Genomic DNA, 288,358 nt, shown 5'->3' with positions numbered 1-288,358 from the left:
CCTTTCCATGTGCTTCTTCTTTTTCCCTTCCTCTTCCCTACTCACTTCCTGGCTAAAAAGTATTGTGCACTGGTTTCCTACCCATCCTATAATCTGTGCCCCAGGCCACCTCCGTCCCTACAGTTCCACGCCGGCACTGGCTTTCTACCAACCGCCGTACTTGGGGACTGTTTTCTATAACCCTAACAGTACAGCCACCACTTCAAGTCTACACTTATCCTCGCACTTGCCAGCACCGGCCATAGTTGCATGGTATTATATTTTTTATTGTTCGCATGTACTGCACTTTGCCCTCCCCTTTCCCATTCACTTGCACACTCAATGTCAGCTGGCCTAGAGGAATCAATGGGCCTCATTACAAGTTAGCCAGTCGGACTAAGCGGTGCGGTAAACCCGTACCGGCACCGTTTACCGGACCGGCTCATTCTGACCCACGAATCCGAAAACACCATCACCGCAAAGCAAGCCCTACGCTATCAATGCACCCAGTAGCTCTGTGGGCGGAAACAGCGTGGTGACTCACAGGTGCAACCCCAATCACCGGCAATGCAATGCGCAACACTGGGCACATTACTAGTAGCACAGACACGGAAACACCGCCACGATCATGGCGTAATCACTGTGAACATTGTGCCGGTACAGCCGGCACCGCAAACATGGCGTTAAACAGTGTCAGGTGAGCTGAAACAGGCCCCAGGTGTGCACAATCAGGCCGGCTGCACATCATAGGCCACTGGGAGACTAAAAAAGGGCCACACCCACACCCAGGCCACCTTCCAACACAACCATGCTGTCAGCCGCACTAGCAGCATTTGGGATAGGGAACCTGCAATCAGCAGTGCAGATTGAGGCAGCACTGGGGCAGAGGAGGAGGAGGCTTAGGCAGAGGAGGTAAATCAGGAACCCGGTGCCCATCCAAAACAGAAATGTGCAGCAGGTACCACCCTGCAGGCAGCCAGCAATACCCTGCATCAGGGCCTCACCCTGGAACCTGACCCTAGGTCAAATCTACACATTATACCGGCTTGACAAGGCCTCAATCATATCCATCGTCACCCTCATTGAAGAGGACATCAGCAGCCGCATTGGCATCTGGAAGGCAATCCCCCCCTGCTGAAGGTAGTCTCCGTACTGCATTTCCTCGCCACCGGATTCAGGATACTGATCCAGGCACTGGATGTGCTGCTGCGCCATGCGTCAGAGTACATTTCCCTACCCCGTACCCCTGCCCAGGTCATTGCAACCAAAGTGGCCTTCCATGCCATTGCAGGCATGCCCATTTGCATAGGCGCATTAGATTACACGCACATGGAGTTGACGGTCAGACATGCAATTGAGGTGATGTGTCGCAATTGGAAGCAATTCCACTCACTGAACGTCCAGATGGCCTGCAATGCCCAACAAGTGATCACCTATTGCTGTGCACGTTTCCCGGGGTCCACACACGACTCAACAGTCTTGCGGAATTCAACATTGCCACGCTACATGGAACATTATGTGGGACAAAGCACATGGCTGTTGGGTGAGTACAACTGTCAATGCATGACCCCTGTGTATTGGGGGGAATAGTCAAGGCCCACAGTGTCCCAGGCAGTTGAGCGAGCACAACTGGCAATGCATGACCCCAATGCATTGGGGGGGCGGGAATGGGGAAATGGGCAAGCACCAGAATCCACACAGTTTACCGCGGCAAGTCCAAAATTGCCCCCTGCCATGTCACGTAAGAACATGCCCTGCCTACCTCCACGCACACCCTAGCCATGGGTTGGCACTACATGCAATATCAACATGATGATGTGAGTCCCTCCCCCGCCCAATGTACATTTGCTACTCCCATGCATACAACTGGCGCATCTCGTGCATTGTGCAGTGGTCACATCTTTGCAGTGATCTGTGCCTGCCTGATGTAGATCTTCCCATCACATCACAATACAGGAGTCACCCACCACATCAGAACTCATGTGCATTACAATGATTGAAACATGTTGTTGCCCAACATTGCTCCACAAATCTAAGCATCACAGGCCCCAGCATTGTGATGTGCTCCAAGTGAGCTCAATAGATGATTCATACATCGGAGTACCAGAAGGGGCATCAGTGGACTATATCTGATGCAGACTGTAATCCCACAAACAGTAACATGTGCCCTTGCCTTCACTCCCATGCAGGTGATGCCAGATATGCACTCACGCCATGGCTGATGACGCCCATATGATGGCCACGGAACAGGCATGAGGAGGCCTACAACCAGACCCACATTCGCACACATGGCATGCTAGAGCGGACCTTTGGACTGCTGACGGCCAGATTCCGCTGCCTGAGCAGATCAGGTGGCTCATTGCAGTACAGCCCAGAGAAGATAGGGAAAATAGTACTTGCATGTGCAATGCTGCACAATCTGTGCATAAGCAGGAATATTCCACTGCCCCCGGACATGGAAGAGGAGGAGGAGGAAGAGGACGAGGATTAGGAGGAGGAGGAGGGTGGACAATATACACGTGCAGAACTCATACTCAATTTTTTCTGATACACTTCCTATGCACATTCAGCACTTCATGTGGTGGCACTACAGTAAATGGTTGGAATACACACCAAATGAGATTGTCCACTCGTCATTTGCATTTTGACACCAGTGTATTTCAGAATTAACAGGGGAAACAGGTATTGGATTGCAATCAAGAACACACGTGCCCTCCCATCCCAATATACCCACCCACCAACCAGGCTCCAACTGACTAACCCCACTAAGGACCACCCCAACGTACCCACCCACCAACCAGGCCCCAACTGATTAACCCCACTAAGGACTGACCCCAGCACCCCAACGTACCCACCCACCAACCAGGCCCCAACTGATTAACCCCACTAAGGACTGACCCCACCACCCCAACGTACCCACCCACCAACCAGGCCCCAACTGACTAACCCCACTAAGGGCCACCCCCACCCCCTCAACATACCCACCCACCAACCCAAGCCCATCACAACTAGTGGAAGAACAGTTCTGCAATGCCCAGCCTATTTTCGGCCACGCTTGTGCCCATGGATGTCCTTTCTCCACAGGGTCCTGCCAGCCGTGATGACCTCCTACGAGGGCTACTGGTCACCGAACTGGAGGGTGTGCTGCTGGCAGAGGGCAATGCAGGGTTTGTAGGTGGCACACAGCCCAGGTAATATTGGACACAATGTTATTCCCCTCCCTGACCCGCCGTGACAACACCATGTTCGTTGTGGCAAACCACCTGATCGCACATGAGAGGCAGTGCACAGAGGTGGCAGTGCTCTCCCGTTGTAGTCAGACCTCCTCACGTTGCAGCCTTGCCTCCTGGAGCTGGGGGAGGGGTCAATAGTGGATGTGCTGTGTGCCTCTAGGCCCTGCCTGGGGGGGTTGTCTTCCATCATCCACATTCATGGCTTTGCACTCTGTGTACTCACCAGCCTCGGCAGGTGTGCCGGCTCCGACCTCTGCTTGACCAACTCTCTTGATCCCCTCTAGGTGCATGATGCTGCTTCACCTCTCCTCCCAGGTCTGGAGCTTCAGAGGTGAAGGTGGTCCCCCTCCTGTGCCGGTGCTGTGCTGCCTGTGTGCTGCCATGAGGTTACGTACACACAGCTGCAGATCATCCTAGCGCTTGTGGCAGTACTTCACTGTGCGCACTGTGACACCGACCGCTGTGCACTTCTGTGCAGCGGCTGACCAGATTTCTTTCCGCCTCTGCTGTGTGCTGCGCCTTTGATATGCACTGAACAGCAGTGCCGCATTGTACATTATGTGCTCAACGAGCACTGTCAGTTCAGCATCGCTGATGCTGGGTTTGCGCTGGTGGGTGGCTGGGATCCTGGATGTCATCTCAGTGGTTCTTTGTAGCAAGTCACAGGAGCTGTAGGCCTAGTGGGTACTGAGGATTGCAGTGGATTGTGGTTTAAGTGATGGCCGCAGCTCTCTTTCCGGTTTTCGCCATCACACTGTTTCTGGAACCGGTATTTCCGTTTCCGGTATGGATGTGGCAGAAATGGATGTACCGCTGCCATTGTACCCGGTGCACCCCTCTCTGTGGGTGTTTGTGATACGGCGGTGACACCGTTTCCGCAATGGTGTGGTGCATGCGACCGACAAACCGTAATCACACCTTACTTCCGCCTGCTTGCGGATGCGGAAACTGTGTCACCGCCTTCACGGAAAAACTGGATTCCCGAACTTCGGACTTGTAATGAGGGCCATTGTCTCTGTGTGGCCTCCGTTCCACCTCTCTTTCCTCTGCGCGCCTTCACACACTTGTTTGTAGGCGTGATACAAATGGCACAAAATACCATAGCACATCATATCATATGATGCACACACTGCATTCATAACAAAATGATGCCTGCCACGTACCTTGTACACTTCACATCTTCCCACTGCAATGCATGTACTACAAATGTCAGAAAGGTGATCTCACAAAAGCAGCAGGGATTGTATATTAGCAACATTAAGCAAGTGTGTGCAGTGCATGCATACAAACAGGATGCATGCCCCTTACCTTGCCCACTTTCACCATAGCCTCCTTCATTTATCGATACAAACAGACCTTCTGTCTCAGTGTTTGTGTACACGCCACAACCAGCAAACACAATGCCCAATGGCTTAGCCTCCACAGAGCCAATGCCATTGCTGCCATCCTAAAAAGAGCCGGATGTGCCACGTCTAATCCTCAAAGTCCTGTGGAATTCACGGCATTACCGTGCTAGAAACTGGAGGGTTTTGAGGGAGGGGTTGAGGTGGTGTGGGGGTGACGGGGAGAATGTGAAACAGGGGTGGAGATTGTGTCTTTAGCATTGTCTCTAAAAACAATTATATATATTTTTTTTCTTTTTGTTGTGTTTTTGTTATGTATGTGCATTCATCGATTGCTTTTTTCTTGTTTTTCTCTTTTGCTCACTATCTGTTTGCTTCTCCTCCTGACATTTTTCTTGACTGAAGATGAACGCTCATCGTACATTTCTACAGAATTTTCTGCAACGCTTCATGCACAGTGGCAAACACAACAGCATTGCCAATGGAGGTAAAACAAATGCAATTTCCTTGAAACCACTGGAAATCTTGCTGGTTATTAATGTTTTCATAGTTGGTGCAGAACATCCCAGCACTGCACATAAAGTTGCACATGCTTCTGTTTATCCAACATCTCCCGACCTCTGGCTGTGGACAAATTACACCAGCATGCTCCCATCGTCCTCTTGGTGTCATCGATGAGAAAATGACCTTTGCAGTAGGAAATATCTACATTACAGCTTTCATCAACTTCCTTAAGTAAGCGAGCAAACGTGTGCACATGTGCCCCAAATGTAGTCCTCCAAAACGCATGACCACCACATCTACAGTACCAACAGAGGCCACACATTTGCAAAGAAGATCCATGCATCCGATACCCCACTCATAAACTGTGCCCCAAAAAGCCTGCACTCCTTCCAACTGAAAGTCAGTATCGAACCCTCTTTCCGTCACATACCTGTGCAGATCATACACAAAGGTATCACCGACTATAAGCACTTGCCATCTGTCCATCTCTGCCAACCTCACTGCATCGAACTTTGTGTAAACATGTCACCGCCCCTTCCGGTGAACCATACCCTCCAATCTTCATTGGTGAATCCCCACAGTTCCATTTGCGAAGGCTCAATGCGCAGAAGGCCATGATGTGGCACGTGCACTTTCCCAGCTGCAGGTTTGGCCACGCCCCAGTAAAGCAGACACAATACTTCTTCTCTTTGCACTCGAATTTTCCAACACTCCCTTAATGGTGCCTGTTGTCAAGTATAACATTTCAAAAACGCCTGCACCAATCACATGCTGCACTTCGTCATTGCACACTATCCTTTCTGTACACAACTCCATATTTCCTGTTAAACACTCGGAGAGCACATTCCCTTTGCTTCCAAAGCCCCTCCACCACAACCTTTTCCAACAGGTTGCCCTATTTCAGCATCCACAATGATCTTGCGGCTAACCCAGCACACCTTTCGCCATGCACAAAACAGTCCAACCTTGCCCACACCCAGCACAACGCTATGAATCCATGCATGCAACCATGTGGGCAGCTAACATTGTGCACAAACTTAACATACGTAGCAGCACACCAACCCAACTCCCCACACTATAAAACACCCATTCATGAAAACAGGTCAAAATTAGTAGAATCCACAAACATGCCACCGCCTCCACCACCCCTACCCACAGCCATTCACAAAGTATTTTGTCACTGACAACCTAACCACATAATTATCACAACATTGGCCTACTTCGACAAATCTGCACACAGCATAGTATCCAAGCACATATAAACTGCACTTCAACCATACCCTCTTCCATACTGACAGTATGAAAACACTGCACCTAGTGCCCACACTGCATGGCTTTTCACTGCACCATTTCCAACCACGCATCAAAACCTTTACCGCACTTCAACCATAACCTCTTATATAATGACAGTTGGCAAACAGTGCACCCTGTACCCACCCTGCATGACGTTTCACTGCACAATCTCCAACCACACATCAAAAACATGACCATGTTGTAACAGTGACCTCACCTGCGAAACCAAACATACACGCATGGCATCTCACTTCTGCTGCTCTATGGTGTCTGAAATGTGCTCCACAACCATTCCTTACAGGTCACCACCCTCTAACTGATGCAAAGTAAAAAATGCATTGCTGCCGTGGGTGTCCTCAAGTCCTAGGCTCTTGAGTGCATGGCCTATGGCCTACGGCCTTCGGCCATGCACCCAATAGTCTAGACCTTGAACACACCCACTGCAATGTCATGTCATCATGTCACCAACTACAACAATCCACATACACACCAGCACTCCTACCCAACCTGCGCACCGCCATGGAGCTATGCAGCAACAAATTGCAACAGTTACCATAATGTAGAAAGAAAACACTCTCGCCTACACCTTTGTGCACTTTCATTTGCATACTATGGGCGTACCCACTTCCATTCACAAAGTATTGTGTCACTGCCAACCTACCCACATTCTGTTCGCAACACTGGCCCTACTCCAACCAATCTGCACACACCACACTATGCAAGCACCACCCTCTACCGGATGAAGAGTCAGACATATGTTGCTGCAGTGGGTATGCTGAAGTCCTACACTCTTGAGTCTATGGGGCTGCTATGACAGCTGCCTCCAATCACCACACAAAGTACTCGCCTGTCTTGGTACCTGCAAATTGGTGCAATACGCGCGAATACTGTTTGCACTCCATCTTCTTCCACCTATATACATATGTCACATGAACCACTTCTCACTCCCTGTCCGTTCCCTCCCTTCTTGCCGCCAACACATTGCGTACAGTACATTTTCCAGACCCTTCCGCCACTGCACTGACCTCTGATACACCATGGTGGCGTTTCACAAACACTTTGACGCACAGCATGCTTCCCTCCAGCCAACCATCAGCAGCGTCCACTGTTCGGCGACAGCACGGCGTACCACAGGCCAATGACACTTCAGTTCCCATAGTGAACAGGGAAATGGGTCCGCAGAGCAGACCCAGATATCAGTAATTATTTGGGGTGTACATTTCAGTATTTTTCAAAATAATGACTGGTCGGATTTTCACCAAACACACAAAGCACGCTTTCTGACGCAAGCCCCCGCTCCTCCCAGAAATTTGGTGAAAATCCGTCCAGCCGCTCGGGCTGAAGCCGTGCAAAAAGTTTTTCCCCGTTCAGTTTATGGAAAAAAAAGAAAAATTGAGACCCCCCTATAACGTTGTCCTCCTGCATGAAACCTCACCCAACTTGGCAAACAAATTCATGTTCAGCCATATACTTGTTTTGAAAAGTTTGGTGAGGATTCCTCCAGGGGGAGCAAAGTTATAAGCCGCCGAAAAAGTGCTCTTCCTATGAGTTTAGCAACTTAACCATAAGTTGGTTAAGTAGATGTGAGGGTAATCTCACATCTACTTCTCAGGGATCTTCTGTTCCGGTGGCCAGGGAAGGGCCATCTCTTTTCGATCCCAACCCTGGGGGTGGACAACCAAGGGAGGATCACCTGGGTGGAGGGTCCTTGGGGATTGGGGAGAGAGTACCTGAGAGCGAGACATGCTATCCCCCCTTTCCTAACACCGACTTATCTGCCCCCTCGTCAGCCTTTATGGGTTATATGCGATCCCAACCCATAACTACCCATTCAACCTTATCTGGTACTGAGACCATGAAGAAGAGACTAGGAGTAATGCACACTTCCTATGTAAAACACCACTATAGTACTGGGACAAAAGAAGAAGAGTATGCAGACATCTACTACTGAAGGTCAGGCATGTCCCAATAATTGGATTTGTTATGGTCCGGCAATGCCAACTGGCAACATGCACCTGAGACCTATTAACAAGGCTCATGTGTATAAAGGGGTGAGCTCAAATCAGTGTAGGGAGAGATGGCGGCCTTGGTGGCAGGAGATCCGGAGGTCGGAGGGTTTCCACTATCCCAGAGGACCCATTAGACCAGAAGTGAGCAAGATGCATGGTGGGTGCAGGACTGGGAACCCATTGCAGTGAAGTGTGTGCACAGGAATGCCCGGCAAGGGGGAGAAATGAGTGGTCCGCATCCCGGCTTGCCAGGAGGTGAGAGGGAGCAGCAGGGGCCACCGCAATGGAGTGGGAAGAGTCTGTGAGGGTGAGAGGACTCAGAAGCACCGGACTGCTCCCAGGGAACCACAGGCAAGTAGCGGTTTACATAGTTGAATGCAATTACTTAATCTTGAATACTGAACTGAGCGAAAAGCACTGCTTGAAGATAATTACTTAATTTTGAATACCTTACTGAACGAAAGGATCAAACTTAAAGAAAGGCACTGTTTGAATGTAATGTATAATCTTGAATACCGAACTGAACGAACAATACTGTTTGAATGCAATTACACAGGCTTAAATATAGAACGGAATGAGAAGTACAGTGTGAATGAAAATATGCAATATTAAATACTGAGCCGGAGAAAAAGTATTGTTTGAAGAAAAACCAAGGCATATTAAACACTGGCATATTAAACAATGAACAGACATTGGCAAATAAACTGACAAGGAGTGTCAGACTGAGTGAAACCAGTATTGCAAACAGAACTAAAGCAAAGAGGTTAACAAACCAATGTGGAGGAGACTTGTAAAAGACTGATGTACAAGAGTGTAACAACAGAGGCAAAAGGGGAGGAATTTATAGTTACGCGACCCGTGATGGGTGGACTGTGTGGTCTGACAACTGCACCTAGACCTGAGAATTCCACGCTGTGAAGTTCACCCACAGTGCAAATCAAGCCAAGGAGAAGCACATGGCTCCTCAATGCAAGACCTGTGATGGGTGGACCTTATTGCCGGACAACTGTGCCGAGACCACAGGGCCCCAGATGGTGAGAAGCCTGAGACTTTGTGGCAAGTCAATTGAGTACTACAGTGCAGTCTTGGGGAAGGGAATCCTGAGAACGTAAAGAACTGAGAAAGACGTCTTGTGGAAGGGAACCTCAAAATCCCTTTTTGTGAACTGTGCTAAATTGAACTTCGGGAAGGGAGCCTCAAGATTTAGCAGAACATTGGTTAGACCAACAGCTACTGGAACTATATTAAGCCTGAAATATAAGGCCCAAGAAGAACTTAAACTGAGAGCAGCTAAGACTTTATTATTTAACACTATTTTGGTTAAGAGAAATCCTGCACTTTGTTCATTCGTAGATGTGAGGGTGGGCATAGGTTTTGGGACACATACAGAACTTTTGATTTGGACGTAGGCACTCTGACCTTCCTTAGTTTTCTTCAGGATATAGAAATCAACACATTAGTTATACGGCAAGTTAGGCCTTCCACCATCCTGATATTTTAATAAAGCTTGTCGAAACTTGAGTTCTGTTGTCTGTGTCATCTCTCTTGCTACCATGCCTGACTCACAATATATATATATTATAGTGCAGCGGTTGCCACACTATAGTTAAGGTGAGTGACATTAGCCATATGAAATCCAAAAATTCAATTGCTAATCGCTTTTAACTTGCATGATGGATTTGGCTGACATATCCCAAACAAAAGGTTTGCCACTGGTCTCCAGCAGACTGTAAATTATGGGAAAGATTTGTTAAAAAATGAAAATGTTATTAGGAAAGCAAAAAAACACTGTTCTTGGCCTACTCCCATACATTTTCCCATAGAGAAAAAGTCAAAATGGTATCAAGCTGAAGAGCAAAAAAAACTGGAGGGATTTGGACCACATAAGAAACAAATGTGGGCACAAAGCATTGACTTAATTTCCAGGAAAGGTTTTGGGTTATTCAATTCATTAGGTTTTAAAATATTTGACAGGGAAAGGAGTGCCACCTTCTCTCAAATATATAGCTATGTCTCCCATGATGCTTTGCAGCAGAGAAGATTTTCAAAAATGAAAATCCAGCATTTTATTTTGCTCGATGTGAGCGATTTCTGCTATAATATCGGGCGAATGCAACAAAGAAAAGTGCAAAAAAAAAACGATTTGGAGGGAAACAAGATTGAAAACGCATCAGGCTGGAGGTCGGGAGGGGGAAAGAGGACATAATGTGAAGTTGGGGAGTGGTCTGAGAAGCCAATTACAGTTTGGACGTGTTTGCATTATTAGGGGCATACCGGGAAAATCTCATGAGATTCCTCTGGTAATAACACAAGTGGCGGACGGAAACAAAAATGCGTCACACAGAGCAAAGAGAGAAAGGGAGTAATGGAAAGTGGGCCAGAGAGGTAACAAATAAACTGAGCTGGGTGGAGGATCCTAGGGAAAAGGAAGGAGGCACATGGTGAGCGCCTGTATGGACGTTAACATTTTCTAGCGTTACTGCAGTAATTAGCGTGAGATTACCACGATATAAACACAGTCATTATCAGGGAATTATTGGGGGAATGGAAACAGAGGGGGGGAAAAATAAATTGGGAGACATCTGTTGTAATCACATCTACTAAACAGGGGGAAATGGGTGTTTGTTCAAGTGGCCCTGGCCAGTGGGCCCCAAACATGTGCAGAGGCCACGGCTCAAGGCCACGACTATTGAGCCCATAAGAAAGTTATTGGTGGAACACGTACAGTGTCCACGGCCAAAGGCCGGGGCCAATGGTCCAGAATGACGGCTATGTCTAGTGAGTGGGAAAGAAAGGTAGGCTGTTAAAATATACAGTGGGCACGCCCAAAGGCCGTGCTCGCTGGACAGTGCCAAAAGACCTGGCTAGTGGCACCTAGTGGGGCCGAAAGAAACATATTGGGGGAACATCTACAGTGAACACGGTTGCAGGCTATGGCCACTGGCTATGGCTAGTGTCCCATACATATGGCATAACAAAACCATTGAAATTCTATGAAAACACTTTAGTTAAGGGGCAGTTAAGTTGCAGAGATTTAACACAACAAAACCCTTGAAATTCAGCAGATGTGGGAAGTCATGACCAACTTAACTTGTTGCGTTCCTGTTGCAAAGCTCATCGGCGCATACCTGTGTAACGTTTTTATAACACGGCACACCCCAGCCAGAGACTCCTTCCACCGACAATGAATGTGGCGCACAATAAAAACGCTTTCTATATTTAATCAACCACGGATTCTTTATTTGAGTAGGCCCCCAACCCCTCTCGCAACCACCTTAACAAACACCCCATGTCGCAATGGACCAGGAACCAGGCCGGTGTGTAACAATATGATATTTTTATGGTCAAAGGAAAAATCAAGCAAAATCAAACAATTGGGCTGCAACCACTGATGTTGTGGCAATACAAATGCAGAAATCCCCACAACACAGTTAATTCAAACTCCTAACATAATATACAGAAACCTTTAATAGCAAGCAAAAGAAAAATCGTTTTTAAAAGCAACAGATGTCATTCAAGTTAAGCACTCCCCCTGCACACTCACACCCAAACTCTTGCTAACTAAATTCTTTGTGGATGGAGGGCAGTTGCAAGGAGTCAGAATGAAAAGGGAAAAATTGTATTTTGAATTCAGCCCACCACCCCAAAAAGGGAGACCAGAAAAGAAAATGAAAACCTTATTTATGAGCAAAACAGCATAATCAGATTTCACTTATTACTCGCACAGCAGTTTACAACCGCGGTGGGATAGCTAGGACAGAAATTCTTGTTGCTACACTTGAGAGATAAGGAAGCTGACAGACTACTAGGCAGGGCACCAAGGCAACGTGAATGCAAGGTAAGCAAATCGGTTTTGGGAAAGAAAAATGCAAAAGAAAACACATGCGGCAGAATGGCGATTCTTCTCTACACAGGACTGGTAGAGACAGGCAGCCAGTCCTTGGAATCGAAAATCCGTTTTCTGGACAAGGAACAGAGGTGCATAACAGATAGGATTCTGATAGAAGGGGTTACCCTTAATGGGACTACAGTTTGGGTTTTTCTATGGGACAGATGCAAATTGGAATTTGGAGAAAGGCACACAAAACACAGGCAAATTCAGTTTTATTTCTACACAGAGACTTATTCTGTGTAGGCTATATTATATTGACTATAGTTATTTAAAAGGAGACACTGAATGCAAGGGGGTTAATTTTGAATTTTAACCAGCTCGCACCGTGAATTTCCTTATAGGGGAATTACTTAAATGACTTCAAAATGGTACTAGGGACTTACACAGATAACGGAAATAACTATAAAAGAAATATGCTACAGACACAGGCTAATACAGATTCTTCTATGGAAAGGTGAACAGATTATACTGGCAATTTGGTACTATGATGGGCTTTCAATAGGGTGCAAGGGTCAAAAGAGCAGGATATGCAGTTTTGGGAACTGGGGTTATGTGCTACGTAGATGTAATCTTGAGTTTGGGATTCTGGAAAGCCTGCGAGGTCTCTGGATAGCTAGGCCACGGGATCTGATCACTCTGGACAGCTGGGCCAAGGGATCTGATCACTGGGCTCTCCTGGATGTGATTCTGGACAGCTAGGCAAGGTCTGGCCACTGCTCTCCCTAGGCTGGGATCAGCTGCCTCCTCTCCGTTCCCCCTGGATTCTTGGGTGTGCCTGGATCTGTATGAATGGATGGATCTGCCTGGATGGATGTATCTGGTTTCCTGGATCTTGAATGGATTCTAAGTCTTGAGTGAGTGAGTCTTGAGAGTCAGTCTGTCTCCCCCTGTTACGCTCACCTGATATCCCCGGGGGCGTCTGGAAGGCTCCGAGATCTGGAACCCTGGATGCATAGTTGCCCAGTGCTGAATAATGAATCTGCAATTACAGAAGGGAGGATTTGTGATAACTGTCTCTAAGGGTGAATCCCCTACCTCCCTCTGACCAATTCCTTTCCCACTGGGTTCTTTTCTCACCTTAGTTATTTGTAGGGTGAGCTATCCATCCTGCGTTTCTTGTGCAGGGGCGGTTGACGTTTGTTGGCGAGCTGCCCGAGTTGCTTCACTGGTGCAGTACTCCTTCCTTGGGCCCAGGCCTGCTGTGTCCCCGAATCTGCTGGTAGGCAGGTAGGTTTGTTAATTGTAAGTCTTTGTTCTGTTTATGGTGGGAATTCGTTAATGTATTTATCTCCTTTTCGGGTGCAAAGGTCTTGATGCTGGCATGCCGGATGGAGAGGCACGTTTCTAGGTAAGAGAAAGCGTGAAGCGCAGCGCCTTTATTGTCTTTTGAAGCTAACCTGTGTTTTCTTCTTCTCCTCACAGGCCGCTGTGGTGCTGCGAGTGGATGAGAGCGTGATGAAAAACAGGCCCCCGAGGTAGTACATCGCTGTGCGGTTGTTTAATATTGAAAGCGAACCTGAATATGTCTCTTTTCCTTTGCTGATGTTGCTGTGGTTTTCCGGATGGAAGCGTGGCGTAGCGCGATGGAATTCAGGTAAGACTGATGGAATTCGATGTTTTGGAAGCGTGCTTTCTAATATTGTTTTTCCCTTTCTCGTTATTGCAGGTCGCAATGTTCGAACAGCAGCTGTGGTAGCGGTTTGCCGGAAGTCCTTAAGCTAGTACTCACAGGTGACTGATGTTTCTTCTTCTCTCGGTTTCCACAGATTGCAGCCCATTTGAGATGCTGAGTGCTGGATGGTGTTTTCTCAGGTAAGACAGAATAATCTTGTTCTTGTTCTTGCAGGATTACAGGAAGATGCCCAAGACCAGGAGTTGGACACGGTGAGTGTCATGCTGCTGGTTGCAGAATAACACAAAGCATTTTCTGCAGTCAGGGTGTGGTTTATATAGCCCAGGTAAAGTAGCACCAGGGAAAGTAGTTCCAGGCCTGCCACACCCAAAACACTAGACCGCATGGATTGTTTCTTAGAACTAGACTCTGTGGGTGCTTCCATGTTGGATTTAAAGGCCCATGTACATAAATGGGACCTAGTTTGAACAGCCCTTCCTTCCTACATATGAGCCTGGTGCCAAAGGTGCCTGGACTGGCTCCAGGAGCCCTTTTGCAGTGGTGTTAAGGCCCTCAGGGTTCTGGTGGGAGCCTGCTTGTGGCACAACTTGTGCCCCCTCACAGTGGTCATGAAAGCACTCCCCGCCAAGGCCCCTCTCATGGTATCCTTCCTGTCCGGTCTGGTTTTGGTGGTGTTATCCAGGTGAAATCTCTTAATCAGACGTGGTGCGTGAATATGTTCACTTGGTTCCCAAGTTCTGTCTTGAGGCCCGTACCCTTTCCGGTCCACTAAATAGTATAGCTTAGATCTGGTACGTTTCGAATCCAGGATGTTTTTAACTTCAAAATCAAGCTCTCCGTCAACTAGCACAGGTTTTGGTGGTGTTAAGACTCGTGTTCCTGGTTGTTCAGGTTTTACAAGTGACACATGGCACAGCGGATGAATTTGCATGCTTGGTGCTAAGGCTAACTTGATGGGCACCGGATTTATCACCGATTCGATGGTATAGGGTCCTGAATATCTTGGACGAAAGGTCCGGGTACCTTTTATGGGCACATGTTTTGATGCCAACCAGACTTCGTCTCCAACTTGGTAATCGGGGGCTTTCTTTCGTTGCCGTTCCGAGAATTTTTTTTGTTTGTCTTTGGCTTGCAGTAAATGTTAATTTGCCCTTTTGAAGGCTTGGGTTATGCTTGAGTGTAGAGTCTTTATCGGTGTCATTTCCAAGGCCGTGCGGGAGTCTAGTTCAGAGGTACGTGGATGTCTTCTGTATATTGTGTAGAACAGGCTTTGTCCTGTGCTGGTGTGTATGGAGTTATTGTATGCGTATTCCACTATCCATAACAAGTCTTTCCAATTCTCTTCCACTTGATGCAGCATGCAACATAGATACTGTTCTAATGTCTGGTTTGTTCTTTCTGTTTGTCCATCCGTTTGGGGGTGATGGCTAGTGGATAATCGAACATCGATTTGTGCCATGGTACAACATTTCCTCCAGAGGTTGGATACAAATTGACTTCCACGATCTGAGATTAGGACTGAGGGGAAACCATGCAGTTTTATAATCTGTTCAAGAAATGCTTTTGCCAGACCGGTAGCGTTAGGAAGTTCTTTGAATGGAATGAAATGTGCCATTTTAGAGAACAGGTCTACAACCACCAGAATGGTATTAAAACCTTGACAAGGAGGTAAGTCCGTAATAAAATCAAGAGAAAGAGTATGCCAGGGAGCCGGTGGAATATCCAGTGGTTGTAGGAGGCCAGCTGGTTTCTGTTTTTGTGATTTATTCTGTGCACATATCCCACAGGATAGAACAAATCGAGCAATGTCCTTACGCCAGGTTGGCCACCAATAACTCAGTTTAACCTTGGCTAAAGTTTTAGCAATTCCGGGATGGCCTTCGATCAGGGAATCGTGATAACCAGACATGACCAATTCTTGCAGATCTTTACTTGGTAGATATAGTCGTTCCATGAAGTAGGGTAATCCATCCAGAACCGTGTGATGTTCATTTTGGGAATTCCATTTCTGCAAGATCTCGGGGTTCATTAAGGTTCGAATCTTATCTTGAAGTTCACTCACAGTCAATGTGGTGGTGAGTCCCAGTAGTTTATCACTTGGGATGATGGCAACAGGGTCCAGGGTACTGTTCGTTTTCTCTTCAACACCCATACGAGACAAGGCATCGGCCTTCCCATTCCGAACTCCCGGTCGGTATGTTATTACATAATCATATTCTGCGAAGAATAAAGCCCACCGCAACTGTCTTGACGATTGGGCTTTTGCTGACTTTAGGTATTGAAGGTTTCGGTGATCTGTGATTACTGTGATGGTATGTCTGGCACCTAATAGATACTGCCGCCAGGCTTTGAAGGCTGATTTTATTGCCAACAATTCTTAGTCTGTAATTGCATAGTTAAGTTCTGGTGTTAAGAATTTACGTGACAAAAAGGCTGCGGGGTGTAATTGGCCTGTTTCTGGAACTCTTTGAGAGAGAACTGCTCCCATAGCTACACTGGAAGCATCAGTTTCCATTACATAGGGGAGATCAGGGCGAGGATGTCGTAAAATTGGCACGGAGGTGAGTTTTTTCTTGAGTTCTTGAAAAGCCTGTTCTGCCTCTTCAGTCCATTGGAATTTTTTGTTGTTTTTTTCTCAGTAACAATGTGATTGGGTGGACTATCCGTGAGAAATCTGTAATAAATCGGCAATTCAAATTTGCAAAGCCGAGCATGCTTTGGGTTCCTTTAAGTGAAGAAGGTGATGACCAATTAAGGATGGCATCTACTTTGTGTAAATCCATCTTGCCTCCCTTTGGCGAGAGAACAAAACCGAGGAACTCAACTTGGGTGACATGGAAGGAGCATTTCTCGAGTTTAGCGTACAGTTTGTGCGGGCAAAGTTTTGCAAGGTCTGAGCGAACATGTTCCACATGCTCTCTTTCAGAGGGGGAATACACCAGGATGTCGTCAATATAGACCAGGGCACAGACATTGATTAATTTCCGTAATACATCATTCATGAAGTATTGGAATGCTGCAGGAGCAGTGCACAGCCCGAAAGGCATTACCTGATATTCGTACAGGCCATGCTTTGTGCGAAACACGGTTTTCCATTCATCCCCTTTCTTAACACGTACAAGGTGGTATGCTCCTCTGAGGTCTAGTTTCATGTAGATTCTGGCATCTTTGACTTGGTCCAACAGTTCTGGGAAAAGGGGCAAAGGGAAGCGTTGTTGTACTGTGATTTGATTAAGTGCCCGGTAATCGATGCAAGTCCTCAAATCTCCTTCCTTCTTGGGTACGAAGAATAAGGGAGAGGCTTCCGGTGACTTTGACGGGCGGATAAACCCATTAGCCAGGTATTGATCCAGATAGGACTTCAAGTGGAGAGTTTCGGTTTCCGTAAGTGCATAAATTCGACCACAAGGAATCTGTGCGCCAGGTATCAGGTCACTCTGACAGTCATAGGGCCTATGTGGCGGTAATGTGTTAGTCTGTTCCTTCTGAAAAACATCTTGATAATCCTGATATTCTTTTGGTAAGGTGTCCATTGGTTCCGCGATCCCCAATGCTATTCCTTGAACAGATTTCAGGTTTGGCTGTGGTATAGATTTCAGGTAGCAAGCGTGGGCACATTCGTCGGAAAAGGTCAGTCTCTTTGCACGCCAGTCTATGTGGGGATTGTGAGTTGCTAACCATGGCATCCCTAAGATCAACCGGAACTGAGGAGCTTTGATGAGGTCAAACGTGATTGCTCCTTGATGTCCATCCTGACACAGAAGGGTTCATTCTGTTGTGCATTGGGTTAATGGTCCCGAAGCAATTTCTGTACCGTCAACAGTAGTTACCTTTTCAGTTGTTGGTTTTGTGTATAAGGGAAGTCCCATTTCTGTTGCCAGATCTCAATCTATGTAATTACCAACTGCTCCGCTGTCTATATATGCCTCTATGGCATGCATCCGTGACGGTCGTTGGAGATTGATCAAGGTTACTGGTAGGGCGAAATGTGAGGTCTGTGACTCATCCTTCTCGCTTGACAAGCAGACCTCTACGCTTGATGGGCCTGGTAGTTTTCCAATTCCTTTCCATCATCTTCTTTCTCTGTAGCGCCTACCACCTTCCCTGGAGGTTTCACTGGGCATTCTTTGAGGTAGTGACCCTGATTTACCACAATATAGGTATAACTGTAGCTGTCTCCTCTTGTCTCTTTCAACCTTGGTTAAAGGGGGTCGTACATCTCCAATCTGCATGGGTTCTGTGGTATTTTCTGATGGACGTTGAACATTATCATTTGAACGTACGTACATGGCAGGATTTTCGAGTCTACTTTGGTCTGTTCTTTGATCCTGTAATCTGTGGTCCAACTGAACTACCAGGTTGATAAACTCTGCACAGTCTTTAGGTGGGTCTACCACTTGAGCAAGGACATCCTTCAGGTCTCCTCATAGGCCCTGATGAAACAACGTGGTTCTTTTATCTTCTGGCCACCCCGCTTCTACAACCAGTCTATTAAAGGTGGCAATATAAGACAGCAAATCTTGATTCCCTTGGCGGAGGGACAGGAGTTCGTTATCAAGAGCTTGTCCATGCAAGTGTCGAGCTAATTACTTTTCCATCTCCTGTTGAAAACCCCTGAAGTTCTGCAGTAAAGGGTCATCCCGGTCACTAAAGGTACTGACCAGTCTGCGGCACTTCCACTCAAATATGATAACACGAAGGCCACCCTCGCCTGGTCGTTTGGGAAAGCCCCAGCGCTACTGTTAGGGAGAATTCTCATTTATGGCTAATTTCCCTCACCTAGTGAGTCCCCCAGCAGCTTTGCTGGACTTCTGGAGTTTATTTTTTTTCCACTTGGTAAGAGTGTGAGCTTTTTCCCCACTCTTACCTGTGTTTTGCCATGTGTATTTTTCTGTTTTTATGATTGTGGACTCTGAAGTACACCACTTCAGTAGCCCCCTTCTTTTGTGTGTCACCCAGCACCTTCAGTGCCGTGGCACTGGGTTGTCTTTGAGACTTCCCCGACTCCATTTCTGAGACTGACTACAGTCCCCCAGAAAAGGGTAAAGTTGCCATTAACTTTACTTAGTCAATCTACCACAGATCCAGTACACCCCATCTTCCATGGAGTATTGGAAAGGGTTAATTCATATCCCTTTTTATCTGTACCTCCTACAGCATTGTTTCGCTCTTTTAACATTTAGACTTGGCTGGTGGCAGTGGTATCTACCCTAACTTTTCTACCGTGATTATATTAGATAAACGTGGTATTGTTCTTGGCTATTATATTAGCCTCGAACATAAACCCGCTTGACCAAATTGTCTTTCTTTTGGTTCTGGTTGGGTCTATTCGCCATTTCTTTTTGTTAAAGTCCTTCTTGTGTTTTACTTTGCGTGTCAAACTAGGTTTGCCTTCTTTGTTCACTGTCTTTTGGCAGGCTTCTGCTCAGAAGCCCTCCACCAGGCGCCTGGGTGTCTAGATGGGCTGAATGTGAGGGAGGGGTGTAGTCACCCCTTGCACAGGGTATCCTAGGAAACCCAAGTCGCACTTTGCCATGATTGGCTGAGGTGGTTGTCCAGGCTGGACAAACCCCCTGCTGGGTGATTGACAGCCAGGCTGTGTGAATGGGGGTTTTGTGCATAAAAGGCAGGTCTCTTGGGCTAGAAGTCAGAGAGTCACCCCTGGAACTACAAGGAACCGAAGAGAAGCAGAGAGAATGATGACTGCTGCAACTACTCTGTCCCGGTGAAGCCCTGCTTCAGTCCTGAGCTATCTACCCTTCAACGACTAAGAGAAGATCCAGTACGGAGTCTTCTTCCCTTGAGCCTGGTGGGGATAACCAGCTCATCTTCCACAGCCAGAGAAACCTCTTCCTTGGTCAAAATCGCTGAACACTGCTGTAGTGGTTCGGATAGCCATTTGAAGAGCCTCTCCTGTTTTTAAGGAGCGCACCTTTTATTCATTGTCGCTGCTGCCGGCTTCATCCCTGTGTGGTGCAGACCCCCTTCAGACGTCCTCCTTCACAACGAAGCTCCAGGAATCGTGGGTCTGCGGGAAACCAACAGGAACAACTGCCAGGGCACCAGCTGCACCATTGGAATAAGGTACTGTGTTCTGCTTGAGGAAACTGGGTCAACCCCTTTTCTTCATCTCCAAGGCTTACCCTAGTCTTCCCTCCTTCTTATAACTTTTGCTTCCGAACATTGACAATATCGAAGTACTTTTGGCTACGTTGAATCGTGAACTGTCTGACTGTGTGATCTTCGGCAACAGCCCCACGGTGTCACTTGAGCCTGGCTCCGGCCCTTTGACTCTTGAACTCCTGTCTCTGCGTGTTCCTTGATTCTGTCTGCCTAACCAAAATATTGCCTGTGATTTTTGCCTCCAACTCCCTCTGGGTATCTCAGGTGCTAAGTGTGTTTTTGCCCTGGTAGCATTTCATGTTACGGATACGCGTTTAATTAGCAGACAGAACTGTCAAAAAGTGATCGTATTCGCGATAACGTGTTTTGTTCGTAACACCGGTTCATCCAAACACAGGGTACTTACCTTGAGACATACTGTACAAAGTGGATTGGTTAGTTGTAGTATATTAGACGCGTGGTTTGTGTTTAAGTTTAATAGAAGTGTTGTGTTTATAACAAATGGTTTAAAAATAAATGTACTTATATTTTTCTACCTGAAACCTTGAGTCAGTGTTTGCTTAGTCACAGTAATTGTGGTCCCTTTGTGTAATCTCTGCTACTGCTCATATACTCTTGAGATAAGCCTGGCTGCTCCGCCACTGCTACCACTCTGACATAGTAGTACAGGCCTGTACCAAAGGTAAAACTTGTATTGCCACCTGTGGTCTTAATTGTGTGTAGTGGTCCCTAAGGGCACTGCACAGGATTCTGCCTAACAGCTGCAAAGAAAATGAAGACGGCACTGGTTCATGAATGTTGCGTACCTTCTGCGGAGCTCTGTGCAATGCTGCTGAACTGAATGAAATGAAAGTAAGCCCAGACTTTCATTTAATTCAGTTCAGCAGCATTGCACAGAGTTCCGCAATTGTGAAGCAGTGAGAGAGTGCATCTGGCACTGGCCACGATATACTTAATTGGTTAGGCTAGCTCTTGAAACTTTCAGCCTCAGGTGAAGAGTCGGTGATGACTCGAAACACGTGTCAGGCTACTTCGTTATTAAACTCATTGGACTCATGAGAAATACCTCCTTCTTTGAATTACTTGGAACACCTGTCACTATTGCACTGTTCAGCGCAGTGAGACTGAGAACTGTCTGTGTTCATTTAGGTTCTTAACTGTGGGTGGCATCTGGCAGTGCTCCCACACCCCTCAGCCACCTGCAGCTTTAGTGCTTCCCTAATTTCTTCAGTGTACAAGCGCTGTGGACTTTGACTTGTTCTACCAAACCTGTGTGTTTCCGATCTCAAACATTGCCTACCCGGCAAAACTCCTGGAAACCTACGTATCAAACTAACCCAAGAACACGTAGAAAAACACCACCTGCTAGACCAAGCTCAAGTCAGTTTCAGACCTGCAAGAGGAACGGAAACAGCACTACTATCCATCTTGGACGACCTAAAGACTAACGCAGACTCAAACACAACCTCAGCCCTTATTCTGCTCGACCTCTCAGCAGTCTTCGACACAGTTAGCCATAATACCCTAACCAAAAGACTAGAAGACATAGGTATAACAGACACAGCACTACTATGGACTAAATCATTCCTAGCAGACAGAACAGAAACCGTATGGATTAAACCCTTCAAATCCACCCCACAAGTTAACGACTGTGGAGTGCCACAAGGATCCTCACTATCACCACTGTACTTCAACATCTACCAGACTGCAGTTATCAGAATCTTCAAAAAATACAACATTACATGCTACACCTACTCAGATGATACTCAAATCATCTACAAAATCAAAGACACCCAAGCCGATCATTCAACCCTAATCGACTGTCTAAATAAAGTGTTCAACTGGATGAATGCCAACAACCTGAAAATCAACCCAGGAAAGACAGAAATCATGATCATATCCAAAGACCAAGAGAACGAAACCGCCATCCCGTCGCCACGGAAATGGGAACCACACGTCACCATCTAAGGTACATAAAAATCTGTGAGTCCTGATGGAGAACACCCTAACCTTAGACCCGAAAATAAATGCAACAGTCAAGAAATGTTTCTTCCTCCTCCACACGGCAAGAAGCATCCTACCTTTCCTCTCCTTCAAGCACAAAACACTCACTATCGTCGCCCTGCAAACAGCCTCTACCTCGGAATACCAGAATACCTGCAGAAGAAACTACAACAGATCCAAAATACAGCAGCCAGACTACTCCTCAAACTATCCAGAAGAGACCACATCACTCCTGCCCTAAAAACACTACAATGGCTCCCATTAAAACATTGCATCACCTTCAAAACAATTTGCATAACGCACAGGGCAATCAGACTCCTCAGGTCAAGCAACAAAATCCTCCTGGAACTAAAACCATACCTTAAGAAAAAACTTGGAGGCACCTCCTTCTACCACTTAGCGGCAAAAACCTGGAACAATATCCCCAAAAAAATAAGAAACACCAAAGATCACCTAAAATTCAGAAAATTATTAAAAACCTGGCTCTTCAACACCACAAACTTAAACTGAAAACCGAAACAACAAAGAAAAAAGGATGACTAAACAGGAGAGGACACTGACAGCCCCAGAACCAAATGAGAAGCTCCCACGGCACCTGGAAGGGTGACGCCAGGTAGAGTGGAACACAGGCGATACCCATGGAGACGGAGTCAACAACCCCAGCCAATCCCATCCAACATCTTCACTCGCCCCTTAGTTGCTACCAGGTACCACAGTGTTGTGGAATTGTCGGGATATTGGCAATCACCACACTAGCTGAGTTGTGGACATTGGCAGGTGCACTAGCCATATGAGTGGGAAGGGAAGACAGGTGGGGTGGTGAGGGAGACCGGTGGAGGTGGGAGCGAGATGTAAAATGGACCTTGAATACCGGAAGGGCCCAGATCAGGACAGAGGCGCAGGGGTGCCCCCAGACCCCATCTGGGGAGATTACGCAAGTCCAATATGTCAATTCAGGATAGAGATGCCAACTAACCAATTCCACTAACAATTTCCCCCTCTGCATACACCTCTCAAACTCCAAACCAAACACAACCACAAACCTACAGCACAACAAACCGCACAAACTTCACTACATTGCAACAACGAAACAAAAAACACACATAGGGCCTCATTATACGGACAGTGGTAAGGGTTAACGGTCACCGTTAATGGTACCGGTGACCGTTAACCCTTACCGCCTTACTACGAGGTCCCTTTGCGGGTTGGAGACTTTAACGCCTGCTTTTTGCAGGCGTTAAAAACCAACCCGCAAAGGGACCAGGGAGCTAATTACGGTACTGCAATTTGCGGTGCCGTAATTAGCACCTTCCCCATTCCCATTATGCCCTATGGGTCAAAAATGGGAATGGGGAAGGGCAATGGCGGAAGGGGGAATTACCGCCCCACCAACCTTGGAATAGGGCGGTAATTCCCCTTTCCTCCAAGGCGGTGCCGCTATTTTACCGGCATGGACCAAGAATAGCACCTTGGTCCACCGCCGTCCGTGTAATGAGGCCCATAGACTCGCACAACAGTACACAATGACTACCGGCTGCAAACAACCCAGGCCTAGCCAACGGACCCACCGGGCTCAGGCCGCCAACAGCACATCACTGCTTTCTTGCACTTATCCAGCTTCCTCCCACTAACTCATCCTCCCTTCCTCTTTCAGAGCCGCCAGACCGCCAGGGGACCACTCCGTTGGTGATAGTGCGCGGTAGAAATGTCCTTTAATATTAACATTAACATTTAACATTCAGAGTGGATGATGGAGGAAACTGCACCTCTCGGTCATGCACCAGCCCTACTGACTTCCATTGTTCCTTCTTCTCGGGCTGCCTGCTAGTTTAGCAGGGCTGTGAATCCTCACACTCTCGGCCTTTTCATGTGTCATTGTGGGCCGGTTCACTTATGGATGTGACTTTGCAGTGGGAGGTAGGGCTGGTCATTGAATTCAGTGCCTGGGCCAAAAACCCAGTTTTACTGGTTTCTGAGTCTTTTCTAAGTAACCAAGTCTTGTGGGGACAAATATAATGTACATTATATAGCAAAACCCCCACCCACATTTCAATCACATTTCTGTGCGAGTGAAAGCTGTCATTTGACATTTAACTTTTAAACAGCATTTTCTTATTCTCAAAAGAGCAGATTCACACGTGTGTTGATTTCCTTTCATTTCAAGTTTACAAATTCCGTTTCTGCAGACCACAGGATGGTTTCAATTAATCTTCTGGGGTGGGAGGAGATGGGTTGCATATACTGTTGGTTTATGGATACAAAAGGATGCTGCACGGGATTTCTTTGATATTGACATGGAAAAAGAAACACCACGTTATTTCTTTCATTTACTGCAATTTGAGCACGATTGTTCAGCAAAAGGAAAGAAAAGTCGTGTTGAGTGAAAAGCAGAACCCTCTGCTCCTCATGTAATTTCTCAGTAGACAATGCTGTTCTTGGGAGGTATTGCCTAACTTTTTGGCAAAAAGATGAAATAAAGCACACAGGGGCTTGCTTCAATGAAGCGCACAACTTGGTGGTGTTTTACATGAAAGAAAGAAAAATGCAGGGCCGTCTTGAATGTTGTGCGCAACTTTAGGCTTTCCGAGGACAGAGCAGCAGATGTAGAGCCGTTCTGAATGCAGGTCTTTTCTGATGATTCAACTTGAAAGTAAATTAAATGCAGAGCCATTTTTTGGGTGGCAGTGTTCAATACTCGCCACACATGTACCAGGAAAAGAAAAGCACAGCCATTTTGGTGGCATTATTTCAATGGGGATTTTGGTTTGAAGGGGATTTTTGCTGAGGCCCTTAAATGTACCCGACACATATTATAAGAGAAGGGATTCACAATGAAATACAAAATGGCATTATGGGGGACATAGCATTATGTGGGATTTCAAAGGAAACGCGCGCAGTTAAGGTTGTCATCACTTCACACATCCACTGAATTTCAAGGGTTTTATTGCGTTAAATCTGCACAACTTACCTGCACCTTAACTAAGGTTTTTCAGTGAATATATATATTTCAACAAAGAAGCTCAAGCAAAAAAAAATATATAACACATATAGACCCACACATGCTACTTGCGAGTGACTGTAAAATTTCAGGTTTATAGAAATCTTCTCAGTCGTTACGTGACAACTCAGATGTGACCCATTTCACGCAACCTCAAATGTTAGTCAAGCGACAGGCAGTTCCAGTGCTTAAGGTGGGATAAGAACTTGAGGCAGGGCCATTTGGGAGTGTGGTCTTAGAAGTGTCTGGCACAGCCTCTGAATCCCAATTAGCTAAAGAACTGTTAAAAGATAAGTAAAGAAGTGGCAGATGAGGTGGCGTTTTCATACCTGGAACAAAACGTCATGTTAAATATAATTTGTGTGTAGTCAAAAATTGGAAAAAATAAAAATATTCAAAATGTATACAATTTAAAAAAAAATCAAGTTTACAAATGCGGTTTCTACAGACCACAGGATGGTTTCAATTAATCTTCTGGGGCAGTGGGCGAAGTGTAAGAAAAGAAGTAGTGGAACTATGTTCCATGCTAGCCTGCCCCGCTCCTCACAAACCCCATTGCACTGCCCCCTCCCACACACAATACAAAACCCCAAACACATTTGCCTGCTGTTTAAGGGAATGTCCAGTGCAGTGCACTGAAAGTGCAAGTTTGAACTTCTTCCTACACTGTTATTTTAAAACGAAACCATTCTGTACCGGTTTCATTTTAAAATAAAAGTTTAGGAGCTGTAAAACTTAATTTAAAAAAGTAGAGGAGCACCGCTCCCAACCTCTCCCGCTCACTTCGACCACTGTTCTGGGGGGTTTTGCATATACTGTTGGTTTATGGACACAAAAGGATGCCTCACAGGATTTCTTTGATATTAACATGGAAAAAGAAATGCCACATTATTTCTTTCATTTACTGCAATTTGAGCGTGATGGTTCAGCAAAAGGAAACAAAAGCCGTGTTGAGTGAAAGGCTTGGTGGCATTATATGAATGCGGTTTTTGGCTTGAAGGGGATTTCTGCTGAGGGCCTTAAATGTACCCCACAGATTCCCCCCTCCCCCTGCTCTTCCTTGACTTTTTGTTGAGGAAGAGTAGGGCAGAGTGGGGTTAATTCGACAGAATTCTCCTTCATCAGGGCGCAGCCCTCCAGGATCCCCTTTGGTCCTTAGTTGAAGGTTCTGGAGCGTCACCCTCTTTCCTTCCTTCCCTTCCAGGTCCCCGGGGTGATCCTCGCCAGGCTAGAAGGTAATGATGTTAATTATCTAATAGAAGATAGATGAAAAACAGGTTTTAGTGCATTTTACTAACATTATTCCCAGAAGATTTACAACAGTGGAACAATGATTACAGTTTACACTTTTTCTCATTTTTACAATACATCAAGTAAAATACTCCCTGTTATATAGATAAACCTACGCATCTTTTTCATATCATTTATTGGGTTTTACAGATAAGCACAACCAACAACAACACAGTAATCAATATTCGCATCAGCCTGATACTGCCATTCTAGCTGTCCAGCAGGGGGAGGTAGAACTTGGTGGACTGATCGCTGTTGTCCGGGGCACTATCTATTTGTGGTGTTCAAGCAGGTACCCACGCTCTGAGTCGATCTGATTCGAGTCTCTAGTTTAATAAAGCGGGCTGCCTTGGAGCCATCTTGTTAGTGGGGGCCTTCTGGTGAGCGCTGGGAACTTGGCTGCGTAGTCCATAAATGGGTCCCAGATGTTCAGGGCTCTATTCAGGGATCCTGCGCGGATTGCTGTGACTTTTTCAGCCACTGCTATGTCCCAACATTTAGACCACCATAAAGTTACCGAAGGTCCATCTTTGTTTTTCCACAACTGGGCCATTGCGATTTTCGCTGCTAGGAGTAGGTGCGTGCATAGACGGGAGATGTGCCCTGAGATTGGGAATGCGCCTCCTCCAGTTCCACCCAGAAGGATAACCCCCAGGTCCCAGGGGATGGAGAGACCGGTGATTTCCTTGATGTGTTTTATTATCTCTCTCCAGTATGTCTCTGCCTTCTGGCAGTTCCAGACCATGTGAAATAGTGAGCCAGGGGCGGTGCAGCCGCGCCAGCAGGTGCCGGGAATGGTTGGGTTGGCCTTGTTGAGTTGAACTGGGGTGACATAGTACCTGTAGCAGAGTTTGTAGCCGCCTTCCCTATTTGTGATGCACTGAGAACCTTTATTCAGTTTGGACCATATTTTCTCCCAGTCCTCGACCTCAATTTCCCTTCACAAGTCCTTCTCCCATTCCAGCATGTACCTTTCTTTTTTGGAGGGATCTGCTCTATCTAGGAGACGATAGAGGGCAGAGGTTCTGCCTCTTTTAGTTGGGGTTGTAAGTGAGAGTTCCAGCGCCGTTAATTCTCTGGAGCATTTTTCCCGGACCACCCTGTGGGACAGCCAATGCCGGATTTGGGCGTAGTGGAATCTTTCCCGCTCATCCACCCCAAATTTTGACTTGCATCTCTCGAATGAAATGGGCATTCCCTCTTCTAGAAAATCGCCAGTTTTCAGTAATCCACCCTCCCTCCAGGGCATTCCTGGTGAGAAATGAGGATTGTTCCAAATGGGGGTTAGGGGACCCAGAGCTCCTCGGATGCCCCATTTCCGGGCTGCTGCTTTCCAGCAGCGGACTATTGTGGCCGTTGCAGAAAGGGGGCAGCTGTTTGCTTGTGGCTTTATGTTTGGTAAGTGTGGGAGATCTGCAGGTGTGACCGGGCACAAGACCTCTTCGAGCTGTGTCCATTTCGGGGTGTCTGCCTCTTGTGCCAGGAAAATGCGTGCGACAGCTGTGCCGCTAAAGTGTATCTGGCCAAATCAGGTACTCCCAGTCCACCTTGCGCTTACCCCTCATCATTATTCGTTTACCGATTCAGGGTACCCCCCACGCACCCAGACAAATTCCTGAATTTTCTTTTGCAGAGCTGGCAGGTTCATTTTTATGGCGGTAATCCACCCGAACCAGGAGATTTCGTGGGACTTCCACCTCTTTAGGCCATTTTGGAGTTCTTTAATTAATTGCGGGAAGTTGCTTGAGTACAGGCGTGATGGGTCATTGGTGATATTTACCCCAAGGTATTTGATTGATCCTTTCGCCCATGGGATCGGCATCAGGGGACTGAGGGTGGTTCTTTCCTGATTAGAGAGATTGATTGCTAGGGCTGAGGATTTGTCCAGGTTTACTCTGAACCCTGACAGGACCCCGAACTCTTTTATCTCTTCCCATAGGGCCCCCAAGGACGATGCTAGGTTGGACGCTGTTATTAACACATTGTTCGCATAAGCGTAATTTTGTATTCGCAGCCTCCCTCGGATACCCCTCTTATGCTAGTCTTTTGTCTAATTCTCGCTGCAAAAGGCTCCATGGATAGGATGAAAATCAAGGGTGAGAGTAGGCATCCCTGCCTAGTGCCCCTGTATATATGTATTGCTTCAGACCTGGTGCGGTTTACCCGCAGTTGTGTGGTGGAAGTTTGATAGTTGGCCATTACCCATGTTATGAAATTTGGGCCGAAGCCGAAGTGCTTGAGGACAGCCCGAATGTACCCCCAATCCACCAGATCGAAGGCTTTGTGGGCGTCTAAGGAAATGACTGCCTTTCCCACCTCCAGTTTGTGGGCGCTCCTGATGTTATCATGGTTGCGGTCAATCAGTTTTGGCAGAATCGCTGCCAGCCTGCCGGACAGAACCTTGGCAAAAATCTTATTATCGTTATTCAGGAGCACAAAGGGACGGTAGGAGGTGGCCATTTTGGTTTTTTTTCCGTGTTTATGCAACAGGACTGTGAGCGACTCCGCCATAGAGCCAATGACCGATCTTGAGGACAGGAAGGAGTTGAATAGGGCTGCCATTTGGGGTGCTAAAATTCTGGCGTACTTTTTATAGAAGTTAGCGGATAGGCCGTCTGGGCCTGGGGCGGTGGATTTGAGAGATTTAATGGCTTCAATGATTTCTTCGGTAGTGATGGGAGCTTCTAGGGACTCTAGCTGGGATGGACTTTGGGGGGGTATAGTTCGCAAATATTCTGGCAGGTTGTCTAATACTGTGGGATTCCCCGACATTATGGCCTTGTGGTGCCTCACCAGTTCGCTAATTTTATCCATCTCGGAGTAATGTATTTTCCCGTCTTCTCTCACTAGTTTGAGGATGTTGTTTCGGCTGCAGATCTTTTTCAACTTTTGCGCTAGCATTTTGTTTGCCTTATTCCCTTTACTATAGTAGAACTGTCTTGTGAAGGCTAAAGATTTGGCAGTTCGGTCGGCGCAGTGCATTTCTAGTGCTATTTTGGCCTTCCTCAGGGCTCTCTCTATTTTCCTAGAACTGTGTGACTTCAGCTAAGCCTCTAGTTGGTTTACCTTATTCTCCAGTTTGACTGCCACGATGTTCGAGATTCTTCTCTGTTCCGCTCCGGCGCTAATCAGGGACCCTCTGATGACTGCTTTCATCGCGTCCCAAATGATGTTGATGGGGGAGTGCTCCGTTGTGTTCTCCTTAAAGTAGTTGGATATCGTTTCCTCCACTTCTGTTCTGATACATTCATCTAATAGTAAGGTGTCATTCAGTTTCCAGTGTCTCTGAACAGGGTGCTTTTGGCACGATATTACTTGGTTTGCGGACACTGGGGCGTCATCAGATATCATGCATGTGTGAATTTCTGCCTTGTTTAAGCATGGGAACAGCACCCCAGAGATTAGTATGAGGTCTAATCTTGAGAATCCTTTGTGTACACAGGAGTAATGGGTATAGTCTCTCGAGGTTCCATTGAATAGCCTCCAGGCATTGACGGATTTGGTTTCCCTGAGTAGCTTAGCTAGGAATAGTGCTTGCATGAAGTCTGCATTTGTGGGGGGCAGAGTTTTGTCCAATTGGGGGTTTGGCATGGAGTTGAAGTCCCTGCCCATGAACAGGTGCCCTTCACGGAAGGCCAGGATTGTCGGTATTAAGTCTGAGATAAAGTTGGCTTGGGACGTGTTGGGGCCATGGATTGTGACGATAGTGATGGGGAGCTCCTCGAATAGGCCCTTGAGTAGGAGGAAGCGACCTTCCGGGTCTCTTCTTATTGTGATTTTAGATAGCGGGACTTTATCGCTTAGTAGTATTGCCACCCCTCTTTTTGTCTTTCCAGATGTGGCAAAATAAGCTCTTTTGTACCTGTTGAATTTCACTCGGTGTTTGTCTTCTTGCAGTGAGTGAGTTTCTTGGAGGAGAACAATGTCTCCGGATAATTGCCCCAGTCTATGCTCAACTGATCTGCACTTCATTGGCGAGTTCAGGCCTTGGGCGTTCCATGAGAGGACTATTACCTCGCTGGTGTCAGCCATCACCTCTCGCTTCTGTGTTGGCTGTGAATCACCCCGTGTCCCCCGCTGAGAGCTGTGCTATTGAGAGCGGTGCAAGGTCGCTGTGCTGGTGTAGCTTGGGAATTGTTGTTGTTGTGACATGTTGTGATGTTGATCGGGAGGCCGGATCTTGGGTGGACCGGCACTCCGAGCTTTGGAATAGTCCTTCCTTAGCCCAATCCACCCCCTAACACTCCCTCCTCCCCAATTTGAACTCGTAGGAGAAACGTCATCCTACTGCCAGTGGGAAAACTGGTGGCACCAATGCGCTGGATGTTGGCCAACTGGGCTGCCAAACTAAGATAAGATGGAGCTCGAACGTTGCTCCCGCCCTGTTAGTTATAGGCATTTTTTATTAAGGACCCTCCATTCTTGGAGGATCTTGATTCCTTGCAAACTGGTGGATTCACTCCGCCTTTGGTTCATTAATTCGGGGAGAATAGTGGTCTTGTCCTAGAGATACATGTCGCTCTGGTGAAGTTAATGATTGGTCATCCCGGGTTGGAGTCCTTCTTGGGGGGGCCACAGAGTCTGTGCCTTCTTCCGGCCTTCGACCAGGTTCCCTCCCCGGACTTTCTGGGAGGTGCAAGGTTTGCTTCTTCGGATTCCGATTCACCCTCTGTTCTCCTGACACCCATGAGTTTGTCCGCCTCTTTCAGTGAGTGGATTTGTTTCTGGGCCCCTTCCCATGTGAATCTGACTGAGGTCGGGAATCCTCAGTGGTATGGGATCTTCCTTTCGCGCAGCCACTCTGTGAATGGGCGCATGGCTTTTCGTTTTTGAAGAGTGGAGTTCGCTAGGTCTTGGTAGAGTGAGATTGTGGATCCCTGGAAGGTGATTTGGCGCATTTGCCTCGCCTCGCGCATGATTTCCCCTTTGATTTGGAAAAAGTGAATTCTCACCAGGAAGTCAGGGGGGAGCATAGATGCCTGCCTAGGGGTTGTTCTGTGCATCCAGTCCAATTCCAGGGGTGACTCAATCGGGAGTGTGATTATGAACCTAAGCAGATCCGAGACGTAACTTTTGAGGTCTGCATCTGGGATGGAGGACGGAATCCCTCGTAGGCGGATATTGTTCCCTCAGGACCGATTCTCTGCGCCCTCCTGCTTTGTTTCCAGGAGTTCGCATCTCGCCTCTAAGGCAGCAATTATGTCCCTGTCCTGCTCCTCTTCAAATCTTTGGTCACAGACCTCGGATTCGAGTTCAGCGGTTCGGCGTTCTACCTCCACCACTCTTTTGTCCAGAGAGTTGATTTTTTTCATGACCTCTTCCGTGCTTTTCTGGATTTCTTTGGTTAGTGCCGATAGTAGATCTTGCAAGTCGGCCTTTGTGACCATTTGTAGTGGGCTGTGAGCTGTTGCGGCTGTGGTGGACATGGTGATGTTAGTGGAGTTCTCTGACGGGTCCCCCTTTTTGAGTTTTTCGATGGATGAGCTGGACATTAGGGCAGCGATGTCCGTTTCCTTGGTCTGGTTCCTCTGAAAATTGTACAAGTAGACCATGGCCCTCATTCTGACTCAGGCGTTAAGGGGTTTACGGCGCCGTAAACGGCGCCGACCCTTAACGCCTGATTACAAGGTTCCCTTTGCGGGATGGCTTTTAACGGCTGCTTTTTTGCAGCCGTTAAAATCCATGCCGCAAAGGGACCTTGGCGATAATTACGGCACCGTAATTTACGGTGCCGTAATTATCGCCTTTCCCCATTCCCATTATGCCCTATGGGGCGAAAATGGGAATGGGGAAGGGTGAAATGGGGATTTACCGCCCCAATCACCTTGGAATGGGGCGGTAAATCCGCCAACCACCATGGCGTAAACATAGTTTACATAGTTTACGCCATGGTGGTAAGGGTACGACCCAGGCGGTAACTTACCGCCTGGGTCGTAATGAGGGCCCATGTCTCCTACTTGATATTCTTTTTAGTAGTCTTTGAATCGTAGTGGGTTTTCATCCCCTCTGACAATTTCACCAGATTCCGGTGAGCGTACGCAAAAGCATGCTGAAGGTGTTTTTGCAGATTCTCAACATATTCATGTGTTGTGGACACGTTAATCAGTGTCTGCTCTTGTGTTCTATAGAGCAGATGCTGGGGTAGCACCATTTTCTGTCTAATCATTAGCTCAAATGGAGACATTTTGGTGGCAGAAGAGGGTGTAGATCTGATGGCCATCATGACAAGCAGTAATCGGATGTCCCAACTAGGCCCAGAGTCCACCACAAACTTCTTAAGAATGCTCACAATGGTTTTATTGTACCTCTCATCTCCCCCACTAGAGGCTAGCGGTATGCAATCTGGAGTTTTCTCTTTACCCCAAGTAGCTCCCACATCTTTGTCATCACCTCGCTAGTGAAGTGACTTCCTCAGTCTGACTCAATCCTTTGGGGAAGACCAAAACGTGAGAAGATGTGGTTGATCATCAGGGCAGCTGCTGTTTCTGCCTTGCAATTTGGGGCCGGGAGACATTCCACCCATTTGGTAAACAAGCAGGTTACTGTTAACATGTACTTGTTCCCCCTAGAGGAGCGAATCATGGGTCTGATGAAATCTACTTGTAAATCTGACCAAGGCAGTGTCATCCCCCTTTTCTGGAGGGGAGCTCAGTGTGTGAGTGAACTTGGCTGAAATTGTGCACGCACAAGACTCCCCTTAAATTATTGGTCTAGGTCCTGACCCATGTGTGGCCTGTATGCAACCTCTCGCAAGATTTCTAAAGTAGTATGAAACCCCCGATGATCAGCTGTGCCTGTGTCATGGGCGTGACTTAGCATCAGGCTTCGGAATGAGGTAGGTACCACCCACTGGTCACATCCAGAGATGGATCTCCTTAACAAAAAAATGCTTTGGATTCCGAACATTTTGGGAAACCTATTCAACACCTGGAGATGCTCTTTCCCAAGGTAATCGGTTTCCATCAAAGGAAAGTTCACGTGGTCCTCAATGTGTTGGTAAAATGTCCCAATAATTGGATCCCCTTTTTGTGCCGTGATCAAATCAGCACCTGGGGTCTCCTTACTCCACTGGGCAATTGAGAGGTCATTTTGGGCAAGTGTTTGGACAGGGTGACGGCAGTGACCTGGATTTCCCCCAGCAGGGACTCGATCTCAAGGAGATCCCCCTGAATGGCTTCGGTTTTGACCAACTGATCAGCCAGGTAATTTCCAGTTTTGTCTGGTCCCTCTATTCCGGAATGACCCTTAATCATTTCCCAATAGATGGTCATCCCATTAGAAGTGACCAGATCATCAATGTTTTGTATGAGTTTGCGATGATTGAGTGGTTTATTGTTTGCACACAGCATGCCTCTGGTTTTCCAATTATTCAGGTGCTCCACATACCCGTTCCGGACTTGATCTTTAAAAAAAAAAAAAATGTATTCCAATATTGTGTTAGTTGATAAATCAACTTTTTCAATACAGTACATATCAATAGCAGCATCAGTTAATCAATAGCAGCGTCAAGTTATCAGGAATGTAAACCAACTTTTTTCAATACAGTGCATATCACTAGCAGCATCAAGTTATCGGGAATATACAAAGGCTTTTGTGTTACTAGAGAATGTTTCAGCACAGTAGTGAGATGAATCATATGCATAGTACATTCACATAGGAGATATTCCATAATTAAAATGAACAATTTAGAAGTTGTCAGGAAATCACTTTAGTTGAATCCAATAGAGCAATATATGTTAAAAAGGATATAAGCTAAGAAGAGATATAAATCCACAAAACACACAACAAGACAATTTCTACAAGTTAAATCACAGTAGAACCCATTAAAATCAGATATGTAGCTTTCTTTTTTAAAGTATACAGAAAGCAGTTCATATACATTAGCATTTTCTACAGGAGCAGGGTAGTATTACAAAAGGTATAATCAAATGATCATAATTTTACAAACACAAGTGATTCTTCTTAGTGTTGGGTAAGAACTTAGCAATCAGCATTATCTCTAACTTTGAGAATTAGCACCCTGAGGAATTGAACAATGTCTATAATTAATGATGCTTTATTTGCATTAAAAACTGTTTCCCAGAATTGGTCTTTCGTTATTAGTGCTCTGCAATTAAAATGTTTATATAAGTATTGAGTTCTTAAGTCAATAAACGCAGGGCATTCAGTGAACAAATGCTGAGTGGCTCAGTGTAGGTTTCAATCTTGCAAAATCTGCAAAGTGTATCTGGGTTAGAAGATTTACTAAACTTTGCTATAGTTGCTTTTGTTCTGACTAGATTTAAGTGAAATCTTAGAAAATCATCAGCATAGATCTGGGAATATATTTAAATATTGTGGGACATCGTTCATGGATTTATGTAAGAAGGCTCCTGCTTTTAAGGCAGCGTATGTGTTTCACTTCTCCCATGTGGCGATCCAATACCATTACCATCATTTGCTTTTTGCTTGTTCTGGGTTTTCTAAGAGTAGATCAGGTGAGATGTCTGCATTTAATAGTGAGACTGTGCATAATTCTTTCCAATGCTGTACGGGACCTGAGTTGGGTACTTCTAAAAGATCTTTCAATAGCGGGAACAGATTGTTACAATTGCTTGTGGCTAGAAAGCAATTTCTATATAACGCCAGCATTAGCCAGATTATTGTTGTAGATAAAGAGATCAGTCCTAATTCAAATCTAATGATTGCTATAGGTATGTTTTGGGGTACCGGTAGAATGGTTTCCAGTATGTGCCTTCTATAATGTCCCATCTGGGTGCACCTGGAAGGCTTTTTGTCTGGCTGCCATATGCGATTATGGGAACTACTTTCTGGAGGTAAACAAATTCTTGCAGGTAGCATTGAAACATGTCCATATTTATTCTGCAATGCTTTACCTTGAATAGCTAAAAATCTCATAGCATATGGAGTTCAGTTTTGTACGGTTGATCAGAGATGCCAATTAAAATGATGGATGATGTTGGAAAATGAGTATATTGGACTTCTCATTGTTGATGGTAATCTGAATCAGTGATTATGACCAGTTCGTGGAGTCGGTGTTGCACAGCAGTGAGGATGGCCTGGTGAACTGCCATCAACTCTGCCACCTGACTACTGCGGGGACCGATCCTGTACCCAGCAGAGGGCTCCGGGGCATCATTCACCCAGGCACCTAGAAAGTTCCCTCTTGGCTTTCAGAAAGGCACTGAAAACCAAACTATTCAAGTAAACTGCACCTACTCCGTTGTCTCCCCTGTAACCTTGGAACATGAGCAGCGTATGTACCTAACCACTGAGCCTGTACCTAAGTATTGTAACTATGTTTTAACCTACTGCCAAGTGGAAATGCTGTAACAGTGCCTCGATGCCCTAGGGCAGTTTGTGTGCTTTATAAATGGAAATAAATTAAATAAATAAATAAATTCCCAACGCCGGCCACCAGTGCCTTTTCCCCTTTGTTGTCAACATGGTAAGAGCACCCCTCCACATAAACGGTGGGCATCCTCTCGCACGTGTCTTCTTCATAGACTTTGTGCAGGGAATTCAGGTACGCCTCCATGTTGTCTTGGGTTTTGAGACTTATGTCCTTGAGACAGTTTTCTCGGGCACAATCATGCAAGTCAGCCAAACCTTGTGCAAGGGGACTCTTCTTGTTTTGGCCATATCTGACCTCCACAGGAAAGCCTTGCATGGAAAGAATCCAGTAAGTAATTCTGGAATTACTCAAATTCCCTGCCCGGATTCTGTCACTTTGAAGGTATTGCAAAGGGTGGCGAGGAGTCTCGATGATGATCTGCTCCCCCTGGATGAACGGGCAGTAATTTTCAATGCCCACACCGTTGCCAGGAGTGCCTTCTCACAATCATTGAATTTTTTCTCCACAGAGGATAAAGTCTTACTCACATAGGAGATGACTTTATTGACCTTGTCATGCTTTTGGTATAATACTGCTGTTAAGCACGTATTCAAAAACCCTGTCTCCAAGAAGAACTCCTTGTTTTTGAAGGGGTAAGCTAGACAAGGCACTTGGGAGATGCTTCTCTTTAGTTGTTTCACGGCCTAGGCTTGTTCTGGACCCCACTCCCACTTGACCCCCCCTTTAACAAATGGACCAGGGGTTTTGTGACTTCTGCCTGATCCTCAATTAAGTTCCTACTGTAATTAGTCATTCCATGAAGGCTCCTTAGTTCACGCAGAGTTCTGGGGTCTTTTAATTTAGGTTATGCTTCCACTTTCTTCACCTCGGGATAGAGACCCTCATGGGTGATTTCATGTCCTAAGAAGTCTACACGGCTCCTACACCACTGTGCCTTCTGAAAGGACAGTTTTGTTCTGGCAACCTTCAACTGGGTCAGATCATAGTGGATCTCCACTATGTGTTCCTCCACAGTTGAGCTTTTAATTAGGACATCATCCACATAGGCCAGGTTACCCCTTTCACCCAAGTTGGCATGGCCTTATGCAGAAAGATGTTAAATTAATTGCCAGAGTTTATATATCAGAAGGGAGTTCGAGTCCATGTGTACTGCTGCCCCCCGAAGGTGAAGGCCAGTTTGTACTGGTCCTCCCTACTTATGGGTACTGTCCAGTATCCATTGGTCAGGTCAATGGCGGTGTACACCTTTGACCCCTGGATCTGGGCCAGGTCAATGTAGGGAAGAGGCCATCAGGACATGTGGACCCATTTGTTCAGCTCCATAATGTCTGCACATAGTCTCCATTGGCCATTTGGTTTTAGAATCCCCAGTACCGGATTATTAAAGGTACTTTGGACTGGATGAATTATCCCACGGGACTCTAGGTTCTTTATGATTTCTGTAAGAGACTCCATAGACACGAGAGGCAATCGATCCTGCTTCACAAATACGGGAGTCATTCCCAGGGTCTGTGGGAATTGAGGTAGAATGCATCGCGGTGCGACCACAGTCGTACGAGTCCACAGCAAAGATATCTTGAAAATCTAAAAACACCTGCTTCAGCTTTTGCTGTTGTTCCTCGGTCTCACAGGCATCAGCGAGGTTGAACCGTTCTTCAACAATCTGTCTGAAGCGTGGGAAGACCTTGGGTTTTGCAATCTCAGCTGTCTCCTCCAGCTCTGTGGAGAGGTCTTTGGTGAGGGTGTTGACCTGTACAGGAGGTTTTAGGTAGGAGAGGCAAGTCATTGTGGACCTGGAATATCACCTCATCCTTCCTGATTTCACAGATCACATCTTCCTCCCCGCAAGGGCAGGAAGAGTACACCAAGAAACTCCCCCCTTGCCGGGTGAAGATCTTTTCTGGCGGCATGTCATCGTCACAGTCATAGCAGTCATTGGGGATTGGTCCGATGATTTCATTCCCTAACTCCATGTAAAAATGCTGGTCATCAACCGCCATTCCAAAAAAGGTGTCTGCGCCCAGAGTGATACTCCCAGGGTCGCTGTTATCCACCAATATTGGAATGGTGTTGCGTTCTAAGTCAACCCAACCCCTGCTGTTGGAGATGGTGATTTAGGTGTACATAAGCGCCCGGGTTTTGGAGTTTCTTTCCTCTCTTAATTTTTAGGAAAAGTGGGAATTGTCGGGTCTGTCCTCGGATGGTGACCTCCTCTCCAATTTGAATTTCAACTGCATACGGTAGCAATTGAGCTGACTGAAATGCCTTTTCAGAATCATCAAAGCCCACAGGGTTGTTCCCCAGTCGGTACCAGACTTTGTAATTTATGAAGTCCAAATTAATTGTGAACCGATTGAGAATGTCACTGCCTAAGTAGAATGCAGAGGGGACATCTCGCACAACCCGGCAATAATGCTCTATGCTTTTATCACCAATGGAATTTTTAGCATGCACCTGTTAAGCAGGAGATGTTTGAATTGGGAGTTTACAGGCCCATTACCCACTTATCAACCAATTTAAATGTGGGAATGGTTAGATCGTTTGAGAGTTTCCTGAACAACGCTTCGCTGATTAAACTTTTTCCATTACTCAGGCATACTCTGGCGAGAACAGGCTCCCTCCTCTCATTTAACTGAATGGGGAAGACACCTGCTCACCCTTCTTCTGAATATCAGCCAAGCTTTGAGTTGGTTTTTCATCACTTTTTATCATGGGACTTGGGTTTTCAAATAGTGGATCGGTATAAAATGTCAAGGTATTTCCTTCCAGTGTGGAATGCCACTTGAAACTGGAAGGAAGGCTGATTTTCAGGAATGGAAATGCTATCACCAGCTTGTTGTCATACAGCAATTACAGTAATGTGAGGTACTTGATTGTTCTGAAAATGGAACTCAATTTGGTCAGATCGCTGTTCAACCATGTGGCATGTGCCATTTAGACTGACATAGTTGTTGGTCTGTTTTAATTTTTTTGGCCAGTTAGCCTGAGTCCAGCGGACCTTGTTCACACAGTCTATTAGTGGAGACAACCTCCGAAGGAGGTTATTCCCTAATAGACACGGGGTCCCCTCTGGAGTCACGACTATAACAGGGTGTCGCACCTTGTGTCGCCCAATTTTAATCTCCAGATCCGCAGTCCCCTTGATGGGAATTTCATTCCTGTCGAAGTTCTGGAGTTGTCCAGGAAGAGGGGTGAGGGGAATTTGGTGGCTCTCCCCCTTCCTGAATTAAGCTGCTCAAAGGCCCTTTTGCACAGAAGAGTGGCCTGGGATCCGGTGTCCACCAGTGCTAAAAATGCACATTGCCCTTCCCCGGACGGGGGCATAACACCTACCTTCTTTCGCCTCCAAGGGGCAAAGGAAATGGGCATTTTGGGTAAGCTGGGGTCGTTAGTTTCTTTATTTTGGACTCCGACACTGTCGGATCTTGGCAGTTTTCTGTGTCGGAGTTCGGAAATCTGTAAATAAAATTTGGCATGCTGAGATTGGGGGGATTTGGGAATCCCCTTTTTCCCTTGGTTCTGTGCTGTCCCTCTTTTCCTGGAGACAGTCAATTGAACCGGTTTGTGGGGAGGATCCTTCAGTCATTGCTAGGTTCTCAGGATGACATTTCTGGGGTTCTGGGATGGGCGATCCTGAGTCAGTCCCCATACCTACCCAGTCTGAGTTATGGTCTTTTGGGACCCATTTTTCTTTAGGAGGAAATCCCCATCCTTGAAGGAGAAGACCTTCTTCCCAGAATCCTCCAAGGATTCTTCCCCTTCAAATTGGAGGGCACTGACTTCCTCCACAAAATGGGTCTTCTTTGTTTCTCCTACCCACCCTCTGTTCCCTGGATTGCAGTTTTTCAGGGGTAAGAGATTTAAGTTCTGGTTCCGGGGTGTCTAGGGGCTTTTCAAGGGTGAGGAAGGAAGCTTCCTCTAGGGCTTTGCATCTCCCTTCCTCCCGTGCCTCCTCCTTTGGAACTGGTTGATTGTCGGGGTTCTCTCCCCGTCATTGTTCTAGGGTGCCACACCCTGGATTCGAGCTGTTCTGAGCAGCCATGTTCATCTGAGGGTTCTGCTGTGCCCTCAACATGTGACTCAGATCTTGGATTAGGTTCTGGACCTGGCGCTCCAGTTGTGACACCCTCTCTGGCTGATACAGGAGTCTTGAGTCAAATCTGGGTTGCTCTCGGGAAGGGTAACTTTCCCTTCTCCCAGAGTAACTCGGGTATTGAGGGTTTCCCGGGTAACCCTCCACCCTTGGCCTCCCCTCTCCCTGATATGGTGGTCTAGACTATTGAAAGCGGGGAGAGTAAGGAGGGTTGTCCTGCATGTTAGAGTTTTGAGGGTACCTGGAGAAGAAATATAAATTAGAGGTTGGAAGATTACTGCCCTCCTGATGGAAGATTGGAGGGAAATTTCCTAGGGCCGTATTCACCTGATTGGATCCCCCACTTGGACGGGGGGAGTCCACACTATCTCCAAAATGGGTCTGTTGCCCTTGTACCTAGGGCTGATGTAATTGGCAGAGTCAGAGGGCACACTTGTGGGGTACACTGCCTGCCTACCACCTGTTTGTGATTGGTCAGACGGTCTTCTCTGCCTCTGGTTTAGTTGGTTCGGGGGAGGGTGTATTTTTAAGTCCCCCTCCATTTCTAGGTCCTAAATGGGGCTAACCTTCACCTTCACCATCTTGACAGCAGCGGGGGGTTGTTGGTTTGGGGATTTTGGGGGATTCTTATTTTCTATGGGTTTTTGGACCTTGAAGATCCATGTAGCTTGCTCTATTACCCAGTCCAGGGTCCTTTTATCATGGAAGTCCCTTACTAACTGCGTCATGATGTACTTCGGGAGTGCATGAAAATAGGTATTTATGAATTCCCTGCTATTCGTGCGCACCCGCCTAGTGGTTTGTGCAAATGCCTGAACATATTCTCTCGGGCCTGTTCCTCTCCACACTACAGGTTGTAGGCCCCTTTGCAAGCCTCCTGGGGGTTCCTTTGTGTGGAGAAGTGCTTCAGAATGGCCACATTGTAGGTGGACCACCTTGAATGGTTCTGATCCTCCAGCCCAGCAAAGAAGCTAGAGTACTCTAGAGAGAACGTCCATTTGGCAAACTCTATAGAATTCCTATCATTTTTAATGTCAAAAGATGTCATCATCTGTCATATAGCTCAAGATGCTCCCAGACTGAATATTTGGCTTTTGTATGGTACAAGGTCATGAAACTTCTAATAGCTTTTATCTATCTAATGGGGTCCTTCACCAGAGTTCTCTTTTCTTTGGCAGCCTTCTTTTTCCACTGCACCTGAGTCCATTCACCCTCAGACTCGGAGCTGCTGCTATTCGAAGTCCCATCCCTTTCCTCTAGGCGCTCCCTGGTTCTTTGAGTTTGGGAGTCTCTTCCAGAATGATGGGGCCTAGTCTTTTCTCCCCTATTGTACTTTGGGCTCTCTGGGTTACATCCCTTGTACTCCCTCTTTCTCACAGGGGAGTAGTCATCCAACTCCTCCCTGCTTCCAGGGTTGGTGGAGAACACCCCCCACCTGCCTGATTGGGTGTAGGTTTTCAGAATACTCCTTTGGGGCCTCAACTCAGACTCCTTTTTCTCAGCAAAGGGAACCAAGTGGTTTCTTTGTAGTTGATGTTTCTGCAAGTCTAGCTCCCTGATTTTCTCATTATAGGAGTCTTCCTGGTCAGATCCATCAGCCATAATATTTTTGAACCTGAACAGGGATGCCCGTCCATCAATCTCCGATGGACGCTAGCCTGCCAGCACAATCATGCAGGGCCTATTTGAGTCTGGGTGCCTCACGGTTTCTGGTTCTTGTGAACCTGTGGACATGAAGTTAGCAGTGCCTTGCACATACAGGGTGCTAAGTTGACTTGAGGCCTTTGGTATAGAGGGCATCACACTGGGGTTGCCCTGCCACACTCTGACTGTTCGGGGTTCAACAAAGTTTGATTTAACCTAGACCACTCTTTTTCTAAATTCCCAAACTTCTCTTTCTCAGCCTCTACTACTTGATAGTATGCAAAGGCCTGAGCCTTGTGCTCTGCAATCAGGGCTGAGTGGCCTCTATGACCTTCCCCTGTGCTTCAACCTGGCTCTGGAGTCCCATGTTATCATCCCCAAGGGCCTAATTTTCTTTTTGTGCTTCTTGCATTATCTGGGAACACTCAACCATTTTTGTTGCATGAGATGCATCTCCTGTCTATGCACATTTTTGGCCTGGGTGGTCTCTTCTAGATCACCTTCTACTTGTGTTATATGCCCCAGCAGATTTTCATACTCTATTTTTAGGGCAGTCAGTTAATGAAGGACTGACTCTCTTCTCTCCAAGTCTGCCTTTAAATTGCACCCTTTCTGGCACAGGGCATCTTTTTCGTGATGCGCAATTCTGTTCACTCAGGTTATCCCTCTGTTGTTTTATAGCGCCTAACTTTTGGCGCTCCTGGTCAAATTCTATTTTGGAATGAACTTCTTTAATGATTAACTTATTATTCTCTTCTTCCAATTGCTTGATCTGATTTTGTAATGTGAGTATCTACTCTGAGCAGGCTCTATTGTATGTCATTTGTTAGTTTAATTTTAGTCGACTCTCTTTCAGAGAGTCAACCCTTTCCTGACACTCCTTTTTCAGTGCAGACAATTGGGCCTCCTGTTCTGAATTGGTTTGTTGCTGTACTGCCAACTCCTCCTTTAACTGCTTGATGAGATTTCCCCAATTCTACCTCAGAACTTTGGCTCCCTCGCATTTTATCTTCTACCTGCCTTAATTCACTCTGAGTTTGATTTTAAAAGGTCCGGCTGATTTTGCCTAGATGTTACACTTTCTTGGTATTTTTCTTCCATAACTATCATATGGAAGTACATGTATGCAGTGAGTTGGACCATCTTAACCTGCTCCGCTTTGATGTTCTGAGTCATATAGAACTCAGTAAGGGCTTGATGTAACAGGCCACTGTCCCGCCACACATCCATGCTTATGGAGGTGACCTGTTGCATCAAGCTGGATAGCCAGGCCTCTTGCCCCTGTTCTTCCCATTCCCCTATAATGAATAATTTGGACAGAAGGTGCTGCCTAGCCATGTTCATTTCAACAGTGCTCATTATGAAGAGTGTTCTTCCTTTGTTTAGTTATCTATGCAAGGACAGAAATCTCTACCCTGCTCCTGCCTAGTTTAGGGTTACACTATTTTACTTTATTTTGAGACACAGGCCCGATACGTAGGGTATGTGTTTTGGGGTGGCGCCTTTACAGTGTAACACAGTTTTCTAGCCACTAAAAGTATCACTACCTTCAATGGGTTAGCCTGCTGTGTTAGACTGTCACAGGTGACAACACTTATCTCAATCACAGCACGGGCCCCCACTGTGTAAAGGTATTATAACACAGCACACTCCAGCCAGGGACTCCTTCCTTTGACAATGAATGTGGCACACAATGAAAACGCTTTTTATCTTTAATCAACAACGGGTTCTTTATTTGAGTAGGCCCCCAACCAGTCTCGCACCCACCTTAACAAACAACCTGTGGCGCAATGGACCATGAACCAGGCCGGTGTGTAACAATATGGTATTTATTAATTTTATGGTCAAAGGAAAAATCAAGCAAAATCAAACAATTGGGCAGCAACCACTGATTTTATGGCAATATAAATGCAGAAATCCCCAAAACACTGTTAATTCAAACACCTAACATAATGTACAGAAACCTTTAATAGCAAGCAAAAGAGAAATCGTTTTTAAAAGCAACAGATGGCATTCAAGTTAAGCACTCCCCCTGCACACTCACCCCCAAACTCTTGCTAACTAAATTCTTTGTGGATGGACGGCAGTGGCACAGAGTCAGAATGAAGATGGAAAAATCAGATTTTGAATTCAGGCCACCACCCCAAGATGGGAGGCCAGACAAGAAAATGTAAACCTTATTTATGAGCAAAACAGCATAATTGGATTTCACTTGTTACTCGCACAGCAGTTTACAACCGCGGTGGGATAGCTAGGACAGAAATTCTTGTTGCTACACTTGAGAGATAAGGAAGCTGACAGACTACTAGGCAGGGCACCAAGGCAACGTGAACACAAGGTAAGCAAATCAATTTTGGGAAAGAAAAATGCAACAAAAAAAAAAAACACCTGGCAGAATGGCAATTCTTCTCTACACAGGACTGGTAATGACAGGCAGCCATGGAAAGGGGTTGGCTGTCAAAATCGAATATCCCTTTTCAGGACAAGGAACAGAGCCACATAACAGAGAGGATTCTGATAAAAGGGGTTACTCTTAATGGGACTACAGTTTGGAGTTTTCTATGGCACAGATGCAAATAGGAATTTGGAGAAAGACACAAAACACTGGCAAATTCTGTTTTTTTTCTACACAGAGACTAATTCTATTTAGGCTATATTATAATGACTATAGTTATTTAAAAGAAACACTAAATGCAAGGGGGTTCATTTCATATTTTAACCATCTCGAACCGTGAACACCTCATCACCCTAATAGAACGCAGCTAGCCGAGCACATTCCGGCTTAGTTGCTCACATATGCGTCCTTTCAGGCCTAACGCAGCCAGAGCCCAGTCTGGGTGTCCACCCACCAGACTGCACACATCCAACTGATATCTTCAGCACAACACCTATCGCTAGGAAGCAGCTATCATCCGACAACTACACCAGCTGCACACATACCCGGTGCACCCACGCACCATACAACACTATCTCTCTTCTACTGACCTGAACTACGGTTCCCGAGGGCATTCAACCTACCAGCGCTTTGAAGTCATATCAATGATATATAAGGCGCTATATAAATGCCAAGCAGGGCTGGACTGGGAACCAAAAGTGGCCCTGGAATTTTCTTTCAAAGTGGCCCCATATTTCTAAGTTTATGATCTTGCAAAGTAGATATTCAATGTTAGAGGGACAAACCACGAGTAGAATACCAGTCTCGATTAAAGTAAGAAACACGTCAAATAACAAAGCATGGACTGCAACCAATGTAAAGAGCTTAGAAGTATGTGCTGTGAGTAACCTGAGGGAGTCCTCACTTCTTTTTCGCCAGGATCCTCTGCTTAGGTGGGCAGGCAAAGGCCATTGCTTGTGGATCAAGAGGCAGGGGTGTATGTGCGAGGGAGGATCATCCGAGTGGACGGTCTTTGGGGAATGGGGAAAGGACGTCCTTAGGTGAGACATGGTACCCCTTTTCCATTTTCACAATGAGCCCTTTATCCCTAAAACCTTTGTGGGGTATTGTCAAACCTTTATAAAAATACCAGACTCAGCACACAAAAACCCCCTATAAAACATTATCTACTTCACGCACACTTCGGCTGTGCTCAACCAACGATTAAAACCATACGCTCTCTCATGCAGGCTGCCTGCCACCGCGCATACACAAAACAAAAAACAACATGCTTACACATACCCTTGAAATGAAACTCACAATTACTACCACTTCAAGCACAAATACACATTTGAGCACAAATAATGCAGCACTTAGAACTCAACAAAGCATAAGCCACACTCAAAATAACACAGTCTGAGAAGAAATCACACTGCAGTAGAAAATGTGAAAATCTATAACAGTCAAATAGTAAATCACCTCATAGTGGGATGGGGCACCTTCGAGCACAAGAACTACTAAGAGCCTCCAAAAGCAAATCCATTTTGTGACTGCAAAACTAAGGGCGTTTTGTAAATTGAGCCTAGCGTCACTCTCGATGGGGCTCAAGGGGGTGAAAGGGTGCGGGGGTATCTATGCTAAGGATTTCTTCAACACACAAACACACACACACACAGAACAAGCATTGACAAGAGCGAAGTGAGCATTATGACTTTAATGGTAGAACGCTGTTCTGAGCTGCACAAGAAGACACATTTCTATCATTTTATAAGACAGTGGTCCTCATTACACGGAAGGCGGTAAACCATGGTGCAATTAGCACCATGGTTGCCACCGGTACCATACCAGTACCACCAAGGAGAAAAGGGGAATTACCACCCCATTCCAAGGTTGGCGGGCGGGTAATTCCCCCTTTCTCCATGGCCCTTCCCCATTCCCATTTTTGCCCCATAGGGCATAATGGGAATGGGGAAGGAGCTAATTGCGGTACCGTAATTTGCACCAAGGTCCCTTTGCGGGTCCCAACTTTAACGGCTGGTCTACACCAGCGTTAAGGTTGGGTCCCGCAAAGGGACCTCGTAGTAAGGCGGTAAGGGTTAACGGTCACTGGTACCCTACCGGTGACCGTTAACCCTTACCGCCTTCCGTGTAATGAGGCCCAGTGTGTGCAATGGTACAAGCGCAGCACAGAGGGCAACCAATGACATAGCAGCTTGAAGTCTGAATTTGTATCCTGCTAAATAGGTGTACATGGCACACACACACTGACAGTCTAAGCTGAAGCACTTTAAAAGTAAGCCACGATGCTGTCAATGGATCGGGCTGCTGTACTTTAAATGAAACGGTGCTCATATGAGCTGCTATACCTGTCATGGCATGGCGGCGTTTCTCAGGACCGATTTACTTTCCAAACATGGCAGCGTAGCCACTAACGGGGAGGGACGCTTCTGTTTTAATGAGACATTACTAGCTCTCCTCGTTTTATTGGAACAGACCAGATTTCTCGCCAGAGCATTTTTAAGGAAGGAATGTTTTTCTTTTAACGGAATATTGCAAGCAGTACCCAGAACAACTACAATGCACAGTGCATTGCTTTTCAGCACAAATGATGCAATTTAATAGGACAGTCACAATTTACCTGCACTTTTAAACGAGCTGGTAAAAACTTTGAATAGCACAGTCACAGCCCTTGCTGCCTGTCCTAACAGAGCTCAGAATGACTAATAAGGCAGAGGGATCCCGGAATACAGCTAAGGGAGTTAAGTGTTTGTTTCTGAGATCCACACACCTGCACTCACCTGTTCCAATCCCAGCAGTGATGGCCTGGAGGGCTGGTTTAGCCCCTTCTCTTCCACTTTTGATGAACTGACTACCGTTGAGTTGAGTAATAATAACAGCTATTACAAAGCAATTATGCTCTATACATACATGTCATTCTATAGTGTCTTGACTGCCTTCGTGGACTTCTGGCATAGTACAGTGCACTCAGATGAGAAACTTCAGGCCTTGGTGCTGGCCACTTGGCATCCTCCAGCATCTCACCAATGCCCGCCAAGCAGCTAACACTGCCTCCGTGCTACCTATTTTTCACAGGTACTAGCATGTTTATTAACTGACCAGTCTAAATGCAGGAAAGTCCTTACAGATACTGGGTGGGCAGGGCTGGGACAGAGCAAGTCATTAGTCAGGTGTGATTTGCAATTACCCTCCACTACAGGCTTCCATACGCAATAGTATGTTGGGAAATGCAGTTCAGTCCGTTAATATACACTTTCTGCAGTTATCTGTGCTTAAATTGGAAGCCACTTGAGCAATCCGGCTAAAACAGCTCAGTAGGCTGATGTGCTTACTACAGAGATATGTATCTGTACATTTCTTATACTTTTTATATGGGACAATACCAACATTTCTCGGAATTTTAGTTCAGTTTGGGTTGTTTTATGTACCTCGCAATTCCGTCTACGTGTACTTTCAGAGTGCAAGCCTTTGTCAGTACAACTTCTTCAGTACCTTTGAGGGGGCAATTCATGTACTTCTCTGTAGGACTCATATTTTTGATCGGCTAGTACCAGAGCTTATCAGCAGGTCTGCCTTATATTTAATAATAACATATTGTGAACTTGTTTTGTCATCACCTCGCTGGTGAAGTGACTTCCTCGGTCTGACTCAATCCTTTGGGGAAGACCAAAACGTGAGAAGATGTGGTTGATCATCAAGGCAGCTGCTGTTTCTGCCTTGCAATTTGGGGCCGGGAGACATTCCACCCATTTGGTAAACAAGCAGGTTACTGTTAACATGTACTTGTTCCCCCTAGAGGAGCGAATCATGGGTCTGATGAAATCTACTTGTAAATCTGACCAAGGCAGTGTCATCCCCCTTTTCTGGAGGGGAGCTCAGTGTGTGAGTGAACTTGGCTGAAATTGTGCACGCACAAGACTCCCCTTAAATTATTGGTCTAGGTCCTGACCCATGTGTGGCCAGTATGCAACCTCTCGCAAGATTTCTAAAGTAGTATGAAACCCCCGATGATCAGCTGTGCCTGTGTCATGGGCGTGACTTAGCATCAGGCTTCGGAATGAGGTAGGTACCACCCACTGGTCACATCCAGAGATGGATCTCCTTAACAAAAAAATGCTTTGGATTCCGAACATTTTGGGAAACCTATTCAACACCTGGAGATGCTCTTTCCCAAGGTAATCGGTTTCCATCAAAGGAAAGTTCACGCGGTCCTCAATGTGTTGGTAAAATGTCCCAATAATCGGATCCCCTTTTTGTGCCGTGATCAAATCAGCACCTGGGGTCTCCTTACTCCACTGGGCAATTGAGAGGTCATTTTGGGCAAGTGTTTGGACAGGGTGATGGCAGTGACCTGGATTTCCCCCAGCAGGGACTCGATCTCAAGGAGATCCCCCTGAATGGCTTCGGTTTTGACCAACTGATCAGCCAGGTAATTTCCAGTTTTGTCTGGTCCCTCTATTCCGGAATGACCCTTAATCTTTTCCCAATAGATGGTCATCCCATTAGAAGTGACCAGATCATCAATGTTTTGTATGAGTTTGCGATGATTGAGTGGTTTATTGTTTGCACACAGCATGCCTCTGGTTTTCCAATTATTCAGGTGCTCCACATACCCGTTCCGGACTTGATCTTTAAAAAAAAAAAAAAATGTATTCCAATATTGTGTTAGTTGATAAATCAACTTTTTCAATACAGTACATATCAATAGCAGCATCAGTTAATCAATAGCAGCGTCAAGTTATCAGGAATGTAAACCAACTTTTTTCAATACAGTGCATATCACTAGCAGCATCAAGTTATCGGGAATATACAAAGGCTTTTGTGTTACTAGAGAATGTTTCAGCACAGTAGTGAGATGAATCATATGCATAGTACATTCACATAGGGGATATTCCATAATTAAAATGAACAATTTAGAAGTTGTCAGGAAATCACTTTAGCTGAATCCAATAGAGCAATGTATGTTAAAAAGGATATAAGCTAAGAAGAGATATAAATCCACAAAACACACAAAAAGACAATTTCTACAAGTTAAATCACAGTAGAACCCATTAAAATCAGATATGTAGCTTTCTTTTTTAAAGTATACAGAAAGCAGTTCATATACATTAGCATTTTCTACAGGAGCAGGGTAGTATTACAAAAGGTATAATCAAATGATCATAATTTTACAAACACAAGTGATTCTTCTTAGTGTTGGGTAAGAACTTAGCAATCAGCATTATCTCTAACTTTGAGAATTAGCACCCTGAGGAATTGAACAATGTCTATAATTAATGATGCTTTATTTGCATTAAAAACTGTTTCCCAGAATTGGTCTTTCGTTATTAGTGCTCTGCAATTAAAATGTTTATATAAGTATTGAGTTCTTAAGTCAATAAACGCAGGGCATTCAGTGAACAAATGCTGAGTGGCTCAGTGTAGGTTTCAATCTTGCAAAATCTGCAAAGTGTATCTGGGTTAGAAGATTTACTAAACTTTGCTATAGTTGCTTTTGTTCTGACTAGATTTAAGTGAAATCTTAGAAAACCATCAGCATAGATCTGGGAATATATTTAAATATTGTGGGACATCGTTCATGGATTTATGTAAGAAGGCTCCTGCTTTTAAGGCAGCGTATGTGTTTCACTTCTCCCATGTGGCGATCCAATACCATTACCATCATTTGCTTTTTGCTTGTTCTGGGTTTTCTAAGAGTAGATCAGGTGAGATGTCTGCATTTAATAGTGAGACTGTGCATAATTCTTTCCAATGCTGTACGGGACCTGAGTTGGGTACTTCTAAAAGATCTTTCAATAGCGGGAACAGATTGTTACAATTGCTTGTGGCTAGAAAGCAATTTCTATATAACGCCAGCATTAGCCAGATTATTGTTGTAGATAAAGAGATCAGTCCTAATTCAAATCTAATGATTGCTATAGGTATGTTTTGGGGTACCGGTAGAATGGTTTCCAGTATGTGCCTTCTATAATGTCCCATCTGGGTGCACCTGGAAGGCTTTTTGTCTGGCTGCCATATGCGATTATGGGAACTACTTTCTGGAGGTAAACAAATTCTTGCAGGTAGCATTGAAACATGTCCATATTTATTCTGCAATGCTTTACCTTGAATAGCTAAAAATCTCATAGCATATGGAGTTCAGTTTTGTACGGTTGATCAGAGATGCCAATTAAAATGATGGATGATGTTGGAAAATGAGTATATTGGACTTCTCATTGTTGATGGTAATCTGAATCAGTGATTATGACCAGTTCGTGGAGTCGGTGTTGCACAGCATTGAGGATGGCCTGGTGAACTGCCATCAACTCTGCCACCTGACTACTGCGGGGACCGATCCTGTACCCAGCAGAGGGCTCCGGGGCATCATTCACCCAGGCACCTAGAAAGTTCCCTCTTGGCTTTCAGAAAGGCACTGAAAACCAAACTATTCAAGTAAACTGCACCTACTCCGTTGTCTCCCCTGTAACCTTGGAACATGAGCAGCGTATGTACCTAACCACTGAGCCTGTACCTAAGTATTGTAACTATGTTTTAACCTACTGCCAAGTGGAAATGCTGTAACAGTGCCTCGATGCCCTAGGGCAGTTTGTGTGCTTTATAAATGGAAATAAATTAAATAAATAAATAAATTCCCAACGCCGGCCACCAGTGCCTTTTCCCCCTTGTTGTCAACATGGTAAGAGCACCCCTCCACATAAACGGTGGGCATCCTCTCGCACGTGTCTTCTTCATAGACTTTGTGCAGGGAATTCAGGTACGCCTCCATGTTGTCTTGGGTTTTGAGACTTATGTCCTCGAGACAGTTTTCTCGGGCACAATCATGCAAGTCAGCCAAACCTTGTGCAAGGGGACTCTTCTTGTTTTGGCCATATCTGACCTCCACAGGAAAGCCTTGCATGGAAAGAATCCAGTAAGTAATTCTGGAATTACTCAAATTCCCTGCCCGGATTCTGTCACTTTGAAGGTATTGCAAAGGGTGGCGAGGAGTCTCGATGATGATCTGCTCCCCCTGGATGAACGGGCAGTAATTTTCAATGCCCACACCGTTGCCAGGAGTGCCTTCTCACAATCATTGAATTTTTTCTCCACAGAGGATAAAGTCTTACTCACATAGGAGATGACTTTATTGACCTTGTCATGCTTTTGGTATAATACTGCTGTTAAGCACGTATTCAAAAACCCTGTCTCCAAGAAGAACTCCTTGTTTTTGAAGGGGTAAGCTAGACAAGGCACTTGGGAGATGCTTCTCTTTAGTTGTTTCACGGCCTAGGCTTGTTCTGGACCCCACTCCCACTTGACCCCCCCTTTAACAAATGGACCAGGGGTTTCGTGACTTCTGCCTGATCCTCAATTAAGTTCCTACTGTAATTAGTCATTCCATGAAGGCTCCTTAGTTCACGCAGAGTTCTGGGGTCTTTTAATTTAGGTTATGCTTCCACTTTCTTCACCTCGGGATAGAGACCCTCATGGGTGATTTCATGTCCTAAGAAGTCTACACGGCTCCTACACCACTGTGCCTTCTGAAAGGACAGTTTTGTTCTGGCAACCTTCAACTGGGTCAGATCATAGTGGATCTCCACTATGTGTTCCTCCACAGTTGAGCTTTTAATTAGGACATCATCCACATAGGCCAGGTTACCCCTTTCACCCAAGTTGGCATGGCCTTATGCAGAAAGATGTTAAATTAATTGCCAGAGTTTATATATCAGAAGGGAGTTCGAGTCCATGTGTACTGCTGCCCCCCGAAGGTGAAGGCCAGTTTGTACTGGTCCTCCCTACTTATGGGTACTGTCCAGTATCCATTGGTCAGGTCAATGGCGGTGTACACCTTTGACCCCTGGATCTGGGCCAGGTCAATGTAGGGAAGAGGCCATCAGGACATGTGGACCCATTTGTTCAGCTCCATAATGTCTGCACATAGTCTCCATTGGCCATTTGGTTTTAGAATCCCCAGTACCGGATTATTAAAGGTACTTTGGACTGGATGAATTATCCCACGGGACTCCAGGTTCTTTATGATTTCTGTAAGAGACTCCATAGACGCGAGAGGCAATCGATCCTGCTTCACAAATACGGGAGTCATTCCCAGGGTCTGTGGGAATTGAGGTAGAATGCATCGCGGTGCGACCACAGTCGTACGAGTCCACAGCAAAGATATCTTGAAAATCTAAAAACACCTGCTTCAGCTTTTGCTGTTGTTCCTCGGTCTCACAGGCATCAGCGAGGTTGAACCGTTCTTCAACAATCTGTCTGAAGCGTGGGAAGACCTTGGGTTTTGCAATCTCAGCTGTCTCCTCCAGCTCTGTGGAGAGGTCTTTGGTGAGGGTGTTGACCTGTACAGGAGGTTTTAGGTAGGAGAGGCAAGTCATTGTGGACCTGGAATATCACCTCATCCTTCCTGATTTCACAGATCACATCTTCCTCCCCGCAAGGGCAGGAAGAGTACACCAAGAAACTCCCCCCTTGCCGGGTGAAGATCTTTTCTGGCGGCATGTCATCGTCACAGTCATAGCAGTCATTGGGGATTGGTCCGATGATTTCATTCCCTAACTCCATGTAAAAATGCTGGTCATCAACCGCCATTCCAAAAAAGGTGTCTGCGCCCAGAGTGATACTCCCAGGGTCGCTGTTATCCACCAATATTGGAATGGTGTTGCGTTCTAAGTCAACCCAACCCCTGCTGTTGGAGATGGTGATTTAGGTGTACATAAGCGCCCGGGTTTTGGAGTTTCTTTCCTCTCTTAATTTTTAGGAAAAGTGGGAATTGTCGGGTCTGTCCTCGGATGGTGACCTCCTCTCCAATTTGAATTTCAACTGCATACGGTAGCAATTGAGCTGACTGAAATGCCTTTTCAGAATCATCAAAGCCCACAGGGTTGTTCCCCAGTCGGTACCAGACTTTGTAATTTATGAAGTCCAAATTAATTGTGAACCGATTGAGAATGTCACTGCCTAAGTAGAATGCAGAGGGGACATCTCGCACAACCCGGCAATAATGCTCTATGCTTTTATCACCAATGGAATTTTTAGCATGCACCTGTTAAGCAGGAGATGTTTGAATTGGGAGTTTACAGGCCCATTACCCACTTATCAACCAATTTAAATGTGGGAATGGTTAGATCGTTTGAGAGTTTCCTGAACAACGCTTCGCTGATTAAACTTTTTCCATTACTCAGGCATACTCTGGCGAGAACAGGCTCCCTCCCCTCATTTAACTGAATGGGGAAGACACCTGCTCACCCTTCTTCTGAATATCAGCCAAGCTTTGAGTTGGTTTTTCATCACTTTTTATCATGGGACTTGGGTTTTCAAATAGTGGATCGGTATAAAATGTCAAGGTATTTCCTTCCAGTGTGGAATGCCACTTGAAACTGGAAGGAAGGCTGATTTTCAGGAATGGAAATGCTATCACCAGCTTGTTGTCATACAGCAATTACAGTAATGTGAGGTACTTGATTGTTCTGAAAATGGAACTCAATTTGGTCAGATCGCTGTTCAACCATGTGGCATGTGCCATTTAGACTGACATAGTTGTTGGTCTGTTTTAATTTTTTTGGCCAGTTAGCCTGAGTCCAGCGGACCTTGTTCACACAGTCTATTAGTGGAGACAACCTCCGAAGGAGGTTATTCCCTAATAGACACGGGGTCCCCTCTGGAGTCACGACTATAACAGGGTGTCGCACCTTGTGTCGCCCAATTTTAATCTCCAGATCCGCAGTCCCCTTGATGGGAATTTCATTCCTGTCGAAGTTCTGGAGTTGTCCAGGAAGAGGGGTGAGGGGAATTTGGTGGCTCTCCCCCTTCCTGAATTAAGCTGCTCAAAGGCCCTTTTGCACAGAAGAGTGGCCTGGGATCCGGTGTCCACCAGTGCTAAAAATGCACATTGCCCTTCCCCGGACGGGGGCATAACACCTACCTTCTTTCGCCTCCAAGGGGCAAAGGAAATGGGCATTTTGGGTAAGCTGGGGTCGTTAGTTTCTTTATTTTGGACTCCGACACTGTCGGATCTTGGCAGTTTTCTGTGTCGGAGTTCGGAAATCTGTAAATAAAATTTGGCATGCTGAGATTGGGGGGATTTGGGAATCCCCTTTTTCCCTTGGTTCTGTGCTGTCCCTCTTTTCCTGGAGACAGTCAATTGAACCGGTTTGTGGGGAGGATCCTTCAGTCATTGCTAGGTTCTCAGGATGACATTTCTGGGGTTCTGGGATGGGCGATCCTGAGTCAGTCCCCATACCTACCCAGTCTGAGTTATGGTCTTTTGGGACCCATTTTTCTTTAGGAGGAAATCCCCATCCTTGAAGGAGAAGACCTTCTTCCCAGAATCCTCCAAGGATTCTTCCCCTTCAAATTGGAGGGCACTGACTTCCTCCACAAAATGGGTCTTCTTTGTTTCTCCTACCCACCCTCTGTTCCCTGGATTGCAGTTTTTCAGGGGTAAGAGATTTAAGTTCTGGTTCCGGGGTGTCTAGGGGCTTTTCAAGGGTGAGGAAGGAAGCTTCCTCTAGGGCTTTGCATCTCCCTTCCTCCCGTGCCTCCTCCTTTGGAACTGGTTGATTGTCGGGGTTCTCTCCCCGTCATTGTTCTAGGGTGCCACACCCTGGATTCGAGCTGTTCTGAGCAGCCATGTTCATCTGAGGGTTCTGCTGTGCCCTCAACATGTGACTCAGATCTTGGATTAGGTTCTGGACCTGGCGCTCCAGTTGTGACACCCTCTCTGGCTGATACAGGAGTCTTGAGTCAAATCTGGGTTGCTCTCGGGAAGGGTAACTTTCCCTTCTCCCAGAGTAACTCGGGTATTGAGGGTTTCCCGGGTAACCCTCCACCCTTGGCCTCCCCTCTCCCTGATATGGTGGTCTAGACTATTGAAAGCGGGGAGAGTAAGGAGGGTTGTCCTGCATGTTAGAGTTTTGAGGGTACCTGGAGAAGAAATATAAATTAGAGGTTGGAAGATTACTGCCCTCCTGATGGAAGATTGGAGGGAAATTTCCTAGGGCCGTATTCACCTGATTGGATCCCCCACTTGGACGGGGGGAGTCCACACTATCTCCAAAATGGGTCTGTTGCCCTTGTACCTAGGGCTGATGTAATTGGCAGAGTCAGAGGGCACACTTGTGGGGTACACTGCCTGCCTACCACCTGTTTGTGATTGGTCAGACGGTCTTCTCTGCCTCTGGTTTAGTTGGTTCGGGGGAGGGTGTATTTTTAAGTCCCCCTCCATTTCTAGGTCCTAAATGGGGCTAACCTTCACCTTCACCATCTTGACAGCAGCGGGGGGTTGTTGGTTTGGGGATTTTGGGGGATTCTTATTTTCTATGGGTTTTTGGACCTTGAAGATCCATGTAGCTTGCTCTATTACCCAGTCCAGGGTCCTTTTATCATGGAAGTCCCTTACTAACTGCGTCATGATGTACTTCGGGAGTGCATGAAAATAGGTATTTATGAATTCCCTGCTATTCGTGCGCACCCGCCTAGTGGTTTGTGCAAATGCCTGAACATATTCTCTCGGGCCTGTTCCTCTCCACACTACAGGTTGTAGGCCCCTTTGCAAGCCTCCTGGGGGTTCCTTTGTGTGGAGAAGTGCTTCAGAATGGCCACATTGTAGGTGGACCACCTTGAATGGTTCTGATCCTCCAGCCCAGCAAAGAAGCTAGAGTACTCTAGAGAGAACGTCCATTTGGCAAACTCTATAGAATTCCTATCATTTTTAATGTCAAAAGATGTCATCATCTGTCATATAGCTCAAGATGCTCCCAGACTGAATATTTGGCTTTTGTATGGTACAAGGTCATGAAACTTCTAATAGCTTTTATCTATCTAATGGGGTCCTTCACCAGAGTTCTCTTTTCTTTGGCAGCCTTCTTTTTCCACTGCACCTGAGTCCATTCACCCTCAGACTCGGAGCTGCTGCTATTCGAAGTCCCATCCCTTTCCTCTAGGCGCTCCCTGGTTCTTTGAGTTTGGGAGTCTCTTCCAGAATGATGGGGCCTAGTCTTTTCTCCCCTATTGTATTTTGGGCTCTCTGGGTTACATCCCTTGTACTCCCTCTTTCTCACAGGGGAGTAGTCATCCAACTCCTCCCTGCTTCCAGGGTTGGTGGAGAACACCCCCCACCTGCCTGATTGGGTGTAGGTTTTCAGAATACTCCTTTGGGGCCTCAACTCAGACTCCTTTTTCTCAGCAAAGGGAACCAAGTGGTTTCTTTGTAGTTGATGTTTCTGCAAGTCTAGCTCCCTGATTTTCTCATTATAGGAGTCTTCCTGGTCAGATCCATCAGCCATAATATTTTTGAACCTGAACAGGGATGCCCGTCCATCAATCTCCGATGGACGCTAGCCTGCCAGCACAATCATGCAGGGCCTATTTGAGTCTGGGTGCCTCACGGTTTCTGGTTCTTGTGAACCTGTGGACATGAAGTTAGCAGTGCCTTGCACATACAGGGTGCTAAATTGACTTGAGGCCTTTGGTATAGAGGGCATCACACTGGGGTTGCCCTGCCACACTCTGACTGTTCGGGGTTCAACAAAGTTTGATTTAACCTAGACCATTCTTTTTCTAAATTCCCAAACTTCTCTTTCTCAGCCTCTACTACTTGATAGTATGCAAAGGCCTGAGCCTTGTGCTCTGCAATCAGGGCTGAGTGGCCTCTATGACCTTCCCCTGTGCTTCAACCTGGCTCTGGAGTCCCATGTTATCATCCCCAAGGGCCTAATTTTCTTTTTGTGCTTCTTGCATTATCTGGGAACACTCAACCATTTTTGTTGCATGAGATGCATCTCCTGTCTATGCACATTTTTGGCCTGGGTGGTCTCTTCTAGATCACCTTCTACTTGTGTTATATGCCCCAGCAGATTTTCATACTCTATTTTTAGGGCAGTCAGTTAATGAAGGACTGACTCTCTTCTCTCCAAGTCTGCCTTTAAATTGCACCCTTTCTGGCACAGGGCATCTTTTTCGTGATACAGTGCGCAATTCTGTTCACTCAGGTTATCCCTCTGTTGTTTTATAGCGCCTAACTTTTGGCGCTCCTGGTCAAATTCTATTTTGGAATGAACTTCTTTAATGATTAACTTATTATTCTCTTCTTCCAATTGCTTGATCTGATTTTGTAATGTGAGTATCTACTCTGAGCAGGCTCTATTGTATGTCATTTGTTAGTTTAATTTTAGTCGACTCTCTTTCAGAGAGTCAACCCTTTCCTGACACTCCTTTTTCAGTGCAGACAATTGGGCCTCCTGTTCTGAATTGGTTTGTTGCTGTACTGCCAACTCCTCCTTTAACTGCTTGATGAGATTTCCCCAATTCTACCTCAGAACTTTGGCTCCCTCGCATTTTATCTTCTACCTGCCTTAATTCACTCTGAGTTTGATTTTAAAAGGTCCGGCTGATTTTGCCTAGATGTTACACTTTCTTGGTATTTTTCTTCCATAACTATCATATGGAAGTACATGTATGCAGTGAGTTGGACCATCTTAACCTGCTCCGCTTTGATGTTCTGAGTCATATAGAACTCAGTAAGGGCTTGATGTAACAGGCCACTGTCCCGCCACACATCCATGCTTATGGAGGTGACCTGTTGCATCAAGCTGGATAGCCAGGCCTCTTGCCCCTGTTCTTCCCATTCCCCTATAATGAATAATTTGGACAGAAGGTGCTGCCTAGCCATGTTCATTTCAACAGTGCTCATTATGAAGAGTGTTCTTCCTTTGTTTAGTTATCTATGCAAGGACAGAAATCTCTACCCTGCTCCTGCCTAGTTTAGGGTTACACTATTTTACTTTATTTTGAGACACAGGCCCGATACGTAGGGTATGTGTTTTGGGGTGGCGCCTTTACAGTGTAACACAGTTTTCTAGCCACTAAAAGTATCACTACCTTCAATGGGTTAGCCTGCTGTGTTAGACTGTCACAGGTGACAACACTTATCTCAATCACAGCACGGGCCCCCACTGTGTAAAGGTATTATAACACAGCACACTCCAGCCAGGGACTCCTTCCTTTGACAATGAATGTGGCACACAATGAAAACGCTTTTTATCTTTAATCAACAACGGGTTCTTTATTTGAGTAGGCCCCCAACCAGTCTCGCACCCACCTTAACAAACAACCTGTGGCGCAATGGACCATGAACCAGGCCGGTGTGTAACAATATGGTATTTATTAATTTTATGGTCAAAGGAAAAATCAAGCAAAATCAAACAATTGGGCAGCAACCACTGATTTTATGGCAATATAAATGCAGAAATCCCCAAAACACTGTTAATTCAAACACCTAACATAATGTACAGAAACCTTTAATAGCAAGCAAAAGAGAAATCGTTTTTAAAAGCAACAGATGGCATTCAAGTTAAGCACTCCCCCTGCACACTCACCCCCAAACTCTTGCTAACTAAATTCTTTGTGGATGGACGGCAGTGGCACAGAGTCAGAATGAAGATGGAAAAATCAGATTTTGAATTCAGGCCACCACCCCAAGATGGGAGGCCAGACAAGAAAATGTAAACCTTATTTATGAGCAAAACAGCATAATTGGATTTCACTTGTTACTCGCACAGCAGTTTACAACCGCGGTGGGATAGCTAGGACAGAAATTCTTGTTGCTACACTTGAGAGATAAGGAAGCTGACAGACTACTAGGCAGGGCACCAAGGCAACGTGAACACAAGGTAAGCAAATCAATTTTGGGAAAGAAAAATGCAACAAAAAAAAAAAAACACCTGGCAGAATGGCAATTCTTCTCTACACAGGACTGGTAATGACAGGCAGCCATGGAAAGGGGTTGGCTGTCAAAATCGAATATCCCTTTTCAGGACAAGGAACAGAGCCACATAACAGAGAGGATTCTGATAAAAGGGGTTACTCTTAATGGGACTACAGTTTGGAGTTTTCTATGGCACAGATGCAAATAGGAATTTGGAGAAAGACACAAAACACTGGCAAATTCTGTTTTTTTTCTACACAGAGACTAATTCTATTTAGGCTATATTATAATGACTATAGTTATTTAAAAGAAACACTAAATGCAAGGGGGTTCATTTCATATTTTAACCATCTCGAACCGTGAACACCTCATCACCCTAATAGAACGCAGCTAGCCGAGCACATTCCGGCTTAGTTGCTCACATATGCGTCCTTTCAGGCCTAACGCAGCCAGAGCCCAGTCTGGGTGTCCACCCACCAGACTGCACACATCCAACTGATATCTTCAGCACAACACCTATCGCTAGGAAGCAGCTATCATCCGACAACTACACCAGCTGCACACATACCCGGTGCACCCACGCACCATACAACACTATCTCTCTTCTACTGACCTGAACTACGGTTCCCGAGGGCATTCAACCTACCAGCGCTTTGAAGTCATATCAATGATATATAAGGCGCTATATAAATGCCAAGCAGGGCTGGACTGGGAACCAAAAGTGGCCCTGGAATTTTCTTTCAAAGTGGCCCCATATTTCTAAGTTTATGATCTTGCAAAGTAGATATTCAATGTTAGAGGGACAAACCACGAGTAGAATACCAGTCTCGATTAAAGTAAGAAACACGTCAAATAACAAAGCATGGACTGCAACCAATGTAAAGAGCTTAGAAGTATGTGCTGTGAGTAACCTGAGGGAGTCCTCACTTCTTTTTCGCCAGGATCCTCTGCTTAGGTGGGCAGGCAAAGGCCATTGCTTGTGGATCAAGAGGCAGGGGTGTATGTGCGAGGGAGGATCATCCGAGTGGACGGTCTTTGGGGAATGGGGAAAGGACGTCCTTAGGTGAGACATGGTACCCCTTTTCCATTTTCACAATGAGCCCTTTATCCCTAAAACCTTTGTGGGGTATTGTCAAACCTTTATAAAAATACCAGACTCAGCACACAAAAACCCCCTATAAAACATTATCTACTTCACGCACACTTCGGCTGTGCTCAACCAACGATTAAAACCATACGCTCTCTCATGCAGGCTGCCTGCCACCGCGCATACACAAAACAAAAAACAACATGCTTACACATACCCTTGAAATGAAACTCACAATTACTACCACTTCAAGCACAAATACACATTTGAGCACAAATAATGCAGCACTTAGAACTCAACAAAGCATAAGCCACACTCAAAATAACACAGTCTGAGAAGAAATCACACTGCAGTAGAAAATGTGAAAATCTATAACAGTCAAATAGTAAATCACCTCATAGTGGGATGGGGCACCTTCGAGCACAAGAACTACTAAGAGCCTCCAAAAGCAAATCCATTTTGTGACTGCAAAACTAAGGGCGTTTTGTAAATTGAGCCTAGCGTCACTCTCGATGGGGCTCAAGGGGGTGAAAGGGTGCGGGGGTATCTATGCTAAGGATTTCTTCAACACACAAACACACACACACACAGAACAAGCATTGACAAGAGCGAAGTGAGCATTATGACTTTAATGGTAGAACGCTGTTCTGAGCTGCACAAGAAGACACATTTCTATCATTTTATAAGACAGTGGTCCTCATTACACGGAAGGCGGTAAACCATGGTGCAATTAGCACCATGGTTGCCACCGGTACCATACCAGTACCACCAAGGAGAAAAGGGGAATTACCACCCCATTCCAAGGTTGGCGGGCGGGTAATTCCCCCTTTCTCCATGGCCCTTCCCCATTCCCATTTTTGCCCCATAGGGCATAATGGGAATGGGGAAGGAGCTAATTGCGGTACCGTAATTTGCACCAAGGTCCCTTTGCGGGTCCCAACTTTAACGGCTGGTCTACACCAGCGTTAAGGTTGGGTCCCGCAAAGGGACCTCGTAGTAAGGCGGTAAGGGTTAACGGTCACTGGTACCCTACCGGTGACCGTTAACCCTTACCGCCTTCCGTGTAATGAGGCCCAGTGTGTGCAATGGTACAAGCGCAGCACAGAGGGCAACCAATGACATAGCAGCTTGCAGTCTGAATTTGTATCCTGCTAAATAGGTGTACATGGCACACACACACTGACAGTCTAAGCTGAAGCACTTTAAAAGTAAGCCACGATGCTGTCAATGGATCGGGCTGCTGTACTTTAAATGAAACGGTGCTCATATGAGCTGCTATACCTGTCATGGCATGGCGGCGTTTCTCAGGACCGATTTACTTTCCAAACATGGCAGCGTAGCCACTAACGGGGAGGGACGCTTCTGTTTTAATGAGACATTACTAGCTCTCCTCGTTTTATTGGAACAGACCAGATTTCTCGCCAGAGCATTTTTAAGGAAGGAATGTTTTTCTTTTAACGGAATATTGCAAGCAGTACCCAGAACAACTACAATGCACAGTGCATTGCTTTTCAGCACAAATGATGCAATTTAATAGGACAGTCACAATTTACCTGCACTTTTAAACGAGCTGGTAAAAACTTTGAATAGCACAGTCACAGCCCTTGCTGCCTGTCCTAACAGAGCTCAGAATGACTAATAAGGCAGAGGGATCCCGGAATACAGCTAAGGGAGTTAAGTGTTTGTTTCTGAGATCCACACACCTGCACTCACCTGTTCCAATCCCAGCAGTGATGGCCTGGAGGGCTGGTTTAGCCCCTTCTCTTCCACTTTTGATGAACTGACTACCGTTGAGTTGAGTAATAATAACAGCTATTACAAAGCAATTATGCTCTATACATACATGTCATTCTATAGTGTCTTGACTGCCTTCGTGGACTTCTGGCATAGTACAGTGCACTCAGATGAGAAACTTCAGGCCTTGGTGCTGGCCACTTGGCATCCTCCAGCATCTCACCAATGCCCGCCAAGCAGCTAACACTGCCTCCGTGCTACCTATTTTTCACAGGTACTAGCATGTTTATTAACTGACCAGTCTAAATGCAGGAAAGTCCTTACAGATACTGGGTGGGCAGGGCTGGGACAGAGCAAGTCATTAGTCAGGTGTGATTTGCAATTACCCTCCACTACAGGCTTCCATACGCAATAGTATGTTGGGAAATGCAGTTCAGTCCGTTAATATACACTTTCTGCAGTTATCTGTGCTTAAATTGGAAGCCACTTGAGCAATCCGGCTAAAACAGCTCAGTAGGCTGATGTGCTTACTACAGAGATATGTATCTGTACATTTCTTATACTTTTTATATGGGACAATACCAACATTTCTCGGAATTTTAGTTCAGTTTGGGTTGTTTTATGTACCTCGCAATTCCGTCTACGTGTACTTTCAGAGTGCAAGCCTTTGTCAGTACAACTTCTTCAGTACCTTTGAGGGGGCAATTCATGTACTTCTCTGTAGGACTCATATTTTTGATCGGCTAGTACCAGAGCTTATCAGCAGGTCTGCCTTATATTTAATAATAACATATTGTGAACTTGTTTTGTCATCACCTCGCTGGTGAAGTGACTTCCTCGGTCTGACTCAATCCTTTGGGGAAGACCAAAACGTGAGAAGATGTGGTTGATCATCAAGGCAGCTGCTGTTTCTGCCTTGCAATTTGGGGCCGGGAGACATTCCACCCATTTGGTAAACAAGCAGGTTACTGTTAACATGTACTTGTTCCCCCTAGAGGAGCGAATCATGGGTCTGATGAAATCTACTTGTAAATCTGACCAAGGCAGTGTCATCCCCCTTTTCTGGAGGGGAGCTCAGTGTGTGAGTGAACTTGGCTGAAATTGTGCACGCACAAGACTCCCCTTAAATTATTGGTCTAGGTCCTGACCCATGTGTGGCCAGTATGCAACCTCTCGCAAGATTTCTAAAGTAGTATGAAACCCCCGATGATCAGCTGTGCCTGTGTCATGGGCGTGACTTAGCATCAGGCTTCGGAATGAGGTAGGTACCACCCACTGGTCACATCCAGAGATGGATCTCCTTAACAAAAAAATGCTTTGGATTCCGAACATTTTGGGAAACCTATTCAACACCTGGAGATGCTCTTTCCCAAGGTAATCGGTTTCCATCAAAGGAAAGTTCACGCGGTCCTCAATGTGTTGGTAAAATGTCCCAATAATCGGATCCCCTTTTTGTGCCGTGATCAAATCAGCACCTGGGGTCTCCTTACTCCACTGGGCAATTGAGAGGTCATTTTGGGCAAGTGTTTGGACAGGGTGATGGCAGTGACCTGGATTTCCCCCAGCAGGGACTCGATCTCAAGGAGATCCCCCTGAATGGCTTCGGTTTTGACCAACTGATCAGCCAGGTAATTTCCAGTTTTGTCTGGTCCCTCTATTCCGGAATGACCCTTAATCTTTTCCCAATAGATGGTCATCCCATTAGAAGTGACCAGATCATCAATGTTTTGTATGAGTTTGCGATGATTGAGTGGTTTATTGTTTGCACACAGCATGCCTCTGGTTTTCCAATTATTCAGGTGCTCCACATACCCGTTCCGGACTTGATCTTTAAAAAAAAAAAAAAATGTATTCCAATATTGTGTTAGTTGATAAATCAACTTTTTCAATACAGTACATATCAATAGCAGCATCAGTTAATCAATAGCAGCGTCAAGTTATCAGGAATGTAAACCAACTTTTTTCAATACAGTGCATATCACTAGCAGCATCAAGTTATCGGGAATATACAAAGGCTTTTGTGTTACTAGAGAATGTTTCAGCACAGTAGTGAGATGAATCATATGCATAGTACATTCACATAGGGGATATTCCATAATTAAAATGAACAATTTAGAAGTTGTCAGGAAATCACTTTAGCTGAATCCAATAGAGCAATGTATGTTAAAAAGGATATAAGCTAAGAAGAGATATAAATCCACAAAACACACAAAAAGACAATTTCTACAAGTTAAATCACAGTAGAACCCATTAAAATCAGATATGTAGCTTTCTTTTTTAAAGTATACAGAAAGCAGTTCATATACATTAGCATTTTCTACAGGAGCAGGGTAGTATTACAAAAGGTATAATCAAATGATCATAATTTTACAAACACAAGTGATTCTTCTTAGTGTTGGGTAAGAACTTAGCAATCAGCATTATCTCTAACTTTGAGAATTAGCACCCTGAGGAATTGAACAATGTCTATAATTAATGATGCTTTATTTGCATTAAAAACTGTTTCCCAGAATTGGTCTTTCGTTATTAGTGCTCTGCAATTAAAATGTTTATATAAGTATTGAGTTCTTAAGTCAATAAACGCAGGGCATTCAGTGAACAAATGCTGAGTGGCTCAGTGTAGGTTTCAATCTTGCAAAATCTGCAAAGTGTATCTGGGTTAGAAGATTTACTAAACTTTGCTATAGTTGCTTTTGTTCTGACTAGATTTAAGTGAAATCTTAGAAAACCATCAGCATAGATCTGGGAATATATTTAAATATTGTGGGACATCGTTCATGGATTTATGTAAGAAGGCTCCTGCTTTTAAGGCAGCGTATGTGTTTCACTTCTCCCATGTGGCGATCCAATACCATTACCATCATTTGCTTTTTGCTTGTTCTGGGTTTTCTAAGAGTAGATCAGGTGAGATGTCTGCATTTAATAGTGAGACTGTGCATAATTCTTTCCAATGCTGTACGGGACCTGAGTTGGGTACTTCTAAAAGATCTTTCAATAGCGGGAACAGATTGTTACAATTGCTTGTGGCTAGAAAGCAATTTCTATATAACGCCAGCATTAGCCAGATTATTGTTGTAGATAAAGAGATCAGTCCTAATTCAAATCTAATGATTGCTATAGGTATGTTTTGGGGTACCGGTAGAATGGTTTCCAGTATGTGCCTTCTATAATGTCCCATCTGGGTGCACCTGGAAGGCTTTTTGTCTGGCTGCCATATGCGATTATGGGAACTACTTTCTGGAGGTAAACAAATTCTTGCAGGTAGCATTGAAACATGTCCATATTTATTCTGCAATGCTTTACCTTGAATAGCTAAAAATCTCATAGCATATGGAGTTCAGTTTTGTACGGTTGATCAGAGATGCCAATTAAAATGATGGATGATGTTGGAAAATGAGTATATTGGACTTCTCATTGTTGATGGTAATCTGAATCAGTGATTATGACCAGTTCGTGGAGTCGGTGTTGCACAGCATTGAGGATGGCCTGGTGAACTGCCATCAACTCTGCCACCTGACTACTGCGGGGACCGATCCTGTACCCAGCAGAGGGCTCCGGGGCATCATTCACCCAGGCACCTAGAAAGTTCCCTCTTGGCTTTCAGAAAGGCACTGAAAACCAAACTATTCAAGTAAACTGCACCTACTCCGTTGTCTCCCCTGTAACCTTGGAACATGAGCAGCGTATGTACCTAACCACTGAGCCTGTACCTAAGTATTGTAACTATGTTTTAACCTACTGCCAAGTGGAAATGCTGTAACAGTGCCTCGATGCCCTAGGGCAGTTTGTGTGCTTTATAAATGGAAATAAATTAAATAAATAAATAAATTCCCAACGCCGGCCACCAGTGCCTTTTCCCCCTTGTTGTCAACATGGTAAGAGCACCCCTCCACATAAACGGTGGGCATCCTCTCGCACGTGTCTTCTTCATAGACTTTGTGCAGGGAATTCAGGTACGCCTCCATGTTGTCTTGGGTTTTGAGACTTATGTCCTCGAGACAGTTTTCTCGGGCACAATCATGCAAGTCAGCCAAACCTTGTGCAAGGGGACTCTTCTTGTTTTGGCCATATCTGACCTCCACAGGAAAGCCTTGCATGGAAAGAATCCAGTAAGTAATTCTGGAATTACTCAAATTCCCTGCCCGGATTCTGTCACTTTGAAGGTATTGCAAAGGGTGGCGAGGAGTCTCGATGATGATCTGCTCCCCCTGGATGAACGGGCAGTAATTTTCAATGCCCACACCGTTGCCAGGAGTGCCTTCTCACAATCATTGAATTTTTTCTCCACAGAGGATAAAGTCTTACTCACATAGGAGATGACTTTATTGACCTTGTCATGCTTTTGGTATAATACTGCTGTTAAGCACGTATTCAAAAACCCTGTCTCCAAGAAGAACTCCTTGTTTTTGAAGGGGTAAGCTAGACAAGGCACTTGGGAGATGCTTCTCTTTAGTTGTTTCACGGCCTAGGCTTGTTCTGGACCCCACTCCCACTTGACCCCCCCTTTAACAAATGGACCAGGGGTTTCGTGACTTCTGCCTGATCCTCAATTAAGTTCCTACTGTAATTAGTAATTCCATGAAGGCTCCTTAGTTCACGCAGAGTTCTGGGGTCTTTTAATTTAGGTTATGCTTCCACTTTCTTCACCTCGGGATAGAGACCCTCATGGGTGATTTCATGTCCTAAGAAGTCTACACGGCTCCTACACCACTGTGCCTTCTGAAAGGACAGTTTTGTTCTGGCAACCTTCAACTGGGTCAGATCATAGTGGATCTCCACTATGTGTTCCTCCACAGTTGAGCTTTTAATTAGGACATCATCCACATAGGCCAGGTTACCCCTTTCACCCAAGTTGGCATGGCCTTATGCAGAAAGATGTTAAATTAATTGCCAGAGTTTATATATCAGAAGGGAGTTCGAGTCCATGTGTACTGCTGCCCCCCGAAGGTGAAGGCCAGTTTGTACTGGTCCTCCCTACTTATGGGTACTGTCCAGTATCCATTGGTCAGGTCAATGGCGGTGTACACCTTTGACCCCTGGATCTGGGCCAGGTCAATGTAGGGAAGAGGCCATCAGGACATGTGGACCCATTTGTTCAGCTCCATAATGTCTGCACATAGTCTCCATTGGCCATTTGGTTTTAGAATCCCCAGTACCGGATTATTAAAGGTACTTTGGACTGGATGAATTATCCCACGGGACTCCAGGTTCTTTATGATTTCTGTAAGAGACTCCATAGACGCGAGAGGCAATCGATCCTGCTTCACAAATACGGGAGTCATTCCCAGGGTCTGTGGGAATTGAGGTAGAATGCATCGCGGTGCGACCACAGTCGTACGAGTCCACAGCAAAGATATCTTGAAAATCTAAAAACACCTGCTTCAGCTTTTGCTGTTGTTCCTCGGTCTCACAGGCATCAGCGAGGTTGAACCGTTCTTCAACAATCTGTCTGAAGCGTGGGAAGACCTTGGGTTTTGCAATCTCAGCTGTCTCCTCCAGCTCTGTGGAGAGGTCTTTGGTGAGGGTGTTGACCTGTACAGGAGGTTTTAGGTAGGAGAGGCAAGTCATTGTGGACCTGGAATATCACCTCATCCTTCCTGATTTCACAGATCACATCTTCCTCCCCGCAAGGGCAGGAAGAGTACACCAAGAAACTCCCCCCTTGCCGGGTGAAGATCTTTTCTGGCGGCATGTCATCGTCACAGTCATAGCAGTCATTGGGGATTGGTCCGATGATTTCATTCCCTAACTCCATGTAAAAATGCTGGTCATCAACCGCCATTCCAAAAAAGGTGTCTGCGCCCAGAGTGATACTCCCAGGGTCGCTGTTATCCACCAATATTGGAATGGTGTTGCGTTCTAAGTCAACCCAACCCCTGCTGTTGGAGATGGTGATTTAGGTGTACATAAGCGCCCGGGTTTTGGAGTTTCTTTCCTCTCTTAATTTTTAGGAAAAGTGGGAATTGTCGGGTCTGTCCTCGGATGGTGACCTCCTCTCCAATTTGAATTTCAACTGCATACGGTAGCAATTGAGCTGACTGAAATGCCTTTTCAGAATCATCAAAGCCCACAGGGTTGTTCCCCAGTCGGTACCAGACTTTGTAATTTATGAAGTCCAAATTAATTGTGAACCGATTGAGAATGTCACTGCCTAAGTAGAATGCAGAGGGGACATCTCGCACAACCCGGCAATAATGCTCTATGCTTTTATCACCAATGGAATTTTTAGCATGCACCTGTTAAGCAGGAGATGTTTGAATTGGGAGTTTACAGGCCCATTACCCACTTATCAACCAATTTAAATGTGGGAATGGTTAGATCGTTTGAGAGTTTCCTGAACAACGCTTCGCTGATTAAACTTTTTCCATTACTCAGGCATACTCTGGCGAGAACAGGCTCCCTCCCCTCATTTAACTGAATGGGGAAGACACCTGCTCACCCTTCTTCTGAATATCAGCCAAGCTTTGAGTTGGTTTTTCATCACTTTTTATCATGGGACTTGGGTTTTCAAATAGTGGATCGGTATAAAATGTCAAGGTATTTCCTTCCAGTGTGGAATGCCACTTGAAACTGGAAGGAAGGCTGATTTTCAGGAATGGAAATGCTATCACCAGCTTGTTGTCATACAGCAATTACAGTAATGTGAGGTACTTGATTGTTCTGAAAATGGAACTCAATTTGGTCAGATCGCTGTTCAACCATGTGGCATGTGCCATTTAGACTGACATAGTTGTTGGTCTGTTTTAATTTTTTTGGCCAGTTAGCCTGAGTCCAGCGGACCTTGTTCACACAGTCTATTAGTGGAGACAACCTCCGAAGGAGGTTATTCCCTAATAGACACGGGGTCCCCTCTGGAGTCACGACTATAACAGGGTGTCGCACCTTGTGTCGCCCAATTTTAATCTCCAGATCCGCAGTCCCCTTGATGGGAATTTCATTCCTGTCGAAGTTCTGGAGTTGTCCAGGAAGAGGGGTGAGGGGAATTTGGTGGCTCTCCCCCTTCCTGAATTAAGCTGCTCAAAGGCCCTTTTGCACAGAAGAGTGGCCTGGGATCCGGTGTCCACCAGTGCTAAAAATGCACATTGCCCTTCCCCGGACGGGGGCATAACACCTACCTTCTTTCGCCTCCAAGGGGCAAAGGAAATGGGCATTTTGGGTAAGCTGGGGTCGTTAGTTTCTTTATTTTGGACTCCGACACTGTCGGATCTTGGCAGTTTTCTGTGTCGGAGTTCGGAAATCTGTAAATAAAATTTGGCATGCTGAGATTGGGGGGATTTGGGAATCCCCTTTTTCCCTTGGTTCTGTGCTGTCCCTCTTTTCCTGGAGACAGTCAATTGAACCGGTTTGTGGGGAGGATCCTTCAGTCATTGCTAGGTTCTCAGGATGACATTTCTGGGGTTCTGGGATGGGCGATCCTGAGTCAGTCCCCATACCTACCCAGTCTGAGTTATGGTCTTTTGGGACCCATTTTTCTTTAGGAGGAAATCCCCATCCTTGAAGGAGAAGACCTTCTTCCCAGAATCCTCCAAGGATTCTTCCCCTTCAAATTGGAGGGCACTGACTTCCTCCACAAAATGGGTCTTCTTTGTTTCTCCTACCCACCCTCTGTTCCCTGGATTGCAGTTTTTCAGGGGTAAGAGATTTAAGTTCTGGTTCCGGGGTGTCTAGGGGCTTTTCAAGGGTGAGGAAGGAAGCTTCCTCTAGGGCTTTGCATCTCCCTTCCTCCCGTGCCTCCTCCTTTGGAACTGGTTGATTGTCGGGGTTCTCTCCCCGTCATTGTTCTAGGGTGCCACACCCTGGATTCGAGCTGTTCTGAGCAGCCATGTTCATCTGAGGGTTCTGCTGTGCCCTCAACATGTGACTCAGATCTTGGATTAGGTTCTGGACCTGGCGCTCCAGTTGTGACACCCTCTCTGGCTGATACAGGAGTCTTGAGTCAAATCTGGGTTGCTCTCGGGAAGGGTAACTTTCCCTTCTCCCAGAGTAACTCGGGTATTGAGGGTTTCCCGGGTAACCCTCCACCCTTGGCCTCCCCTCTCCCTGATATGGTGGTCTAGACTATTGAAAGCGGGGAGAGTAAGGAGGGTTGTCCTGCATGTTAGAGTTTTGAGGGTACCTGGAGAAGAAATATAAATTAGAGGTTGGAAGATTACTGCCCTCCTGATGGAAGATTGGAGGGAAATTTCCTAGGGCCGTATTCACCTGATTGGATCCCCCACTTGGACCGGGGGAGTCCACACTATCTCCAAAATGGGTCTGTTGCCCTTGTACCTAGGGCTGATGTAATTGGCAGAGTCAGAGGGCACACTTGTGGGGTACACTGCCTGCCTACCACCTGTTTGTGATTGGTCAGACGGTCTTCTCTGCCTCTGGTTTAGTTGGTTCGGGGGAGGGTGTATTTTTAAGTCCCCCCCCCATTTCTAGGTCCTAAATGGGGCTAACCTTCACCTTCACCATCTTGACAGCAGCGTGGGGATTTTGGGGGATTCTTATTTTCTATGGGTTTTTGGACCTTGAAGATCCATGTAGCTTGCTCTATTACCCAGTCCAGGGTCCTTTTATCATGGAAGTCCCTTACTAACTGCGTCATGATGTACTTCGGGAGTGCATGAAAATAGGTATTTATGAATTCCCTGCTATTCGTGCGCACCCGCCTAGTGGTTTGTGCAAATGCCTGAACATATTCTCTCGGGCCTGTTCCTCTCCACACTACAGGTTGTAGGCCCCTTTGCAAGCCTCCTGGGGGTTCCTTTGTGTGGAGAAGTGCTTCAGAATGGCCACATTGTAGGTGGACCACCTTGAATGGTTCTGATCCTCCAGCCCAGCAAAGAAGCTAGAGTACTCTAGAGAGAACGTCCATTTGGCAAACTCTATAGAATTCCTATCATTTTTAATGTCAAAAGATGTCATCATCTGTCATATAGCTCAAGATGCTCCCAGACTGAATATTTGGCTTTTGTATGGTACAAGGAGGTCATGAAACTTCTAATAGCTTTTATCTATCTAATGGGGTCCTTCACCAGAGTTCTCTTTTCTTTGGCAGCCTTCTTTTTCCACTGCACCCGAGTCCATTCACCCTCAGACTCGGAGCTGCTGCTATTCGAGGTCCCATCCCTTTCCTCTAGGCGCTCCCTGGTTCTTTGAGTTTGGGAGTCTCTTCCAGAATGATGGGGCCTAGTCTTTTCTCCCCTATTGTACTTTGGGCTCTCTGGGTTACTTCCCTTGTACTCCCTCTTTCTCACAGGGGAGTAGTCATCCAACTCCTCCCTGCTTCCAGGGTTGGTGGAGAACACCCCCCACCTGCCTGATTGGGTGTAGGTTTTCAGAATACTCCTTTGGGGCCTCAACTCAGACTCCTTTTTCTCAGCAAAGGGAACCAAGTGGTTTCTTTGTAGTTGATGTTTCTGCAAGTCTAGCTCCCTGATTTTCTCATTATAGGAGTCTTCCTGGTCAGATCCATCAGCCATAATATTTTTGAACCTGAACAGGGATGCCCGTCCATCAATCTCTGATGGACGCTAGCCTGCCAGCACAATCATGCAGGGCCTATTTGAGTCTGGGTGCCTCACGGTTTCTGGTTCTTGTGAACCTGTGGACATGAAGTTAGCAGTGCCTTGCACATACAGGGTGCTAAGTTGACTTGAGGCCTTTGGTATAGAGGGCATCACACTGGGGTTGCCCTGCCACACTCTGACTGTTCGGGGTTCAACAAAGTTTGATTTAACCTAGACCACTCTTTTTCTAAATTCCCAAACTTCTCTTTCTCAGCCTCTACTACTTGATAGTATGCAAAGGCCTGAGCCTTGTGCTCTGCAATCAGGGCTGAGTGGCCTCTATGACCTTCCCCTGTGCTTCAACCTGGCTCTGGAGTCCCATGTTATCATCCCCAAGGGCCTAATTTTCTTTTTGTGCTTCTTGCATTATCTGGGAACACTTAACCATTTTTGTTGCATGAGATGCATCTCCTGTCTATGCACATTTTTGGCCTGGGTGGTCTCTTCTAGATCACCTTCTACTTGTGTTATATGCCCCAGCAGATTTTCATACTCTATTTTTAGGGCAGTCAGTTAATGAAGGACTGACTCTCTTCTCTCCAAGTCTGCCTTTAAATTGCACCCTTTCTGGCACAGGGCATCTTTTTCGTGATACAGTGCGCAATTCTGTTCACTCAGGTTATCCCTCTGTTGTTTTATAGCGCCTAACTTTTGGCGCTCCTGGTCAAATTCTATTTTGGAATGAACTTCTTTAATGATTAACTTATTATTCTCTTCTTCCAATTGCTTGATCTGATTTTGTAATGTGAGTATCTACTCTGAGCAGGCTCTATTGTATGTCATTTGTTAGTTTAATTTTAGTCGACTCTCTTTCAGAGAGTCAACCCTTTCCTGACACTCCTTTTTCAGTGCAGACAATTGGGCCTCCTGTTCTGAATTGGTTTGTTGCTGTACTGCCAACTCCTCCTTTAACTGCTTGATGAGATTTCCCCAATTCTACCTCAGAACTTTGGCTCCCTCGCATTTTATCTTCTACCTGCCTTAATTCACTCTGAGTTTGATTTTAAAAGGTCCGGCTGATTTTGCCTAGATGTTACACTTTCTTGGTATTTTTCTTCCATAACTATCATATGGAAGTACATGTATGCAGTGAGTTGGACCATCTTAACCTGCTCCGCTTTGATGTTCTGAGTCATATAGAACTCAGTAAGGGCTTGATGTAACAGGCCACTGTCCCGCCACACATCCATGCTTATGGAGGTGACCTGTTGCATCAAGCTGGATAGCCAGGCCTCTTGCCCCTGCTCTTCCCATTCCCCTATAATGAATAATTTGGACAGAAGGTGCTGCCTAGCCATGTTCATTTCAACAGTGCTCATTATGAAGAGTGTTCTTCCTTTGTTTAGTTATCTATGCAAGGACAGAAATCTCTACCCTGCTCCTGCCTAGTTTAGGGTTACACTATTTTACTTTATTTTGAGACACAGGCCCGATACGTAGGGTATGTGTTTTGGGGTGGCGCCTTTACAGTGTAACACAGTTTTCTAGCCACTAAAAGTATCACTACCTTCAATGGGTTAGCCTGCTGTGTTAGACTGTCACAGGTGACAACACTTATCTCAATCACAGCACGGGCCCCCACTGTGTAAAGGTATTATAACACAGCACACTCCAGCCAGGGACTCCTTCCTTTGACAATGAATGTGGCACACAATGAAAACGCTTTTTATCTTTAATCAACAACGGGTTCTTTATTTGAGTAGGCCCCCAACCAGTCTCGCACCCACCTTAACAAACAACCTGTGGCGCAATGGACCATGAACCAGGCCGGTGTGTAACAATATGGTATTTATTAATTTTATGGTCAAAGGAAAAATCAAGCAAAATCAAACAATTGGGCAGCAACCACTGATTTTATGGCAATATAAATGCAGAAATCCCCAAAACACTGTTAATTCAAACACCTTACATAATGTACAGAAACCTTTAATAGCAAGCAAAAGAGAAATCGTTTTTAAAAGCAACAGATGGCATTCAAGTTAAGCACTCCCCCTGCACACTCACCCCCAAACTCTTGCTAACTAAATTCTTTGTGGATGGACGGCAGTGGCACAGAGTCAGAATGAAGATGGAAAAATCAGATTTTGAATTCAGCCCACCACCCCAAGATGGGAGGCCAGACAAGAAAATGTAAACCTTATTTATGAGCAAAACAGCATAATTGGATTTCACTTGTTACTCGCACAGCAGTTTACAACCGCGGTGGGATAGCTAGGACAGATATTCTTGTTGCTACACTTGAGAGATAAGGAAGCTGACAGACTACTAGGCAGGGCACCAAGGCAACGTGAACACAAGGGCCCTCATTACGACCCTGGCGGAATTCGCGGTGCTAAATGCCCTGCGGAGCACGGCGGAAAGCTGCCGATAGCGCCATGGGGGTTGGCGGATTTTCCACCCCATGCCGACCTTGGCGGAGCGGTAAATCCCCAATCCCCATTTTGCCCTTCCCCATTCCCATTCTTGCCCCATAGGGTATAATGGGAGTGGGGAAGGCGTTAATTACGCCACCGTAAAGTACGGTGGCGTAATTAACAACGAGGTCCCTTAGCGCCATGGATTTCTCCGCCCGGTAAAACCAGGCGGAGAAAGGCTCCATGGCGCTACGGGAACTCGTAGTAGGGCGGACGGGTCCGCCACGATTACCGCTGGCGGTAACCCACTCCGCCAGGGTCGTAATGAGGGCCAAGGTAAGCAAATCAATTTTGGGAAAGAAAAATGCAACAAAAAAAAAAAACACCTGGCAGAATGGCAATTCTTCTCTACACAGGACTGGTAATGACAGGCAGCCATGGAAAGGGGTTGGCTGTCAAAATCGAATATCCCTTTTCAGGACAAGGAACAGAGCCACATAACAGAGAGGATTCTGATAAAAGGGGTTACTCTTAATGGGACTACAGTTTGGAGTTTTCTATGGCACAGATGCAAATAGGAATTTGGAGAAAGACACAAAACACTGGCAAATTCTGTTTTTTTTCTACACAGAGACTAATTCTATTTAGGCTATATTATAATGACTATAGTTATTTAAAAGAAACACTAAATGCAAGGGGGTTCATTTCATATTTTAACCATCTCGAACCGTGAACACCTCATCACCCTAATAGAACGCAGCTAGCCGAGCACATTCCGGCTTAGTTGCTCACATATGCGTCCTTTCAGGCCTAACGCAGCCAGAGCCCAGTCTGGGTGTCCACCCACCAGACTGCACACATCCAACTGATATCTTCAGCACAACACCTATCGCTAGGAAGCAGCTATAATCCGACAACTACACCAGCTGCACACATACCCGGTGCACCCACGCACCATACAACACTATCTCTCTTCTACTGACCTGAACTACGGTTCCCGAGGGCATTCAACCTACCAGCGCTTTGAAGTCATATCAATGATATATAAGGCGCTATATAAATGCCAAGCAGGGCTGGACTGGGAACCAAAAGTGGCCCTGGAATTTTCTTTCAAAGTGGCCCCATATTTCTAAGTTTATGATCTTGCAAAGTAGATATTCAATGTTAGAGGGACAAACCACGAGTAGAATACCAGTCTCGATTAAAGTAAGAAACACGTCAAATAACAAAGCATGGACTGCAACCAATGTAAAGAGCTTAGAAGTATGTGCTGTGAGTAACCTGAGGGAGTCCTCACTTCTTTTTCGCCAGGATCCTCTGCTTAGGTGGGCAGGCAAAGGCCATTGCTTGTGGATCAAGAGGCAGGGGTGTATGTGCGAGGGAGGATCATCCGAGTGGACGGTCTTTGGGGAATGGGGAAAGGACGTCCTTAGGTGAGACATGGTACCCCTTTTCCATTTTCACAATGAGCCCTTTATCCCTAAAACCTTTGTGGGGTATTGTCAAACCTTTATAAAAATACCAGACTCAGCACACAAAAACCCCCTATAAAACATTGGGCCTCATTCCGAGTACGGCGCTAACCAATGGCGCTATTAACGCCTTGGTTGACGCCGTACCCGGACCGGCAGCGCCTTGGTGGATGGCGGAATTACCGCCCCATTCCAAGGTTGGCGGGGCGGTAATTCCCCAATCCCCATTTACCCTTCCCCATTCCCATTCATGCACCATAGGGCATAATGGGAGTGGGGAAGGCGTCAATTACGCCACCGTAAATTACGGTGGCGTAATTTACATCAAGGTCCCTTAGCGCCATGGTTTTTAACACCTGCTAAAAGCAGGTGTTAAAACCACCATGGCGCAAAGGGAACTCGGAGTATGGCGGTAAGGGATTACTGCCACCGCTCTCGTTAGCGGTGGCCGCTATCCCTTACCGCCATGCTCGGAATGAGGCCCATTATCTACTTCACGCACACTTCGGCTGTGCTCAACCAACGATTAAAACCATACGCTCTCTCATGCAGGCTGCCTGCCACCGCGCATACACAAAACAAAAAACAACATGCTTACACATACCCTTGAAATGAAACTCACAATTACTACCACTTCAAGCACAAATACACATTTGAGCACAAATAATGCAGCACTTAGAATTCAACAAAACATAAGCCACACTCAAAATAACACAGTCTGAGAAGAAATCACACTGCAGTAGAAAATGTGAAAATCTATAACAGTCAAATAGTAAATCACCTCATAGTGGGATGGGGCACCTTCGAGCACAAGAACTACTAAGAGCCTCCAAAAGCAAATCCATTTTGTGACTGCAAAACTAAGGGCGTTTTGTAAATTGAGCCTAGCGTCACTCTCGATGGGGCTCAAGGGGGTGAAAGGGTGCGGGGGTATCTATGCTAAGGATTTCTTCAACACACAAACACACACACACACAGAACAAGCATTGACAAGAGCGAAGTGAGCATTATGACTTTAATGGTAGAACGCTGTTCTGAGCTGCACAAGAAGACACATTTCTATCATTTTATAAGACAGTGGTCCTCATTACACGGAAGGCGGTAAACCATGGTGCAATTAGCACCATGGTTGCCACCGGTACCATACCGGTACCACCATGGAGAAAAGGGGAATTACCACCCCATTCCAAGGTTGGCGGGGGGGTAATTCCCCCTTTCTCCATGGCCCTTCCCCATTCCCATTTTTGCCCCATAGGGCATAATGGGAATGGGGAAGGAGCTAATTGCGGTACCGTAATTTGCACCAAGGTCCCTTTGCGGGTCCCAACTTTAACGGCTGGTCTACACCAGCGTTAAGGTTGGGTCCCGCAAAGGGACCTCGTAGTAAGGCGGTAAGGGTTAACGGTCACTGGTACCCTACCGGTGACCGTTAACCCTTACCGCTTTCCGTGTAATGAGGCCCAGTGTGTGCAATGGTACAAGCGCAGCACAGAGGGCAACCAATGACATAGCAGCTTGCAGTCTGAATTTGTATCCTGCTAAATAGGTGTACATGGCACACACACACTGACAGTCTAAGCTGAAGCACTTTAAAAGTAAGCCACGATGCTGTCAATGGATCGGGCTGCTGTACTTTAAATGAAACGGTGCTCATATGAGCTGCTATACCTGTCATGGCATGGCGGCGTTTCTCAGGACCGATTTACTTTCCAAACATGGCAGCGTAGCCACTAACGGGGAGGGACGCTTCTGTTTTAATGAGACATTACTAGCTCTCCTCGTTTTATTGGAACAGACCAGATTTCTCGCCAGAGCATTTTTAAGGAAGGAATGTTTTTCTTTTAACGGAATATTGCAAGCAGTACCCAGAACAACTACAATGCACAGTGCATTGCTTTTCAGCACAAATGATGCAATTTAATAGGACAGTCACAATTTACCTGCACTTTTAAACGAGCTGGTAAAAACTTTGAATAGTACAGTCACAGCCCTTGCTGCCTGTCCTAACAGAGCTCAGAATGACTAATAAGGCAGAGGGATCCCGGAATACAGCTAAGGGAGTTAAGTGTTTGTTTCTGAGATCCACACACCTGCACTCACCTGTTCCAATCCCAGCAGTGATGGCCTGGAGGGCTGGTTTAGCCCCTTCTCTTCCACTTTTGATGAACTGACTACCATTGAGTTGAGTAATAATAACAGCTATTACAAAGCAATTATGCTCTATACATACATGTCATTCTATAGTGTCTTGACTGCCTTCGTGGACTTCTGGCATAGTACAGTGCACTCAGATGAGAAACTTCAGGCCTTGGTGCTGGCCACTTGGCATCCTCCAGCATCTCACCAATGCCCGCCAAGCAGCTAACACTGCCTCCGTGCTACCTATTTTTCACAGGTACTAGCATGTTTATTAACTGACCAGTCTAAATGCAGGAAAGTCCTTACAGATACTGGGTGGGCAGGGCTGGGACAGAGCAAGTCATTAGTCAGGTGTGATTTGCAATTACCCTCCACTACAGGCTTCCATACGCAATAGTATGTTGGGAAATGCAGTTCAGTCCGTTAATATACACTTTCTGCAGTTATCTGTGCTTAAATTGGAAGCCACTTGAGCAATCCGGCTAAAACAGCTCAGTAGGCTGATGTGCTTACTACAGAGATATGTATCTGTACATTTCTTATACTTTTTATATGGGACAATACCAACATTTCTCGGAATTTTAGTTCAGTTTGGGTTGTTTTATGTACCTCGCAATTCCGTCTACGTGTACTTTCAGAGTGCAAGCCTTTGTCAGTACAACTTCTTCAGTACCTTTGAGGGGGCAATTCATGTACTTCTCTGTAGGACTCATATTTTTGATCGGCTAGTACCAGAGCTTATCAGCAGGTCTGCCTTATATTTAATAATAACATATTGTGAACTTGTTTTAGTATTAGCTGAGAGGGCAATGATTGAATGGGACTGAGATTGTGAATAGCTCAGTGAGTTAACCGCCGCATCAGGCACATGGAATCCAGCATTTTAAAAGTATTAATCATGGCAAGAGTGACGCAGCCCATACTCCTGAGACCGTTAATCTCTGTCTCATTAATCTTGTGTAATAATAACACCCATTGTCACATCGCTGTGAAGCAGGAGGAATCTGCCAAGATGCGCTACACGACGAAGTGATATTTTTATTAGACTATTTTAAATAAATGGATGCTCGTTTAGGCTAAGCAATTGGGCATTCAGCTTCACAGGGCATCCACACTCCACCTTTCATTTATTCTGCTCCTTATCTCATCCACCCCCTTCCATGCAGAACTCCCCACAGTGTTTCAGCATCACTTGGAAACCGAAGTAAAGTTGATGAGGGTGACTGCTGGGGTGGAAATGCATTCAGTTTTGGCCTGTGGCTGTGTACAATGTGGGACTGAGGTGGGTTACCGTGGGCTTGAGAATTTATGGAGACAATGGAGTAGACTGCTGGGACTACTAAAGCCCGGAAGAGCCAATCGATTGTGGGCGCAGGACAGGACTCTCCAGCAGCACTGCAACCCCTGCCAAGGCAGCATGTAGAACCACCCTCAGAGGCCCTCCAGCGAATGCCACTTCACAAAGGCTGGCTGGCACTGCACTATTCACAGTGTCCGCATTAAGCACATGCGCCCGGGTCAGTTAATCAAGGGCGAGCACGACCAAATGGATTGTGTGTTTATACATCTATTGAGGGGGGCATGGAGCCGAGGGTCTTTAAAGTGCCATCCATCTTCAATCATGGGTGCCAGAGGGCCCACGGGGGATGGCTGGTGTGCACTGGTGAACTGGGATCTCATCAAAGCCGTGCATTGCTGCCCGGGCCGGGGCTTTGTGTATGCAGATGTGGCAGTAGGGATTGCTGATTTCCTGAGCTAATCTCGCGCAAATCTAATCCCCACAGATCATCCAAAACAGCCCCCGCCTGGCCATGTGCATTAACAAGTAATAATAATCCTGCAGAGGATGGAATAACAATTTTTCAATCACCCTCCCACAATTTGCACTTCATTCCCAGCCGCAGGCAGGCCCTATTCTCCAACACCTTTGCCCACCGAGCAATCAGAATCCCACTCAATTTCCTCCACGCAGCCAGTCTAAGGCGAGCTCGGAGCTCCAGCCAACAGCATCCCGCCCAGCAGCACCAGGCAATCTACCTGAACTTCAATTAAAATGCTGCCCTGTTCGCAGCTCATCTCGCCTGTCGTCGTCGGAACAGAGCACTCAGCAGAGCAGGCCAGTGCACTGAGGTCGTCAGCTGCGTACAGCCCTGCACCTGTGCGGACAGTGCATCATGTGATGTTCTTATACGACGTAGCCGACGCCAACAGACAGTAGACTGCGGGGCAGGGAGGGCACGTGCGGTTCGCAGCAGTGTCCCTCAAAATGCGCAGGCGCAATCCCGCCCGTCACTCCTGGCCTTGGGAAGAAAAGAAATGTGCAGCGCCCCAACCAATTTGATGTGAACCACCCAAACTGTTCTCACAATGTATGTATCCTTCCACTACCCAAAGAGGCCCTGTGCCATGAGGCCTACCAGGGAAAGTCCCGGTGTCCCGGTGGTGCAGTCCAGCCCTGATGCCAAGTAACATAAAATAACATAGGGGAATTACTTAAATTACTTCAAAATGGTACTAAAGGACTTACACAGATAACGGAATACTTCCCCTAGCTTACTGAGTCAGACTCTCGCCACACCATTTACCCTTGCAGTAGTTCAACTAGAAACCACAGACTAGGTTCTCAATAGCAATCCCTGACAACTATTCAATTATCATACTTGACAAAGAACTTGCCAAAGGAGGAGTGGCAGTTATCTTCAAGAATCACCTTAACCTCAGATCCATCCCCAAACAACACTTCCCGTCTGCAGAACTTCTCCCATGAAACTCGCCCTCTCTGCCACAAGCACGCTAAAAATTCACTTGCTTTATAGACCCCCCTGGCCCATTATCCACTTTTGACGAGGACATCTCACTACTCCTGTCAACCGATACCAAACCCAATTCGCAAATACTGATCCTGGGTGATTTCAACTTGGGTCTACATGACACTAGTGACACAGCCGCCTCACTAGTAACTAACTCAATTTCAGAACTTGGTTTCACACATAGGATTACCATGCCTACACATAACAAAGGTAGCATCCTTGATTGGATTGCTGACTTAAACTGTCAGACCTCGATTCTCCGGAATACATCCTGTGCCTGGTCTGACCACCATATTGTCTCTTTCAACCTCCTGAACAGCTCACCCCTAACATCACCAAAACACTGGCACCTCCCACCCTATCTAGAAACATCAAAAACATCACTACCCCTAGTACTACCCCTAATAAAAACCTTTTCTCAATTTCACTAACACCACGGCTGACCCATCCTCACTAGTCGAACTATACAACTAAACCCTCAAACAGGCAATCGACACAATAGCACCTTTGAAGATGTGGAAAGAAAAACCCTGGGCCCACCTCAACTCGTTGCTCCACCCCTAAATTAAAAGTACTGCGTGACACTAAAAGACAAGCTGAAACCGCTTGGAAAAACAACCCAACTACCCCTAACAAAGAGACTTACCAATAAATGTCCGGCGAATACAAAACAGCTATTTTCCAAGCTTGAAGGGAGACGTTTAACAATAGAATCCACAATGCAAAATCTAGATCTAGGGAACTTTGCACCATCCTCAGGGAGCTTGAATCTCCTGATACACCTATTGAAATTTGTTCCAAAGACAACTCATGGTTTATGGAAATGCAAAATGCCCTCATTAACAAAGTCTCGCAGCTCCAAAACAAAATTTAAACTAAAAAAACAGAGTATCTCCTCAGATCCTCTGACGAATATATCTCAGCCTGCCACAACGGCATCTGATAACCAATTCCAATTCACCCCACTCTCAACCTTAGAGGTTGAAAAACTAACCATTACACACAAACCCTGCACATGTAATGGACACATGTGCCCACCCAATATTATTCAAGAAGCGGCTAAAGACCTAGCCCCGTTTATAACTACCTTCATAAACAACTCCTTCAGGACCGGCACTGTCCCAACCAATCTTAAAGATGCTTGGGTACTCCTCTTACTGAAAAAACACAACCTCGACCAAAACATTCCTACCAACTACCGCCCCATCACTACAGTTCCCTTCCTGCTGAACATTCTCAACCGAGCGGCATACATCCAAATTTACGCACACCTTGAAAACTTTAACCTATTTGGCCTAAGACAATCTGTATTCAGGCCCAGACATGGTACAGAAACTGCCTTAATAGTCCTTAAGACACAAATGGATGAACAAAATCGAAAAAAGGCAACCTATCAATCTTGTTACTACTCGATCTATCGGCTGCCTTCAATTTAGTCAACCATGAGGTGCTACGTCCTCACTTGTCAACCGCGGCCCATTTCTCCCACAATGCCATTACTTGCATTCAATCATTCATGACCCAGAGAACAATAAGGGTCTTTTAACCCAATGCGGCTGCTGACCCAGCGGAAGTGACATGTGGAGCACCCCAGGGGCTTCACCTACCCTTTATAACATATTTACGAAGATACTATTTGACCACCTCCACTATTTGGGTGTCGGCTACATTAATTATGCAGATGACACCCAAATACTCATCCCCATCCCCGGGAATTATGACCCAGACACCAAACTACTAAACAAAATCTATCTTGTCATCCAGGCATGGATGGTCACACACAGCCTCTGCCTAAACAATGACAAAACAGAACTTCTACTCATCGGCTCCCAAACTAAACTTAAGAAACTGGATAACAACTTCAAAGCCTTTAACATTGACGGCAATATCATAAAGGTTTCCAAAGAGGTCAAAACGCTGGGCTTCTACCAGGACTCCTCCTTAACACTGAATAGACAGGTCAATGCAACTGCATCAGCCACGGCCTACACATGCAAATTAATAAACTCATGTAGACCTTTTTTAACTTCCGCCATTTGCCTGACTCTGGCCAGAGCTCTCATTATGGCCAAACTTGATTATTGCAATGCCCTCGATCTAGGAACCTAAACAAAAAACTAGCTAAACTACAAACTCTCCAAAATAACGCCATCCAAGCACTCCCCAACATTCAAAAATCACATCACATAACAGCCACCAGGCATAACCTCCAATGGCTGTCCATCAAGAGTAGAATCTTGAGTAAAGTACTAGGACTCACCCACAAATGCCTAGCTAACCTAGCACCCAAATACCTGACTTGTAAAATCTCGAAGAACACCACTACCCGTCCCACTAGATCCACCCTCCAGAACTGCCTACGAATCCCTAGATACAAGCTTCAGAAATCAGGAGGCAGCAGCTTCCCCATTCAAGCCCCAAAACTTTGGAACTCACTACCCACACATCTCAGGAACGTATCTTCCTTCTTCTGCTTCCAGAAAAAGATACAAAATTGGCTCCTCTCGCAAGAAAACAAGCTCTGACACTATGGGCCTCATTAGGACCCAGGCGGAGTGGGTTTCCGCCAGCGCTAATCGCGGCGGACCCGTCCGCCGTACTACGAGTTCCCTTAGCGCCATGGAGGTTTTCTCCGCCTGGTTTTACCAGGCGGAGAAAACCATGGCGCTACGGGACCTCGTTGTTAATTACGCCACCGTATTTTACGGTGGCGTAATTAACTCCTTCCCCACTCCCATTATACCCTATGGGGCAAGAATGGGAATGGGGAAGGGCAGAATGGGGATTGGGGATTTACCGCTCCGCCGAGGTCGGAATGGGGCGGTAAATCCGCCAACCCCCATGGCGCTATCGACGGCTTTCCGCCGTGCTTCGCGGTGCATTTAGCACCGCGAAATCCGCCTGGGTCCTAATGAGGCCCTATGTCATTATTTGCTAATTTACCACAGTTTTCTACACATTGGGCCTCATTAGGACCCAGGCGGATTTCGCGGTGCTAAATGCACCGCGAAGCACGGCGGAAAGCCGTCGATAGCGCCATGGGGGTTGGCGGATTTACCGCCCCATTCCGACCTCGGCGGAGCGGTAAATCCCCAATCCCCATTCTGCCCTTCCCCATTCCCATTCTTGCCCCATAGGGTATAATGGGAGTGGGGAAGGAGTTAATTACGCCACCGTAAAATACGGTGGCGTAATTAACAACGAGGTCCCGTAGCGCCATGGTTTTCTCCGCCTGGTAAAACCAGGCGGAGAAAACCTCCATGGCGCTAAGGGAACTCGTAGTACGGCGGACGGGTCCGCCGCGATTAGCGCTGGCGGAAACCCACTCCGCCTGGGTCCTAATGAGGCCCATTGTATATATCTTCACTGTTAGTTGAAATGCACTGTCTTCTTTAATTTTCATCTATGTAACCTCTGTAACCTGTGCGCCTAGATACCTTTGGGTTGGGTGCGCTTTATAAATGAATAAACTAAACTAAAAGAACTATAGAAGGAATATGCTACAGACACAGGCTAACACAGATTCTTCTATGGAAAGGTGAACAGATTATACTGGCAATGTAGGACTTTGAAGGGTGCAAGGGTCAAAAGAGCGGGATATGCAGTTTTGGGAACTGGGGTTTTGTGCTACCTACTAAGCTTGAGTTTGGGATTCTGAAAAGCCAGCGAGGTCTCTGGACAGCTAGGCCATGCGATGTGGTCACTCTGGATGGCTGGGCCAAGGGATCTTGTCACTGGGCTCTCCTGTATGGGATGTTAGACAGCTAGGCAAGGTCTGGTCACTGCTCTCTCTATGATGGGATCAGCTGCCTCTTCTCCTTTCTCCCTGGATTCTTGGGTGTGCCTGGATCTGGATGAATGGATGTATCTGGTTTCCTGGATCTTGAAAGGATTCTGATTCTTGAGTGAGTGAGTGAGTGAGTCTTGAGAGTCAGTCTGTCTCCCCCTTATATAGCCAAACTGACATCATAGAATTTACAACCGGGGGGGGGGGGTTAGTACTCTGGAATTATTCCTCTCCCCGGATAGAACCGCCTAACAGTCCTCCCCCCTCCCCCGGGGCCGATTGGTTCAGTGGAAATGACATAATTTATGTGTTTGCATTTATGACCTTTCTTTGTCTCTCCATCCTGCTTTTTACCAAAAATGAGTTACAAAACTTCAAACTTATACTAGCCACTGCCATGAGAAGTACATATGCGGATTCACTAGGTCACAGGGAATTGGACAATCCGATCACCAACCGAGGTCGTATCGGCCGTTGGCACATTTCTGTCATTTTTATGAAATGCATAATATTTAAAATTCTGCCAATGACTACACATGTTCCCAATGACAATTCGCATCAACCCACCTAGTTTTATATTTGTCCCATTTAGAATGCACCTCGAAATGCGTCTTTCATGGCCATTTCAGTTCACCAAGTGCTAGAAACATGTACTTGGTCTCTTTACATTTGTCCAAAAATCACATGGAAAACTGGCACAATATAAAATTATTACTTATTTAGGGTGCTGAGAAATTTCTTAAAGTACTGCAGTCCTTTAATGTCAATGGGGTGGATTTGTCACATGTGTGGGTGGTGCTGCAGACCCCACAGCAAACTCTCCCTGCCAGGCTCGGCTTACAACAAAGGACTTTTCTGATTCCCTTTGAAGTTTGAAAGTTCCTCCTTCAGAGTGGAGGCTGGAGGAAATCGCACATCTGCCCTACTTGCTTCCATTGTTCCTTCTTCCCGAGCTGCCTGCTACTCTAGCAGGGCTGTGAATCCTCACACTCTGTACCTTTTTATATGTCATTTTGGGCCGGTTCAATTATGGATGTGACTTTGCAGTGGGAGGTAGGGCTGGTCATTGAATTCAGTGCCTGGGCCAAAAACCCAGTTTTACTGGTTTCTGAGTCTTTTCTAAGTAACCAAGTCTTGTGGAGACAAATATAATGTACATTATATAGCAAAACCCCCACCCACATATTCAATCACATTTCTGTGCGAGTGAAAGCTGTCCTTTGACATTTACAGGGTAATTCATAGAATTTCACACAAAACTGGCGCACGCGGCTGGCACACAGTGTGCGTGTGCGAATGTCTGCGTCAGCTGCGTGCGCTAAAATCAATTTCCGCGCACAGCGTATTCATGGATTTTAGCCTCCAAAACCAGCCGTGGCGCAGAGTGGCGCAGCGACCCTGCAGCAGCACCAGTTACGCCCCCAAGAATGCCCTTGCAAAAGCCATCAAAATCCCCAATTCAGCGCAAAGGGCTGCGCTAACCCTGGACCAGTTTACAGGGCTGCCAAACAGCAAAGCCAAGCGGGGAACGTGTATTACTGGGGTGCACATGAAGTTGCACACGCAAAAGGGCCTGTGCGAGTGGGGTACGTGTATAACTGGGGTTCGCGGGAAGTTTCACACGCGATTTAAGCTGAGTATGTGTATTACGGGGCTTTGCGGGAAGTCACACACGCGATTGGATCCGGGTACATGTATTTCGGGGTGCGCGGGAAGTTTCACACACGAAAGGGCTCTGTGCGAGTGGGTATGTGTATTCCTGGGGTTCGCGTGAAGTTTTACACGTGAAAGGGCCCTGTGCGAGCGGGGTACGTGCATTATGGGGTTCGCGGAAGTTTCACACGCCATTTCAGCAGGGTACGTGTATAACTGGGGTTCGCGGGAAGTTTTACATGCGAAAGGGCCCTGTGCGAGTGGGTATGTGTATTCCTAGGGTTCGCGTGAAGTTTTACACGTGAAAGGGCCCTGTGCGAGCGGGGTATGTGTATTATGGGGTTCGCGGAAGTCTCACACGCCATTTCAGCAGAGTACGTGCATAACTGGGGTTCGCGGGAAGTTTTATACGCGAAAGGGCCCTGTGCGAGTGGGGTACGTGTATTCCTGGGGTTCGCGTGAAGTTTTACTGGGGCATTATGATGCCCTCTTCGGGCAGGATGGAAGTGACATTTGACAGTGCCACTCATGTGTTATTGCTTCCTGTCTAGGGTATTTTGTACTGTACCCTGATGCTTGTGTTCTGTCTCCCTCTATGCAGCGTCAAGTGAAGAAGAGGGCGGAGACGGCGCTGTGGAGCCAAGCGGCGGGGATGCCTCCACTGGGCGGCGACGCAAGGCCCAGCCACCCTCCCAAAAATTACCATCATCCAGGACCGAGGGTTCTGGTGCTGCGTCTGCCACAACGGCTGTGGTGGAAGGGCCGGGTGAGCCCCCACAGGGGCTTCCAATGGCGGAAGACGGTGTGGAGACATCCAGGTTGGTGGTCTCCACAGAGGAGGAGGAGCCCGCTACTGAGCCGCACATGGGGCCTGGTGGGGGTAATACCACTGGTGCAAGTGGTGCAGTCCAGGGCCAGGGGCAGGAGGCAGCACAGGTCACCGCGGAGGGGCCTGTGCATGTCGCTGTCCCTGACCCTGTGACTGCACCACCATGCACCAGCAGGGAGGCCCCGTCCCAGGCCCGTCCGCAGGTAGGGGAGAGTGCCATGTCATCTGCCTCTCCACTACCTGCGGATGAGCGGTCCCACGAACGTATGGCCTCCGACCTGGTTGGTGGGTCCCTACATGTGTCGCGCACTCTGGCGGACCTCTCCTCCTCTGTGGAGACTATGCGCCAGTCGTTCTCCACACCGTCTTCCGGCCCAGATTCCACCAGGGCCCCCTGTGGACCTGGCCCGACTAGCACAGCCAGCTTGGTGGAGCTCACATCCCTGCCACAGTCGGGAGTCGTTGGCCCAGCAGGGGTGGACACCACAACTGGAGACCAGCTAATGGAGGATGTGCAGGCACCACAAGACACGGCACATGGACAGCAGCAGCAGGCTCTAGGTGGGATCAATGATGGCTCGGGGCCTTCGACATCGGCCGTTCGACACCCGCTGCCACTCCGCATCTATAGCATGGCCTAACCGCTGCCACACGGAAGACACTTCCAGTCTTGGGTCCTCCTGCCCTCTGGCCGATGCCTGCCCCTCCGATGTCGAAGGCCCCGAGCCATGATGGCTCCCACCTTGTTGCTGCTGTGCCTCTGCTTGTGCCCTGGCTCTTGCTGCCTGCACATCCTCCTCTGGCTGGGGTGCAGTTGTTGAGGTGGCCACCCCTGCTGGACATCCGACTCCCGACTGTGGCAGGGATGTGTCCTCCACCAGCCTGGCCGCAGGGTCAGAGGCAGCTCCACAGGGTACCCAGGTGATACATGGGTGGGAAGATGGCATGGAGGACGACTGGGGCATAGGGGGTTCAGTTGAGGAGGGGGTCGGAACAAGGTCCAGAAAACAGAGGAATCCGGCCCTGGTGAGCTGTCGCAGTAGGTCAACGCGGTCAACGAGCCATCCTAGAAGACGTGTAGTCTCTTCATGAAAAGACTGCAGGTCAGCTTGTATGGCCCGTTGACGCAACGCCACCCCACCCAGGACAGGCTCAACCCGGTCCCGGATAGCCACGTCCGCAGGGAGAGGAAGGCCAGTTGTTGTAAGCGGATCCCCTCCCTGAAAACGGGTCTGCACGTAGGGATCCCTGCTGGTGCGGGATGATGCAGTCACAGGATCAAGGACAGGATTACACACAGGCACCTCCGCGGTGGCCTGTGCTGCCTCCTGTCCCTGCCCCTGCACTGCACCACTAGCACCAGTGGAATCCCCACCTCCAGACCCCTGTGTCTGTCCCTTGCACGGCCTCCTCCTCCACCAAACCTCCCACCAACCTGGATGACTCCGTGCCATCTTCCTCCGTCGGACCCTGTGGGGTCTCAGCTGCCCCTTCTGCTGCCGAGGAGTCCAACTCCAACCTCCGCCTCTTGGACCTATCCTCGGCAGCTGCGGCCTGGGACGCGGCACCGGACTCCTCACTCCCCGACGAGATCACAACCTGGGAGGGGAGCCAGGCCTTGCGTCTCCGGCTGGCGGTGCGATCCCTGCCGCTGTGCATCACAGCACACTCTCCGCCCTATTCATCAGTTGACACTGCAGACAGGGAGAGATAGGAGACAGGCATCAGGGCACTGTACAATGGACTGATACACACATGACAGTTCCACATGAGTGGCAGTGTCAAACTTCAGACATGGCATCGCAATCCCCAACACACATGTCATTTCAACTCACACACATGAGCTATTCCACAGCCATATCACAACGGCCAGCAACATCCATACACATACAACAGCATGAGCAGCCAAAGGTGAGCCAGACATCACATGAAACACAGGGAGTGCACTAGACATGCACACACGCCACCACACTTACATGCATGTCTACATCTCCTGCAACTGTTTCTGTGAAGAGATCACCATACATGTCGCATCTGCCATTCATCCTTGTCCATATCAGTGTCACGTGCATCCATGATGCATCACATTTGCAGACTTGTGAAATACACATACATACACACAGTGCAGATATATGAATTATGAACCACCATCCGTGCCACAACCATGCCAATGCACATACGGAGAGATTGAAACCTGTGTGCTCCCACACCTGCATATGCCCAGCATGCTCACCAACACATACACCATCAATGTGTCTCACACCTGAGAGGACTCACATGTGGCAGCCACACGCCCATGTTCATACACATCCCTACATGGCCCTACATAAACACATGTGCAACCTGCACACTACTGGCACGACACGCACAGCAAACCATCAACATGCATGTACCCTTACCGCTCGACTCCAGACGGGTCTGCCTCTCAAGGATCTGGACGTAGAGCGCTGGGCATATGCGTTCCAGGACCCTCATTTGAAGGTCTGACAGCCGGACCCGGCGCCCCTTGGCATCTGCTCCCTTAGCGAGGTGCCGGGCCGTGTTGAAGGTCCTGGACCTGAAGTCCTCCCAGCGCTTCTTGACATGTTGTAAGTCGCGGACTGCCACCCCCTCCGCGTTGATGGCAGTCACGATGTCCATCCAGATCCTGGTCCGTCCTTCCTTGTCGGCGCGCAAACTTCCAAAGAGGGCATCATATTTCCCCAGGACTTGCTCCACCAGGACACCAACTTCGGTGGCACTGAAGCTGGTGGCCCTCTGCCTCTCTGGCTGGGGGTTGCCAGTGCTGCCAGATGGTGTAGTGCTGGACATGGCAACCCCAGAGGCAGGAGTGGATGTGCAACTGGGTCCTGGGGCTGGGCTGTGGAGCGATTGAATCCCAGTCGGGAGTCTTAAGTTCCAGCAGGGGTGGTCACAGCAACTACACCCCTGGCTGATGTGCAGGCAGCAAATGGCAGGGCACGTGGGCAGCAGGCAGTCAGGCAGCAGCAGATGGCAGGTGGGAGCGTGCTCGGCTCTCTGGGGGGCAGTAATTCGGCCTTCTGGGCAGGAGCGTGGTCTTCCGTGTGTTTTCACGTGGCCAGCTTGATACAGAGTGTTTTGGCACGTGAAAGTCTTGCACGTCAGCATGTAATTCGAGGAAAGGGCCTTAGCGCCTAAGTGCGTCAGCACACGCAATCAATTCCATTGGACCAAAGGCACTTAGCGCGTAAGTTACATTACGCGCGCGGGCGTTTTCCTCATAGCACGTGATGATAGAGCACACATGGAAAAACTGCACGTCCGAGTGTCATTGCGTGTAATTGGAGGAAAGCGCCCACGTACACGCGTCTCTGACGTGTACGTGTGGGCCGGTTTAAAAGCTGCATGTAGGACGCCATTTCCTTGTACGTGCTTTTCGTGGAGAGCGAGTGGGTGAAATCTGTACTTCTTGTCGGTTCACACACGATTACTTCACAGCATTTCTAGTTCGTATTCCCCGTTATCTCTGACAGATCTTTTCTGATTTTTTGTTGGGCCTGTTTCCTCAAACAGAGTTCACTTCTCCTTTTGTCCTGTCTCCTCAGACAGCGTACAATTCTTCTTTTGGTGGGGGTGTTGCCAACGCGCACACGCGCCTATTTTTCACGTTCTTTTTCCAGGCAGACGGTGAGTTCCGCACGTACTTAGCATCTGTGCTTGCCCTGTGTGTCGCGTCCCCCTTCAGAGGTCATTGTAGGCTGCGTGTATTACGCGTACGCTTATTTTTGTGTTTCTGGGTGCCACAGCGTAGTGCGGGTTCATTTTTTCACGCACGTGGTCTACGAGGGGTTGCGTGCATGTTTATTTTTGATTTTGGGCTGCCTGTCCGTTGCGTGACCCGTCATCTTCCCCCAGGGGTCACAGACAGCCTTGTTAGAGCACTAGGGTATGAATTTCATCTGGTATCCTACCCCTTTGACACCCAATTGCCCAGGACAATAGTTTACTGCAACACCCATACGCACAACAACATCAGTGCCATGGTTGGGAGGCGACCAAGCGGTAAGGGAGGCAAAGGGGGCCAACCCTCAAGAGGTGGGCGTGGTGGGCACGGTAGGGGACGTGGCCGGGATTTGCAGGGTGCACCTATGCTCCCATGTGTGGAGGAACAATCAGGGACACCCATGCCCCCCCCCATGGTTGAGGGAAACGTAGCTGACACCATCCAAGCTCAGCCCCTGTTGGACCAGCCCATTGTGGCACCTGACCTGGCACAGGATGACTCCCTGGCTGACTTCCAGGTCAGCAAGTCTAGGCCACGTGTGGTGGTGCAAGTTGTTGTCACCAATCCACGTGGATCTTGGGCAGCTATGTCATCTGCTGCCCCAAGTATGCAGGGTGGGGAGGCTGCAGGGGCAGCTGCAGCTCCATCCGCCCAGCTCTGACTCTCCCAGCCAGGACAGTGTCAGTCCAGGTCCATCAAACTGACGTTCCCCCTGCCAACATTACCCTGCAACCAATGCCTGCATCAAGACCTATGGTCATTGTGCATTCCCACACTCCTACTACCCAGTCCACCGGTGATTCTGCCCCTACTGACAAGAGTGGCATAAGCCACTCTGGCTCTGCTCCACCTTTAAAGAAGAGGAAGAAGGGTGCTCTGGCACAACAGGCTGAGACCTCAGACACGGCTACACAGTCCGGTACCTCAAGGAAGCCTTGCTTTAATGAACTGGAACTTGATGCACTTGTGGGCTATGTGTCGGCACATAGCCACGAAATGCTGGTGACTGCAGGGTGCAAGACCACACCTGGTCAACGTAAGGCACACTGGCAGACCATCGCCGACCGCATAAGTGCCCTTGGATTTGTGAGGCGCTCAGCTGATGATTGCTACAAGCGGTGGAATGACCTGAAACGCAGAGCAAACAACAAGCTGGCCTCAAATCATGCCACTACTCTGTTGACTGGCGGTGGGTCTCCACAAGAGGACAACAAACTCACTGAACATGAGTCTGTTGCTGGGGCCTTCGTCACAGAGGAACAGATCCAAGGTGTGGGAGGACTACCTGATTATGATGCATTGTCCGGTGAGTGCCCATGCATGTGTGTGTAATGCATGTGTATGTTGTTTGGGTGGCGGGTTCTGATTGAGTGCCAGGTGAGGGTGTGTGTGCCTGAGTGGTATGGGTCACCCATGTGCTTCATCCAAAACATTCAGCGGCCTTGGATTTGGGTGTGTCAGTATCCCTTCTGCCCACATTAGTAATTTTGCTCAACATTACTGCAGTTGCTCTTGAAGTGGCATCTTGCAACAACATTGTTTGTATTTTTCAGTGTTCGTTCAGGCTGATTGTTACAATTCTCCCACTTTTGCTACGCATTCCCCAGCTCTATTGTCACATTTGTGACATGCTTCTGTCATTGATGAACCCCACATTGGCCCACATGTGTTACCTTGTTATATGAATGATTTGACCATTCAATTCAGGCTAATTGAGGATTGGCCTGATCACAGGATTTTTTGGGGCCTGTTTGAATGTGGAACATGATAGTTCTTTCCTGTCATGTTGAAGTGACCAACCATTGATGTGTACATCGGCCTGCAATCACTGTATTTTTGTACACTGGATGTGTTGCAGTGTGTGGCACATGCCTATTTTGTCACACTATGTAGCATTTTTGATCTCATCATGTCCATCGCACATGGATGGCTGACAGTATTCATTCACTGACATATGGATGTACTTGTGGAATGTACCATGGCTATGGTACATGCCATCTGTGTGATGGCATGTGTCATGTATGTGTATTGGAAATGCCACTCACAGGCCAATGTGTGATGGCAGTGCTACCCAGCATGCAGCAAATGTGTTGCTCTTCCATCTTGGTGTCATCAGTGTCTGCCTTTTGCCTCCCCTTCCAACTCAGTGACAGTGCATGCATGGGAGGGTTATAGTCATGTGGGACATGGTTAAATCATGTACTGGTTCTGTAGCTTGTCAGGCCTATTTGTGTGCTATGCTGCTAATGCCCGTTTCCAATTTTTGTCTTTCATGTTTTTGCAGGGGATGACACACTTGATGCTGTTGAGGTTGAGGAGATGGTGCAGACCCAGGAGGAATCTCAGGCACGACCGGGCACCAGTGGGGGACGTGGTGTGGTGGTGGGTGAGAACCCAATCTTGCTGCAGACCATTCTGTCGAGGGGTGCCTCTGGGTGCACCTCCCCAGACCTCTATTCAGGTGCTGATTCGGATGATGAGACCTATGTGGCGTTGCAGGTAAGTGTTTCTGGCAGGGATTCTGTTCTGTCCAACCCACCTGTACCAGGGGTAGAACCCTCTTTGGGGATGTCAGTGTTGGTAAGTCCGCCTTTGGCGGTTACGGATGCAGGGTCATACTCCACAACATCTGATCCTGTTCCTGGGCCAGCAGATCAGAGGGGGAATGCAGTCCTGCAGCCTCAGGCAGTGCCGGCACAGCAAGGCGCAGATCGCCTTGCCCCAAACAGGTGTGGTGCCCGCCGACGCGGTGGCCGTATGCCACCAGGCAATACCGCATGGGAACAATCCATTTACGGTATGGCAACCCAACAGGCAGCATCAGTTGAGATGATGGCTCAAGCAATGGAGAGGGTGGCCACTTCCATTGTCCCCCCTGAAAGGCAGATGGAGCAACTACAGCAGGCAACAGACTCCATTTTCCAATCACACAGGGAGGACATGTTGGCGTCCAACAGGGACAGATGGGCGGCACTGGAGACTCTATGCCAATCGATATCAATAGAGTCCCAGGGCCACAGGGAAGCCCTGAGGGTAGAACTCCCATCACCTCAGGGAGACTCTTGTTGACCTTGAGGCTTCCACGAACTTGAGGACAGAACAGCAGCTGGAGCGGCTCACACGTTCACTCTCAGCTGAGATGCAGGCAACTCGGGAGGAGATCCGGGCATCACGTCAGGTGCTGCATGGGGATCTCCGCACTATAATCCTCCAGAAAGAGACCTTCCACACCCGCATGCTTGCTGCCATGGAGGACCATACCAAGGCTTTGCGTGGGCTGCCTCCCATAGCACCACCACCCCCTGTGGCAGCAGCAGAGGGTGATGAGAGCGACAGCAGCAGTTCTCCCACATTGGCATAGCCGTGCAGGCCATGAGCCCATGGAGGTGTTTTTTTTCACAACATCCACACAGGTGGGTGTTGGTGCGCACCCTGTCCTCGGACCTCCTGTCTGGCCTCACCCCCCCTCCGGCCCCACATGGGCATTTTTTTTTTTTTGTTTAACAGTGTGTTGCCTTGTGTGGCTCCCTTGGGTATCCACTGTATTCCGTCTGGGCACATGCAGGCTTGTCCTGAGTTTGGGTTAGATGCTTGGGTTCGTGAGACACACACTCCTCCTGCTTCCCGTTTCCATGGTCTTGCAAAGGGTGTGCCCAAGTGACATTGACTTACACTGTGACGTAGGACTCCCATGAGCTGTGTGGGCAGTCTGTAGTCGATACTGTGTATACATTCCTAGTGGATATTGTTGTTGAATTGTACACTGCATGGTGTATTGCTATGTGCTTGTGCATCCATGTCTTTCGCCTAATTTGCAGGTTAATTCCTCATGTCTTCACAAGGCCGTCTACTTTGGAGATGGAGTTCATGTTGTAAGCAGTGCACTTGGACATTTGCATGGCAGCAGCACTGTACAGTTAGAAGTGGCTGATGTGCTGGCATGATCAGGTTGTAAGACTACCACTACTTTAACTTAGTACTGTCATGTTTATGCTATGTTTGAGCTTGTGTAGCTGCCTTGTATTGTTGGTAAGTATTTGGTCATGTGTGTTGTTAGTTCTACATTACTGGGAGCATATTGTGTGTGGGCAGTTTCCATTAGGGACACTGTACTTTGACACTTGTGTCATGTTTTGGGGATTGCTTTGTTTGCTCTCACATAGCATGACATGCCATGGTGTGTTGGGTGGCGGTGCTGGGGAGGGGTTGGGTGACATGGCACTGTTGTCATGTTGTATTTTGCAAGGGGGAAATGATTTTTGCAGCATAGAAGTGTGTCTTTTGATGACACATCATTGGTGGTGTTTGTATAGGTAGGGATGCACACAATGTAACACTTCCAGGTGACCAATCTCAGGCTGGTATGGTTGTGACAGTTGACTGTCCCTTATGTCATCATCATTGATTGTCAGATGATATGTGCCAGGGCTGTGTGCACTCCACAGGGGTGTGATTTTATGTGAAGTAATTAGCCACCAGCTGCGTACGGGCTGCCTCACCCCGTGCCCTTTTCCCTCCCATGCACAGCGGGCGTGCATGTGGTTGGGGGTGTGGGGGCACCACCATGTCCACGGGCAGGCCCCGGCGTGTTGCAACGTTGTGCAGGACACATGCTGCCACTATGATCCTGCACACTACTGGGGAAGCGTATAACAGCTGCCCGCCAGAACGGTCAAGGGAGCGAAAGCGTGACTTGAGCACTCCGAATGTGCGCTCCACTATGCCCCGGGTTGCAATGTGGGCTGTGTTGTATCTTACCTCGGGTGGCGTGGTGGGGCTCCGAATTGGTCTCATCATGTGGGTGCTCAGAAGGTAGGCACTGTCCCCTGGGGAGGTGGTGATGGGTATCATTAGTGGGGTTGTGACATTACTCAGTATCTGACATGCATGCATGTGCTTTGGCATTTATACTCACCGAGCAGCCATGTATCGCCATGCCGCCCAGCCTCTAGGTCCTGTTTTTGGGTTGACATTCTGTAAATAAAACTGTCGTGGGTGGACCCTGGATAGTTGGCATATACTGAGGTGATGATTCCCTTGGCATCACATAATACCTGGATGTTGATGGAATGCCAGTGCTTACGGTTTCTATAGATGTGCTCTGATGCCCTGGGGGGACGTAGAGCCACATGGGTGCAGTCAATGGCACCTAGCACTTTGGGGAAGTGTGCCACCCCGTAAAAATCCTGGACGAGACGCTGCCTTTCTGCAGGTGTTCTGGGCAGGTATATATGCATGCGACTGATGGGCGTGCAGTCATGATGGCCAAGACCTGGTGTAGGCAGCGTGACTGCGTGGCCTGTGACCACCCCCCCCCCCACTATAGCAGTTGTCCATTGAAATGATCCAGTGGCCAAGAAGTGCAGTACATTGAGGACCTTATGCAGGGGGCTGAGTGCTTGGGAGCACAGGGTGGGTGATGTGAGGTCATCCTCCCACTCACTGACCAGGTCGAGTATTATGTGAGGTGGAAACCTGTACCTCCCATACACCTGATCATCAGGCATCCCAAAAAGGCTGGTTCTGGGTGTAAAAATTCTGGGCCGGACTATCCTCCTCCTCCTACTCCTGCGGTATCCCATGACCACTGCTGCTAGCAACGGTATATTCATCCTGGCGTCTGTGCTTGTTTGTTGTTTGCGCGCACTTTTATGCTGCGCGGGTCCACGTACGCCTGCTTCCTGCTGGCGTACGTGTTTCCTGATTAGCGCGTCTTTTTTGGCGCACGGCTTAGCCCCGTTCGATTCCATGAATACGTGTTTTGAACGTGCGTGCAGGCGTTCCGCGCACTTGCCTCCTGTACTTCCCCCTGTGACGCCCACATTTTCACGAGTTGTTCCCCATTCCGCATGTCACACCCCCGTTCCTCCTACTTTTGTTGTGTGCGCCGCGCTATGTGCGATTTCACTGTGCGCTTAGCGCACGCTGTTTCGAGACGTGGGCGCCAGCGTGCGCCACGCAGAAATTTGGCGCACATCATTGGATTTACACGCGCACGGACTTCCATGAATCGATGTGCGCAGGTTTCGCTGCGATTTCCGCACTGGCACTGCGATTCGCACGCTTGCGCTGAAAATTTCAGCGCACATTAATTCCATGAATCGGCCTGTTAACTTTTAAACAGCATTTTTCTTATTCTCAAAAGAGCAGATTCACACATGTGTTCAATTCCTTTCATTTCAAGTTTACAAATGCCGTTTCTGCAGACCACAGGATAGTTTCAATTAATCTTCTGGGGGGTGGGGGTTTGCATATACTGTTGGTTTATGGGCACAAAAGGATGCTGCACAGGATTTCTTTGAAATTGATATGGAAAAAGAGACGCCACGTTATTTCTTTCATTTACTGCAATTTGAGCATGATGGTTCTGCAAAAGGAAACAAAAGCTGTGTTGAGTGAAAAGCAGAACCCCTTGCCCCTCATGTGATTTCTCAGTAGACAATGCTGTTCTTGCCTAACTTTTTGGCAATCAGATGAAATAAAGCATGCATAGGTGTTTTTCAATGAGGCGCACAACCTGGTTGTGTTTTACATGAAAGAAAGAAAAATGCATGGCCGTCTTGAATGTTGTGTGCAACTTTAGGCTTTCCGAGGCCAGAACAGCAAATGTAGAGCCGTTCTGAATGCAGGTGTTTCCTGATGATTCAACTTGAAAGTAAAGCAAATGCACAGCCATTCTTTGGGTGGCAGTGTTCAATACTCGCCACACATGTACCAGGAAAAGAAAAGCACAGCCGCTTTGGTGGCATTATTTCAATGGGGTTTTTGGTTTGAAGGGGATTTCTGCTGAGGCCCTTAAATGTACCCGACACATTATAAGAGAAGGGATTCACAATGAAATACAAAATGGCATTATGAGGACATGGCATTATGTGGGATTTCAGTGGAAGCGTGCCCAGTTAAGGTTATCATGACTTCACACATCCGCTGAATTTCATGGGTTTTGTTGCGTTAAATCTGCGCAACTTACCTGCACCTTAATTAATGTTTTTCAGTGAATATATATATATTTCAACAAAAAAGCTCAAACAAAAAAATATATACAACACATATAGACCCACACATGCTACTTGTGAGTGACTGTATAATTTCAGGTTTATAGAAATCTTCTCAGTCGTTACGTGACACCTCAGATGTGACCCGTTTCACGCAACCTCAAATGTTAGTCAAGCGACAGGCAGTTCCAATGCTTAAGGTGGGATGAGAAATTGAGGCAGGGCCATTTGGGAGTGTGGTCTTAGAAGTGTCTGGCACAGCCTCCAAGTCCCAATTAGCTAAAGAACTGTTAAAAGATCAGTAAAGAAGTGGCAGATGAGGTGGCGTTTTCATACCTGGAACAAAACGCCATGTTAAATATAATGTGTGTGCAGTCAAAAATCAGAAAAAAGAAAAACATTCAAATGTATACAATTAAACAAAATAACTCAATGCAGGTTTCAGTCCCTGAGTTATTTTAAAGGGACTCCATGATTTTTACATATTTTATTAAATAATGTTCATGACATTATTTCAATGTAAATATGTTGCAAAAGTCAGACAATGTATTCTCTAGATTATAATGCCCGTTAGAGTATTGCAAAGCAAATAATCTAAATCTAAATGTCTGTAACTAATATGTAATTCTAACCATGCCGATACTGACACCTACTGGCCAGGAGCAGTATTGTGATTCACCATTTTTTCATTTACTTTAGTGCTCTAAGAAATCAGGTCCATAATAAGTCCGTTTAGGGAGCCCCTGCCCACAGGAAATTAATAGAGACTGCTTTTGGAAAGCACTGGGGATGAGCTCAAGCCTGCTTAAAGCCTGAGGTAGCTTACCTATATCTTATCTAGATATAAACAGAGAGACACACACTCATATACATTCTTAATATATCAACAGGGGACACACATTCCCTCTCGCTCTCAGCCTTATTCACATAGTGTTTGGTTTTTCAATGGGATTGTGCCATTATAAAACGCTTCTGCAAATCAGGCCCTCGCTCTCTTAGACAGGTGCACACATGCAGTGCAATGTGTTTGCAGCAATCAATCAGCAAGAATTTTCTATGGCGCCAGGAAAAACCTCAAACAGATTATATCAGGACAGCAATGACGTCAGCGTTTGGCTGGTTATAACATTTTCAAAAATAATCACAATGGTATCAGCCCCTTCCTCCGGCCACCCCCCCCCTCAAGTTTCTGTGTAATTAACTTCATCGTTGTGGTTTGTGAAATCATTCGCCACTCAGGAAAATGCAAGACAAGTTGCTATTATTCTCTCATGTAAAACACTCTAAATACACGTGTTTGAAAGCCTCTAGTAATCAACGTCCTTCGCACCACCCAGCCTGCGTCGGCTGACACTGGATCTTTTGCAGAGAGCGCATGGGCCTTCACGGAGAGCACGGCCGTCCTTCTTTTTCGGCTAGTTTTGATTGAATTTTCGATGGCAGCTCCGGATCTGTAAAATGCTCTGTAATTAATAGTTATCAAATGTTATTTCTTTCCCTCCGAAAAGCAAAAGAATCCACCCAAAAAAACTGCTGTAATACAAATGCATAGGGTCACACATAATCTCGCGCTGAGTGAAACAAGAAAAGAGGCTACAAACGGACTTCTAAGGAAAGGCTGAAGCCGAAATTCGCATGACCCCTGCGTGAACTAGCCAATGGTGTTGGAAAGGAGCGGGTGTAGTGTGAGTGTGTTACTAGATATTCCTTCTGAACGGAGGAAAACTCACTTTCTTGACCTCAAGATGATGAAATGCTAAAACAGCCAACAGGAAGTGATGCCATTTGACCCCACCCTGAAGTGACATCACGGGGAGCAATGGAACATTACCTTTCACCCCTTGACAAAACAGGAAGTGGCATCACATAGCATTGTTCCTAAGTACACTACGAAGAATATGGTCAAGATGTCACTATAATGTGATATACATTTCATATAAGATTGGATCACCATATGTATCGTTAATATCAGTGTGTATAGGCCCATATTACCAAATTACTGTGAATTCAAGCAGACGTCCAAGGCCTAATGATATGTTATTTATATAGCACTTACGCTTAAACGCTTTCTAAAGAACAAATATACATCATTAGCACCCGGCACGCGTGGCGCAACGGGAATACTGCGTGGTGATTGGCTCATTTGCGAGCCATACCACACGGTATTCCCTTTTACGCCGTGCGTGCCGGCTATTCTGTTCCCGGCGAGAGGCGTGGCAGCCCCTCAGCCAATGAGGAGGCTCGAAATGGGGCAATCCCTGCTCCGAGCCGCCCCATGGCTGGAGGCTTCCTTCGTCCCCTGCCGGGGACTCAGGTAAGAATTGGTTTTTTCCTCCCTCCTCCCACCTCCCACCCCACCAGACTTACCTTCTATCCTGCGATCTCCGGCGGGGGACGATGGAAACCTCCAGCCGTGTGGAGACTCCACACGGCTGGAGGCTTCCATCGTCCCCCGCCTAAGACAGCGGTACTTTTTTAAAATTTTTTATTTTTTTTCCTTCCCCGTCCCCCTCCCTTCCGCCCTCCCAACCCCACTTACCTTCTATTTTCTTCTGGTCTTGGGAGCGATCGCGCTGGGAACACTTGTGTTCCCAGCACGTCCTCTCCCGATGGCCGCCATGGAAAGTGAAAACGGACTACGTTTTCCCTTTCCCGGCGGCCATTTTTGTTCATTTTTTTTCTGTTTCGAAACAAGCGAAACAGAAAAAAAAATGCCATTAGCACCCCGGTCTAACGGGCCGGGGTGCTAATGGCAATAAGACCCTCGGCGGCGGGCCAATACCGCCCACGGTAATGCCCCCGGGGCTTCGTAACTACGGCCCCGGGGGCATTACCTGGGGTGGTATTGGCCCGCCGCTTTGGGTCTTAGTGCCACAATATCACCCAACCAGTGTTGATACTCATTTATCAACAACAGAAGGATTACAGGCTGAGTTGAGGTGTTTAAGAACAGACTAAATCAGTGACTCGCCCCATGAAATGTGCCTGAAACAAACCGTTAATGAGTCTAGCAATTATTGTATAGAATCCCAGAAAGACGCATTATTTGTTATTCCTATTTTTTTATTTAGGGTCAGTGCTCAAAGTGTTACACTTATGGAATCCCATGTTTTTTTAAGAGGCCTGAGCAAGAAAGCCAGACACTCCACAAACTAAGAGCCACCCAGGAGCATACATTTAAAAAAGTAGAAAAAACATTTTCTTTTATTTTTATGGAGTAGCAAGGGCGACCACAGGGGTAGCAAGGGAGACCTCAGTGGTCGCAGTTGCGACCTCTGGCGACCCCCAAATGACGTACCTGGCTCACACAGACCCAGTGCTTTAAGTGGGATAAGAAATCGGTGGAGTGTGGGGGGCAGGGGCGGTGGGGTAATGCGTCGTAATGCAATACTTGGGGGCAGCGCCTAAAAAGGGTCTCGCTCAGCCTTAAATCCCAAGTAGCTAATAAAGAGCAGTGACCTAACTGTGCCAAGCGAGTTTACATATGTACAAAGGAAGGGGGAAATAACTGGTGTAAAAGATTATGTGGTTTATGTGTGTAAACATTTTGACCAAAATGAATATATTCAAATATGAAACAGAACATCAAATCAAAAGAGGTCAGTACACCATGCAATCCCACAGTTCTTCTGAAAGACACTCATTATTGGCACATATTAATTAAAGGCATTCTATAATAATACTTTAATACAATGTGTGGCAAAAATCAAAATCCTTTCTCTTACAATGTTCCATTCTGTTTGAAAAGTACATCATTTCACATTTCTTTAACTGATGTTGTGATTCTAATCATTACTGAAGTTGATATCTACTGGCAAAGAGCATTATTAGTAAGGGAGGTCAGTGCAGAGAGTCCTGGCAGAGCCCTGGTTAAAGGGCAATATTGGGAGACTGCCAGGGCTGAGCCCTGGCCCACTTAAACCCTGCACCGACTCAAGGTTGCTCAAAGAGCCTCTTCTTCGTGATTAGTAACCCGGACTACCTCAGAAACGCAGTAAGCATCAGATACAGGCAATCCATGTGCCCCCATAGCGTGCAAAGGATGACCCAGTAGCCTTTTCACATAGCTTGATTTCTGAGGTGCTGAAACTAATATTGGAAGAAGAACCGGTACCTGTAGGTAAGACTGGATATCTGAAAACATGGCAAAAGTCGGGGCACTATGCGGGGGGTGGGGTCAGCCCACTTTTTTCAGAGGTTGTATGCCATACTCCCTTTGTGTTTTCAAGGAATTAAATAAACAATTGCTGCACCCTCTTCCACTTGAAGTAAATAGTCCTGATGCCAGACCCTTAGCCACAAGACCGTACACAACTCTTATCATGAAGTTGTAAAATGCCCTATATAGACATTCTGCTATACAGGACATGTCTTGTTACAGATTCTTAGGTATAAAAGGTGTGCACCTTTTATACACAGCCAGCAATGTTGTAGGAACATCTGTTATCTTGGCAAATGCTTATTTGTCCTGTGCTCTTTCTTCGATTGGGAAAGACGAATTGAATGTAATGTTCATATTTCACTTTAGGATATGTTCACTTCCTGTGATGTCACTTCCCATTGCGTATGTCAGTGTTCCTTCACTTTTTTAGGACTAGGTCCTTGTCTGAAACAAAGGAACACACGAGGTGTCCACACCTCAGTGCTCAGTGTCTTGGCAGACCTAGGAAAATGAGGGGTAATTATGCAGCCCAGCTCTCGCTGCTTCAAACTCTAGCCTTCCCTCTGTGCTGCATTGCGCATAGTGTGAAGGAGCAGGTGTAAGCAGGCATAAGCACAGTGTCCATGGGGGCAGAGGGCGTAGTTGCCCTAGTTCTCATTTTGCCCTGAGGAGATTCTGCAAGTAATTGCCTGGGGAGAGCAAAAAGGAAATAAAATGGATTGGTGCCATATTGCAAAGACTGCTCAGCAGGTTAGGCGACTGTTGCCGAGATGTTATATGTTTAGACATTAATGTAAAGCCTATAGCTCTTTTCCAATCCCTGCTGTAAAATGTATTGCTTCTACCTGTGGATGGGTGCAGCTCCAATTCTCTTGGTGTTGGAATTTCTGGCCCCGTAGCTAAAATCAAAAGTTGCCACCCATGGCAGAAGAAACCTTTGTCTGCAGTCCCTGTACTGTTGTTTGATGTAGAGTGAGAAATCCCACTCAACTGCTTGCCTGAGAAAGCTATGTGAGGTCTTCCTTCCCTTCTAATTGTCCCCCAAGAATTCTAACTTCTTGTCAGGTCCTGATTCCTCTTGTTCACTCTTTGCTCTCTGGGTTTACTCTAGAGGGCTGCCCTGCATCATGGTTCCCTCCCACCTTGTCTTAATAACCCTCCTTTCTCAGATTCCTCGTGGTCCCCCCTTCTACCGATCTTCACCTCCCTCCTTTCTCAGATTCCCCATGGTTTCACCTTCCCCATGTCCTCATCTTTCTCCTATCTCAGATTCCTCATGGTCCCCCATTCTACCTGTGTTCACCTCCCTCCTTTCTCAGATTCCTCATGGTTTCACCTTCCCCCCCGTGTCCTCATCTTTCTCCTGTCTCAGATTCCTCATGGTCCCCCATTCTACCTGTGTTCACCTCCCTCCTTTCTCAGATTCCTCATGGTTTCACCTTCCCTCCCATGTCCTCATCTTTCTCCTGTCTCAGATTCCTCATGGTCCCCCATTCTACCTGTGTTCACCTCCCTCCTTTCTCAGATTCCTCATGGTTTCACCTTCCCCATGTCCTCATCTTTCTCCTATCTCAGATTCCTCATGGTCCCCCATTCTACCTGTGTTCACCACCTCCCTCCTTTCTCAGATTCCTCATGGTTTCACCTTCCCCATGTCCTCATCTTTCTCCTGTCTCAGATTCCTCATGGTTCCCTCATTCTACCTATGTTCACCTCCCTCCTTTCTCAGATTCCTCATGGTTTCACCTTCCCCATGTCCTCATCTTTCTCCTGTCTCAGATTCCTCATGGTCCCCCATTCTACCTGTGTTCACCTCCCTCCTTTCTCAGATTCCTCATGGTTTCACCTTCCCCATGTCCTCATCTTTCTCCTGTCTCAGATTCCTCATGGTCCCCCATTCTACCTGTGTTCACCTCCCTCCTTTCTCAGATTCCTCATGGTTTCACCTCCCCCCCCCCATGTCCTCTTCTTTCTCCTGTCTCAGATTCCTCATGGTCCCCCATTCTACCCGTGTTCACCTCCCTCCTTTCTCAGATTCCTCATGGTTTCACCTTCCCCATGTCCTCATCTTTCTCCTGTCTCAGATTCCTCATGGTCCCCCATTCTACCCGTGTTCACCTCCCTCCTTTCTCAGATTCCTCATGGTTTCACCTCCCCCCCCCCATGTCCTCATCTTTCTCCTGTCTCAGATTCCTCATGGTCCCCTATTCTACCTGTGTTCACCTCCCTCCTTTCTCAGATTCCTCATGGTTTCACCTTCCCCATGTCCTCATTTTTCTCCTGTCTCAGATTCCTCATGGTCCCCCATTCTACCTGTGTTCACCTCCCTCCTTTTTGAGATTCCTTCTGGTTTCCCCTTTCCACCTATCTTAACCTCTCTTCTTTCTCAGATTCCTCGTGGTTCCCCTTCGCCCCGTCTTACTCTTCCTCCTTTCTCATATTCCTCATGATTCCCCCCTTCCACCTGTCTTAATCTCTCTCCTCTCTGATTCCCTGCACCTCCCCATTTCACCTGTCTTAATCCGTCTCATTTCTTAGATTCCTCGTGGTCTCCCTTTCCGCCTCTCTTTCTCCTCTCTCTCCTCTCTCTCCCCTCTATCTGTCTCCCTCCCCCCCAGAGCACCCATGTTCTTTTCCATCCATCCCCCCACTAGCACCACTTTTGTGCTCCGTTTACCAATCATATACACTCTCGCTGCCCTTGGGTTCAAATCAAGTTAAGAGTTCCTTCAAGGTGTGTCCAGACTCCCACTGCATTATAACATAGAAAATACTTTAAAAAGTACATTGAAACAGAAATCCTCCCTGAACATGGCAAAGACTAACGCATCCCCCCATTTTCCTGCAACCATTTCACTGCATTTGGACGGTAGCCATATTACCGCTTTAGCACGGTGGTGAGTAGAGGGTAAAATAGGGAGCATATAGTAGGACAGAGGTATGGGGGGCTGGCCCCCCTAGAAAATGCTGCAGTAAAATATGGTATAATATTCCATGCGCTGAGTAACCATAGATCCGACTGCGACAGAGGATTCCGTTCCAGAGAGGTGTGTTCTACACATTGCGTGGGCCTAAGAGTCCTCCTCAGCCATGGGAGGGCACGTAGGGCCTGGGAAGGATGCCCAAGGATCGTAATTCTGCCATGCCTATGTCAGACAGAAACAACTCCCACCAGATCAAGGCAAAGGTCACTGGAACTAAGGATGAAGAGTGTGTCTCCTCTCTGTTTCATAGCAGGCCAAAAGGCCTGATCAACTTCTGAACATAATGAGCAGGAAGGAGTACACGGATAGAACAGGGAGGCCAGTAAAGGAAAAGTATGTAAATACAGCCAAAACACACAGAAAGAAAGAAAGAAAGAAAAGCCCAACCGTTTCCGTTTAAAATGACCCTAGGCCTAAAAGACCCGATGATCATCTGTAAGGATCGCGCTGGCAAGATCAGCCCTCGGGAAGATTGATTGAGTGGGCGCACTCAGAGAAGAGTCTTTCCTTCTGGCCTAGTCGCAGAAGCCTTCAGCCAGTCTCTGGTCGAAGTGCTTGGCTCCACATGACCGGCATTCACTTCATCACCGTTGCCTGCATTCACTTTCCAAGTAAGATGCACATGTGACCCCGATGTTATTTCTGGAGCCGCCTCTGTTCCGCATCCCAGTACTTATGCCTCCTCCCTCACCCTCAGACGGGGGTCACTTCTGATGAGGTTGGTAGCAACCAAGAGGATATGAGGTAAGTCCTTCCTCTTTGTAGGGGAATGGAGGGGGTGGGGCCTCATCTATATATTGAACACGAGTTGGAATTCCTGTCAACCTCCGTTCCACTTCATTCTTTTAGATGAGGGTCCACCCCCTCCCATAAAAGGGGGAAGGATTTACCTCATATCCTCCTGCTTAGAACAAACACGGGAAGGAAGGTGTGGGGCCAAATCTAAAAGATTGGATTTGGGATTACTGTTGAGTTCCAACACTAAACCCAACGCCAGTCCAATCTTTCAAATGATACCTCACCCCTAAAAATGTCCCACAAGAGGGTACAACTTACCTCATATCCTCCTCCTCATATCCTCCTGGTTACTACCAATGCTACCAGAAGTGACCTGACCCCTGGGAACCGGGGCATGGTCTCAAGTACTGAGACGAGGAAGAGTGGGACTAGAAGAAATTAAAATGACTGTTAAGTAACTCAGGCATTACCCCATGTCCCTCTTCCTCTTTCAGTCCTTACTCCTGAAGTATACAAAAAACGAAGGCTGCAGAGGCGCTTCCGTAAAGGCGAACACCCAGCAGATATTGCACACCTAGTGAAATTTGATGGTCAAACGACTCCTTCAGTATTACACCGCTCGGACGACCGAGAGACCAAAGCCCTGCTACTCCTGACCGGGAAGAAAGAGCTGAGCATGCTGCTCAGCTGTAAAGGGCGAGGCCAACCTTGCTGCCTTACAGATCTCCAGGATAGAGGCTACCTTAGCGTCAGGCCAGGGAGCTGCCAACCAGAGATGTCATTTCACCAAAATGCCAGGGGTAGCGGAAGTGACATCACACGACCCTTGACCCCCTGGTGACATCACAGGAAGTGATGGCAAACAACCTTCACATTTTTAGATGCCTCTAGCACCCGTGTTTCCAGGTGCTCTCATTTCAGCCAGATATGAGAACCGAGGTACAGAGTGAGGCACGATTTGTCCACGATCACACATTTGGGGAATGCCATTTTTCAGATTCCATGTGGGGTCTATATGTAAAATATACATAATGCAGTATATCTAACAGGGTAACAGAAATCCGTACGCAGGCTTAAGCTAGTGTATGAAACAGCTATAGATCAATGGACACAGAAGTACATGTTATCTGTGGCGTTGCTGTGTTAAACAAGCCAAAAAAGCACTGACCTGGGGAGGCGTGCACTGCTGTTTAACCAACAGAAAAATGCTGCACGAGCAAGGCCTGAAAACTAAATCATTGATCAGAGTTTAGTATCAACAAAAAATTCCCTGGTTGTAAATGTATATATGATTCAGCTACCACTACAATAGAAGAAACCTATTAGACTGGTCTGCGTGCACAGAGGGGAGTGCACATGATAATGTTATCTTTGCTGGAATATAATACCTGGGAACATTTCTTTCAATATACCCAAGACGCCCCCCCCCATAGTTTTTATTATCTAAGCGTAATACTGGGTGCGAGAGGACTTTAAAAAACACCATTTAATGTAATTTCATTGCTGCACACATACATTCATGGCACCACACAGTTATTTAAAATTGAAAACACCCACAAGTTGCTTCTCACCAGGGGACTCACTGGCAGACTTCAAGGTGCGCACTGCACACTACCCCTTTGTCAGACACAGTGGTGCCCAATGGCGTAGCACAACATTTCCCCCCAGAGTACATGTTTCGAATAATGGGTTAAAATGGTGCATTACAAAGCACACTTTCTGGGAAAATGTATGCTAGAAGGCCAGCAATCGGTTGTGTAGGGTGTAGGGTGAATCATGAAAATAGTACAATAGATGCAAGTCACCAAAAGCGCACAGGGCATTTCCCAATGCATTATTTATTTGTATTTATTTGTTTATTTGTAGAGCGTCGGGGCGCATACGAGGAGACAGACACAAAAGAGGATAGTACATTGGACGTGACAGGTTGACACATAAGGAAGTTATCAGTAGGTGGCGAGGGTTCTAATCTGGGATTACTTGAAGAGCAGAGTTTTAAGTTTTTTGCGGAAAACATGGAGATTAGTTTCCAGTCTGAATTGTACACGGTCTTCCATTTTTAACCAATGCAGGTCACGTCTGAAATCGCTAATGTGATCTCTCCTGGATTTTTGTTTGATGATTCTTATCGCCTGATTTTGAATCAGTTGGTACTTATGTAGGTTTTGCTTGCTGGTGCCAGCAAGGAGTGCGTTACCATAGTCCAAACGTGATAGGATGGTAGCTCTGGCAATGGTGGCACAATTCTTTTCATTAAGAAGAGGTCTAATTGCCTTGAGTAGTCTAATGTAGTAATTGCAGGTCTTGGTGACGTACAAAGCTTGAGCATCAGCGTTGAGTGAAGCTTCGAGAGTCATACAAAGTGTTTTGACCTTATCAGCTACTTCGATGTGGGATTCCTTGATTTGAAATGCCTTGTAGTCGGATGTCAGTTTGGCGCGCGCCTGAGAGGATCCAAATACCATCAACTCAGTTTTATTGCTATTCAGGCACATCCAGTTGTTGTTCATCCACAATTCGATGTTCTTGTAGAGGATGTTCAGTGTGATACTGTCCTTGGCATAATCACCGCTCAGTTCCATAACTAGCTGAGTATCGTCAGCGTAGTTAGTGAAAAACACTTGGAGTTGTTCTAATAATTCACACTAAAGGCGAATGTAGATGGTGACAGGCTAGCTCCCTGAGGAACTCCGCATGAGATGTTATGTTCGGTTGAGAATTTGTCTCCCCAATGAACATGTGATCTTCTATTCTCAAGAAATGAGGTGAGCCAGCTTATGGCTTCATTGGAACAGTTTGCAGTTTTGGCTAGTGCTTGTTGTAAAAGTCGGTGGTCTAACAGATCACCGACTTTTACAACAAGCACTAGCCACTTAGGTCTAAAAGCACTAGTAAGCCAGTTTTGCCCTTGTCCGTGATTTCCAGCATTTTTGTTTGGAGGTCTAGCATTGCTGTCTCAGTGCTGTGTGCAGCTCTAGAACCGGATTTTTGTGTGTGTAGTAACTCGTTTTTATCAACGAATTCCTGTAATTGTGCTGTTGCGACTTTGTCCATGATTTTAAGGGTGAAATTGCAATTCGTAATAGGCCTCAAATTATTAGGGTCGCGTTGGTCTAAGTTGTTTTTTTTTACTAAAGGAGTAATGGTGACTTTTTTTTATATTTTCCGGCACTATTTTATCTCGGAAAGATGAGTTTACAATTTTCGTGAATAAAGGAGCAAAAATGTCCGAGTGTTCAAGTATTATTTAGGGAGGGAGCTTATTTTCCGCACATGACGATGGTTTCATTGAAGCCAGTGTTTTCTTCATGTTATCGATAGATATTTGCTGGAATTGGAATTTCTCTTTCCCCTTGTCAGTTGTTGGTTTTACTGAGGGGTTAGGTTGGGGCTTAGTCTCGAGGGCAGATGCAATTCGTTCTCTAGCCTTGATGATTTTATTGGCAAAAGCTATCTGGGTGCTTTCACATTCCTGTTGGGAAGGGTTGAAATTGGGAGCCAGAGCCTGAGGTTTGTCAATAGATTTTAATATGTCAAAGAGTTTGCTGGTAGAACTCGATGATGCTTCGATTTGATTATTGAAGTAGTTTTTTTTAGCTTCGATAATGCTGTTCTTATATGATTTATCTAGTGCCTTCCAACTGATCTTGTTCTCGTTAGTTGGTTTTTTTTGCCATTGTGTTTCTCGAAGTTTTTTCTCCTTTTTTAGGTTGCTTAGTGCTGGGGTATACCATTTTTGATGGTTGGAATTAGGCCTGACTGTCTTTGCACGACTGTGTGCTTTAAGATTTATCAGATTTAGTATCTGATGGTCATATTTGCTTATAATGGTGTCACAGGAGTCCGTTTCCTTGATGTCAGCCAGAATAGTGTTGACGCAGGATTGTAGGTCTGCACTTTCGATATTTTTGAAATTTCTTGAGTGTACTTTCTTAGCATCGTTAGCATGTTTTTTTGCTATCTGCGGAATTAGGAGGTTGAAAACTACCTTGTAGTGATCAGTCCATATGCATGGGGTAGTGATGACATTATTTATTTCGATATTATTGGTAATGACCCAATGGCCATGGTAGGGTCATGATTCAATACATTGAAATTGATTTTTTGAAGATTTTTTTCAAGATGTATTGCTTCTTTGTCATCGCCGCGCCATCGATTCAAGTCTCCAAGAATAATTGTGGATTTATTCTGTCCTGTTAATGAGTTGGCGTGGTGTATGAGTTCATCATTGAACTCTGAGTCAAGTGAGGGAGGTCTGTAAATAAGTAGGAAGTTGATACAATTATTATCTGTGGGACTATGTTTAAGGTGTAAAGTTTCACAGCCCAAACATGTTGATGTCCTGGGGAACACAGGTATCGAGTCTCGTGATATTATGGCTACCCCGCCCCCTTTCCCACTCTCTCTATTAGTATAGTGGATTTTAGAACCTGTGGGGACTGCTATGGAGCATGTGGGACCTATGGGGTCCTGTAGCCATGTCTCAGTAATGCACATAATGTCTATGTTGTCTGAAAGTATCAGATCATGGACACATTGAGCATGGTTGTTAAGAGAACGTGTATTCAATAGGCATACTTTAAGTTCATTCGGATTGGGGGCAGTCAGAGTTTTTGCATTAAGATTGTGTATATTTTGCGCTTTGGTCTTTATTTTTGTGAAATGTTTAGTATGAACATTAACAGTAGAGGTCCGGGTATTCCGTGAGGTCGGATTGGGATCATTGGTGGAGTCCTTATCAGTGCTAGCTAACTTGCTATCAAGGATCTCTAGCAGGTGTGCATGTATAGTTTCTGATTTTTGCAGTTCTTGTAGCTTAGAAAGAAGTGCATTTATTTTAGCAAAACCCATTATTACCGTGGTTTAGGGCTTGATGTCCCGAACCCTGGTGGATGCAGAGTTTCTGGCCGAGGGCGACGGGCTCAGCGGGACCGGCGCAGACCGGCTTGCCCCAGAAGCGCCAGCGCAGAAGCGCCAGACGTTTCTGGAAATAGGCAGAAAGTGCTTCTGGGAACTGTAGTTCCCGTTAGGTAACTCGCACACAGCTCTCACACAGCAATCTAAATACGAGTGCTTGCTCGTTGCTCAATGTGTCCCAAACTCAGTAGATGCAATTTAAATGCACAATGTGAGAAAAAACACAATTCACACAAATTCAGATGAACAAAGTAAAGTATAGGTAAATTCGTCCTAGATAGGCTAATTAGTACTTATTTCAATCTGACACACGGAAACAAAGTATGTGGTTCGGATGATGATAGAAATCTAGTTTCTCTTTTCCTTCCCAGCCCTATACTGCGGGGTGACTAACCTCTAACAGGAGCATTGAACAATGAACAAGGAAGCTGAGAGGTTAATATGGAATGCTCAGCGGGACCGGCGCAGACCGGCTTGCCCCAGAAGCGCCGGCGCAGAAGCGCCAGACGTTTCTGGAAATAGGCAGAAAGTGCTTCTGGGAACTGTATCATGCCGGTCCCTGCAATATATGCCATACATGGCTGTGCCCATACATTTCCATGCTGGCTCCACCAGCATATGCTAATATTTCCATAAAGGACCATATTTAGCTTTAAGATGTTTTTATACAGTATCATTACTGGCACTGGGCACAAAACTGGCTCTGGCAATATATGCCAGTACTCCTATGTAATTACATAGTCCCGTTGGTTTGGCCATTAAAAGTGACACACAACAGTAAACTTGTCCAAACTGGTTCCAATGTAAGCCAGTCTAGACCCATAAGAACACTTACCTTGCTTGATTCATCATAGATGCTCAGTTAATCATGCTACAGTGAAGAATATACAGGCCGCTACGGCAAAGCATCAGTCTCGCGAGGTAACACTACTAATCATGCTTGCTTTTTAAAAGATGCTGAGTAATAAATGTCATGCCACAGTAAACAATAGCTAGACTGACTGCACCAAAATGCCAGTCTAGCCAGAGAATGTCACACATGAACTTGCCTTTGCCCAAAAATACCAGTAAAACATCCAACGCCACTAAAGGATGAGGCAAAAATACTCCAGTGATCCCCAGTCTCCCAGGGCCTTACGCACACATGCATCCCCTTTCACCTACCGGTCACTCAACCATATATCTCCTCTCACACTCGCGCACACTGGATTCACCACACAGGCACACACCAAACCCCACCCATAACATTCAAACACACACTACCACATGTATGCATGCTCATTCACCTACCAGTCACTCAAACACACATTCTCTTACATCCACTCATTGCCTTCTCTACACAGGCCCACACCCACCCACCCAGAACATACAAAAACACATCACATGACTTCTCATTCACCTACCAGTCACTCACACATTCTCTTGCATCCACTCATTGCATTCTCTACACAGGCACACACTCACCCACCCACCCAAAACACTCAAAAACACACATCACATCACATCAATTCTCATTCATCCACCAGTCACTCACACCTTCTTTTACATCCACTCATTGCATTCTCTACACAGCCCCTCCACCCAGAACACTTATAAACATACATCACATCCCTTTTCATTCACCCACCCACCAGTCACTCACACCTTCTATCACATCCACTGATTACATTGTCAATACAGGCACCCTAAGAACCAACCCACCCAGAAAATTCAAAAACACACATCACATCACTTCTCATTCCCCCAACATTCACACGCATACATCTGACAAGCACTTCACACATGCAAAACACACATCTTACCAAAAAAAAGCCTTCTTACCTTTTTCTTGCAGCTTCGGTCCATCCTTCCAGGCCCCCTCGGCTCCTCCGTGCTGCCCACAAACCGGAACCAAGAAGCTGCCAGAGCTTCCTGCTTCCTGGTTTCTGTATGTGAGCTGCAAGGAAGCCGAGGGAGAAGGGGTTGGAGCTGAACATTGCATGTGACATGTGCCACATGTCATGGTCAGCTCCAACCCCTACTGAGTGCCTCCCTGCCCAGCCTTCACCCTGATGGGTGAGGACTGGTCCGGGGACCCACCAGACCTGGTGTGGCGGGGCCCAAATGCCACAGGAGAGCCTGCTATACCAGGAGCACCCATTTTTATTTTTAAAGTTGGCGTCGCAAAGGAGCACCAGGGGTTGCAACTGTGGTCACCAGGGGTCACAGTTGCGACCCCCTGGTGACCCTCAAATGACATCCCTGCTGCCATCCCCCATTAGTACCCGGCGAGGGATGTTCAGATTGTTACAACTGATCTGATTGGCCCTGGCTGGGTCGTTACCAGCCCCACAAAGACCTACCTGCTGTGGTTCTATGCGCCGCGTGCATCGACTGGCCGCCATGGAAAGAGAGAAGGGACTACTACTGTAGTCCCTTCACTCCGTTCCATGATGGCCATTTTCTTTGCTTACTTTTTAAATATCTTTTTCATGTCCACCATGGAAAAGGAGACGGGACTACGTATTGTCCCTTCTCCACGATCCATGGTGGTCATTTTTTTTTCTCGAGTTGCAAAACGGTTTTCATGCCGTTTCCCAACTCGAGAAAAAATACTATTAGTACCCTGCTACAACGTGCTGGGGTACCAATAGCAATAGAACCCTTGGAGGGGGAGCATTACCGGTCAGGTAATGCCACTGGGGCTATGTTAAAGTCCTCGCTTTGCTCAGGCTTGGAACTCTTGCCCCGGGGGCATTTCCCAATTGGTAATGCCCCCCCTCCTCGGGCTCTATTGCTTAAGTGGAGGTACTCGGGGTATCAGGAGGGCACTGCACTCCAGCAAAACTATAGGTTAAAGCAATCGTTCCATTGAGTCAGTTGCTAATCATCACAGGTGAAGTTTATCAATCCCTCCAAGAAGCCCGAAAGTAACAGACTCCCAGAAAATCGGAATTCAGTGGTCATGGCAAGGTAAATCAAGAGAACCTGTCTCAAATCCAAGTGTACCAATTCAGTGGCTTTGGCCCAAAGACCCTCTTTGAGGGAAGGGATGATAATCTCCTTTAATAGGGGAAAAGAGGAACCCATTTTAGGTAGAAAGGTGGTGTTGCATCTCAGCAGTATGGCTGTCGGGAGACCACTAAATAAGGCAGGGAGCCGAGAATGGCCCCATGTTCCCCAATCCGCTTAATACTAATAATGACCACTAAGAAGGGAGTTTTGAAGGAGAGAAACTTCATGTCTACTGAAGCTAAAGGTTGAAAAGGGGGCCCTGGTTACTTTTAGTGGCGTTGGTAGTAACCAGGATAGATCTACATGGTCAAAGCGAGAAAATAAAATCTGAATGCTTTATTTTGTCTTTTCATGCAATTGGATGCAGGGGAGACCGCCCGCAGCCCCCTCCCCACGACTCCCCTTAATTAATGAATCATCCTAACCCACCCCCCACATTTAATTGCGGCAAAATCCTGAAAAAAGGTTTTGCATTTTCACATTCAAAATATTTGTAGGCGCAGTAATGGACTGATACCACCAGGACGATCTGAAGCAAGTCCTTCCCCCTTATAGGGGAAGGGGAGGGGCGGGGCCTCATTTACACGATTGGATTAGACTACACCAAGGTTACAAACGGCCCTCATATGAACTAGACAGAAGTCAGCCGCTGCCAGACACAATGGACTAAAGCCAGGATGCTCACTGCCCGGAGGTAATGCACTGGACAGAGGTCAGATACTGCCAGACACAATGGACTAGAGGCAGGATGCTCACTGCCCGGAGGTAATGCACTGGACAGAGGTCAGATACTGCCAGACACAATGGACTAGAGGCAGGATGCTCACTGCCCGGAGGTAATGCACTGGATAGAGGTCAGATACTGCCAGACACAATGGACTAGAGGCAGGATGCTCACCGCCCTGAGGTAATGCACTATTTTTTATTTGTTTATTTATTTGTTTATAATGCATCAGAGCCCACGGGCATCATGGTGCACATGTACACCAAAGACACAGGAAAGTGGCGGAACAAGACAGGCTAGAACGGATCAGGGAGGACTAAGCAAAGAGAAAGGTTTTCAGTGCCTTCTTAAATGACTATGTTGGAGTCAGAGTGCAACGACAAAGGGAGGCCATTCCAGAATCTGGAGGTGCAGTTTGCAAAATATCTTCCCAGTCCTTTGGATTTCTTGATGGAAGGGGAGCAACTAGATTGGTGCTAGCAGATCTGAGAGAGGGCAATGATTTGTACCATGAGAAGGTTGAGTGAAGGTAACTGGGAGATTTCCCAAAAAGACACTTGTGAAGTAGGGTCGCTGCTTTAAATTGACATCTGGCCGAGACTGGTAGCCAGTGTAGTGCCTGCCGGTGAATTGAGATATGACCTGTGTGGAACTTTTTTTTACAAACCCAAAACGCGTCATTTTGAATCGTTTGCAAGCGCTGGATGCTTTTTTTTGTCGGCCCTTACTAGCAGCGCACTACAATAATCTATTCTTGACAAAATGGTTGCCCGAGTGATGGTAGCCGAGTTGTCCTCGTTCAGATACGGCCAGATGTTCCCTACTAGCTTTAGATGATATGAGCAATTTTTAGTGACTAAGTTCACGTGGGTCTCTGCACTCAGTGCGCAATCAATTTGAACACCAAGTGTTTGAATTTTCTCCCTGACAGAGATGCAGCAGTACTGGATGTAAAGTGTCTGCTAATAGTTGTGGAGTTTAGCCCTAGCTTGTGGGGAGCCAAAACAGTCTTTCCCCTGTTGAGGCACATCCCGTTTCCCGTCATCCAAGAGTCTATTTGGTTGTAGAGGTCTTGGAGGAGTAAACTGTCAGCGGCATAGTCTCCCGAGAGCTCCAGGACCAACTGCGTATCATCAGCATAATCGGTACAGAATGCTCCAGATTTTTCTAGGAGGCTGCATAGGGATACGATGTATAGGTTGAATAATAAGGGGGACATGCAGGCTCCTTGCGGCACTAGACAGAAGTCAGCCACTGCCAGACACAATGGACTAAAGCCAGGATGCTCACCGCCCGGATTCAATGCACTGGACCAAGGTTGTCCACTGCCTTCTACAATGCACTAGCTCAAGATGACCTACTATTCTGGGTAATGGGGTATACCAAGGTTACCCACTGACAATATATAAATCATCAAGGTTGCCCACTACATTACAAAAATTCTTCGGGTGCCATTTTGAGGCTGACTAGGGCCACATGTGTATACTGGCATATAGATAATGAATTGTATTGAGCAGTAAGGATTGAAGTCTTCCAGCGGGGTGGGATATCTGAAACTCAGTGAGGATGGATTAGGGTTCGGTCCTGAGTGATTGCAGGTAAGGTGGCGACTTTGGGGGCGCAATGTGCTGCCAGTTTGTTTGAGGGTGTGTTGCTCTGTTGGAGAGGTTTAAGCTGGATTCCTAGCACAATGGTTGGTCATTATTGTCAATAAGTGTTTATCTTATAGGAGGTGATACTGTGCACGCAAAGCAGTGCTGATGTAGAGAGAGATAAGCTAGTTCCTTTTGGGAGCAATGTGAGTTTCAATAGTTCTCCAAGACAAGACCAGTTTTTAGCTGGGGTGTTTGTTGTTTCTTTTGCCAGGACCCCTCACCAAGCAGCTGTGTTCTTCTAGCATCATCCCAAGGTTGCAGATCCTTGATCAGCAAGTTTTTCCATGATGGTGCCATTACCACTCACAGAGCTTTAGGAGTGCTGAGATGGAGATCCCGCGTAACTAGCAGGCTAGCCTGGGGTCCACGGGGCTCCTCTTGCCACATGTAGGCTTCACATACGCAGGGGACACGTTCTATTACCCTAGTTTTCCCGTTCTACCATGGCCTACTAATGTGCATGCAATTCAACAGAACAGTTTGACATGTCGTCTAAATTGAACATATCCATTTCTTACAACTTTGGTCTGAAAATTACGCATGCAATGTAATGTACCATCTAACATGTCTTGTTTACCAAATATGCATGTAATGTGCATGCAAAGTATTGCAGAGTCATCAACTGCAATCAGCTGCTCTAGAGATAGTTTTGCATATACATTCTGCTTGCTCCACCTTTAAGTGCAGCATTCCCATATGAGCTGGATAAGCCAATGCCAAATTCAGTTCTCATGCGAACAACCAAATATTCACTGAAATGGCAAACCACACATCACCCGACACATACAAATGTTAAATATAACGTTACAGTATTAGTCACCTCTGCCAAAAATTGTCTATTACATCCACCTTTAAATGTGTAGTATAATTATCATGTGATGTCTTTTTCATGCAATGCAAATTTCTATTTTCCTACTATGAATCTTAGTGGTAGAAACCTGAACCGGCGGCACACCGGATACAGAGGCTCTGACACACGGAACAGCAGAGGAATGCCACAGGCATCAAACCGGCAAGCCAAACTTCACCTGGTACAAGCATGAACTGTGAAGTGGACTATACCTATAGCAGGTCGCCACTGGCAAATGCTGGTGGACCAGCAGAAGAAAAGCAGGCAAGACCTGAACTCTGTTACATGCTTTTGGATGCCTGTGACCCTGCCCCTGGAGAAAAGGAAGACAGTGATTGGCTCAAGGAACCAACTGATAGAGGAAACCAATCGAAGGAGAGGAAGAGGTACAAAAGGGTGCAGAAGGTTCAGGGCAGTATGGGTTTGTTGTGTGAGATCAAGGGAGGAGAGGACAAACCAAGAGACCAGGTGGAGGAAGAGAGGAGTGTGGTGGAGGATTCCAGAGAGTGTGTGTAAGGGTCTAACCTGGCCATAAACTCCAATACCAAGCAATACCTCTATTGGTTTGTGTGAGAGTGTGTGCAAAGGGAGTGAGACTAAGAGAGAGAGTGTGTAGGGATGCGAGTGCTAGGGAGTGGGAAGGTGACTGGGAGAGTATATTGCAGGGTGACCTTGAGAGAAGGTGACTGGGGGAGCATAGTAGAGCGGAGGGTAGAAGTAAGCAGTAGAGAGGAGAGAAAGAACGTCAATGGGACAGAAGAGGGTAAGGGAGAAAGAGAGAGAGAAGAGTGGAGAGCCAGTGGGAGGAAGAACAGGGAGGAGAGTAAGAGGAACGGAAGGAGCCTGGGAGAAGATCAGGGCAAGGAGTATGACGGCATGACAGGGATCTTTGGAAACTGGGAGGCACTTCTTCCCAGTTCTGAAGACCATTGTTATTCTTGTGGGATCTTGGATAGGATTTAACCTTCCAGAGGGAGACAGCTAGATACAGCATGCCTTAAGTCAGCCTGCTGTTAGATAGTAGGAGTTACTGTCTAATCTTTAGTGACCACCTTGGGGTTGATGGATGCCTGGCTTAGGGAGGGAAAAGCCCAATGGAGATGAAAGAGAGAGGGAGGTACCTTAGTGAAGCCCTTCTCTAAGATTTCAATAAAAAACCATTAAAGTATCTTTGAGAGTTGGTGCGTTCTTGAGGCCATCTTTGACTTGTGATGAAGTCGACTAGAAAAAGTACATCCAGGTGTCAATGTTAAGGGATCAACAGATGCCTCAAACCGATATATATGGTCACCCTTTGTATTTATTTTAGGCACAAACCAAACAAGGATTAGTCTTTGACCTGCGTCCCAAGGGATGGACACTACTCTATCACATTTTAGACAGGTTTTCCACAGGTCCATGGACCTCTGTTCTTCCCTGTCAACCCTATGCCAGGCCTTCCTCCTTGCTGAGTCTGCTTCCTTGGTGGAGAAACAGTCACTCAGTCACTGGGATTTATAGTGTTCCACTTTTTTCTTGGTTATCGCTGGCTTTTTCTTGGTTGTTGTCGATGTCATCAGGATGTTGTGGTGGTCCACCTGGACTCCCATACCAGGTACCTGATACCCTTAAGTGTTCCAGTGGGCAATGGTGCAAACGGGCAGATCTCAGGAGTGTTACCACCCCTTCCAGGTGGTAAAAAGCACATCTTATGGATGAGCCTACTGGATCTTGTCAGACACCCTTTCTACCACAGTTTTAACTTCTACAGGATCAGGGCTTTAAAGACAGTCACAACCATTTTCTCATTTCTCCTCTTTTCGTCCTTTCCGGTCCTTTTCTCCCCCAATGCTCATAACCTTCTCTCCTGCCTTCTGACTGCTCCACCGCGCCTGCCACTCCCTTTCAGCACGTATCCCTTCCTTTTTCTCCTTTCTGCCTTTTCCATTGCTCTCTCTCCCTCCCTCTTCTCTCTCTTTTACCCTCCTCTATAGTTTGTCTTTTGCACCTGCCCAGTCTTCTGTTTTGTCTTCCTGCTCTTTGACCCATATCTTTCTCCTCTTCGCCCCCTTGTTGCACCTTCTCTTTTCATTCACCTCTTTGTCTCTCTCTCTCTCTCTCTCGCTCTCTCTCGCTCTCTCTCCTACCCACTCCTCCACTGCCCTCCATAGTCTTCTCCTCGCTGCTCTGTCTCCTTGTTTTCTCACCTCCACCTCCTAGCCGCATAGCCAGCTGCACTTCTGTCTCTGTATGCTTAACTAACACGTTTCCTCTTGGCTTTGCACACTTTTATCGCTCTGTGGGAATGAGATCAGGATATGGAATTGCCTTGCTGTTGTCAGCTGTGTTCATCGTTTGGGCGCGTCCTGTGATTTGGTACTGCTTAGGCAAACTACTGATTCCACAGGAGACAGCATTTGGCTAGTGAACTACCTCATGGCTTCACGGGGCACTACAACAAATGTGTCTGCCATATTGGATCTAGTCTGTGAGTTGTTTACGTCTTTGTGGGGGCGGTGACTCTGCTGCTTGACATCCCAATAAGAGTCATCGTTCTGATGTGTGTGGACACTGCCAGTTTCAGAGACTGGAGTTCGCACTTCAATCAGCGAGCGCTGCTCGTAAACCCCCGTCTCTCAATGACCAGGCTTCCGTACTTGTGTTGTGCGGGCCAGCGGATTCCCCTGGCAGCGGTCATGTGAGCAGCGTGGTCCTCTTCTCGGCTCTATGTGTTTTTCCACATGAGGTGGATGTTTCCAGGACTGAGAACAGTTTTACAGTTAACCGTGCTCGGCCACACACACAAGTCTAGGGGTGAGCTGGGGAGCCCGAGGGATCCGCTCTATGCCTCCTTTTGGCCCTGCATAATAGAGCAGGTGGTGGTCCCCAACGCCCAGTGTCACCCCTGTTCCATCCGGCTAACCTCAAGCATGTGACTGTCACGCATGTCCCCTTCTTGTGCAGGAGTAGATGCACCAGGTTACTCGCTTTCACCGTGAGGTAAGGTTGGGTACTTGTCTGCGTTGCAGGCCGCAGCTCTCTTCCAGCATTTGACATATTTTCCAGTGCCAGCCGGGGGAGCTTTCAGAATTTAACACTAATGGATTAATTGAGAGCTCGTTAAGAGCGCAAAAGTACATCCCGCCCCAGGGTTGTTGTTTTGTAACACTAATGGTGGGATTTGAGACGCCGCAGGCCACAAGGGACGAGGAGGGTGCTTTGAACATTCCGGAAAGACCAAGCCCGTGGACAGCACAGGAAACTGTTCAGCCGCCATTGTGTTTTGCAGTCATTTGGACTTTTTGAAGAAGAATCAGAGTGCAGCATGATTTTTTACAGTAATGCACAGGGCAGAAAATTGAGTTGGGCTTATACTCAATGCTCCCACCAGCAGGGTGATAAACTTGCACCTCGATGTCCATCTTTTGTGGCAAAAAAGACATCGATGAAAACCAGAGCCCTAGAAATATCAAATCCCAGTTGACCCTGCCAGCCATTGCGCCGCATCAAATCATTTACTCACAGCATTGGGCTGCTCTGTCGGAGTGCTGAAGCTAAGCGCGTAGCATAGGGCCGGTGGAGGTGTACGTATGCCGCTGTAACTTGCTGTGACCAACGTCTGATGTCTCTTATCAAAGACATTTGTGACGATTAACAGGATCTCGTCACTTCTGCCCAAAGGGGAGCCCATCCCTGTGAGGCTAGGGTGGTGAGCCCGCTACGCAACATTCGCCCTAGGGGCGGCGGCAAGCAGGACCTCACAGGGAGAGACTCTCCTCATGGGATAGGATGCCCGTTGCATCAAGTAACTTCCTAAACCCCCCAATGAAAAAGAAAACATATCACCTGAACTTCATGTAAACCATCCTACACCAGTCACTGTTACTGTAACATCACAGAAAACCAATAACAGAACTCAAATATACTGAGAAGAAGAAGAGTATGAAAAACATGAAGAGTACTCAGTGGTTGGAAGCCAGCCGTACTGAGATGAAGAAGATTGAGCGTGTAATAACAAATGCTCAAAGGAGAGAGACAAAGGTCTGCGCTGAGGAGGACCCAATACTTCCTCATAAAAAGGGAGGAAGGACCAACAAGCAATGTTGGTGGAGCCCAGGAAGTTCGGACCTGGGAAGAGAGAGAAGCCAGGTCGAGAGGATGTATTCAACCAAGAAGAGAAAGAGGCACGAGCAGGCAGAAGACCCTAGGAAGGAGCTCGAGGCGGTGGCATGACACAAACAGGGTGCATCGGCTGGTCCATGAACTACACAGAGACCGCAGGAAAAGGAAGAACGAAGTAACACAGACCACGTTTGATGTAGCAGTGTGAGCCAAAGCACACACGAAGAACCAGTGACGCCAACCCTACCAAGAAGAGATAACAGGAATGGCAGGAGACCCGGGAGGGGAGAAGAGCTGGAGAAATATAAGAAAGAGAGTAAGGAGTACACCAGGTCTCATCATACTCGTCCCAGTGGCTGTGAATACCTTAAAGCTGGTAGAGAATACAAAGGGACCCCCTCATACTCGTCTCAGTATTTGAAAATATAGTAAAGAAAGCGAATAATATAAAAGGGACTACTCGTACTCGTCCCAGTGGTTGTGAATACTCTAAAGAAAGTGGAGAATGCTAGACCAAATTTTCTCGTGAGGATAGCTGGTTTTTAATGGCAGAGGTGTTGTGCAAAGTGTCTAAGAGTAGTACGTGGGTGCTGAGGGTAGTCTGGGGTGTGCGAGAGAGACATTTTGTGTGCAGCTAGACTGAGTTTTTATCATGGGGGATAGCTCCATTCTAATGGCAGAGGTGTTGTGCAAGTATGTAAAGCGGGTGAGACATTAAGTATGCAGCTAGACCGAATGTTATCGTAGGCATAGCTGCATTCTAATGGCAGGTGTTTTGTGCAAGATATGTGAAGTAGGAGAGACATTATGTGTGCAGCTAGACCGAATTGTATTGTAGTGATATCTGCATTATAATTGCATTGGTGTTTTGCCAAGTGTCTTGGAGTAGTGCATGGGTGCTGAGCGTGGTTTGGAGAGTATGCGAGAGAGACCTTATGTGTGCAGCTAGACCAAATTGTATCGTAGGGGATGGCCATTCGAATGGCAGAGGTGTTCTGCAGAGTAGGTGAAGCAGGAGAGACAATATGTGAGCAGCTAGACCGAATTTGGTCTTGGGGATAGCTGCATTCTAATGGTCAAGGTGATTCCTTTGGTACAATACACTATTGCCTACCTTCATAGCTTCAAATAGATTCATCGAGATGCATATGCAGTGGCCACCCTATAAGTGTGTCACAGTGCCCTACATTTACTCCCCTTTGATATATCAGGTGCGATACATTGGCCAACCTGGAAATGTGTCCGAATGCATTACATTGTATATTCTGAAATTCATCAGAATGTAATTAAATGTAGTACATTAGCCACCCTCACAATTCAGCCCGATGCAACACTGGGGCTGCCCCTGAAGTCTATCCGAATCCAAATCAACCGGCCACCCCCAAAGTTCATCCAGATGCACCGCACTGACTAGCCTTACACTTCATCCAAATACAACAGATTGGCGCACCGTTCTTTGGCGATTTGTTCATTCTGTGGTCCTCTTGGGATTAAGTAGCTAGTTCAGGGGGTGAGGGCATGGCTAGTCATGGTGCTGAGGGGTATAGACATAGCTAAAGTGCCCTCTGGAACGTCAGGTAGTCTATGCATAGGATGTTAAGCGACAAAGAGTTCCAGAAAGTGGGGGCTTGGACGGAGAAAGTGGTGTCTCCAATTCCGGTTGATGCAAAAGGGGGAATCACCAGGAGTGCTGTGCCTCATCGCAGGTTTCTAGTGGGGATATAGTGGGCGATTTTCTGTTGCAGGTATTTAGGGCTTGGTGAGTGATGCACATGACTTTGAAAGTGACCAGCCATCCAATTGGGAGCCAATGGAGGGTACCGCGGGCAGAAGTGATGTGCTCTCTTCGGCCAAGGGCAAGGAGGAGCTTAGTGGCTGACTTCTGGACTCTTTGGAGCTTTTTGAGTTGGTAAGCGGGGGCGCCCAGATAGATAGAGTTTGCGTAGTCTAGTCATGAGAGGACAATGGACATGATTGCTGTAACTATAGGCATAGGAGAGGTAAGAGAAGATGCGTCTGAATATGCAGGGATAAAGCTAGCAGGATTTTGACACAGTGTTAATGTGTTGTGATAGAGTCAGGTCAGCATCCATTGTGCAGACCAGGTTTTTAACTGTGGCGGATGAGGTGGGGAGGTGGGGGGGGGGGGAAGGCTAGGGATGGAGATCAGGGGCTGGGTTTCCAGAAAAGGGCTGATTTTCCGCAGATCACGATCTTGGTTTTCCCGGGACTGAGCAGGAGGGATAGTCATCCAGCAATCAATGTCTGTGCGGCAGGATGTAAGGTTTGGTTGGGCGGTGGAGACGGACTCATGGATTCTGAAAATGATTGGAGTGTCATTAGCGTAGCTGTAACAGGTAAGGTTGTGTGTGCGTATGAGTTTAGAGAGAGGGCTAATGTAAAGGTTGAAGAGGAGAGGGAATAGGTAGGCACCCTGGGGGTAATCTGTTACTGACCGGTCGAGCGGATGAGGTGAAAGTATGGAGGCAAGTGATTTGGTGTCTGTTTCCAAAGAATGAAGTGGTCCAGTTCAGTGCTGTGTCCCTAATGCCAAAGGAGTGGAGCATGTCAATGAGGATGCTGTGGTTATTGGTGTCAAATGCTCCTGAGAGGTCAAGTAGTATGAGTGCATTGCAATCTTTGTGTCTGTAGTGTTTTTGAGGTCATCCAATATGGAGACTAGGGATGATTCAGTTCTGTGAAGGGATCTGAAACCGGACTGGGCAGGGTCGAGGAGGTGGTTGGTTTCTGTGAAAGTGCTGAGTTGGGTAGGCAGTGCGGTCAGTTAGTTTAGCTCCGAAACGGGTGATCAGTCTGTAGTATGCTGGTCAGAGGGGGTCAAGAGATGTTTTTTTTATGAGCATGCCAGCAGTCCTGAGATGCATCCTGTGTCAGTCTTGCAGCGGATTACTCATTTATTACATAGAGTTATCGTGACACTAGTCAATGCTCCCGTGCCTCTGCCTCTCATTGAATAGTTACAAAACAAAGCATCTTGTTCCCTCACCTGAAATACCCAATACAAGAACGTCTTGGGGAGAAGGGGGTTTGACGAGGTTAGTAAATCACCACAAAACATCAATGCCATCCAATCTTAAAATATGGCTGGCTCACCACACTACTGTGCCACCAAATATTTTACATGCCAAATGAAACCCATACTGTATGGCATATCCTGCAAAGAAAATCTGGATGCTTGGCCAGATAGTGATGAATACCTGTAGGCTAGATGGGCAGGTGAATAGGAGGGACAAGGGGCAGATTCACCCTACACCATTTATTATGTATGACATGCAGGAGTAATAGCACATTGTGCAGTGATCATCTATAATACACCTACCAGTCATACGCTGTTAAAGAAAGGCCAGTCTTGCACAGATAGCTTTTTTTGCCCTTTCTCTTCAGTTTCTATAGGGCTCTAATTACCTCCTTCAAGCGCAAGAAACCTCACTATAGAATGCACCAGCGTAAGGTTTTCCAGCTTTAAAGGGGCAGTCAAAGAGCTCCTGAAATTATCTTTCAGTTGATCACTGTGCGACTGTTCACAGAAGACATTTGTTTTATACCAGATCAGGTATCAGGTGATCAAAATGTTGCTAAGTGTAGGTCGGGTTAAGGTAAGAACATTCAAGAGTTTAATTCAAATGTTGACAAAAAGTACCAAGTTAAAATTACTTCCTCTTCGGGCTGAGAAGCCTGCCTGCAATACCAGTCTGGCCTTTCGATTTTGGAGTGCGAAACTCTGGTATACATTGATCAGTTCTTTTCAAGTCCATTTTCCGTTTGTCCGGCAGCCACCATACAGTTGGGTCTTACCTGCTGCTTGAACACTGGAACCAGGCCTCCTCACTGGAAGTAGCAGTTCCTGCAGGTGCTCTTGAGTAAACTTACTGGCATGGAAGTTCAGAAGAAAGGACTCACTGTGCCCACAGTGATCCTAGAGAGGCCCTCCCACTTCAAACCACTTGTGAGCTACACCGATCCGGTCATTGCCTGCCTGTCCCAAGAGTCTTCATGCCATTGTTACGTGTTGGACTCAGCCACTCAGATCACCAACCCTACGCCATATCACCACCCTAGAAAGTGCCTAGAAGCCTGGCTTGATGCTGTTTTCCCCAAAGAGAAGAAACACATTTTCTAGTACCGCTCATAGCAGTCAAGACTACTGGTGCTTTTGAGACCTACAAACTGTCAAGATCGGCTAGATAGGGAGGCCAGAAAACTTTCTAACTGAAGACTGTTTACTAGGGTTGTAGAAGCAGACTCCTGGTACACTCCCATGCTAGATGCTGAGAGTCAAGTGTCTTCCAGTCCCGTGGACCTCTTGGCCTTTGTGCCATGGAAGCCATCTCTCAGTGTATTGGTCCGTTGGAAAGCCCTTCTCTGGCATGGCTTTTATTGGAACAGAAGGTGCTACAACAGCACAATGGTGCTGGTAATTGTGGTTTGGCATCTATCAACAGTCTCTAAGAAGGAAACTTAATGTGCATGCGACAAACTCAGGGGAGCCACAGCGTACAAGATATAATCCTTCATGTCGCTACCAATGTCAGACCTTCACCAGAGTTGCTCTAGAGGGCCCGGACTTGAGCACTCTGGGAGAGACATTTAAGGTCTGTAAATCCTATAAATTGGAGCATGCCTAACTTCAAGTGGTGTCACAGGAGGGCCTCAAGAACACTCCAAATATCAAAGACAGTTCAAGGGTTTTTATTGAAATGATCGAAAGGGGCCCACTATTGGCAGTCCTTTTCATCATCTCCCAATGGCAGTTCCCACCAGAGTCCAGATGTCTCAAAACCCCAAGATGGTCACTAGAGATCAGTAACCACTACTATCTGATAACTGCCTGACTGGTCATGATGGCCTAAAGGCAAACCCATTATCAATCTCAGTTATTCTGGGAAAAATATACATGAATCCTAACCTGGGTTCCACAATAAGAATATTATCAAGAAAAAGTGCCTTCCAATCACCCAGGTCCCACTCAGTCCTTTCCTTGTATGCTCTTATACTCCTCGCCTTGATGATCTGTATTTCCTTTCCCTTTCTTACTCTCTTTCCCCACTCTCTTTTTCCCTCCCTTTTTCACTGTTACTCCAATGATCCCCTTTATACATCTACTCTTGTTCACGCACAGCTTCTGCTGTCCCCTCCCGGCTCCACTACACTCCCCCTCACCATTCTACTACTTTCCCCTCTCCTACTCTCCCATTTCCAGACTACTACTCTTCCCTCTCTCCTTTACTTCTCCCCCCTCTCCCCTCTCCACTATACTTCTCTCCCCATGCCACTCTACTCCACTCCACCCACAACTTCTCCAATGGCCACTCTTCTTTCACTCTCCCAGTCACCTTCTCATTCAGTCTCATTCACCCCATCTCTCCTTCTGTTAGTCTCACTCACTGTGCATGTTGATCTTTGAAGGAGATGCTGAGTACGCTGGACACCATTTAAAAAATAACTGTGGTGCTAATTTAAAATTGTTTTTATCCCTATAACCAAAATATCCCTACCTGTTTCAGGGCTGTTGGGCTTTGAATTATTGTGCAGCAATCTGCTTGTTGTTGGTGAGGGAGTCTTTCCTTATTTGCTGCATACAGGGCTGTCACGTGATGTACCCGCGGGCATAAAAATGCTGAGCAGGAGTTCTCCACAGTGGATCTTTGAAGGTGGTGCTGGGTTCGCTGGCCGCCGTTTTTTAATTTAAATAGCTTTTGTCCCTCTACCCAAAATATCCCTACCTGTTTCAGGGCTGTTGGGCTTTTAATTAGTGTGCAGTGCTCTGCTCATTGTTGGTGAGGGAGTCTTTCCTCATTTGCTGCCTAGAGGGGTGTCACATAAATGTGCCGGCAGATAAGACAGCTCAGCGGGGGAGCGCAGCATGTGTGCCTGATGCACGCCAAAGGCATTCAAAAGGCAAGCCTGTCTGTGCTCATCCGGGCTCAGGATGGGCCATGGTCTGCTGTTAGTTCTATTGTTTCTCACAAACCTGGGGTAAGTCCTTACTCCCGCAATAGGCTTCTTACACTTGCTACCCCAGATACTGCATTACCTCCAGGCATCTGCTGGCCCTCCCTCCCAGAATTGTCTACTCCTGGTTCATCTGGAGACTATTTACAATGCTTTCTTGTAAATGTGTGCTCTTTGGTGGCTTATGCTGCCCCATGCCATGACCTGCTTGCTGATCATTCACCTGAATTATTATATATCACAGAAACCTGGCTTACGGACTCTTCAGGTCTAGACGTAGTGCATCCTCTTCCAAATAATTATCATATTGTTCACACAGATCGTATCTCCCCCCCATCCAGGGCGTGGTATTGCCATTATTCACAAATCCCATATAGAATTATCTTTTCACCCATTAACACACATGATATAAATTGAAGCTCTGCTAGTTCGCTGTGCATTGTCAACTAATAGTGTTCTGCATAAGTTAGTAGTCTATCGCCGTCCCTGATCTGATTCCCTTTTTAGGTCCTTATTTACGGATTTAGTTGCAGACCTACATTATACATTTTCTAGCCTGTTGCTTGTTGGCGATTTTAACTGGGTTCTAAATACCAGACAGAGCCATCTTTAATGCATTTCTCTGAAAGTATGGAGGACTTTGGCTATACCCAACTAGTTCATGAGTCAACGCATCAATGGGGCAATTTCCTCGACCTTGTTTTCTCAAATCCCTCGCTAGTTGTGATTTATTCTACATTTCTCATTATCTGGTCATGCCACCATGAAGTCCCTTTTACTATTCAAGCACAGGTGGCTTGCCTACTATCCACTTCAGTGCAAATTCCTAAACGTAATTGGCGTGCAGTGAGCAGGGACAGCCTGGCTGCACGGTTTATGGCCAAGGGGAAAATGCCCCGACATCTGACCTGTCTGTACTTATACAAGTAGCCACTTTGTGTGCTAATGAGGTTGTCCCAATTCATCTGATCAAATCTCAAAAACATCAGCCGTAACCCTGGTTGTCGGATGATCTCAGGATCTTGCGGTTAAAGTGCAGACAGGCCGAGCGTAAGTAGCGCCTAGACTATTTACCTGGTGAGAGGTTGACATTTCGTGCTGCCTCTTCTGTCTATCATAGCGCAAACAATGAAATGAAATGCTCTTTTTATCAGCAGAGGGTTGCAAGTGCTTTAAATCAACCTAAGGAATTATTCACCCTGGTACACACTCTCTTCTTCTTCTTCTAACTCCTCTTCTACTGTGGTTCCTTCTTAGGCTCTTTGCGATTCTCTGTTCTCCTTTTTTTGTGCAGAAAATAACAGACATTCTGCAAAGTATATCTGCCACAGTGCTCACTGAGAATGTTCCTAATCAGAAAATAGCTACTCACTCCTGGTCCTCCTTCGCTGTCTTTTCTGATGAAGATATTCTCGGTGCCACTATGAAACTTAAATCGGCATCCCCGTTGGACCATTTTCCTTTCAAAATCTAGAAGGAAATCATGCCTATGATTGCTGCTTTGGTCACTAAAGCAGTAAATGGTTCATGTACCTCCTGTTTGATCCCTATGGAGCAGAAACAGGCCTGTTGGGTCCCCTTCTGTAAAAGCCCTCTTTAGATCCTGCAATTCCTGCTAACATCCAATCTCTCACTCTTTTATCTTTTGCCATTGTGACGAATCAACTTACAGGACACCAGTGGTCCAGGGATCCAGGGATGAATATCTGTTTCAAAATCATCAATCAGTCCCACACCGCTAGTACACCAGAAGGGATCGGAACAGATTGGAAACCCAAGGCCATTATAAACCTTTTTGTCAGATTTTGTTAATGTGGATGGAACGGCAGGCTTATCTCTGCAAGTTTCTGGATTGTTGCTTAGTTGCAGCATAGCGAAAATACAATTATTACCCAATGATAAAAGGGGCTGTTAAGTCAAGGTTGTATGCAAATATCTACTTTATTATTATTCAACAGACAGTTCTAGCACACTAAAAAATACAAACCACCCTGTAAAGGAATGGAGAGGACAGATACTTTCAAGAAGGAAAGGGGATGCACGCACTCTGGATATTGAAAGGAGGGTAGTTGGTAAAGTAATTAATCGCAATAGTTCAAGGATACTTTGGTTTCAGAACAAGGGGAACAATGGGTCATAAAGAAAGAACCACATTGTACTTGTGCTTGTAGAAGTTCTTGGTGCTTGACAGGGTTGAGTCGGTTTCAGAGCGCTTTGCAGCTTCTGCAACAGAGTTCAAGACGGGAGACAGCTGCGGGTATCAGGCGGCAGGCAGTTCGGCAAGCGAGGCTGGACGGAGGGCTGCAGGCTGGCCTACACGGCGGCTCTTGGTCAGAACTCGCTGTCTCACCGCTGGTTGGTGGCCCTGAAGCACTGGTCGAGGCATCTTGGATGGCGTAAGAGATTGCGGCATGACAACAGTCGGCAGTGCAATCGGTTGCAGCTCGTGAAGGAGGACTTCCTCAAAAATGTCCTTTAAGGTGGACGTTGGTTGATGCTGGTTGGTGCACTCCTCCTAGCTTCTTCGCTGGGCTAGTGTCATCCTTTAAGGCAGATGGCCCAAAGCTGGAGGAGAAAGTGGCAGGCAATGGCCTTTTCCATGGTTTGGTTCAGAGACTCCCTACCACATCCCACCTAGGAAGCTCACTTGTAGAGCCTACCAGGGCACGCTGTGTGCTGGCTGGGTACCAGTTCTGGAGCTGCTGGAGGTCCTCTGGGTTCAGTATCTCCCTCTGTTCCCTTGGAGATTTTCAGGGGAGGGATCTTGCTTCCCTCTTTGGAAATCCTGGTCTTCCTTCACTGGCGGATGCTGTAAATCAGACTGTACCATCCGCCAGGGTCCAAATTAGTTCTTCTGGTTACTCCTTCTGAAGTCTTCAGATAATCTCCTAAAAGAGGGGCTCAACCCTCATTTAAAGCCAAATGGGTCCCAGTGATTGGTCTAGGCTAGGCCTACCTTAATGAACCAATCCTGGATCCCCACCAACAATCTTCTGTAATGCGTGAGGTCATAACCAGAGTGCTTTGCAACAGAAAAGGGAAAGGTGTGAAAACAAGCCCCACCCATCTATCTTCCTGTCTGTTGTGGATCAAAGGGTCTCTCTGGTTAATTGAGCTCTGTGGTTCCTGATTAAAGTGGCATGTCTCAGTTGAAGCTGTGGCGAGAACAGACTTTCTGTCTCCATCAAATCACATACACCTACCCTCTGAATGGGGTCCCCCTGTGGGGGTTTCCTACTGTAAACACATGTACCAGACATGACACTTCACTGCCCTCGATACTGAGGGGTAGGAGCTAGCTTGTTAGTGTCTGCAGCTAGGCCCCATGTGGGCCTGTTTGAAGTATACTCTATTAATATGCTAATAATGTTTAATTACTGCCACCATTCTGCAGGGCAACAAAGAATAGGGCAGATCCATGAAGACTTTGTTATTTAATTAGGCTCGGCATGGCAGGGGGAAGGTTTTGCCCTCCCCCTTTTGAGATGCTTTGATGTACTCCTGGGTGTCACATTTCAACTAAATGTGACAGGGAGGATTGCACCTGCATGCTGAGTCTACCCAGAGTACACAGGTCTATGTTTATTGTGTGCGGTGAGCATTGGAAAATGTGTGCAGATTAGCCATTTTCCAACCGTCGACCTACCTATTCAATTTCATATAAAACATGTAAAAAGCCCAGGTGAGTGCACAGCCACCGTGCAGATGGTCGAATTCCTCATACCCATGAAACTTCTTCAGTCTTTAATCTCTCTCTTACTTAGGGATTAGATCATTGACTGAGAAAATATCTGCCTACATTGATGCCCACCAACAACTACTAGCCTCAGGTTTGGCTTCCTACATTAAAGACACCACTCATGTACTCAACAATTGGACTCTATCACTTGGCTCAACATGTATAGATTTGTCACACTAGATGTCACATCACTAACATCAGAAGGTAACAGAAACCACCAACTATTTCCTTAAATCAAGATCAGTTTCATACTTTCAACAAAATAAAATGATAATATCAATCTTGGAATTCACATTCATGTATAATATATTCTGTTTCAATGACCAAATATATCAACAAATATAAGGTACAGCCATGGGGGCGAAATTTTCTCCTTCTTACGACCACCTATTTATGGGTCATTTTGAAATCGAGAATGCCTGGATAGACCCAGCTTTCAATGACAGCAACCAAGTAATTTTCTGGGGCAGCTTCATTGATGATATTATAATTATTTGGGATGGAGACTGAGAAGCCTCTCTCCATTATGTCAACTACCTAAATCCCAATGATTACAACATATCACTGACTATGAATGAGAGCACAGAGAATCTGCTTCTTGTATCTGGACATCTATGTCAGCAACAGTACCGCAAACAACCCTGTAAAATAACCAACAGTGGGAAACAGAACACTGCATGCCCTAAGCAATCACCCTAAGCATATCATACCATATGGAGAACTACATAGAAATCAAGAGGAACTACAGTGAAAAATTTCAAATCGAACAACATAAACACAACAAATGAACAGAGTTCAAAGAAAGAGGATACAGCAATAAACTTCTAAACAAAGCTGCAACTAGAACTAACCTTAAGGAAAGATCAGAGCTCCTTAAGAGTAAAGACCCTAAAACTAAAACTCACAGAAAAACTGTCAGATACATCACCACCTATAGCTCCAACTCTTCAACCATGAACAAATATTGCATAAACACTGCAACATCTTTCAATTGGATAACCATCTTAAAGACTACATTGATCCCAAACCATCTATTACTTTTCAAAAGGCAAAAACGATCAAAAACCAGGTGAGCCCAAGCTATATGAGACCAGAAGGGAAATCAAAAACTCTGGAACAAGCATGGAAGATGCCTGAGGCCACAGAAAACCACAAATGTGGATACTCTAAGATTTGCCAGAACATGATGAATGGACTAAAACATACATCTACCCAATGGCACTAAGAAAATCATCCAACAATGTGTCAACTGCAACACAAACTATGTTATATATGGCATCCAATGTTTATGCCTAAATGGTATATAGGCAGCACCATTTGTAAAATAAAAACCAGAATAATGGAATACTTTAAGAGTGTCAGAAACAAAGACATCAGATATCCACTTGCAGCACGTTTCATAGCAGAACACCCGGCTGGAAAACCAGAACTCCTGAAATGTGCAGGCTTAGAAAAAATAAACAACCTACCAATAAAGAGAGCAATACCAAGGCAATAAAGAAGAACTCCTACGCCAGAGAGATGCACCATGAATACATTCTATGGAAACGTGTTTCTCTGGTCTGAATCAGGATAATGAGCTATATAACTTTTTATAAATGTCCAAACATTCATCTGTTCTTACTACAGCAATATAGCAACTTGCACCATTCTCTAAGAACAATTTTTGTTGGGGTACTAGGAAATGTCACTGTGCCATTTGACACTATTGAGTGTCGGTTATTTTCTTCCTAGCAGGATGCCACTTCAGACGCACATGTGTCAGGATCCCACAATTATAACCCCACAACATTGCTTTCAACATTCTTTGCCATTTTTCCACTCGAATTGGCACCATTTCACAATGGCCGACAACCGTGCAGGTCATGCCGCATGCGTGATGATGTTGCATGCATGATGACATCAGACGCGGCAATACATACCTGCTGGCCATTTTAGAAACCAGTCTCTAAGCTCCTACTCGGGTAAGACATTTCGAGATACCATTTTCTTGCAGTTTGGACCTTTGTGAATCTCAAACTAAGAGAAAAAACATTCTATCCATTAGGGAAACCTGGAACTCCATTCATAAATTTGAATACTTGTTACTATCTGTATTTGATTTAGGAGACATCACCTTACAAGGAGAATCCTAACCACTATCAACACATATTTGATCAAGTACCCCCGTGGATGAGTTTGGCGAACTTATCATTCATTTTTCTCTATCATCATTATGAAAAAGCTGATCACATATACTTTTTAACAGACAAAATGAAGATCTGTAAAATATAAATCACCACAACTTTATCTGATAACACAATCCCTCCTGATGAGCCACTCAATGGGAGTGGTGAAACACGTGTAGAGGACAAGGAGGTTACTAATAAAGAAAGCCCAAGAGGACAAGAGGCTACTAACAAAGAAAACCTAAATAAAGTAAACCTATTGTTATTACGTACAATGATCTTGTGGACAATTATCAGAATTTAGATAATATTAAGGATATTTTTGGAGAAGTATAACCCCAACAGGGAAAACCAAAAGCCAATAAGGACAATTATTTTGTGGACACATCAGAATTCTGACCACACTAAGGATATCTCTGGAGAACCCAAACTCTGAATTAAATGAATTCAGACAACACTAGGGTCATTTGGCAACCTATACACCTCAACTCTTAATGAAGTAAATTCAGACAACACTAAATATATTTGGAAACCTATATGGTTAACTTGTAATTGCACAATATTTTTGAAAGGTACACAGGACACTGCTATGAGAGGTTTTTCTTCAACACATTAGCCACACAACCCACACAGGCATTTGTGTGACCTGGCGCAGGATTTGAGCCCAACCTTTTTTCAAAATGTCTCAATATTGGCCAGACACAACATAAGGGTTCAACCAGCGACAACATAATTGATTTCATCAACTCAATAAATAAGAAAATGGTATGGTTCGCCATAGGTTTGCATTATGTCTGCAACATTTTGTTAACCTCTCCCTTACCTAGCTAGTTCTTGGAAGATACTGTTTTTTTAGCCCCTATCAGTCTGGCTTCCATCCAGGCCAGGGTACAGAGAGGGTTCTTGTCTCGGCTTTGGATGAGTTGGTAAGGCTGTCCGTTCAGAGTGGAGTGGGGGCGCTGGTTTTATTAGATCTGTCGGCAGCATTCGACACAGTTGACCACTCCACCCTGTTGGACTGCCTCGCTCAAGCTGGCATTGCTGGCCCGGTGCTGGCATGGTTCTCTTTTCTGTCCGATAGGGCACAAATACTTTCGCTTTTTCCTTTGCTCTTGGTTTCTGTCCCTCTGTCTTGTGGGGTTCCGTGGGGTTCGGCTTTGTCTCCCATTTTCGTCAGCGTATACATGCAACCACTAGTGGGCATTATCCACTCCCATGGCTTCCGATGTTATGCTTATGCAGATGATACACAGATTCTATAGAAACAGAATTTGCTGCATACTGACATGGCATCACAGTTCAGGAGTTTTCTGGATGCCGTGGGGTGTTGGATGGGCTCGAATTGGCTTAGATTGAATGGGGACAAGACACAGGTCTTTCTGGCCTTCTACACATGGACCCTTTCCTACACCGTTGTTGGTTGTCAGGGATTTGGGTGTGAATCTGTCCTTCTCCCTCTCTAAGTGGGCTCAAATTGGAGCCACCAGGCAGGATATTTCGAGCTGAAAATATTGCGGAATGTTCTTCCTTTTCTCCTTCAGCATTTTCCTGCCCTTATGGTGGCCTCACTGGTTGTGAGTCGCCTTGACTATTGCAACTCACTGTACCTGGCGCAGCCTCTGTACTTAATTCAACATGTACAGCGACTTCAAAATGTGTCAGCCAGAGTCCCTACTGCGTCCCCTTATGGCACACATATTCAACCCATTTTGCGGACTATTCACTGGCTCTTCCAGTGAGGAAACACATTGAGTTTAAGTCTCTCTGTATTGTTCATCAGGCTGTATATGGTCAGCCAGTGGAATTCCTACAAAGCCAAATTCCAGGTCTATGTCCCTACCGAGGCACTTTGCTCTCAGTATAGCTTTCTCCTCGTTTCATGTTATAAATTAGTCAGAACTGGTGGCCGCGCTTTTTCAGGAGTGGCCACCAACTTGTGGAACTCTTTGCCACGTGATGTTAGAGCATTGGAAAATCATCTTATGTTTAGGCGTGTTTTAAAAACTCTTCTATTTTAGTGTTCTACCTGTACTACCTTCTCTAATCAGACAACTAGTGCCAAGATGCCTCTGGCGAATGAGCGCTATAGATATTTAATAGCATAACATAGGATGCACACTCAATCCCAAATACCACTTTCTCCCCCCAAAAATACTTCTCAGTGCGCACATATTCAGCAATCCACTGCCAAGCTCCTCTGTATCGTCCTTCCTTGGCTTGGTATGTTGGTCCTCATTCACCTCCCTTGACCTCCCCTGAACAACCCACACTGCCTTGATTTTCAGGTCTCTTTATCCTCTCCCTTCCCCTTCCATTGGTTCTCTCACTCAGCTGGTTTCACGGGCTAGCCACCGACTTCCTCCTCCCCTGGGGCTGGGTTACAGTTATGTAAACAAATATAACAGACTCCCTTTTCTTATGCGGGTTTGCAAGCATTTTTGTTATGGCGGCCTGCTCAAAGTATGGTCATTTTCAGAGTTCATATGTTCGATGGCGTTGGATAATGGCGGTGTGTTAAAAGTGTAGTCAATTCATATCAGGATTAAACAGTGTGTCAGGATTGCTGGTGTGACACGCGTATTGCTTTAAAGTCCTGATGAGGACCGAATCAAGTTTACTGTCCAAGTCACAGAGCGTCTGGATTGATGCTTTGATGTCCACATCACTCTGTGGTCTTGCAGTTCCTTGCTAGCTCTCTCTCTGTTGGATTGCACGCCCGTTCATCCACTGCCAGGCCTTCTGGGTAACGTCGCTCTATGGGGAAACCAGGGAAAGACGGGCTAGCCTTGTGTACAAAAGGTATGGGGCATTTAACCAGGCTAAGGTAGCAGGGGCAGAGACTGCGGCCCTCCAAACTCCCACACCTCACCTCTGCGGCAGGACAGGCTCTGGTAAACACTTTGGTAGCCCTCCGGCCTCAGGTTGAAAGGGGTTTCCAACCCTCTTGACAAGGTCAGGTCTCTTAGCCTGCCACAGTGGTCAGAAGGAAAAGATCTGCGGTTTCAAGAAGATTGCTTGAATATTTGTCCAATGGAGGGAGAGTTGAAGTAACATTAGCACCAGTGGCCTTGGCAGTAACCATCCTCTGAGGAAACAATGAGTGTTACAAACACTGCTGCAGCAAAGTGTGCCCCTTATGATGCAGATGCCCCTGGGCTGCCCTACTCTCTCCACTGAAGTATCCTTCTCCTCCTTGTCCCAGGAACGCCCGCTGGAGTCCCTGCGACTCGCCTAAATCCTGTGCCCCAAACCTTGACATGTGCCTCTCTGCACAGCACACTTACAAAACTCAATATGATTAGGCATAACATACCAAGCGACCCTCGACCTGAAGCCCTTTGGGAGGAATACCCACTGACGCTGCCACTTCCCCATTAACATTCTTATAATATGGATGTATAGTAATTTATCTAATCAATTCCTAACGTTTCTATGAATTCTCCTGCCTGGACCAAGATTTCCTTAATCTGCATAGCAACTGTGCCTTTTAATCCCTGCCTTCCTCACCACCATAACTCCTCTCGCATCATTAATACTTTAAGCTTGGCCAACGCTACCACAAGGTGAGCCAAAGTGCAAGGACAATATTTTACTTGCTTCTATCTGTGATCCATCGGATGGGGCAACTTGGCAGCTCATCTTAAGAATGAGAGCCTATAGGTAGCTCTGTTACTCTCCCAGACAGTTTTCTTACAGAGTTGGTTTCCTATGCTCAATGTTGGTGGCAGGGGTAAAAGGTGGAAGGATTTAACTTTGGTTTAGACCTTCCCTAGTGGCAGCTCTGTTCCTCTATGGAACTAGGTAAGCTTGGGTTCATTTTGTAGTATTAACCCTACTACATGGCCAAGTTTGGGCCTTGTGGAGGGTTTTGCTGCTGCATGCTTTAAATTTACTTAGCTGCAATCAGGAATGTGTATTCTGATGAGACACTAATCATACCACCCGCACCTTAATCCCTGGGGCATACAGACCTCACCCATTCATGTTCCGTGGGTTGCTTCTAGACCAGGTAGACTGTGCCCACTTTGGAAAAGAGAGAAGGTTCCCGGGAAAGGGCCCACTGCCCACGCCCATAGGTTTCTCATGCTACCCCTAATTGAGCGCCCTTCCCCCACATAATTCGCGGATGCCCTTCTGTTATTGCAGAAGAAATTTGAGAACAACGTCTTCCGCTGGATAGTTTGTTCTCATTGTGCCGTCATTGAGTTTGTGCAGTTTAGCAATGTTTTATTGCTCAGCGGCTCAGTGCTTGTGAGCGATGTTCTATAAATCAATATGGTCTCTTTCTTTACTCGCTAATCTTGTTTCTGTACTGGTGCGGGGCGCGCAGCCAGCATCTATTCTCCAGGCTTAGCACTTGACTCAACGACTGGGCAATCTCTGGCCTGGGATCAAGACCACGAAGAAGAAGAACACTCCTGAATTATAGAGGAGGCAGCCATCTTGCCAAAGCTTAGTTTTTCCGTGTCGCATTTGAGCTTCAGAGAGATGGGGACAAAGGAGAATGTACATTTGATGAAGATCATATAGACACATGTCATTACTTACAGAACCCCAAAATAATCTTATCAATGTTTTGACACTTTCAAAGCTCACATAACCTAGTAAACGAGGAGTTGGAGAGCCAATGAGAGGGAGTTGCAAGGACGAATTACATGATCCTGTAATTTTCCGCCATTAACATGTGCTTAACATTTTTTTCAGAGCCCAGGCCTTTCATTTTCGCTCCCTGATTCACCAAACTGATATATATGGTCGTTCTATAGAGTTTGCCTGAGGACGTTGGTGGGCGCCAGTGAGAGAGTACTGGTGCGCAGGCCTTTGATTTGAGGCTTAATCAAGAGATCCACTTAGAAGTATGGTGAGCTGGCCTTTGATTTGGGGGCACCCTCTTCCCCAGCATCTTCAAAGGATTTGGGGACGAGGGGGAAGGAGCAGCATTTTATTTACTGGGCATTAATGATAAAGAAAACATGCAATCATGATTGCTTTAACAATGATACCCAGTAAAATAAAAAAAAACAATGCCATGCCTGAGGCTTAAAACATAACCAGACTGGGTGCAGCAATGCTGTCTAGTCATGTAAAAACACTTATGAACATAAGTGTTTTTACATGGCTAGACTGGACTGCATTTATATGTAACAACAACATGATAACGTAAGTCCGTTCTAGCCATGTAGCAACAACATAAGTGTTGTCACATGGTTTGACTGGCCTGCATTGCTGTAGCCAGTCTGTTTACGTTTTTTGCCTCCGGCATGGAACCTTTACTGGGCATTTAATATAAAGCAAGCATGTTAATTGTGATTACATGGTGATTACATGTCTAGACTGACATTTAAGTACAGCCAGCCTAGCCATTTCTTACCGTGGGATGACATTTTTTTACTGAGCATTTATTCTTACTGTGGGATAGCATTTTTTACTGAGCATTTATGAAAAAACAAGCACGTTAAGTGTTATTATACGTGGCTAGACTGGCACTTTGATGCAGGCAGACTAGCCATGTCTTACTCTGGCATGGCATTTTTACTAGGCATCTAGGATAAAGCAAATATAAGTTCTATTACATGTCGGACACGTTTTCTTATCGTGGCATGGCATTTGGAATGGCAAAGCCAACAGGAGTATGTTGGTATGCGCATGTACTGGCATATATTGGCAGTCAGCTTCGGCATGTGCTCTTCTAGTATCACTAGTGGTATTATGTACAAAGCAAAAATTAGTATTTCTCTATATCGGAAAACTGGCATGTATGTGTACAGCCAGCATGCAAATGTATGGGCACAGCCAGCATTAAAACAAATTTCATACTGGCATATACTGTGAATGAATAAGCATTGGCAAATGTTCCTGTGCGCTGTTGGTGACTGGCATCTATTGGATTTTTTAATGCGTTACCGTACAAAACCGATGGCTTTTTACCCAGTTTTTTTACAGAAATTCGGCTTTATGATGTATTATTTTAACCAGTTATTCAAAAGCATTTCTCGGGGGAGGGCAGCGAGACGGCTTATTATCCAAGGGCTTTAACATTAGACATATTACTTCAAATCTAGACCGTAGCCCATGGACGTCATTTCACCGAAATGCCAGGTGTAGGGGAAGTGACATCACATAACCCTGGAACTCTGACATCATCACTGCAAGTGATGTCATTTGACCCCCACCCCGAAGTGATATTGCGGAAGCGATGGAATGTGACCTTTCACCTCTTGACAAAACAGGAAGTGGAATCACATAGCATTGTTTCCAAGTACACTGCGAAAAATATGGTTACGATATCAATATAATGTGATATACATTTCATACAAGAATCGATCGCCATATGTTTCATTAAGATCTGTGTGTATGGGGCTTATTACCAAATTACTGTAAATGCAAGCAGACGTCCATGGCCAAATGATAATGATGTGTTATGATATAGCACTTCCGCTTAAGTGCTTTACACATGGGGGCTAATTAAGCCTCCATTACATGTACACAATGAATTAGCCTTTTTGAGAGTGCAACACTGTTCCCGTATGGTGGGATCTGCAACCTGTGGATCACCACATTTTTTGAACTACAACTACCATGATCACTCACCATTGACTGTGCTGGCTGGGGCGGATGGGATTTGTAGTCCAAACTGGCGAGCCAAAGGTTGCAGGCCCCTGCTCTCTGGCGTATGCAGGACCCTTGATAACCTTTCAACGTTTTGTTGCCAGTCTACACGACAAAGGAGATATGACTATGCCCCAAGACTGGTAGGCAGTAATTCTCTATCAGGGATGAGTTGTGTTTGTAAAGTCTTCTTTTGATGGAATTCAAGATTGTTCAAACCTAAAAACAGCATGATTTGACACTTATTTCAAGAAATAGAGAAAAGTGCCCAGTGACCTTTAACTCTTGAACCTCCATATCAGAAGATGTGACCTAAGCCACGCAGATGTCAAAAAGCAGAAGTCATTAGGTTTTAAAAAGGACACCACAGTCTAAACTCTTAGAGAACGGTGACCTTGGAAAGGATTGGTTTCAAGGTCAGTGCTCAGCCCTGATTGGGTGATATTTTGCAGGGTGATAGTCCCTTACTCCTCGTTTGGGTATGTGTGGTCGAGGGGGTCAGATAAGAGGTCGTCTGATGGCACCATGCACACATGAAACATGGGTGACACACACTCCAAATATAGTGCTGATCTCTGACATGAGGGCGGCCTGTCCTTCACAAGCTGGACTCTCCCAGCATGGTCGACTTAGTCTTTCATCCTTCGAAAGTGGATAATTGGAGTACCATAAAATGGGGTACTAATAACAACTGTTATAATAGCGCAAAGAAGCTAGAGATATTGGCCATGAAGCGCCATATAAGAACATAAATTGTTACCCAGCATACTAGAGGAAGGCTGAAATAAAATAAAAAAGAGTAAAGAATGTTTCAATTTTACCTGCAGCAAATTCTCTGATGTTCTCTGGTCTCTTCAGCATCACTTCTCTTGAAGACAGGGAAATATATAAACAGATCTGTTAGTATATGAAAGCAGGCTGCATAAACTGAGGCAAACATAAGCTGGTGCACACAGGCTATATAGGCAGAGATGGACGATACAGGCAGAAGCAAATAGACTGCATAGATGACACATATTGCCGCGACTGATGCTAATAACTAACTATATGCAGACAGGAACATTAGGAGCAGACACAAACAGAAGAGGGTATGCTGACCTACGCAAATGACTGTTCACAGGCGCTACAATGTGTAAGCTAATAGGAAGAGAAGGTAAGGAGAAGGCTGTCTAAGTAGGCCAGACATACACTGTATGGACACAGACATGCTGTCTAAGCAGACCTAATGAGGTAGTAGTATAAGTAGGGCAACTGTAAAGAGACAGTTTTAAGTAAGCAAATGGTGTACTGACTATCAGAAGATTCAAACAATGCAAGCAGAGGCAGACAGCAGAGCTCGAGTTGTGTGGCCTGTGAGACTAAAGTCCTATGCGTTTGTACTTGCTCTGTGCTTTGTGCATTAACCTTTCGGAGCATAGATTGAGGGACGCTTCAAAACCAGTCAGGGGACTTTGCAGCTCAGGTTCTAAAATATGTTCTGGGCTGTATCAATGGCAGATCCGACGAACGATGCTTTTATAGAGCGCAACCGAAGACTGCTCCTCAAGTGTGCATATTTTCTATGGGCTCCTGAAAATTGAGAACGAGCTGTATTTCAGGGGGCTTTATGCCCCCCCCCATATGAGCTATGCCCTCGGCTTTCCATACGTCCCTCGGGAAGGCGCCTGTTCTAGAGAACCGATTGTCCAAGGGGAGCCAGCGGGAAGCAAGTGTCCACCAAATTACAAAGACTTCCAGACTCACGGTGTGATCGGAAGCGTGGTCACCTTAACACGGCTACAGCAACATTCATGGACAACTTAGAGGCTAAGCCACTATCTTCTGTTCCCAACAAGTGACACGTTAAGGGGGAGACACTCCTCTTAACCAACCTGTGCCTCTGGTATTATAGCATCACACCTCTCTACTGGTCAGACCACCACCTCTTTCCTTCTAGACTTGCATCACAATCAGTTCTTAGAAACGGGTCACTAGCGAACATCTTAATAAGCCGTCCCTGCGTCCTCATCACAAGACAATGGGCCTCATTACGAGTTTGGCGGTAAGCGGTAAATTGGCAGTAACTACGCTATATTATGAGTTTTGGCTTTGAGTGGAGGATCTACTTCCAGCAAAACCAAACCCTGGAGGTAAATCTTCCCACTCAATGGCAAAAAACCCCAAAAAACAAAAAAAATTCGGCAGAATCACTGTGGCGGTAATTCCGCCGTGGTAATTCCGGGAAAAAAAATGCCCCATTGGATCCAACATAAATGGGGAATTACACTGCTACCACCACTTGCAATCAGGCGAATGCAGTTTGGCAGACCGCAGTGACATCAACATCTGTAAATGCCCACACAGTGCTGCTGAGTGAGCATTTACAGAGTTTGAGTGGGCCTTGCCCACTCAGGCCCTACCCTGTCTACGACATGGAACTTCAGGCAAATTCTGTTCTGGCTTGTTGCATACGGCAGCTTTTCCGGCCTCTGTTAGTTCCTTTCTGTGCATTATCTACTATTCACCCAGCACTTGCTTGTCTTACTTGGTCTGCCTTGTTAGCAGTCTCCCTGGCTTACCTTGCCATTAAGTTACACTGATCAGAATCTACCAAGCCCTGTGAATGGTCAGCTCATTGTAACACTCCTTTATCTCGTCTTACCCTGTGCCACCTTCCCTCTTGAGGCACCACAAAGTAATTATGCGTTTCACTTGCCACTGTGCAAATAGACAATCAATCAAACAAATGAAGGCCTGCGCCTGGAAGACCCTCTTACCTGAGGAACCCTGCCAGAAGCAGTGGCAGCTCCTGGTGCGACCGCAGGTAGGTCTCATTGGCGATGCGTGTCCTGATCTGGAAGCATAAACGTGGTTTTGCCATCATCAGAAAGTGGTAAAGCAGGGAAGAAGCAAAGACAACTTGACGGTCCACAGTATACCTTTCACAGTGACGATAGCTGAAGACAAGGGGATATGGTTAAAATGTTCATACACAAGAAAGCCTCCACAATTCCCCCCTTCCCACTGGGTTATTTGATTTACTTAATTCATAACGCTGGTAGGTGGGCTTAGGGATCCTGCATTGGAGATGAGGTGGTAGGAATCCAAAGTGCACAGTTGTTTCATCCCAGCTCTGTGTGCTTCCTATCTGGATGCTGTGAGCAGCCATCAAGCGAAGTCAAAGATGGAACCCTGGCATGAGTAGTGTGATTATTCTGAGTGGAGCAGTCCTACCCGCCAGGCGCAGAGAATGCATGACCGGTAGGTGCAGCATCCATGCTATCTTGGTATCTCTGCACCGATGACCTGCCCATCCAAGAAGAAAAAGAAACAATACCACAACTGAGACCTAGCTCCAGAGTCACCTTGCCATGCTACTTTGCAATACGCAATGTTCAAACCAATAGGCCACCATGCACCAGACACGGAAGTGCATACAGCCAAAAATAATATTGTCTTTTTGTATTTACCTGTGCATTATATAGTTTACACAAACCTTGAACACATTCCTGTAGACATATTATTACAATAAAAAAAGAAGAAATTGTACATGACGCCACAATTTACACATACGTGATTTTCATAACATTTGCAGAGCACACTTGTATTTCCCTCTAGTTGGTCAGGGTTATACTCAGTTAACATTTGATCAATTTCAACCATTAAAACCCTCATCAAAACTAGTCACACCTTCTCGAACGTATTGGCACTTTACTGTGCAATCCTAACCAACACTTTTAGCGGATCTCCAAATGGTATTGGCAAGACATTTTGTGGCTCAGGTTGGAGTGAAGTACAATCTTCTTCATTTGGACTCCTGAATCCTAGTTTTTTTTTTTTACTGTTTATTGAATTTTCAGAAAGAAGAACATCAAAAACACATCCAGGATATAACAGCAACAGGACCATTCAATTATCCAATGCAAAAAAGGAAACATCCTCAAGGAGGAAGAGAAAAAACAAATTGTTCTAATCTCCCAGAAACGTAAGATAGCACAGCATGGGATTCAATCTTTCCCTAAAAGGCCCAGAGACCCCAGTTCACCATCATCACACATACGATTGTCCTCTAGGACCGCCTTCCATAAGTGTGGCACTTTGCCCTGCCTTTGCACTTGCAATAACACCACAAAATGTGGTGTCCCCACCACACCCATTCAAGACCAATAAGTGTAGGGCGGTTTGTCATATACCATTAACTCCCCATTTGGAGCAAATTAAAACAACATTTCAAAGGTTTTCCTACTGCATAGGTCGATTAGGTACTTCATTTCCAGTGTCCGAGAACACCTTCCGGTATATTCTCTAGTACAACTCTTCGAAATCAGACACAAATGAATTTCTCTTTTTACTCTTTTTACTATTGCCCTTTTTCACCTCTTTCCTGAACACTTTGCACAGGCTATAGGATTCTAATTTCAGATGCAAATAATGTAATAGTTCCACCCTGACCCCCATATACCAACACAGCGTCTTCTCATTTCTCCCAAATAGTACACTGTCTTCACCAATGTATTCACCTCAGAAAACCAAATTCGCAAAAGTTACAATGACTATAGCATAAAGCTTGGTTTGTAAGGGACTTTCCTATGTCGTATAAGCAGGAATCCGAATGCCCTTTGCGAGCCCCAGTGGTTTACACCACTATTGCCCCACCAACTTAACCAACCAGGGAACTCGGTAAAGGGCCCATCATTTGTCTGCAAAAAGAATCACAGCTGCTACCTTTACTTTATAAGCAGATACAACGGGTTGAAGTGTATAACCGCACTCACCCTCATATTTTAGGCGAACGCCCCAAAGTGATATCACAGGAAGCGATGGAACATGACCTTTCGCCCGTTGACAAAACAGGAAGTGGCATCACATAGCATTGTAGACTACGAAAAATATGGTTACGATATCACTATAATACGATGTACATTTCATACAAGAATGGATCGCCATATGTATCGTTAAGATCAGTGTGTATAGGCCCATATTACCAAATTACTGTGAATGCAAGCAGACGTCCATGGCCAAATGATAATGATGTGTTATTATATAGCACTAACGCTTAAGCGCTTTATACAGAAAAAATATACACCCAATATCACCCAACCTGTGTTGGTACTCATTTATCGACCTCAAAAGGATGAAAGGATGAGTTGAGACGTTTAAGAACAGACTAAATCGGTGACTTACCCCCTGAAGTGTGCCTGAAATAAACCTTTAATGAGTCTAGCAATTACTGTATAGAATTCCAGAAAGACGCATTATTTGGTATTCCTATTCTTTCTTATTTAGGGTCAGTGCTGAAAGTGTTAGACTTGTGGCACTCCTGTTCTTATTTTTCTTATTTTCTTTTAAGGGGGGGCCTGAACAAGAACGCTAGCCACTCCAGAATTAAAGAGCCACATGGTGCTGGCCACAGCCCAGGAGCTTCCATTACAAAAAAGAAAAAAAGAAAAAAAAGTTTAGTTTTTTTAGCGGTCGCAAGGGAGACCACAGAGGTAGCAAGGGAGACCTCAGAGGTCGCAGTTGCGACCTCTGGCGACCCCTAAATGACTTCCCTATAATAGAACCCAGTGCCCAATGTGTGAAAACAAAATAAGTGGCAGGGCCTAATAATATTTTCTAGCACTGCTGTGACACTGCGGGTGGGCAGTTCCCCACCACTGTTTCCCCCCCACAGTGACGACGTATTTGGGGTTACACTACAGCTCGCACCTGCTCCTTGGGGTTGATGGATGCACTATCACCACTTCATAATTAAAGTGAGTCTGAGACAATATGTGCCGGGGCTCAAAGATAATGCCAAGGCCAAGCCCTGGCAAACACCTCATCCCCCAAATTAAGCACTGATAGAACCCTAAGGAGAGTTTAGACATCTCAAGTTATTCCACGAAACATATTTAACGCAACCAGCTATGTCCCTTACCCTTGCTTTATGTCACTCGCAGTCCACATTTATCATGGAAAAGCAGAACTACAACTACCACAATGCAGAGAGGCGAACGGTACAGGGTCCATCAGACCCTCGGTATACTTTTACAAATAGTGACGACAGTTCAAGTTGTCCAATGTCGCAAGGGAGAAACCCATGCAATCCAGATGTTCGTTCTAAGAAAGCAAAGAAACACAGGGCAGGGTGGATATGGATCTCCCCCAAACCCCCCCCCCCCCAGGCCACCCTGTACTCCTTCCCTCTTCAGAGAGTATTGTGTGTTTCCGCAACATTAAACTGGCATCACCGAGATCACAAACTGTAAAATCGGGGAACCTGGTATCAAATCCAGTTTCCACGTTTGGCAAAATGGCGTGATCCAGGGGCAAACCCACCGTGATAGATGGTCTGCGGTTGCCACCATTGGAACCGGTAGAAGTGCTTGCTTGACGTGCTCGTTATACTTGTGCATGGTCCAACAGAGGCTGAAGTGCCTCTCATTTCACCAGGGTAACACGCACTGGGTACCATGGCTCTCTACTCACGGGTGCTGCAGTGTCGGGGGTCGGGAGGCAGCTGGAAGGTTGGTGTGTGCAAACTTCTGGGTAGGAGCCAGGCCAAAGCGGCCCATCCTGACAACGTGTGTGACAATACCATGGAAAATGTGATGCCACGCAAACCATAGTGAGATAACGTAATTTCCCCATTTACAAGTACAGAATAAACTAGTGACTCTCTAACCAGGCGTGCTCTCTTCTTGCAGCGGGTAAATTGCAGGACCAATCTGCCACCCCCTAATATTACTGGATAAACTATGCAACGGAATAATGCCTGTTTTTTTAAAAAAAATATTTTAAAAAGAGTACACGTCGAGGCTACACACAGGCAGATGACGTCCGTTGTTTTGTTTTTTAATAAGGTGGAAGCCATCCTCGTTGGGTGATTTTAAAGGAATTAAAAAAAGTGTACTGCTTTCATTGAACTAATAGTTTAGTGGCCTGCGACAAACAGTGCCGAAGCTGGGTTTCCAACCAAAGGAAGTCAGTTCCTGGGGCCAGACACCGACCAAGACCACAAGAATGTCTGATCACGATGCATGCAAAATGTCTTACATTGGAATTTTCATGGATTCTTAAATTTAAAAAGGTGCACCCCTTTAATTTCTTGCTAGCAACATTATAGGAAATGCTCCTTTACTGTGTTATTTCTCAGGTGTTCATGATGAATGTGATGAGGCTGGCTCAGTGGAGGGAGTGCATCTCTCTCCAGATCTGACTCCAGAGCAGCAGAGGGCCAAATAGCCCAAACGGACCATGCCAAGGAAAAAACTGCGTTCTCAACACCTGACAGGCTTTTTGGGTTGAAGAATGCACCTGCCACCTTCCAAAGATAAGTCAACCATGCACTCACTCAGTGGGCTGGAGGCCTTTTGTGTGGCCTACTTAGACGACATTGCGGTCTACAGTTCCACCTGGGAAGAGCATTTGACTCATTTGGATAAGGTGTTGCAGGCCTTGGAAAGGGCTAACCTCACTATCAAGGCCACCAAGTGCCAGATAGCTCAGGGAACAGTCACGTATCTTGGTCATGAGGTAGGAGGGGGTTGAATCCAATCTTTCTCCAGTAAGGTGCAGGATGTACATGACTGGGAGACTCCCACTACTCAAACCCAGGTGAAAGCCTTTTTGGGCCTCACTGGGTATTACCGCATCTTCATGGCGGATTATGGAACCATAGCTGCCCCTCTGACAGCTTGGACTTCAACCTAAACAACCAATGGAGGTTAAATGGAAAGAAGACTGTCAGGGGGCCTTTACTGGCTTGAAGGAAAGTCTGTGTAGGGCACCTGTGTTGTGTGCGCCTTACTACACCAAACCCTTTATCGCTCAGACTGATGCCTGCGACACGGAATTGGAGCTGTCTTGTCCCAGGTAGATGACAAAGGTAGAGGACATCCTATCATATTCATCAGTAGACACCACAAAGGTAGAGAACTTAGGTGGGCTACTGTTGAAAAGGAATGTTTTAGCATAGTTTGGAGCCTTAGGCGTTTTAGGCCCTACCTTACAGTGTCTACCTTCAAGGTCCAAACACCCCATAAGCCCTTTAAATGGCTTATGCAGATGAAGGGTGAAAACCTGAAACTGCTCAGGTGGTCCATTAGCCTGCAAGGGCTAGACTTCACCATTGAGCATAGGCCAGGGAAGAGTCATGGTAATGCGGATGGCCTTTCCAGAAGATATTTTGACCGTTTGGATGAGGATGTCAGTCTGGGGGGGGGGGGTTGTGATGCTGGAAATGCATTGGAGGGACAGGGCCTCCATGTCCTTGTCCTGTATTCCTTTTATCATGTGTGTTCTGTGTTATTTTCTTCACCCATGTGGGACTCCTGGCAGTGCAGCTCATTCTCTTTTTGGCTGAGGTGAACATACCCTTGGGATACCCTTATGGCATGGCTCCATGGGTAGGGGTACAACCCTGTAACCGTAGTGTATGTTTTTGGGCACCTGTGTTTGACCCACAGAGCAGGGTATAGGCTGGTGGCAGCTCCATGCTGAATTTGACAGGTACTCGAGTATCCTCCATTTTGGGATACCCAGGCCCTGCCATTAGAATCAGTCGATTCCGGACAGGAGACAAGATGGACCCTGTGGCCTCTTGGTTTCTGTTACCTTGTGTTCATAAAGTCCTGGGAAGCCCTGACTCTGTCCCTTCCCGTGACTGACTGTTGGTTGGAAGTTCCATATATGGTATTGAGGGGAAGTCCACGCCAGACTGGCTGGAGCCTTCGCAATGACTGTATGTTTGGGTACACCCGTGGGGTGGGACCTGGGTGAGTGTGTGACCAATATGCATTTTCTGTTAAGGGTGTCTGGTTTCTGGAATGTGACACAAAGACTGAGACAGCCCTGCCCGAAACTGGTATGAATGCAGTGTGGAGTGCTGAATGGCTGGGTGCTTGTCCCAATCCACATTCCTTGTTGCGAGTGTCTGGATGGAGAAGAATGAATGCCCTTCTGAATGATTGGTTGCCTGAGTGTGACCCAGCAGAGTGATGAGAGACCGAACAGTCTATCTGGGGACCTCTCACTAATGGAAATTGTTCAGAAGCTGAAGTCGAAACTTGATGCTTGATCTCGAAGCCGAGCTGGAAGAAGAAGGTTAACTGCCACTTCCTTTTGACGCAATCTGAAAGCTGCTGTGCTATCGAGGACTGATTCAAGAGAGGACCTGGCTAGGGGACCTCTTCCCAAGCTACGAGGGAACATTGTGCAGACCGCTAACCTTCGCCAAAGCGCCCTGGGAGCCAGCCTTCGAAAGACTGTCGACCGGAGACGGGGACCACCGAGGAAACTGGAGAGAAGCACCCAGACATCGAGGCCATCGAAGTCCATTGCCATCGACCAGGGTTCGGAGGATCGCCGTAAAGGCTGGAGGCTTGTTGAAGCTGTGTTGCCCAAAAGCGGGTACAGCTTGACGCGTGCCACCGACGACCAGAGCCGCCAGACTCCATTGCCTAAGCACACTTTGAATCAAGGACTCCCTTGCTCATCACCATCGACTGCTTTGTCCCACCGGACAAAGTCAAGGTCGCAAATGAACTGAGGAGATCCGCCAGTGGGTATCCTGCCACCCAAAGACCACAAAGGCGCTGATGACCCGACACCCTTGCTGGGCCAAAGTTCTTCGTTGGCTCCATCGTCATCGAGGTGCACCGCACACCTCATCTTTGCAGGACGTCCACGACCGATTGTCGACAAGCACCGCCAGGACCGAAGCTGCTGCCTCAACGCCATTGTTCACCCTTTTCTTCAAGGGATCTCGATGATCCGTGGCTCCTGCCGTAAAGGAAGTTCACTCAAGAAGGATCCGTCAACGACCCAATGTTGAACTCTACTAAACCAGGTACAGTGGGGTGGTAGAACAATTTTAGAAGGAGATAAAACTCTGAAAAGCAATATATGGACTGGGCTTGTTTATTATCTTATTTACAGGTTGCCCAGGTGGGCGGATCCACACACAGAACTGTCACTTAATAGCTATAGTACTATTCTGCCAATTGCTTAACCAGTTTGTTTTCCTCCTTACGTCTATTGTTGGTTCACTTTATTAATTGATTTGTTTGCCTTATTTAAACTGTCCACAGTTGATGCATTTGAATGGAATCAAAGGAGTAATAATGGTACCACATAGAGACTGTATATATTTATCATTTCAGAATTGCCTGAGTACAAAGTGTGTTATTGTATGTGTACATAATCAAAGCCTTATTTATATAAAGAACTGTGTTTTCACTAACATATTGTGTGGACATTCCTTTGCGGGTGCTTGAGGACTACACTGTACTTAAGAACCAGCCCACATCATCTCCTGGCAGCGAAGCCTCGATTGCTCGTCCACTGCTACCAACAATAGAGAATCTTGGCTGGGGTGCTCTGTGCTTCTACTCTGCCATATAGAGGGCAGGAGTACAGATAACCCCCTCCAGTCGTTACAATGAAGGCACATGCTTATTTGTCCTGTGCACTGTCTTCAATTGGGAAACACAAACTGAATGAAATCTGCATATTCCCTTTTAAGCAATGTTCACTTGCTGTGACATCACTTCCCATTGGTATGTCCAAGGGTCCCCCACTTCTGTTTTAGGACTTGTGCCTGGATTTAAATTATGTTATTTCGTGTTGGTTTCCATTTGTAATTATCATCAGGAAATTGTACTTGTGCACGAGAGTACATATAAAAAATAAAAAAAAACGACCATAGACAGAAATAAATACGCCACTGGAAAATGGAGGACTAGACGCAGGCCGTCGCCGAGGGATCCCAGTGGCCTCCACGCATAACGCGTGCTAATTAGACAGCGGTCCCTGAGGCCTGACCTGAATCGCTTCCCTGCACCTCGGCTGTCTGCTCCAGGTGGAGATAAACGCGAGTGGTAGTATCGCCAGGGGCTGGAATTACACATTTGCGCAAGTCATGCTGATAAGAAGCGACCAGAGGAGGAGGAGGAGGAGGAGGAGGGGGGGGTGGGGGGGTGCGGACCAGCGCCACTGAAACGCCTAGGGGAAGATGAATCGCCTGCACCTGCGCGGGTGACGGACGGTGCTGAGCAGGTGCCAGCAGCTCCACAGCAAGCGCGGGGGCACGCATGAGTATGAACGAAGAAGAGTGAGCACCTGCAACACTCTCTCATTAGCAATATACCATACAACAGCATGGACGCTCACAGTAGTTCAGTGGGTGGGTGCACCTGCAGCAGAGCCTTTCATCCTTCCCAGGTCAATAAAATGTACTCATTTATACCTAGGTGTCACCCTGCTCTCCATGGAAGGCTAAGCCGTTCAGAGGGTTTATCAAGTGACCCTTGGCTACAACTGCGTGGCTGCATGCTGAACTGAAGTGATGGCGTGGGCAGGGTCACCACAGACAGGGCGAGTGCGCGTGTCTGGAAGTAGAATTAGCTAAAAGATGAACGAATACATGGAGAAAGGGTCTGGAGGAAAGACTGATCAACAGGCCAAATGTGTGTATAAACGACCCGTACGTGTGTTTTAAAAACATGTTTTTATTGCGTTTGCTTTGAAAACAGCCCTTTACAATTAATTCACGTTATATACGCATATACCAAAATATCTACTACAATAATATTTAGCAGTCACACAGTCCAAATAATCTTTAAAAGGAGGAGATTTTTCTCCACTGGTATAGTCTCTAGTTCAGATATCCCTCAGGAACTTTAAGTAGTGTCAGAGCTTTGTTCGTCACTGGCTCCAAGGAAGCCTTTCAATCCTTCTCTTTTTGAGAGGAGATGGCACCATTTTTAATCAGTAGATACGTGTGGTTATGGAGAAAAATGTTGGTGGTTCGAAGCTACCCTAACAACGGTGATGCTGGGACACGGTTAGTTATGTAAACATGTAAGCTTGAATTGTTGCATTTCTGCAGCGGCCAAACAGGGACATGGTTTCTAAATTTGAAAAAAAAGCACTCTGGTTATGACCTCATGCATACAGGAGATTGTTGATGGGGGCCCAGGATTGGTTCATTAAGGTAGGCTTGGCCTACACCAATCCATGGGGTCCATTTGGATTAAAAGAGGGTCGAGCTCCTCTTTTGGGTTGATCATCTGAATGCTTCACCAGCATTGGACCCTGGCTGAAGGTACAGTCTGCCTTACATCTTTCATCAGTGAAGGAAGGCCAGTACCTCCAAGAGGGAAGCAATATCCCTCTGTAAACTTCTCCCAGGGAAAAGAGGGAGATACCAAATCCAGTGGACCCGGTAGCGGCTCCAGAACTGGTACCCAACCGGCACACAGCTTGTCCTGCTAGGCTCTTCAGCAAGCATCCGAGGTGGGCGGTGCCAGAGAGTCTCTGAACCAAACCAAGGACAAGGCAGCTGCCTGCAATACTCTCCTCAGCTTTGGGCCGTACACCTTAAAGGACAACACAAACCCAGTAAAGTAGCTAGGAAGAGCGCATCTAACAACGTCCCCCTTTAAGGAAATTTGAGCCAGTCGAGCCCCTCGCACTGCACCCAACTGCACCGATGACTGTTATGCCGCAGTCGTTAAAGCCATCCAAGATGCCTCAACAATGCTTCAGAACCGCTGACCAGCACTGGGACAATGATTCCTGATCCCGAGCTGTCATGTAGGCCAGCCTGCAGCCGTCTGTCCAGCTTCACTTGCCAAACTGCCTGTCGCCTGATACCCGCAGCCGTCTCCTGTCTTGAACTTCGTCGCAGAAGCTGCAAAGCGGCCTGAAACCGACTCGACCCTGTCGAGCACCAAGAACATCTACAGCACAAGGTACATTGTGGTTCTGTCCCCCTGGTCCTTCTACGAAGGCCCCTAATGACATTTTATGAGCCATTGCTCCCTTTGTGCTAATGTCAAGTAACCTTGAACTGTTGCGATTGTTTAGTATATCGACTACCCTCCTGTCAGTATCCAGAGTGCATCCCTTTTCCTTCTTTGAAACAGTCTTTCCTCTGCATTCGTCTACATGGTGGGTTGTATTTCGTAGTGAGCTACAACTGTCTGTTGTGATAATAAAGTAGATATTTTTATACAACCTTGACTGGACAGTCCCTTTTATCATTGGGTAATAAATGTATTTTCGCTGTGTTGCAACTAACCAAAGATCCACAACCTTTTGGAGATGAGCCTTTTGTTCCATCCATGTTACCAAATTTGGACAAGGAGGTTTATAATTTGCTCGTGTTTACAATCTGTTTGGAGCCCTTCTGGTGAAAAAGAGGTGTGGGGCTGATTTATGGTTTAGAAATGATATTCATCCTTGGACGACAGGTGCCCGGAAGTTGATTCGTCACAGTTGGCTAGCCCGAAATAAAGCTTGCATTGCGGGGCTACTCCTTTACTACACATGCGTCAAGGTTCTGGAATTCTCTGCCTGTGACTCTTCGCAGCATCTCTAATCATAAATTTCCAGCATAAATTAAAGACCTTTCTGTTTCTGACTTAACTGCAGTAGTTTAGTTGGTGCTAGGTGGTGGGGTCTCCCTTTTCTCTTTTGAGTTTCTTCTATCTTTACCTTGTTCTTAGGGTTGCAGTGCCTTTTCAAATGGATGTTGTGCTTTATAAGTGATTTAAAGAAAAACAAGAAATAAAAAAGAAATAGTTGATTTGGGGGGCAGAAGATCTAATCTTGTTGTCTTCGTAAGGGCTGGGCCCAGGGTCTGCAGCCTTTGGCTCTTCTGATGATTTGGACTATAACTCCTAACATCCCCAGCCATCATAGTCAATGTTGAGGGATCATAGGAGTGAGTGTGAAATTATGGAGAGCTGCAGGTGAGAGAGCCCTGGGCTAAGCGGACACCCTCTAAGGACCCAAGTGTAGATATGGACAGTTTTGATTTGGCCCTTGAGCTGCGTCCGGGAAGTATGAAGCCAACGGGCAACATTTGCGCTGGAAGGATTTATTGGCAGCATGTTTGAATGGTGCTCTTAGCAATCACTTCTGAGGGAGCAAAATAGAGCTTCATCTTTTTTAAGGCATAGCACATGTGCTACTAATTTAATATATATATATATACACACACACATACAAACATCATACACTGCAGGTGTATAGAGGTTATGTAGTATGTGTTACGCTCACCTGATTCCCACGGGGGCGTCGATCTGGACTGGCCCGCTGTTGCTTCCACCAGAGTAACACGTAGAGCCGAGATGACAAACTGGACAGACCCACTTAGCTTCGTTTGTTGGACTCGTACGAATATCTTTCTGCAATGGAGAAAGGGAATTAACTTCCCGTAATCTGAGCGTTAACCCGCCTTCCCACTCCCCTTGTCTGCCCACAGAACACTCCTGAAGTTCCCTCTTAATCTCACCTGAAGATTTGGAAAGATGAGCTCTCCATCCTGCGTTGAGCGCAGGGGCGCGTAGATGACCAGTTACTTCACTGGCGTGGAGGAATTGGTGAGTTCCAGTATTGACTCTAAGTCCAATTGTTAGTAAGAGTTCAAAAGTCTGATCTTCACTCTGCCAGATTCCTTGCAGGTTGCGGATTTAAACCACCAGAAGAGTTCCAAGAGGCAATTGGGTAGATCCTGGTAAGTCTATTGTGGTTCTCCCCTTTGGAGCCGGGGTACAGCGATGATGCAGAATTAACTGCGCCGTCCCGAAATGAGGTGAGTACCCCCCTATGGTAAATCAAGTAAGTCTTTGGGTTTAGGTTGTATCGTCCTTTTTTTTCCCCCTTAGGGGCCGGGGTGCGGCGGTGATGCGGGTTTGACTGCGCCGACCCGAGATGAGGTGAGTACCGCCCTGTGGTAAATCAGGTAAGTCTTTGGGGGTAGTATGTATTGCCCTTGCTCACCTATCTGTTGTCTCCCCCAGGTGTTGAAGAATGGCCTGGAGATGCTGGATTCGCGATGGAGTAAAGGAATGCAGCCTCGGTTGGTGAGTTCAGCGCGGCTCTGCGAGGTGCGTGGCAATGCACCTGAGAAGGCTTCTCTCTTCCAGATCGACGATGTGCTGGATCAAGGATTCATGTAAGGGTTTTGTTCTGACCTCTTCTCCTTTTCTTGTTCCAGGTGTTCCAGGGCTGAAGCGGGCGTGGCTGAAGACTGGGACTGCTGAAGACACGGTGAGCGTTACGCTGCAGCAAGCAGAATAACGCGAAGCACGTGTGGCTGTCCGGGTGTGGCTTAAATAGCCTTGGAAGAAGTCCCAGGTAAGTATTCTTCCACAGCCCCACCCGAGAGGAAAAGAGTCCCTGAGGTAAAGTAGTCCCTTTAAGTCTCATTTGGCTTGTGGCTTCGTGCAGCATGGTCTGCATCAGGTAGGTATGCAGCATGGTCTGCAACAGGTAAGATTTCTGTAATGAGCCTGGCGCCCATGACGCCAGGACTGACTTTATTCTTATGAGCCTGGCGCCATAGACGCCAGGACTGTAGCCAAAGAGCCCCTAACTGGGGTTTTTGGGCATGCTTCAAGTGGCATGATGCCTGCTTCCGGGGTTGCTGGGCCAGGTCTGGCTTTCCGGGGGCAGGCATCGTGACAGCACTCCCCCTCAAGGCCCCTCCTAAAGCTGTTCTCCCTCTCGGCCTTGGTTTGTCTGGAAATTCTTGGTGGAACTTTTTCACTAATTGAGGTGCATGCACATGGTCACTAGGCTCCCATTCCTATTTGGGACAGGGCGTCAGCTTTTCCATTTTTACAACCTGGTCGATAGGTAATTACAAAATCAAACTCGGCGAAGAACAACGCCCAACGGAGTTGGCGTGAAGATTGGGCCTTGGCTACCTTTCGGTATTGTAAGTTGCGGTGATCAGTGATGACCGTAATGGTATGCCTGGCGCCCAGCAGATAGTGCCGCCAAGCCTTGAAGGCGGACTTGATGGCCAACAGTTCCTTGTCGGTAATAGCATAATTTAATTCGGGAGCCGAAAACTTTCTTGACCAAAATGCCACTAGGTGCAGCTGGTTAGTTTCGGGATCCTTTTGGGAGAGTACTGCTCCCATAGCTGAACTGGATGCATCTGTTTACACTTTGTAGGGAAGCTCTGGGCGCGGGTGTCGTAATACAGGAGCGGACGTGAATTTCTTTTTTAACTCTTGGAAGGCGTTCTCGGCTTCTTCTGTCCATGTAAAGCGTTTATTCTTTCGCAATAGTGTTATAATGGGATGTACAATGTGTGAAAAGTCCGGGATAAACCTGCGGTAGAAATTGGCAAAGCCGAGCATGAAGGCCAATTAAGAATTGCGTCCACCTTCCGTGTATCCATCCGGATTCCTTTCGGGTCAGAATAAATCCAAGAAACTCTACTTCCGTAGTGTGAAAGATGCACTTTCCCAGTTTAGCGTATAACTTATACTGGCGTAACTTTTCTAGGACTGCTCGGACGTGCTTTACATGATCGGATTCTGATAGGGAGTATACTAAGATATCGTCGATGTAAACGACTACACAAACATCGATGAGCTCTCGGAAGACATCGTTCATGAAGAACTGGAAGGCTGCTGGTGCGTTACACAGTCCGAAAGGCATCACCTGGTACTCAAATAATCCGTACTTGGTGCGAAAAGCAGTCTTCCATTGGTCACCCTCTTTGCCGCATACCAGATGATATGCCCCCCAAAGGTCTAGTTTTGTGTATATACAAGCGTTCTTTACCTGGTCTAGTAGTTCAGGGATCAAAGGCAATGGGTATCGATTCTTGATAGTTATCTGATTCAGCGCGAGGTAGTCAATGCATGTTCTAAGGTCGCCTTCCTTTTTTGGCACGAAGAACAAAGCGGAAGATTCAGGGGACTTGGACGGGCGGATGAAGCCATTAGCAAGATACTGGTCTAGGTACTGGCGCAAGTGGAGATTTTCAGGTTCCGTGAGGGCATAGATTCTGCTGCAAGGTGGTTGTGCTCCTGGTATGAGATCTATTTGACAATCATACGATCTGTGCGGTGGTAAGGTGTTTGCCTGCTCCTTTTGAAAGACATCCTGAAAGTCCTGGTATTCAGCAGGTAATTGTATGGCAGCTGGGATTATTGGGGGCCAGTACTGAATTTAGAGTTCTCTTTGGGTAACAGGTGTTAGCACGTTCTGGGAAGGTTAGTCTCTTCTCTCGCCAATCAATACAGGGATTGTGTTTTTCCAACCAAGGGATTCCCAGTATCAGTTGAAACTGTGGAGCCTTGATTAAATGAAACACCATAACCTCTCGGTGTCCATCCTGACCCAGCAAAGTCATCTCTGCAGTGGAATGAGTTACGGGCCCAGAGGCAATTTCAGTTCCATCAACAGTGGTGACGACATCGGTTGTGGTCTTTCGGGTGAGAGGTAGATTCATCCTTGAAGCCAATCCGTAGTCCAAATAGTTTCCTATGGCCCCACTATCTACATACGCCTTTACCGCGTGCATGCGTGATGGCTGCTCTGGATCTATAAGGACCATGGGTATGGTGAAATGCGAGGTCAGAGTGTCCTTCTTCAAGCTCGGCAAGCTGACCTCTACGCTTGCCGGGCGTGATCGTTTCCCGAGTCGGGTTTCAAGTGGTTTTCGTCTGCTGCTCCTATAGTTTCTTGGGTGGTTTTACAGGGCAGTTCCGAAGGAAATGACCAGTAGCTCCGCAATATAAACATAATTGCTGTTGCCGTCTTCTTTCCCTTTCCTTCTGGGTTAAGGGTCCTCTAACACCCCCGATTTGCATGGGTTCTGAGGCATCTACCCCCTTCGAGGGTACGTAGGTTTTAACCAAGACCTTGTTTTCAAACTTGGTTCGATCAGCCTTTCTAGTTTGAAGTCTGTGATCTAACTGGACCACAAAATCTATATATTCAGCACAGTCTAAAGGCGGGTTCACGACTTGGGCTAAAACATCCTTGAGTTCTCCCCGAAGCCCTCAATGGAATAATGTAATTCGCTTGGCTTCAGGCCATTCGGTTTCCACAACTAATCTATTGAAAGTTGCAATGTAAGATAAAAGATCCTGATTACCTTGCCGTAAGGATAAAAGTTCGTTATCCAAAGCCTGTCCTTGGGAATGTCGGACGAACAGTCTTTCCATGCTAGTTCGAAAACCTTGGAAATCTCGAAGAATCGGGTCATCCTGATTTACTAGCGGAATGGACCAGTCCGCTGCACTGCCGCTGAGATATGACAGTACAAAAGCTACCTTGGCTTGATCGTTTGGGAAAGCTCCAGGTCTACATAGAAAGTGTAAGCGACATTGATTCATGAATATAGCAAACCTTTTAGGGTCTCCGGCAAAGCGTTCAGGCGGAGCCAAGGGAACGGCTACAGGAAGGTTTGGCTGCACCGGGTTACTTGGTGGCACTGGAGCTGGGCTGGCCCAGAGTCCAGGTAGAGGTGTTTGTCCAGCCTGGCTTTGTAATAGCTGTCTGGCCAAATCATCAGTTCGTTCTTTTGACACTATCAATTCCCTCCTGAGGGAATTGGTTTCCTGGCGGGCGGAATGCACTTCGGCCCTTAGTTCCCCTAATAATTGGGCCAACTGATCGGTTTCCGAGGTCTCCATGACGCCCAGGTGGGTATTTGTGGGTAGGCTTCATGTTCTGTTACGCTCACCTGATTCCCACGGGGGCGTCGATCTGGACTGGCCCGCTGTTGCTTCCACCAGAGTAACACGTAGAGTCGAGATGACAGACTGGACAGACCCACTTAGCTTCGTTTGTTGGACTCGTACGAATATCTTTCTGCAACGGAGAAAGGGAATTAACCTCCCGTAATCTGAGCGTTAACCCGCCTTCCCACTCCCCTTGTCTGCCCACAGAACACTCCTGAAGTTCCCTCTTAATCTCACCTGAAGATTTGGAAAGATGAGCTCTCCATCCTGCGTCGAGCGCAGGGGCGCGCAGACGACCAGCTACTTCACTGGCGTGGAGGAATTGGTGAGTTCCAGTATTGACTCTAAGTCCAATTGTTAGTAAGAGTTCAAAAGTCTGATCTTCACTCTGCCAGATTCCTTGCAGGGTGCGGATTTAAACCACCAGAAGAGTTCCAAGAGGCAATTGGGTAGATCCTGGTAAGTATATTGTGGTTCTCCCCTTTGGGGCCGGGGTACAGCGATGATGCAGAATTAACTGCGCCGACCCGAAATGAGGTGTGTACCCCCCTGTGGTAAATCAGGTAAGTCTTTGGGGTTAGGTTGTATTGTCCTTTTTTTTTCCCCTTAGGGGCCGGGGTGCGGCGCTGATGCGGAATTGACTGCGCCGACCCGAGATGAGGTGAGTACCCCCCTGTGGTAAATCAGATAAGTCTTTGGGGGTGGTTTGTATTGCCCTTGCTCACCTATCTGTTCTTGTCTCCCCCAGGTGTTGAAGAATGGCCTGGAGATGCTGGATTCGCGATGGAGTAAAGGAATGCAGCCTCGGTTGGTGAGTTCAGCGCGGCTCTGCAAGGTGCGTGGCAATGCACCTGAGAAGGCTTCTCTCTTCCAGATCGACGATGTGCTGGATCAAGGATTCAGGTAAGGGTTTTGTTCTGACCTCTTCTCCTTCTCTTTTTCTTGTTCCAGGTGTTCCAGGGCTGAAGCGGGCGTGGCTGAAGACTGGAGCTGCTGAAGACACGGTGAGCGTTACGATGCAGCAAGCAGATTAACGCAAAGCACGTGTGGCTGTCCGGGTGTGGCTTAAATAGCCTTGGAAGAAGTCCCAGGTAAGTATTCTTCCACAGCCCCACCCGAGAGGAAAAGAGTCACTGAGGTAAAGTAGTCCCTTTAAGTCTCATTTGGCTTGTGGCTTCGTGCAGCATGGTCTGCATCAGGTAGGTATGCAGCATGGTCTGCAACAGGTAAGATTTCTGTAATGAGCCTGGCGCCCATGGCGCCAGGACTGACTTTATTCTTATGAGCCTGGCGCCTTAGGCGCCAGGACTGTAGCCAAAGAGCCCCTAACTGGGGTTTTTGGGCATGCTTCAAGTGGCATGATGCCTGCTTCCAGGGTTGCTGGGCCTGGTCTGGCTTTCCGGGGGCAGGCATTGTGACAGTATGTCACAGGTGACCGTAAGAAATTCTCAGATCTAAAGGTTGGTTCATGGGTTTTTATTAAGCAGCTTTTTATTTTGTTGCTATGAAGTGTTTTTGGCCACTGGGTAATGTGACTAAAGGGTTCTTCTAGCTGGTCCCTCGGCCTCGTAGGCCTTCTCTCTGCCCTAGCCCATGCTTTCTTAACACTGAAGATAGGCTTAAGCACTAGAGTTTGGTAACCCCACTATCTACCATATCTGCTCTACCACAGGGAGCCTAAAGGCTTATGTCTAATCGGTCTCACACACTTCAGGACTTCCCATGGGATAACCCATTCTAATGGTTCCTAAATGGTTATAGACAAGGATGAAAAGTACATGTATTCATTCATATTCTCTCAATCTCTCTCTCTCCCCCCCTTTCCCCCTCTCCCCCTCTTCCCCTGTCTCCCTGAGGTGCCTGAGGTGCCCCTCATGCTACTCTACCACCTCCTCCTTTCACTGCCTTCTGTCACGGTTTCTTTCTCTCCTCACACTCGGTCTCCTCTCTCCCTCCGGTCTTCTTGCACTCTTCTCTCACCTACCTCTAATGCCATCCTGCTCCCCTTCTACCACTCTCTCGTACTTTCCACCTTCTGCCACTCTATATCCTCCACCACTCCAGACGCTCTCTGTCTCTCACTCCCTCTGTCTTTCTCACCATCTCTCTCCTTTTTTCTTACCTCTCTACACTCTGCCACTGCCCTTCTGTTACCTCTTGTACTCTACCTCCTGGAGGGAAACAGCCTATCACGGATAAGGGCCAGGGGAGAGGTCACAGGTGCAACAGAGAAATGGAAAAAATTCCAGAAGGCAAGTGGAAATGGCTGCCAGGAACAAGGGCAGAGACACACCTGTCTGTTCCAACCTATTTCAAGGAGGAGGGTGGGGACAGGAAGAAAGCCAGAAACAACGGACTACTCCCCAGGGACTGCACACTCTAGATGTAGGCCAACTTAGAAAACGGGGTGAGAGCCACAGAAACATAAGAAAAACCCACCAGAATAGCACAAACGAGTCAAACCCACCCGATTTAAATAAAACACAGGAACCTCTCCACAGGAGCACATGAAACAGGCCAAATATGGATTACAATCAATGTACAGCTACTCACTGAGCATCAACCAGCCTCTAAGGCTGCTTTCCAAGTGGTTTCCTTGGAGGATCCTTCGAGATTACTACCCAGAAGGCAAATGGCCAAGGGTCCAGGCCTTTAAGGTTGGAGTGCAGGTGTGTGGATGGTGAGGTACAGTGGTTTAAAGATGATTAAATCAGGACGTGCCTGAGAGTAAGCATTACTAATACAGGGAAGGACTTTAAGGTGAGAAAGAAATGTGTGGATGTTAGAAAAGTTGTTGCAGGTGCTGGATCGGGAAGTTAATGGCTTCTGCTCACAGCCTGAACTACTGCGCCAGACCTCACCGGGTCTTGCTCAGGTAGGCCGGGTCCACATTTCATTCCTGAGTTGTCATATACATGTTCTGAAGCTGATGGATGGATGGATGTGCTAGGTGACTTGATATAGGGAACACACTGTGGGAGAGGGGGGGGGTCAGGAACATGCAAAGTATTCCATCTCAGAAGGGTGCATTCTCTAGGTGCAGCTAGGTCTGCAGAATAAGTATATTAAGGTGTTGGCTATTTAGGTAAAAAGGTAATAGAGAAAGTACACTATGTACATAGGATTCTTGTATATCGTTGAATACAGCCTTCAGGCCCTTTTTCTATGGGAGAGGAGCTAGAGAGTAGAGGAGTAGGAAATTCCCCCATAGTGTCTGCGGAAGTACATGTTGAGCCACCTGTGCTCCCGGTGTAGACAAAGTCCTCTGGGGACGGGCAGAGCTATGGATAGGAGGAACGAGGTGTGGAGAGAGTGCAGGTGGCTGTGATGTCTGGTTCAGATCAGAGGTCTGCCAAGGGTGGTTTGAGGTGCAGTGGGAAGTGTCTTGACCACAGGCTAGAAATGACTGAAAGTCATGAAGTGCTGGCAGCGAGACCGCTTGTGGAAGGTTCCACTTGTTATAGGGGGAGGCAATAAGTGAGTTTATCTTTCAGTTTGATTATGTCATTTTTTATAGTACCTATAGTTTTATAGAAGGGGCCCAGGGATAGGTTTTATCTAAGCTAACTCTACCCTTTAAATAAAACAGCCTTTTATTGACAAGTCATCAAATCTTTTCAGAGCATTTGTCCCACTTATGGACGTAAGGACAAAAATCAGTGGCAGAGACGAAGGAAGGATGTCAGAGACTGACAAACAGAGGCTTACAATGGGTGACGGCTATTACCTAAATATGGAGCCTGAGAGATTGAAGCAGATGCTGAGTGATGGTGCGAGAGGCCGATGGACGAGGCAGACACTGACATAGTCAGCGACTGATAGGGAGAAAACAAAAGGGATTCATGGAAGTGGGAATTGGGCAGAAGGAGGCAGAGACTGATGGACTTGGGGGGAGTAAAGGAAGTGGAAACTGGGAAAAAAAAGGCAAATTGAGCGATGAAGACTGAGCAATGAAGGTGGTAGCAGAGACGGAGTGACTGGACAGAGACTGACTGCCAGAGCTCACAAATGATGGGCTGAGGAAGAGAATGAGTGAAGACGCAGAGACTGATGGGCGGAGGCAGAGACTGATGGATGGAAATAAAGACTATGGGCCTCATTACACGGTAGGCGGTGAGCCATGGCGCTATTAGCGCCATGGCTCATGCCGGTAAAATACCGGCACCGCCTTGGCGGAAAGGGGATTTACCGCCCCATTCCAAGGTTGGAGGGGCGGTAAATCCCCCTTCCGCCATTGCCCTTCCCCATTCCCATTTCTGCCCCATAGGGCTCTATGGGAATGGGGAAGGCGCTAATTACGGCACCGCAATTTTGCGGTGCCGTAATTAGCTCCGAGGTCCATTAGCGGGTTGGATTTTAACGCCTGCAAAAAGCAGGCGTTAAATCCCCCAACCCGCAAAGGGACCTTGTAGTAAGGCGGTAGGGATTTACCGGTACCGGTATTTTACCGGTACCGGTAAATCCCTAACGCCATCCGTGTAATGAGGCCCTATGGGTCAGATTCCCGAAAATGAGCAAATGAAAAAAGCGCAGAGGATTTTGTTTGCACGCATTGCTGAAATGCATAGGTCATCTTAGTGTCAAAGATTATCTTTGCATTTCAGGAGGAGCTGGACAGTGGCGAAAAGATGCACTGTCCAGCACCCTTGCTCCCTACACTGATGAATGACAGGCTCCCTGCTACCACATGGTTGCTGGGATTGCATTTCCGCAAGAGGGACCAAAGGCCCATCTCGGTGATATGATTGGGGGTGAGGGGGTATAAAAGCATTTCCATACCCTTTTCTAAGATGTGCTCATTCAGATGCCCTTTGTGAAATGGGCTGCAACAGTTTTGGCACAGGTGAGGAGATGGGCTCACTTGTGCCAAAAAACGTTTTGAGAAACTGGCCCCAAGACTAGTGGAGGCTGAGACAGACGGATGGAAAAAGAGACAGAAAGATTCACACAGAGACAGGCAGGTAGAGGCAGATAGAGAAAAACTGATGGATAGAGGTGGGACTGAAGGAAGGAAGTAGAGACAAACAATCAGGTGGAGACTGTTGGGCCGAGGCAGAAACTGATGGACACTAACAGACTGACAAGCAGAGGCTGACAAGCAGAGACTGATAGAGACTAATAGCTTACCCCTCATTCTGACAGCCAGTGACTGTAATGAAGGTGGTCTCAGAAACGTGAAGGATGAGCATCCTCTCCAGTGCCGACTGAAGACATCATTTGCCTGGACAATCTGAAAGTGTGGCTGGTAGTTATGCATGGAGTGGATCTTATGGTTCGTTGAGGCAGTGGAAGTCCAGCAGAATGTTTGGCATGAAAGAGGGGTGCATCCGCAGCACCACCCAATTCTTGTAAGCTATTTTTAAATTTCAAAAATGAAATAAAACCTGTACATCAACTCCCGAAATACCTAGTCAAATATCTGGATGCAGAGTTTAGGAGACTATTGATGAGATTGCGCTTTAATATCTTTCCAACAAGAGATGTTTAAGGTTTAAGCTATTTTGATAATTTTTTTAATGCAATAAAACGGTTTATCTTTTGAAACTTGGTGGGCGATGATTTTTAGTGGCCATTATCTGGCTTTATACCTAGCGGCAAGTATTTGATTTTATTAATACATGATTTTATAAGTCTGAAATATGATGGTATAATATTTATGAATTGATGGTTAGTGGGACAATGGCTATATATTTTATTCACTGAAAAAAAACTTTGTTAAAAGGAACATTATGGTTACATAAAACCGGAAAACCCCAGTAATGGACCAGTTATGGTAAGCTAAGCAACCATAACTCGCGCCACCACCGTGCACTGCTAAAACAAACACCCAGTACATGAAAGATGACATCACAAATGTCATTTATGACATCACTGATTACATCGGATATATGGGCCACTTGTTTTTGTTCATTGATATTGTTAGGTTAGTTTTATTTTTACTGATAATGAGAATTCTTTTAATTGAAAAGGTGCTATATATACACATTAATCTTCTTATATTTTCTTACAGTACTTTCCATAGAATTTGATTTGACCTCATAGTGCACATACATGAGGCCATAAGCAGGTCTCAAACACAGAATTAAATTTGTGCACATGATAATTACCTCTAATGTTATTGTTATTTTTGGTGCTGTTTCTTTCTTCCTTACTTTTGATTCCATGTATGTGGCGTATGTGGCTCCAATTAGTATGCATTCTGGGTTTTGATATGTATTTTTTGGACTAAGACAAAAGTTTGACTGTGTTAGCTATTTATTCCATTTTTAATATTACACAAAACTTTGATAAGGTAGTATTTATTATTTTACTATCGGAAATTACCAGAATAAAAGAATTTTACTTTTTTGGTATATGATGGAGACATTGCCTGTGTGTGTGTATGTATGATTAGGTTCATGTAGTAACAACAACACTCAAATATAATGTTTTTTTTAGATGAGAACATTCTTTAACACATTAGGTATTTTATCATAGATCTCCTGATCACCCCTGACATCTTCTTATCAACATTACAAACACTACCCCTTATAGGGACTGTTCATGCCAATTATTTCTACATGTGATGTTATCACTGATATCATCATTGACATTTGTGATGTCCTTTTTCAATTACTGTGTGTTTGTCTTAGCAGTGAACAGTGGTGGCGTGAGTAATGGTTGCTTAGATTAGCATAACTGGCAAATTTCTGTTTTTATTCAGTTTTGCTTGTAAACGTAACATCCCTTTAACAAAGTATTTTCATTGAATTTCATATGTTTTTATTATCACAACTTAACCATAACGTCCCTTTGACAACGTTTTTCAGTGAATTTCATGGGTTTTTACCAGTGCACCCTAATTTGCCACAGCTTACTAATATCATACTTACCCCAATATAGCAATATTTGTCTCCAATTTACAAAAAGTCTCACCTTAAAATTCTGCCATTCTCCACCTTCTTGCATAATTTTGAACACTTCTATACACTTTTGACAACTTTTTCCACAGTTTTTGTGTTCGCTGATGTTCGCAAACGTCTGACGTCATTGCAGACTTTCTGGACAGTGTCACGTGACCATGCGCGGCATGATGACATGTCCGTGAAGGGATTTGTGCTTCGCAAACAGTTCAAAATTGCATTTCCCAGCTCATCTAGAAACTTTGAACCTCACAATTTGCCCTTGCACAGCTCCTACACCTATTCTAACTCATTATCCATTAACAATCTAGCACACAGCACATACTTGGAAGAATATGTGGCTCGATTTTAGAAAACTTTCCTATGGACCTTACCCGGGTTTTCGTCCATTAATCTCACGCGAAAACAAGCACCAGGGAGCCGCCATTTTCTGATAATCCTATCTCCCCCCAACCACCCCATCGCCCTGGCTGACCTGCTTTTGCGGCACTAAATCAATTCCCCCGCCCCTGAGCCTGTCATCAGCAGACTCGTACCGCCCATTTCCCAACGCCAAAGCCCGTCTCGTGTCAACATTCGCTGCGCTTCAGCTAATGACATGTCGCCATGGAAATGGCAGGACGCCTCTTTGCTCAATAAGTATAAACAGACCGTTTCACAAGACACAGCAGCAGATTTTCGATTCCATTCCTCTCTCTGTGTTACTTTGAGTATTCTGTGACTCGTTTCAGTGCTCTGGTCAGCTACCTTCGCCGCTTGTAGCCCGTGTGAACACCTGTACCATCTCGGTAAATTATTTTACTCTGTTTACCACACAATGGCTACAATAATGCCCTACATGTACGAGCCCGAGTATACCGAGGAGGAACTACTGGAAAGGGAAGCATGCGAAAACGATGGGGATTCGGACGGCAGTTGGCAGGACGAATCAACAGATGAAGAGCCTGGGCCTAGTCGAATGGACGGCGTCTCCACCTGGTGCACATGCAATCGGTGCGAGCTAATGCCAACTGAGGACGAGAACTGCTGCTGCCGAGAAAACTCGGGATGCCTGGCCTACATTTCGGAAGGCGAGCCACTACCGCAATGCATCACCGAGCTGCCAGACTTCAGGGCAGCCTGCCTCACATGGGCCGTGTTGAGAATAATGATGGTGCTTATGCACGAACTTCGCGCAACTGTACGTCCTCGTAATCCGAGTAATGAGTAAGTATACTCTGCTTGTCATGCCACTCCTATTTCATGATCTTCTACTGTATCCATAATTACATCTACATATCATTGTAACGCATGTAAGTCGTTCAATAGTGTGCATTGTCTAGATAGCATTTGTCCGTGCAGAATGCCATTAGTTACAAGAATTGTCATTGACAACAAACGTTTATTAAACTTATCTTGGTCCTTTAAAAACAGTTTCATTCCTTTTCACAGGTGGTACAGGCTGGTGGCCTATCGTTCCTTTACATGGTGGCTCCACGGGAGGCTTGGACACCGCGTTCGAAGAGTGATACCCGCCTGTGCCGTTCGTGCCATTAGAGAAACGTTCCCGAGTGACAACGGTCAGTACAGGGGATTTTCTCTCGCTGTGCTGCAACCTGACCTGTATAATCTTTAAAGTCTTGTATTTTTGTGTCATGAAAATAAGATACAAAATAAAACACCACATATATTTTAACAACGTTTGTTTCGATTTTTTAAATGAATCAACAGTGTCTCCATTCAAGGATGGACGTCAGACATCTGTGCTCCGAATGGGTGAAGGTCTGGTCGCTGTGAAGCAGGGTGGTCACTATCTATCTAAGCTAACATAACATATTCTCGATAATGTATGCACAAAATAACACTTGTTCAAAGTCTTTCAGTAGGTTATGTCTCTATAAAAGTCACACATATATCTATACTAACAATTACCATTGGATTATACAGGCCTTAGGGTCTTGACCACTATAATACACCGGTTGAAGTGTGGGTCTCTGCTCACAAGAATCTCCGGTATGTGGCATTTGTTATTGATAAGCAACGATATACTATCATTGATATAAAGGCGATATACTATATATTGATATAAAGGCGGTTCGCACCGGTGGATGCGCGCTGACATGGGGGGCTGTCAGGGGCGCGAAAGGCCAAGGTGCCAAACTACATGTACACTTCAAAAGGTGTCCCACGCCAAGGGGCCATCGGTCACATGGCCTCCTCAGACCCCGTGTCTCCAGCCAGGCCTCCCCTTGAAGCAGGCCGCCCCCCTGCAATCCACATAAGTGTGTCTCCACTGTGCCTTATCTGCACGCCCCAGGCCCGGCCATCCCACCCCCCTGTATCAAAGGCGGTTCGCGCCGGTGGATGCGCGCTGGCATGGGGGGCTGTCAAGGGCGCGAAAAGCCAAGGTGCCAAACTACATGTACACTTCAAAAGGTGTCCCACGCCAAGGGGCCATTGTTCACATGGTCTCCTCAGACCCCGTGTCTCCAGGCAGGCCTCCCCTGAGGCAGGCCGCCCCCCTGCAATCCACATAAGTGTGTCTCCATTCAGCAGTCTTCCTGTGCCTTATCTGCACGCCCCAGGCCCATCCATCCCACCCCCCTGTATCATAGTCGGTTCGCGCCGGTGGATGCGTGCTGACATGGGGGGGCTGTCAGGGGCGCGAAAGGCCAAGGTGCCAAACTACATGTACACTAGGTGTCCCACGCCAAGGGGCCATCGGTCACATGGCCTCCTCAGACCCTGTGTCTCCAGCCAGGCCTCCCCTTGAAGCAGGCCGCCCCCCTAATACCACGACATACATACATCATTCATTCACAAACACACCCCAGTTTCTAATACTTTAAAAACCACTCGATATGTCTCATGAGAACATCTTTGTGCTTTGCAAGTCAACTCCTGAACGTGCTACCTGGGAACCACTGAGATCTATGCTAATCTGCTCGTCGTCGTGCTATCCGTGAACATCTGTGACCGCTTCGAGCATACCCATCAGTGCGCTACCTGTGGCCATCCACCTTTTCTCCCGCAACATACTGCTCTGCTTGCTGAATCCAACTGTTTGTTGGTCAAGGTAAGGCCATGTATCCTGGTCATATTTCGCAGATTTTTAAATTTCTATCTATTTGCGAGTAGAGTACCCAATAGTGCTATGTTCATTGGTCTCATTGCTATTGACTTGAATTTCCATTGCTATGCTAACAATAGATCTATTTATTTTCATCTGTGTCAATTGTCATCGAATTGCATCCTTCGGGGGTCCAGTCTATGATGTAAGCATGTTTCCTTCTCGTGCAATACAGAACATCCAAGGGATGAGTCACATGTTCAGTTTTTAGTCACATCATTTATACATTTCTGCAACCTATGCAAATACTAAGCCGCACATAATGAACTGGTATAGTTCCTGCGACCAAAACAAACCTTGCATTGATCATTGTATGATTCATTTACTTTTGTATCAAATCTTTATTCTTGAAGATTGTATAATAATGTCGATATTTACTTTTCAGATTTATCAACAATGCCTGCCTGTTCGATTAGCGGTTGCCCTTCGAAGTCCCATGCAAAATCTGAAGGCACTACAATGCATGTTTTCCCGAAAACTGTTGATCGAATAAGAGAATGGGTCAGACATTGCGGATATCCACTGGATGAGCTGGAAAGTAGAGTCCAACAAGTCTTACAGGACAAGAGGGGTCTGCAGCCGGCACTTTTCCTTGGACATGTACACAACATCTTGGGTAACAAAGAAGAATAAACGGCGAACGACACGGAAATTGCACGAAAACGCTATTACCACTCTATTCGTCCACATTCCACCACCGGTGAGTCAAGTGTCCGGATTTAGCTTTAGGCCTTGCGGTAGTGTGTAGGTATCCGAACGGATTAATTGATATTGTAGGTGTTCTATCCCTTGTAATAATTTCGATATTGATATGATTGTATAGTTTTTTGAATAATGACATTTACCAATATATTCTTTTTCGATTTCATAACCCACAAACACAATGTATATATATGGGAACAGGGAACTGTGCAGTATTGAGCATTTTACAAGTATTCTGTCCCCTTACATGGCTATTTTTAATATTGGCATTTCATTATCAATCATTAATTTACCTTTACAACTTCTTGACTATCCCTTGAATCTGAAACAAGAACATTCTACATCCTTGACGTGGTCGCAGTTATCAACCACTTCTAGCGCGTATCAGGTAATCTTACTAGGCTAATCCGCTACAGACATGTTTTATGCATGTCAAGTAATATTTTTATTTTATCGTGTAATCATTTTACCGAATGTTTGGTTAGTGCTTTCCAATTGATATACACCTTAGTTATTGTCCACTGGTGTTTGTTTTCGGTTATAATTAGTGTTATCCATACTAAGTACTGTCTTTCAGGGAGATGCTGAAGCATCCGCCACATCTACAACATTTCTAGATGTTCTTCAACAGCAGGAGGTATGGATACTGACAGCTCCATCGAGCGTCATCATCAGAGCTGGAATTCTTGTCATTTGATTGTTCTACACAATGTTTCATTCGTGGTTAGCCGTTGATATGTACCTGTGCTGTCGACCCCAGGTGTGTGTTATGTTTTCACTATTGTAATCCTCACTAATGCAAGAACTATGTTTCAGGCAGTTGATGGAGCGTCACCCCCTGCACTTGATGCAGAGCCTGACATTCAAGTAATTCCAGGGGAAGTGGAAGAGGGACCATACGTATACGAATCGGCGCAACAGCTTTTGGAAGTGTGCACTACATTTGCAACATCCATAGATATTCTTCAGCAGCACGAGGTATGGATAATGACAGCTCCATCATGCGTGATCATATAATGTGATTCCATTTGCTATACTTTCTTCCCTATTAACACAAGTGCTGTGTTTCAGGGAGACGACGAAGCTTCCACTACAATCACAACATCCAATTTAGATGATGCAGATGTAAATAAATCGGAGAAATAAGTCGATGAAATGTGATCATATTTAGATTTTCCTTGATTCTTTTGGACAATGCATCATTTGCGGTTATCTCTTTATATGTACCTGTGCGTTCGACCCCAAGTGTGTGTTATGTTTCCAATATTGAAAACCATACTAATCCAAGTACTGTGTTTCAGGGAGACGACGGAGCTTCCACCACAATCACAACATCCAATTTAGATGATGCAGATGTAAATAAATCGGAGAAATAAGTCGATGAAAGTGAGCATATTTAGATTTTCCTTGATTCTTTTGGACAATGCATCATTTGTGGTTATCTCTTTATATGTACCTGTGCCGTCGACCCCAAGTGTGTGTTATGTTTCCAATATTGAAAAGCATACTAATGCAAGTACTGTGTTTCAGGGAGATGCGGATGCCTCCTCTCCAATACAACCATTCATGGCAGTCCATGCAGAGCCAGAGGTATGGATACTGACAGTTCCATCGAAATAGATCATCACTGGTCGAATACTTGTCGTTTGATTGTTGCACACAATGTTTAAATCATGTTTGGCTATTGAGATGTACCTGTGTGGTCGTCCTCACGTGTGTTTTATGCTAACAATATTTTGATACATAGTAATGAAAGTACTATGTTTCAGGGAGACGATGGAGCCTCATTCCGTGCTGTCTATGCGGATACAGAAAATATAGTCGTTGCAGCGCAAGAGGAAGGGAGGACATGCGGAAACGAATCGGAGCTACAGCGTGCAGATGTTGAAGGTCGAGTCAAAAAAGTTGCAAAGAAAAAAAAACAAAAAAAGGTTAGTTACAAACAGTTCATAACTTAAAAAAAAATGTTTGTGCTGGGGACTATTTTATGTTATTTCCCAGTCAATTCTACTACACTCCATCTTGTGTTTAAACTGAACATCCCTTTTCCAATCTCTCCTCCAGTTACCCGTGGGTGTCAGAACTATACACACACAGACAGTGAAGCGAATGCGAGATGTGGCTTGCCAGACCGTGTACACTATGGAGGAACTATTAATTGAGGCGAGGCGTGTTCAGGCTCGAGATGCTCATGTCCAATGGCCAGAACATGAATTAACTGTGTTTGGAGACTACAGCAAAGTTGCATTGGACCATAGCTACAGTGCGACCGCACCACCACAAGAAGATGTTATTGAATGTATTGAAGATAGCTCTGAAGTAGTTGCAGATCAATTTTCACCCACCAAAAATTTGCCGCCAAAAAACCTGTCGACATTGTTGTGTTCTCCCATCAATGTTGAAGTAATAGATGTCGAAATGACAGAGAATGAACCAGCCGCAGCATCCATAGACGCATCAGAACTTGATATCAGCGATATTACTTTCCAATGTGTTGAAATCTCCACAACGTCACAGGCCGAAACAACGTTGACGCAGGATGACAGTCTAATGAAAGAGAGCAAATGCATTGTATTCGACAGTTGTTTGATGGAAATTATAAGTATGCTGAAATGTGTGCATTCCATTAGAGGGAAAGTATGTGGGAAGCCATTGATTAATGTGACTCGTCAAATAAAAGGCAGTAACGTCAAAATAAATGCCGCCTGTAGATGAAATCATAGGTTCTCATGGTCTGCACAACCGATGCTGGGGAAACTGCCAGCAGGCAATCTACTGTGTGCAGCTGCATCACTTTTTAGTGGCTCCAGTTTTAGAATGTTAGAGGCTTTCTTTCAGTTTGTGGGACTCCATTTCATTTCTAAAGCGCTGTACTACATATACCAACGTGATTATCTGTTTCCGGCCATTAGTGATGCTTGGAAAATTGAACAATTGTCTCTAGCAGGTACATTCGAAGGCAAACGATTCAGGCTAGCCGGCGATGGAAAGTGCGACAGCCCTGGATTTTCTGCCAAGTACTGCACCTACCACTTTCAGGACATAGATAGTAAGAAAATTGTGAGTTCGGTGGTCGTGCAGGTAACACAATGTACATCGTCAGTGGCCATGGAGAAACTAGGATTTATAAAATCAGTGGAATATCTAGAATCAAGGGGAATGCACATCGACCTCATAGCCACGGATAGACACGTTTCAATTGCCAAGACAATGAGAGAGCAGTTCCCACATATTAAACATAAATTTGACGTATGGCATCTTGCTAAATCAATCAATAAGAAAACCTCGGCTGCAGGGAAAAAAAAAGGTTTTGAAAGTATTTTGCAGTGGTCACATTCTATCACCAACCATCTTTGGTGGAGCTCAAAAACTTGTGAGGGGTCAGTGGAAATACTACTTGAAAAATGGCGTCATTGATGCACCACTGTACCAACGTTCACCGCTGAACAGCAAATGAACATTTCAACCAATGTGAACATGGCCCTTTGTCCCCAGAGGAGGCACGGAAGAAGAAGTGGTTGATTCCATCTTCACCGACACACAAAGCCATTGAGAAGATTGTTTTTGACAAAACTCTATCAAGAGATTTGAGAGGACTGACAGAATTCCGTCACACAGGAGATTTGGAGGTGTTCCACAATATGTGCCTAAAGTACAGGCCAAAGCACTTGCATTTTAGGTTTCGGGGCATGAAACATCGCACTCTACTAGCGGTCTTGGCCCATAACAGCAATGTCGGACGTGAACAATCTAGGACTAGGGGTAAAGTAAGGATGCCTCGCTACACTAAGGTGTTTTCAAAACGAAGTAAGCAATGGGTGATCAAACCAGTCTATGATGAAATGCAGTTCGACTTTGTGAAAGGCCTTATTGTTGCTGTGTTAGAGAAGCACAGATATGGAATTTTGGACGTTTCTGTGCAGAGCAGTGATCCATTGCCACCGAACATTGCGACTGTGCCATGCCCACCCGAAGCACAGCTGATTGAGAAGTACAAATCCCGGTTTAAATAATTGCAATACGATTGTCTTTTTGTAAATAAATGTTATTGTACAGTGTACCTGTAAACCTAACCCCTACCTTCACCATCATGGGTGGCGAACAAGCTGGGTGTCATCTTTGAATTCTCTCTATTCACCTCACATATGTGTATGTATATATTTTTCTCATGTCTCATCTCATGTAAATGTAAATGCTGCGCACTGTTAACGGAGGGGAGACTTGCGTATTGCAAATAATAAAACAAACAAACAATAAATCTCACTTGTAACTCAACTCCTGTGGTACTTTATACTTTCCCTGACCTTCGGCAAAAAAATAAATGTCTCAATTTGGGCTGCAAAGCTCACAGACAACTGGGACAAAATTGGGGCACTAAGAACGCGCCAGCCAAGCGGGCCGTGGCATTTGGGAGAGAAGCCAGTTCGCATTTGCACATTGAGGCGCACTACATAGACGGATTCTAAACTTCAAGTTCTCACAGATGCCTATACTACGTGATGTTGCAAATAAAGAATGCGAAGGACAGCGCCCAGATGAGGCCCACAAGTCGCACTGGAAGTATAAGGGTCTATTATTTTTTGACCTAGAGACAGGGACCATGCCGAAAGAACTACATTTGAAGGGAGTGCGCAATAACGTAAGAGACGATAAGGCAGAAAATTCAGAAACTAGACCGAGTTTCATTTTAGTTCAGTATACGAAAAATCGTTGTCAAGAGCACGGTCCGTTTTACAGACTGCATTACGAAGAGACACAATGGAAATTTCAAATATAATGCAAGTAAATCTTTACACGCTTTTATACCGGAATGAAGATTTAATGAATGGATGCATGAATAAATGAATGAATGAAGAGCTAGGAAAAGCAAGTAAAACGTGTTCGTAGTGGGCACATGGGCATGCAGGTCCACTGGTCTCACCGATCTCGGTCCTTGGCTCAGCCACTTTTCCCTGCACTGCCTACCTGCACTACGGGACTGTCTCTGTATCCTTCAGCCCCTTCTCCCGGCATTTACCTTGCACTTGCCACCAGCTGGCCCTATTTAATTTGTATTCAACTCACCATGTACAGCCCTTCCGCATGCGCGATTAGAAATACACCTGGCCTAGTAGGATCGTGGTCTGTCTGCCCTTGTTCCCCACCTGCCTCGTCACGCCTAGAAACACTTGAGTACAGGCGCGTTACAAATGCCATATCATATATCATTCCTCACGCATGTAGACTAACTGTCGTTTATCATTGTGTGTTTGCCTCGATTTATCTCGTTACATTTTGCATTGATTTTAGAGACGAACATACTCCATTGAACTATCCTTGCAAGCAAATAGTTTCTGATCGGCCATAATAAATGAAATGAGTAATATTAATGAAGTTCGGCTAGCGAGACTAATAATTTTTTTGTTTTCTTAACAGGTATTTGATCCCATTCTGCCACTGCCATCTGTTTGAGACACCGGCGGATGGATTCTTCAGCAGACACCTGCAGCTTCGTGTCAACAACTGGAGCACGATCACCATATTATGGGACGATCGCCAAGGGCCCACATGCCCTTACGCTGTACTAGTGGCTAGAAGCAACATATCAACCTTTAGGCTAGACTAGTGCCTAGTTGATGGAACAGCCTTGCGGTTCACTGTGCTTCCAAAGTGATTTTTTTAACGAAAATGAACACCCTGTGTACCATAAAGGAACAGCGCGTGACTCAAGATGAAACGGAACAGTTATTGCGGATACAGATAAAAGAAAATAAATGGCTTCCGGAGTTCATATGGCAATTGCTGAATATTCTCTAAACATTGAATGTCAAATAAATGTACTTTACCAAATGTACCGTGTTGCTGTTTCATTTTAAAGTACAGTTTCATATTCCGAATTGTGGCGCGCTGTGTTGTGAGTTGATCTGTGTTGGTTTTTCGGCTTCTGTGTGGAGTCGCGCAGAAGACGACTGGGCGCGTTTGCCTACGCAGCACAGTAACGTCACGGAGAGACGCGGGGAATATGAATGTTTTGATAATGTCAGGCTCAGGGGCAGGGGAATTGATTTAGTGCCGCAAAAGCAGGTCAGCCAGGGCGATGGGGGAAAAGATAGGATTATCAGAAAATGGCGGCTCCCTGGTGCTTGTTTTCGCGTGCGTTTAATTGACGAAAATTCGGGTAAGGTCCATAGGAAAGTTTTCTAAAATCGAGCCACTTGGGCTTAAAAAAACATGGCCGACCCGTAGGGACAATAAAAAATTTTACTAGACCATGCCTTTAAAAATGCCATCAGCAATTGCCATCCCTCCTCCCCAAGAGCCACCACTGCCACCACCAGCTGGAGAACCTTTACAACGAAAGAAGCGCAATACTTCAAAAGACAATCAAGAAGACCAGGAAGATGAGGTAGAAAAAGTGCCTAACTCTAACACCCAGATAGAATCATGCGTGTGGCAGTTCTTTAGCACCATTGGAAATGTACCAAAGGTTAAAGCTACCAAAGTGAAATGCACCGAGTGCCAGTCACGGACAACCTGGGCAGTACTCTTAAGGGACCACATCCATGTGACGCCAAACCAAATCCAACCACTGCAATGCTTTCAGAAAGGCTGTTCCTTTCTTAGGAATTAGTAGGTTGTCTTCCTCTACCAATGCTTTAACCACCCAGCCTACTTCTGTGGGACACAAAATCCCACCAGCTACCTTGCAAGCAATGAAAGACTGTTGATCCATATCTTTCGAAAACAGCAGTACTCTGTATATACAGCAATACACCACTCTGCAGGGGGGAGCCATTTCGAAGTGCTTTTGAAGCTGGAATAAAGGAGCATGAGAAACACTGCACTCTGCACTCTGACCCTCCATATGTGTGGTTGGTGCCCCTTCCCTCATTTACCTCCCGACCTTACTTTCTGGCCTCTCTTGCAAAAATAAAATTTAAAAAAATCTAAAAAAGGCTCCTTTAGGAACCACCTTTCACAGTTAAAAAATAGAACAAAAGAAATAAGCGTATAGACTCCATCTACTTTACATTTTTCAGTAAAGTAGTTTATTTCATTTATTTAATTGTTTTTTTAAAAACACACTTAATACACGAGTTTGGTTTACAAGCGTGGATCCGGAATTCAAACCTCTGTTGCTCTATGTCATCTTATTTCCAAGACCAGCACGTTGCTCCTCCAAAATTCCCATTAGCATTTTCTACTACGCTAATGGAAATAATGGACAATTGTATACAAGCGAAAAACAAAAAAGCACAGAAACGAATTTCTGTCTGAAATCCTTCTCTCTAGTATACAATAAACACCATAATCAAACATTGCCATTTATAACTATCCACACTCTCTGCATTCCCCGGTCTAACCCATGACTTATAAGAAAACCCAGATTGCACATGCACGCCATCACACAAAACAGCACTTCAACTCTTTTTACTGTTTTTGTAACACTCCGTCATTGCCTGCTTTAAGCCATTCACACATATATCCACCAATCACTTAATAAAACTCTACATATAACCTATCAACATATTAAACATCCACCCACCAACTGCCATTTAATGTTCTACAAATCCTTTGCATCTACATTTCACATACGTATACCAACAAATTTACATAGCACTCCTATAAATGCACATATGCCTTGTGCAGCGACAGAAGTGCATAAATAAAAGGGGCAGTACAGATGGACAAGTGCTCATGGGAGTCCAGGAGGGAGGTGCCAAAGGATGGCAAGGTGGGAGGCCACTAGCTAACTGCTGGGGCAGAGGAGTCCCAAGCGTGGGGTACATCTTAACCATAACGTCCTTTTAACAATGTTTTTTCTGTCACTCAAGTACATTTTCATAAGTGAAAATGTTTCATAATGTTAAATCACTGTATATAAGTTATTAATAATTCCTCTTTTAACATATATGAAACAACCATAAACCTCCTTTAACAAACACATTTTTTGCAACGCATACTTATGTGAGTTATCAGCAGCGCATAGCCCAAAAGGCAAATCAGAGTAGACATGTGTCCTTGCCGAGGGCCAGGCCTTCTGACCACGTCAGAAAAGTTATATCACTATATTTTGTACTTCCTTTCAACAATTTCAAAAAAAGTAAAACAGATTTTCAAAAGCATCCTTTCAGGTCCTTGCTTATGCTCCTCGCACAACTTTGCTGCAATCCCGTCCAGCACTCTGGGCTGCAGCCACAAGCAGATTTATTTTTCCCCATTTAAACCTACAGCTTCGGCCATGCCGCGATAAGTAACTCAGAGTAGGCATTCGACCTTGCCGAGGGCCAGGTTCATTTCCCAAGCACAAAATCTATCTAACTATTTTTTATGCTTACATTTGGACACTTTGGAAAAAATAAAACACAAAAACAGATTCCCAAAATCATCCTCTCGAATCCTTGCTGGTGCTCCTCGCGCAGGCTTGTTGTCATTCAGTATAGCACTTCAGGCTGTAGCCACAAGCAAAATATTTCTTCCCATTCAAACCTAGGGATCGGTCATGCTGGCTGCATGCCCCAATAATCAAATCAGAGTACACGATTACCAAGTAATTGCAGGCCAGTAAAATAGGTAGATCTAGTACTTTAAACAGATTACCCTGCTGCTGGTGATGTTTTTTTTTTTTTTTTAACGTGCCCTTCCTTCTTCCAAGTGTTAGGTTTCGAATAGGATAGTGAGCCCTGTTCCCCTCAGCACTGGGTTATTCAACTGTTGTAATGAAGCAGCCTTCAAAACCATTCTTGATGCAAATGTATTGCTAGAAGTCAGCCGACAAGTAATTCGACTCTCTAGAGTCTTTCTCAAGGCATGTGGATTCTGGGCCAGTCATTGCTGCGAGGTTGTGGAAACGAGTCTGGCATCCAATCCCAATATCTTGTCCCACCATGGTCGCAAATAAGGGTAGGTAATGATTTCAAGGGGTTACCTGGTGACCACGTGGGTACCTGGTTCGGCATGCTTCTTAATTATCTGCTGATTAGCATTGTCTCGGAGTGTATAGTCACAGCGATCTGTTGATGCAATCCTGTGCAGCACTTCGGGTTGTAGCCATGGCCAGAATTTTAGCCACAGGCAGAATTTATTTTCCCATTCAAACCTATCCTGAGTTTGAAAAACTTCACTACATAGCCAGCCCCTGGTAGCCATGCCCACTTTAACACCCCATTGCCAGTCCGTCATGGCCAGTAGCCAGATCATCCGAGTCATGGCCTTTGGCCATGATTCGGACAATCCGCCCACTGCCCATGGCCTCAGGTCATGACTCGGACAATCTGGCCCCTGCCCATGGCTATACCTCAGTCACCAAAGGGATATCACTATTTTTCGTACCTACGTTATGACACTTTTCAAAAAAGAAAACATGGACACATTTGCAAAACCATGCTTTCAGGTCCTTGCCTATGCTACTTGCACACCTTTGCTGCAAATCCATCCATGCTTTATTTTTTGAAAAGTGTCAAAATATACGCACATAAAATATCGTATACTTAGCTCCCAGTTGAGAAAATCCATTCAGACTTTGCAGAGAAATTCAAGGTTGGGTCTAGAATCTTTCGTCCAATGGCAACAAAGTTATAAGCCATCTAAAAATGTTGAAACACCCCTGTAATTTTGCCCCCTCTTCCCAAAACCCACCAAACCTTGCAAAAACATTTACATCTGGGTGTTAAATCTTTTTGCAAACCTTTGTGCAGATTTGTGAAATGGCACCAAATTTGTAAGCCTTCCAAATAATTTGGGACCCCACTCTAATTTAGTTCCCAGTTGGCAAAACAGCACCACACTTTGTAGAACCAATCAAAGTGAGATCTAGAATTATCTCACAAAATTTCATGCAGTTTCATTCAGTGGTGTCAATGTTATAATCCATCCAAAAACTGCTTTTCATCAACCCTGTAATGCAAAAATATGTCCTTCCCGCCCCCCTTAACAAACCTCACCAAACTTTGCAGATTCAATCCGAGTCGGACATATACCTCTCCTGCAAAGTTCAGTGAGGATTTGTACAGGGGGACAAAGTTATAACCTCCTATGGGTCGAGCAACATAACACTTGTGTAGGAGCGCGATATAAATAAAATATCATTTCATTTCATTTCAACCATGAATATAACACAATATACTGTTTCTTATAAAAAAAAAAGTGTGAGTGAATTGGATGGTTTTTTGATAGAGATGAATTGTGTTTATGAAATTGTAGATTTACCACAATTTTCTGTATTTGTGTAATGGCTTAAGGTTTGCTTATGCAAGCGGACAGCTTTAATTAAAGAAAAAAAATATATATGTATATATATATTTAGAGTGACAAATGTATAGCCAACACATACCCAGAGCTAGCATTCATCCTGCAAATAGCTACTGCCAAACCTATGGTGGTCTCCCAGATTCGCAACACGTGTCTTGCTTTTTGTGGTGTGTGTCTGCAGAACATTTGGAGTGATTAGTGGGCAGCATCTATTTCTGCCAGGCCTGATCCTTTGGCACCAATTGAGACTACAGGTACATAGGCCTACATAGGCCTGCCCTAAAAAAGCTTTACAGCCAATTGCAAACCTGGCACAAAATTTTACAGGAGGACCGTTGCAAAAATACACACAATATGCTCGAAGTGAGAGAGTAGTGTCAGTGTTCAAGCTGGTGCCTTCTGCACTAGTTGTTGCAAGCAGAGCTTTAAGCACAAGGCCTTCCCAGTCCAGATGTGCTGACCCACCTGTAGGACCCCGTTATGAAGGCTATAGGTAAACCAAAGTGAAGATCAGGGGCAGGATAAGGGGGAACTCGCCAGTAGCTCATAGTCCCTCTCCTCCATAGTGAGGGTGAGCTCAGCTCACCCCATAAGGAAATGCCCCTCCTCCAAAAGGGCGGGTTGATGAGACATTCAACTCCTCCCACAAAGCTTCCCGATTTATCCCTTTTGTAAAGCAGCTTTAACCTACAGGAGGGCCTGCAAAAGCAGACCTAAGAGGGAGGGGGATGAGGGGTGTGCCTTGCCGAGAAGAAGCAACCCCTTTAACACTCTTCTAGAGCAAGGAGTCATTTTGTGATGTATGTTTCTTTTAACAATGTATACAGCGTACTGCGGAATCTATCCAGAATAGCACAGTACACATTTAAAGAACACAGAGCGCAACCCTCCTTGGCCGGGCTCCACACTCACAGGACAGCACAACTCACAGTGCCAGCACAGGACTCAGCAATGAGCGCGTACAAATGGATCATGGAAATGTACCCCATAACGACCAACAACCGAAAAAAAGAAGCACAAGGCAAGGAACACAGTACCATTTGCAGAGGAAGATCAGATGTTGAAGACCACAATGAACAACTGAACACCAGGACCCTTTGACAGAACAAAGCTTTGAAGACGATAGACATGCACAAAAGAAACTCCTCCGAGATAGCAACACTTCAAGGAAAGGAGTAGCACCTGCACTGCACACACTCTGCATCCTGCACGCCCCTCCACGACCGGGTCCGTGCCCTGCCACAAGGAGCTCAACCTCGGCACACAAGGAGCAGGCCAGAGCAGAAGATTGTTTAGGAGCAGATGCTGCAGAGAGGGACGGTGCAGAGAAAATGGGGGGGGGGGGAAGGATCCGCTGGCCTAGTAGTCACTCTGGTGGTTCAAACAATGCAGGATACTCACACATACATCACAGAGCTCTGTTTACACGTGCCGGGCCTGCCGCCTTCTCTGCTCTCATTGGTTCATGTGTGCCTAGTACTGTACCAAGCACGTTGCTTGGGAACTGTTGCCAAGACTTTGGGTCGCTTCTTGTGGTTTTTGCCTGCTTATGTCCATAAATGTGGGCTTGACTCTGTGGCTACGCCCATTACCACACACAACCCCACAGGGTGTCCGGGATTCTGTTGCAAGGAGCCTTTTAACAGCCTGCATATGTATAACAAGGGCATGATGCCATCAGCAGGCCCTTATACATAGGTTTCGACATTTGGCACTGATGGGACCTTTCCATCTGAAAGACCACCTTACAAATAGTTATATAGCAAATAGGTGATATCATGATATGTCATTTATAAAGCGCCTGTACACAAGTGTTTCTAGGCGTGACAAGGAGGGGAAAACAGGAGGAGGACAAAACAACGATCTTACTGGGCCTTGTGTCATTCAGATCGTGCAAGTGTGGGGAAGAGGGAGGGGAGAAGTGCTGGGGGGGAGGGAGAAGTGCGGGTAACTCAATAACTGCTGCCAGAGGGTGGCTTATAAGTGCAGTGAGAAGGGACTGTAGGGGTGCAGATACAGACCCTTAAGTGCTGGTGGGGGCAGAGGCATTGCGAGGCCAACTGGACATGCAGGAGCCTGGGCGTGAGTTCAGTGGTGGCCAGGTGACCAGTGTGCGGAGCAGTCAGGGTTATCAGCAGGGGAGAGGAAGAGAGAAAGCAGAAGCAAAAAAGGAAGGTCTTGAGTTGCTTCCGAAACCGGACGTGGTTCTGCTCAAGTTTGAGAGAGGCAGGGAGGCTGTTCCAGAGGGAGGCCCCAGCTAAGGAATGAGATCTGCCCCCCACTCTCTGCTTGGAGAAGCATCGGATCCTCAGAGAGCTGAGGTGGATGAGTGGAGAGCTCGAGAAGGAAGATGTTTAGGCAGAGAAAGTTGGAGGTAGTGCAGTCCGAGGGCCCAGCAAGCATTGTGGACAATGCAAGGGGTCTTGAACTTGATCATTGCAGCCACAGGGAGCCAGTGAAGAGATTTCAGAGCTTGAGGGATACGGTCCCTGGGCTTGAGGCCAAGGACAAGTCTTGCAGTCCTGTTCTGGATAAGTTGGAAAGATCGAAGACAGCAAGCTTCTGGGGGAGAGTGATAAAAGGCAGAATACCTCTGAGAAAGTGCAGCAGAAATTGTGACTTCTTAGAGACGTCAGAGATGTGAGGAGAGAAGGAGAGGGTGGAATCGAAGACAACAGAGAGGGGAAAGGAGGGAGCAGGTGACCGGGTGAGGAGGATCTAAGTATTACTGGCATTAGGCAGAGATCATTGGTGGCACACCATTCCTGAATTGCGGCCAGACAGTCTGGTATGAGAGAAGGAGCAGAGGTGGATGAGGAGAGCTGGTTGGGCAGAATGTAGCAATGCAGTGGGCAACAGGTGCCAGGTAGTGGTTGAAAGAAAGTTTTAGACCTATGGGGAAAACCACAAGTAGAGGGAGAAATAGAAGAGAGGAAAGACCCCAGTTGGACCTGGGAGGGTCGGTCAGTATGAAAGGGGGTCAACCAGGGCAGAGCCTGACCAGTGATATCCAGGTGTCCACTTACAAGGCATTTAAAGTAGCAGAATAAAGCTCCCCTTTTAAATGTTAGTCACAACGTCTACCTTGATATGCACAAAATGGGATGCTTTATATAGATAGGCTAATGTTCTTACCATCATGCCTACCAACAATCTGGAAGTTTGTGACAATCTTAATCTTTAACCAAGTGACCTTACTACAGTGGTCTAAAAAGGAGAGCGTTTTCAGGCTTCCATTGCATTTTGCATTCTGGGACTTCTAGTTTTCGATTCAGGATGTGGAAAGCAAAGCTACAACAATATCATTTTGGCTTCACATTTTTCTGTAAGGATTTACATACTGTAAGTTTGCTTTTAAAATGGGATAAGTGTATTTTGTAATTAAATTCAATCAGAGCTCAAATATTTCTCATGGCCATACGTGAGAATGCCTTGCAGTCTTGTTTTTTGTCATTTTGGATTCTGAGACTTGTAGTGATTTCTTTCCTATTTGAAATTTCGACAAAACGACACGTCCCAGAATTCCAAGCAACACAGGAGCAGCTGGCCTTGTCACTCATAGCCCTGGCAAACCTGACAGCTCTATCCTATAAGACATATTATTTTAGGCCTTCAAATCCAACATTTAAATATGTGTGCCAAGAGGATCTTGTAAGGTATGTGTTCAAGTGCCTAGACTGTAGAGTGGGCAATAATCCCAGCTTCACTGTTTACTCAAAGTGTGTGATCCTGTACAAATAATGTAATCACTTCTAGTATGAAGGACTGACCTTAGCAGAGCCGGCATGCAATTATATCCTTATTGCTGCCCGTCACCACAGTTGCATGGGCCATCCAGGTCACTGCTCTGCAGGAGAAGGAGTGAAACTCTTTGCTTTGCTATGCCTTATTATGCTGTGTTATTGGGTCTTGCATAGCACACAGTCTACTATTTTCAGGTTTCCTGGAGTTTCTGGATATGCAATAGGTGTGGTAAGAGGTTAACATACAAACAGGGAAAGGTTGCTTTGCTGCAATGTAGATGTGTGCATGATCTGAAAAGACAAGGTTGTCTGTGATCTGTAAATATTATGGGCTAGATTCTTAATGAAAGGAATGCAGTGAATGTGCTTGTTTCATTTGCGCTTTCAGAAATGCTCCAGTCACATTATTCTCAAAGGTGACCTCAGCATTTCAGTGAGGAGCTGGACAGTTGCACAAAGTTGCATTGTCCAGCCCCCTTGCTCCCAACACAAGTGTATGACCAGCTCCCAGGAACCATGTGGTTGCTGGGAGCGCATTTCTCGGACATCTGCCCTTAAAGGGCCCGTCTCTTTTAAATGCTCAGGGGAAAAAAGCCTTTAGATCCCTGTTTGGGGTGGTGGAAATGCAAGTGTGACAGACGTGGATTAAAACGCTAGCACACCTCAGCATTTACGCCAAAGAACGTCTTGAGAATCTGACCATATCTATCTTGCGAGTTGTCTGAAGCAGTAGTTAATGTGCGCTACAGGTTGATTATGCAAATTGTTTGTGTGATTGTGTTGTCTGTCAGAGTGGTGTTTAAAGGAGCATGGAGGTTTGTGTTGGTTTATCTGTGATGGCTGCCATTTAGGCATCTTTAATGTAGACGTGTCTTCAGGATGTTGTGTGTTCCATTGTGTAACCTTTGTTGTTTCGGGTGGGGATTTGTGTGTAGAGATGTACTGATGGTTATAGTGGGATATAGAATGATTTGCAGGTGGTAATCTTTACCACATCCTGCTCAACAGACCACCTAATGACAATTGAGGACAACCTTTTTTGCTTTGAAAACATTGCTGTCGGTTTCATTTATTTGCTTATGTTAAAGCAAAACATAATTTCTCCAGCTTTTACGCAGTTTTATGCCAGATTGTATAATATATAGCTAAGTGTTGCTAAATCAGGTGACACTATTCCATGGCAAACATTTAGGACAACAGTTTCTAGTCAGTCTCCCAGGACCTCCTTTCTGACTGCCCACTGACTCCTCTCAAAGACAATCCAACTGTAGCACCATTCAGTCTTACATGGGATTATGGCACACTGCAGCTGGACATGACCATCAGGTAACAACTGTTAAGACAAACACACACCACATGCCAAGAACCAGAAAAAAAGATGGACCAGAGTAACAACTCACAAGGGAACCAATGACCAGAGGGGTGATAGACGAAAGGAGAGTGACCACCAGGGATTCAAGCACTAGAGAAGTGATGGACTGGATGACTAACTCGCAAGGGAGCCAATGACAAAAGGGGCTATGGACTATATGAGCCAAGACCCAGAAGAGGGTGACCCACCAGGGAGCAAAGGGCCAGAAGGGTGACTGGCCAGAGGCGAGTGGCTCACCAGTGAGCCAAGCACCAAAGGGGCAATGGGCAGGATGAGTAACTTACAAGGGCATAGCTGCCAAGCGGGTCCATGTCATTCGTGAAACAATGAGCCAGTCCTGGATTTTCAGTTTGCACACCGGTACCAGTCGCCTATAGTTATAATGGGAAGAACAAAAATCCCAGTCTCAGCATGCAATAGGAAAAGCCTGGAGTGGCTCAAAGTGCCATGCATGACACGTGACTACCTGCCAAGTACGCAAGGGAGCCAACGACCAAACGGGTGACGGATGTGAGGTGCCAAGGACCAGAGGAGAGCCACCCACCAACAAATCAAGGACCAGTTGGGCAACGGATCAGAGAAGCCAAGGACCAGAAAAGCCAATGATGCACTTTTATATTACCATACATACAATAAATGAAAAGAAGATACACTCATTATCTGGAAAAGGACCTCAGAATGAAAGCTTTTTGTTCTAACATACTATGTCTGTGTTCGCTCTCTCTCTATGCACCCTCATAGCCACTTCTCGATAGCGTTCGACACGGCTCTATACTTGGCTCTTTCCTTGTTCTCTCTATACTATCCCTCTCTCTGCCCTTGTATCTTCTTATAACCTATGCTATCATTTCTATGTGGACGATAGAACGCATCTTTATTTCCTTCTCATTTACTGACTCACTACATTCTACTGTCTCTTCATCTTAACCCCTTGTAAGACTGCAATTCTTTGTCCCCACTACCACCTCACCACCCCTGACTCCTCCACCTTCCCTCTCCCACTTCCACCCTTCACTTCTCTACCTCTGCTTGCAAGTTAGCTATTATTTTTGATCCTTCTTTCTTTCTCTCTCCATATTTTGTTTACAATAAAACTATTTATTGCAGTTTTTCACATTACCAGTTAAAACATATAAGAAAAATATAATGTAAAACCTTAACTAGGACCAACCAGTACATCGGGAGGGAAATGACACCCCTACACCCCAGCACCCTAGCGTAACCCTTCACCTCTTTTCTCACCAAATGGCAGCACCACACTCCCAAAACACAGGATGCAACCTCCTACATGCCTATGAACCCTCATGAGCCACTCACTTACTTACTTCAGACCTTCTGATGCTTCTGGGGGCACCCTCTAGTCATGTATACCATTTAAACATTTCTAGGGAACAACAGTTATCCACTCCCACTCTCCAGGTTGTGACACTTGGTGTTTCTTGAATCCCCCTCCACCCCCATTTGGCTGCAATATCCCTTTTTGCCACCATCGGGCCTGCCGTTCCACTTTCCAGTAGACATTCAACTGAACATCGGCCCTTCTGTTCAAAAGTGGAAACTTGGGCCACCTATCGCCGTCTCTCCCCATATCTTAAACACTGCCCGCTCTTGCTGCTTCCATCTATTCAACATCCGCGGTGCCCGCCCATATCTAGCCTTTCATGCTATTAAGCTTCTTATCACCTCGCTTGTCCTCCGTCGTATTGACTATTGCGCTGCCCTTTTCCATGAACTTCCGGCTTCCCATCTAGCTCCTCTCTGTTCTGTCTATAACTCATCTGTCCGTCTTTTATTCTCACTCCCCCGTGTTCCTCCATTACGTCCTCTCTATTATCTGCATCTTTTTTTCCTTTCGATGCACGTGTTCTCTTTCACTTTCTTCAGATGTATTCATGGTCTCGCTCCACTGTATCTCTCATCTTCAATCGTTCATGGTCTAGATACCGCGGCCATGGAAGCCAGAGGCACAAAAGGTCACGCACAAAAGCACGGTGCGCTGCGCGTCGGGCTGTCGGAGGCACAGCATCTAGGCTGCCATGAAGGAGGCGGCTGTAGGCCAGAGCCCGCAGCAGGTAATAGGGGAGCGAGTCGAGAGGCAGAGGGTGACGCCTAGCAGGGGGGAATTCAGGCCTCTCCCCACCTGAAGAGGGACTGGGAGAGGGTCGGTTATGAAAGGCCAAACCTGCAGAATGCGGCCTTTTGTCTGGAATCCGCAGGTTCAGCCTTTTGTAAACGGCTTTTAGACATTGATCCTCTTTAAAATCGCTCTCTTCGCTCCCAAAATCAGCTTCTACTGTCAACAAACCTCCTTGCACTTAGTAACACTTTTGTTCTTTGTGTTCCTCGCCACATCCACACCCTTCCCCCTCCCCCCACACTCCAAGGACTGGACTGTTCCTCTATTCCCCATAGATTCATCCTCATCCCTGCACATTTTCCAAACTCGTCTCAAAGCTCACCTTCTTTCATCGCTTTCCAATAACTGATTCCTTCCAAGAACTGATTCCTAGACCCTCTTACCTACTGCTTCAATTGTCACCATTGCTCATTATTATTATTGAACCATTATTCAGCGCTTTATTAAATTTAAATAAATACAAATATGTTTGCGTAATGGTGTGACGTTTCTTACTTGAGACCTATAAACAGTGCTTCAGGTATGCGCTTGCTTTTTCACCTTATTTGGATGGGCTTGTTTTAAAAAGAGTTTTCTGGTTATTTTTTCCTTCCGCCCTGGCCAACCTGTGCTGGGGCGAAGCATCGAGAGAAGGGGCACACAGGGCGTGGGGTGCATGGGGTTGTTTTAGCACGAAAGGTGACAGGGTTCTTTCTGTACATCAAGGTACAATTAATTTATAAAAACTATGTACAATTCAGTTAAAACGGAATCATGAGCAAACTGCAGAAAAGAGGCTAGATGCCCCGTATAGCAGGCACGTAGAAAATGGGGTTTCCTCGCTCAGGATCGAGCACCTGGCTGCAGCACCGCCAGGGTGTCACCATAGCGGCAGTTTAGCTAGGTTTGCCACACTTTTGGCATGGAAGTTTTGGTTGCATGTGGTGACCAGATATCCCGGTTTTACCGGGACTGTCCCAGAATTGGGCTCTCTGTCCACCTATCCCGGTTTTGGGCAAAGGGAGGGGGACTAATGGCAGAAACACAGCAGTACCTGTACAAATAGGATCATCTATTGTTTACCTACAATTATCAACCAAATACACACAATTATATTCGCACATAAGCAGGGGTGTTGCTAGGTCTGGAAAAGATCAGGGGCTAAGCTAATGTCAGTACGGGCAGGACTCGGGGCTAGCTAGCATTTTGGTTGTAGCGCCTGACCTTCTGTCCAGGGCTACAGCCAAAGGACCCGGGGCTATAGCATCCTCAGCCCCACTGGACCCCCATAGCAACGCCTCTGCACGTAAGCCATCTAAGGGCTGGCTGGAATCCTCAACCTTTCATTTAACAGCCACAGGCTTTAACTCATTTTTCCACATAGACTGCTTGGGAAAGAGCTTCATAGCAAGGCCCGCAAAAGCAATCAGAGGGCGGCACCATCACCCCCCGAGTTTCCCACCACTGAAGTGTAATCATGGAAGCCATGTGTACAATTTCAGTCCTACTTTTAGGTTTGTGGCCTGTCCTGGTTTTTGTTTTTAAAATCTGATCGCCCTATCTAATGCAAACATTCCGAGCACCCCATCTGAAAACAGGATAGACTGTCCGAAAGCTGTGAGATTTGGGAAGCATAAACACGAGAGAAAGCGGTTACGCGATCAGAACCAGAAAGCTGTCACAGCCTGCAGCCACAATCCCCCTTCCTAGGTGTTTTCCTGCTGTTCTTTGGAGCGTGGGCAAGCAGATCATTGAAAGAACATTGGGAGCTGTCCTGGAAAGGAAAATGGCAGAGTGCCAGTATTGCCCAAGACAGCTTCTCTCCTTTGCCTTCCTGTCCAAGGTCAAAAGTTGCTAGGGCCACGTTGGGGGATCTGTGCCTGTGGACTTTGCTCAAAGTCCTTGGAGAGTAATATATTTGAGCAATAATCCCCGAGCTTGGCATTACCGCTTCAGGTAGGGCCTGGGGCCCATAGTTACAGGCCCGAGGGAAGCGAAAGAAAAAAGAAGAGAAAATGGCCACCACGGAACAGGGACAACGGACTATGCACAGGCTCTTCTCCCTTTACATTGCGACCATTGAAAAATGAAGAAAAAAGTAAACAAAAAGGATGGCCGCCATGGAAAGGGAGAAGGGACAGCCAAGAAACGGCTGCGACCGGCCCAACAAAGGTAATGCCCCGGGGTCCATAGTTCGCTCTGGCCATAACGAATGCCCCGGGGCATTACCTGACTCGGTAATGCCCCCGCTACGAGGGGCATATTGCTATTAGTACCCCGGCCCGCAAGATCTGCGTGACCGGGCACGAAAAGCAGTTTTTTCTGTCCCGAAACGCTGCAGCCTTTCAGGACAGAATTAATTTTTTTAAACAACCAAGAAAATGGCCGCTGGGAGAGGGAACAGAAGTGTTCCCAGCGCGTCCGCTCCCGAAAGACAACAAAGAAGACGGTAAGTGAGGTTGGGGGAGGAAAAAAAAAAAGTCGCACCAGAATCCCCGGAAGGGGACGATGGTAGCCTCCAGCCGTGTGCAGGCGCTGAGCGGGGATGGCCCCGCTTCGAGCCTCCACACAGCTGGCGCCTGCCACGCTGCCTGCCTTGGACAAAGGAGGCAGCAAGTAAGTGGGGTAGGGAGGACAGGCAGGTGGGAGGAAAGAGGAAGGACAAAAAAAAAAAACACCTTACCTGAGTCCCCGGCGAGGAGCGAAGGCAGCTTCTCGGCAATTGGGAGGCTCAGAGCTGAGATGGCCCCGATTTGAGCCTCCTCATTGGCTGAGGGGCTGCCACATCCCCTGCCGTGGACAAGGCGGCTGGAATCCCGGCCGAGAATCGAGGGATTCTTGGCTGGGTAATGACCCGGCGAGAGCCAATCAGAATGCGTGTTGCATTCTGCCTGACTCTCGCCGGGTACTAATTTCACTTAAAGACTGTGACAAGGAGGAGAGTGATGAGGCACTGTCCAATGACTGATTGGGAATCGTCATTTCCCCAGAGTCCTACTACTTCTTGCCACAGCCCTTGATCCTTCCCCATCTCCCAAGCTCTTCTGCTGCACTATGATCCTGGCATGTTGCTAGATAGAAGTCTCAGGAGGATTAGGGGGAAGGGATTCTATTTGTGGCCTCTCTCCCCCTTGGGCAAAGGGCTAGTTTTTCAAGTATTCAGAAGAAAATGGTTTGCAGTATAGTGGCTGTGGTGAGAAGAACCCCCCTATGTACAGGGCTGTGGCAAGGAGGAGTAGGACCGGAGGTTTACCGGTAAGTAAACAGGGCATCGTGAAGGATCAAGACACTTCACCTTCAGAGAAGTCCCATCATACTTATCATAACACAAAGTCAGATGCTCCAGAGTATATTTATTTGGATTTATAAAGCACTTTTGCCAAAGCCCTTAAGATAACGAACGAACGGTACAGACAAATTGATGCATCAAATATGTGTACATTAGCCTGCGTAGCATCTAGATAAGATTGTGAATGTTGGCATGCCCACACCTAGATAGAATTCTAAACATTAGCCTGCGCCCCATCTAGATAGGATTGTGAAGGTCAACAAGTGCCACACTTAGACAAAACTGTGAATGTTAGCATGCTAAAGGTCAGGTAACCCACTAACCAACATAAGCTCAAACTCTGCATACTTATCTCACTCAAAAAACTCACACAACCATCTCTCACACAACAAGCCGCACACACTTCACAACACTGCAACAACACATAAGCCGGAGCAACAGCACACGCGAACTGACACCGATCCAATACCCGCACCAAAGCTCAGCACCCGGTGTATACTGAGTTGAAGCTGCCAACAGAACACCACTCCTCTCACTATCCTACTCCCTCTTCACCTTGCTAACCCAACCCACTTTATCATTTACAGATCCGCCAGAGCGCCTGGGGACCAATTCCGGTGGTGACGGTGCGTGGTACAAAAACCTTTAACATTTAACAAATATAACAAATGGGGGTTAGATATTAGGAATCAGGGAGAAGATACATAAGATGGGCCTTGCGGCAAGTCCAGAAAACATGATAGGTGGAAGAATAGTGGATGCAAGGGGTAGAGAATTCCAATGGAAGGGGGCAAGTAGGGAACATTTGCAAAAACGAGAGGATGCTCAGGGAGGTTTAGGAACCACAAGACGGAAGGTAGACTGTGAGCAAAGAGAGCAGGTGGCGGAATAGAAGGGCACTAGAGAAGTAAGATAAGAGGAAGCAAGGCCATGAAGGCATTTAAAGACAATAGATAGAGAAACAGAAGCCAAGATTCAGAGGGAAGAATAGAAGCAGATAAAAGTGAAGAAACAACCGATGTACGCACGGGGGAAGACCGAAGAGGAGACAAATGGATGAATCGTAGACAGATCAAGAGGTGACGCATGAAGACCAATTAGGACAGCAAAACAGTAGTCGATCCTGCAGAAGATTAGAGCAGAGATAAGAAATGTAGAGGCGTGGAAGCAAAGGAAAGGTTGAGCCCCACAAAGATTGAAGAGAAGAAAGTGGCATTTGCGTGCAGTAAGTGAAATATGGGAGACAAAGGAGAGAGAAGAATCAAAGAGAACACCAAGATTGTGAGCAGAAATGGAGTTGGGAAGCAGGAGGGGGGAAAGACGGAGGAATAGGGCAAGGGAGAAGACAGAGGAAAGAAGAGAACCTCTGTTTTAGAGACGTTAAGAAGAAGCAAGTAGGATACTATCCAGAATTGGACAGCAGAAACAGGCAGAAACACAAGAATGAAAAGTGTCAGAGAATTCAGAGAAAAAAAAGAAGATTTAAGAATCGTCGGCATAAAAGTGACAGAATAAATTAAAAGACGAAATAAGTGATGCAAAAGGAATAGTATAGAGGGAAAACAAGAAGGGCCAGAGAACTGCCCATTGGGGAACACCAGAAGAGAGTGAGGGGAGGAAAAACAGCAAGCCCAGGACACAGAGTACAAACGACCGTAGAGATAGGAATCGAACCAAGCAAGGACAGAGCCAGAGATGCCAAGGAGAGAGACTATTGAGTGGAGTGGTCATTATCAGCTTTCAAGAGTGAGGAGCGCAGCACTACGTTTTCCTGTATTATGACAACAAAATATGTGTCTAATTATATCGTGTTACATTTACCTGTTGCATATTTTTCCAGGTGTTCTTTTTTAAATGTGTTAAAGTAATTATATGGCGGAGTAACAGTAGTTAGGTTGCAGTCATTTCAATGTTAGTAAAACATTGGAAGTTGTAGTAGAATGTAGTGAAAATGAAGTTAGGTTATGTAAAAGTGTTGTTTAAGGGTGCAGAATAAGGACTCTGATAAAAAGGTGGAACGTTTGGGGATAAAGACTTAAATAATAAAAGAGAACACCTCTAGTTCTCTATTCCTAAGAAGGGTTTTCTTGCCTCAACTGAAGATCTAAGGTGAGTGTCAGGTTGTCTGTTAATGGAAAATTATCCAACATTCTGTGGCAAGAAAACCTTACTTATGTCCCTTACACTAGAAATTAAAGAATAAAGCAGGACTGTTCTGGTCCCAGAAAAATGCCTCCCTTCTCCTGTGTTATGGTCAAAGTTCCACACAATGTTTCCTTGGTAAGCAGAATGCTCCTGGTGTTCCGTCTCAGATAATCTGGGGGAATGACTCCCTTCCCCAGGTCACAAGGTTCCAAAAATAAGTACTTTGTGGGCCAGGAGAGTATCTCCCTACTCCTGGCATTTGGTTTCAGTCTAAATAAAACCTGGGGGAATGACTCCCTTGCCCAGGCCTGTTGGACCTTCCTCTGGTCCGAGTTACGAGGAGAATGACTCCCTTCTCCTGGTAGCTATAAAACAATCTCTTACAACTAGGGGGAATGACTCCTTTCCCCATGTCTTCTCTTCGTTAGGATTCACACTTACAACACCCAATTCTGAATGTTAGGAGGGTCCGCAACCATGACTCCTCTTTTTCTTTGATTTGGCCCACTTGGTTCACTGCCCTGCCAAGTACTGCCATGAGGAAGATGACTCGTATCATTCTGTGTGTTTGGGTCCCCGACCCGGGTTGCTCTTCTTCTTTGGTTTGGCCCATTTGGTTTATTGCTCGCCAAGTACTGCCATAAGGAAGATGGCTTGTATCACTCTCTTGGTTTGGGTCCCCAAACCCAGTTTCTTTCCCCATCTCTTTATGTCCCTTTGGATGCCTCACTTGCCAATTACTGACACAAGGGGGATAGTCTAGCTCATTATTTCCATACAAGGTTTTTGCCTCCTGCACCTTCCAACCCCTACCAATCCCCATGCCTTCCTGTTAGCTTGCCTATGCTCGGGATGCAAGGCCGGTTCTTCCTGGGGACTCTCTCCTACTCTGTGTGCTGAACGGGCATCTCCGTGTCTCAGTGCCTTCACCTCAAGGATCTCCTGCCCAATCATTGGGCCGACATTATGGACACTGCCTATTGCATTCGCGTCACCGTCTGCCAGCCTCCTGTTACCGTCTGGACGCTGTTGGGCAAAGGAGTGCCCGTTGTTCTCTTGACTCCGGGAGCGGACTGCTCTCGGCTCCGTCGTGGCCTTCCCTGTGTCTCCTTCGTACTTCCCAGGCTTCATAGTCTCTTGTCCAGGTTGGCTGTGTTTCCCTGATAGGCAGTCCTTCTTTGCTTTTTATGGCTTAAGAAGAACCATGCCTCAGCGGAAGTTTATACCGCTGCAGTTCCTTCTTGGTATTGCTCTTTATTGTTCTTCGTCTTAGTACTTTCCAGAACCTTCAGGTAGTCTGCCTTATAACAGTACATAGGTCTAATGTCTACAAAGAAGTTATCAGAAGGGGAGGCTAGAGTGTGGGGGGGTCTGACGTTCTCATAATGGCTATACCCTAGATGGTCATCGTACTCCCTGAGGGAGGCGGGGGGAGAACTCGCTCCCCATGATATACTGCATTATACCATCCCCAGTGGGACTATCGGGTAGCGGCCTCACCTGCCTGGCCTACTGGAAAGGGACCCACTCTGGGGAGAAGTGACGAGAGTAGGTGAATCGTCACAGTTGGTATGCAATGCAGAGTGAGATACTAGAATGATGTATGCTTTGCAGCAAATCATGATCAGTCACTCCTCTATCCCTGGGTCATGTGTAGCGCTCTAAGAAGATGGAGGCGTGACCCATCCAGCAGCAGGTTGCCGTCACAGACCAATGCAAGTACATGTGAAGCTGTGTGCTTCTGTGTGTGTGGGGCAGAGGGGGCAAGAGGGGTAGCTGGGGTGTGTGTATGTTTTTATTATTATTAGGGTATTTATTGAGCACAGCCCTTGCTTTGGTAAGCAATGGAGTACTTTACAATCATAGGGGGGAAACATGGTTAGGTAGCAGAGAAACAAGCAAGTAGGGCTCTTACAACAGGGAAGCAAGAACAATTGTCAGCAATGGATCACAAGTAACCAAGGGAGGAAACATTGGGGATCAGATCACCTAGTCTCGGGTAGAGTGGGGAGTGGACGTTGTGTCCCTGAATGCTTGTCTATATGCGCAGTCCTTCCTGTCATATTTAGTTGGGATCTGACAGGTGGAGTACACAATGCATCTCAGAAGGTGGAGGGCCAAACCTTCCTCCCGTCGTGGCCAGCTAATTAACTATCATATGCTCCATTATTCGGCCCTGTCCGTTTGTTTACCCTCTGCAGATGGTGGCAGCAATTAACACAATAATAGAGTATACTTCAAAAAGGCTCACATGGGGTTCAGTTGCAGAGGCTAATACAAAGGAGACAGGAAACCCCACCACCCCTTTCATATGCACTGTGTCAACCTGAAGCCAGCTCCTGCCTCTCATTATCAGGGGCAGTGACCTGTCATGTGTATTAAAGGTGCTAATTCAGCACCAGACAGGGTGACACACCTACCAACTGCGAGAGTAAAGAAGGACGGTGGAGGCAGGCTTAATGAGAAATGAACCAGGTATTCTAAGCCACAGACGCCCTGTACAGGGCTTCACCAAGTACGGTAGGCGGTAAGGATGCACTGGGTGTACACACAGTTCAAGACACTGCCCTTTGATTAGCTAAAGAAGGGGAAGAGTAGAAATAACACCATCACAAACACATGTAGTCAGAAATCCTTTGGGCGGGCTGGACCTGGGAAACCTCAGACTGAAACACGTGACCAGTATGACAGGGATCTGCAAAAGGTAGGTGGGGCTGAAGCTGCTCATCACGTGAAAACCAACATAACTAGAACTGGGTGATGTAATTACAGGGCGGTCAGCCAAACTATCCGCACTAAATGGCAATGGGGAGGGTGGCTCTGTACCAGTGTGCTGGTAAAATGACTGCCGATGCCCTTCAACAGGCAGCTGTGGGAAAGGAACAAGGGGTGGAGTGGCGTTCCAATCAGACGGTAAGTCCACGAGCAATGGGGAGGTGGCCAGCCTCCAATGTTTCTACTACAAAGTTTGCGTATGTCATTATCCATCATGACATGTGAATGTCCCCTTTCCCACCAGCTGTAGGGTGTCTCGTGTTTCTGTTCACAATGGTGCTGACCAATGGCAGTGTATTAAAGTTCTGGCGGTCAGCACGAATGTTACTTCAGTAATACCAAGTTGTTCTGTGTGAATAAATGTGGTCCCACATGGGGAGGCATTGTAATGGCAAACTGTTAAACTGCTTCAATTACGCATTACTAATCAACGTAAACTTCGAGGAGGTGATGTCCACGAACCAATGAAATGCCCGGGAAACCCAGAAAAAGTGAATTCTCCAACTTGCAAATGTTTCAAGTGACTTCCGATCATTGTATTTCTTGGTATAAAACTACGGTTTGTATTACATGCAGATGTCAGCCTTTCGATCATAACCTATCCACTGTTCTGTTTGATTTGTTATCATCCATTTGTAATAAACAGCGTTGCTTCTTGCCCAGTGTTTGCTGTACTTTTTGAGTACAGGGTTTTTATTATGCTCTAACTGGTGGACCCCTTACTACACATGCCTGGGACATGGATTTACAGTAATAATCCCACACGGGGATCCCGTTCAGAAGGTACGACTGTATGGATTGATGGAGACAAAGTCTGTTCTAGCTGCAGCTTCAAGGGAGACATGCCGCTTTAATCAGGAACCACACAGAGCACAATTAACCAGAGACCCTTTGATCCACAACAGTCAGGAAGATGGGTGGGACTTAGTATTACATGTTTTCACACCTTTACCTTTTCTGTTGCAAAGCACTCTGGTTATGACCTCATGCATTCAGGAGATTGTTGGTGGGGACCCAGGATTGGTTCTTTAAAGTATGCTTAGCCTACACCAATCACTGTGACCCATTTGGCTTTAAAAGAGAGCTGAGCCCCTCTTTTGGGCAGATCATTTGACTTCGCAAGGAGTAACAAGAAGAAATCAGATTGGATTCTGGCTGAAGGTACAGTCTGCCTTACAGCTTCAGCCATTGAAGGAAGGCCAGGATTTTCAAAGAGGGAAGCAAGATCCCTCCTTGAAACATCTCCCAGGGTACAGAGGTAGATACTGAATCCAAGGCACTCTCCAGCAGCTCCAGAACCGGGGCCCACCCAGCACACCGCGTACCCTGCTAGGCTCTTCAAGCAAGCTTCCTAGGTAGGAAGTGCCAAAGAGTCTCTGAACCAAACCCAGGACAAGGTTGTTGCCTGCAACACTCTCCTCAGCTTTGGGCTGTCCACCTTAAAAGACGACATGAGCCCAGTGAAGAAGCTAGGAGTGCATCTACCAACGTCCAGCCTAAAGGACATTTTCGAGCTAGTTAGAGCCCCTCAAGCTGCAACCGACTGCACACTGACTGTTGTCATGTCGCAGTTGCTAATGTCGTCCGAGATGCCTCGACCAGTGTTATGATATGATAGGTTAGTTATAATGCGCTTAATACCCAGAGGTTTCCAAGTGCGGACCCAGGGATCGAACCTGTGTTGCTCCGTGTCGTCTTGTTTCCAAGGCGAGCACGTTGCTCCTGAGCTATCCTCCCAAGTGCTTCAGACCCACCAACCAGCACTGCGACGATTCCGTACCCTGAGCCATTGTGTAGGCTAGCCTGCAGCCGTCCATCCAGCCTTGCGAGCCAAACGGCCTGCCACCTGATACCCGCAACTGTCTCCCGCCTGGAACTCTGTCGCAGAAGCTGCAAAGCACCCTGAAACCAACTCGATCCTGTCGAGCGCCAAGAACAGCTAGAGCACAAGGCACATTGTACTTTTGTCCCCCTGGTCCTGCTTTGAAGGCCCCTAGGGACATTTTTCGACCCATTGCTCCCTTTTGTGTTGAAACCAAGTATCTTTGAAATATTGTGATTAATTATCCAGAGTGCATCCCCTTTCCTTCTTGAAACTGTCTGTCCTCTGCATTCCTTTACAGGGTGTGTTGTATTTTGTAGTGTACTAAAGCTGTCTGTTGTGATATTAATAAAGTAGATATTTCTATGCAACCTTGACTGGACAGCCGCATTTATCATTGGGTAATAATTGTAGTTTCGCCGTGTTGAAACTAACCAACAATCCACGACCTTGAAGAGATAAGAAGCCTGCCATTCCATCCACGTTACCAAGTATTGGACAAGGAGGTTTATAATTTGGTTGTGTTCCCAATCTGTTCGGATCCCTTCTGGTGTACTAGAGGTGTGGGGCTGAATGATGGTTTAGAAACCGATATTCAGCCCTGGACCACTGGTGCCCCGGAAGTTGATTCGTAACACTTAACGTAGTATGAGCAGCATGTGAGAATGTTTGAGCATCACTTTGATATTACAGACAACAATCTGGAGTATTTGAGCAACACTTTCAGATATACCTTGGTTTTATATGACAGAGTACTGCCTATGGGACAGATCACTGGAAACATTTGCAGTTCTAATTGTATTTTACTTTCTAACAATTCTAAAAGTATTTTATTAGCACAGGAACAAGTGCGTGCATTGCAATCCTGTTTGCATTGTATTGCTTTCCTGGCAAGTTATTGCCACTGTTGACAGTCTGATGGCCTTTGCTGCAGTCTCTATCATATCCCACTCTGTAGTCCACTCTGCTTACTTTTCCTCAATGGCCATCTCATTCTTGTAACCTTTGCAAAGGTCAATTTCCTAGCGCTGTGAAGTCCCAGTACAGTGTAAAAGAAACTGCAACGGGTTCATACCATGCCTTTTCTACTGGCAAGACCGTGTATTTGACATTTTCCCCAGGGGCATAGTGGCACACTGGATCATGCCCGAGTTATGCGTGGTAAGATTGGTTTGCTGCACGCCTCCAGTCTCTGATGGGCACACACACATGATTTACTGCTGCTTGGAAACTGCAATATGTATCGAGGCTGGCCTTTGAATTACTGGAAAATCTCATATGTTGCCCTTCAGAAATACCTGTAAATCCCGTGCTTTTATTCAATTGTTTTGGAAAGTTGATGAGATATCCTTTGCGTGACTGTATTATTGAGTGGACATATTTGAACAAAAGAGATGCCTGCAATACGGTATGCGAATACATAGCCTGTAGATGGGACAACACTTGTGTGAATTGTGTTTCAAGTTCCAAGGTGCGCTCCCCTTTACCCGCTAATCCTTCTCAGGAGGTCCTGGTCTCCTCTTCTGTGTTTTCCAATGGCCTCAAGAACACAGTATTTGACCCCATCATTTTCACGTGTTTGAGGACAAGGTCACCATACCTATCTGGTGGCATCGAGGCTAGAGCAAAGAGGCAGGAATTCACACACGTGCCAGCCTTGATTCATACTCACTCATCTGCTGAACTGTGGGTCCAGTCCACATCTCCTAGTGTGCTGAAATGTGAGCTTAGACACATTTGCTATTAAGAAATGAACTGATCACAAAAAAAGTGCATTACCGGCACAGACATTAAAACGCAAGACCAGATGCAAGTATGTCTAGCATTTGGGGTCACATGGTTTCCATCGTTTATCAACCAAATGAGTTCACTTTCTAGTGTTCCAAATTGGGCGGGTTGCTGCACAATATTTCCCCCTCAACAGCACTGCAGGCTGGGAAACGATGGTTGGAGGGTTACCCAGAGCAAGGCAAGTGGTTATTTATTCAAGATCTTCCATCCAGCTTCAGTTTTGAAATGGTCTCTCTGACTGTAACGAGTATTCCCAGATGTGGGTTCTGAGCCTCCTGTACCTAGAATCCATAGTTACAATTTACTGATCAAGTTGAATGAGGAAGAAACATGTCTTCGTTGCTTATTGTCTCATGTAAAAGGGATGTGTCCTTACGTTGTGGGCCAGACTGACGGTTTATAGTCAAAAAGTCGAAATACAAAAAGTCGAAAGTCATAATGTCGAAAACAAAAAGTCAAAAAAAAAAAGTCGAATGTCTATTTTTGTATGTTTTTTGTTCGAAATGGGGGGGCCCCTCCCCAACCCCCCCCTTTTTTTTGTTTTACCCCTTTTTTTATTAACAAAACCCCCAAAAAAATATAAATAAAAAAATAAAACATTCAACTTTTTTTTTCGACATTTTGTTTTCAACATTTTTGTTATTCGACTTTGTTTTTGACTTTTTGACTGGCCACTCAGACTGACCCTGTTGGGTTGTGACCAAGCATCATATGCATAGAGGTTTGCCCTTCTGGAATGGCACAGCAGACTGATCTAAACAATGGTTTGGATGGCTGCCCAGAGCAATGCCAGTGACCATCGTTGATCCAAAACCTTCCATCACTCTTACAGGGATGTCAGGGGTAGCGGAAGTAAAAACAAAGAGGTGATGGCTGGAAGGTTTAGAATGAATCTTAACCACTGGCAATGCTCTGGCCAACCCTCCAGACCACCGTTCTTCGCCTGCCAAGCCATTACAGAAGGGGAAAGACCATATGAAAATCAGGCTTGGCCCCACCCCAAAAGGGGCAGTCCAGCCCGAACTGCTAGGCCACATCCCTTCTGCACGAAGTGCACATCACACGACCCGTGCCCTCTGATGACACACTGGAAGTGTCATTTGGCCCCCTACCAAAGTGACATCATGGGAAGCGATGGAACACGACCTTTCACCCCTTGACAAAACAGGAAGTGGCATCACATAGCATTGCTCCTAAGTACACTACAAAAACTATGGTTACGATATCACCATAATGTGATATATATATTTCATACAAGAATGGATCACCATATGTATCGTAATAGTATATTGTAGCATAGAAGCAGAATTTTCAAACAACATGCAGAAAAGTGTTGAACACTTTAAAGGAAGAGGATACTCTTGCAACATACTACAAACAGCTATATAAAAAAACAGTCAAAGGAAAGAGCCTCAATTTTGGTGGACAGACCACAAGAAACAAGGGGCAATAAAGATCCTTCAAAACTAAGAGTTATTACGCCTTACAGCACTGACCACTACAAACTAAGAAACATTTTGCAAAAACATGGGCATATTTTAAAATTAGATGCCACAATAGCAAAACGTTTGGAGGAAAAAACAAGAATATTGTTACGAAAGCATCAATATAAAAAAAAAAAAAAAAAAAAAAAAAAAAAAAAAAAGAGTCTCAGTCAGAGCTTTTTGGAACCAGACAAAATACAGCAACATGGCAAATTGTTTGCTCATTGGCAAAAGCCATTGCCCTTAAAGCTCCCCTTTGTACAGAATGGCCGAGACCAGTCATACATATTGCGAGAATACATTGTTATTTTAATGCACAAGATCATTTTATATGCATCAAGGGTAATTCCCACTCATTTTATTTTTTGGTTTATCAAGACCTTCATCACCCTATAGACAATTGTCATTTGTTGTCTATTGTACAAACGTTAACATTATAGTTAAATACCAGCAGTACGAATGATCATATTAACATGGCTGCCGCGCTATAGAATGTAAATGTTTCTTTATATATGCAAACAAAGAGGGGTCTGGGAATCTCTCTACCAGCACGAACGCATTGTGTTTAACGTGATGATGTCATTGTGAATATAAACACAAGGACGCCATTTTGTTTTGTGGGAAACTGCACGATCAAAATCAGGAACTTTGGTTCTGGACTAGCATACCTGGATGTTTTATCAGGTAAACCCTTAATTCAGATTCAGCATAGATTAAACACCTTGAAAAGGCAATTGTAGAGAGTAATCTCTCATTGCTTCTTTACAGAAATCAATATAGAATAATATCAAGTTATCTATCAGAGGAATTTGAGTGCCCCCCCCCCCCAAAATACTGGAATCATTGAGCACAACTTTATGGAACACTAGATATCCTAAAAGGTGGGGATATTAAGTATACTTTTTCCGCAATATGGCAAAAACTGGCCTCAGAACCTTTCTCGATTCAAAGTGACAATTTGTTATTATGTTTCAAGAGAGATTTGATGCCTGGAGAGCATTATTGCAGTAAGCATAAATAGAAGTTTTTTGCCCAATGAAATGGAACGTAGGAAGATATCTGTTTGATGCAACCTAGTGTCCTTTTTTGTTACAGAAATTTGGTATAAATTACCTAATTTACACTTCACAATTTATTTAATCTTTACAGACCAATACATCCTCCTGAAGATCCACCTTCAGAGGTCGTGAAGCACACGTAGAGGAACAATTTAATTGATTACAATGATTTAAGTGAGGAATAAAAAAATGATCACAATGATTTAAGCAACTGAAATACTCAAACAAGGCATTTTGGAATACTAAGTGTACCAAATAAAAGTTGTATGACAAAGCAAACAACTACAAAGTGGCTGGCGCATCTATTTAAACAACCACAAGTTTACTATACGAGTCTAGAAATTATTGTATAGAATTCCTAAAAGACACATTATTTGTTATTCCTATTTTTTCTTATTTGGGGTCACTGCTCAAAGTATTACACTTGTGGAACCCCCTATATTTTTTTAAGAGGCATGAACAAGAACGCCAGCCACTCCAGAAACAAAGAGCCACATAGCGCTGGCCACAGCCCAGGATCCTACATTAAAAGCAAGGGAGACCTAAGGTGTCGCAGTTGCGACCCATGGTGACCCCCAAATGACGTCCCTGCACTCTTCAGGGATGAACGATGTACATATTGTGTACACTACAGTGTGCTCAGTGCAAGAGATACCACTGCAGGTAGGATGTTTTGGGCTACTTCGGGGCTTGCCACACTTTCTCCACCAAGTGCTTTATAATAATCTAAGTGTGGCACGAGTGCTATTTGAACATATGAAAATAACTATAATAACTTTAAAAATGATTAGACTGAAACAGTGAACTAAAGGCAACTTCATTGTGTCGTGAAAATATGAACTTGCCTCTTGCTCTGCCCACATAAGCCTTCTGTACCCCTAAAGCAGAAGTAGATGCCGGTGGTGCACCCCGTCACATTTAAAATCTGTGCCCTAATGTGGAAGTCACCCAACCACCTTGCACCACTGTATCTTTCTGTCCTGACTCTGTTCCTTTTCCCCAGTTGAAAGGTGCGCTCCGATAGCTCAATGGGATGTCCAGGCTTTGTATCCAAGCGTACACCTCTAGGAAGCCTTTACATTCAGGTCAGTGGTGTTCAGTACTACAGTTCTATTTCATCAGTCTTTGGGAGCTGGCCTTCAAACCAACTGTTTCATCGTTCTTTAAAGAAACACCATTTCAGTTTGGGCTATTGTGTGGTGCTCCACCTATAAGCTGAAACGTTTGCATTCTAGTGCATCTAGGGAGAAATGGCATAGGAGGAGGGATGCAAAGCTTGCTGTTGTTGTTTGGTTATATGCCCACCCATTGACTGCCCATGGACATGTTAATCCCTATGGCCATTCACACCCACTTCCTGCCCCTCCCCACCCAAAACACACACCCCTGGGATCTATTTGAACTCGCTTTCTCAAGCCTTACCATCAACATTGTGCTCGAAGTGCCTGCCAGTGTTTTTTCAAAGCAGTCTTCTGAGAGTTACCAAATTAATTGGAGCTATAAACACGCTACCGGTGTAATAAAAATGTCTTGACCAGGTCTGCCTTCAGCCACTTGGTTTATAAGCACTATGTGTGCCCTTTACTGAAGTCCTGTTAAAAACAAGTATTGGTAGAGCCAACAGTTTGGCTTGTCCATAAGCATTAGGCATTTGCTACGCACTGCTATTATACGCCCAGGTACTCAAACCATTTTGTAGCTTCTACCATCGAGGGCCAGTTGATATCACAATGGCAGTGCCTGGCAAATGCCTTTCCCGTGCCTGCACAAAAGCGAAAACATATGGCATTACCAATGTGTGTTTCTATTTGGGTTGTGAGTAGTTGTGTTTTAGTTGTCCATTACCTTTTTTGCAGAAATGCTATTCCTTTATTGCTTTTGTAAAGCACACTATTTCGTAAAGCGGACTATTTCGTAAAGCCACTATGTGGTTGTGTACAATGTGTGTAATCTTGCTGTTCTGTGTACTTTGAAATGCCAATAAAATCTTGTTTTAAGAAACAGAAAACTCATTTTTTACAGGACTATAATTGTTGATGTAGTCCTGCTTGTAAACATGCCTTTTGGAGCCTCAGCTGGCTAATTTAGTTGTAATGCTGGTTTAATGTACATATGCTGCTGTTAAGTCTTTTTCGACTTTAGGAGAGGTCTTTTATCACATGCACTCAGGGACGTCATTTCACCAAAATGCCAGGGGTAGCGGAAGTGACATCACATGACCTTTGACCTCTGATGACATCACAGGAAGTGATGTCATTTGATCACCCACCTCGAAGTCACATCATGAGAAGCAATGGAACACAACCTTTCACCCCTTGACAAAACAGGAAGGGACATCACATATTGTTCCTAAGTACACTACAAGAAATATGGTTGCAATATCACTATGTTATATACATTTCATAGAGGAATGGATCACCATATGTATCGTTAATATCAGTGTGTATAGGACCATATTGAATGCAAGCAGACGTTCAAGGCCAAATGATAATTATAGGTTATTATATAGCACTTACGCTTAAGCGCTTATACATACAATGTCACCCAACCTGTGTTGGTATTCATTTATCGACCTCAGAAGGGTGAAAGGCTGAGTTGATGTGTTTAAGAACAGGCTAAATCAGTGACTCACCCCCTGAAGTGTGCCTGGTAATAAACCTTCGAGTCTGGGAATTATTGGATAGAATTCCAGAAAGACAAATTATGCGTTATTCCTATTCTTTCTTATTTAGCGTCATTGCTCAAAGTGATACACTTGGGGAACCTCGTTTTTTATTGAGAGGCCTGAACAAGAAAGTCAGCCACTCCAAAAATAAAGAGCCACATGACACTGGCCACAGCCCAGGAGCTTATATGTTAAAAATAAAAAGTTAAACAAAAAAAAAAAGTTAAAAAAAAAAAAAATTTCTAGAGGTACCAAGGGAGACCACAGGGGTAGCAAGGGAGACCTCAGGGGTCGCAACTGCGACCCATGGCGACCCCCAAATGACATCCCTGCATGCACTGCACACCCCATCTCAGCGTCCACTTCCAGCAGAATGCTTTCAGGATTCTATTCGCTTTGATCGAACAATGTCCTCTTAAAAACAGTTCTCACCTGTACTACTACGCAGTTTTTGTTAGTTGTTTTAGTTCTTTGCAAAGGGCCCAGTTGTCACTGCGGCCCATTCTACGCTATAGTAAACAAATAAAAATAAAAATACACCTTCTGTGCCTGTCTCTTCAGAGCACTCAAATTCACTGACCTGTGTATGTGATCCACATCATGTAATATGGCCCATGCTTAATTCTCGAATTTGACACCATACAAGCTTAGATTGGTCCTAAATGAGGCCAGATTGCACTACTCTCCCACCAGCTACCCTCATGCCTTCGCCAACACAACCCAACCCAACTGTTCGCTCAGGGGAGGGGGGTCTTTAAGAACTGCATTCCCTTCATTAGCCCACTTTTCTTACTACAACAAAACAGGTAAACCCTTAAATAGATATGGTGCGTTCATTATAGAATAGCAATTTCTAATTTGAATGAGTATGTATAGGAGCAGAGAAGAAAGCACATTTACCATTAGGACAGAAAACATCAGCGGCTTTCCCTAGAGAAATTATCTAGCAGAAATAAAAAGATTTAGAAGAGGCACAAAAGATCAAGCTCCTCTTAGAAAAGAAATTCAAGTCAAAAACAATCGAGAAAAAAGGTAGAAGAGGAAAGGGACATAACCAACGAAAAGAATGATTTAAATAGAGAATGTGGAGTAAAAAAAGATCACAACTGAGAAGCGAGAGGTTAACAAGATAGATGAAAATGTAATCATGAATGTTAACTCTCTATCACAAGTAGAGGTGCAACTAGTAAATAAAGGGCTCTCTTTTGCTCCAGCGACTAGATGTGTACCAATTGACATATGTTGGTTTATATACATTTAGTCTGAATTTGAAATAAAATTGTTTTCAATAAAGAAAGTACCTTGGCAAAAGAAATGTCATTAGCATATATTAAAAGCCCTCCATTACTCCTATCACTAGTAGAAGGTATAGAAACAGATCCAAAAAATATTCACAATGAACTACAGATACCACAAGGGACCACAGACTAGTACATTTAAGACAAAAGTCAAAATGTTTCCACCCTCTACAAGAAGACATTGTAATACAAATATTCATCAAAACAGTCGTTGAAGAGATATTTAAATGGATGAGGAATGGAATAAACAGAAGCCATACATCAATTACAATTTGTCACAGCAGGAATACAAAGCTCTAACGGGTTTGACGATGGACAGGTAAAATGGCAGAGTGACTTTATTTTGGTTACTCTAGACGTTGTATTTCTATACACATCTATTCAACATGTACTTGCACCAGAAGCTATCCATTTCGTTTTACTCAAAAAGATTGGCTAACTATTTCAAGGAATCACAAATGGCAGATGATTTACTTAATTGCACAATAGATAGCAACATATTGCTTTTTTAATCAAAGTCGATATAAACATCAACTCAGTGTGTCCATGGGATCAAATGATAATCTATTCACAGGTTGGATGGTGTGAAGGCATCATGAAGTAGACACAGACAACCAAATTTAAAGTTTTGGTTATAAACTTTTATTAACAGAAAAAAGGTTGGAAAAAGGCCTATCTTGCCCTATGCTAAGGTGCAAATTCCCTACCTAAATATACTAAGGATAGTCTGTCAGGAAGTCCAAAGTAAAAACCTGTCTGTGTCCATAACCTATGCTTGTCCTCCCATCTATTTGTATGCAATATGTAGGAATGTTAGCATCAAAATTAGAAGTGTTCAAATAAAAGTTCAGAGCTTCTTCCAGCTCTTGGTTTGTAAAGGGTTTCCCTTGCCCAAAGTTCAAATAGTTCACAATGCAAAGGGGTTCCCCTTCCCCAAGCTTTCAAGTCTTTCACAACACATTTCTTTGTAATTCTTTCCAGCTCTTCTGGTTTGGTTATATTTCACCAAGTTCACAAAGTATAGTTCCTTCATTTCAGTTCTTACCAATGTTCCTTTATATTCAATGAGAAGATTCTTTATGGGTATGTTAAGTGGCTTTCTCATCGGTAGATGCCCTTGGTCTAGGCACAGTTGTTGAACCACACGGTCCACCCATTACAGGTAACGCAACCGAGACACCTGTCTTGACTCTTCATTGTATGCATGTTGCCACTGTTCCAACTCTACAGTGGTGCCCGATGGTTTCTCATTTCACATCCTTATGATGCTTTATCATTACTTGTTTTGCCATCATTCACCTGTTGCATTTTCTCATACATATGGTTCTTGCCAATGCTTGTTCTCTCAAATTACATAGCTCCTTAGCAGCGTAAAATTCCACAAAACTGCTTTCATTCAGCTTAGTATTCAACAGTACTTGCTTTTCATTGGGTTCGGCATAAAAAAGTGCTTGCTGTCTTGCTTTCATTTAAATAGGTATTGAAAAGTGTTTGCTTTCTGTTTTTATTCAAATCAGTATTCAAAAGTACTGATTTTCCTTTGGATCAGCATTCATTAAAGTTCACATCTGTGGACCATGCTTGCTTGCTGCCCCAGTGTCCCTTTTCCTAGGCTGGCTCGCCGGTCAGTGCTTACGGCGCTCCAGCGAGGCTTCTGGCCACCACAAGCTCTCTTGTGTAGCACCTCATCCTGCCTCCACAGCGGCTCTCCGTGGCACTGCTACCGCCACTGATGAGTCTCTCACTGCCCAGGCCTCACAATGAAGCTTTGCCTGGTCATGCCATCTCCCGTTCCGTAGTTCGCCGCAGGTCTCCAGCTTCTGTTAGTTTTGCTTGCGGCTGCATACACTGTGCATGGTGCTGGGACTCTAGAGCACTCAGTCTGCCACGCCGCCTTCCAGGAGGGGTTTGCGCTCCTCCAGCAGTCCGTAGACTTGCTTCCAGAACCGACTCCATTTTCACCATTCTCGCTGCTTTTAAACTTCCCAGCAGTTTGAGTGGTCCAAAAAGGACTAGACCGCTCATTGCTGACTTGGAAGTTCTGCATTGTTTTTGATTACCTCCTCCTCGTCCCTGTACATAACTGGTGTTTGTATGTGTTTGTGTCAATAAACAGAGGATGTATTTCTCTAGTTGGTCCCTTCCTCATTCGAGTACCTAACTGGTGTTTATTGGGAAAGGATTTATGGGAAAAGTAGGGAAGGGATTGACAATAGCCTATAAAGGATTGGGGAATATTGGACTCATGGTGAAAAGGAAATAGGGGATACCATGTCTTACCCAAGGGTGCCTCATCTCCACTCCCAAAGTCTTTTGCACCCAGGTAGTCCTCCCTCGCATAACCATCCCCAGGGTCAGGATCAAATAGCGATGGCCTTTCCCTGGCCACGTCAGAGGAGGATATATTGGGGAAAGAATTGAGTACACCCTCAAATTCCTTATAATGGAAGCATATATATCAAATCTACTGAAAGAAAATAAATCATTCTTTGGTCAAACTATATAGATGGCATCTTAATGACTTAGGCAGAGAGTTAATAAACATCCAACACAGTTTGTAGAGTTTCTTAACCAAAATAATCTTAATATACTATTAACAGTGACTTGGAGTAAACAAAAAATCAAATGTTTTTATTTACAAATTTACATAGATAATAATGACATTTGTTCTAAGACTCATCATAAAAGTACTGAGGCCAATTCTACATTGTTAACAATGATATTTGATATAAAAAGCACAATCAGAAATATTCCTCTAGGAATTTTTTTTTTTTAATTTATTTGTGTTTAATCAATCAGATTTTTACAAAATTATTATTTCGAATGTGTCTAACAAAGTAAAGTAAAGGAGTCTCTCTGTCCCAGTTGGCCTCTCACAGCTTAACGTCTGCGACTTGGCTGAAAGAAGAGAACAGTCTATGTCTTGAAGAATTTTATATGTCGCCAGTAACCATGAGGTTTTGTCGCCCGCCATCATTTTAGACCAACAGGAGTCTTCATCACTTAGTGAAAAGTCGGAAAATATATGTTGCCGGTAGTTAGCTCTTATTACACATGTGCTGGGACAGGAGAGAAGCAGGTGCTGAATAGATTATCTCTCCTGGAGAGTCACAAAAAATGACACAGGTTGGTAACGGACAGACCTCTGATGGCTAGGATTTCATTTGTGTGAAGTAAATTGAGTCTAGCTCTCAGTAAAAAGTTCTGTGCCTGTTTAGAGGAGAACTTCTTGATGAATGATTGAAGTTCATTTCGTTTCCTTATATTGCTGGGAAGATGGTTTGTCAGTTTGTTGTTTGCAGCTGCTTCCACTGTCGTAATCCAATCCAGCTCTTAATTATTTCAAAACTTTCACCGGGTTCTTATGCAGTACCTCTTCGTCACTTGCGATTAAAAGCAGTGTGTCTAGATTCGTTTTGGTCCAGATGTTAAGCATCTTGCAGCTGGTGCCTAGGCTTTCTTGAAGGATCAAATTGTAGATTGAAGTTTATTTTGACATCCTGCACTTCCGAAGTGTGTTACATTTAACCGTACCGGCTAATGACAGCAAGCCAAGTTCTTTTCTTATAGAAACTACAGAAGTGGAGTTCGGTAAGCCAAGAACTAATCTCCAAAACAAGGGCTTGAGTTTGGGCCAGAATGTCGTTGGTATATTTGGCATTGCGTGGTTTCCGTATGTCAGTGCTGGTACCACTTTCATTTTATAGAAATTCAATACCGGGTTCATGGAGAATGCACCCAAATTTATTATCGACCGCCTTTCTTTGTGCCGCCAGTTTTTTTGTTTTATCTCTTAAAAAGACTTGCATAGCTGTCTCGTGCTTTGACCTGTCTAATATCACCCCAAAGTACGTGAACTCTCGCACTTTTTCTATGGGCATGCCATCAAGACCCAGAAAGATCTTTTCTCTTTTCTTGTTTGCCGCTGACAGGATCATGAATCATTTTTTTTTGTATCATTGATCTGCAAGTTGTTGCTTGAGATGTATTCCTGCAGGTTGTTGAGTTGGCGCTGCAAGCCAATTGGCGTATGGTCGAGGAGAATTAAGTCATCCGCATACAGTAACCGGTTTATGGGTGTTTTGCCCAGTTTTGGTGGAAAAGAGCGTATCGATGTGCTTGCGTCTTTGATGTCCCCTACAAAAGCCAAGAATAGCGCCGGGGCTAGAGGACATCCCTGCTTCACACTTCTTGACGCTGGTATCTCAGATGAGAGTAACCCTTGATGGTTTAACCGTACTCTCATGTTGGTGTCGGTATACAGGGCTATAATCAGTTCCAGAAGCGATGACGGGCAGTTCCATGCTGCTAGTTTCCCCCACAAACGAGATCTGTTTACGCGGTCAAAGGCCTGGGTTAGGTCAATGAAGGCAATGAAGATCCAGGGGGACCCCTTCCATTACCTTGCTCTTTAAGTCACTTATCATCGGGATGTTTGCTGCTGTTCCCAGATCTTTCTTAAAGCCTGTTTGTAGGTAGTCATCGCACTGAGCTTTTTTGGCCCATTATTTAAAGTCTCTTAGAAGCAAGGACCCAAAGACCTTCCCAGTACAGTTGAGCAAGGCGATCGGCCGATAGTTTCCCGGATCGCTCTTATTTCCTTTTTTAAAAATGGGAACCACTGTGGCTGATTTCCATGATGGCGGGGTTGACTTCTGTTCTGCACATCTGCAAAATGTTTTTCCCAGGAAGTCTGCCCATTTCGCCGGGAGGACCTTGAGATCAATGCTTCTAATTCCATCCGGACCCTGCGCTCTGGAATTCTTGAGTTTCTTAATCAAAGTTGTTATCTCTTCTTTGTCATCTAGACACACCCAGTTTGACGACTCCGTACTGGGATTGGTCGTGAGAGAGTTGGGAGGGTGGAATAAAGTTTTGAAGAAGTTTACCCAAGTTGATTCTCCAGTGCTGGTAACAATGGGTGTTTCTGTTGCTGGAAATGTCGACTTCAGTTGTCACCAACATTCTCGGCTGTTGTGGACACTTATAGCTCTTTGGATGTTTTTAGCGTCGTGCTGATATAAAGCTATGCAGTGATTTTTAAGCCATGCTTTGTATCCTCGAGTGGCTTCTGCGGCTGCTGATATTGCTGTTTCCGTAGCAGAGCGTATTGCTTTCCTCTTACGTTTTCTCAGTTCTTTTCTTTTGGCGATCAAGGTTTCATCATACACGTGTTTTTTTGACAGTGCATGACAATGTTTGTGCGGTGTCTGCTTGTAGATCGTAAGCAGGGGTAGATAGTGAATCTGCTTTGAAGCTTCTGAGTGATCCTGAGCTAGGTATTTGGACTTCAGGTCTCTTATTGAGGAGGCCGACATTTTGAGTCTCAAACGTTGGTTATTGGACTCCAGCTGAAGGGGGGAATTTGCAATTGGTGTAGATTTTGCAGGTCAAGAAGTTGTCAAAAGGTTGTGGTCGCGTGTATTGGTACGTATAACTTCAAAAGATGTCATTACTTGAAGTAACGGGCCCGTGGCAAATATATAATCATTTGTCGCTCTTGATGCTTCCCGTTCCCACGTGGGCAAGCGATTGGTGTTGGGGAATGCGTTGTCTAAGTTGTGTAACTCACGCGACTTCATCATGTTTGTCCATGCGCCCCTCTCTGTACTGCTGCTGAGGCCTTCAGATGCGGGCTAACTGAGTCGATTTGCGGTGGATATATCGAGTTGATGTCTCCACATATGGCGTTAAGTGGACTGCTATTGCCTCATCTATAGCTTCTTCTATCATTTCTAAGTAATGACGGGCATCAATCACTGCTGGGTTCCAGTATGTGTTCGCGATGATGATCGTTGCCTTGGTGCCCTTTGCTCAATTTATATCTGCGTTTACCCATTTTGCCTTGACCATAAGCAAGGATTGGTTACTTGCGAGCATTTCTTCCATAGAGATCCTGCTTCCATGTCAACAGGCCTTCAGTATGTCCAATGAAGGACGACCCAAATGCCCCTTTTTTGCTGGAGACAGAATCATTTCGTAGCCCTCTAGCGTTGGAAGATGCATTAGCCAGGTCTCTTGTAGACACAGAATGCCATAATTGCCCAGTTTTAGGTTTCCTGAAGCTGTCAAATGCGAGTGACCCCTTGTGTTCCATGAGCACAACCTAATTGAGTTCTTCAAGACTGACTGTTGAGTTGACTTGTGGACTCTGCTCATGGTCTAGGAATTGGTATATTTTTTGCTGGATGGATAATGCTTTCAGGAGCCACAACCACAGGCTATGTGTGGAAAAAGCCTTGCCTGATGTCTCAGAGGTGGCATGTTTTTCAGGTACGTTTTGCGTGGTGGTTCTTGTGATGGGTGAGTAGGTGCTAAGGCAATCACTTTTGTTGCTTTTTGAAGTGCTGACCCGTGCTGATGAAACTAATTGAGTTGAAGTATCTCTTCGCTCCTTAGGTGTTTTTTTGTGAGATGCTCCTCTAAGCGATCTTTTGATTTCGAGGGAATGGTGTTTACGTCGTCAATTGTGGTGTTGTTTTTTTGATCCTCAGCCGTCCTCTTTCGGTGACGATGTTGGAAATTATCATGGCTTTTTGATGCAAAAGCAGCAGAGTTAGCTGATTTTGGCTTACTCTTTTGGCTGACTGATCTTATGCTGGAGGATTCTGTAAAATCGTAGCCCATCTTTAGAAGTGCCTTTGTTTCCTCTCTTAGCAAAGATTTACTGTTGATGAAGTAATATACAGATAAGCTATGGATTTGTGATGAATCTGGCTGGGGTCAACAATAAGTAGGTCGTCCGATTTTATCTGTTGCAGATTTGGATTGTAACTGAATAGGGTTAACACCGATCTTCGGTTGAGGATAACTTTGTCATCGTTTTCTGGAATTTTCTCCAACTTTAGGATCCATTTAGTATCGTCCTGCTTCTTTGCTACCTTGTTGTAGATTTGCGTTCTAGATGTATAGTACACCTTTGTGGCACTGTTTTTAGCACTTAAATGTTTTGGTGAAGCTCTTAAGGTTTTGGGGCTCTTTATGTTCTCTTTGCGAAGGGAGGTTTTCCTTGTGGAGTTGCCATCTTGGTGTCTGCCCCATGTACTAGCATCTTGTGCCCGTTCTTTACCCTTCGACGACCGTGAAATTAATTTATGCAATAAGAACTAGTAACAATGAAAACTTTAATTGGAACTTATTGTTGATGGATTAAGAAATTAGATAATATGTGGGTAATAATCCCCAAATTGTTTATTACAAATTGAAAACTTTACAGACCTTGCTGAGCCCCAGTCACCTTTCCAAAATACCATTAGACAAATGTACATGGTGAGTAAAACCACAACAGGATTTCACAAGTGTGGCCAATGCAAAGTGAGGCCATTTGCAATGAATACAACAACTGTGGTTAAAGATCTGTTTGGTATAATTTAGCACACCAAGCAGTTTAAAAATTGTAAAAACTACTATGGTGATATACATGATTCAGTGTTTCTGTATACTCTCCAATGTTGGAAGTACCATACATCAAATACGTGTTAGAATATATGTGAGGGGTCAGAAATGTTAGATTGTTTTTACTGTCAGACATCCTTATTAAAACAAAAGGGTTGGATAAAAGGCATCTCTGTCCCTATCTTAAGGAGAGTTTCCCTACCTAGGAAACTAAAACTAAAGATTAGTCTGGGTCTCGTTGCCAAAATTATATAAACTGTCCTTTTGTCCAAAACATACTAATCTGACCCTCGCACTAGAAATGAACAACTAATGCTGCAGGGAAGTGTCTCCGACTTAGGTTTGGCAAAAAGTGTTCACAATTAAAGCAAGTAGATAAATCCAAGGAGAAATCCTTGGATACAGAGGGTGGTTCTCTTCCCCTGGATAATTCAGGTAGGATGGCAAAAAGTGTCTTGTTCAAACAACAATTTAAGAATGACGTCATGGCATACCCCCCCACAGGAATCATTTAGTGGGTTCTTTAGATCCCCTGGTATACTCTTTTTCCAGTTATCTTTCCAAAATGCATTATTCTTCCATATATTTCAAATGGATTGCCTGGTGTACTCCCCTGTAATGAATCCCCTTTTGCAGTCTTGCAGATCCCCCGGCAACCTTCCCTGGCAGGTATCTTCCTCCCCAAATGCTCACTTTCAGTACAGGACAGTTGTATTCCTTCACTGTGTCTATACTTCATTGGCTTGAGATACTACTTGTTCCAACTTTCCCCACTTTCATATCTCATATATGGAGACTTGTTCAATTTCTGTCTTTTAACTTCTTCATTCATATTCATTTGCTTGTGGTAATACTTGCTCTAACCTTCACCATATTGACATCTCATACATGAGGGTTTGTGCAAGTTCTGTCTTTGTATTTTACTTGGTCGGTATTCAAAACAGTTTCTAAATTGCTTACACGCCTGTCGATATGCCTTTGGGTCCCCAATATCTCTGGGCAGACTCACCAGTGTCTGGCAGTGTTCCCGACCCGTGGCACCTTGCTGCAGTGAAGCCTCCTCTCGGGATGGCGTTTCTCGCACTGCAGACCCTCTCCCAGCTCTCCGTCCAGCTCCACGTTCATCCGCCGGTAAGACTGCTGCTTCTCGGCACAAGTGCATCCCTGGTAGCTCTGCTGCTGCTGCTGGCTCTTCAACAGTTCTTCCACAGTGCCTGCTGTGATTCTTGTGACCTCGCACAATGCCTGTAGGTAATACTTGTGAGCGACAGTGTTGAAGTGTCTGCCTTCTCCAGCATGGTTCGCTCCTGTGCTGCTGCCTTCTCCTTCGGATCTGCTTCCTTCTTCAGTTCTCCAAATGCAGACACCATTTTTAAATGTCCTGCACACTCGGACTTCATTACAACAACTAGTCCGCATGTTTAGCTAGGTGTTTCCTTCAATCCACATTAACTCCTTCTTCCTAATCTCAGTACTTCAGGCTTTATGGGAGTTGGAGTCCATAGGATTTCTGGGACTTTTAAAGTGATATTGTTTAGGATTTTTGTTTAGAACAAAAACATCAGAGACAGGAGATGCTGGGCATGTGTTATGTGTATATGAGGTATGAATGGCGTTCTGCTTAGAAGGACAGTATGCCATCAGACGTTTAGGTATCATAGGGTTTTCTTTATAAGGGGGGTGGGCAGAATAGTACATCTCTCCTAACTCAGTTATCACCTCCTCACGGTAGTCGCCCCCTCCCACATGATCCTTCCTTATAATACCACCCCCAGAGTTAGGATCAGATAGTGGTTGCTGGCCCCTGCCCATGTGGGAGGAGCACATCACTGGGGAATCAGTGAGGTCTCTGCAGGATTCATCACATACCCTTCCCCTAATGTCACTGGTTTTTACAGCATCTATTGGGAAATGGGAAATGGGAAAGAAATCCACATTACCCTGCTCTTTTCCTTTCCAATGTTCCACTGTGAAACAATAGGGCTTTAAATCAAGAAACCAGCGCATGACCCTTGCATTAGTGTCCTTGAAAAGGCTCAACCAAGTTAATGAGGCATGGTCTGTGACAAGTCAGAACCTTCTGCCAGTCAGATTATATTTGAGATAGGTTATGGTTCACTTAATGTCCATGGCTTCAAGTTTGAGAGTCACAGATTTGTTCTCTTGAGGAAATAACTTCCTGCTTATGTAGAGGGCAGGATGTTCTATAGCATCATGACTCTGTGAAAGAACTGCTCCTAAAACTTTATGGGAGGCATCAGTTTGCAGGATGAATTCCTGATTGAAGTCCGCCACCTTTAACACAAGTTCACTGCACAAGATACATTTTAGTTTGTCAAAGCATAATTGATCTTCAGGGTGACATTTGATTTTCTGAGGTTCCACATTTCTGAGTTTATCTGCGAGACGAGAAGGTATAGACGAGAAATTAGGAATAAACCGCCTATAATATCCAACTAACCCCAAAAAGTCTCGTAAATCTGTCTTTGTCTTCGGAGAAGGGCTTTCTTTTACTGCTTTGACCTTTTCAGTTTTGGTTTGGACTAGTCCATTCCCTACAAAAAAACAAGATATTTTATTGCAGATCTAGCGAGATGACATTTCTTTGGGTTTGCAGTAAGTCCTGCTTTCCTTAGGGCTTGAGTAACTAAGCATAGATGGTACTCATTATCATCCATAGCAAATCTTGGAGAGAATATATCATCAATATATGCTGCGCAGAAGAAAGCATAGGGTTGAAGAATGTAATTCATTAACCTTTGAAAGGTAGCTGGTGCCCCATGTAACCCAAAAGCCAGTACTTTAAATTGAAAAAGACCTAGGGGAGTGGAAAAAGGTGTTTTGGGTCTATCAGCAGGATTAACTGGAACTTGCCAGTATCTTTTAGTCAGATCAATCATGGAGAGATACACTGTGGTTCCCAACCTGTCAATAAGACCATCAACTCTTGGCATGGGATAACTGCGAAATTGGGACATCTCTATTAAAATAAAAAGGTTGGATAAAGGCCTCTCTGTCCCTATTGTAAGGAGAGTTTCCCTACCTAGGAAACAAAATCTAAAGACCAGTCTGTGTCTCATCATCAAAATTATATAAACTGTCCTTCTGTCCAAAACATACTAATCTGACCCTCACACTAGAAATGAACAATTAAGGGTGCAAGCAAATGTGTGGTTCTGCATTCACCCACCAGTAGGACTGCAGCTTCTCGCACGACCACCTCCCCATTAGGTTTGCTGCTGACGGCTCCTCGAAGCTTCTTACACAGTACCTGCTGTGTCTCTTGTGACCTCGCGCCATGCCTATAGGTAATACTTGTGAGTGGCAGTGTGGAAGTGTCTACGTTCTCCAGCATGACTCGCTCCCATGCTGCTGCCTTCTACCTCAGTTCTGTGCCTTTCTTCTCCTTCTGTTCTCCGAATGCGGACACCATTTTTAAATGTCCTGCGCAATCTGACTTTATTACAACAACTAGTTTGCATGTTTAGCTTGGTGTTTCCTTCAATCCACATTAACTCCTTCCTTTTCCTCATCTCAGTACTTGATGCTTTATGGGAGTTGGAGTCCATTAGATTTTCGGGGACTTCGAAAGTGATATTGTTTAGGATTTTTGTTTAGAACAAAAACAACAGAGACAAGAGATGTTGGGTGTGTGTCATGTGATTATGAGGTGGGAATGGTGTTCTGCTTAGAATGAAAGTATGCAATCAGAGTTTTAGGTGTCATAGGGTTTTCTTTATAAGGGGGGGGAGAGAATAAGGTCAGGATCAGGTAGTGACTGCCATCCCATGGCCATGTGGGAGGAGCTCATCACCGCAGAATCAGTGATGGCTCTGAAAGATTTATCACATATATAAACATGCAAAAAGAGACCCGAGAAGTCCTTTAGCACAATATTGGAAATCAGTACACAAAGATGAAGACATGAAACAGTTGAAATTTTTTGGAATAGAAAAGTTGACTATTGGTGAACGGATAAGTATTTCTAAAAAACGATTACAGAAACAATAAGCCAGAATAATCTTTCATTTCAGAACAATCAATTGTGGTCTGAATCAAGACCATTAACTGTATTCTTTCTTGTAAATATGTTTCTAATTAACAAACCCTTATGTTTGATATGAAGTAGGATGCATACTCCTTCACAGTCTAAACATTATTCGATATACAGATGTTATATGCAATCTTACAACCTACCAAGATATACAGACGGATAATTGAGATCAGAACATAAATTAGTTGGTGGATCTCTGTACTATTGGCTTAAATAAATAGTGTAATATGATTATGTACTCATAGAATGACCAAGAAGTACTTTGTTCTAAAATCCTTTCAGGACAACTGCAGTTTTTTAAAAGTTGTGACAGTAGCAATGTATGATTTATATGCTAAGTTTTGTTATACTGTTAACATAGGTAGGGTATATGGACCTTATATGGGGATAAAATACGATATTACCCAAGAACAACTGAAAGAGGAGTTGAGACAAAGAAAGTATCAATAGGTTTTGAAATAATATTGGTTCCTTATGTCACAAGTATGTTTATATTTAACAATAGGTTTAAAAACACTGCAACTGACACAAGTGGATGTTTTGCTAACAAAAGTCTCCTTTCTCCTTCTTTTCTCATTTTTCTTTTTCAACTTTTATGTAAAAGGTATCGATATAGATTAAGATACGTATAGGATACAGTTATCGTTAGTCTAGCTTTTATGTTTAAATATCGAGGTACACATAATTGTTAGGTATTAACAAGATCTCCCGGGTAGGTTGTGGCAACCTACAGGGACACGCAGGTACCAAACTGCCTGTACCCAGTGTCTTCCTATAAAGGGCCATCCAGTCCAAGATGGTCTCTGTAATATCCAGGCTAGTTCTAAAAGGAACTGGTAACTTTACGCTCCGAATGGAAACATCAATTCAGTCCCAATCCAAGATGGCCGACGACTTCACCGTACGTGAGCGTATGCGAGTCCGAAGACAAGTCTATTAGGAGTTGAGCGAGATGCGGCTTCCGCATTTCACAACTGCTTCCTTGAATCCATTCAAATTCTCCCGATACCACACTCTGTAGCAAGGCTATTAGGCAGGTAAGCCCGAGTATGTTCATTGTCCTTGTTCTGTTTTAGTTCCCTGTGATTGTTTCTTTTCTGTAAGGCTACTGTTCCTCATTTAGTTCCATGAGGCTTGCAGAAATTCCTGGGTGAAATTACATTTCAAGAAGCATAGAAAAAAGTTTTTAGCCAACAGACATTAGCCTTTCGGAACTATACCCTGTGATGCAACAAGGGAAGTTTTCATGACTGCTATGGTGTACTCTCTGTGACTTCAACAGAACCCTTTGGCTTCAAGGTGGTTAGAGCAAGGCTAACCAGGAGATTCTGGGACATATGAAAGCCCACTAGTAAGGGTATTAACATTTCTCCTTTTCTCATCAATGTGCAGCACAAGAGAGCCATCCTAGGGAGTGCAGCCATTAAGTCACCCCTACCTGGTGGGATTCTTCCTCTTTTCTTTATTGCTAATTGGGAAAGTGTTGTATTCCCCCTAGCAATGGTAGGCATTTCTCTGTGACTCCCAAGAGGTCATCGGCACTGTCAATTCTGACAGTAATCACATAGATTTAAATATTGTATGTGAATAAGTTATTTTATTACATTCTGAAAATATACAGTTCAATAGGAAATTATGTGAACTCAACTAAAAATTTGAAAATTAGTATTTGAAAATGATCTTGGCTTTGTGAAATGAAAGATAGTAACGACGACCATTTTTCTACATAGGTAAACACTAAAAGTGTCCTTGTATGTTGATTATTTCTCTGTTTACATAAATACCATAAAAAATGGCACCCGATTGTAACTAGAATGCCAAAATCACACAGCCATGCACTACAAGCTCTTAAGGAGAATTTGTATACTTATAAAATATGTGGTTATATGAACTGGACACAACACTTTCCAATTGCTATGTCCAGTGTTATACTCAGTCAACCAGTGATATAAAATGTTTCTCCTATATAATATAAAATGTACTGTCTAAAGACACTAGAAGATCGTTGAAGATACAACTTCTCTGTCACACGCTCAAATGGTTATGGAAAGGTAACAAAAACCTTAGAGAAGTGTCTTGAAGTGGTGTCGCCCTCAGAATTCCGACACACGAGATTTTTTCTTTCAATCCCCCTTACACCACATATATATGTGGGAGGGTATGGGATATAATAGTAGTGTGAGGGTGCTGCGGGGGTCTCCCCCTGCATATGTATGTGGTGTAAAGGGGGGGCTTTAACAAAAAGCAAAAAAAAAAAAAAAAAGTCTGCATTTTCGGCTGTCGGAATTCTGGGGGTCGTAGTAATCAGTAGACGAATCAATAACCAAAAAGGATTTGTACTCTTTTTTCACACATACAAGGTAATTAATTTCTTCTGTTACACTGAGACTTCATATCAGGGAGTTATTGAATTTCATTAATTGCAGTTCGGATTGTAATAATTCACTTCTCTTTTTTTGATTCCTGTTTCTTTTAGCTCTAGTACATGTATGACAACAAGCCCTGAAGAAGCTCACATCTATTGGCAATACATGTGATAGGTTTAGCGACACATGTGTAGGGCTCTATAAAATATACTTATGAATTGACCAAGTGGATGCATTTTATAAAGCTAGACGTATGGCTGTATAATGATGTATTGGACATGTATAATTACACAAAATGTACAATCGAGTTCTAATACTCTTATGAATGAATTAAATTATATAATACTTTTAACAAACTTTCAGAAGTTTCCTAAAGAAGGTTTAGTTAGTTATATCATCAACCGTTTAAGTATTGTATTTACTAATAAGAACTAGATTTGAAATTGAGAATAATATGTAGATCATTGTCTTACTTTATGCCACCCTCACAACTGAAATCAACGAGCCAGACCCTCTGCTCAGGTGCATAGAATTGCTGTGTTTAGCCTTTGTGCCCAAATTCTTGGATAGTTGACTCTGTACAACCACTCTGGTTTCTGTATGGGGTTTCCATAGTGTAATGGCATTCTGTGTTTAATACTCCATTTGACTCTTGTGGCCTGCACTTCTGTCTCCGTGTGATGTAGGGATACTTGTTTAGGCTGCATAACCTGGGCTTGTACATGACACCAAGTAAAGTTCTGTGCTGGTGGAAATCTGGGTGAGTATGTCCTACTGGTCAAAATGGACACCATGTTGTCATTCACTTCATACCTATTAATACTCCCAGTAAAGTTCACCCTTCTCAAGTTTCTGTACAACTCGCCAAAAACGACGGCAATCCATTCATGTTGTAAAACCATTTCAAATCGGCCTACTAGGAGGCCCAGCGCCAGGTTCTGTTGTGTTTTTTTCCAGCTACTATACCAGAAGTACCAATGCACTGACACACGTTTTGGATTTATCACCCAAAACACAGTGATTTAGGGCATTTTCCACTTGTCTGCTTTATCTAGACAACTAGTAATGAGTCCTTTGTGACAGGTTTATAGGATGTGACATTCGTCCTTCATGTCTGCTCTGAAGCAACCCCGGTTTGCCAATCAATCAATAAATAAAATAAATAAATAAATGAATATTTATCAGCTTATTTTGGGAAATGGAAACTGGGAAGCTGGGATGACCTAGTCAACCCTCAACATGGAATTGCCCTGCATGGATCGCTCCTACTTACCCAGTGACCTACCTCTAACCATAACTTGGGGGATTTGGTGTGTGCACACATGCTCATCAGTCCTTTGATATAATAATGAAAGCTTGGATTACTTACTGGTAATCTTCATTACTGTTAGTTCTACTCTTCCTTGTCACAGTACTTATCTAGGAGGTAGGGCCTTATTCCCAACTCTATAGTTCCTCCCCACTTTCCTCTGAAGGCATATAGCCCCCAGTACTCCATTTTCCAACAGTTACCAAACCCACTAGGACCATCTCAGTACTATGATGGGGAAAAGTAGGTCTAAGAGTAATGAAGATTGATTACCAGTAAGTAATACAAGCATTACCTCCTTGTTCCTCTTCTTTGACCCAACACTTATCTATGAGGTCTACCAAGTCTGTATTTTGGAGGAGAACACGACAAAAAACATGACAAAACACATTGATCAAGAAGTATGCTGCTTCACCCCATCACCATCTTCATTGATAACAAACCTCTGGTCTAAATTCACCCCATACCAGAGGTTGGGACACCAGAGCCCAGTGGCTCAGCACCCTGATAGTTCACATTCAGTTTATAGATCTAGCCGCCTTGGCATATCTCCTGCTACGGTTCTCCCTGAGCAAGAGTCCATGAGGCCACCATGCTCCGGGTGGACTTGCCCCAGACCTCAGACGGAAGACAACATGCCTCATTACAAGTGTGCTGGTCCGGTAACAACGGTGCCGGTAAGCGTACCGGCACTGTTACTGGACCGGCACACTACGAGTCTGCGGACGGGTGACGTCCCGCCTGCCAGGGTCAGACCTGGCGGGCGGGACGTCACCCGCCCGCAGACTTTCACGGAACCACCGGCACTGTTGCACACGGTGACGGTGCTTCTGTCCTCCCCATTCCCATTGAGTCCTTTGGGACTCAATGGGAATGGGGATTTTACATTTTCCGGCGCCTGACTTCCCGGACCGCCAGACTTGTATCTTGCTGCTTTATGAGACATTGAAATGACCGTTTGGATCTGACTGTTAATGGACACTACAGAATATTTTCTGACCCCTTCAGTAGGGCCAAAGGTGACCAATAGCCTCTTTTTTTCCTCTCACATCCTCTGTGCGCTTGAGGTATTCCAAAACTGATCTCTTTACATCTAGACAGTGCCATGCCTCCTCTTCTGGTCATGACAGATTCTGAAAAAATGCTGTTGGAATGACATCCAGGGATCAATGAAATTTAGAGGCCACCTTTGGAAGAAATATAGGGTCCCACCTAACCTCTAGTGGGTCGGCGAGAAGCCGTAGAAGGGAGGTCTGCACAAGAGGGCCCCTATTTCCCCAAGTCTGCCGAAAGAGGTACTCACCCTAAGAAAGGCGGTATTGATGCTTGATACCAATTTCCTTCAAAGGCTCATATGAAGCCCCCTGGGAACATTGATGAATGGAAGAGTGCAGTGAGACGTCCCTGCGTGCTCCAAAAGGCTGTCTGCTGGAAAACATTTGAGAAGCCTATTCACTAATTCCTTCCCTTACACTGGATACCTTCACTGCGCCCTGAATGCCCCAATGACTGCCCACTAGGCTCTCAGCGAAGACACTACCAGTTCCTTCTGGAATGCAAAACATTGGAGGACCTCAGGGATGTCACACACTAGGGCTCTAGAGTTCAAATGCTGCTCTCCATACACCATGCCGTCTTCTTATATTATCCAACGGACACGTGTAAAGCGCAGCGTACGCCCGAAGGCATCATGGCGCTGCATGGCCATGAAGTGAGCCCAGCGTCTCTTACAGGATTTAAGAGTTGCTGGGTGTTTGGATTTTTGTATGGAGGAGGCAACCCGGTTCAATTGCCCCATGTTTAATAACTCCTTTCTTTGAACTTCCAAACCACCCATTAAATGTGCTATGCTCTAGCTGCACACATCAAGGACTTAGAGGTGCGAGATGCCTCAGAATCGACCATTCTGGAGCTGGAGCCAATTATAGTTAAAAAGGGAACACACCCTCTTGGGCCAAAAAGGGATCACCATATTCATTGCCACATTCTTCCTCACTATTTTGCCTTAAACCCTGGGGGTCAAAAATATTGGAGAAAAGGCAAACATTAGTCCCTGGGGCCATCCACAGGACAAACATCCACCCACCAGTCCCCCCCATGATGGGAACCTCAAACAGAACTTGCTCAGTTGGGCTAATGATGGGATGCCAAGAGATCTATTTGTTGTTCTCCAAATCTTCTGCATATAATGTGGAAGATCCCCAGCCTAAGTGTCCCTTAGGCGGGTGATCTTCCCAATTCTGCCTCCATATTCTCCATTTCCCTTATATGGACTGCCTGGAGAGTTAACAAGTTAGTCTCAGAACAATTGCCAAGCATTGCTGCTAGAAGACCCAGCTTCCTGGATCTTGTGCCCCCGGGCTGTTTATGTAGGCATTTGAAAATGTAATTTCTGCCCCGGATCCTTACTGCCCGATTCCTTAATGATGGATAGAACACTCTGGGACAGACTGGCTTTGTAAGTGTTCCATTGTGTTTGACAAGTCCTCTCTCCCAGTGTTGCCCCAGCCAATCATGCAGGTATCTGTGGTAATAGCGATCATACTAGGTGGATCCTAGTCCACCCTCTCTCTAAGTTAAGTTGGCTATCTGCTGCCACCATTTGAGGTCGTACTGAATCCCCCCGAGAGATTGGAACCAGAGCATCAAGCCTCTGGGAGGCCCGAACCGAGTGCTTGTGAATGTGATAATGGCTGAGATGAAGCCGTGACCAAGGTACTAGAAAGACACAGGAGACCATGTGCCTTTGTAATCTCAACCGCTCTCTGGCAGAAGCATGCTGGAGAGCCATTGGGACCCGCACTTGTCCCTGCAACTGGCTCGCCCTGCCGCTGGGGAGAAACACTCTTCCCAACTTGGTGCAAAACTGGGCCCCAATGAATTGGCGTGTCAGTGATGACTCCTCCCAATTCACAATGAAGCCCCATTTTTGTAGCAACTGACATGGACAAGTCCTCTATACTTGAGTTGATCCCGCTAGACATTCATCGAGGTTGGGGAAGATCTGAATCCCTTCCTGATGAAAAACTGTTACGAGCGGCACCATAAACTTCGACAATAATTGGGAGCCATGTGACTAATCAACTTCCGGGGCACCAGTGGTCCAGGGATGAATATCGGTTTATAAACCCTCAATCAACCCCATACCTCTAGTACACCAGAAGGGATCCAAACAGATTGGAATACAAGTAAGTTATAAGACCTCCTTGTCTAATTTTTGGTAACGTGAACGGAATGGCAGGCTTATATCTGCAAGGTTGTGGATCGATGGTTAGTGGCAACACAGCGAAAATACAATTATTCCAATGATAAAAGGGACTGTACAGTCAAGGTTGTATACAAATATCTACGTTACTATTACTACAACATGTAGTTCTAGCACACTACAATTACAACCCACACTGTAAAGGAACAAAGAGGACAAACAGTTTCACAAAGGAAATGGATGCATGTTGGATACTGACAGGAGGGTAGTTGGTAAAGCAATCAGTCTTACTCTTAAAGGTTATTTTGGTCCCAGCAGCAAAGGGGCAAAGTGGCAAAGGGTCTTAACTGTCTCCTTCGGCCTTCGGAGAAGGTCCAGGGGGGCAGAACCGCAATGTACCTGGTGCTGAAGATGATTTTGGTGCTCGACAGCATCGATGCGGTTCCAGGGTGCTTCGCAGCCCGTGTGACAGAGTTTAGTAGCAGGCAACAGCTGCGGGTACCAGGCGGCAGGCAGTTCGGCAAGCGAGGCTGGACGGACGTCTGCAGGGTGTCTGGCGCAGTGGCTCAGGGCCAAGGATCATGTTCTCGGTGCTGGCTGGCAGATCTGGAATGCTGGTTGAGGCGTCTCAGACAGCTCTGGTGACTGCAGCGTGACAACAGTCAGCGGTGCAGCCGGATGCAGTTCGAGGACTCTACTGTCTCGAAATTGCCCTTATAAAGATGGACGCTGGATGATGCTTGTGTGGCACTCCTCCTGGATTCTTCGCAGGGCTTGTGTCCTTTCAAGGCGGATGGCACAAAGCTCAGGAGGAGGTTAGCAGGCAATGGGCTTGTCCTTTGTCCAGAGACCCTCCGGCACTTCCCACCTAGGAAGCTTGCTGGCAGAACTTAGCAGGACATGCTGTGTGCTGGCTGGGTACCAGTTCTGGAGCTGCTGGATGGGTCCTCTGAGTACGGTATCTCCCTCTGTTCCCTGAGAGATGTTTAGGGGAGGGATCTCACTTCCCTCTTGGAACCCCTGCCTTCCTTCGCTGGTGGAAGATGTAAGGTAGACTGTACCTTCAGCTCGTGTCCAAATGAGTCCTTCTTCTTACTCCTTGTGAAATGTTCAGATGATCTGATCAGTGAGGGGCTCAGGGCCCAGGGATTGGTGTAGGCCAAGCCTAGCTTAAGTGAGCCAATCCTGGGTCCCCACCAACAATCTTCAGTGATGCTTCAGGTCAGAAGCAGGGCGATTGTCAACCGACAGGGGAAGGAGGACAACATATACTTCCACCCATCTTCATGTCTGCTGTACATCAAAGTGTCTCTCTAATTAACTGAGCCCTATGCAGCACTTGATCACAACATGGGCCTCCTTTGAAGTAGGGGGTTGCAGGCAAACTTTTGTCTCCTGCAATTCACATACTTCCCTGCTCTGAAAGGAGTGGTTTCAGATAGGACAATCACTGCCCTTTCATACCAAGGAGGGGTGTTAGTACCAAGTTGACACATTGCATTACAAAGAGGTGTTGTCGTTTGGTCTCCATTGTCACTTCCTGCACCCAGGCCTTTCCTGAGACCTGCTAATTAACATTCTTCAGTATTCGCTGCCACCAGCTTTGACAAAGGAGATGCAAATCCATGGGGCCTTGAAATTCTAAACAGGCTGCCCACAGCCGAAGGCTTTTGACGTACCCACGGGCTGTCAGGCGTCAGCTACACATAACAGGGGAGGGTGGTGCTGGTAAGCTGTGTCATCTCAGAGTACAAGATTATTTTTCTGCTGTGCAGTGAGCGTGGAAAATATGTGCGGGAATGGCCCCACATATTTTTGGAGGTTGTTCTCCCATCATTAAGGCGAGTGCACACTTCCTGTGCGGATGGTCGAATCTCTCACAAGCCGTTCTCAGCCCAAAGGGCAGGACCATGAACTGAAGTGTGCCTCTTTGGTTGCAAACTTGAGGGAGCTCTGGTCCTCTTCTCTGATTGGTACGCGATAAAAGACATCCAGCAAATTAGTTATGGTCTGCCAATCCCACTTGTGGATGAATGGCAGGATCCTTTGCAGGGTCTCCATCTTGAAGTTACTTTTGACCAAAAATTATCCAGAGCTTTTAGATCCAACACCAGCCTTAACTTTCCCCAAGGGTTTCAAAACATGAAAATGATTGAGTAAAATCCCTGTGCTCTCTCTTGGGAAATCCTGTTACGTCATTCTTCCTTAGTAAGTCCTGAATTGCCAATGACACTTCCAGCCCCTTGGTCTTCATTCTTGGGGCAGGAGTCACCACTAGCCCCGATGACTCCTGCGGGGCGGGAGGAATTCTATACAGTATACAAATATCGCTGTTCTGGCTAGCCACACATTGGATGACAATTTTTACCAGACCTTGGAAAAATGAAGATACCTGCCCTACAGGCCATACTTGTATACTGTTAGGATTTTATTCTTCTATGAGGGAATCTTCCTTTGTTAGTTTTACACTGACATTTCTCCCTCAGTTCATGTCCCTGCTTTCTGAACCTGGACGATGGCTTGGCTCTATACTGCTTCCGGCTTGAAACAGAATTGCACCTGGAAGACGGCTATTTTTTTTTTCCGCAGCTTGTCTGTATGCTTATCTGCTTTAAGCTTCTTTTGGACTTTTTCATCTAAGTAATCTCGAAACAACTCCTTATCCTCAACGGGTAACTTAAGGGAAATTGAATGTTGCTACCCCTCACTGTGCGCATGTTTGATATGGACATGTCTCCTTCCTGATATGGATGCCATCATGGCATTGCTGCCTGCCCACATCACTCAAATGTCTCCATCACGTCTTCTAGGTAACATCTTAAAGACTCCGGGAAGACTGCATTGATTAGGATGCTGGTCACGTGACCAGACTGTCACTCTGTTGCTCTGCCCATCACCAGTTTTTTGTCTTCCAGGTAGCTTTGCAAGGATCCCAGGCCAGCTCCAGGTAGACTGCATTGAGGAGGCTGCTGGTCACGTGAGCAGGCCCTGCCACTCAGTGGCTATGCCCACCACCAGTTTTCTCACCTTCCAGTTAGCTTCTTAAGGACTCTAGGCCAGCTCCAGGCAGACTTCACTGAGGAGGCTGCCTTTCACGTGACCAAGCCCTGCCACTTAGTTGCTCCGCCCACCATCAGCTTTCGTGCCTTCCAGGTAGCTTCTTAAGGAAGCCAAGCCAGCTCCAGGCAGACTGTATTGAGTAAGCTGATGGTCACGTGACTAGGTCCTGCCACTCAGTTGCTGTGCCCACTACTTATTTACCCAGTCCTCCTTAGGCGTCATCATCGTTTGCGTCCTCAGCAAAGGACAGACAAAGTCGAGGACACCACCTGTTTGTGCCTTTTCAGGCCTGATGGGGCCAAGGGCAACATCCACTATCCTGCATTCCACATATAAAGTTGTTGCTACTGCTCCCCAAAACACATCACCATGTGTCTCTTCTCTCCACAGAGTATTCCCATCCTCACTAGGTTTTGAGTGGCCAAGCTCCATGGGCAGCCCCGGCAAACTACCCTAGCAAATTCCATCAATACTGCCCTTGCCCCCATCCAACACCCTCAACCCACATGGACACACCCCCTCATGTTGATCAATGCTCGCTCAGCAGTCGCTCACACCACAGATATCACCGACCTCATCTCCTACAACAATCTTGAAGCCCTCTTCATCACCGAAACATGGTTAACACCATCCTCCCCCCATATTTTCAATGTCCTCCTCCCTACAGGCTACTGCATCCAACATTCTGACCACCCAGGAAGGGCAGGAGGCAGAGTGGCAATCATCCATGCACTATCATCCCTGCTCCCAGAACAAGCTTGTTTGAATCTCTCACCTGCAAGTTACTTTTATCTCACAAGGAACCCCTCACCTTTCACCTCATCTACAGACCACCTCACAGGAGTGACTCTTTCACTGCCTATGTCTCCTACTTCTTGCCTCTTCCAAGCTAGCATACACTAAAAATGCCTTCCTCAGAGATTTTATTCTCCCTCACTCTCACAGCGACAACCACACTTGAAGCACACTTTTTGCACTTATCAGATCCATGGACCGTAAGCTAATTGTGGCAAAGGTCCATGGATCTAAAGACTAAGGACCTCATCATGAGTCTGGCGGTAACCCTTAAATACGGCGGTAGCGCTATTACCGCCGCATTTAAGGGTCCGCCAGATCATGGCCTTGGCGGATTTCCCCCCAGCTTTAAGATGGGGGGAAATCCGCGGCAAAACTGGCGATTTTCAGCGCTATTACCGCCGGCGGGAAATCCGCCGGTGGTAATAGCACAAATTTTCCCAATTGGGCCCAATGGGGAATGAGGAATTCCCGAATGGGCCCAATGGGGAATGGGCAATAACCCTTCTGCCAAACCAGTGAGCCGGCGCTAATAGCGCCGGGGGGTTTGGCGGTAGGGCTATTAGCGCCCGTGCTAATAGCCCCGGCGTTACCGCCCAAATCGTGATGAGGCCCTAAGGCTAAGACCAAAGAATCACCCCTTGGTAAATCATCAAGATCACCACCAACAAATGCTCAATCAGAGCCCTAGAGAAACGTGGCACAAAAAATGTAACCCTGAGGATCTCACCAAACTCAAATCTCTGCGACAACCATACGATTCTTCTATCCATAGCCAAAGCTGCCTACTACTTCACCACCATTACAGCAACCAGCAAAGCCCTCTTTGAAGTAGTAAAACATTGTATCAAACCCTCATTGACCCCTTGATGCAAGCAACTCAGGAAAAATGCAACGGAATCAGCAACTATTTTATTTAAAAAAAATTTAAAATTAGACAGATCATCGAATCAACCTCCCACAGCATTAGCACCCATGCACTCCACCGCGCATACTGCCCCTCTGGACTGAATGTTCTCCTCTCTCTCTCCCCCAGACCTCCTAAAAATAATCACCTCTCTTAAATCTACTTCCTACCCTGATGATGATATCCTGACTTCCATCATTAAACAATTAATGGGCCCGGCGCTCAATGCACTACTCAGTATCATTAATGCCTCCCTCACAGAAGGATCATTCCCAGACACCCTCAAGACTGGTCTCGTATAGTTTCTTTTGAAAATAAATAACCCTAGACCCAGTTGACCTGGCCAACCAGCATCCATTAGGAACCTCCCCTTTATTGGCAATATATTGGAAAAAGTAGTCGCTACATAACTACACTCCAGAATCAATCATCTAAACCTCCTAAGTGACTATCAGTCGGGGTTCAGTGACAAGTGTAGCATTGAGACTGCCACCAACCAGGTGGTCGATGATGGCCTCAAAATCATGGCTAAGGGCCGACCCAGGCCTCCTCGTCCTCCTTGACCTCTCGGCTACATTTGACACAGTTAACCACTGTATCCTTGTCCCCTCCTCGCCGACAGGATGGGATTCTCAGGCACTGTGCGGAATTGGTTTACCTTCTACCCCTCGGACAGACACCAGGCCGTCGAGATGAACATGTTGCGCTGTAACCGACTCCCAGTCTCTTGTGGAGTCCCCAAAGCTCCATCCTTTCACTGGTCCTTTTTAACTTTTACAAGGAGCCTCTGAGTACACTCCTCAAAGACTCTAATATAGCCATCCACCAATATGCAGACGATACTCAGTTGTATATGAGAATAAAAAGCCCACAGGACATCAGTTGCCTCCGCGATGACATAGCCATCATCCATTCCTGGATGTTGACTGCATACCTCAAACTTAACCCAGCAAAGACCGAATTATTTGTCATCGGTCTTCCTGCTAAACAACAACTTGTCAACAACGGCTCAATGATATGCACCTAGAAGGATTTAATCAGCAACTCTAGGAATTTGCAAAATCCTTAGGCTTCACCATTGATAGCAGCCTGTGCTTCCAGAATCTCATAGCCAAGAAGGCCTTAACAGCCCGACTCTGAATCTCCACCCTTTGCAAAATCAAGTCCTTCATCCCGCCACAGACTTTGGGACCGTAGTGCAGGGCCTTGTGGGCTGGCACATCGATGGGGGGAAATGCCCTCTTGACGGGGCTCCCAGCTGCTCACTTGGCTCCCCTAAAAGCAATCCACCATGCTGCAGCATGTCTTCTTACGGGTACACCAAAATTTCACAGAATCCCCCGTCCTACGCAAACTTCATTGGCTTCTTCTCCAAGCTAGAATACTGTTCAGTACTGCACGTATCATCTACAAAGCAGTCACAAGTAGCACACCAGCATACCTGGCTGCTACCCCCCCCCATATCTGGTGGCACACGCTCCTTGCGCAGCAATTCGACCAACCAGCTTGAATCACAACTAGTCCGCAAACAGAGGACTTGCAAACAATCTTTTTCTTGTCATGCACCCACCCTCTGGAACTCGAACCCAGCATCGACTCGGAATGCCACCACAATTCTTCAATTTGCTAATCTCTCACAATTTGGCTTTTTCAAAAAAACCTGACCATGCACTAATCCCAATGGATTCACAGAATGCAACTCACAGTACTGCGCTGCTGTTAAAAGTTGCCAGCCCAAATGCTAACTACCCAAACCTTGTACAGCGCTACCATGCTCTCAAGCTAGGTTCACGCTTTAAACAATAAAATAGAGGTTGAACATGAGTTTGACTTTCTTTCACAAGTCTACTAAGAAAGAAGCACTATCTGTCCCTTCCTTAATTGCCTTTCGGACCCTTTTGAAACCTCCCAGAATTGTCTCAGCTGTGTATGACCCATAGGTGTTGGTATCCAGTGACAGAAAGGATTCACCATAGGCCTATTTGCATGTGGAGTCCACTTTTTTATCCACCAAATCTCAGACCACTGCTTTGTCTGCTGACATTAAGGATCGCCAGACTAGGCTTGAAAGAATGCCATCTACTTCAACTAATTCCAGAAGTGTCTCTTCTTCCCCCTCATGGGGATATAGCTGTGACAGTGGTATCACAATCTGTTCTGGTTCCTTCCAAATCACATCCCCCAATATCAGGGATCAACAGGAGTCCAGACTTTGGAGTACTTTTGGAGTTCCTGATCTTAGGATCATGGGATGGATTAATTGACGTTTCCTCAGAAAAACCAATACATTCTGAGACTTGGCACAGAACTGTCAACATCTTCACTATCCAAGTTTTTGCCCCTTGAATCACTGTCCTCGTCTGACCTGGAGTAGTTGGATCATGGAGATTCTAATGAAGAAGAGACAGTGAGCACTCTTCTTCAAGTTTTCCTTGGCCTCTGATCTTATGGGGCATCTCTAATGATCCACTTAATTTCTCCTTTTTGAATATCCCATAATGAAGCTTCTTTTGAGTTTGGTTTCGCAACCCTTGTTCTTAAGAAGTCTCCCCTCCTATCTCCTGCACATGCTTGCACTTCTCCTTCCTCCAAGGTTTGCTTATGTTGTCTCCTCAGGCGCAATAACACAAAGTATCCCTTTCATGTTCCAAAGAGATTTTGCATAGATGGCCTGTCAGCACATGCATGCAAGGCAATCACTTTAAACAAGTCCATATGTCCGTTCTACGTGGCATACTTTGTTAGGGCTGTCATGCTAAAGGGGGAACTTTAGCGGTGATGTGCCAGAGTCCCTGCCCCCACCTCGGTGGACCCACAGACCCTCTCCTCTGTCTCCGAAGAGTGTGAAAAAAACAATCTACAGATGACCCTCCACCTTACCGGTCGGGCAGGCTGTCACACATGCCCCCGCCAACGTTTGGCCCAGCTTCAAACACCAGGGGGACTTCCCACTTCTTTGTCCTCCTTACCTGTTGCTGGCCTCCAGAGCATTCAAGTTTCCCATGGCCATACCTCAGAAGGCCATCCGGCCCCGTTCTATTCCCTTTGGTCTCTGCACTCTCATCACCTAACAACTGAGTTCCCCTTTCTATATACCCAACACCAGGGATGCCATTTGGGGGGATCACAACTGCAACCCCTGCGACTCTGTTGCGACCCCAACTTTTTTTCAAAAAAAGAAACAAAAATGTTTGCCAAAACAAACTGGAATCTCCTGGTGTACTGGGGACCACTGCAATGTGGGGGACCACGTAACACCAGGTCTGGCGGGTCCCTGGCCCAGTCCTCACCTATCAGGGTGAAGTCTGGGCTGGGGAGACGCTCAGTAGGGGTTGGAGCTGACCGTGGCATGTGGCACATGTTACATGCAACATTCAGCTCCAATCCCTTCTCCCTCGGCCTCCTCGCAGCGCACATACAGGAATCTGGAAGCACTCACAGCTTCCTGGTTCCTGTTTGTGAGCAGCACAGAGGTGCTGAGGGTGGCCTGGAAGGACAGACAAAAGCTGCAAGAAAAAGGTATTAAGGCTTTTTTTCTTTAAATATGACGTGTATTTTGCATGTGTGGTGTGTGTTTCGGGTGTATGTATGTGAATGGTGGGTGAATGAGAAGTAATGTGATGGGTGTTTTTGAATGTTCTGGGTGGGTGGGTGTGTGCCTGTGTAGAGAAGGCAATGAGTGGATGTAAGAGAAGGTGTGAGTGATTGGTGGGTGAAAGAGAAGTGATGTGATGTGTGTGTGCCTGTGTAGAGAATGCCATTGCATTGGTGGAGGTAAGAAAATGTGTATAAGTGACTGACTGGCTGGCGAATGAGTATGAATGTGATGGTGTGTTTTTTAATGTTCTGGGTGGATGGGTGTGTGCCTGTGTAGAGAATGCAATGAGTGGATGTAAGAGAAGGTGTGAGTGAGTGACTAGTGGGTGAATGAGTATGAATGTGGAGTTTGGTGTGCGCCTGTGTGGTGAATCCAGTGCGAGTGAATGTGAGAGTGGGTGTATGGGTGAAAGGGGATGCATGTGTGTGCAAGGCCATGGGAGAATGGGGATCACTGGAGCATTTTTGCCACATCCTTTATTGACTCTGCTTGTTTTACCGATATTTTCGGACAGAGCCAAGTTCCTGTGTGTCATTACTTGGCTAGACTGGCATTTTGGTGAAGTCAGTATAGCCATTGCTTACTGTGGCTTGACATGTATTCCTCTGCATCTTTAAAAAAAGCAAGTATGATTAGTAGTGTTACCTTGCTAGACTGATGTTTTGGTGTAGTTGCCTGTATATTTTTTACTGTAGCATTACTTTTATTAACTGAGCATCTATGATGAATCAAGCATGATAAGTGTTCTTATGGGTCCAGACTGGCTTATATTGGAACCAGTTTGGATAGGTTTTCATATTGTGACATGTCACTTTTAATGGCCAAATCAATGGGAGTATGTTCTTACATAGGAGTACTGGCATATATTGGCAGAGCCAGTTTTGTGCCAAGTGCCAGTAATGATACTATAAAAAATATCTTAAAGCAAACATGAGTATGCTCTTATATGGGAATACTAGCATATGTTGGTGGAGCCAGCGTGGAAATGTATGGGCAGAGCCAACATGAACGTTTTTGATATACTGGCATATATTGCAGGGACCGGCATGATAATGCATTGGGAAATGCCTATGAACTTTTGGTGATTTGCATCTATTGTACTTTGTTTTCCTTATTTAACTTACACCCTACAAAACCGATGGTTGGCCTTTTACCCAAATTGTTGGTCTTTTGCCCACATGTTCACAGAAAGTGTGCTGTGTAATGCACCATTATTCAAAAAATGTTCTCTGGGGAGGGAGAAGAAGCCCCTCTTCCCCCCCAACCCATTTTCGTTAGTTCAGGTTCCCTCGCTATGCTTGGTAGCAATCACATACTTGTGGCAAATAATTTCCACCCTCCAAAAAAACAACTCACCAGCCACCACTTGTGGCTGGTATATATGTGGGCCAGGCACCGCCCCCTCCTTTCTCTGTTACGTTAAACATTTCAGTTTTGATTAAAAAACATGTACTTTTTTCACGTGCAGTAGTGCATGTCCCTGCAGAGGCATAATCATTGTGGACATTGCGCACACGTGGTTGGCGGGACCTGCCCGGGGTGTGGTGTGCCCTGTGCTTTGTTAAGGAGCCTGGGGGGCCCCCACAGCCTGGCTCAGAGGGGAGTCACCAGATGTTGTGCTACGCCATTGGGCAGCACTGGGTCTGACAAAGGTGTAGTGTGCAGTGCATGCCTGGAAGTCTGCCAGCGAGTCCCCGGGTGAGAAGCAACTTGTGGGTGTTTTCAATTTAAAATAACTGTGTGGTGCCATGGATTTATGTCTGCAGCAATGATATTACATTAAAAGGTGTTTTTTTTTTTAAGTCCTCGGGCACCCGGTATTACGCTTAGATAATAAAAACTATGGGGGGTCCTGGGTATATTGAAAGAACCTTTTCCAGGTATTATACTCCAGCAAAGATAACATTATCAGGTGCACTCCCCTGTGTCCACACAGACCAGTCTGTTAGGTTTTTTCTATCGTAGTGGTAGCTGACTCATACATACATTTATAACCAGGGAATTTTATTGATTCTAAATCCTGCTTACTGATTTAATTTTCAGGCCTTGTTGGTGCAGCATTTTTCTCCTGGGTAAACAGCGGCGCAGGCCTCCTCAGGTCAATGCTTTTTTGGCTTGTTTAACACAGTAACGCCACAGATAACACATACTTCTGTGTCTATTGATCTAGAGCTTTTTCATACACTAGCTGGAGCCTGAGTTAGAGATTTTGGTTACCCTGTTACAAATAGTGCATTATGTATGTTTTACATATAGGCCCCACGTCGAATCTGGAAAATGACATTCCCCAAATTTGTGATTGTGGACAAATTTGTTCCTCGGTTCTGATATCTGGCTAAAATGAGAGCGCCTGCAAACATGGGTGCTAGACGCATCTGAAGGTTGTTTGCCATCACTTCCTGTTATGTCACTTGAAGGTGGGATCAAATTACATCACTTCTTGTGATGACATCAATGGGCCAAGTGTCGTGTAATGTCACTTCCGCTACCGTTGGCCTTTTGGTGAAATGACGTCTCTGACTAACCCCAACCCACTATCTACCTGTATGCGGTTAATAAATGAGGTAAGAAAAATGCAACCAATTTACTCTTGATCAAAGTGGTGACTCCGCACCACCCCTTTTCTTCCTTAGTGGTGGCGCTGACACCTGCCAGGCGTCCCTTCGACTTAGAGATGTGATCGCTACACCTCTTACTTATAGGGATGCCTCTGGAGGCCTACGCCACCATTATGGAACAAAAGGCAGGCCCAGGCATTTTTTTTCTAACAACTGAAGCTCTTGTGCTTCAATGGGAGCTTCAGGCTTTAGAAAAAATGAAACTGGCTTTTAGAAGCTACATTTTCTTCCATAATTCTAACGCCGGCCCCACCAAGCAGGCGGGGGAGTGAGTAGATCGCAGGGAGGGGGCAGACGCCTCAATTATGGCTGAAAAGGCATTTTTTGGGGAAGCTAAAAAGCTCTAGCGAATTAGCGAGAGCTTCGGGTTTTAGAAGAAAAAAAATGTGGAAATTGACAAACTAATCTGCTGGGGCTGCCGGGGCATCAGGGAACCCCAGCAGCGCCCCAGCTCGGAGAGATGTTTTCAGAGACTGCTGGGGGTCTGTCTCGTCCCACTTGAAGCCCTGGGAATATGACCCTGTCATGGAGGGTTGTGTCTCCTAGGTAAGTACTGGGACATGGGGTGGAGAGCGAGTTTCTAGACTCGGTATGTATAAGGGTCGTGTATTCTGGATAAGGGATCTCGGGGTCCTGGATGGCATCCTATTGCTCTAAATTCAGATACATCTCTGCAATATTTGGCGCACTATACACCGCCCATAATGGAAGCCGAGAGTACAGCACCAGACTCCCATCTAAGCAAAATAATCTACCTTGCGGCATCTAATTGGATGGACAATTCGAGACCCGATAAATGAGTGGCTGGTATTTCTGTAAATAACAAAAGACGTTTTCCATTGTGGGGCAAACAGGGACTCAATTCCAGGTTCTGACCCAGTCCGATCGTATTGATCCGGACTCACATCAGTCAATCAAGCTACAGTACACTGCCATTGGTCAATATAACCAGGTACGGTTCGCGTTTACATTGATGGGCTTTGCTGGCTCCCCTTCATTTGCTTGTCGCAGGCTCGCTGTTTGACAATGGGACAGCAATAATCTTAGTTTCTCCTACTCTTCGCACCGAACCCGCAGGTCCCAGTTTCACCCACATAAACCCCTTCTAACCTTGAAGAGTCGAAGCCTCTCCAGCTGCTCCGAGTCTAGGGCCCCGTGGTCGCTGGCCTCCAGAGCAGACTCCATGTTGGCCACAGCGGATTCAGTCGTCAGATGAGGTGGTTGGTTGCTGGTTGTCAGGGGCAACGGAGGGACAGGACGCAGCCGGCATTGCTATGGAAACATTTCGATCACGTGACCAAAGGCAGTAATACTTAGCCTTGTTCCTGTTCGTGAGGCGTTTAAATCACAGATAAAGACAGCTTGGTGTCTCCAATTTAAGGGGGCGACGTGGGTTCACAGGCAGCGGGGGAGGGGCGTCACTTGGGTCCACATGTAAGAGTGGGGCGGGGCGGGGCACAAATGGGGAGGAGCAAAGAGGGCTGGCAGCTGTAATGGGAGAGGCACAATCCTCCAGGTATAACATCATACATACGAAAACACAACCCTGTATGTTTTTTTTACATGCGTACGCTTTATGGCAAGCTCTATTATCTCATTACCAGCACGTGGATAATTCAGTCTCTTTCAGCTTCAGCCAGTGGTGGAAACTGAAAAAATGTAAAAGGGGATCCCACAAGGGCTGGGCTGGGGTGGGGAATCGGATGGAGTTTGGAGGAGGGGGGAGAGCTGGCAGTTGAACTCATCTCAAAAGAAATATTAATGTTAACGATCATTTATACCGCGCGCTATCACCACCGGAGTGGTCCTCTGGCAGATCTGAAAGCTAAGAGTGTAGGATGGGTTAGTAGGGCATAGCGGGAAGAGGTAGAGCGAGAGATTTTGATGTCCTGTTGACAGCTTCAGTTCAGTTTTACCCGTGCGCTGAGCGTGGGTGCGTTTTAAGGCTTAGTGGACTCCCATGTGCTGTTTTGCGGGACTGTGTGGTTAGTTTTGTTGTATTGTAATGAAGTGCATGCGGATTGCTGTGCAGATAATAGGTTGTGTTTGTTTAGTGTTTAAGAGGTGTATGTGGAACTTGATGTTTCAGGGTTGGGTTAGTGGGCTTTTTTCTTACCTCATTGCTTAGGACTTCTGTGCTCAGCATCTCTGTGCGTGTTGTGTACTGGGCATTTTGTAACGTTTCGTTTTGCTGTGTTCTGCGCATGGCGATGGCTTTCCTCTGTAGCTGTCTAGCAGTCTGTGGGCATGAGGTGGTGAAAGCCTCCTCCCTACTACCCCTGGGAACAGCAGTTCTCTACGGAGGGTGTTCCAAGTTTTTGCTGCCAGGTGGGAGAATGACAACCCCCCCTCCCCCATGTTCTTTTCTTGAGTATAGTTTCCGTTCTAGGCGGATTTCCTTGCTTGATCTGAGTGGTCTTGTCCGTAGGTGAATGGTAATTTTCTTTTGTAGGAATTACGCTCCTTGACCATGGATTACTCTGTGCATTATGCACATTGTTTTGAACGTGATTCGCTGTCTGATAGGAAGCCAATGTAGCATTTTTAGCGCTGGGGTGGTGTGGTCCCTTCGTAGTAGTCTGAGGAGAAGTCTGGCCACTGCATTTTGGATACGTTGGAGTTTCTTTAGCAGATGTTCTGGCATTCCGAGATATAGGCTATTGGCATAGTCTATTCTGGACATGATGAGGGAGATAATGGTATGTGTTTTATGGGTGAAGGAGAGGAATGGAAGGATCCTTTTTACTGTGTGCAGGAGGAAGAAGCATTTCTTGATTATTGCATTTGCTTGTGTTTCTAGTGTTAATTTGTTGTCCATTAGGACTCCAAGGTTTTTGATTTTTGTTCAGTGGCGTTGGTGCTGTTCCTAGTGCTGTGGGCAATGGGATGTAGTGATTGTTTTCCTGGTTTGTTGGGTGAAACCATTATTTCTGGTTTGCCTGGGTTGAATTTGAGGCTGTTTGTGTTCATCCATTCATCGATTTCTTGTAGACAGTCTTCCAGCATTGTGTTTTCTTCTTGTGCGTCTTCTATTTTGTAGATGATTTGTGTGTTGTCTGCGTAGTTGTAGCACTTAAAACCGTGCCTTTTTATGGGTTTGATTAATGGGGTCAGGTAGATATTGAAGAGTAGTGGTGATAGGGGCGATCCTTGTGGTACTCCACAGTTGGTGTCACTTGGAGTGGATTTAAAAGGTTTAATTCAGATGGTTAACATACTGTCAGTTAGGAATGATTTAATCCAGAGTAGGGCTAAATCAGTGATTCCTATTTTGTCTTTTGGTGAGGATGACGTGGCTGACTGTGTCAAACGCTGCAGAGTGGTCCAGTAGTATCAGAGCTAAGTTTGTGTCGGAGTCTGCGTTTGTCTTTAGATCATCCCAGATTGAGAGGAGTGCCGTCTCTGTCCCCTCTTCATTATAAAGCTGACTTGTGCCTGGTCTATCAGCTGGTGTTTTTCTATGTGCTCCTGTGTTAGTCTGTAGACATAGGTTTCAAGTAGTTTTGCAGGGTAGGGATGTTTAAGATAGGTCTGTAGTTAGCAAGGTCTTCCACGTTGCTTGCCGTGTCCTTGAGGAGTGGTTTGATGTACGCCAATTTCAATGATCGCAGTCCCTTCCCTGTTGGGAGTGATAGCTTAAAAAGGTTTCTGTAGCATTTCAGAGTCGTGCCCTGTGCAAGCATTGATTCGTATATGTCTGGACGGCAGAGGTCCATATAGGAGCCTGTTTTGTTGCTATTTATTATCAGCTTGGCAAATGCCTCTACTGATATTTGGGGGAAGGTTTGGAGTTTGTACTGACGTTCCATGGTTGGGGGTGTGGCTTGAGTGTTTTGATTGACTGGTCTGTTTTTTATGATTCGTTGGATGTCGCTGATTTTATTTTTGAAATGGTCTGCAAGGTTGTTGCATAGTTTCAGTGAGGGTACCAGAGTGTTGTTGCAACCAAGTGGGTTCCTCATTTTGTTTATGATGTTGAACAGTTCTTTTTGGGTGTTGGTGGCTTTGGTGATTCAGTTGTCGTAGTATTTCTTTTTTGGCCTTTGGAATTTCTTTTTTGTATGATCGAATTTGTCGTTGATATTGTGATTTTTTTTGCCTGGTCGTATTTCTTCCTCCATTCTAATTCCACCTTCTTCTTATTCTTTTCATGGCGCTAAGGAGGGGAGTAAAACATTTAGCCATTACTCTCTTTCGTGATGGGGTGAAAAGATTTTCCTGGGAGATGCTGTTGATTGTTTTGGTGATCCATTTATGAAGTCGGTCTGTTTTTCCATAGAGGTCAGCTTCGTCCAGGTTAGTGGTTGATGGTTTGGTGAGTTCATGTTGTTCTATTAAGTTGCTACCTTTGATGGTCTTCCAGTTTCTTTTCAAGACAGTCATACATTTCTTTGGGCTAGTTGGCTGCTTTAGTAGGTAGCATCCTCACAAATGGGATGATGAGGTGGTTGCTCCAGAGTATCTATATTGGGGGTGCAGTGGTGATAAGGTTTTTGTTGGCAAAGATTGTGTCAAGCTGGTGTTCACTGTCAAGTGAAAGATTAGGGATTTGCAGTATTTGATGTTTAGTGGTTCATCTGTTTTTATTTTCCGATGCTCCTTGTATGCTATGTTTACCTGTGATCACTTGAAATTGTTGGGTAGGCAGCTGTGTAGTGTGATTTTGTAGCTGTCGTCTAGCCATGTTTCTATGATGAAAAGGCTGTCGATACCGCCATCGCACAGTAGGTCGTAAATCTCTCTGGCATGTTTTGACATTGATGTTGCATTTATTAGGTAGCAGTGGGTCCTTTTGGCTTGGTTCAGATGACTTTTTAATATCATCTTTGTCTCGTGGTTGTCAGGTTGGTTTGTTTCCATGGTGCTCTCGGCTGTAGTAGTTGTTCAGTGCAATCTGTTTCATCGTCGAGTAGGTCTGCTAGATTAACTATTGGGTTGTTGATTTCTTCCAGTTCCTCTTCTAAATTCTGTTGTGGTTGATGAAGGTACCCTTGTGTTTTTGTGGTATATGTAGTGAGGGTGCCAATTTCGGTCTTCTTCCTTCTGTGTGTTTCTGTTCTTTTCCTGCGTGGTTCCGGTATGTTTTCTGTGCGTCTGGCGACGTTGGTGGTGTTGAGTTATGGTGGGTTGCCAGTTGCGGGGTATGGTGTAAGGTATAGAGATTTTTCTCTTCTCGTGACACTTGTTCTGTTGCCCACCGTGTTTGTGGGTGTGTGTTTGTGGTTATGTCTAATGGATGAGAGTCATGGTGTGATTCTATTTGGTTTATACCTTGTCCTGTTTTTCCTTGCCATCGTCCTGTTCTGTGTCATGGCATGTTGCTGTCCTTTGGGGTTAGTTGGTTTAGAAGCTTGATTTTAAGTTGCAGGGGCAGTAGCCCACGTGCAGCTCCTTACGGGTTGGGATTGCAGTGATTCTTGGCTTCTCTGTGTTGTGATTATCGGTATAACAGTGTAATCTGGACAGTCTTGTGGCTTGATATGTGGGGTGGTGATCAGAGAAGGGGAGGCAGGCTGCCGTAGTGGAATTACCCTACAGTTAGTTTGTCATGGGAATGGAGTAAGGGGAGTCCCAGGTTTGAAAGGATTCTAGGGTTGTTGTTGAGGCTTCTGGTTATCTCGCTGGAAGGGTGTCAGTGGAGTTACCCACAATGTGAGATAGAGTCATAGTGTTCCACTTTCCTTTGTAAGGTGGACACAAAGTGGAGAGGGCCTTGAGTTTCTAGGCGTAGCAGTGAGAGCAACTCACTTGGTGGTCGGTTGGTTAGGACGGGGAGAGAGGGCCTTACCTGAGCTTCAAATTAATTTGAGACTGAGATCCACCGACAATCTATTACCTTCTCTGTTTAGCTGGTAGTGGGTCTGATGTCAGAGTATAGCAGCTAGGGAGACACACCTAACTACGTGTTTCCCAGATAGTTGGAGAAAGCTTAATTTTCAAACTATGGCAGTCGGGTAAGGCAGACCTAGTTTTGAGTTTCCTGAATAATGGGAAAAGGCCTAGGTTTCAAGATATAGCAGTCAATGTAAACTCACCTAGATTTGTTCACAAGAATAGTTTAAACATTTCTTTCATGCTGCTTCTTTTTAGTACCTTATGGGATCCATAGGCAAGCGCTACAGTAGAAGGCTACCAGGGTAGCTCAGCAGGTTGACAGACCGTTGCTGAAATGTTAGGGCTCAATGGGAATTGGGAGGGAGCTAACAATGGGCCCGCTAATAACGGGCCCGTTGTGCTCACTGGTCCCCTCGTAGGACCCGCAAAGGACGTCTGGTCTGACCAGACGTCCAGAGCGGGTCGCGGAAGGGAACCTCGTAATAGGGCAGAATGGGTTTAACGGCGCCGGCACCTTTACCGGCACCGTTAAACCCATTCCGCCTGGGTCATAATGAGGCCCAGAGACTGATTCTACTTTTGTTGATTGAGGGCCAAGACTCTTCCTGGAACCACACTCTCTGAGGCACCTTTGGGGGGGGGGGGTTACCTTAAACTAAGTGAGCAATGTCCACTAATAATCCTCAACTTCATCTCAGTATTTTGTTCCTGACATAAATTTCTGGGTGGCGATGAGCCTTCACTGGTTACAATGTTTCTTCCATCTCTAACTTTCTCCAAACATAGTTGAGATCTTCTTTTGCTTTATGCTATAATATGACATGATATGATATGGCATTTATAACGCGCCTGTACACAAGTGTTTCATAGGCGCGTCAAGACAAGGAGGGGGAAACAGAGGGAGGACAAAACAACAATCTTACTATGCCCTGTGTAATTCAGATCGAGTAAGTGCAGGGAAGTGGAAGGGGAGAAGTGCCGAGGGGGGTTTGTGGTTAGACGTGTAGCCAGCGAGTGACTCATAAGTGCAGAGAGGAGGGACTGTAGGGTTGCAGATACAGACCATAAGTGCTGGGGGAGCCCAGAGGCAGTGACAGGGCAACTGGACATGCAGGAGCCTGGGCCCTGGTTCAGCGGGTAGCCAGGTGACCAGTGCGTGGAGCAGTCGGGACATCAGTAGCGGAGTGGAAGAGAGAAAGTGGAAGCAAAAAGGAAGGTCTTGAGTCGCTTCCGGAACCGGAGGTGGTGGTCCTGCTCAAGTTTAAGAGAGGCAGGGAGGGTGTTCCCGAGGGAGGCCCCCAGCCGAAGAGAGCAATCCCTCCCCCAACACTCTGCTTGGAAAAGCGTCTGACCCTCTGAGAGTTGGAAGTGGATGAGCAGAGAGCTCGAGAAGGGAGATATCTAGGAAGAGAGAGAGTTGGAGGTAGTGTGGTCCCAGGCCCCAGAAAGCCTTGTGGACAATGCAAAGGGTCTTGAACTTGATACTTGCTGCCACAGGGAGCCAGTGAAGAGATTTCAGAGCTGGAGAGATACGATCCCTGGGCTTGAGGCCAAGGCCAAGTCTCGCAGTGCTGTTCTGGATAAGTTGTAGAGGTCGGAGAGGAGAGGCAGGCAGATTTAGAAAAGGCTGTTGCGGTTGCCCAGCTTAGAGAGGACCAGAGCTCTGTAAACAGTGAGCTTCTGAGGGAAAGTGAAGAAAGGAAGAATACCTGTGAGGAGGTGCAGCTGATAGTTTGACTTCTTAGAGACATCAGAGATGTGAGGAAAAAAGGAGAGGATGGAGTCTAAGATGACACCAAAGTTCTTAGCCTCACAGGTAGGTGCAGGAAGAGGGCCCAGAGTGGACAGCCAGAGAGAGAGAGAGGAAAGGAGGGAGCAGGTGTTCCAATGAGGAGGATCTCAGTCTTACTGGCATTAAGGCAGAGATAATTAGCGGCACACCATTTCTGAATTGTGGCCCGACAGTCTGGTATGAGAGAAGGGGAAGAGGCGGCTGAGGGGAGTCTGAAAGACAGCTGCGTGTCATCCACATAACATTGAAAGTGGGCATGAGGTGCTAGATAGTGGTTGAAAAGCCAAGGAGAAAGGTTAGACCACTGGGGAACACCACAAGTAGATACTATTTGTCAAGCTGTATGCCATGAGTCCATAATACTGTCCAGTGCCTTGCGTGGGTGTCTCACCCATGCCTAAGTACATGGGCAAGCCCCTCTCCAGCGAGCTCCGCAATTATGTCTGGATCCACGTAATGGCAGTTTTCCTGTCATTATGTATTTGGATTATACCCTTGGATCTGAGGATGTCCTAAATGGAGCTTCTCTAAGTCAGTGTGTCTAGTCACAATATCACATAATAGTGTGGAAATGCAGAGAGAAGGTGTGGTTTGCCGTGTTGCCGGATGACCCTAATTGCTGTGATACCTGCTGAGATCCCAGCCTCATTATCAGGCATGTCACATGGAGCATGGAGAAAAAGTGTGGTTTGCTGTGTATCCACAGTGCTGAATCACTGCTCAAACACAGTGATTGTGTTAGCGAGCACTCGCAATTGATAAAGGCCAGTAAGAACAGTTTCTTTAATTTTTTCATTGTCCACACTAGCTTTCGGTAACATGAGCAGGGCCAACCCACCTAAATACAATTTAAGGAGCAAAAGTGAATGAGCTCCAAAACACGGGCCTCTATCTATCTGAAAAGACAGGAGAGTCAGAGCAGCCTCTTAACCAACCAATTTTATTCATCAGAAATGGCGGCCAATGTATGATGGTTGAATCTACTAATAATGAGAGCCGATCCAATGAGAGGGAACCTGCCAGAACTCTAGCAAGTCGAAATAACTCTGCTGCAGCAAACCAGGACTTTATTTCCTATTAGATTATTTTTTTGTGAGGATGTGCCAGGAGCTTTGCAATGATGGCAGACCGTCAGTATCGAATGCAGATGTTTCCTTGCTGGCTAACTCTCCTGCTAATAATATATGAGGAATCCCGGTTAACACTAGTCAAACACACGTTTGTAGTGTAAACTCTGTCTATTTCCGGGGTAGAATAGACTATTAATAAAGATGATATAGTACTAAAGTGAAAGGTTACACTTTTTAAGGTAGCAAGATGCAACAATAACTCACAAAAAACAAGTTTAATAGTTTCAAACAATTCTTAAAATCGTATTAAATCAATGCACACAAAGGTGCTCGCATTTGGAAAAAAAAATGGTCTATAGGAATACAAACAAAACCAATACATGGCTACTGTTCGAGAACCAAAATGAATGATGCAAATAACATATCAGTGCATACAGTAGTTAATTGGTTAGCATGTACTATTAATTTGTGCCTCTGTTACACTACATAGGTTGTGATCTCAACATATTTCTGTTCTTAAGGAGTTTAGTACTGAACATTCTTTAGGAGAGTGGGTCCACATCTAATTCCTATTCAGCACAATCAGCTGGGATAGAGATTAAAACAAGCATAACCTGTCAGGAATTAAAAGAAAAAAAGAGTAAGCTAATAAGCTTAAATACTCTCTGGCAGTTCTATAAACGAACTATAAACCTAGAACCACAGGTTATATTACCTTGGTAGGTGTCTTTTGGGGGCGAACAACTTCTTGGATCGTTGTTTATGGGCTTTTAAATAATCCACAATTGCCAATTGTAAAAAAAAGTGTACGAATGGATTTTCAGTCACATTTAAAGTGCTACTGTACTTAACCAAATCATAGCAGACGAAGGTCATCCAGTCGCTCGTGGGTCGACACACAGGAACATTTCAAGGTGCCTATGAAAGTAATAAAATATGCAGCCATAAGGATATACCACTATTGCTTCTGTAATACAGATTGATTTAACGAGAATTCGTATGAGAAAGGAACACAGGAGTTGGAATGGTTCCATTACCTTACGCAAGGTGCTGAAGGCTGAGTAAATCACTATGCTTTCAGAATCCCGTAGCGGCGTTGTCGAGCTGTGCTTCGCTGCAATGGGGGTGGCAGAGCGAGACACTGCAAGGGTAACGGAGAGGGGAACTTTAAGTAGTCCATCGTACAACATGTAAAACCAGACTATTGATGATACAGTGAATGCTGTCTGTCAAGCCGTAAATTTACCTTATGTTTACATTTTATTTAATAGATGCAGATCTTATTCAAATGTGCTTGGATCAATTTGCTGCCATCTGTCGCATGTGGAACCATCAGTGTCCATGTATTCGTTCAATTTGTTAGAGTCGCGTGGGCGGTTGTGTAACTAAAGACGCCAGCGGCCCCGTTGCCTATGCAAGCTGGAGTGTTTTAGTCCTTTGTTGTTTGCTATCGCTTGTGATGCGAAAATGGGCACCATCTTGGAACAGAGTTAGTTGTGAAGGGGCCGGATGATCAACCAGCTAGTATGACGCCATACACCGTGCTAGAAACAGTGTTCCATGTTGAGTTAAAGAGTAAATTAATACATCAGTTTGAGGGGTATACACGTATCCGCTAACCAAATGAAAACTCATAAAGGCTGGGGTGAACTCTGAATGTCGTTAAGGCCGGTTCTGTCGAGGGTAGTTGGTAGTGTCCTCAGATTAAGGTGCTCAAGTCGAAGAATGGTGATCAATTTAGAGGAGCTAGGGAGACACAATGGCTCAATCAATATTTGTTTTTTATATTTTGTGCCACTCAATTGATTCGTTCAGTCCATTAACATCACTTCTCATCATATATATTTTTTGTTACTCTTTCTTTAACAGTCTATTTTCTTGCGTATATGCATTACTCCCCTTCATGACCTGTAGAACCGCCCATGTGAAATCTTTGTGGCCATGGTTCATTGTGATGAAATGTTTAACCATGGGTGCTTTGTCTTATTTCTCAGGCAACTCCGGTGTTCGATTATCCAGGTTTTAACTTTTCTATTGGTCTTACCCACGTATGGCCAGCCGCAAGGACATCTAATCTAAGCAGAATTCTGTTCAACATTTGCAAAGGAATAAGGAAATCCTGTCTTGTATCCAAGTTACAATGCAGTTCTTTTGATTTCCACTTAGCCACAAAAATGTCCAACGCTTCAGGATTGTTCAACAAGATGTCTTTCTCTTCCACTTGTGATATTAAAGAAAACTTTTTTCTTTGTATAAATCCAGAGCAATTCCTGAATTCAGTAGAATGTACATAAATTGTCTTTGTCAGGATTATTCTGCAAATACATATTTGTTTAGAAACAATTATACATTTCTGCAGCAGTTTATACAACACTTTCTTCAGCAATGAAAGTTTGTCAGGATGATTCAATAACACCACTTAGTTGCACTTCAGCAACTTCCACCTGGTTTACTTCCATGCCAGGGTACTACTTCAATTACACCTGGTTTTTACTCCCATGCCAGGCCTATTACTTCAAAGTTCTCTGTTTGGGTATACACTCTGCCCAAACAGGATAACGTTTTACCACAACCTCTGACCTGGTGCCAGGCCAGAAAATTACAAACAACAAGTGCTTCTGCTGGTAAAATCAGCTTAAACAACTTCGCAATGTCTCTTGCTTCACACCAGCATGTTTTAAGAATTTCTTCAGGTAAGACAAGATTCACATTGGTGCTCTTTACTACACTTTTGTGATTTCCAAAACCTCTGCAAGTTATGCTCCAGTCCTTCTGAATATCCTTTACCAGAAGGGCAGCCTTCTTGGCAATCTTGTTTCCCCACTTCTTCATTATCCAAATACTGACAATAATATGATCCCACTCTCTTCTTTGGCTTTGACAATGTGGGTTTTCATCAGCTATATTTATGTACTTCTTTAAACATGGGCAACAAACTTTACAAACCTTTGGATGTTTATTTGCCCCCTCTTGACTTTGGCAATATATGTTGGTTTTAAATTGCCTTGTTTTAACTCTCTTTTGACTTGGGCAAGGGTACTTTGTATTGGGTTCTGAAAGTATTATCACCTATTGTTTCTGGCTTTCAAACAAACCTGCATGCTTAAAATCACAGTCAGTTTCGTTTTATGAAATAATTGTCCTCTCCTTTCTGTCAGTTCGTTATTCAAGATTGCATTCTTTCATGGTTTTCCGTCTCCGCGTTTGCTTTCTGTTGTTAAAGTATCTGTTCTGAGCACGCGAGCGGTCACGAATCGCACTGGTGTCACAATGTCTTAGTGAACTCACTAGGTATGGTGTGCGCGTACGTTTCCCTTGCTGCTCCAAAGTCCTCTGCCTCAGCTGCTCCTCGCGGTCTGTCATTCTGCAACTTCCAGTTTTCTGCTGCCCACACCACTCGCACACAGAGCTTCCTCTGCTCCGAAGGCTCTCCGGTGCTCGTCTGCTACCAGATACAGACTTGTTGTAGGGGAAACCTTTCAATCTTTCACTTCCTGCTGCGCAGCCTCTACAATTCAGGTCTCCCGGGGGCAAGCTTCCCTCTCTGATGCTTACTGCGGTGTGACCTCTGAAATAAGGCTTCTGGAGGTGAAGACCCTCTCAGGACCGGCTAGTGCTCGACACTCAACATTGGTCCTGGTGTCTTCCTTCTCCTCCAGTCTTTGCTTCTGCTGCAACATAGAGCGTTAACAACTCCTCCACCTACGGCTACTGCTCTGCTTCTTCTTCTTTTTCATGGACTGCATCTGAGGCGGCCTTTTAAGCCTCCCATTTTTCTTTAGGTGTGGGTCATTTACATTAACAAGCTGCACTTTGCAGTTTTGTTCCTCTTCAGCCCTCTTCTTCGTCCCAGTACTTTGGGGATGATGGGACTTGGAGTCCATAATGCAAAAATCTGTTTTTCTAACTTCTTCTATTTTGCAATAGGACATTAGAAGGTTGGGTTCTCAGAGGAAGTTGAACAAGGGAGTTTCCCATTCCTCCTGAACTACTCCCCCCTCTTGTGATCCTGCCTCAGAACACCAACCCCAGGGTTTGGATCAGAAAGTGTCTGCCTTTCCTTGGCCACATAAAATGGGGGAATCATTTATGATTCACCACATACCCTTGCCCTAATGTCATTGTTTTTTCAGCATCTATTGGGAATCGTGAAAGGAAATCAAGATTGCCTTTTTCTTTTCCTATTCAATGCTCAACAGAGAAGCATAGGGCTATAAACCTAAAAACTAGTGCATTACTCTAGCATTATCCTTCCTTAAACTCAAACATTTGAGGGGAGCATGATCAGTAATTAATCTGAACTTTCGACCTGATAATTAGTACTTCAAGTATGTTATAGCCCATTTGATGGCAAAGGCTTCCAAATCTAGAGTAGCGTAATTCTTTCCCCGGGCAAGTAGTTTCCTACTAATATAGAGGATAGGATGTTCAATGCCGTCATGATTTTTGAGTTAGTACTGTCAGACTCACTTGACGCCGATCTCCTTACCTCCTGCTTCCGGGGGTCTTCTTTTCCGAGAGGTGTGGGTCTTTCTTTTCGAAGAGATAGACCATATCTCTGGAAGCAGCAAGTCTGAAACCCCAATATGATCCACAAGGGCTACCTCCAAGGTGGGTCTAAATTTATCAGAGGGGAAACCCTCTGGGGCAGAAATCCCCTCTGATCGTAGTAGTGTAGTTCCACTGAGATCTAGATGCCAAGGCTGTTCCAGAACCATGAAGTAGTGTCCAATAAGGCCTGGCGGGCAGACACAGAAAGCCAGGCGGACAGATCAAGAATGCCAGGAACTAGCGAGCAGGGGGGTTATTGAACAGACTAACATACAAATTTACAAGGAGAAGCCAGGAACAAGGGACAAGGATTTAAGCAGAAAAGGGAGAGGAACAAGCACGAACAGCATCCAGGCAACTTACAGAGGAAATTAGTTACAACACGAGTGCTCCAAGTCCAAATTCTATTAAGAGGCTTCTGGGTCCATGAGCCGAGCCATCTCATTCGATGAAGCATGCCAAACAACTAGACCGCACTACGCGTCTACTCCAGAAGGCGTGTCGGGACCAAAGGGAATAGCGGAAGCATTGTGCGCGATTCATGACAGCATGTCCCCTTCCAAGACTGTCAAAGCCAGGTTTTAATGGTTTCAGGCGATGGAATCGTCTGAACAAGAACAACAGCATGAACATTTCGAGATGGTTTCCAAGTCCTGTCACAAATGCTATAGCCCTTCCAGTGCACAAGATACTGTAGCGCTCCTCTACGGAAGCGCAAATCACATATGTATTCCACCTTGTACTCTTTCTCGCCCTCAATAGTGATCAGAGGGGGTCGAGCTGGAACCGCATGATCATCTGGTTTACCCTTATAGGGACGGAGCAGGGAAGTATGTCAGGTAGGATGGATTCTCTTCCTGGTGGATGGCAACTTCAGAACATATGCAACAGGATTGATGCAGCAGAGTATCTTGAAAGGACCAAAATACCTAGGTGACAATTTGGAAGGAACCAAATGTCTAGGTTGGGAGGTAGATGCCAACCAAATAAGATTACCAATAGCACATGAAGGGGCATCCTGTCTGCGTCCGTCGGCAAACTTCTTCATGGAAACCCTGTATCGAGTGAGTTGTTGGTTCACAAGGTCGTGAGTAGACTGGAGTTCTGAAACCCATTGATCTACCAAGGGTACTTGGATCTCTTGGATTGGGGTATCTGGTAGGCATCAAATGTAGTTTGACCACAAAAAATGTAGTTGTTTTTATGGAAGAGTGATGAGTATTGTTATAAGCATATTCCGTCAAAGGCAACAGGACAGCCCAGTTGACGTCAGTAGAGGTGGCAAAACAATCCAGATATTGTTTTAGGACTAGATTAGTCCGCTCAGTTTGCCCATTGGACTGTGGGTGATACCCAAAGGACAAGTCCTGTTTGATGTTCAATGATTTGCACGTATGGTTCCAAAACTTAGATATGAACTGAGGTCCTCTATCCGAGACAATCGAAGATGGGTGACCATGTAAGCGCAATATGTAGTGAAGAAATACTTTGGCCATCTCCAGGCTTGTTGGTAACTTAGGCAATGATGTAAAATGTGCCATCTTGGAGATGCAGTCTACGTTTACCATTAGAGCGGTCATGCCATTAGAATGAGGTAGTTCCACGATAAAATCTGTTTCTATGGCATCCCAGGGTGTTGTAGGTAATGGCAGAGGCAACAGTTGTCCCATAGTTTTCTGTGGAATGTGTTTGTTTTGGGCACAAACCACGAACGATTGTACATGGTCTTCCATATCCTTTCACCATGAGGGTGACCAAAAATATCGGGAAACAGCCATCCTGGTACAGGTGACCCCTCGATGACCCGACACAGGATGATCATGAAATAACTGAAGAACACATTTCTCAAGATGCAGAGAATGAGCCTACAACCTCGTGTCCTTGAAGAGATACCCTTGTTGAGAATATAATCCTGAAACAGGAGGGTTTTCCTGTGGAATGTTTCTGTTTTCTGCCAGGAGTTGTTGAAGGAAAGTGTTCACCTCAAAAGCAAAAAGCCTGAATGGTGACCATTTTTCAGGTGTTCTGGCATTTTGAGAAGCAGAGGGATGTTTCCGGGACAGGGCATCTGCTATGGTGTTTGTACTTCCTGGTATATATGTGATCCGAAAATCATATTGTGCAATGAAGCATGCCCATCTTGCTTGTCTACTGTTTCGACATGTCAAGTTTTGTAAAGCCTGCAAATTGCGATGATTCGTTTAGAATTCCACCTGGTACCTAGCCCCATCATAAGATGCCTCCACTCCATACATGCTTGTTTCAAGGCTAAAAGTTCCTTTTTTCGAGCACTGAACAGTAGCTTTCGCTGATCGTAAGGGAACGAGAAAGGTAGGTGACAGGATGTTCCATCATGTCATTCTGTCTCTGTACAAAACCGCTCCTATTGCAGTGTCCGAGACATCAGTTTCTACTATAAATGGAACTGTGGTGTTGGGTTGACACAAAATAGGATCTTAGGTGAAAGCCCTCTTCAATTCTTTGTAGGTCTTCTCTTGTTTCTTTGACCAAAGGAAGCTTACTCCCTTATGTAACAGCTTCGCCAAAGGTTGTTCTTGCAAGGAAAAATGGTCAATAAATTTGCGATTAAAAATTGGCCAAACCAAGGAATTGTTGGCTCTGCCTTACAGTAGTGAGTGTTTTCCAATTCAGAACTGCCTCGACCTTTCTTGGATCCATGGCTATTCCTGCATCAGATAATATGTAACCCAGGTAGGTAACTTTGGTAACGTGGAAGACAATCTTCTCCCGTTTGACTTTTAGTTTGTGAGTCCACAGTCTATGAAGAACTTCTAGAAAAATGTCTTTGATGAAGACAGGGATCTGTTGAAAACACAGGTATATCATCCAGGTACACTATCACAGTAGTGTACAGCAAATCACTGTCAATGAAGTGCTGAAAACGGCTGGGGCGTTCGCTAAGCCAAATGGCATCATTCTATATTAACACAATCCGAATGGTGTTCTGAATTCTGTTTTTGACTCTTCTCCAGCTTTAATCCTGATGAGGTGATAGGCCCCTCAGAGATTGAGTTTGGGAAAAGCCTTTGCTCCTCTAACCGCTTCCAGGATATCCTTAATCAGTGGTAACAGGTACTTGTCTTTCTTGGCAATTTGGTTCAAACCCCTGAAATCCAAACAGGGTCTTGATTCCGATGTATCTTTTTAGGAACAAAAAAACAATGAAGCGCCTCCTTGAGCTTTGGAAGGCGTAATCAATACGTTTTGTAGATTTTTGTCTAAGTAGATCCGAAGTGCTTGTTTTTCGGTTTCTGACAGAACAAACATCCTATCTGAAGGTAATGTCATGTTAGGTTGTAGTTCGATTGAACAGTCCTCATCCCGGTGAGGGGGTTACTGAAAGTCTTCATTCTCAGAAAAGACTGATGCATATTCTCGGTATTCAGCAGGTAGCGAGTTGATGTTGTGCATGGCCACAGGACTGGGCTCCTTAGTTCCTGCATCCTATGAACTATGAATACAGTTCTGGACACACTCTTCAGATGCTAAAGATACGGTTCCTGCCCTCCAATTGATATACAGGTTGTGTCTTTTTAAGCAAGGTATTCCTAGGATGACTGGATAATGTACTGTCATTATCAGGTCAAAAGATATTATCTCACAATGGTTCCCGATGCTCAGTAGCAGATATTCTGTCTGAGACAGTACTGGGCCAGAACTTAACGGAACTCCATCAACTCCTTCCACTGGAATGGCCAGTCTCTTTTCAAAAATAACAATCCGGTGGTTCCTGGCCCATGAGAGGTCCATGAATATTGTGGCTGCACCACAATCCAATAAGGCGGGAAAAACTAATTCCCGATCTTCCTTATTAGTGATTTGGACCTTGAGCGACAAGAGAGCTGTATCACCAGTAGATAACTCAAGTTTTGACATTACAAAGGGAATCTAAATAACGTTCCATTCCTGGTTCATGACTAGCGATGGGAAATGGCATCTCCTGTATGCCGAGCTGGGGCTATGGGACATTCCTTTACCAAATGACCCTTACTGCCACAATACATACACAACCCCAGATTTCTTCACCTTTGTCTTTCTGTTTCAGATAGAGGACCCCTAGCTGCATAGTTTCCGAGTCTGATGACGCCTTACATCGAAGATGACAAAGGAGCATTTTCCAGATATGGTTGAGTGATCTTCTGTCTTTTCTTTTCCATCTTGCGCTGTTGTAGGCGGTTATCCAATTGTAACAACAACATTACTAATTCTGCGAAGCTTCTAGGTTGAGGAACACATGCTAGTTTGTCCTTAAGCTCTGCCTGTAATCCTCTGTGAAATAGAGTAACACAAGTGTCTTCTGGCCAACCCGCCTCGTCAGCCAAATGTTTGAACCTTGTCACATAAGCCATTACATCTGAAGTACCTTGGGTAGAGTCGAGTAGGATTCCCTGAGCAGTGTACAGGGTTTTGGGTCATTCGAACATCTCTTTCATAAGACTCAGGAAGGTGTCAAAATTATCCAGGGCTGGATTTCTGGAGGTTACTAAAGGGGTCACCCAGGACAAAGAGAAAAAAAGAGGATCCAATACGGAACCCTCCCGTCCCCTGCACTACCTTGAATGTGCGTCAATACGGCGCCTTAATAGACATTTAAATGGACAGGGTAGATATATATTCGAGTAGATTTCAATAGGCAAGATAGTTTGCAATGGTTTAGTAATGACATCCAGATAACAAAGAAAACAAATTCTTTTATTCCAAACGCAAAGGCCAGGGTAGGTTCAATTCATTTGATAGTGGCTGACGCGTTTCGAGAATTGTGTTCTCTTCATCAAGAGCCCAAATGAAAGTGAACCATTCACTGAAAATCAAGAATAAACAAAAATACAGTCAGGTTTTTTAAAAAACTCGCCCATAGTCTGCATTGTCAATATAGCGCTAATATTTAGCTAATATTTAGCTCATACATTGATGACATGGTGATTAAAAACAGCGACATGGTATTCACATCTGTTTGGTAGAGCGAAAAAACAGTTCAGGGCGGTCCACATGGCCCAAAATACTATTCAATCATATCCAGAGCCACCAACACCCTAAACAAAGGATGGCTTGATGTCGGGTAAATAATAAATGTAGGCAATAAAGGAGGTGGTATACTGTAGATAAATGAAGAGCACTCACCAAGACTAGAAGAGTCCTCTGTACTAATGCGTGGGAAGAACCACTCAATATGTTTCGAAAGGTGTAGATGGATGATACTCCATCAGGGTCATCCAGCGTAAAGGAAGAAGTACGGTGGACTAAAGGGCCTAAAAAAGTGCAGCAATTAAGTACGAGACGCCACACAGTGGCATATTGGTGGATAACAAGTACACAGACCAACACTCACCAATATGAGATGGCGGTCCGACTCTAGAAATGACCAAATGGTAAGCGGAATGAGACTTGACAGGCTGACAGCCAAAGTTCATGGAACCTTAACATATAAATGGCAGAATCTGCAAAAAGTCCAAGGACGCTATATTTTAGAACACATAACTCGTATGTAGTTGCATATCGGCGGTTAACAAGTGCACAGACCAACACTCACCAATATGAGATGCCGGTCCGTCTCTAAAAATGACCGAATGTAATGCGGAATGAGACTTGACAGGCTGACAGCCAGAGTTCAAGGAGCCTTAATGTACAGATAGCAGAGTCTGCAAAAAGTCCAAAGACGGTATATTATAGAACACATAACTCGTATGTAGTGAAAGCTATAAAAAATACTGTATCTCGCCACATCTCAATAGTTAAACTTACTGCGCTCTGTATGTGGTGTGCCAATTGTCACTATTCCATTCAATGCGCATGGACTGAGAAGGGTCGCGTGCGTTCGTCTGAACAAGATTTCCGAACGCGGAGATTGTTGCTATGGATGAGGCGCTTCTAAGTAAGCGTAGGACCCTCGAGGAAAGCGTCGGTCAGGGAGGCCGGCGTGCGTCGAAATAGTTGACGGACTGACATGAGAATTGTAAATGAAAACTACTATTCAACTCAGCAGAGAAGGCGGCGGCCATCTTAAGAGGTACTGGGTATCAATGTGCATGTGCATGTGCATGTAACAAAGGTAGCCACATATTGGAGAGGCAAGTGGTCAGGTAAAGAGTAAGGGTAAACAAAATTAACCATGGAATCCAGCCATCTGGGATACGGTGTGGTGGCTCTGAATTTACAGCAATTGTGATGTATAAATTTTTTTTATATACATAGCAACTCATTCACAAAACCTAGCGTTTAAAATATGTGTCATGTGGAAATGCTGTACTTTTGGAGATGTGTAATCACATAATGTTGTAGGGAGAGTCAATGACTGTATTCAAGTCTAAAAACTGGTTATGGAACCATATACAGAAATCCTACAGGTGCAAATTGAGCTAAAGTGTAGTGAGAGGCAATAGTGAAGCATATCAGAAAAAACATTTTAGAGAAAATTCATCGTTAAGACCCTTGGGCAGTAGTGTATTGAGTGTGTGGATCCAATACTTCTCTCTACGGGAGAGTATAGAGGCATAGTCTCCACCCCTATAGGGTTTCTTAACTACTTCCAGGATTTGGAATTTGAGTTGTGCAATCGTATGGTTGTTATCCATAAAGTGTCTGGAGAGAGGTGATTTGTTATTCTTGCACCTGATGTTCGATTTATGTTCTGTGAGACGTTCTTTGAGGGGTCTTGTAGTTTGACCCACATATAGTTTCCAACATGGGCATTTAATTGCATAGATCACCCCAGATGACATACAAGTGGCATAGTGCCGTAGCTTGATCTGTTTTCCAATATATGGGTGAATAATCTTGTCGCCTTTGATGACACTGTTGCAGTGAGAGCAACAGAGACATGGGAAGGTACCCATTTTTTTAGTTTGTAAAACCAACTGTTTATCCTTAGGTGGTATTTCAGCCTTTACCAGAGTGTCCCTAAGATTCCTACCACGTCTGAAGGCAATCATGGGAGCTTTGGGGAAGAGTTCCTTGAGAGTCTGATCATTATGGAGAATGTTCCAATGTTTCCTGATAGACTTGCCTATCTGAAAGCTCTATCTTGAATATTTGGTGATGTGTAGTAGTGGGGTTTCCTTAGAATTCATTTTAGGTACAAGCAGTTGTTCTTTATTGATCTGTCCAGATCTTTTCTTGGCTTCCTCTAAAATGGTATCAGGATAGCCCCTGGCTGTGAATTTCTCAAATAGTCTGTTGCTTTCGGTGTCTAGCCTGCTGGATCTGAAACTATGCGTTTAAGTCTCAAAACTTGACTGTATAGGCTTTTAAGCATAGATTTTGGGTGATGACTTGTGAAGTGTAATAAATTCTACTAAGAGGCTTCCGGGTCCGTGAGCGGAGCCGTCTGATTGGATGAAGCATGCCAAACAACTAGACCGATGTTCGCATCTACTCCAGAAGGCGTGTCGGTACCAAAGGGAATAGCGGAAACGTTGTGTGCGATTTATGACAAGTGCTGCCCCAAGACCAATATGTGAGGCGTCAATCTGCAAGATAAACAGTCTATTGAAGTCTGCCACCTTCAAAATAGGTTCGCTACACAAAATGTGTTTTAACTGATCAAATCAAATTTGGTCTTCCGGACGTCACTTAGGTTTTTGTGGTTCTGCGTTTTTAAGTTTAACAGTAAGAGTGGCAGAAATGGAAGAAACATTTTGAATGAAACTTTGATAGTAACTAAGTAGGCCTAAAAAGGCCCAAAGCACCGTTTTGGTTTTTGGAGATGGAGTTTCCATAACAGCATTGACCTTTTCAGTCTGAGGTTGAATTAGTCCATTCCCTACAAAGAACCCCAAATATTTTACAGCAGTTCTAGCTAGATGACATTTCTTTGGGTTTGCTGTGAGTCCAGCTTTCCTTAATGCTCGGGCGACTTGGTATGTATGTGACATATGTTCAGGCCAGCTTTTACTATGGATGATAATGTCATCAATGTAGGCGCTACAGAATGGTGAAAGCGGTCTCAAAGCATGGTCCATTAGTCGCTGAAAAGTAGCAGGGGCCCCATATAACCCAAAAGGCAGCACTTTGAAATGGAACAACCCAAGGGGTGTAGAAAAGGCGGTTTGGGGTTTATCCCTTGAATTGACTGGTACTTGCCAATTATCTTTAGTTAGCTCAATGGTTGAAAGATAGATGGCATCCCCCAATCTGTCAATCAAATCATCTATCCTGGGCATGGGATAGCTGTCAAACTTTGACACTTCATTAACCTTCCTAATATCAATGCAGAACCTCTAAGAATGATCTGGTTTTGCAACAAATGCAATAGGGGAAGGCCATGGACTTTGCCATGGTTCAATAATGTCTGCTTTTATCATAGCCTCTATTTCTTCCTGGATAATTTGCTTTCTGCTCTCAGGGATTCTATAGGGTTTCTGGTGAACTACGTGTCCAGGAGGCATATGTATGTAATGATATATTCCTTTTATTATTCTGGGTAACTCAGTAGAAATGAACTGATTAGCATCACTTTCTTCAGATAATACACTTGGTGATATGACTGAAGTGTCTTTAAATGGGTCTTCCTTCCATTCATTAAGTAAATTGATATGGTATATATGAGTTTTGATTTTTCGGTCGGGCTGAGAGACTTTATAATTATAAGGTTCAATTTGTTTTAAAATTTTGTATGGTCCATGCCATCTAGAAAGAATCTTATTTCAGATGAAGCAAGTAGAACCAATACACTTTGGCCTACCGAAAGAAATCTTGTTACAGCCTTCTTACAACACTCTTTCTGATGTTCCTGAGCTCATGCCATATTTGTACTATAGTCCAAACTGCTGTCATATGTTTTTAGTCTTTGGGCAGTCTGGTATAAGGGAATACTAGCCCTCTCCCTTTGATCCCAGGTCTCACATAGCATGTCCAGTACATCTCTGGGTTCTTTTCTGTACAATAACTCAAAGGGAGAGACTCCCATTGATGACTGAGGAGTTTTTCGGATGGCAAATAGCTCAGATGGCATCATAATATCCCACTTTTTCCCATCTGTTGCTACTCATTTCTTTGAGATATGTTTCAGAGTTGGGTAAAATCTTTCTACTAATGCATCTGTCTGAGGATGGTAAATGGAGGCTCGTAGAGTTTTAATCTGAAGAATATCTTTTACATCTGCCATGAGTTTACTCATAAAAGTGGACCCTTGGTCAGTCAGAATTCCTTTTTGAAATCCAGTTCAGGAAACAATTGAAGTAACTGCTTCATGATCTGCTGTGAAGTATTGTTGCGTAGTGGAAAGACTTCAGGGCAATGGGTTGCATAGTCTAAAATGACTAATAATTATTTGTCATCTTTATATCTGCGTACATGCCTGGCCAATAGAATCTATTTACAATTTGAGCTGGTGTTTTTGCTGTCCCTAAATGTCCCCCCGTGAAATGAGCATGGGCCATTTCCAATACAATATTTATATGACTTTTGGGAATCACAGTTTGAGTTCTGGGAGTACCGGAGGAATCTAGATCACCCCTATATAATCTGTTTTTTAGAAAAAAATGGTCCATTCTTTCTCCTCCCTTCTTCCTCACTTGTTACCTGATTAAAGGTTTCTGCTAATAATGTATCATTATGTTGTACAAAAGCTAAGCCAGGAATACTCTTGTCTCTTTCTATGTTAAGTTTTACCACTGGGTCAAGATCTGCTTCCCCAAAACCTTGAGTTCCTCTTCCAGTTTGAACACTATTCGTAACCTCTTTTGGTTTTGGAAACATAGCCTTCTCTGATATTCCTTGGGTAATCCGTTCTCCTGCTTTAACCTGGTATGCTTTCTTTCCATTGTTTTGCATCACTATTATAACATCCCCCATCCCCTCTATAGTCTGGATCAATCACTCCTGCCAATACATCTAGGCTATAGCACCAGGCTAGATCTGACTTAAGGGCAAGGCAGTACCCTTGGGAGGAATATGAATCAAATCTGTGGTGATCAAGGCCCTATCTCCTGGTTGAATTAACTACAGTCTACTATTATATATATCAGAACCTAATGATTACTTAGTAGCTATAGTGGGAGTGGAGGCTCTTTTGCTAACTTTCTCAACTTGTTCCCCAATTTGTTCCCCAATTTGTATCAATTGATTCTTATCCCACCACTGACACTATATGTGAGGGGTCAGAAATGTGAGGTGGACAACTTTGTGAAGGTTTTTCAAAAGATGCCATTTTATTCACTCAAAAGGTTGGCTAAATGCCTCACTATAACTACTATGACAAGGATTTATCTGCCTAAAATAAACTCTTAACAAAAGGTTTCTGTCCCTCACACAAATATAACAGTCACATTCATAGTATGATAACTGTCTCTCCTTACAGCCTGAGCAAATTTCCCTTCCACAGTTTCAAGCAGGATTCTGTTTAACAGTTACAAAGGAAAAAGGAAATCCTGTCTTGTATCAAAGCTCAAATGCAGTTATTTTGATTACCACTTAGAAACAAAAAGTTCCAACACTTCAGGATTGCTCAACAATGTTTATTTCTCTTCCATTTGTGATATTAAGGAAAACAGCCTTCTTCGCATAAATCCAGAGCAATTCTTGAATTCAGTAGAATTACCATAAATTGTCTTCGTCAAGATTATTCTGCAACCACTAATTTGTTTAGAAACAATGATACACTTCTGCAGACGTTTATGCAACATTTTCTTCAACAATGAAAGTTTGTCAGGATTCAATAACACCACTTTCATAGCACTTCATCAACTTACACCTGGTTTACTCTCATCCCAGGCCTACTGCTTCAATTACACTTGGTTTACTCCCATGCCAGGCCTACTGCTTCAAAGTACTCTGTTCGGCTATACTCCCTGCCCGAACAGGATAAAGTGTTACCACAACCTCCGACCTGGTATATTCCCCTGCCAGGCCAGGAACTTACAAACAACAAGTGCTTCTGTGGTTAGAAACAGCGTACAACTATTTTACAATGTCTCTTGCTTCACACCACCATATTTTAAGAATTTCTTCAGGGAAGACAAGATTCCCATTGGCGCTCTTTACTACACTTTTGTGATTTCCGAAACCTCTGCAAGTTATGCTCCACTCCTTCTGAATATCCTTTACCAGAAGGGCAGCCTTCTTTCCACTCTTGTTTCCCCACTTCTTCATGATCCAAATACTGACAATATTATGATCTCACTCTATCTCTTCTATGACTTTGGCAATGTGAGTTTTCATCAGCTATATTTAAGTGCTTATTTAAACATGGGCAACAAACCTTACAAACATTTGGACTCTTATTTGCCCCCTCTTGACTTTGGCAAATATGTTGGTTTTAAATTGCCTTGTTTTAACTTTCTTTTTACTTGGGCAGTGGTACTTTGTATTGGATTCTGAAATTATTGTCACCTCTTGTTGCTGGCTTTCAAACAAACCTGCATGCTTAACATCGCAGTCAGTGTGTTTTACACAATAATGCTTCCTCTGCTTTCTGTCAGCTTGGTATTCAAGATTGCCTTCTTTCATGGTTTTCCCTCTACACATTTGCTTTCTGTTGTTAAAGTACCTGTTTTGAGCATGCAAAATGGCTTAGTGAACTCACTGGGTATGGTGTGCACGTTTGTTTCTCTCGCTGCTGCAAGGTCCTATGTCTCAGCTCTTCCTCATGGTCTGGCAATCTTTGACTTCCAGTCCGCCACTGTCTGCCCAACTCATACACAGAGCTTCCTCTGCTCCAGAAGCTCTCCGGTGCTCGTCTGCTACCAGAGACAGACTTGTTGTGGGGGAAACCTTTCAATCTTTCACTTCCTGCTGTGCAGCCTCTACAATTCAGGTCGCCCGGGGGCAAGCTTCCCTCTCTGACACTTCCTGCGGTGTGACCTCTGTAAATAAGGCTTCTGGAGGTGAAGGCCCTCTCACAACTGGCTACTGCTCGACACCCGACAGTGGTCCTGGCATCTTCCTTCTCCTCCAGTCTTTGCTTCTGCTGCAACGTGGAGAGTTCACAACTCCTCCACCTGCGACTACTGCTCTGCTCCTTCTTCTTTCTCATGCCCTGCACCTGAGGGGGGCTTTTAAGCCTCCCAGTCTCCCACAGGTGCGGGTCATATATATTAACATGCTGCACTTTGCAGTTTTATTCCTCTTCAGCCCTCTTCTTCGTCCCAGTACTTTTTCTAACCTCTTCTATTTTTCAGTAGGCCATTAGAAGGTTGGGGTCTTGGGGGAAGTTAAACAACAGAGTTTCCCATTCCTCCTGATTGACCTGCTCCCCCCTGAAGCAATCCTGCAGAACACCACCCCCATGGTTTGGATCAGAAAATGTCTACCTTTCCCTGGCCACATGAGAAGGGTCCCAAGCCAGGTTTTCTGGGGGAACCATCTCTGAATCATTACATACCGTAGAGGTTGTAGAGACCTCACGGACCTGGAGGTGGGAATCAAAATGCCCATTAAGTCACAAATAAGACTGAGCCTCGCACTTGATTTTTTTTTAATCAACTGGGTTGCCAAATCAGGGCAAAGAAGTTGGAAATCAAGAGATTCTAGACGAAGTGGCCCCTGTGGGAATTGTTTACATCCCTCCAAACAAGCAACACTAGAACAAACAATGGGAATGTAAAAAAGCAAAGAAAAGCGGAAAACAAGCAAGAATAAAAAAAGAACCTCTAGGAAGTTCCTATGGCCTTATGATTGACAGAGGAAATCATTGATTTAAACATGCAACCACATCCAGATGAGGTTAATCTGTCTTCTGATCAGAACAAGAAAAGTTTCAATTCACCCAGTTGTGGAGCCTCCACCTGTCGTTTTTGAAGAAGAATTGGATGATTTGGCGATGCCATTTCCAAGTCTCTTGTTTTCCGTATTACAAGCTCTTGAAGATAAAGACGAATGTCCAATAAAGGTTTCTACGATGGCTGCCTCCACAATTGTCTTATCGGGTAGTGATGGAAAGTTCTGTGCCACTCACCATATCAGCACGGCTGTAGATATGTCAAGGAGGATGTTAGGTTTTGAGAACATCAGACAAGTCAATGATCGCATGCATTTTAATCAGTCTAGAATATTATAGATTTATTCCCTAATCCTGGCCTTATGGCCAGGTTGACATACATGAGGAGATCGGAGAACAGATTGTGTTCATTTTTTCACTCTGATAGTAGCGTGCCTGGTTTGGGATAATGCAACCATGTTAGAGCTATGGGTCTAGATATGCAAGATCTTACTAATCTGATTCTGCTATAGAAATTAATTATGGTCTATGCTAACAGTGAAAAGGAGTTCAGGGTTTTCTTTCTACTAAACACGATTTTAATGTAAATGGTGTCAGAACAGTACTTGGCAGGATTGTATATCCTGGGTACAGAGCAAGCAGTTTCCAAACTGTTGTAGCATCAATTTGTTCAGAGTCTTCATCAGTCTTCTATGACCTCCACTGCCATGTCCAAAGTTATTGAGACATAAAAGTAACACTCGCTGTCATACCAGTCAAATAATCATTTCAGTTCCTAGCACATTTTAAACACTATGGGTATCAGTTTGCACTTGATTGGGAGGGGCAAGAGTACTTGCATGTGGCATCCCGTCACCAGCTTGTGAGGAGTCAGGTAATGGTCTGAGCCAGGTTGGTTACATAATGCAAATAGGGCTAAGGGTCGGCAATAGAGCCATCCTTTTTTCAGGGTCACTTTTAGCTTAGCAATACGTTCCCTGAGGAGGCCGTTGTGGCACTCATAAAGGTTCTAGGTCATTTGGTTGAATATAAATGGTCCACAGGACAAATGGTCGACACCAAAAGGTCGACAGGTCAAATGGTCGAATTTACATTTTTTTGTTTTTTCACTTTTTTTTTGGGCTAAAAAACCCTTTTTTGACCCTAAACGAAAACCTAAAAAATATATAAATATATATATAAATAAAATAAAAAATCGACCATTTGACCTGTCGACCAAATTGTGTCGACCATTTGTCTGTCGACCATTTGACTAGACACCCTCGTAAAGACCGTTTGCTTGTGGGTGGTAAGCGGAAGAGAATTTATGCTTAATACCCAACAGAACTGTGATGTGTTCAAACACTTAGGGCCTCATTACGAGTTTGGAGGAAGTGTCCAAAATCGTGTCCGGGTTTTATGAACGAGGAATTACCGGGTCATTCCAACCTTGGAGGACCCGGTATTTCCTCATTCACAAACCCAATCCCCATTCCCATTTGAGCCCCCGTTATTAGCTCCTTGGTCCCCTCGCGGGACCCGGAAAGGACGTCGGGTTTTACCAGACGTCTGTTTCGGGTCCCGCAAGGGAACCTCGCAATAGGGAGGAATGGGTTTACCGGCACCGGCACCATTACCGGCGGGTCGTAATGAGGCCCTTAATTTTCAAAATGTGGTCCATTGTCAGAACTGAGCACTTTGCACACTCCCTACCTTGGGAAGACCTCACATACGAGGAACTTCATAGCACATGTGGCATCAGAATGGCTGCTTGGACCTGCTTAAATCCACCAGCAAAAGGGACATATGACTACTAGCATATACATGCACCCGTTACAAACTTGGAGCATATCGACATAATCTATATGCAAATGCTGGAAGGGTCTAGTAGGACGAGGCCTTGCTCTTCTCACTGCTCGCAGGGTGTGCCCAGAAGTAAACTCCTGGCAAGTTCAACAGTTCGCAATAAATTTGCCAACATGATCTGCCCGGTTTGGAACTAAACAGTCTTCAGAGATCCAAACTGCTAGACACTCTTGTGTTGTTTTCGCTGGGTGATGTAGTTGATGAAATGCTACTTTAAGTAATCCCAAGGGCATAACTGGTTTTCCGATGCTGTCCTGCTGACACCATGCATCTGTGGGGGACAAAGAGCACCCCATCCATTTCCATATTTCTTGTTTATCTGGTGGGGCTCTTTCCTGCAACTCAGTAGTTTGGTTGATGGCAAGTGTATTAACCCCTTAAGTGCCACCGACGAGCCGGCTCGTCAGTGGAAAGTGCTCCAGGTTGCCACTGACGAGCCGGCTCGTCGGTTTTGGCACTCTGCTTTGGCACTCTGCATGAGGTGTCCCCCCACCCAAATGGCTGGGGGGACACCTCATGCAGCCCTCGCTGAAACTCCTAGGAAGGGCTGCATGATGTGCCCCCCCCTCCATTCGGTGTGGGTGAGGAGAGGGCCACCACAAATGGTGGGACAGGCCCCCAATAGATGGGGCAGTAGGGTATGGGCACCCTGGGGGCATATTGGCACACTAATGTGGCCATCTGCGCCAAGCGAACTTGGGTAAACAAAAAAAATAATACAAAATCGTAGGCTGCATTTTAGGGGGGCTGAGGGGCACCCTAAATTGGCAGCGAATGATGTACTGCAATGGAGGGTGGACCTCACTCCCCCATCCCAAATGGAGGGCCCCACCTAATGCAACCCTCCCTGGGGGCAGATAGGGGGGGCCCCACCTCATGCATGGGGTTCCCTGTTTTCCTTGGTGGCTTGGAAACCCTAGGCCCATATCTGTACGTTGTGCCGGTCGGCAGAGCGTCTCAAATTCCGGTCTGAAAACAGACTTGGGGTTACTTGGGGTGATTTGGGCAAATCATACCTCTGTGGATTCCAACGGGTGTCCTCTTTTCGGAAATGCATGGGGTTCCCTGTTTTCCTTGGTGGCTTGGACACCCGAGGCCCATATCTGTATGTTGTGCCTGTCAGCAGAGCGTCTCAAATTCCGGTCTGAAAACAGACTTGGGGTTACTTGTGTTTTAGGCTTTCCCCTTGGCAGACAGGTAGGTGCACCCACACATGTGAGGTACCATTTTCATCGGGACACCTGTGGGAACGCGGGACAGTAGGCCATGTGTTGTTGCGGGCGTATTTCGATGGGTGAGACGAGCAAAATGTGCAGAAAATGCGTTTTTTTCCCACATTTCGGACTTTGTGGGGGTGTCTGGGTAATAAACTCTGCGGCGATTTGGGCAAATCATGCCTCTGCGGATTCCCACGGGTGTCCTATTTTCAGAAATGCATGGGGTTCCCTGTTTTCCTTGGTGGCTTGGACACCCGAGGCCCATATCTGTATGTTGTGCCGGTTGGCAGAGCGTCTCAAATTCCGGTCTGAAAACAGACTTGGGGTTACTTGTGTTTTAGGCTTTCCCCTTGGCGGACAGGTAGGTGCACCCACACATGTGAGGTACCGTTTTCATTGGGACACCTGTGGGAACGCGGTACGGTAGGCCATGTGTTGTGTTTGTGTGTTTTCATAACGTTTTGACCCATTTGCTGGTGCCCTTTTGTCACACAACCCTTTCATTTACCAAATGTGACCTACATTTAGTCGCTGCTTTAGGCATCATACACATTTGTAACCTGCACAAGTCACCTACCCTTGAAAAGGTCTGCCTGTGCTCTTTCAAAAAATGTATGCTTGCCGTTCCTCACCACATTGGTTTTCCCGATTTACACATGCTAAGTGCGTCTGTTCAGGCTGTGAGCGTAAAACTCCTGTGTACCATGGCTCAGTGTTTGGCTTGTGGTATTGCTTGTTTTGTAAAATGCTACAAAAATGTGTGCTTTCCTAACTGCAAGAGTTAGGGGAATGTAGCAGAGCATTGCTTTTCTCAAAATTCATAGAAGCCATTGCCGTACCAATCCAACCATGTCCAACACATACCTTTATCTTTTAGTCATTTTACCGCTTTTCCCCCAATCTATGGCATTTTCCCCTACCTAGTGTTTTCCTGACCTACGCAAATCACCCCTTCCTAAACTTGGAATTGTATCTACTTTTCTGAAATATATGCCTTTCTGTCCTCCAATTCGGCTTTCCTACCCTTTTCTCCCATTCCGTCCATGCATGTCCAATTGGCAAAAATGGCCAAAATCGCCTACCTCTCACAAAATGGTTGATAACCACAACAAAATATTTTTGTTCCGTTTCCACTCAACCTGTTCTTGAAAGCCAGGAAATTGGGGAACTCAGCACAGCAAACCATTTGTTCCTAGCTCTTACAAGGAAAAAACCACAGGGTTCTTTGTACATAATTTTATTTGAAAAAACCCAACATTTTTGCCCTTTTTGCTTATTTTCTCTCACTCCCCTACAGCAACCTAGGATTCCTAGGTGGTGTTACGACCACCTACATGTGGGAAAGAAAGGAGCCAAATTTGGCCGACATATCTCATGTAACATAAAAGTTACAAGCCATTGAATGGCCATATACCGAAATCACCAAAAAAGGCCCTGGCACTGGGGAGAAATACCCATGGCACTTAAAGGGTTAAAGCCTTCCTTTATCACCATGTTTCATGCAAATGTGTACTTATTTTGTGCAGTGTCAAATTCAGATATTTCAAGAAAATATGCTGCTCTTTTTGCTTCTAAATTGTCAGTCTTGCTGCAGCGGGAAACTAAATCTGTAAATTTAGTGTGTGCTGCGCACTTCACCACAGTGATGGCCGGTGAGAGTTGAAGTGCATTTATGAGCTGTTCCAATAGTAGCGCATGCTGCACTGGTGTGCCATCTGCACGTACGAAGCCACACCTCTTCCAAAATGAGAGTCTTGCATGTACTGTTAACGTCACATAGGTGGAGTCAGAATACACCATTACCACCTTTTCTTCATGCATTTCAAGTGCCAGAATGAGCGCTAACAATTCTGCTGATTGTGCCAAGAAATGCAGTGGCAATCTCACACTTACCACTGTTTCATCAAAGTTGTCATTCAGTCTTGCTTTTACCATTGCAGTTCCAGTGTGCCTTTCGCCCCTGCTCTGATCAATTGATGAGGACCTGTTTAGGGCATTTTCTTTAACACGTGATATCTTATCATGAGATTCTGTCTATTTGGTGCAATCATGCCCATTGTCTCCTTCTTTTACTGGCTCTGCAATGAATCTGTCTGGATTCACTACTCTGCAACTAACAATTTTAATCAATGGGTTTGATATAATCACCTCATAGCTGGATGCTCTCCATGTGGTCAATGTGCTTTTAGGGTTTTCAAAAATAGAAACCAGGGCATGCTCGACATATAATGTTACTGCACAGCCCCCCCTCCCCGCTGTGATGCTAGCAGATTTCTTGATTGCAAAGGCTGCTACTGCCAATGCTTGTTCACATGGATAATGACCTCTCATCACTGGATCTCTAAGATCCCACTTTAGAATGCTAATGGTTTGTGTCTCATGGTAGTCTTTTGTGTGAGGACTGCTGTAAACATTACTCCATTCGAATCAGAGAATATAAATAATTCTGCACTATAATCAGGGATCCCTGACATGGGTGCTGTACCTATTGACATTTTTAATTTGTCAAAAGCATCTATCATTTCACCTGTCCAGGCTATGTCACTGTTGTCATTCTGTGTTTCCTGGAGTTCTTTTAAAAGTGGTCTGACATACCTACTGTTTTTGGTCTGGCTGTTTTCATGATCGCTTCTGCCCTATCAGGGGTCATTTTTCTTCCTTCTTGGGATTTTAGCTGACCTATACATAGTAGTTATTCCTGAAAATATTGCATTTTTTCTTTGTCTACCTTGTACCCCTTCTCTGTCAACTGTCATCAGCTGTACTGAGTCCATCCTGCACTGTTCCTCTTTCTGGCTGCACACCAAAATGTCCTCTACATATTGAATCACTGTACTGTCAACGTGGACTTTCTTAGGTCCATTTGGAGTACCCGATTGAAGATTGAGCGGGACTTACAGTACCCCTGAGGTAAACAAGTATATTTCGACTTGATCCTGCTGTAAGAAAATTACTTCAGGTCTTGGGGCTCTTCATGGAGGGGGAATTGAAAAGAAGGCATTCTTTAATTCAATCACAGTAAAATATTTGGCTTTATTTGGAATATTGCACAATATTGTGCCTGTGCTCGAAACCAATGGAAATTCTGCTTCAACAATGTTGTTCAGGGGGCATATGTCCTGAATAAATCTCCATGAACACCCATTGGCTTTTTTATTGGATACAAAGCTGTGCTATATGGAGATTCTGATGGCACCAGGGTGGCAATAGTGTCATGAATACCTTCATCTGCTTCTTTTGGCATTGATCATTGTCTCACCTGCGGTAAAATAGCTTCTGGCTGCTCCAACTCCTTTTAATAGACCAACATCATATGGACTACTGGTCCACAATGTGCTCAGTAGTCATGTCAAATCTTCCTGGAGAAAAGACAGTGGGCCTCATCACGATTTGGGCGGTAACGCCGGCGCTATTAGCGCTGGCGCTAATAGCCCTACCGCCAAACCCCCCGGTGCTATTAGCGCCAGATCATGGGTTTGGCGGATGGGTTATTACCCATTCCCCATTGGGCCCATTCAGGAATTCCTCATTCCCCATTGGGCCCTATGGGGAAAATTTGCGCTATTACCGCCGGCGGATTTCCCGCCGGCGGTAATAGTGCCGAAAATCGGCAATTTCGCTGCGGATTTCCCCCCAGCTTTGAGCTGGGGGGAAATCTGCCAAGGCCATGATCTGGTGGACCCTTAAATGCAGCGGTAATAGCGCTACCGCCGCATTTAAGGGTTACCACCAGACTCGTGATGAGGCCTAGTGTCTTTTATTATCACTGTCATTCTCTAAGGTACTTCTCTGTTTTCAATTCTTAACTGATAGGTAAGACTTATGTGAAACATTACTTCATCATATGAGTCATCATCTGTAAACAGGTCTTCATCTGCCAAATCAGTCATTCTATGTCCCTAGTCAAGAGCAATCAGTGTCCCCAAGTTTATTCCGTCACCATCAGCTCCATGCAAAATCACCCTGTCTTCCCTCAATAGTGCTGCTTCTAGCTCTATTGCAATCACTTGCCATTCTTCCTCATCCATGGGTTCTTCTGGTCTGAACAAAAACTCTGTGGGTAGTTGCAATAGTCAGCCCTTTATTCTTGTAAGCTATACTAAAAGTATGTGTACTCCATAAAAGAATACTTCTGGGTTTAAGCATTTTATGGCCAGAAAGCACAAAGGGGCGTACTCCTTTGTGCTTTCTGGCCATAAAATGCTGAAAATGAATTCTTGTGCATTTATATAATGGATTCCTGGAGTAGAACATATTATTCCCTGATCAGTAAATTATATTGTCATGTTCAGTTTGCTCATCAAATCTCTCCCCAGTATGTTGACTGGTGTCTTGTGGGAATTCAATAGTGACATGGAAAGATTGTGTTCTCCTATAGTAATAGGTAAGTCATCAGTAAAATGACCCACACTTCTGTCCCCAGAAAAACCATGTGCATTCATGGCAATGCCTGACATTGGGTATTTTCACTCTCTAACACAAGATCAAGTCACTCCTGTATCAACAATGTTTTGTCACCTATGGTTACCCCAACTCTATGTTCCTCTTGAGAGTCTGGTGTAACTGATAGGATGGAACACATCAAGTCTCTCTGCGGGCTGTCCTATTGTGAGTATAAGATTAGTCCTGTGCTGGTGAAAGGGTTCCCTCCCATTACTGTCACACCCCCTATCCTGGGTGTGGGTGTCTGTGGCAATATGTTTGCATTCCATGGTGAAAATCTATTCTCTTGTACAGGTGCTTGTGTTTGCATCAGTAGCTGTTGTATCTGCATGGGTGCTTTCTGTGCTTGCATTGGTACTTGTTATATTTGCATTGGCCTTCCTTGCTGTATAGGTTGCATTTGTGGCCCCTCTGTTTGATACTGCTAGCTATCTTGAACATCATATTCAGATGGTTCTGTGCTATAAGGTGGGGGGTATGCTGCCCCCCCTTTCATCTGGCCAATTCTGTTGCATTACTCCCTTGCTTCCACATACCTGGGAAATGTGCCCCATTTTTCCACACGTCCAACGTTGCTGGGTCTGTCCTCCATTAAATCTTCCTCCCTGTGGAGCCTGAAATCGGAGCCCTCTGCCTCTGAGCACACCCCCTGTTCCTCATGGAAAATAATTATACTCTCCCCTTCCTGCAAAATGTTTTAGCTAATGGCTGTACCTGCTGTGCTTCCTGGGCGATCACCCCTTCTCCACTTGTTAATATTGCTCCTTCCACTGAAAACTATGATAGTCTTCTCTGAAATAGTTTTGCTTTCACTAGTTTTTCCCCCTCAATTTTCTTTCTCTTGTTTTAGCCGATAATGGTGGACTATAGTCAACTGAATTTCTGGCCATGTGTTTGCTTCCATTCCCACTATATTTTTAATTGTCTCTGCACTACCTCAGGCAGCCCCTGGTACAATATGTGGTAAAAATACATGTAGTTTTGTCCCACAGCTCTCTCGCTTTGAGCTGCCATTTTTCCTGAATCTCCTGAATATAAGCAACAGTGGGCCTCATTACACGGAAGGTGGGAATCCAGGGTGCTATTAGCACCCTGGACCATGCCGGTAAATTACCGGCACCGCCTTGGTGGAAAGGGGAATTACCGCCCTATTCCAAGGTTGGCGGGGCGGTAATTCCACCATTGCCCTTCCCCATTCCCATTTTTGCCCCGTAGGGCATAATGGGAATGGGGAAGGAGCTAATTACGGCACCGCAATTTTGCGGTGCCGTAATTAGCACCAAGGTCCCTTAGCGGGTTGGTTTTTAACGCCTGCAAAAAGCAGGCGTTAAAGCACCAACCCGCTAAGGGATCCCTCGTAGTAAGGCGGTAATGGTTAACGGTCACCGTTACCATTAACGGTGGCCGTTAACCATTACCGCCTTCCGTGTAATAAGGCCCAATGTCTTTATCGTCACCCATCTTACGTGTCATTATTGCGCTCATGTCTGATGAATCGGGATACTGTACCCTAAGTGCTCTCCATGAATCAGCCCTACAATTTGCTCCGTCATGAGTGGTGTTCTGGGCCGTCACTCCGGGATAACCCGCTTGTTTCAAAATGTCATCTGCCCTCTCTCCTATTATGGCAGCAAGCAAGCTTTTTATGTCACCCACCGCCAACGCCATTCCCGCCGTCATTCTTTCTAATTCCTAAATCCACTTGTGGGCTCCTGATGTCAGCATTGGTAGCTTACAGACTAGATTATTCTTGTCCATCTGTGGACATGGAATATATTTTGGCCATCCTCCCCCTTCTCCAATAATGGGAACTGTGTCAATTCTACCCTTTGTCCAGAGTGCAGCCGCTCCCATTGTCTTAATAATTGCGTCTGGATGCTAACTTTCTTTTGCCTCAGTAAGTTTCTCAACCTATTTACATATGGGGTTCTCTTGTCTATGCTGCTTGATCATATTTTGGGATGTATGGGATATTCTAAAGGTTCTGTCTTTCTCCCTTCTGGGTCTTCCAAATCTGATCACGCTGTCTCTTTCCCTGTTCTCGCACTTGTAGAGGAGGCTCATGCAGCCCTTTCCTTTTCATCTTCCTCCTCATCTATAAACATTATAGCATCACTTTCACCTCCTTCATCGTCCTCCCTGTCCTCAAAATCTAGTCTCCTAAGTGGCCTTGTCACATATGTCCCAATCAATACCTCTAACAACATGCTCCTTCCCTCGCCTTGTCGCGTCCCTCCTCTCATCTTTGCTATGTTACTTGCCCTACCCCTTCTACTTCTATACAAATTACCAATCCTTCTTCGCACAGCTTCTCTCTCATCTTCATCTGGAAGAGTATGTTTTTTGAGTATCTCATTCACTTCCTTGCTGCGTCTTTCCCAACTCCTGTCTTTCTCTAACTTCCCTTTCTCTTTCGTTAAAATCATCCATGCTCTTTCCATCTAATTTAAGCTTAATTTGTCCTCCCACCTATTTGTTCAGGGCACTCACCGTCTTCTCCCTATTGCCCTGCCTGCCTCTCTGTCTCTGGAGCGCCTCCTCAGACTCTGACAGTTTTGCCTGTAAATCACAACGTTCATCATATTCATCACATACAGACATTAATGGGCCTCATTACGAGTCCGGCGGTAACCGTACCGGAAAAACTGGCAGGGGCATTACGACCCCGCTGACCCGGGAATTCCGGAGGTGGAATTGTTTAAGTCCCCATTCCCATGGAGCCCGATAGGACTCCATGGGGATGGGGACAATGGAAACACTGGTTCCGTCTATGACAAAGCCGGTTTTTCCATGTCCGTCTGCAGGCTGGTGGTGTTAAACCCGCCGGGTCAGACCTGGCGGGCGTGACACCTCCCGCCTGCAGGACTCTCAATCAGCCGGTCTGGAAAGAACGGTGACAGCGGTTTTACCACCACCGTTCTTTCCGGACCGGCAGGGTCGTAATGAGGCCCAATTGACTTTTGTTTATTTATTTTTACTCCGTTTATAACATCTTCACTGTTGTAGGCATGGGGCACATATGTGGGGTTAGTGTATTCTGACACTGCTTTTCATTCTTGTAATGGGCATAGTCCCTGTTTTTCAGGGGAAGAATCAGTGCTCTGGGGAGAAGGAGGAGGAGCTGAGGGCATTGTGCCCTTCCCTTCATGCTGATCAAACATCCACTCTTTCGCGGGTGGTTCCTCCGTCTCATCCCGATAAATCTTCCACAGTTCTAGAATGGCTAATCATTTTGTAACTTCTTTCGTTTGTGTCCGGCATGCAAATATGTTGCCATGTGTTGCAGTACCAAAGCATAAATATCTTTGCCCTCAGTGTCACAAATCCACTGGACGTGGTACTTGACTATCTTGTCCTTGTACCAGGGTTATGCTTTACTTAAACGAATAAGGGGAGTGTCTTCCATGACGACATGTCAGAATTTAGCCTACTGATACTTACCAAAGCTTCTATTTCAATTCCACTTACTCTTTATTCACCCCTCCTTCACACTGTTCCCGAAACAATATTTCCCTGTACTCCCAATGCTTCTACGTCTCCCCCCCAACACCAGACCTTCTATGTCACAACAACCTACCCGGGCAACACTACAAACACTGCCCACGCTCCGGGTCACACCCTTTGGTCCAAACCACAGCTTTACACCCTCCACAATATACACAAAAATGCACTTTTCACAAACTAAACTACTTTACAACCTACAGCTGGCGCCAACAATCACTACACAAATTAATACACTTCAAATACAATACAGCCGACTTCTCCACTCCTGGTGAGGTAATCTAACTTTATCAATATCACCCCATTTTCCCTGCCTATTGTATATATCACTGTTATTTATCAATTTCCCACATTGTAATGTAATTTTAGATCTTTAAAGACAACATTACATTATATGTTCTTTCATACCTATCAAATGTAACATTTTATAAACCATTTGCATACTTTGATAATTCATATATTTTTTAAAATTTTATTTGAGAACTTCTTTAGCAGCAAACAATGCCTTCCTGTATTATTTTTGGCTGTTGAATTTTCGCCATGCTATGATTCCCGGTACAATGCTGCACACTTTCCCGAAGGATATGTCTTTTTTAGAAGTATGGTCGCTCAACTGTGGCTTCCCAGATTCTGACCTTGACAGCCGAGCGAAGGATGTATTTGAGGATGTAAGGGGTAATCCATTGCACATGTGCAGCATCCACTTCATGGCAGACAAGTATGAATCTTCCAAGTTCACAAAAAAGGGCCACTCCAGACTTACTCCTTAGTTACTTCCCAATGCTACTAAAACTGTTTTTCAACACACACAGAGTCAAGTAAGTAATTACTACCACTAATTATTGTGTGTGTATATATATTATCTCCACTATCTGTATAACATCTGCGCCCTGATTTCAAGTGCAATGATTGCCTGCTACATTTATTTTAAACATTTATGTGATAAAGCTTGTCATATAATGAATGTTATCGAATAGCCTCTTTTTGTGACTTTTAATTATATGTATGCTTATATTCTTAACTTTGTATAACCCAAAAAATCCATAGGAATGTAACCACCCCGTTAGCAAATAATTGTGATATCTGTTGCTTTCTTAGTTATTTTTCAATTTTATTAATGCAAAACCTTTTAAATTTCGCAGACTCAGTAGATGGAAGTGCAGTCGGCTACTTTGCAAGAAACAACATACACTTCTACTAACCCTCCGGTGAACCCTTATGATATGTGTACAGATTGCAATATTGTGTATGATATTGTTCATGTTTTAAATATTCTATATGCTTTCTATTCAGTATGTTCATATAAGGATCCATTTTTAATGGGATCAAGCTTCAATGATCAACAGTACTTAATTTGCTTTTCAAGTACTCTTATTATAATTCTTAATTTATCTACATTGTTGCTGGATACTGTTGCATGCTATATTTGAATCAATAACCTTGATTTGTGATATTGAATTATTTTTTTTAACAATATTTTTTATTTGTGTTATCCATTTTCACATATTTTTTCATCTTTTGATACATTGCTATCATTCTTTGTATACATTATTATAATTAGCTTGTTTTCATCTACAGAATAATACTGGCTTGTCATCAACATATTCTTCACATGGAACTGTTCAGGCAAAAGAGGTATGACATACAACATTTAGACATATTTTAATGTATGTGTTTCACATTTGACCTGTTTTTCATCATTGCTGTATCATGCACCTCGCACTGTGTACCATCAGCAGTAATGCGTAAATGTAAACGTGGGTTTTGGTCAATTACATTTTATTTTGTCCTCTAACTGCTCCATGTATGTATTGCTATATTAAAGATCTAAATCACTAGCAAACTGTAATTATAATTGGTTATTTATAATGCGCTTAATACCCAGAGGTTTCTAAGCGCGGACCCGGGGATCGAACCTGTGTTGCTCTGAGTCCTCTTGATTCCAAGGCGAGCACGTTGCCCCTGAGCTATCCTCCTGCAACTACGTGATCTTTCCACTACGATATATAAATACCATGCCCTTACTAATTTTGAACTGGATTTTAAAGATATGAGACTGTTGTGTTTACATTTGATGTGTATTCCCTATGAAACTAGTGAAGTACAACAGGTATATATTTGATAATTGATTTATTTCAGAAGTTGTACATTCGTTTAATCCGTAATTTTTGTATTTTGATTTTTTTTTTACAGATAACACGATTCTGTTTGATATAATTCCTTTATACTTATTTTTATATTGGGTCTTCTCATCACTTGTAGTAAAGCATGATGATGAAAAGGCCACTATTCTTTACATATTGTATGACATTTGGATTGCTAATTATTTTTTATGGAAGTTCATATTTACAATATGTAGAAGACTATGAATTACATATGTGTAATCACAAATCAAATTTAATAGGAAGTAAACGTTTGTATTCTTAATAAGTTATTGTATGCTTATTCCATGAGCAATATACGAGGAGGCAACTACTGAAGCGGTGGAGTTGGAAGAAACACAAGGAGCACATGTACAAAACGTTCAGTGACAGTCATCATTTATTATGTATTGTGGTGTCATGTACCTTTCACTGTGTAAAGTGAGGCACAATGTGAAATTGTGCCAGTTGTTGGATTTAATTGCTTGCTGTTTCTTAGTAATGATGATTTACATTTTTTCCACAGTATATACATGAAGCTCATGCAAACATGAATATGTTACCATTTCAGATTATATATTGTTTTCATATAACTTTTTATCTATCATTTGCAGGAGGATACAGCAGAGCAGCCTGTTAGCTCCATTCCATAGACAAAAACAAAAGTGTATCTAAGGTTGGAGAAAAATAGACAACAAATTGTAAATAAATTCCCCAAACAACAGATATCATACGTGTGTGAATGATCACAAAATTTCTTTCCCCAAAAGTATATCAACAAACAAAGTACTGCCCTTATCTAGTTGACAAGATAACACAGTAAAGTACAAAAAAACATGTAACAAACATAAAATCGAATGCTGGAATTATTTCATCAAGAATTCAAGGTAGATGCTCAAGCAACTCAATAGATTTTAAAGTTGTGGTTCCATAACATCAATGCAACAAAATGAATCCCGCAATAAAAACATCATTCTACTTGTAGAGACAACATCAAATATTTGTCTCCTGTAACAAGCTCTTGTGCGGCCCTAGTTAAATCAACTCTACACTAGTTTTAACCATGTCCCTGTAGGCTGGTTTTCATCAGGACTGAATAATCTGTGTTCTAGTTGTCCAAGAAATCTTGTTCTTGTCCAGTAACAGGTGACTCGCAGAGGTCCTCTGAATTCAAAACACACGAAGAAATCAGTTTGTTAGGGAGATTCTTATACCTAATATGTAGTAACATCAACCGGAAAACCTGAAGTGATTTCAGGATACTCACTGTTTCAATGCAGTTCTTTAAAGGTAACGCCTTGCAATGGAGGCTTGGAGACAGCTACAAAAAAGCCCAATAAAAGTCTACCAGTATGACCCTGCCGACCCTCCCCCAAGCCCTGATTGGCTGGTTTCTCACTGCCAACAACACTGAGGGTTAGACCCTTGTGTGTAGCCCCTCACCTCGCCATCTTTGCTCCCCAGCACAGGTGAGTGGTGCTTAGAGACCCCAGCCCCAATTTCCTCTCCCCTTGCACCGGTTTAGATGGGGTGCAGCCCCCTTGCCCTCCTGCTCCCACGGGCCCTCTCCCGAGCCTGTTTCTCACTTTCAAAACCCCATCCCACCTCCCGATCCCCCCCAACCCTGATTGGCTGGTTTCTCACTCCCAACAGCACTGAGGGTTAGACCCTGGCATGAATCCCCTCACCTCGCCATCTTAGCTCCCGGGAGCAGGTGAGTAGTGCTTAGAGACCCCGGCCACATTTTCCCCTCTCCCCTTGCACTGGTTCAGATGGTGTGCAGGCCCCTTGCCCCTCTCTTGAGCCCGTTTCCCAATTTCAAAACCCCTTCCCACCTTCTGATCCTCCCCCAACCAAGTTTAGGTGATTGCCATGGCGTAACCCCACCTCCAACTCTGATGGGTTCATAGCCCCATAACTTTCATTGTGCTAGGGCAGGCAACTGCCCGTTGCAGCCCCTGCGGCAAAGGATCCAGATGCAAAGGACAGCTCATGCAGAGACAGCTCTAGAAAGTGTCTGCAGGTGTCAGCTGGGGAAGCTGGCAGCCACCTATCAACAAGTGTCCACCCACACTGCCCAAAGGAGCCACCCCAATCAGCCACAGTAGCATATTATCCTTTCATTCTCATTCATCCACCGAAAAGCAAATCACAGACCCCCACTGCCACTTGACTGGATGCATCTCGACATTACCTAAAACTCAAGGTGCAGGAGAGTGGTGTCCTGAACCTAGTGCCCCCTGTCACTGTGGTGTACTACTTTTATTCTCCTCCAAGCAGCAACCCTTCATGATATCACGCTCTCCCCAGTACTCTTCTGGGTAGTCACCAAAGCATAATCCCACCCAAAGCCATGACATGACCAGAGACCCACAAGACTCATTGCACTACAGCAACCCTCTGCCCATTGCAGCCCCTAAGGCGGAGGATCCAAGACTGGGGACTATTCCTGTAGAAGCAGCTCCCAACAATGGCTGCACGTGTCACAGGGGAAGCCAGCAGCCGTCACCCAGCAGCGACTCACAAGGTACGTGGGGTGCGGCCAGGGGTGACAGCAATCACTGCACCCCATAAAAATGACCCACTTCTCTATGTTTTAAAATATCCTTTGGTTTAATTTGTATCCTATAACTTATTCCCATGTTTAGACCACAGTGGTATGGTATCCTTTACTCACATTTAAACCATTATGTTAGCTAGCCATGCTATAACAAACCCTCATATTCTCCTGCATACTCCTACCCCCAGGCACTTAGTCTGCCTCCCCTATCAGCCACAGCCAGCTCTCCACTCACATCTATAAGGTTATCCATCTTGTAACCAGTCTCATCTAGATAGAATTGTGAATTTTAGCATTCACCACATCTAGATGGAATTGTGAAGTTTAGCATGTACCAAATCTAGATGGAATTGTGAGGTTTGGCATGAGTCAGATCTGGATAGAATTGCAAAGTTTAGAAGGAGTCACATCTAGATAGAATTGTGAAGTTTCTCACTTTCTACCTGTAAGGGATTTCAATCAGGCACACAACCAAGTCTCGCCTAGTATGTAATGCGCTAATAAAACCCTTATTCATTTTTATCTATAAGTTCAATATTCTGAATGATATACCACTCATATCACACCCTTCCCAAAATACCCCCCAAGTTACACTGAACCATGAATCAGGCTAGTTGTAAAGGTAAATATTTGTTTATTTAATTAGAATTTAAAATCACAATGTATTTTTAATAGGTAACAACAATCACCAATGGGTGACAATAGCAGTGAATAATATCTTGAATGCACTGGGAATCAGGTGATGAACACAAAAAGAATGCAGCAGAGAAAAGTATACTCTTGGGTTGGTTTGGAACAGATAGCACTTTGGTTAGAGGTTCCCCCTACAACACCCCTCAACCCACCAATAGATAATTTAATAGATAATTTAAATAGATGTGAGGAGAGAGCCGGTATTCAGGAATAATATAGACCAAACAGAATATCACTCCCACCTTCCCCCCTTAAACACAAGAGAAAAGTGGATTTGACTTTTCAACTGTCAGATGGCTTTGAAACTGGCTGAGCAAAAACACTAAATGTTGTAAAAAATGCTTACATTATTATAAATATCTACGGGAGCCACTTTCAACAGATGCAAACAATCAATAGTAATGATTTAATCAAAAGAAAACAATTGGAATCTCAAAGGCAAAGTGGGAAATAATTTAAAGGCAATTCACACGTGTAAAACTTTTGCAAAATGTAAATTTGCGGCAAACTTTTACCATGCGATTTTCAGTGAGAGTTGAAATTTCGTTTCTATCTTTAAAACTGAGGGAGTTATGGAGGTTTTAGTGAGAGGTGTTTTTCGAAAATAAAGACACGAATTTGGACAAGAATTTCAGTTTAAAACCAGAAAATATGGATCATGTTTTACTCAAGACTAGAGCCTGCAGACTAGACAACTAGGTTGGGACTCAGTAAGCTCTGAGACTGATTCATGACTTCAGTAACACATCCTCAGCGCCTTTCCAGGCGGAACCAGTCCAAACATTCAAAGTGGGATTTTTGGATCAGAGTTACACAAATAAAAATGACTATGAAAATGACGCTTTGGAAACTAGACAGAATAAGACAGCACTAAAGATTTTGACACTGTTACTGGTTATGAAAGTAGGTATAGTTCAGAGATTAGAGTGGAACAAGATAAGGCAAGGTATACAATAGTTCTCTAGCATCCTGTTAATACTCACAATCCACTGGGATTTAAGATTTTTGGGCCCGTCAAGATTCTGGTCAATGGATCGGATCTATCAGGGAAGGACAGCACATCAGGCGTGGGACAGGATCAGCTGGGCCGGTCGCCGGAACTGCACAGGATCTGCCCTTCTTGTTTCTGGATATTTCAGATTAGCGGGATAGAGAGTTCATCAGGCAAGCCTTATGGTAGCAAGCCAGATAGTTTCAGGATGCTTCCCCACACCACAGCGTTGCACTGGGTTGTAAGGATCAGTTTGAGGCTTAATTGAGGATGGAGGCCTAGCTGAAACTGGTTCAGCTACTGCTTGGCCTGGTCCTTAGCATCTGGATCTAGAAGGATGCTGAAGGCTGGATGTTGAATACTGGATCAAAGTGCTTCGCTGGAATCAGAAGAGAGAATGCCTATGTGTTTTCAGATGTCCCTATTTATCCTGTCAAATGACATCACAAAAATGGGTGTATGGGCCTGTTTAACTAAACCTGCACCTGTGAACTGGGATTGGATCAGAGCCTCATCTCTGCCTTGCATCTGAGTGATTGGAGCAAAGATAGATGATGTCAGATTTAGGTTTGATTTTTACAATCCTTAGAAACCTCCCCTTGCCACTAGTATCAAAATCGAATTTTGGCCTAGATACATATTTATACATTTGTAACCTCAACAAAAATCACATACAAGGATCACATATTTTATGGAGTATCTGTTCATCAAAATCCCACAGCTGTGAGAACTTGTTTTGCCTTTTTGCAGCATTTTGTCCATTTCGCCATGAAAACATTCTCCAAACGTTCTCCACATTTACACAAATATGTGTGTTTATCATAGGAATGTGTGTGCAAAGTTTAACAATTCTAACATAAATACAGTTCCCATAAAACCTCATATATTGCCATTCCTGTTCAGAATATGCTACACAGTTCCACCACATTTTGAAATGTCGGGCCAAAAATTAAAATTACAAATCTGCTCTTTTTATATTTTTCAGCACTTCTGATAGCGAGTTATAAGTCTCTAATAAATGTTCATTACATATTCTTAGCAGCAAATGGTCCGCCTTTTGTCTGTCTCTAGAGTCAAGGAGCAGCCCCCACCTTTGGGATTTTCTTCTGCAAGCCTTGTGTACGACCTCTTCACACGTCGATTTCCTGGCCTGGAGAATCTGCCCTGGCCTACCCCACAATTATCATGTGTCAGTGAGCATCTGCTGAGAGGATTGCCCTCCCGGTGGGTGAAAACCTGTTTTTCAACTTCTTACAGGCTCCGCCAGCCTAAGTTAATTTCTTAATTTCTTGACTTGAAATCCAGCATAAAACAAACTTGTTGCATCAGATGACATAGATAACTTACATTCTTAGATTTAAATCTGTGGGATTAAAACAACTGAGATCTGTGTTCCTTTCAGCAACAGTCCTTTTATATTTGCTAATCCGGCAGATCTTTAGTTTTAGACAACTTTAAAGTTTAATCAGGAAAGCCCATTATGATAGGGGCTGTAACTCACAGTCAATCCAGTTTTGCAGAGAAGGTGTATTGCTCTTAACATATCAGGACTTTGTAAATTCACAGTGCTTCATTAGATTAAATGAATTTAGCGCCAAGCAAGATTTGAGTGTTGGAAAGTGTTATGTACCGGCATTTTGAAGTTTCAGTAGCCAAGTAGATGTCATTTACAGGCAAAATTTTGGAGTTTCACTTGCAAAGCGCTGCTGCTCCCTATGGACTCTATGTTTGCTTGTCATGGAGTCTACTGGCACTTTTTCTGCATTGTGGGCTCTGTTCCACCACACATGCACCATGGGTGGCAGGTTGTGCAGCCATCTTTTTGTGTGTTGAAAAACATGGTTTGGGAGGTTTTGGCGCGCACAAGGCTTTTGCCACCCTTTCACTGTTTCTCGCACCATAGATAGCAGAGTGAGGCCACCTTGTATAGCAGAGTGTGTCAATACGTCCCACATACCATTTGTGAAACCAGAAATAAACGACTAGGAAGCATAGACCCAGCGGGAAACAAGAAACCCAGGAATTCAAAAACCTAGGTGTGTCTCTCACTGTCTATTACCTTCTGAAACCTAAACCTTTTCTCATTGCCAACCATTTGAAAACCAGAAAGAAACGACTAGGAAGCATAGACCCAGCGGGAAACAAGAAGCCCAGGGAAGAACCCATGACCCCTACTCAATCTTCCTAACCAGAGGGTACACACATATCGCTAGTCCTCAGAGGAACGTAGATAGTTAAGGTTCCCATACGGGATGGGCAGGGAGGGACAGAATCCTCTAATCTATAGATTGCCAATGCAGGGCTAGGGGAAAAACACATCTACATCAGCCAAGTACACATACCATTAGAGTAATACAGAGGACAACTGCCACTCCTCAACATCGCTACCAACTAGGCGGCCAAACAACAATCCCAATAACACAGGGTAATCACAGATGTTGAGCGCAGAAACAGGTAAAAGACAAAGAGGTAAGGAAAACCTGCTTACCCAACTCTAAAACCGCAAATTTCCACATACACTCCTCATACAGAAAGACTCACAACCACTTCTCTGCACAGCAATCCGCACATACTTCACCACATTGCAACAACAGACTAACAACCCATAACCCAGCACAACAGCGCATGGTAAATTCGCACAGACCCGAAAACCGCACCTAAACTCAACAAACGTTCAAACCGTACTGAAGCTGCCAACAGGACATCATAATTCTCACTTTCCTATTCCAACTGCACCCTACTAAAACCCCAACCCCTCCCTTTTTTCACACCCTCCTTTTCAGATCCACCAGAGCACCTGGGGACCACTCCAGTGGTGACGGTGCGCGGTACAAATAACATTAACATGTGTCTGCTCCCCCTAGACACTCACTTCCTCTCTGTGCACCTCACCTTTTCTAATGACTTTGAATGGGGGATTTCACCACCATAGGCTCCTTCAGGTGCCATACAATCCCCTTGAACTCTGTTTCATCCTCCCTCAGCACCCGTGCATACCTGCTCTGCCCCATGATTATTTTAATGGTGGGGTGTGTTAGACAGGAACAACGAATTGGCCCTGGCACGCATTTCCGGCAACAGTGTTCTGCACTTTGGTGTTCAAAACTTTGGTACCAAATGTGTATAGCAGCAATTCAGTGAATGAGAAATCATAAGAAAGGAGTAAAGGAGACCTCACGTCGGGCACCTAAAAGTACAGGAACAACAATGTACGGGAAAGAAAGTATACAGAAGGATGGAAACCATTGTTTTAGATTTTGTGTGGGAAACTGGGAGAATAGTATGTGCCCTTTGACTTCAATTGGAGTGCATGAGTGAGAGGAAGCACAGCTTCGGAGCCTGTCCACCTACTTTATGTAGGGATGGTTGGCATGTATTTGTATTTGTATTTATTACATTTTATATAACGCTTTAATCCAAGGCGCTTTACATGAGCATGTATGTGTACCCTCAGGTTTATAGTGATAATTTCGAATACCAAAATGTTGAAAGTCTTAATTTCGAAAAAATAATATCGAAAAAAAAGATAGAATTTCTTTTTCACTATGTTTTTTATTCAAAAAGGGGGGGTTCCCCCCCTTTTGTTTTTACCTTTTTTTTTACTCGCGAATCCCCCCCAAAAATATATAAATAAAAAAATAAAGAATTCAATATTTTTTTTTCAACACTATTTTTTTTAAATTCTTGTCTTTCGACATTTTTTTTCGAAATTATGACTGAACACCGTACCCTCATCCTACATTGTACCGTTCAACACCCCCAAAGCACCCCCATCAGCTACATTATACAGAACCATACTTACTCGTTCTGATGCTTAATTGTTCTCTTCCATGGGTGCAGTTTCCCATGGATGCAATAATAAATGGAAGAATGCATGAGGGAAATCCTGAGAGTGCAGAGTTGTAAGGGCCTCAATGCACAAGAAATAACGGTTTGGTGATCCTCCAGACGGGTTTCGTTAAAAGTGTTAGGACAAGAAAGAAGGGGCTTACATAAAGTGAGTTAATGTAGCTCAATTGTTGCATAGGGCACCATCTTGACTTCAGCCATTAAAGCTTGCCACCTTGATCAAAGCCTACTGCCATTTCACATCCCAAGTAGACAGCTGGTGCCCCTCTTAAATGATTTGAACACCTTGCAAGAGGCATTGGGCACTATCGGTCTTTCTGCAGGTGGTTAACATCTCCATATCAGTGGGGCTCCTCTCTCAGAGCAACTCGAACAGAAACAATTAAAAAAAAAGGTGGCTTGGAAAATATTGTGCATTTCAATAAAGAGCCCCCATTACAATATTCAGAAGTGCAATGTGCTAAGCAAGTGATAGAGGAGCTTCTGCAGTGACCCAAACGCCCATTCCAAAATTCTGGGTAAAGACATTTCAAACAGCTCTCAGGAACAGAAGCACCCATTTAAATAAAGAATAGTAAGAGTGCAATGTGCGAAGCAAGTGGAAGCAGAGTTGCTTGAACCAAACAACAACCCAAAATTTGGCACGCATTTAAATAACTAAGCATGTGTTTTTAGCCTGTACTTCTCTAACTAACACGTGAGACTGTTTGTTAATAGTGTTGGATGCCAGAGGGGTTCCGAACGGCGGTGGGACTATTTGAACCTCTCCAGCGTCGTTGTACAGGCTGTCTTATAGCCCCATGGACTGCCAAGCTTGAAGTGTAATTGCCGCTCCAAGCATTCATATGCTTCAGCCGTGTGTCGATATTTTTGTATTTCTGTACTGGGTTTTTGGATGGGCGGTGGGGTGGTGGGTGGCTGGGGTGAGCTTTTGGGGGAAATTCTTTCACTGTCATGTATTGCATTTTTTAAGGTTTATTGGCTTTCGATGTTTGCTGTGATGTGTTTTCATTGACTAATTCTGTTTTAATGTTTATCTTATAATGAATAAATAAAGAATTGAAAGAAAAAGAAAAAAAGGCCAATTCAAAAAAGAGGAGGTGAGGTTCGAAACCAGCTCCCATGACAGCTCTTTATTTGTTTGAGAGAGCCCAGACCAATTCACTACCAATGCTGAATGCATAAAGCCTGTAGCAACGCAGATAGGCATCGACGCATCCTTTTATGCCACCATGCACTGTTCTCGATTAAAACCTTGTGCACAGGAAGAACACCAGGGAGAGGTGATGTTAGTTTCTATTTGGGCCTGTATATTTGCACACATTATTTAGCTCATATCTAAATCAAATAACACATTAACTTTCCACTAGTTAATAACATACAAATATAAGCAGAAAGCATTGGGATCAAACATTGTAAACGTATTCTTTTGTTCATTTATTCATCCATACAAAAAAGTATAATGAGTAAAAAATATCAAAGTGATAAATAAGTTCAGTTACATAACAAATCAGGAATTCCCTCAGTAGTATACCATATTTTAGTAAGGTAATAAATCAGAGACACATCGTTACCTAGATAAAAGCTCTCCCATGCCACGCTATAGGATTATGAGTTAATAGGATTTCTGGGGAACCGTAAGCCATTGCATGTTTTCTGAGTGTGTCATCTAAGCTCCCACAATCTAAATTAAGATGTTTTATAGATTCTACATCTAAAGTACCACATAATTGGGAAGGCTCTCCTAACTCCTGTAAATTCAAGCGTTATATGTGATCCTACTGCAAACAATTGCAGAGTGGTACATTTCATCGCAGACGCAACACAGAAAAACACAGAATGTTGTTTTGTTTTTTTAATTTGGAGGGTCCCCCAAACCCTCTTTTTTTTAACCTTTTTAAACACCATCCCAACCCCACCGCGACCCATTTTAACCCGTTACCCCACTCCCCTTATTTATTGAATTAATGTTTGCACTGTTTTTCAGTGTTATTGTCCACTCTGAAAGTTACCACTCTGTTTTGTTTGCAATAAAATGACTGGACCCCAATTCAAGGGAGTCTGCTAAATTGAACTTCATTCATAGATATTCTCGTAGCATCCAGCTATCAGGGAATTCAGTAAAATACAGACGGGATGCATTTCGCTTGTGTAAGTGGGCCATACACTCCCCAGTTAGACTTTTACCAGCAAAGTCTACTGAAATGTGTTCAGAATCAGAACAGCAATCGTTTTTCTAATGACTGATTTGAAGTTATCTCTATTCAGTGTTAAGGGAGATACGTTAAGTCCAGCGCATCACACACAAGCCTTATGCATAGTGCGTGCCAAAGCCAAAAGATTAACTCCCAGAAACATAGAGTTTGCAATAAGGTGTTCGGGGACAAATTAAGTAACCTCCAATAAAGAGTCCGTTGTCGTTTTCAGATGTGTGCCCTGGTGCTATTAAGGCCAAATTCCAGATATAGATATTCAATCAAGAGACTTGGGGGTAAATTAGTCTGTTTTTTTTTTAATCAGTAGCTTTCTAGCAGCATGAGCTTTTTAATGTACGAGTGGCCCCAGACCTCCAATAGCTGATAAATCGTTACATGACTTTTTTCAAAATGAGCACGCCATTTTAGTTAGTTATAAATGGTAACTCCTATTGGACAATATTTAAGATGTCACTATTCAATTTCCATATGAAAATGTTTCTAGATGACCACATTCCTGCTTGAAATATCATAATCTTATTTGTTTGCTTATTGATGGTTAATCTATTTCCTTCGGAATAAGTGGCTAGCAAATGAAGTTGATATTGCAGGCCTTTGGGCATGCAATCCAGGCGGACACGATCATCCGCATTCCCTAAACCACTTTAGATGAGCCGTCCCTAGTCATGGAGGGTATGCTTGGTCCATGGTCAGGCCTACCTGGAGACATGAGAGATACAAGTTGAACAATGCGGGCACTGAAAGGTGGCCATCTTGAGAAATCCTGGCTTTAACATTAGTGCTCGTATGAAAGGCCACTATAATTTTTAATAACTTAGAGGGTATTTCCCAACCTACCAACATCTGCCACAGCACCTCCCTTCTTGCTGTATCAAAGGCGGGGCTAAAGTCTATGTAAGCAACATAGATTGTCTGATGTATAGTCCACCAAGCTCTCTCAATGCAATGAGTAAATGCCAAGTCGTATCTATTGTGCAGTTTGAATAATGGGGATGATCTGGTTTTCTTCCACCCAAGCATTTATTCAGTTGAAAAGATTCAAGCAAGGATTTTGGCCGGAGCATCTAACATTATTACCAAGATTCTGTAGCTCTGTGGAGCAGTTCGCGGACCCGTCATATACACCATAACTATGATACTCTACGTCCAGCTCTTCTGCATATTGCCAGACATACTAAGGCTGGAGAATAGCTGCTCAGATACTAGAATTCTCTTTTAGAAGAGTGTTGCAAAAGCCTTCAGGCCCTGAAGCTCTAGACCTTTTAATGTTTTTAATTATGTGTACAATATCTTTTGTAAGAATCTTACAAGCAGTGGGGAATAACCACATTGAGGATCTGCACTCCTATATGTGGTTAAAGAACCGAACCACTAGTGTTTCACAACAGATGTAGTTTACTAATTAGCCAACATAGTCATTCGGAAAACATTTAGAATAATGCACAATGCTTTAAACAACAAAGTTTACCGAAGCACACTTGAAGTGAATTAATATGGCATATTGCTCGAGTTTCAGACCGTTGGTCCTTTTTCAAGAGCATCTACCTGCAATATATACAAACAAAATATACACAATGAAACCAAAAAGACAGCAAAAAGCAGTAACTTCTATCAATTATAACCATAATACTGTGATTGTTACCATAATAACCTGCATAACCTGCATTCTTCTGATTGAAACTATGACACACAATTAATACATTAAAACAAATAACCTGCACACCAAATTTTCCCAGTTACAGAGCTAACGAATGATGATATTGGGATTACCAATAACCCAAGAAATCTTTAAATTACCGAATTACCAAATACATATGCCAAAATTATAATAAACTAATGTATACCAACATAGTACACTTAAAAAAATACAGTATGTAAAAAATAATATTAAAAAAAAGGAACATTAAAGCCATTACACTAAAAAGTGCCAAGAACCTGAATCCTAACACTTACCCTGAATCTCACCGTTTCCCAAAACAAAATTCAAACGTCCACTTACTCAACAGCCATTTTGTAGTGGTCCAACACCAAAAGAGAGATTCACCACTATCTCTCTGAAATAACAACAGAAATACCACATACCCATTATAAAGTTCTACATGCAACCGCAAGTCAAATGGCTGCATCTAGCGTTCCTTAGGTTAGCTACCTCTGTAATTCGTTGTGTGTAGTGTTGTGTTGCTTGTGTCATCTGTGTGCTAACATGTTTTTGCTCAAATTGATATGTCTGACCTCAATTAACCACTGTTATAGCTGTGTTTTTTTATCGTCTGCACAGAATTGTGTTTGTATTTGACTCTCCTGTGAGCCGTGACTCTCGCCGCATTTGTTGGCAGTAGCCGCATCGCTCCAGATAGCATTTTTCGCATCTGCCTGTAGCTCGCTGATTAGATACGAGCTGCAGACACTTCCTGTAGTTCCAGAGAACTACATTTCCAGGCCGCCCCATCCTTCTTGAACACGCCGGCGGCACGTTAGCGCCGGCACATTTGAAGAGGCCGGTTAGCGTCCGGTTCACGTCGGGTGCCCTTAGGGTCTGCCAGCTACTGAGTCTGGGACCACGTATCTGCCTCAGGTACTGTGGGGAAATACCTTGAATAAAGACCTACGGATCCTCCCGATGGGGAGCCTGGGCAGATGATTAAACCACTGGTGTGTGTGTATTAAACAACACTAGATCACTAGTGTGTCATGCCACAGAAATTGCTGATTATATAGTGGAAAAGAACATGGGCATGTGTGCTATACCTGAGACCTTGTTGCACGAAGCAGCAGGTCCAGCACTAGCTGTTCCTGCCGGTTACTCTATTTTGCAGGAAGTTCGAACTTCGTGCCGGGGATGGGGGGTTGCCCTGATACATTGGTCTAACCTCTGGACCCATGAGGTTCATCTAAATGCGCAAGAAGGGTGCAATAAATTGTATGTAGAGGTCCAGATGGACCCTAATACAACCGCAGACATCATCCTTTTCTATCGACCTCCCACGGACATGCCACACTTCCCAATTCAGCTGGGGGATATAATAGCTCCACGTCTCAAATCATGCATAAAGGCCATCCTTTTAGGAGATTTTAATCTAGGCCTGAGGGATGATAAAGATACTATGGCCTTGACTACTGAGGTTACCATGTGCAACCTAGACTTCCACTAGAAAATCCTGATAGGAACTCATGCAGGGGGCAGGACTCTGGACTGGGTGCAAGTGTTAACTTAGAGGTGAAGGTGGGGGAGGTGGCACCATGTCCATGGTCTGATCACAAGTTGGTACACTTTCAAGTAGAAGTTGGATTTCAGAGTTGGAAGGTACAAGCAAAAAAAGTTCTTTCAACCTTTAAAAACATACGCCGACTTACACCAGAGGCCTTGGTACCACTCCTTGAAGGCACATTGAAAGAGATACCGAACCGAGATATGGCTAAAAGAATTGCAGAATCCTACCAAAGGATGATGGAATCAGCAGTTAACATGCTAGCCCCAGAAAAAAACGTGCTGTAGATTGAGAAGAGACAAAAAAAGCTGGTACTCTAGCGGAATCCAAACATGTAAAATAGCAAAACGAAAAGCTTTTGCGTTATGGAGAGCCTCAAACACTGAAATGAATAAGGATGCTTACGCAAAGACAGCCAAAGAACATACAGCAGCTATTTTGAAAGCGAAGAAAGCGGAATACAACCTAAGGATAATACAAGCGAAATCAGACTCCAAAGAAGTGTTTAAAATACTCTGAGAACTTGAGTCCCCGTGCCTTCAGACCTCTACGACAGTCAAACACAAAAAATGGTGTACGCCCATTCAGGATACCCTTAAGAATGAAGTCAAGACAATCCAGGTGGATATTTGCATAAAAAAGAATTTACAGTCGACCAACTCTCAGCCAAATTCCCCCCACAAAGTACAAAATGAACAATGGTCACTCCTCGATTTTGCGCCAATCACTATGAGTGATTTAACCAATGTGCTGAATCGCCTCAAGCCCACTTCTTGTAAAGGAGATATCTGCCCTTCTAAAGTGGTCAAATTATTTGCCACTCAACTGTCTCCTTTGCTTACAAAGCAGGTGAACATCTCCTACAAGGAATGCTCTGTGCCATCATGCTTTAAGTAAACATGGATTTCACCACTATTAAAAAAAACGACGCTGGATCCAGAGATCCGGACCAACTATAGACCTATTTCAAACTCAGCCTTCCTGCTAAAAATCTTGGATCTGTTGCATGAACATGTTGAAAAATTACCGATCCTAGGGCAGAGACAGACGGGCTTTCACGGGGCCTATAGCACCAAATTGCACTAACTGATCTCAAGGCTAACATGCTGGATATTGTAGACAAGGGATCAACTGCCCACCTTATGTTGATCGATCTCTCAGCAGCATTCGATCTGGTGGATCATGCCCTGCTGGTCAACAGATGGGTGCATTCTGCCAGCTTCTCACCAGCAGCAGCCAAATGGATATAATCCTTTTTGACTGAACAGAAGGCGAGGGTCTTCTCTGACAATGGGAAGGCAGATGATTTTCAGGTACGCTGTGGGGTGCCGCAGGATCCTGTCTCTGCCCTGTCCTGTTCAATCTATTCACACTTATGCTGTTTCAACCTCTGGACACTAATGGAGTTCTGTGTAACAACTATGCAGATGATACTCAGAGTCTCATCCCCCTGCCAGGGGATCACAGCAGGAACACTGAGTCCATGAATGGGGTTTAATCCTTGATTCAATCCTGGATGCTGGAGAACAATCTTGTGCTAAATGGTGCGGAAGTAATGATGATAGGGACAGCCTCTCGCCTGCGGAAAAAGGTGGTCATCGCAGGATGTACCATATCTCCACTTCTGAAAGTAAAGATTTTAGGGATGGTGATTGGTCAGGAGTTGAACATGAAGGCCCATGTGAGCTTTCTGGTATCTACCACCTCCTACTATTTTAAACTACTTGTGCAGCTAAGACCATTTCTGTCACAAGATAACTGTGCCACCATTACAAGGGCCATTATCGGTGCCAAGTGGATTATGGGGCCAGTTTGCTGCAGGGCATGGGGAAAGGAGAAATTATGCATCTCAAGGTGATCCAAAATAATGCTGTCAGAACAGTAAAAGGGCTGAAGAAGCGCAAACATGTATCTGATGCTAGGAGAGATCTCCACTGGCTACCTGTAGCAAGTTGAGTGACCTTCCGCCTATTGTGTGTTACACACAAATGTCTATATTGATTAAGTCCAGCCTATCTCTCCAATCGCCTTTCTTGGTTGCCAACAAGGAGGACACTAAGCTTGAACAATACAGGGCTACTCAGCACGCCATGGTCCAAATTGGTAGGGGTCAACCAGGGGTCATTTAGCTATGCAACCCCTAAGAGCTGGAATGAGCTGCCTGTCGATTTGAGGTTGTGTCAATCGTTCTCTACTTTTAAGAAGGATCTGAAAACCAGTCTGTTTTGGTGAACCCTAGTCTAACTACAGCGCCCCAGCCAGGCTTGGCCTGTGGGCTGTCTGACCTTTCCTAGGCATAGTCCCTGTTTTTATATGTTATGATTATATGCTGTACGTCCTGTTAGCGCTATTATGCCTCCGGGCTGTGACATGTGCTTTAGAAACATAAACAAATAAATCAATCAAACACATGCTACATTATCCATCAAACATCCAAATATCCCATATACAAACACCCCCTTAATCTAGTTCCATCTTACATCTCCCAACAATGATGTATGCATCAGGCACAGACACCAGAGTGACCGTCCAAACAGATCTTCATCCTACACTGGCTTAAATACCCAAACAGTCAACAGAAAACGAAAAAACAATAATTCATCAAAAAGAAAACAGAATATAATAAAAACAGTCACTAAAGAAAAACTCACTCCATAAACAAAGAAAACAGACTATAAACAAATAATCAACTAATCATATGATATGATATGATATGATATGGCATTTATAACTTCCCTGTACACAAGTGTTTTAGGTGCGAAAATCATAAATCATAAAAATCCTAAAATCATCAAATGAAAAACAGCATCATTCCCAAAAGCAGTAAAAAAAAAACGAAACAAAAATAAATAAATATATATATATATATATATATATATATTTATAAATATAATTAATTAATGCATATTAATCATACCTAGTAAAGAATGGAATTAATACAAAATAGTACAATTCAAGTGTAAATCAACATAAAAATAAAACCACAATTTCAAATACCACAAAAATACTAACCAGAAAATAAGTAATCCCCCGACTAAAATCTAAATGTGCAAAGTTAACCTGTGAACCATTAGCAAAACTGAATAGGGCATAACTATAATTAAAAATATCAACAAGAGATAGTTATAAAAAAGAAAGAATATGTAATACCAATAGCATGTTACAATGCAAACTTGTACAAACTCATTTAAGGACACAGACACATCTAAATCCTCTTTCATTCCCTTAGGGACCAGAGAATCCA

General features: G+C 45.3%; 1 protein-coding gene across 1 annotated transcript; it reads right to left on the bottom strand.

Annotated features, from left to right (window-relative positions):
* Window positions 1-97,114: 97,114 nt before the first annotated feature.
* On the bottom strand, window positions 97,115-233,886 carry RIIAD1 (regulatory subunit of type II PKA R-subunit domain containing 1). The gene is made up of 4 exons (XM_069650707.1): window positions 233,636-233,886; window positions 141,013-141,089; window positions 139,078-139,124; window positions 97,115-98,105 (listed from the first exon to the last, which is right to left on the bottom strand). The coding sequence occupies exons 1-4, from the start codon at window positions 233,708-233,710 to the stop codon at window positions 98,026-98,028; spliced, it is 279 nt and encodes a 92-aa protein (XP_069506808.1). The 5' UTR covers window positions 233,711-233,886; the 3' UTR covers window positions 97,115-98,025.
* Between the last annotated feature and the right edge of the window lie 54,472 nt (window positions 233,887-288,358).

Source organism: Ambystoma mexicanum, chromosome 1p (genome assembly GCF_040938575.1).
Source record: "Ambystoma mexicanum isolate Mex_15411 chromosome 1p, UKY_AmexF1_1, whole genome shotgun sequence".
Taxonomy (NCBI): Eukaryota; Metazoa; Chordata; class Amphibia; order Caudata; family Ambystomatidae; genus Ambystoma; species Ambystoma mexicanum.
The sequence above is the reverse complement of the archived record's forward strand: the minus strand, read 5'-3'. Positions and strand labels throughout refer to the sequence as shown.

What these genes read in the sequence shown, in the direction of transcription:
- RIIAD1 (XM_069650707.1), bottom strand. Translation starts at nt 233,710, where the DNA reads ATGGAGTCTGCTCTGGAGGCCAGCGACCACGGGGCCCTAGACTCGGAG. An exon ending in CTTCTGGCAGGGTTCCTCAG is followed by an intron (nt 139,125 to 141,012) that starts GTAAGAGGGTCT and finishes CCTGTCTTCAAG; the next exon opens with AGAAGTGATGCTGAAGAGAC. An exon ending in CATCAGAGAATTTGCTGCAG is followed by an intron (nt 98,106 to 139,077) that starts GTAAAATTGAAA and finishes TATTAATTACAG; the next exon opens with AGCATTTTACAGATCCGGAG.